The sequence below is a fragment of the Parambassis ranga genome, chromosome 2 (assembly GCF_900634625.1).
Source record: "Parambassis ranga chromosome 2, fParRan2.1, whole genome shotgun sequence".
NCBI classification, from domain to species: domain Eukaryota; kingdom Metazoa; phylum Chordata; class Actinopteri; family Ambassidae; genus Parambassis; species Parambassis ranga.
This window is the reverse complement of record NC_041023.1, coordinates 22,434,260-22,722,617: the sequence shown is the minus strand read 5'-3', so window position 1 is coordinate 22,722,617 and position 288,358 is coordinate 22,434,260. Positions and strand designations below refer to the sequence as shown.

Here is a 288,358-nt window from a genome sequence, read left to right as displayed (position 1 = left end):
AATGACCCCACTGACATCAATATTTAACATTGTGATGAAGTAGTAAATAATTGCAGTGCCGTTTTAGCCAAACGAATTAAATGCTAACGCTACATTAGCACGCTAGCACAACTCGCTAGCTGTTTTTGGGGTTAGCTCGATGTTGATTCATTCATTAGCCCGCTTGAGAGACGACGTCATTGCTATCGTTTGGTCTCATAATATGATATTTAGTGACTTTGTCATGTGGGTATTTATACCGAATCATATTTGTGTTTGTTACTAAGCAATTTGCCAGGAATGTCAGCAGAGACAAGCTAACTATTTGCCTCGCTAGCAACGGCACCTACGTTTATTAGCGTCTGTACTTTCACAGCTAAACACTGAAAATGGCACCTCGGTTTGGCTGCTGTTAGCCATTAAAGTAAGGTGCCCTTTCGTCTATGATGCCATACTAACCCATCAGGGCAAAATAGCTGAGTTACAAGCTTTTAACAGCGCCCCCGATCCAGGGATTGATAATGGCTAGCCTGTCGCTGCAGTTAGCATACTGGAAGTTATGGCCAGGTTGGGATCAGTGATGTGTACAAATGACAAATGTTAGATTTGCCCTAAAATACAGTCAAATTCCGGAGTTTGAAGATGATGATCTTCAAATACATAGACTACATCTATCTATAACTTTTTATGGATTCATTTATACCTTCTACTTCTCCGTTCTTTCTGTATTATGCCCCAGATGTGACCTCATCTCGCTGCCATTTACTGCTGATCATGTTAAACCTCAAAGACAGTAACGTTCTTTTCTGTATTAATGGTATTGCACCTGGTTATAATTTAGAATTATAGCGTTATTTCACTGTCAGTCTCCATAAATCAATTGCAGAATCAGTCGTAGGCTTGTTTCTGACCTTTATTGTAAAGATTCCTGACTTGTTTTGTTTTCAGGACAGTACAGTTGCATGGGAATCAAAGGTCTGGTTATAGCCTTTGTAAACAAGCACTTGCAGCATCGTAAGTGTTTAAATGACCTAAGGATTAACAGAAGAATTCACATTAAATGTTTTATGCTAGCATTGATGTAAAGTGATGTCACCTCATTACTCATGTCCACATGTCAGGTCTTAGTCTGAGTGCTGATGCACCACCTTGCTGCATGGTGCTTTTGTTGTCCAAGACTTACATCAATACACCGATTAAAAGTTTTAAAAGCAAGCCATCTGGGGTAGGTCATTAACTCCAACTTATTTTCTCTGCACATTTATTAATCATGTTGTAAGATCAGATTTTCCCTCATAGTTGCTATAATTAAAGGTGGAATTAGCATGCCCCCCCCCCCTCTTGTGCAAACTCATTGGGTGGAAACGTTGCCTTTTTTTGGGCTGATGTCCAGGGATGAGCTAGAGTGAGGAAAGAATTTGCAGTGTCGCTCTCCAGACCTAACCATCTCTGGAGACAAGGAGCTGCTGTTAGTGTGTTTGTGTCTGTTATAGGCTAGCATGTGATCTCTGGTTTTTGGGGTCTTACAAACGAGGCTGAGGAAGGGTGATACAGAGATTTATGCATAAAGCGCTAATCCCAGGTGAAGATGATGTTTTATCAGATTGAGTTAGACTGACAGTCACCTGTTGCCTGTCTGTATTTCCTTGTCCAGATTTTTTTCCCCACTTTAATTGATTTTTAGACAAAATCTCCAGAGGATTCTGGTGATCATCTGACCTCTGCCTTTGTTGTGAAGTGTGCCTTGTTGTTACACGAGTGCTCATTCCTCACTGGGTGCAGCAATATCACTCCCATTGCTGGTGACTGAGTTATAAATACCATGGCCACAAGTTCTCCCAACTGAGTTTCAGGAGATGATACTAAGTTTGGGTATGACTCAGAGTCTGTAGCTCCCCTTTGTAGTGTAGGCCTGCTATAATCTCAATGGTGTTATTTAAATGTTGCATTCACATATTTTGGACTGCACAGATGCAGGTGGAAGGTTGAGAAGATGTACAAGTGAATGAGGGCTCCATTCCAGTAGACAAGTGGAGATTCCAGATCCCGTCGGCTAAACTCGTCTCTGAGGGTAGCATTCCAAGTCCTGTCGTCCTAGCCCGTGCATTCCTCACATGACGGTCGCTGGAAACCATAGCAAAGAGAGAGCAGAGAAGACATTCCTCAGCTGTCACCTAAACCCCTCCCCTCTAGTCATTTCTCTCTGGCTTGTCTTTCTCTATACCATGCTAAGCCCCAGCTGACTCTTGCCCACCATCAAGGCAATTGGGAGAGAAGGTAACCAGGGCTTGTTGTTTCACAGAAGGAAAATCTCCACACTGACCTACACCTGAACCTTTGAAAGCACTCATGCACTTTGCTGATCCCAAGGACCGAGGTGGCAGGACTCAGTACAGCTTAACATGTTAGAGCTAGGCTTTACAATGCCTGTGCTCTGTTGACATTACATACCTTCAATATGGCCCTAAAGCCTATGAACATTATCTTGCAGTGTCTCCATGACAACGACTCGGAAGGTTGCTAGTCACTTGTGTTGGTGGATTTGCATGGGCAGAGTGGGAGTTGCATAACAGACTGAACAGAGAGAGAGAGAGAGAGAGTCTTTGGCAGTGCCTGACAGTTTGAAATGAGAATCAACCTCATGAATCTGTAATGGAACAATTACAGAGCATGTGGTGGAAGATGATGAGGTGGCTGTGTTTCTTTTCATCCAGACCAGCATCTTGTTCATGTGTTATGTAATTGCAGTGGATCTCACTTCAGCCCCAAACTCTGGGATTCTCAGCTGTGCAGGAAGAGGAGCAAAACATGCCTGTGACATGCCTTCCTCCTCCTCATCAAGGCAGGATCACATCCTTCTACACTCTCCATGTCCTCCTTGCCTGTGGGAAAAAATACCACCCTCTCATATGGACAGACAAAACATATGTACATCACATTGGATTATTGATCTGCCCTGTTGCTCTCACCTGTTCTGTTACATAACATAGATGCAGCTTTCTAAAGAAAGGCTTTATCCTCAAAAATCCATCAGAGGATTCAGCTCAGTTATCTGCCTGCATGATCTGATGGTCGTTAGGTAAAGACTACCTTGGATTACATATTTTAAAGATGAGATGTAATGCTTTGTGCTGTTTTTAGTTTTTCAGGAAAATAAACCTCAGTGAGAAAGCAGAGCTCTTTTACCTATTGCCTTGGTTTCTTATTACGCATTTGTTGCAGATCATGTCTGCTTACTTTATATTACTTTTTAAACATCAACGTCCTGACAATTTTCTAAAATTGTGTTGTCAGTCAACACGACAAAGCGAACTGATTTGATATGTGTTTTAACTGTGTTGAGTTTAAAGCAGCAGTTACAGGCGCAGTGAGAGGTAACTGCCGGTTTTAGAAGAAGTCTGCTTTCAGATCACTTTTTTTGTGAAGGGGTTGCACAAGGCTTTCAGCCTCTTTGTTGTGGTTCAAGGCCATCTTACAAGAGCAAGTAGATAGTCACTCATGCATTTCTAACATATTGCTGAATATATTAAGATGCATCTTAATAATTCATGGACTAGAATCTAGACAATTGTTGTTTCGCTGTCTAGGTCTAGCATTTAACAGCCAATTCTTCTTCAATGTGATTAGCTAGGTGTTATGTTTTGACATTTTTGGTAACCTAAATTACTACCTAGCATGTACATAATACTGCCAATTAATTGTGTTTGTTTAATATTCAAAACAAACGCTGACTCATGTAATATTTTCATTTAGTTTTAGTAGCTTCTTATTCAGCCTCTGGTTGCCATGATGCATAAATCTGATGGATGGTTAGTTAGCATTACTGTCTTAAGAGCCTAGAGAGAGTACAGTAGAGGAAATGTTATTGCATCATAAAATGATTGACCATATAAAGCAAAACAGGTCCTGCAGAAGTAAACGGATAGTAGAAGAAAATGTTAGGGATACAGCTGTGTGCAATGACTGACCTCTGCTACACTAATAAGAGATAACCAGGAAGATCCTCAGATTCAATGCTGGATTCCAGTCTGGATTGATTCACTGCAGCACCATCGTAACCTCAGCCAGCTCCATGACTGAGAGCGTTAATTTTAGAATCTGAGCCCTGTAACATGTATATTTTACCTGTGTATAATTGGCAGGTCTCTCCTTGTCAGGCTGGCTTCGCTTACTGTTTTCATTTATCCTCCTACCAAACCCATAATCAACAGCAGGAAGTCCTTTGCAGTGTTTGCACGCCAATGCTTCGCAACAAGCCAGGTCATCTGCCGATTGTGACACGTCGATGTTGTTTCCTCAAACACTCTGCCAAGATAACATGTTCTTTTAAAATTGTTTGACAGATTTAAATAGAATCCATTGATGGTTTCTGTGCATCCAAGCTCTATGTATATTCTCTCCTGATGCAGGATCTGGACTGATGAGGGTTTCTCTGAAGTATTTCTGATAAGCGTTGCTGCAGGTTGGAACTGGTTCATTTGGGGTCATAAGGAGAATTCCTTACAAACTTTCTGCCACATATATGTGAGCTGTGCTGACTAAACAGCAGCACTATGGACATAGATGTGACCTTGCCCAAAAGTGCACTTCATGTAAGATGGAACGTTTTAGTGTCACACTTGTAATTATTGCAATGCTAAAACCTGGCATAACTACTGTGTATGAATTTCGGGAAATAAAAAGCTGGTCTCAGACCAGAGGCTGCTATTTTTACTTGCCCCTTTCGATGTGTTTTGGTGACGTCAACATACATAATTGTACATTAGTTTGCGCCTCTTGCAAAATCCATGAGACGTTTGTGATGAATGACATGCGGGCACAATTACCTGTTAAAGTGATGGACTGGTGAAGGATCTTGTCAGGTGTTTTCACAGATAAATGACCGCCGCTTGATTCTCTCTCTGCCCCATTTCTTTCCATCCCATGCATAGTATTGAGCTGCTGTGAAATGTTTGTGGGGTGACTTCAGCTTGTTTTTTCCCACCCTGTGGCACATAGTGCCTGTCTTCTACTTAAGCCAGGTCTCCTTTAAGCCATCCCGCTGTTGTTTGCTCGCTGTCAGTCACATGCTTCACGCCGAGTGCTTTTTATGAGCTGTTTTTGAACTGAAAACACCTGGACCCTGAGACATGAATTCCTCATTGTCTTACAGAACAGCAAGTACAATTAAGGCTGTGAGCGCATGTCCATTTGTTTTCTGTGAAAGAGTGGGATTACATTCCTTCCAGTTATGCTCAAAATGGCTGCATCTTCAGTGGACAAAATGATGGAAATAAGGACTTGACATTGCATTACATATTACTGCTTATTTGTGCTACTCTCTTGTTGCAGAATAAGTTCAGTGTACTATTATTCTATTGCGTACTCGTCAACAAATTAAACTAATTATTAAATCTAAACTGAAATGTATTCTCCACTCCTCCTTTATACCTGATTGGCATTGATTTTGTTTAGTGCTTCTATGAGATTGAATGAGCCAGCTGTTAGCTGTGATGCTACACAATTAGTGTTCTTGTGAGTAAGCACATGCGGATGATCCTCCTGCAGATAAATAGCAGTCAGTAAATGGGCCTGAACTTTGACAGCCTGAATACTTTGGCTTGTGATTCCATGCATACGATTAGCTGATGTTGTTTTGTATTTGTATATTTATTTTATTATATAATCCCCTCAATGAATCAATAAAATGGTGACGATGAGAAGATCTTTAGCTTTGTCCACATTTCTTACTGATTTTATACACGATAACACACACAAAGTTGTCAGCAGATGTTTAAATTACAAAAAAAACTTCAACAGATAAAATCATGCGACTCCAAAGGAACACACGCTGAATGACACATCATTAAATTAAAATGTATTTTCCATGCTTTATAGAGCATGAATACAAGGTCACTGAGTCCAATCAAGATGAGATGTTAACAGACTTAAATGAATAATTAATGAACCAAAAACACTCATGGTGCTCCATAGCAAACTAGGAATTTATTACACTCTCGTAAAGTTACAGTTACACTGGATGTTTAATGGTTCATAAAAAAAGAATTGTATTCCACATATTTTAATGATCAGGATGCACTACAATTCTTATCACTGTGTTTCCCCCTAGGTTTACAGCTCTGGGTGGGGGTGGGTGGGAACGAGGGGTGTCATCACTACTGTTAGTTTAGGTTAGCATAGTCAGTGGAGTTCAGTCTATCCAACTAGGATGTCATGAGCAACGATGAGCAAAATAACATGTGCTCTCTATCTGCAGGTGGGAGTGTGCTGAAATGTATGTGTGTACACATGTCTGCGCATGTGTCTGTGTGTGACAGCAGCAGTGAATTGTAAATGTGTGACCATGTAGAGACAGAAATGACTTGCCGCCATGCAAACAAGGTAAATAACATAAGGTTGTTTAGTTTGTTTAATAAAAGAACATGGTATACACCTGTTCTATAGGAAAGGTTACCTCAAATGACTTGAATATAGAAAAAAAATTAATAACATATTATATTGGGGGGCAGGCCGCCCCCTAATAATGGTAGGGAACACTGGATCAGCTGCTAGGGATGCATGAAGTTAACATCGCCTATTAATCATTAATGTGACTGCCAATTAAAATTTGCATCTCTTTGTGTCTCGTTCAGGCCCTCACGCGATGTTTTTCAGGCCTAGAATTGCTCATCTCTCCTCACTGAGGTGGTGATGGTAGGAGGGGATCTGGGTGTTGGAGATTTCAGGCCAGAGAGGAACAGGAAGTGGCTGTTTATTTTTCTCATTTCCTCTTTGAGGCTCTACTAGTGAGCCTGCTCCTTCCACTCTCCTACTGCTTTTATCAGTGACACCAGCCCAACATAGACACACATGTGTTCACGCCGCTATCTGAACTGCCTTGCTCCACTGACTTCCAGGGCAGGCAAACAACTGTGCATCCTCATGTCTTGTTACAATTTGTTACGTGTGGTATGAGTGGATTTTGTGCCATTTCAGACTGGTTAACAGCTTGTTGTGTACTGTAGTAATATCAACAGATGCAAGTTTATCATTTATTGCTACATATACATGTGAATAGTTACTGGTTTATAGTAGAGACCATTCAGAGTATTTTGGCCTAACTCAGATTGTGGAATTTGTTTGTCTGGCATTTTTGCATGCATTGTGTTCCTCCAGTGATGATCCATATTTATGCTGGCAATCGCTATAAATTGGCAGATGCTGGCATCCATTCTATCCGTATAACCTCTTGGGCTTGGAGCTTGTTGGCGTGAGGGGTGACAGAGTGCCAGTGCGTTGGGGGAAGAGTGGAGGGGGGTGTGCTGTGGCCCGTGCTCAATGACTCTTTAGTGGACTGACGGTGACTGCTGACTGAGCTTTCTGCTGTCCTCTGTATAGAAGCCTCACGCATAAGGGTTCTATTATATGGAAATATCAACAGAGGTTGTATCTCTCTGTGGCTATCTGACCCCTCTGCCTCTCCCTCCCAGTGCCCCCCTCTTGCCTTTAGACCCCTCACATTGAAACAAACTTGGCTCTCAAGTGCAGCTATTGTTTTGGCTGCTGAGTGAAAGCCCAAGTGAAACATACAGTTACAATCTTGCCTGGCATTTTTTCCCCTCTTCCACAATCCTGGTCTTCTTTTTCCATGGGAATCCCAGGGCCATATATGGTCGTCCTCGGTAGCAGCAGGAGCAGGAGCTACAACATTGAAGGCAAAGGCTGTGTGTATATGTGTGTGTGTTTGTAGTCTGGTTACAGACCTCATCTAGTGGAGGGACCCAGCTGGTCGTCCTGCAGCGCTTCAACCCTCCCCCCTGTACCCTCTGGCCTCCTGAACCCTGCCAAAAGCACAGGAGCTGTGAGCTCTTTGTCTCAGGCACACATACTCTTATGGATGTACACTTGTACACTACCTCACAAAATAAATCCCAAATACAGTTTTATCAGTCATTATTTAATCCCAGTTTTGCATGTTTGATGTGTTGTGTTTTCAATTTCATCTTCAATATTTGTTTGCCTGGGTTGACCTGTCTAACACACACATGCAAACTCAGACACATAAGGCACTCATACTTACATGCAGACGGTAAGAAGGAATTCCTTTTGTGGAAGTGGCTGTGCGCCTCTGAGCCAATGACGTATCCCATGAGGAGTGGCCAAAGCACTGATGCCTGAAGCCCCAAGGCTAGGAGTATTACTTATCTGGGAATTTCTCCACTGGTATGCTAGTCCAGGGCCCTGCTGCTTACTGGTTAGGTGGTTGCAGAAAGAGTTGTAGTACTAGAGGGGGAGGGAGAGGAGTAAAGTAAAATAAGAGAGGCCAGTTTCTGAGCTCCATCAGAAGCTACTTTGTGTTGTCCATATTGGTGCTGTGTATGGTAGAAAGCTTGTCTTTTCTCTTTTGAGCCAAAACAGTCATATGTTATCAGGCTTTTTTGTGTGCAGAGGTTACAAGCTGCTGTCTGTCTCATTTTTGTCCATGCGATGTTTGAAAAACACACCAAAATACCTAGATAAAGTTCTGGCTTTCCTATGAGATACTGGAGAGTTTCGGGCTGTCATCTATCTCACCACAAAAATGATAGCAGTTTCACTGCTCCTACCTCACACAGTCACGCTGAGTAGAAATTATGTGTGTTGATCTTCATTTAAAGTTTTCCTGGAGTGAAGTGTCTGAATGTCTTGTGGTCGCGTAGTCGGGCCCTTTGATCTAAACCAAAAACCTGATCACAACTGTTAGGGAGAGTGACTCAAATCTTCTGTGGTTTGAGGGGGGCTACACAGTCCTCTCCCCCATGGGTATAATAATCCTGAAAAGTTTTGGTTTGTGGATTACTCTCAGCAATCTGGACATTGTTCAGTAAGAGATATGTCACTGTTGACTTGAGAAACATTCACTGACATTGACAAATAAAAGCTAAAATCTAAACTATGTAAAAACAGAGATACCGCAGTGAAAAGTAGGGACAGACAAAAACCACTGTTATTTGTCTGTAGTAGGAAAGGGTACTAATACCAGGCTACTAATATTATCATGTTGGCTTTAGCACTGATCAGCATCGATGATGATAACATCCAGGTGGACATGCTACTTTTACAGGTGTGCTTCAATCTGTAAGTTCAGTTCTATGTTCCAGCAGCATAAATTGTCATTAGGCTCTATAAGATGCCACCCCATGCTCTTTTGTTTTCTGGCATTTGTGTACTGTAGCCCCAGGCAAGGCGTGATGTCATGTGTAACACCCCAGGAATAAAGGTACCGTAAAAGGCTTACTCACCTTCTGGCCTTGGGTAGGAAGTGCGTAGCCTTATTTAGTGAGTTTTTATCTATACACTGAACTTCATAGAGGTGCTAATATTATGCTGTAGAAGGACATGATTTCTACACCTTAAAAATGACTTATCTTTGAGCCGTTGTTGTACATAACATCAGAATTGAACAGAATTTCATTAATATTTTATTGACCTTCTACCTTTTTAAATAGTGCTCTCCTCTGCAATACTTAATTTGTAGTACCAAAGGATATCAGTCACGGGTGTTACCAAGGACATGCACCATTAACGTTGCCATTCACTGTATAATAGCTGGTTGTACAATGGGGTGGCAGCCTGTGCCACTCTGAGCTGGTAAATAGCACAGAAGCCACAGCAGCTTTCTCCTGGGTGCTCAAGTTGGCCATCTGAGGGTGCTACTAAAGGAAGTCAAGGAGGGGAGGGGTCTTCAAGTGTCCCCTTGATGCGGAGTGCTGCTAAATAAAGCTTGGCGGTCTCTGTACGATGTCACACTACATAATAAGCCAACCCTTTTTATACACACACACAGTAGCTATACTGCTTTACTATAGCAGGAGGTAGACTGTCCCTGGCTGTCAGATGATTTTAATGAGTATGGTGCAGAAAGTTAGGAACATGCTGACAGTTTCATAGTAACAGTGACGGCTTTGCAAAATGTTATTTATGCTAGTTTGGAAAACAAGATAGTTGAGTACCTTTTCTGATTTCACATCATAGTTTATGGTGAGTGACTTAATATAAGCATGGTAAGTCTTAACTGTATGTTTAATCTATTGTGTTATTAATCACATTATAAATTAGAGACTGTAATTAGTAGCTGCGCTATCCACCCAAAACCATCTCTCTCTTTCACGCCATAAAAGGCCACGAGAGTCTCTCCAACAACAGTTAAAAGTCATGCCTCTCAGAGGTTAAACAAAGAAAGATAGCACCTGGAGATGCTCTTCTAGACTTGAGTTTTTTGATGTTGTCTCACAACGGTTTGCTGTAAACGCTGCCTTTAAGGGCAACCCAAGAAAACCCCCCATGTGCTTTAAAATGAAGCCTTTTCTCTATTTATTTATGTTTCTTACAAAAGGCCCGGCAAGGCCTGAACCCATGTTCTCTTTTTGGCTTTGTTGTCGTGGCAACAGACCAACCTTCCTTTCTTAGGGGCACGTCATGGGTGCATTTTTTTTTTTGGGCCCACTCCGAGAATGGCTTTAGCCTGTCTTGTTTGCGGCACTAAGGGAGAGTACGGCTTGAATCCCTCAGTATTACTTCAGGATTAGATGGCTGCATAAGATGCATATTGTATTGTTGTCTCTCTTCTGATCTTCTCCATATTTATCCCTCTTGGCTTGAAGTAGTTTCTTTAAGATAATCTCATGACTGTGCTTTTAATCAGCCCCATGCTAACACTAGCAATGCTGCCAGAGTATTTGCATATATCCAATATGCATCTAGAAAATTCAGTCCTGGTGACATGTTTATTGCATGTGTCCCTCAGTATTACTGACCTACAGGTGGTAGGAAGTCCAGCTGCAGGTACAGGATGTGTGCTTGGGATTCTTCATATTAACTTTGAGGATGTTTTGATGGGTGGAGTTTGAAATTAAGCGCTAAGTAACTAGTAACCACTGAAATTCATTTTAACGTAAATGAGTGGTTATTACTATACAAACCTAATGGATTAACACAGCTACACTCAGAAGCTTGCCACAGAGTGTACATTAAACTCTATCGACCAGTCAAATGGAGCATCCTGTGTGTTGATTAGTTTAGCACTTGATTGTATTTTTGCTTTCACATTGACTTCCCAGAAGCTTCAGTTTCCATTATAGAGATAGCAGCAAGGATGTATCCCTTTTTATGTATTAATCTTTGTCTTGCTGTTGCTGTTGCTGCCATCCGCCTTTTTTTCCTCTTCACTCTTGACAAGGCCTCTTGTCTTCTCCTCCAAGGCGTACTGGCCAAACAGGTTTAAATGGCTGCGTGTTTTGTTTGAGAGTGAGTCACTACATGTCTGTTTCAGTGCGAGCGCAGTGCAGCTCCTATATGTCACTCGGGGGCTGATTGTGATGTGCGAGACAGGATTAAGCCCACAATATTTCCTAATATAACTTCAATTAATTCAGATCTCTCTTTCTTCACTCTGTGTGATTCAGCTGTGCAGGCGGCTGTCATTTATGAAAGGCTGTGGATTTATATGCACCATGAAGGTGAATCCAATATCGCTCCTGTAGACTGAGGAGTGTCATCAGGGCATACAAAGATGCACAGGGTTATAGATATGATCGATGATGCTACTTTATCCTCTCTTGTCCTTGTCCTGTTTTGTCCACTACGCCAATCATCTGGACTGTAACTCTGTTACTGGTCAACCACAGACAATTACAGCCATCAAGGAATTACCTTTGTTGGGCTGCAATAGTTGCAGGAAGGTCTGGGTGACGCAGCTGAAAAGGGAGTTCGCCAGCATCGCTGCGTTCACCTTACGGGGCTTGTTTCCATTCTTAAACAAGGAGAAGACTTTGAAGAGATAAGTGCGGGGAAGAATTTAGAGGAGGAGGACAGTTTTCAGATGAGAGGCCGAAAACTGTAATAATAGTTTTTGTTTTGTTTTTAACGGCAGTCACAGATAAAAGACTAAAGAGAATGCATGGTACATGGTGCAAAGACTATGTTCACATGACCACAGCTATTAGCATCTGTTGACCAACATCCATACACAAGTGTATTGTAATCCTTTTACAAAAAAGGACAGTTTCTTTCTTTGCTTGGGACATGAAAATATGTGGCATTTTTTGTTGTTGTTGTGGAAGAACAGAATAGTGGTGACAATTCACTTATTCATTGTAAGTCACTTAATACACAGTCAAACACTTGCTTCCTTGGTTGCTTCAGTCAGCATGGACACAGTTTGTTGAAGTCCATCTCCACCTTGAGAAAATATCCTGAGAAAGTGCCTGAGCACACACTTGCAACTAAACCACATCATGCACACACACAGGCAGATAAGCTCAGTGAGGCCTCCGCAGGCACTCTTCAGCTCTGCCGCTGTAAACGGCCCAAATTTGGACAAGGATTCCAGCCAGATAGTCGTGTGCCCTGAACGTGAGGCCGCTGTGTGTTCATGTGTATCTGTTTCCCCTTTCTATGCTTTAGTTGTCATAGCAACCCCAGAAGAGAGAGCGAGAGAGAGAGAGAGTGCAAGGCAGTCCAGGAACATTGTTCAGTGATGGGTTTGCAGGATTGTGGGCACAGTTTGTTTTTGTTATTGTTCAGCGGTAATTATTTTGGATTTCAAGTGTTTATCTTGATTATTTACTACAATAGCTGTAGTACTTGATGACTCATTATTAAAGCTGCAGGTAGCCATGTTGTGCGTCTTTGATCTGAGACACCTTCTTTACCTCGGGGCTTTTTGTGTGTACTGAATAAAAAGTGCATTGCTACACAAACAACTTATAATTCCAATATATATATATATATATATATATATATATATATATATATATAAAATATTTTCTTGAATATTCACACCCAGGTGTGCGGCCTAACTGTGAATTTCTTTGTAACATGATAGTGTATTGTTTTTTTGGCTTTGTAGTGAGCTGTATTGCACAACAACACTAAAGTAATGGGTAAACTAGTCATTGCAAAACTACAAGGTGCAGGTTCTACTACAAATACCAGAGCTTGATTGATTAGTGGAGTTTTTGAAACAATACTGTTTTTGTTTGGGAGTAAAATAATCTGATGTAGCTGGTTAGCTTTGTACAATCATCACTGTTAGGGAAAATGTTATGTTAAAGTTACACTGAGAAGGGACAATGATAGTGACCTTGCTTCAAACAAAGTATTTCACAAAATAGGCAGCAGTTAGTCAGCAAACATAAAGCCATTTGCCAAGCTGTTCTGTGCAGGGTTTATGAACATGATAACAGGGTTAAAGCACACACTTACTAGGTTAAGTCTAGATACAAAGATGTTTCAGTTGCATTAAAATATGAAGTTAGTGACTTAATTTTAATGTTGGCAGTGTGAAGTTATGTATAGGAAAGTTATCAAGCTTTATACTATGGGTTTGTGCACATTACACAACTTAAAAAAAATCTAGTCTTGTATGTGGCACCGTTTTGAATAGGACAAATTATTGGCTGGAAAAGGAAGCACCTATTTTTTGTCATCAACCACTGATACGGATTTAATTGAGCAATTCACCAGCTGCTTAGAATAAGAGTAAAATGTGTGCGTGTGTGTCTTTGTTTTTTAAGTGCTTTAAATTATTACACTTAATTGTCTATAATGTCAATAATTGTCTTAAAAGTCACCTGAAGTTGTATCATATACAGCATGCACAGCACCCCAATGCCTTCATCAGCAGTACTACGCTATGTGGTATTTCAAGCACCCTTGCTATGCGCAGGCATTTTGGGAACGCGCTGGCTGCCAAAATTCCCCAACAATTCTGGACGCACGTGGCAATCTCTCAGACACAGTGTAATGCTCTTTCTGTGCAAGATGTTTGTGACTACAGCCCAGGCCTTCCCATTGACAAGCTCAGTTTTCTGAGTGGTGGCCTAACTCCGCTTCTCTCTCACTCTCTCTTTCTCAGGCATGCATAGATGACAATGTTGACATGGTTACTTTTCTGGTGGAGCATGGAGCCAGCATCAACCAGCCTGACAATGAGGGTTGGATCCCCCTCCACGCTGCAGCATCCTGTGGATACCTTGACATAGCAGAGTAAGTACAGAGAGGCTGTATCTGTTTCATCAGACTTTCTTCTGATGTTTACATCCTGTTTTTTCATTAAAGACACAGTCTGTAACACTATACATTTTGAGAAAGTATTTTATCTGAAAAGTTGCTTTATAAAAGTGCACTGGACTGTCCTGCTTCAGGGTACATTATTAGTGACCTCTGCCTCTGTATTGCTGTTAGCGATATTCCTATTCAGTGTAGCATAATGGGTTCTGCTGCAGGTTTAAAGTTCCATGTTTTTTTTATTTTATTTTGCGTGACGCCCATTGTCAGGCACATTTGTGCAAAGTAAATTCAATTACATCATCCTTACTGACTGCCAGTTAGGACTTGTTTACTTGAGAAAATGCCCATGATGCCATTTCAGCTTGTTTGTCAAAAAGTCAAGAGCTGCCATTGTCAGTACAGCACAGTTACATTTAGGAGGAGTAGCCTATCGGATAGTTCAGACACACATTGTCATAATGATGTAATTAAATCCAGAGAGATCAGGGTCACCTACTGTATGTGGAATCCAGTACTTTCTTGCCCCTAGTCTTTGTCAGGTAAGAAGACTGCTCACAGGGCATAGAACACAACACAGATGTTATCAGAGGATATTTAAACAGGCTGAAGGGGGCTGAAGAAGCTCAACTGTGCTCATTGTTCAGCATATTGGGAGTGTGCTGTGACCTGCTTTACTTTTGTGTTACATTACAGGAACATGGCTTTATCCCCACTGTGTTGTTTGTTTTTACAATGAGGAGTCACCTGCAGGAAGATTAAAAAAAATACCAAGTTGCCAGTCAAAATTCAGTTTGTGGGTGTTTTTTCTCTCCTGCCCCATTATTTTATTTTTTTGTCAAAGTGGGATCATTTTTCACTGCAGTATAATTTCTGCACCTCTATGGAAACAGCACAATCACAGCTAGAAGGAGTGAACCCAAACAACAAAGTCAGAAACACAAAAACCCTTTACTTATTTTGAGTATTGTTTCGATTCAAATTAAATGGCAACTTTTGCTGATCCTTCACACAGACGTCTCTAGATCAGCAGAAAATTTTAGGATAATTTTTATATGACTGTTGTGAGCTCAACTAAGCTTTATAGGCATGCTGAGATGCTGTTTTTTTACAGAATATATTAATCCAACATGCATTTTCTTTCTTTCTCATATCCCAGTCTATGTTCAGTAGACCTCATGGACACAGCATCAGCACAGGGCTAGTGTTAGAGAAAACAAAACGTTTTTTGTTGTCACATTCTGAGTGAAAAGGTCAAGTAGCCGTCCTGCAACGGGTGACTAATGGAGACAGTGTGTCACCGAGAGAAACTCAGCAACCTGGTGTGGGCGACGAGCTCTCAGAGGACCCATTTTAGTCCCAGCATCCTCATTCACAATAACGGGAACTACAGAGTAGGACTGTATCTGTTAGCCCCCTGGTGTCACCACAGCCATATAATTGCAGGCTTGGTTAAGAAGGCCACAGTGGGACTCCAGACCACATCGCCATCCAACCTAGTAAAGCTAACCTAAAATAGGCAGAATAGAAAGTCCAATCAAGAAGATATAAAACACTAAAATGTAGCTGTAGTCAGACAGCTGCCATTTGTGGGGGGAAGTTGTAAGCAATGAGTGTTTCAAGTGGTGTGTTGGTTTAATGAGAAGGGCCTGAGTCTCGCCACTGCTTTAATTGGAAGCAGCTGAGCTCAAGATGGTTAAAATGTCTTGAATCACTGCTGGTGAGAAGTACAGAAAGGGTTAAAAAAAGCTTAGAATGCTTGGTAATATTTGTAGAAGCTTCAACTCTGGATGATCATGCTTTCACGCGATTAAAGCTGTGATTACTTGCATTAGAATCAATTATGGAAATTAGGATTTTCAATAGAAAATGTGGCAAAATCCATATAAAAGGACAAATCAAAAATGAATCCATTATATAATGACTAGTCTAACTATTTGTTTTTTATTTACATTTCCTTTTAATAGCCATATTTAAGGAGTAGAACACACTTCCTTCTCGATCAGGCGTGTCTGTATTTCTTAGGTGTGGCATGTTGCCGGTGTTTGCCCAGCCTGAAGAAGACTCTGTAGTTGAAACACAGTGCATGACCTTTGTGCACATTAAGACCTTGGTTATTTGTTTATGATTATTTACATTAGAGCTTACTTAATTTGGCCAAACGGGAGGCTGTGGTGTCAACTAATATTGGCATCAACATTACTCATCTCCTGCCCTTCAACTGTTTCCTTGTCTGTTAAAAGAAGTGGCATTTACCTTTTCACCTCAGCAAAGGTTAGCATCACACTCTAAAATGCAGAAATTAACTGGTTTTGTCCGTTAATATTGTTGCTCAGATAAAAAATCTTAAGACTTTTGTCTAATTATTTTTCTTGTTATTTTTGTAGGTATCTCATTAGCCAGGGTGCAAATGTAGGAGTTGTGAACAGTGAAGGGGAGACACCTCTGGACATTGCTGAAGAGGAGGCGATGGAGGAACTCCTGCAAAATGAGATCAACCGACAAGGTACAGTACTTCTCGTGTCTCGACCCACCATCTGGTTCAGTCCCTGCTCACCCGGAAATGTGAGTGCGGTGATTGACAGTCTAGCCATTACAGTGTAGCCGCTTTAAATTTAGTAGTGCTGTTGTGTAATCTGTCCTGATGTCATGATACTGGAGGTAAAATATCTGGTTGGGGGGCCCTGTGAGTACTTCATGCATGTGTGAGTATTTTCAAATAGGATCTGAATTCTAAGCGGGTGTCTGTCACCTGCTGTTTTTCCACTGCTTGATGAAAACTTACATAATGTAAAAAAGGTGATGCAGCTGTGTGAGCTGTCGTGTGATGATTCATATCTGAAACGTGGGGTCTTTCTATTTTCGGCCAGGGCACTTTTGATGAAAGGCCCTTCCCTACAAAGAGTGAGAGAGAGAGAGGCTGCACACAGAAGTGTTTACTGGCCCCAGGCCAGTGGGGTGCTCCTTGGCTCATGTTCAGTTTTAAGACTTGTCTCTGTGGCACATTTTGCAATTTCTTAAGCAAGCTGTGCATCTTCATTGTTGTTTGCATGCACATGTAATATAATGCAGTGTCATTGTACTGGATTATTATTTAAGATGCACCAAAGTGAAAAAGGTCTAAGCTGTCAGTCTCTTGAGTCTTAATTCAAGGTCCAAGTGTTTGAAAGCATGTGGCATACAGTGATAATTACTCTCAAAAGTGCGGTTTACATATTATGCTCCTTAGCCATGTTATGTAATGTGATGGTGAGATTTGTACCCACCCAAACCTCAAGCATCTTGGCCAGCGGCTGCTGTCAGCTTTGATTTGCCGACGCCTGATAAATGCACTGACCGCATCATTGTCACACTGCCTCATGTAATCAATGCTAAAAACAAACATCATTCATATTCAATTATGATGCTCATAGACTTACTGATTATTTAATCATGTGGATATTCTATATATTGTGGATATTTGTTTATTTGATAATAAAGACCAGCATAAAAATGCTTTCCTGATGAAACTGCACTGCAGAGTGAATTTGCAGCGCTCCTGGCCTGAGGGCAGTCACAGACAATCCACAGCTCAGTTCTTTATGCTAGAGGTAGCAGGCAGGATTATGCAACTAGCTGTTGTGTAACGCTTCTGTATGTTTGTAATGTGATTTTCTTCTCTCAACGACATACCAGTCATGGGGTTAAACTTGTTAGTAGTGAGTGGCTATGGTTGCTCCATTCTGCAGGGACAATCTCTGCCCGTCTACCTGACCCTAGTTGCGTCAGGTGACTTGGCGAGGCCTGCCACCTCCCCCGTCTGCTCCATCAGCTGCGGTGTGAAAACCACAGCCTTTCTTTGTAACAGATTTGAGGTGGTACAAGGCCAGGCTTCATTTTAGCCTCAATGCTACTAAGAGGGACAGTGTGCAGTTTTGTCTCAGACTCATAACTGGTAATATTATAGTGCCTCTCTTTTGGAAGTGCTTCTACCTCCTCTTGCTTCAGAGTATCTATGGCTTCAGCAGACAAATTGTAAGGTGCATTGTTAGTAAGACAACAGTAGTCCTTTTTTGGTGTAAGTGCTCAGGTAGATGTGCCGATCTCTTGTAAAAATTCAACTTTAAACTGCTGCCAACTCTTCCACTCAGCTCTTGTTCTGTAGTCCTACTTAGAGGCCATTAGGCTGCCGGCTTTTTTTAGACACAGTGTAGGCTGCTTCCCAAGAGATCATGGGATGTTGCCCTACCTGGGCAGCCCTCATTCCCTACATTAACCCATGTGCTCTAATGAAGTTTAGGTTGATGCTGTATTTAAATTTTACTTGTCAAGCTAAGGCAATGTTTTGCTTCCAGTATGGCATTGCTGTAGGTGTCCTAACTTGATAAAGTACATTCCTGGCATTTATCTTCTTTTAACCCTCTAAATTCTAAGCAAGTTTGTGGATGTTTTTCACTGTTTCAGGGTCTTTACGTTATTACTGACAAGCCCTGCAACTCTATGGAAACAGCTATATGCCATTGTCTACAAAAACACCAATCTGTGCTCAAGTGAAAGCTTCATCAGCCAGAAACTCACTGAATGTTTGTCATGTGACTGCAAGTGAGCATTTGGGTATTTACATGCTGTTTATTTTTGGTTATTTCTTTTAAACAAGACGTGTAGAATAAAGTGGTTTCAATGAAACATCATTTTATTAATGTGGCTAGACATAAAGCAGTTCAAAACATTGATATCTTGTTAGCGGACCTTTTTATTGTGCAAATGCTTGGATGAAGACATATTTACATATGTGTTTGACACCTAACACATAACCTTGTAACTGTCAGCATGACTTTAAACAATCACTTATAATGTATCATTGTTGGTTGTGCTTCTAGACAGACATACTACTACTTTACTTACCACAGTCAAAGTGAGAGCAGCTCTGCATAAAAAAATAAAACCTGAAAAAGAGTCAGACGCCGAGTCATCTTCTTCCCCTTTGGTTTCACTTTCTTAGGCTTCAGCTCAGTTTAACCTTTTGTGAGTGGATTATTGTATATTTATAGACCTATTATAGGAATTTTGCACGAGTGGAATGTCTCAAATTGTTCAAATATCATGTACTTTTTCACCATGTGGCCGTTTTTTCTGTCTAGACTCCAGGGCTCTAGACTAACTTTTTGCACTGGTTGCACTGGTGCGCCCAACTTTTTTTCTTAGCTGCACCAGCACAAAATTTAGGTGCACCGCCTCACACTTAATCCGTATATTTTTGTATGCATCAGTACATTTTGTACATATGAACAGGCTTAATAATCACATATTATCCTAAAATGAATTTGGACCTTGTATAATGAACACAGTTAAATAAAAAGTAAATAAAAATAAATATTTTAATAGTATTCAAATTATGGACAAACTAGCCAACAATTCTGCATGTCAGAAATCCATAATGAAGATTTAAAGTTCATACAGCACTCTTCAGTTCCCTGTTTGCTTTCTCTCTGTATTTTCTGGCTGTCGCTCCTCACTTATCTATCTGCCAATGTGAATTAAAAATAATTAAAAATATATACACCATTATTTATTTAATAGTTGTGATTGAGATGTATATTTTGTTTTCCTCAACACGTTTCTAATGCAGCTACAGTATCTCTTCTCTCATCTTCCTCACCTCTCTTCCTCAGTTTCTCCTGTGTCTCCTCTCTTTCTAAAGCTGAGCTCCAGCTGACAGACTTTTCATTCTGTCTGTTACAGTTTTAGCTGTATGCAGATATCATACTGGCAGACAATGGTCCACTGTAGCAGGATAATAACAATACTTTTTAAATGGGTGTTCGTCATGTAACCATGTTCTATAACTCCTTAAAACCAGCTGACTGCTGTCAGTCAGAGTGACTCAGCCTTCATGGATGGAACCACACAGGTCAGATAACACTGTCCGTCAGACCTGCTGTTCAGTTGTTATAATGCTGCGAGCACGTCACGCCCCCTCCCTGAACATTACCGGCTCGTTATCGTCAGTCATTCAGGTTAACGGCAAATTAGCAAAACCCGCATAGTAGCAACAAATCCTCCTCCTCCGCACATGTTCACCTGAACTGCTGTTCAGCAGCGAAAAGTGTGTCTGTCTGTGTGTGTGCGCGGTGCAGTGAGAGGGCCGTATGGGGAGTTGTAAACACACGTTTAAAAAGGTATAAAAAGTCCGGGCCGAAACGAACTTTGTTCTTGTACTTGTCACCTCGGGTAACAGATCTCTCCGTTCTCGTGGCATATGGAACAAGCTTTAGCGCACAGCATCAGCTCTGCGCAGCATATGTCCGTGTTCTTCTTCTTCTGGATTTTCGGCAGACGGTCTCCTCTGACCGCAGCAGACACGTTTTCAAAGATACACACACGGGGGTCCCGCCCTTCACGGTCTCTGATTGGTTTAGACCACGATATGAGCCTGATGTGTGTCTGTTGTTGGACCACAGGGAGACTTTTAAGAGTCGCGGAGAATGTTTCTCCCTCTAACAGCTGGTTGCACCGGTGTGACCTCTGATATTTGTGCGACCAAATTGGCCATTGTTTATATTGTTCAACCCAGTGTATGTGCGACATGATGAGCCAGTAATCTGTGCAGCAGTGCGTTTCAGAAAGTTTTGTGTTCCAACTTGGTGTCAACCAGAAAATACAGGCCTGTTTTCATGGCAACCCTGCGTTAGACATATTGACCCAGTTTAGGGTTGTGTGTTTTCAGCCACCATTTTAGTGTTTAACTGACAAAATATAGGTACCCTAAAGCAGCTCAAGTTGACAACACTGTAGTGTTTTACAGATGGTGTCATGTCTATTTTTTCTCTATAAAAATGCACCTTAGCATGGCTTAATAAAATCATGTTGGATGGGTTATGTAACAGCTGTCAATATAGTTGCATTGCAAAAATCGTGTTAACAGTTTAATTAATCCCTCTGAATTCAAATATTTTCTGTTCTCTCTCTCTCACTGTAATCCACAGTGGCAGACTAATGAAATGTACTTCAAACATTCACATACCTTCCCGTGGATGTAAGACAGTAGACCTCTTAAATATCTTGACGTAACTGTGCCTTGTTTTCGGTCTGGGTTCAGTGTTACAGCTGGCAGCTTGTTCCTAAGTAGTAGGTAATCCCTGAATGTCAGTTTTATGGGATTCGTCTTCTCTTGTCTCACCAGGGGTGGATATCGAGGCAGCTCGGAAAGAGGAGGAGCGGATCATGCTGAGGGATGCCCGACAATGGCTCAACAGTGGTCAAATCCAAGATGTCCGACATGCAAAATCCGGAGGAACGGCACTCCACGTAGCTGCTGCAAAAGGATACGTCGAGGTTTTAAAGTAAGCAGTGTTTTGATTTGAAGTGTTGGAACATGTGTAATGACCAGAACGTTTATAGTGTCTTGTTACATAAAACCTCTCTTTATATACATTACACTATGTAAATACTGTTTATAGTAAAGGCAGTGCTGAAGGCCAAGCTTCAGTTTTTTCTCTGCTGATACCAGACATAACTCTGTCTCTGCATCATGTCATCCTGTGTTGTTCCGACAGCGTCTCTGTGGGCTGTTAATACAGTTACTCTGCTTGAGGATAGGAACTGCAACCGCCTGTCCATCTGGTCTGGGACACCAGCCAGCACACTCTGCTGCCATAGATAGCTCTAAGATCTCCAATGTTTTGCACAGCTACCATACATTAAGACATGGATCTAAATGTTTTTCCCTGTAATGGCAAGATTTATTGGCTGAAATATTAAAGGTTTTAAAATTTGCTGACCTCATTTGGCTCTGCTAAAAGGATGAATAGGTGATGATGAATTTCAGGTTATGTCTCTATGGGTCAGGCTCCATATCTCCAAGGTTACAATGCTGACGCACTTCTTAAAAAAAGCAGCACCTTGAAAGATTAGTTCACAGAATCAAATCCGAAAGGCGCATTTGCTAATTCAAACATTTTTGTTTCCTCTCCCTCCACCATGTCTCATTGTGCAGGCTTTTAATCCAAGCAGGGTATGATGTAAATATTAAGGACTATGACGGCTGGTCTCCTCTACATGCAGCATCACACTGGGGCAAAGAGGAGGCTTGTAGGATACTTGTGGAGAATCTGTGTGACATGGACCTCATGAATAAAATGGTGAGTAAGTAGAACTGCCAGGAATCCACGTCATTAAGTGCTGTGCAATCTTTCAACTTTTATTGACTCCATCCTTCAGGGCCAGACCGCTTTTGATGTGGCAGATGAAGATGTTCTGGGATACTTAGAAGAGCTACAAAAGAAACAAAACCTGGTGAGTCACAAAATATTGCTGCTTAATAAATTTGATAAAAGATGAGTTCTTGCTTGCATAAATCTTATGTTTAAGTGTGCTGCTGTTTCTTTGTTTCAAAAGATGAGTGAGAAGAAAGATGTTAAGAAATCTCCTTTGATTGAAACGACAACCACGGGGGACAACAACCAATCACTGAAACCGCTTAAGAGGTAAACAGCCACAATAACGAATAGTTGAATTTCAGGGTATTTTCCACAACTTGTTCTTCATTTCTGTACTGTCCATTTTGTGTGTTGCAGCAAAGAAACACTGCTTCTGGAGCCAGAAAAGAGTGCTCCCCGCATCGAGACCTTAGAACCTGAGAAAGTGGACGAAGAGGAGGAGGGGAAGAAGGACGAATCAAGCTGCTCTAGTGAAGAAGAGGAGGAAGAAGATTCAGAGTCGGAGACTGAAGCAGGTACCTTGTTTTAGACCTGCTGTGTGGATCACAAAATCACATCAGTTTTACCTTTTACAAGGCCAGATCACCTCTAAATCAAATCATTAATATTCATATAATATGCTGTCACTATGATCTATAAGTTGGTAAAGTTGGCCTCACACAGTTCTCTTAAAATTTTCTCCAGACAAGAGTAAACCCTCTGCAGCGGTGAGCAACAGCACAACGGCCGGCCCAACCAGCATCACCGTGTCATCTCCAACCACCCCAACTAACCAGGTGACGACTCCCACTTCACCAGTTAAAAAGGTATGACCTGGTGAACCACTCCGTGTCATCCCACCCTCCTTGGACATACCTTGCAGTTAAAAACCAAAACAAGGGGGTTTACATTTTGTCCACAAACTTCCTCACTGTCTCTGACTAAACATGAAGCCCTGGCACACTAATAGTCATAATATCAGACTTTATTTTGACTCGTTCACCCCCTCACAACATAAACTCAATTTTATACCTGAATGAAGACCCCTCAGGTTCATATTCCTGCCGTTACTCAAATAGTTCTTCATGGGTTGTGCTTTTCTTTTTAAGTTGCAGCAAACAGGTGCCACACAGGCCTCAGGAATGAGGCTTACATCACATTGTTGATGGTGGTTTAACAAACATGGCTGCACCGTGGAGATGATAGGTGGCAAATTCTTGCCTATGTTAGCAGTTCACTATAAGTCTGTCCAGATATGAGGCGGCCAGTGTGGATATAGCTGTAAACTGGGTAGAGCTTGTATGGTAGTGATGTCCCACTATTGTGTCTGCTGCCCTCTGCTGGAAAAAATCAAGCATTTGACCAGCATTTACTGAGGCTGGTAAAATGTCTTTTACTCCAACTTGCTGAAAACACTGCCTTGTATGATCTGATGGAAACAAATTTAAACAAGTTTCTTGACTCTCTGCAGTAAGTGGCCACCTATCCAAGACTCGCTGAATGTTGTTGCTGTTGCTGAATGTTGTTTCTTTGTTTTTCTGCTTCTTTTCTTGCAAACAAATCCTTATTTGAGGCCTAGTGCTCACACACTGCAATGTTTTCTGAGCAAAACATTACAAGTTCCACATGTTTGGGTTTGTCACAAGGACAATAATGGCAGCAAACATTGTGTGGTGTGACTAGGTGTTAAAATACCTGTTCCTTGCCCATAAAGTGTGTTTCTGTTGATGCTGCTGCTGCTGCTTTTTATTCTGGCTTTTTCTCTGTCTCAACTTCTCTGTCTTTCCTCCCTGCCCTCCCTCCCTCTCTCTCTGCATCTTTCTCACCCCCCCCTCCCTTGGGCTCTTGTCTTGGTTGGCTTTAGTTTGATTGTATTACTCCCCTCATGCCTGTGGCGGAGCCAGGCTGTCCTGCATTGTGGCGTCAAGGTTTGCGCAAAACTGGCATTTCTCTAGTGCCCAAAAAACCTATGGTGAGGCATTGGTGTGCACCAGAGTTGTTCTCTCATCCTACATGCACCTGTGCACTGACAGAGTACTAAACACTCCCCCACCCCACCCACTTCAGGCCTGATCGAGGTGATAAAGGGTTTTTCCACTAGCCTGGGTTAGACCCAATGGTCTTAAGCAAAAGCTGGTCCTCTTCTTTGCCCTCAGCACCTCAACTGTGCATGAGACCAGAAAGAATTAAAGTATATTGTGCTTTCAAGCTTAGCTGAAATTTGTTTTAGTGGTTTACACAACAGAGCTGGATTAAGTAAACCAGACATTTACTGCTTCACACTTAAAGCTTTCCACAGGTGAAACTGCCTTTATTGTAAACAAGTTTTTTAAAACACACCTGCTGTGGAAAAACCCAAAACCATGAATGAACTCCCTGGTAGCTGACTTTCACTCATCAACCTTACATGGTGTTGTTTTCACTTGTAATCAACGGATGCACTGCCCTAATCCTTTTCTAAAGCTTTCATTTCGTGTCTGTGTGTTTTGTGTTGCTGCTTGTCATCTTTTAATCGTCAAAAATGTATATGTGGCCAGACCTTTTGTGGAAACTCTTAATTGGACCCCCACAAGTTGATCGTTGCAGGGAAAATATCTAGTAGTGACCATACATCTCTCAGCTGGCATGTTCCTCTGGGTTTTGTCCTTACAAAAACTAAAAATTGCAGCCCTTATTGATTAATCCAAACCGTATTTGACTAAAACCCTGCACACTTTAAACAATTTGAACTCTGTGTTAACTAAACTGATGCCCCTGTCCTCTTCTTCAGGTCACTCAGCCTGCTGGAAAGGTCACAGCGAAGGTGGAGGAGGAGAGGAAGGATGAATCTCCAGCATCGTGGCGTTTGGGTTTGAGGAAGACTGGCAGCTATGGAGCACTAGCAGAGATTACAGCCACCAAGGAAGCTCAGAGGGAGAAGGACACCACCGGGGTGATGCGCTCCGCCTCAAGCCCTCGGCTCTCCTCATCCCTGGACAACAAAGACAAAGAGAAGGTCAGGAGTGACATAACAACCCCAGTTAGTCACATATATACATTCTTTCTGTACACACAACAGCAAGTAATGTAAGAAAAGTCTTTGTACTGTTAATGATGACTAACGTGGATTCTGTTTTCCTGTGTCCAGGAAAAGGACAAAGGAACCCGGCTTGCCTACGTTGCCCCAACTATCCCCAGAAGACTGGCCAGTACTTCAGATATTGACGAGAAAGAAAATAGGTGAGTGGCTCTTAGCACACATGCATTGGCACAAGTGGCTCCTGTTGCTCACTGCTGTGTGTTGCAGGCAAAACGCTGCCTCAGTGCTGTGCATGGTGTGTGTAGCTCTAAGCAACTGCATTTTGTGTTTGTAATGAAACACACACATAAATCCAGTGCACACAGTATCTGTTTGTGGAACCATGGGGTACTATTCTAGATGTGGTTCTCCCAGGGACTCTTCTGCTCTGATACGTAGTGGCTCCTACACCCGGCGGCGCTGGGATGATGACCTGAAGAACAGTGAGGGAAGCGCCTCCACCAACCGAACTCCCAGCTACCAGCGCAGGTTAGCCTCCGCTTCAGTACAAACTTTCACCTCCTCATCAGACCTCTGCTCCATCTGATGTGATGTGATGATCCATTACATACATGAGGTTGACTTGCATAGCTCTGCAACTGAAGGGCATTTTACTGTCAAGTTACATCATCACAGATATGTATGTACATGCTTTCACAGCTGCTGGGAAAACCATGCAAATCAGCCCAACGCCTCTGTCTATCACTGCCAGAGTCTGTTGCATGACTGTACCTGCCTGTCAGGCTCCTGTGCCACTACGTTTGCAAAGCATTACTGAGATATTTTAACAAGTTTTGATGCTGTTTAGGAAACCAAATCAAACTCTAAAAAAAAATCTAAAATTCTCAGGGTTGATTTATGGCACAGAACCTAGACACGTACTGCATTCATATCATGTGGGAGAAAAGCTGGCTTTTTTTCTTGTAGTTCTCAACAAAAACAAACCTTAAAAAATATGATTCGAACACTTTAAAATTCAGTGTCCAGCATCTGCCATGTAACCTGAATGCACCCGTAGTGTGTTTACAGTCTAAAATATGTATGTTTCTTGTTCTGTATATATGTGTGTGCGCGCCTTCACCGCTAACATGCCTCTCTTGCCCACCTGCCTGCCAACATGCCAGCACGTCCCACACGCTAGCACTAGGGCGGAGTGGCAGCACGCGGGACGTGCCAGCCAAGTCTTCGTCCACCTCCAGCTTGGACCCTAACACCTGTAATACTAAACCCTGGCAACCACCCACCTCCCACTACCAGTCTTACAGCATTTACCGCAGGTACACCAGCCTCACCCGGGGCACCACCGTCTCCACACTCACCTGTCCTCTCTGCTGTGCTGCAGTGCCCACCTGTGTTCTGTGTTGACTGGTTATAATGTCCAAATGGTTTTCATCAACCTGCTGGATGAATGGTTAGGTGTATGAAATATTTAGATGATTTTCAAAGAAGCCATTTGTGCAGTATAACAAAGATATGAATCATAAAAAACAAAGCAGTGTTTTACTCTAGAAAACCTGCAGATCTGTCTAACACCTCTGTCTGTGAAGTATTTTTAGAAGAATTATCCTATTTTTGGCATTAGATTTAGTCATACTTAATAAAAGACAAATGACAAACTACTGCAATTATTTGCTGTCACACAGTCCTTCTTGCATCCGCCCAACTCCCTCTTACTGGTGACCTTTTCCCCCCATTCAGCGGCTCTTTTGGCAGACGTCATGAGGACTTGAGCTCCTTAACCGCTTCCTCCTCCTCCCCTTCCACGACCACCACCACCTCCTCATCTGTTACCTCGCCCACAGGCCATCGCGGCCTGCTTTCCAGCCTGGGCTCCTCCTCCACTCGCACTGGTTCCACCAGTCTCACCAGCAGGTACACCCGGTTTCCTGTCCATATGTCAGCGGTGTATTAAGGAGTAACATTTGAACACCTCTTTTATATATTCGCACCAGATCCAATGACCTGATATGCCAGCTAGACCAGTGTTTCTATATAAAATGTTTGCTTAAACAGGTACTGGTCAGAGGAGAGTGCAGAGAGGGAAAAGGAAAAGGAGAAGGAGTCTGCTACAGTCACCCCCACTATAAACACTGGCTCTACCACGACCACCACATCTACCACTATCACCACCGCCATATCTACCACTGGCACTGGCACTGGCTCGGAAAGACGCAGGTAATTCAGAGATTTATTTTTACTTTAGCTGGCTTCCTAATAAAGTCCGAATACAGTTTGTAGTTTCCATGCTTTTATCATTATATCTTGGTTGGAATAGCTTAGACATTTGCATGAAATATTTAATGTAGAAGCTCCAAGAAATATTGCCATTAACATCAAAACCTTACTTTAGTTTATTTACCTTAATTTTATCTTAGTTTTATCTTATTTCATGTTAATTATTATATGTTCTTTGTATGCACCAATCACTAAGGCAAATTCCTAGTAATGTGAATCCCCTTCACTTACATGGCAATAAACACGATTCTGATTCTGAAAAGTCTGAATCAATCAAACATTAAACCGGATGCATTTCTGCACAGACACTGTGAAAAACCAGTGAGAGTTTGCCTGTGTTCTGTCATGTCTGTGAAAAGAGGAAGCATGTGAGAGTTTGTCACAGAAAGCAGGCCTTTGCACATGTGTAGTCGAGTGGGGTTGAGTGGATGTCTTCTTGTAGTCTGCTGAAATAAGCCACCTGTCGCAGTGGGAGTGGGGCAGGCCTGTTTCAGAGCCTGGACTGCTCGAGCAACTTCTCCTTTTAAGGAAGGTGGGCAGAAGCAGCAGATTTTCCTCAAGGCCAAGGCTCCATTCTGCACTGAATAAGTTCATATGCTGTGTGGCCAACACATTAAAAATAGACATTTGAATCCTGTTTCTAACCAAGAGAAGGCTTTTTGAAAGCCCTTGTTCTGTAAATTAGAAGCCATTTCTACTCCTCAAAAGCCACCAGGGTCATCTCGTGTCATATTGGTGATCTTTTTATGTTCAAAAAGTGTTTTAACCTTTGTGTCTTTGTTATACCTACCTCAGGTCATACCTAACACCAGTGCGAGACGAGGAGTCCGAGTCTCAGAGGAAAGCTCGCTCCAGACAGGCCCGTCAGTCAAGGAGGTCCACTCAGGTAGGCCACCCGACATAATTAGTGGTTATCCACCAGTTAGCACAAAACTCGCTTAGATCACCCAGACCAGATTGAGTGAAGGCTGTACTTTTGTACCAGGATTCACAATTTGTGAGGCTAAATATCAACCTTCAGTTACCCAAGAAGAGAAATGTCCTTTTATCTTATCACAGGGTGTGACTCTGACTGACCTGCAAGAGGCTGAGAAAACAATTGGCAGAAGTCGTACCCCAAAGACCCGGGAGGAGGAGAAGGACGAAAAAGAAAAGCAGGACAAGGAGAAGCAAGAGGAGAAGAAGGAGACCGAGATAAATCTGGACGACTACCGATCAAAGTACCGCAGCATCGAAGAGGTATGTCTCTTTTACTTCACAGGAACATCACAGTACATTTATGCCTCAGTTATTGTTCTTTTTTTCATGAGTTCCTCCTCCCCTTCCAGCGTTACCGACCTACATCTTCCTCCTCCACCTCGGCTATTTCCACAATCAGCACTGCCTCCACCCCTTCCTACACTAGCTGCACATTGCCCTCCAGTTCCAGCTCCCTCAACAGGCCCAACAGTCTGACTGGGATCACCTCCTCCTATAGCCGTTCTTCCAGAGATACAGAAAAGGGTCAGTATCTCACCAGTATATCTCATACAACAAGCATTTTAACAACTACAAGTACAAGTAGCTGTGCTAACACTGCTGTGGTGTTCACAGGTCCATGTTCACATGGGCAAAGTGCCACATGCTGATTGAGAGCCCTGAGACAGAAAGGGATTGAGTTGCTTTTTAAATTAAGTAGTTCTTCTATTAACAAATAAGTCCATGAAGCGTCCCTGTGGAAAAAAGAAAGCGGCTTTAGTCTGTTCAGCTGAAGGAAACAGTGACTACTTTGTTCTGTGACCAAAGCCTTTCTTTTTTCCTCTCTCTGAACTTGAGCCAAGTTGAGTTGTTGTGATTGTGTCTGGTGTAGTCAAATCATTTCCCTGTTTTAACTTGAACTCAGGATCTTGATGGGATTATTCGGACATTTGCACACTGTTGATGTCAACATAAAGAGGGTTAAATTGCTCTCTGGGTGAAGAAGGGGCAGAGGCCAAAAACAACCATGTTGCCATGATGTGTTATTTCCCCAGCACTTTAATGTGATTTGTATCTCATTCCATGCACAAACCGTGTTGATTAAGGCTTCACACAGGACAGTGTATTTTATGAGAGAGATGGAACACTCTAAATAATGACTTTTCTCAGAATTCAGGCAGAATTGTAGATTTTTATCGAATCTAAATTTTTAATTTTTAAGTCAAAAACTTGAACTCAGTCACAATTTTTTTTCATAAAACATTGGAGAAATTAAAAAATGTAATTATTTGTTGGACAGAAACAGACAAGAAGGAGGAAGAGAAGGAGGGCGAGGACAAGTCTCAGCCCCGCTCCATACGGGATCGCAGGCGGCCCCGCGAGAAGAGGCGTTCCACTGGGGTCTCCTTCTGGACTCAAGATGTAAGAAGAAACAGTTGTTTAAGTATTCATTGCACTTCTTACTGAGGTGCAGCGGTTCATAAACTTGGCTCCAAGTGTTCCTGTTTGATCCTTTGGATAACAAGAGCCAGAAGCCATGTCCAAATGTGTTTTTTTTTTTGTTTTTTGTTTTTTTTAATTCCAGGGTGATGAAAATGACCCTGACCAGCAGTCTGACTCAGAGGAGGGCAGCACTAAGGGAGAGCCACAGGTAACTCATCTCACACACAGGGCAGAGAGAACATCAAACTGACTGAAGTAGGAGCCCTCCAGCCTGTCAGCCAAATTAAGCAGCTCCTTCTTGTATGCCTCGACTTCCGTTTGATTTTTGCCCTTCTGCATTTACTCTCTATTCTGGCCTCATCTCATGAAGTCAAGGTCAAGGGAGTCCACAAAGTCTTTGATATTCACAACTCCTCCTGTGCAGCTATGATTTCCTCCCTTCCCATTTATCTTTCCTTCTCTCTGTCTGTGGCCTTTGAATTTTTTATTGTCCCTGACATTTCCACCTTCCGGTGATTGTCTGGTTGCTAAGGTGACCTTGCAGGCCAAAAACGTCCTCAGCTATAGATCAGTAAGTCTTTAAAACAAGCAGATGCACAAAGGAAAGGAAGAGCGGGTCTTTGTGGTCAACGCACAGGCACGAAGGAGATTTTCAAAAAAATCTGAGATAAGTGGGAACTTATCTATTCTTTCAACCCTCTTGAAATACAAAATAAAACACATAAACAGGCTGTATAATCTAATTAAATGCACCCATACTTTATATGGAAGTTGCAGCATGGGGCGGAGGGGGCAGCATTGTGAAAACATTGCTGGCTGGGGGAACTTCTTGTTTGTATGGGAGTGTATTTTGCAGCCTAACATCATGGAGAGGAAGAGGAGACGTATCAGCTGCTAGCCATCACTTACAGCCTGGCAGTAGAAAGGGCGGAGCAGCCAAAAAGCACTAAATAGGAAACAGGCAATTATGTTTGCAAGTAGAGGAAGAAAAGCCTCGAGGCACTTTCTGCTCTCTTAGAAACTGAGATTTCAAATATTATTAATTATCAGGTTGGATATTTGGATCTAAAGTGAAAGGCTTAAACTGTATATGAGACATTTAAGATATTAAGTATATATAGTATATATAACAATACAGCTGTTGTTCCCTAGTCTTCATTTCCATCTGAAATCCTCCTGAGCAAATATCTCCAGTCGAGCATTGAAAGCTGCCTCGCCGGCTGTTTATCTGATCGTTTTTCCCTGGAAGCACTCTCAGGACTTTTCAGCCCGGATTGTAGCATTGTTGTGTCACCGCCCTCTGTCCGCCTCAGGAAGTAGGCTGCAATTTTAAAATAGCTGGAAGACCCAACCCTCCAACCTGACCTCCCTATCTGATGTCTGGCTCCATTCTCGGGGCCGCTGCCGTGGCACAGCATGCCTGCCGACGCTGCGGCCCTCGAGGCATTATCTGGCACGGCAGCCATTTAAAGGATTACTGTGTGGGTTTGCATGAATAACAGTTTGTAGGAGGCTGAGTGCAACAAACAATGAAGGTCAGGTGCTGAGGCTTGAGTCTAAAATGAATACCATGACTGATCACATCCCTATTCATTGCTGTTTTTGTGTTATGTAGACATTAACACTGGCTTTGTTTTGTGTTTCTTTACAGAGTGACAGATTGTCCAGGTATGTCTTTCTATAGTTCAGCTCTTAATGTGTCTTTGTGTTGATAAAACTTGTGGTTATGAACACGTTGCTTGTCTTTCCTGTTGCAGAAATGAGAGCACTTCATCCGTAGATCGCAATGACACTTTTTCAAGTCGTACTTATGGTGAGAGTCGAAGACCATATTCAAGCCGACTGGATAGAGATGACACCACTGACTATAAGAAGGTAAATATTTGCAGCATTTGATACTAGAATTTCAGGCAATAAGCAATAAGCATTTTTGGGAGTTAAACATCCAGATATATTTGCAATATGCAGTCAATCTATAGCTAGCTAGCTCTCTCACGCATGTGTTGAGCATGATGGCAGCCAGAAGCAGCATTATAAGCTAGTTTTACTAATTTACCTCAAAGATCGCACAACTGCTTGCACTGTAGATGGTGCTGTGATGTGGTGTCACGCTGACTTCACAGTCCAGCACAGTGCAGACAACATAATCGTGCTGATATTTAATGAATGCTACATGTCTTGTCTTGTCTGCAGCTCTACGAGCAGATCTTAGCTGAGAATGAGAAGTTGAAGGCCCAGTTACGTGACACAGACCTGGAGCTGGCAGACTTGAAGCTACAACTAGAGAAGGCCACACAGGTACGCCAAAGACGCACACACAGCTGTAAAAGTCGCTTCAGGGCTGGATAAGATAATGCTGGTTTCTGATGAGTCGTTTTTTTTTTTTTTCCTCTGCAGAGGCAGGAACGCTATGCCGATCGATCACAGCTTGAGATGGAGAAAAGGGTAAAGACTGGTCTCCTAACCCACTTGTAGTTTAAATGTTCTTCCACTATGATAATATTAATGACTTCTGTCTCTCTCAAGACTAAGTATAGATGTGCGACGCCTTTATCTTGATTCAATTTGACCTTTGTAAACATCACAGTAACACTACCAATGGGTTTATGTCTGAAGGTAACAAGCAGGCCCCAATATCATCTGGGTGGTGGTATGATCTTACCCTCAGTATTGTTGTTTTTTTTTTATCAGTCTCTTCTCTGCTGCTGGCTGTCGTGTCTCACATGCCCCTCATAGTCGGGCTCAAAGGGACACCCTCCCTCCCCCACGCCACCCAGAACACTGCCACCTTTTCTTTTTCACCTGTTGTTGAACCTCAGAGGCAGCGTGTGGTCACCACTTCTCAAAGACTGCTTCATTTGTTATTTTGTGTATGCGTGTGAAAATCTCCAATTATTGCAGGATGGTTGTAGACTGTTGAAAGAACCTGTGCATGTGTGTTCATTCAGCAACAACGCTGGCGTCTTTAGTAAAGCCATGACATCATAACACTTTTTTTTTTTTTATTTTTAAGTCCATGTTGTAATTAGACCTCTTCATCGATGTGCCATTTGTCTTCAAGAGACGAGAATGTCCTTTTCTTTCGGCTCATAAAAGACATTCTGACCTCTTTCTCCATGAGTCATTGCCTTAACATCAAACCCCCATTTCTTAACTCATTCCATCTTACATCTCGATGACATCACCAATCATGTAGGTCTGGCTGTTGCTTGTAGACGCCTCACGAGAAATGCGTGTGTGTTCATAGTGTGTGTGCTGTCACTACTTCACCCTCACCATCGTCCACAGCTCTTATTTAAAGGCCGAGTGCACTGGAGTGTGTTTTCTGCAGTGACGTGTGGCCGAGTTCAGTGTTAACCTGCTTCTCCTCCACCCAACAGGAAAGAAGAGCTCTAGAAAGGAAGATTTCTGAGATGGAGGAGGAACTCAAGGTAGCAGCACACACACACATACAGACAGTGTATTATTATTTACTGATATTTAAATGTCTTCAACAAGTGGATCAGACATTTTGATAATCAAGGTGATGATGCTGAGTGTATAGTCTGACAGGCAGAAGCACAAGCAGTCAGACGGTAAACACGTCAGCAGCTTATTTTAAGCAGCTTTACTGCTGCTTGACTTTTAGCTGCAAGGAGTCATGCTAATGCTACTTACATAGAAAGATCAAAATATGCCACATGCGTGTTTTCAAGGAATGATCGGTGGAAACATTACACACTTCCTGTGCTGTTTGTAAGCCTGTGGTTGTGTAGCTTCTCGTGCAGTTGTTGCGAGGATATTGATGATTTTTTTGACACCGCTTTTTTTTTTGCAAAATCAGATTTTTTTGTACAGCATCAATATCTAGTAAAAAGCAGATTACAAAGAAGTTCAGGCAAAACAAAAACAATGAGCTGTACTGAGAAGGAAGCGTTCCATCTTATTATTGGCCTTGATTCAGTTACAGCTGATCTGATCCATGCATACAAGTGCATATGTAAGACAAACAGAAGAAACTTCAAGAAGTGCCTTAAAAATCCCTTAAATTCACTGAGTTACAAATGTATATGGGCAGATTTTAAACATCATGTGCTCCCAACAGATAATTTTAGCCAAATGTTTACCCACAATTCAGTGTGAAAGAGAGCGATGCAGCAAATCGATTGTCGAGTTGTGGTGGGAAACTTAAGCATATAAAAATGCATCCTCAAATGTGAGTGTGTTATTTTTTCTTTTTTAAGTCATGCTGTTGATTATGATGTAATTTTCACAATAAGGTATTTTTTTATCTTCTCATCTGTTTCCCTTTTGTCTCCATGTATACCTGCTGATGGGGCTTCTGCTGTTTGTACTGTGTCTCAATGTGTTCTTGTACTAAGACGCCCAATTAAGTGTCCCTTTTCTAGAACATTGATTTGTGTGAGGGGAAAAACATAAGAGTGGAAAAGTCCATTAAACTCTAGTTAGCATGTGTTGTTCCATCACTGTAAAAACAAAGTGTGTGTATTTTTAGCTCTTAGACAGCTGGCTGATTTTATCAGTGTCACTTTCCATTCTGTCTACAAGCATCATGCTGAAGCAGGGAGAAGAAAAAACCCTTAATCATTCCTTCGGTTTCCAGAATCTGTCCCCATTTTCTAACAGTCTTCCTCTTCTGTTTTCCCCTCTTCCTCCTCTCGGCCCCTCCTCTCTATTCATTTATATTGTCTTGTCTTTCATTAATCCCTTCTCTCATGATTTGTCTCCTCAAACACACTTTTTCTTCACCTTTTTCTGTGTTCTCCTCTGTTGTGATTGTTCTTCCCCTCCCTCCCTCCTCCTCCTCCCTGCAGAACCTCCCTCAGGTAAAGCAGGTTCAGGCCCTGCGGCAGGTTAAGGAGCGGCTGCAGGCTGAGAACCGGGCCCTGGCCCGCGTGGTGGCAAAGCTCTCGCAGTCGGCCTGCAGCCAGCTGCCCAGCGTCGACCTCTAAAGCCACGTCCGTCTGTCCACCACCATGTCCTCCTCTTCCTCCTCCTCCTCCTCTTCTTCTTCTTCACTTTCCTTCCCCCCTCCCACACCCATTCTTCTCATGCTCCATACACGCTCTGCCCCGCACCCATAGACAGGCAGGTGTCCAGCCGCCCAACCATCACTGGTTTTGTAAATACTCCCCTTTCTTCCTCCCCAGAGCTTTTGGTTTTCAGATTGGGGAGGGTGTTGTTTTTTAGGACACTCTCCTTTTACAGCACACTGTAAAAAAATACAATAAAAAGATTAAGATTAAGCTCAGGTAAGTTGTTGAATTGAGTGAGGAGTCTAAATTAAAATGTAAATTTGTAGCAGCAGGTTCTGTAAAGGAAAGTGTCCTGTAGTTGTGATGCTTTTCATCAGAGGGAGCCCGGTTCTTCTGTTTGGCTTGTTCTGGCTTCTTTGCATGACGTGGCTTCCTGTTAGCATCAACTGTGTTAGCCCAAGTCCTCAGAGACTGAATCCCTCCTCCCCTGTGCTCCTGTTCTGTATGACTCAAATCGTTTTATTTGAACCAGATGACATCAACAAATATGTTAGGACGACTGCATGCACAGACAGGTCCAGCAGTTTTGCCTGATTAGTATACAGTAAATACTTAATCATGTTGTAGCTGCTGATCGTCATCTGTAATCTGGAGACTCTCAGTGTTGAGTTGTCGGTTTCTGTGCGTCAGTAATCTTGGAATTACACACACATACAGGTGTGTAATCTGTCATTTTTGGAGGTCTAGTGAAGTTTATTATCATCTGTGTACCTGCATATAGGTGATGATAAGACGTAGTTTGTAATCTGACATTTTATTCATATTATCAATGTTAAAACTTTCAGTTAAGAATGTTAAACAACATTTTTTTACACTTTTGGAGCTGAATTGATCGACAAAATTGTCTGCTTGCATAAACAAGCAGACCGCGTGTTTATGCTGTTATCCTGCCATTCTGTTACCTTGGCAACAACTTCAGCGTTTCACTCTTCTCTGTGAAAGACTTTTTAAAAATGACCAGAATCTTCTTTAACACTTTGAGTTACTAACGCTGTACAGTGATGCAGATTTACACCACCTGGAGTTAAAGTGTGACTGTGTGTGATTTCTGCTGGCTGCTGCCAGTCAGCAGCCGTTCAGATTCTGCATGGCTTTGTCAGGATCTCTGGCCTGTGCTGTGCCGCTTTGTTTTTGATTTTTATTACTTTTTTCTCTTGTGACTTGAACCAAAGTGTTGAAAAAAAGACCGCACACAAACCATGAGAGATGCTGTGTGACCTGCTTTACACAGGCTGCAATTAACTGTTTGTGAAAGTAAACAGATGAAACAGGCCTGGCTGGGTGAACATGTGTCTTGACTTGTCTAAGCCTCTTCCTCTCTCTCTCTCTGTCTGTCTGTGTTTCCCTTTCAGATGCTCCCAGACTTGAAAGCAGACAACCAGAGACTAAAAGACGAGAACGGAGCGCTCATTCGAGTCATTAGCAAGCTTTCCAAGTAGAACAGACCCCCACCCACCCTGTCCTCTGCACCCCACCCACCTTCTTGTTCTAGCCCCCCATGGCAGTGACTAATGAAATTGCACATTTAGATATTAATTGCAACAGACATCAGAGACAAGACTCCTTTTTATTTTGATTTTTTTTTTTTGTTCTTCTTTTTCTCCCTCTCTTTTTTTTTTTGCTCCTCCACCCACTGCAGCATCCATCCATCCATCCATCCCTCCACCTGATTGTGTGGCTGCTGCTGTCCTGATAGAACCACTGAGTTTACAGAGCAGAAGGAAAAAAGGGGTTGTGTGTGTGTTATCAGCATGTTTTTAAATAACAAAAAAAGAGAAAAGCGCATTGTGGGCGAGGAAGCCTGAAAACTATTTAACCAACAAGCCTTAGATGTACATAAAGAGAAAACACTTTGCATCGATCTCTCTCTCCTCCCTCATGGCTCTCACTGAAGAACAGATATTATCCATCACCTGATTTTATTTGTGCCACCATCTTTTTTTTTCCTCTTCCTGTATTGTGTGCTGTGCAGTTTCCTCTTAAAAGTGCCACTCCTGCCTATTATTATTATTATTATCAGCTTTTCTTGTGGCTACCTTTTTTTTTTGTACACACACACACACTTTTACTCACTAGCCCACCCTCTCCCCCTCCTCTTCATCATTATTTTTGTACCTCTGTGTGTCTTCCTCCAAGAGGGAATAAAAAATTTGACTTCTCGCTTTAGCGAACTGAGGCGGACCTGGTGGAATTTAAGCTTTCACTGTATGTGCAATACGCATTTCTATTTTTTTTTTAAAATGCTTTAATGATGAGTCCATCACAAGTAGGATTTTTTTTTTCACTCTTCCACCGCTTCCATCTCTCTTCCCCCCTCTTCTTTTTTTTTTTTAAGTTTGTAGTGTAGTCAGTTTATACTCTGTATTTCTCACTTTGTTTTAGCAGGTACTGAGTGACGCTGTATATACCTGTATGTATTTGTTTGAGCCCAGCACATGGCATGCGTTCCCGTCTGTTACTATTAAATACAAAATTCCAGAGGACAAACAGGTGTATTTTAATTCCTTTTTATATACATTGGATACAATACAGTAGTAGAGCCGCTCTTAGTCTCTTTACAGGAGACGGCAGGCAGTGTTCAGTGCTTCAGTTTGTTTTTTTTCCAACTTTAAAATAAGTGTTCACATAATTGTGAGGATTTAAAAAATATGAAAAGAAATAATCGCTTCACTACATTTCACTTTGGTTGTATTCAGTATCTTGGAAGAGTGCCGTTTAATTTTCTTTCCGTTTTTTTTTTTTTTTTAAGCTGTAGTATTATAGCTGAGGTGTCGTCACTAAAAAGAGAAAAAAAAAGATGATTAGGTATGGCTAACCCAGTCCTTTCTTTCTATACAATGTCTACATGCACTGTCAATGCCATGTGAGGAGTTTTGATGTCAGGTTAAAGCAAATCGCCACCATGAAAATATTCCACTCATCTGAGAAACATTTTATGCATTTCAGTGGCCTTTTTAAGGATATTTTAGTAAAAAAAGAATAGTCACTGCAGATGGACCGACGGCCATCTACTTTTTTTTTTTTTTTCCCATCATCTTGTAAAATAGGTGTGTGGCTTAATACATGCAAGCTGTGCTGTGACTACCAACCACTGAAGAGTTCATTAAAAATAAACTTGTACATTGTAAAGTTGCCACGCCTCTTTATTTCCCTTTGTTTTTCTATAAATCTTCTATTAAGTGTTTTAGGTAGATCTCTTTCTCTATAGTGCTGTGATCTGTCTAAAGGTCAATGCTGTTAGCATCTAGGTAGCTAAACATGCTAGTTGTACATGTAAGAATGTGGCTATGTCCACTCATAGTTGTAGAAAACAGCCAGTTGTGTGCATCATATCATACTTGTGGACTCAGTTGAGCATCATGGCAGCTGTTGCTCCATCACACCAGTAGAGGGCGTGCAGCATTGCGTTGAGATGTGCATCATTTACAGACACAGCTTAAGGTTTGCTGGTCTCATGCACTCCTAACAGAAGCTCAGACTGTGCTCCTGTTTTCCCCTCTGATGTCTCCTCGCTCCTCTTTGATGGAACCACAGACACAGAATAACAGTTTTATGTGATTTATTTGACCATTATCATGTAATCGGCTCCGCTGTAAAGCCCTTGTGTCTGCATGTTGCATCAATAACCTCTGCCTGGGTGTGTCCTGCTGTCTGTGATGAAGAGCGCCATCCTTTAGATAAAGCTTCGAGGATCTGCAGTGGTATCTGCTGTAATTACTCAGACTCATGCAAAGTGTGTGTGTGTGTGTGTGTTTTTCCATTACCTCAGCTTGTGGTTGTGAAGCCTGGTTTGTGTCTTGTCTCTGACGTGGACATGCTCCCTCAACCGTCTCCTCCTCTTCATAAGGACCATGACGGAAGATAAACGGGAGGAAAACATGATGGGTGGTGTGCTGCCATTGAAAGAGATGGAGCCATGTTTTTACTTTTCCTCATCTACCATTTCTTATTCTTAGTTTCATGTGTTCAGGTTGAAAGTGCAAACCACTCCCCCAGTGTTTGGTCTTTGAAAGTGCAACCTGTGTTTCAAGGGGTTAAACCAACGTCCATGGAAACATGGAGTGACCCTGTGCCAGCTGAAGACTCACCAGCTGCAGGAAGCTCGGCTTCCCCATATGTTGCAGCCCCGGCTCCTGGTAGAAGATGGATGGATGGTTTCTGTCAGCCTGAAAGGCAACATCAGGCGTTTAGCTAGCATGGTGTGCATCATCTTTTGTTTTCCCACAGCTAGCTAGTTCATTTGTGTTTTACTGCATTATTACATAGCTTATCTACTGTGTTTTTCCATACATAAGTAGCTTTTTATTCAGTGCTTCAGTTTTCCCTGATACATTGTTAGTTAACTAAGCTAATTATGTCTTCTTTTCCCCACAGATTAACTAGCACACTAACTAATATAACTATAGAGCCACCTTCAAGCACATGTGTATGGCAGACAAATTATTTATTTATTTGGACTTACATCATGGTGAGAACGCTGTGAGGCTCAGACATGTGACAGAACATTTCTAATAAGAGCTCCTTTCTGCATCTGCAGCTCCACCATGAGCTGACACGCTGTAGTTTTCTGGTTTGGAAATCATCCATTAAGACAGAATTGCATCCACACACACACACACAGATCCTGACACTCACTTTATTTCTCGCTCCCTCTCTCTCTCTCTCTCTCTCTCTCTCTCTCTCTCTCTCTCTCTCTCTCCTTTCTCTCCCTTTAAAGTGCAGCAACCCCAAACACACTAGACTTAGACACACTGGGTGAGCTAAGCCTCTCTGCTCTGAGGACAAACAGCAGCAGGGTTCCTCACTGATGACAAACAATGACAAATCGAGGCATCCGGATGAAGTGACAGCTCGAGTCTGTCACTAAAACAAAGACGAACACGCTCAGTGTGTGATTGAAGGTGCATTGCTGTGGACGCATCCAGAACAGAGGATATAGAGACGTCTCCCACTCTGCAGCTGCTTCTTCAGGAAACTAAAGATGCTGCACCGCCATGGGGACGTTAAAGAGGGGAACAGGGAGAGCCCGGCGTTAAATGAGATCTTCATTCATCAATTAGTCAAATGACAGAGACTTCATTAACTCTTTCCATTATTTATTGTTTATGTCACTCAAAATGTGCAATTTCAGGATATCAGCATGAGTTCTGGGAATGTAAAGAGCTTTTAGCATCAGTGTTTGACTTGATGTGAAGTAAACAATAATTCAGATAAACAATAATTATCTTTTAATAACAGAGCGCTGCTCCAGAAGATTACTCAGTGGAAAAGATGACAAACTAAGAAAATAATGGACCTCGTGTAAGATTGACTGCATCCAGGTGTCTGTAGCTAGCGATGCTACTGTATTTACACTTTGTGTATTAGCATGTAGGTCTCCATGCTAGTCTCAGCAAAAATGCTATTTTCATGCAGGTGTATTAGCATGACAGAATAGCTAATACATGTCCAAGTGCTATTTATACTTGAAAGTATAGAATCAATAATGCTATTTACACCCAGGTGCATTAGCATGGTCGAGGTGAGCATCTATGTGTCTGTAGCACCAATGGTGCCATTTACATTTAGGTGTGTAGCATAGCAGAGACAAAATTCCAGATCTCACACTTGGGACAGAGACAAACATGCCTTTTACACCTAGACGAATATCACCAAGGTATCTGTATTCATCAGTGCTAGTTACACCCATGTATGTAGCACTGCAGAGACAACCACTATCTGTGGATAACGATGCGATTCACAACCAGAAATGTTGTGCATGGCGGAGAAATCGCATGTGTATCAGGATGCAATAATGCTATTTTCACTCTGAATGTAGTTGACAAAGTTGCTATTTACACCTGAGTACAGCATGGCAGACGAACACACAGGTCTTTGTAGGCTTTTTGTGAGTGTGCAGCCAGATCAGCATCACAGTGGGGGGAAGGGGAAGTTGGCATACTGACCCAAACAGTTAACCATCATCATCATCACCATCATTAACAGTTGGCTCCTTGCAGATTGCAGTGGGACAGTACTGGGAGCCGTTGGAGGCCACATACGGGATAACGGACAAACCTGTGAGCTGGACAGTGGACCGGATTCCTCCAGTATTTTAAAAGCACTGTGTCGCCTACAACCCTGTGCTGTTCTACTTCCTTCCGTCTGTTGACCATGCAGCAGAGTGCAGGGCTCTGCTGACTCACCCACAGGCCTGCACATGGAGCAGGATTAAACAACAGTAGCACTGTTAACAATAAGCTCAACAGTTCAAATCCAGGATCATCTGAAGGGGAAACAGTGTGGGCAAAGGGAACAAAAGCTAATCTCTCTCTCTCTAGTCCTTCGCAGAATGCTCTTGGGCAAGGCACTAAACCCTGAAAACGCTTATATTTCCTGTCCTAATTACTAAGAATGACATATTATAGTGGCGTTAGCTCTTCTGCACGGTGTATTATTTCACCTACACGACACCAAAACTTTGAAGCAGCTCTTCTCAGACACTAAGAGAAGGTTCTCTATGAAAGTCTTCCAACTTGAAAACATCAAACTTAAGTCAGCTGTTGAGCTTAAGTGTTTAGCTGCAGGCAGAAATGGACAACAGTAGCAGCCATCACACAACTTTTCCAGGTATTGCGTAGTCTAGTTGATTTTAGCATTTTACTGAACACTTTAACAGGCTACATAACAGGCCTGTGGAGCCCTTTTAATCCAGCCCAGAGCCTTAAATGCCCTTAAAAAGAGTTGACTGTGATTCTGAGGAGTCCAGCCAAAACAGCAGTAGCAGCAACCCCACAAGAGTTTGTCCACAATTTAGTTGATTTTAGGATTTTACTGAACACTTTTCAGGACCCAAGCTGGGCTGACACAGGGATGTCATGGAACTTCTAGGATGAAATCTAGAATGGGTCAAAAGTTCAAAGGTCACCGTCTTTATATTAAGTATGCAGGAAGATATCAGTACAAAGTGTGTAGGAAAAGGTGTCATGAATCCTGTAAGATCAGCTGGTCAGAGCTCTGGAGTGCAGCACCACTTTCATCTGATCTTCAGTCTTTTCTTTTTTTGATCTCGTTTCCTTATATTGTCTCTTTTTATTTAATTCAATCTGAAATAAAAAAAAGGGGGGGTGAAAACATGGATCTTCTCAGCTGTCTCTGTCGGTTTGTTTTTTGAAGGAGACAAAGGTCAGAGTCGGCTGTTCTATCACAGCAGTATGGAGGTAAAAAGACGCCACATCACATTCTGACAGGCATAATTAAAACAGAGGATTTCCCTGTCGCTCCATTGTGCAGCAGAGGCTTTCTGCACAGGACATCTGCGTGTAACATCTGGGAGTCTTCAGAGAAACATTTCTTGAATACTTACTCACTGGATAAACAATTTCATGGGGGAGTGAGCGCTGTGTGGGCTGCAGAATCACCCTCCTAATAGCTTCTGACTGAAACATTACTGTCGAACAAATGGAAACGTGTCAACGCAAGAGCGGCCATTACATAGCGCTATGTATATATTTCAGTTTATGCTAACAATGCTTATTTTTTATCCTGCTGAGCACTGCCATGGTTTTTTTCTCATTACTGTGAGCGTGTTATGGCCATAATGTAAATGAAAACTGAATATTGGCTCCTGTTTGGATGCTGTTAAATGGGATTTAGCTCAGCAGCGGTTTGTGCTGGAAGGTTCCCTCCTCAGCAGCAGACAGAGGTATGCTAAATATGCAGCAGAGTGACCTGAGTCCATAGATCAGGGTTTATTTTTAGGAAAGACCACACTCCCTGGCTCCACCCAGGTTTTCTTATTATCTGCAGCACAGCTTGGCACATGTGGAGATAAGAGCTGAAGGCCAGGCCTCCTCCTCACCAGAGGAGAAGTGTGCTCAGATCTTTGTGAGATTCCATTAGCATGCTCACGTGTGCTGCTGTTAAACTCTCCCTGAAAGTCACTGCACCCTTGGGAGCAAACATAGGGTCTAACACCGCCAGGTTCACACCCTCAGCGCCGTTAAGTCATAGAGCCATTACTGTAGCATGAAATGAGGCTTCTAAGCGCCTATAGCGGCTTTAGATCACAGCGTGGGCTGAAAGCTGCGCTCGTACAGTCAGGTAATGGCACGGGGATTAAATATCGCTGGAATGCAATGCAGTTATTACAATGGAGCTTTGCATCGGCACACAGCAGTGGCTGACAGAGAGTGTTGATTAATTACATTTCCTATAGGCTATAGGTGAGGCCTAAGCTAGGAGTCAGTGTTTATTAAGTATGGATGGATCGATGGATTCTTGTGATGACCAGAAAGCGGTCCACAGCAAAGACCACTGTCAAAATAACACCTTCTTCATCTTGGTGAAGACATAAGAGTCTGAGGGGACAAACCAGGTAGGTGTTACATAGTGGTTTTCATTACTGCTGTGGATGTTGTCCTACTGGAAGAGCAGTCCTCTAGCTGTCCTGGGGTCCCTGTATCAGTGTGATCCTTTTCCAGGTTGTCCATCAGCAGCACCTAAAAAAAACAAAGGCCATCACTTTGACACAGACCTCACGTTTGGTGACTGTTTCCAGTGTTTAGAAGTGGTGGACCCAAGTGTCAGTCATGGTGACAAACTGCATAAGTCTCTCAGGATCTGACTCAGAAACGGTGGATTGTCTCTTGATGTGTGCTGAATTTGACTTTGAGGAGTTTCAGGCCCACAGAGAACTGACAGCTTGGTCTTTTGGAGTTTGGACAGTCAGCTCTGTGTAAGGATGTGTTATCAGATCATGTTGTGGATCTTGGTATGCCACATTTGGATTCAGCGGTCTTCCTATTCTGTCCTAACTTTCTCCTTTGGTTCAGCTTGTTGTGGTGAGGAGGTTCTGCTCTGTTTGAAGCTGGTGGGTGAGTCACCCTGAGCCCGAGGGAGTCTGTGGGAGTCTGTGGGCTCTGCGTGGGAGAGCTCAGTCGTTGACAAATGCTCCTCTACTGTGCAATTATCAAAGAGCTACCAAACAACTGGAAATCAGAGACATTGCGCTGCTGATGTAAGTCGGGAGTGGAGGATGGAATAAATGTAGCTCCGCAGCTTCAACTTCAGCTGTGCTTTAAGAGGCAACATGAAAGTGTTACTGTGCAAAACCAGTTAAATTCAGACATTCAGAACACGGTGACAAGAGTCACACTGACATGAGACGTCACACGGCTTTCATCTGTACACACAGAAACTCAGACTTAAACCTCTTATCACTCACATGTTCATTTATTCAGCCTATGTGTTCCTATTACATTCAATAATATTAGTATATTATATTTATTATAAGTAGTAAGACTATATTTATTTTTAATCAGAACTTTTTTAAGTATTTTACTTTGCTGAAATGATATTTTTATTTATGTAGCCTATACATATTTAGCTATTAAATTACATAATTTATTTAACAGAACAAAAACATATCAGCATATATCTTTATTGAAGTATTGTAAAAAATTAAATGTATCAACAAATAGTCTTGAACCACCTGCTTCACGCCCCTGTGTTCAAATTAAAGGACTCTATCTGCGTTTATATCCGCTGAGAGCGCCGTCTGCTCTTCGGCTTCATTCGGAAGCGTTCGTGTGCGCTCGGGCTCACCCGGCGTGCCAGAGGGCAGAGCGAGCTCAGCACAGCTCAGCGGCTGCTCGCGCTCCAGACCAGCGTCATTCATCTGAGCGGAGCGCGCGGGCACACACCTGGTCGCGGCAGACTGAGCGAAGCTCCACACAGGTGAGTCTGCACCTGAACGCACCGCAGCGCTCCGCGGGGCTCCCGGACACTTCAGCCGAGTTCCTGCTTTTGGAGAGAGGACAAACTTTTTAGAGGAGAAGCGGACCGCGTGTGAGGCATTTAACTTTTAATGAACTTTAGGAGACACGAGAAGAGAACAGAAATCCCTCCTGTGTCTGAAAAGGAGCCGAAAAAGAAAGTTTAGCTTGTTTGAAGTTGACTTTATTTCCGCTCTGCCTGTCAACAGCTCCTGGGTAATCACTTGAGGAATGTGGTGCCAGTAGGACGCAGAAAATTACCATAAACTTCAGCAACTTGGCGTGCGACAAGGAACTTATCCAAAAAAAAAGGGATCATGGCCACAGGCGGATTTAAACCAAACGCCACCACAGACTTTCTGGAGGAGTGGAAGGCAAAGCGGGAGAAAATGAGAGCCAAAATGTTGGGGGACATCGCCGCAGCGACGGGTGCGCCCTTAGGTGCCACTAACAACACCGGCGGCGGCGGTGGCGGCAGCAGCAGCCGCCACGCCGCTCCTCCAGGCAGCCCCGAGTTCACCAACAACGGCAACCCGGACCGGAGCGCCTCCGCTGGTAACTGCCACTCTCCCTCCTACTCGTTGGCTCGGTCCTCCTCCGGGTCGGCTCTAAAGAGACCCGAGGAGGAAGCGCACCACCCCGCTACGCCCACGGCCACGCCAGGGAGCAACCTGAAGAAGGCCCCGCCTCAGACGGAGAAGACTCAGTGCGCGTCCCCGGATACCTCCAGCCCCATGGCCTGCAACGACAGCGACAAGGAGAGCCCGTCACCCAGCAAGGGGAAGGAGAAGAAGAGCAGCGGGCCCAGCGCCAGGAAGGGTAAAGGACAGATAGAGAAGAGGAAGCTGAGGGAAAAAAGGAGGTCAACAGGTGTTGTCAGCATTCCGTCCAATGAGGTGAGTCACCTTTCCCTTTGAGGTCAGAGTCAGAGTCAGAGTCAGATTGTTGGTGCTGAGCAGGGATTTCAGTCATGATGCTGCCAGAAAGCACAGAACTTTATCAGAGGTTAAATAGAGGCGACACGTGTTTATGACATAATATTCTGTCATGTCGGCACAAAAACATCACGTTCATGTATCTTTTCTGGTAAAGTTCCCATCACGGCCACTGGGGGCCGGCTCCATAAGTGAGTCAATCCCCATTGACCTCCATATTGAAATAACCAGGTGTAAGCATGTTTACGGCCTGATACAAAAACAGTTTAGATTATTTGTTTTTTAAAAGAATCAAAATCATTTGCATAATTAAAGGATGATGCCACCTCTTTGCCCGTATTTGGAATTTAGGTGGACTTTAAACAGCTCTTTAGAAACATTAGTAATTTTGCTGCCTGATAATGTGCCTGTAATATTTCTGCATCCCTCGCACAACATTTTTTTCTTCCACATCATATTTTATAAATTAAATATTTTCATACTAAACATCTTACTTTGATCATTCTGTTCACATCAGGCCGTATTTGGCTCAGGCTCCACCACTTTTGTGCTGTTTTTCTTTTGTTTCTTTTGTAACTTGTTTTGCATTTTTTGTGTGTTTCCAACATTGTGGGACCATATTTAAAGCGTTCACATATGAAATATTATTATTAGTGCTGTAGTTTTCAGTTAAAGATGAGAGAAGGTTAGCGCTTGTTTTCCCAAAAGTCTCTAAATTCCTCTCGTACATGTGTCCGGTTTAATTGGCTCTCTGTAGAGAGAGAAATGAAAACAGAGAGAACCGGGACAAAAGGAGGGGAAGGGGTGTTTTCAGCTGGTTGGAGGTGTGTGTGTGTGTGTGTGTGTTGCTCCTTCATTGTTATTGAATTTAAATCATGTCACACTCCTGCCTAATTCCTGTGGTTCAGACACATGCAGGAACTCTGATATGAAGCTGTGCGAGGCAACACTGTGAGGGCCGGCACTGTGATTATGTGCTCTCACACACTCTCTCTTAAAAAGCACTCAAATTATACAAAAATGTGGGGAATGCATGTGTTTTTTTAAATTCAGGTGATGCCTTTAGAAGTGGCCTGTTTCCCGTATCCCCTTTTCCTTCTCTCGTTTGATCGGTACTCAGAACCCGTTGCCCTCGGGGCAGCAGGACTCTGACTTTGAGTAGGCCGTCAGTTGGCACTCCACATCCTGTTATTAGGTGCTCAGCACTGTGAGCTGAGCCGTTTGAAGGCTGGTCACAAGCCAGGCCGTAATGCTGGGCTTCAACACTCCTGGGCCGTGCCAGACATTTTAGATGGAAGCCCATAGGGCAGTCGATTATGTGGTGGAGTGGGACAATTATTGGTGGAAGTGGTGGGAGGTACCCTGATGAAGTGGTGAGCTGATCTGTGTGTGTGAGTACAGTTTGTGGACTTCCCCCGGGGCCGTTGTCTTATCTGTGTGTGATAGACAGTAGCCAGTATGTTTAGTGGCTCATTAGGAGTTTAGCCCAAACAGTTCTGGGAAGTTCCTTCAGAGTGATGACCCTCAGACGTGGTTTTGTTGCCGAAACAACAGTAGCACAACTTTTTTCTTTTTAAACGACACTCTTTGTGTCTCTTTTTGGTGCTACCTTGAAATACAAGCTAAAAAAAGACCTACAGTGACGTGAAGTAGCAGTATGTGGACACACTTTCTCCAGCTGTAGGCGTTTTTCCACTGCAGAAACTCACAGGCCACTTTAATGTGTGAAGGATCTGGCTAGGACCTTTGTGCACGTTCACGTTGTGTTGGAACTTAGTAGCTCTTTTGGGGCTGTTTTCAGGTGAGAAATGAGCACCTGCTACGGTCAGTGCAGGCGCTTCTGAGTGGCACAGGACTCTGTGTTCGACTCGCCATCTTGGTTCCTAAAGAAAAAGTGCAGGTTTTGTTGGATTGAAAATGCTGAAAAGACTTGAAGTAGTTCCTCAGGTCTGGGCTGGGAAGTGAAAGTCAGACAGGGTTCAGGCTGCAGGTGTACTGTACTTCTTCTCTTATCTTATCTATGGTGAAATGTAAAGTCCTGCTCACTGCTGGCTGAATAATCAGTCACCCTGATAATATCAGATTTTATGTAACCAAAGTTTTCAAGTTTGGTACATTTTCTTTGTCAGGTGTGTGTGTGTCATTGTAGAGGTCAACAAGGTCACACATGAGCCTCTGTGGTTTTTTTTGGCAGCAACATCAGTCATACAAATTTCTGAATGGAAAAATTAAAGTCTTTGTCCATAATACTGTAAACTATGCTGGAGGAATGTATGGTATTTAACATCACGCTCCCCTCGTTTCAAACCAATTTTTGGCTGTTGTATGAAGTTATATGAGAAGTGGTCATACAGGACTTTAAAAAACAAAAAGAGGTAGGGCTCGTGTCTTTCATTTATTGTTATTTTATTCTATTGTTCGTTTATATGTTGTAGAACTTTGGTCAAACTGGTTGTTTTTAAAGTGCGTTATAAATAAAGTTGCAGCGTGACTGTATACAAATGGTAGAAAAAGAGTCAGCAGCTCTAGAACTTTAGAAACGATTAAATATGTCCTGTTTATTTATATATTTAATCACAAAAACTACCGTGGCCGACAAATGTGCAAAGAGACACAGAAATGTTTGATGGACCTTCAAAAAGCATAAAGGTCCGTCACTGGTCCCCTGGAAACATTTACTGCTGGAACTACATTTTTTTGCTTGTGTTAATAAACTGATGGATGTGTTTTCTTGATATTCTAATGTTTCTTTTTTACTCTTTGCACATGTTTGCAGTGTGTTTAGCTCCCTCGGTGTTCATGTTGAAAATGTTGAAAATGATGGCTGCTTTGCCCTAAAACAATAATTGAATAGGTTTTTAATAGTGTTCTGTTTTTTGTTCCCCCCTTCCTGGAAGCAAAATAAAACAAAAAAATACAGTTTGTGCTTTTTAATAATGGAAGTTTTCTTGTGAACTGGCAGCTTGTGCAGGAGATATAAATATATAAATATATATTCCTTTTGTTAAGTGTTTCCCTTTCTCCTCCCGTTGCATGTAAAACGGACCAAACGATGGAAATGAAGACTCCGTCACACAAGCCCCCCTTTGTGATGTGAATATGAGCGGACAGGTGTGAATAGAGAAGCCTGGGATTATCTCCCCCGCTCGTTCTGCGCAGCATAATAGCTGCTGAGCAGGATTTCAGAGCATCGAGGGAACCCAATCTTCTGCCCGTTGAGGTTGTAATGACTCAACAAAAGCTTCCTGCTTTACTGGAGAAAGAACGCTTCTGCAGAGCATCAATCAGTTCCACCTCCTGTGCTGCAGAGAGGTGTCTCCTTTCTCTCAGACTGGAGGCCATTGTTGTGGACGCTGACCTTTGACCCGCTCACGACATGCTTATGCAACAAAGGAATGTGGAAACGGGAGTGTGTGCGAGTGTTTTGGGTTGTGATGTAAGCGCGGTTCCCGACGGTCATGCCGCTCACTGTGTCTCCTTTTATGAACTCAGTGAGTTATGACGTTGTGATGAGACACTCCAACCAGAGAGTGTGAACTCTGTTTCATGTACATGGCTGAATTCACCCGCAGAGGGGCGATGCTGCAGCCGCCGCCGCCGCCGCTTCCAGTGGCCCCTCACAGCTATTTGTCTACAGAGGTCAACAGGTTTAACATGCAATACAGTGCTGAGTGCTCAGGCAGTTAACACTCTGCTGATAGCAGGATGTGGAACACAAGAGGGGTTGTTGTTTAACTGGGTCCTGCATGAAGCCAGAAGGCTGTTGGCTCTCTTTGTGTTTCATTCATTGATCGGAGGTCACAGTTTAACATAAAATACGCTCATTTATAGAAGAACTAACACAATAAACTGTGTCTTACTGACATACGTTTGTCAACACTTGCAGAACTAAGGCCGCCTGTCAGCTTGTGTTGGATTTTTGGGACTAAAATATTCACATTCATCAGAAATACTGCATATATATCAACCATTTTGGATAATATAACTTTATTGTTTTTCACTTCTCGGTAAGAAAATAGTGGAAAAAAATGTTCTAATCTCACAGTTTTTCCTACACATTTCTCATTTTTTCTTCGAGCATTCAAAAAAGGTAAAAATTAGCTTAAGCAGCTTAATTAGCAGAAGTGGCTAATATCTTTATGCTGCTTGAATGTATATGAACAGACGTCAGCTAGCTGGGTAACATGAGGCGTTGTGTTCATGTTCTTACATAAAGGGACAATGATGGGGTGCACCAGTGTGTTCTCTTCACACTCCGCTCCATGTGCTGCAGACAGTACTGAGAGTGTTTATAATAACCCCCCCCCCCTTCTCTGCTTTCCGTTAGTCAACAAATGCACAGACACAGATCTATCTCTGACTGGCTGTTAGTTTGAATAAACTTTATATGAATTGTCACTGACACATGTGACACGCGTGTTGCTATGTTTAGGGCTGAATGGCCTGGGTGTCATTGTTTGGAGCACAGAAGGCGAACTGCAGCTCTTATTATCGATTAACTTACTGATGAATTTCCTGATCCTGCTTAATATTGCATAAATATGCAATATTTTAGCTCTTTGTGGAACTTTAGCGTCCACTGGACTCGGCTGGAACGTTGTGCTGTGCTAGATTACCGACATGTTTACTCTTTGAACAGCACAAACCTGAGCTGTAATAATTTCAAGATGCAGTAAACTGGAATTAGAGCGTTTGTTTATTACAGGTTCTCCTTTCACAGCCGCACTAAAGAATGCATGAAAGTCAATTTTCATGGGGTGGAGTGAGTTTCTCTTGCTCTTAAATCCTTCTCCAAACAAGGTCACATCATCATCACAGTAAATACCATAGGGGTTTTATCATAGGCTTAGGTAAGCAAAGAGCTATTTAGAGTGTTTTGTTTCCCTCTTTTCACTTGCTGGTTGAACAACAGGAATGCTAAACTCTTTAATTAAAACACGTGTTTCTCTGAGGCAAGAAGCATTTTGTTTGGTCGACTTGCTGGACTGTGAATCTGTATTTTTTTTGAGGGACGCTGCTTTCAGAGTCCACAGAGCTGCTGTATGAAGTTTAAGGAAATTCCAGAGGGAGAAGGAGGAGGAGGTGTTGCTTGTGTGCTTCTTGGATGAGGATGAAGTCTGGAGGTCTCTCGGCACCTCATAAAGAACACACAGTGTCTCTGTAATGGGCTGTAGCACATGCTGTTTTTTTGTGCTGTTCCCATTAGAGTGACCCTCACCAGGTGAGCGGCCATTATGCTCGTTCATTGATCAGGTGACGTGATGCAGCTTCACCGGCTCAGCTGTGATGTAAATGGAGACATATGGCCAACATACGCTGATATCCTCCGGTACAACACATAGGGTTATTGGCCTAAACTTCTGGACTGATGTCCTCTGCCCTCAGGATCAATACTCCTGTCAAGAGAGATGCACAATATTGATTTTTGTTTGCTGATATTGTTCTCATGTCCAAATTTTGTCCAATGTTGACACATTTGCATCACCTAATTTTTGAGAACTAGTCTTTCCTCTACCAAAATGAACTTATATTACTGAATAATTCATGTTAAAGGATGCTAATGCTAAGCTATTATGAGCAGACTGCAGCTATGCCATCAGTTCCTCTCCATTCTGCAGACACGTATTTGTCCCTGGATCAATCCGTGGGGCACACACGAGTATTAGTCTGTGTTATGTCTCTGTATCTGCCAATAATCTCCAGCATCCCCACCTTTGCCACATACAACCAGTTTGTATGTGGCACAACTTTCACCATCTGTCACTGCCTTTTTTTGGTTGCTATGGTGGCGAGGCCTGTCCCCACAAACTGGGTTTGGTTACTTGGTTTCCTAAGAAACTGATGTTACATACTTTGGTGATGTCAAATTTATCTTTTGACAGGCTGATATTTTAAATTTGTGAATCTCTGCTCAGGTGTATTGATATTTTCTAACATCTGCACTTAATAGGGTGTCACTTCATAAAGAGTTGTTAGATTTGTTGTGCATACAATATAAGTAAATCTGAAGTTGTGTGTTTTTTGTGTTGTATCGGAGTAGCTTGTTATGTTTGAAGTATCTCGTTAGGTCAGTGCTCTTTAGTTGTGACTGTAGATGATTACCGGAGAACAACAGGCCGCCGGCCCCCATCCTCCCTGCACAGGAATGCACAGTCACACAAATTCTCGAGTGCCTGCGTCTTGAGTGTGAGACTTTTCCGTTTGCTGCCTCCCTCTCATTTAATAAGAGCTCAGTGAACTTTATCACAAAACACTGGACTTCTGAGGGTAATGTGCTCTCCTTCAGCATGAATGAGCGCTGACACTCTGCTGTTTGTGAAAGGCGGACAGAGAAGCATCTGGACTGTGCTCCAGCCCGAGCGGCTGCTGACCGTCTGGCTAATGTTTAACTCCTGAGTGTGTGTGTATGTGTGTGCATCCAGGACGTGAGCTTCTATCCTCACTTGTCTATTGTTTTAGTGCCATCAGTCCTATAAATAAAGCAGAAAATCATCAATCCAAAAGGATATCGCAGCAGTCAAAGACTTTGTGAGAATAAACTGGGTAAACGTAAATATTTAACCAATATCTGCCCACACAAAACTTCAGCTCGTTCAGCCTCGTCCTCGTCTGACCTCGCAGTCCAGGCTTTTGTTTTGGAAGTTTAAATCAGTCCATCCATGTAAGTGCAGCACAGCACACACATACAAAACATAAAGATGATCTCCTTGTTGTGTTGTAGTAACTGATGTTAAGTTGTACAACAATAACACACACACACAGACTGCGGGGGGTGTTAAGTAACAATCCTGGACATTCCTGTGTGTTTGCTGACGGCTGTGGGGAATGTGTGAGTCAGCCCTAATCAGGCCACTCTGCATGATTAGGCATTTGGGAGCTTGTCTGTTTATGTTCATTAATTACTCAGAGACCCCGGCCGCTCTCTTATACTCTCTTATATTTTAGAGTCTGCTTCACATGCGGTATGTCTGTTTCTCCTCTCAGCGCTGCTGTCTGAGGATTTAAAGAGACATGTGGAGAAACAATATTATTCTTTACAAACGAGAAACATTCATAAGCAATAAACTTCTAAGTCGGTGCACTCAGGAGAATCACATCAGCTGTTCTGTCTATGAATGTCATGCTCACTTCATTTCTGTAGCTTTCTTCACAAATGGTCAGATCAGGAATGCAGTGAGGAGATCAGTGATGTTCATTTATAAAGGCTGTGTGAAGGGGTGAGCTGGCAAGGCATGCCGTGGAGCTGGTGATGGTCTGCAGGATTTTACAGCAAGCAAGCTTGCTCATAGGTGGGGAGCATTTCACTCTTATACAAAGCAGGTGTGGGACCTGCCGACCTCCCTGACCGAACCAGAGACTGTATAAAATGGACGCCATGACAGCTCCCTAAAAGTGAGGTCAAAACGCCTGGCTGCAGTATAAACCCCGCCTCCTACATGTTAATGAATGGAACACAGACCCACCTGAAAAGTACTTTTCCCTTAGAAAATGAAAAACAGTGACAATGTGGCTTCACAATGCAACCAACCATTTTTGAGACGTTTGGATGTTTGAATGACTTAAAGCATGGTCATGTCATAAAGCTCGAGGATGAAACGCCATATTTGGTTGATAATACGCATGGGTACGTTTATGGTTTATGGTACATATGGACATGTTGCCCAGTGTCATCCGATCATCAGAGCATATGCAACGTGTTGGTTGACCACCCTCACATCACAAGCTGTTTTGTTTTCAACTGCAGTTAAGATGCATTTTTAATCATAGTTGGATTCAGCAATAAAAGTAAAAATAAAGCAGAAAAACAGGGTAAGAGGTTAGGAAAAGATCATCGTAAAACACACACATTTTACAGGACCAACCGTACCCTTCCATGGTGGCCATTTTCAGCTACTGTCATGATGAATCCCGGCCCAATGAACACAAGGAGATGTCACAGGAGAAATACTCACACGTTCCCTTTTTAGTGTCGAACTCATGTTATGTTTTCCTGGTGAGGATGGGCTGAGATCAAATAGGTAAACATGCATGATCTAAAAGAACCAAGCAATCCTTGAAACCAGCTGCAATTGGTGATTTTTTTTGTATTTTAAGTGAATATTTGCTCACTATTCATTGGCTTTATGAGCTTTGGTTTTGTGGTTTAGTTTGATGCACCCGGCCGGCTCTTCTGACACGGCCTGATCGTGTTGCTGTTTTTTAGTGCACAGTCAGCTTTATTGATATTTGAATGTCGTTGACAAACCTGATGTGTGTGCAGTCTAACAGGTTTCTCATGCTGCCTTTGTGTTATGTCACCATGCTGGTATCACTCGGGGAAGGATGATGTTACTTGAAGGGAAAGTAAAGCAGGAATGTTGGCGGATGTCTTTATTTTTAACCACAGAGAGGACAAACTTCATTTTATAGACCCACAGTGTTATATTAAACTGTGCTGCTGCTCTTGGCACATTGATGGCCCTCGAATGAAAACAAATAGGGTTTATAAGAACACGACATATGAGGGTTTATGTGGTAATTGAGACTGAAGTGAAAATACTTTCGACACCAGCTTTAATTTTCTGCTCAGCATTAGACAGATATGATGGATTTTCCCCCTGTGGCTGTTTGAAAAATTGCACACAGGCCACAGAGAGTCACACTTCAAAAGGACGCAGTATTGAAAACATCGGTGAAATGGAGCAGGAATGCAGCTGAACCCTTGAAAATGCAATAAATATGTGCCAAACGTACAGGGCCTTGATCTTTAAGCCTTTTTCTTCACAACAAAGAAGCCCTCTTCAGCCGACAGACGGGTCTTCCTGCCACGCAGCGCCTTTGTGTGTGTGTGTTTACCAAGGCAGGGTGCCACCTCCACACTCAGGAGTGATCTTACACCGTACCACCCACAAAACACTGCGTTTCCTCCTTCCAGCTGCACCTGGAAAGTTGTTTGAGGCTCTGTTGTTACCGGTGTAATACATACGCCTTCATTTCCTGTCCGGATCACAGTTTCCTTCAGTTTTTATGTAGGAATTATGTGCTGCAGCCTGCGAGACCCGACAAGTCGATCACAAGCTTCATGTATTATTTTAATGATCTTGAGCATAACACCTGAAATAAAGACGACTCTGCTGCCGTCAGCTTTTACAAAATGAGAAAATAACAGAGGACACACACCAAGTCTATAGAAGTATGATGTAGACAGTGGTTGTACGAGCAGAACACCAGACCAGGAGACTCAGGAGTCCATGGTTTGTGTCCCACTGACACCAAGAGCTGTTGTGTTTTCACTTGTTGTTCTCTGGAAACTTCTGGTTATGGGTAGGTGTTCAAAAACCCTGTTCATCTCTGACCTTTTTTTTGTTGTGTGTGTGCGTTGTTGAGGTGGAGGTTGTTAGCTGCCAAAATCATTTTAGTTTCTCTTTTAACCTCCATATTGATTGTTGAGTGCTTGTGGTGCCTGAAGTGCTGAACAAATAGACATCAGAAAACTAATATTTCAGAATCAGAATCGAATTGATTGATTAGATTTAAGTTCTCCTCTTTATTCCTCCAAATAAATCAAATCAAAAAGAATGGAGAGCCAGCGGGAGTTGCTTTTATGGCTGCGTGACAGGAGTGCTTTTCCTTGTAAAGTGTGCTTAATGTTATGAATTCATGTGTTTTAAGTTGATCTTTACCTAATCACCCACCCTGCTTTAAGGCTTAACCTTAACCAGTAGATTTTTATGTCTACTTTGCATGTCAGCGAGAGTCAAACCTCAGACCTGCCTCCTTACTCGGACTCTTGTAGCTGTATTGATACCACAATTGAATGATGACCAGCACCACGGTCGTATGTTTAATAATCACAATCATATCTGGTGAAAATGTAACTGAGCACCTTCCTTTCTGGAGCAGATGTTTTGGTTTTGCTCTCACTTTCAGACCTGTACGGAAACAAAAACCACCTCAGACTGACGTTGTTCCTCGGCCGTCTTTAAAAGACGATATCAGCATTACCCTTGTTTTGAAGTCCTGTTGACTCATATTAACCGGCTGTTCACTGACCTGAGGGCGGTAATCTCAGCTCAGTAACCAGGTCATCGGGTGTTATTGACCCACACTCCTCTGACTGCAGTCACAACTCTTTGATTTGTGTTTTCTCTCATGATGAATTTTCAGGATCTGGATGGAGCCGACTCGGAGCGTGTCATTTCTCCATGTCTGGGTCTCCTCTCTCAATCCTTTTCATTTTTGCATCGTCCATGCTATAAACTGTCCACAGAGCTGTGGAATTGTTTTAAACTTCCTCTCCTCTGATAGCAGAAACAGAGCTGTGGCTAAGTGCTTTCTACCTGTTGCTGTGTGTGAATGGAGGCAGAGAAAGGGTAGCGGCGTCTCGTATTGCTCTGTGGGTATTAACCTTTGCCTGTGGTGCCTCTAAAAGATTCATAGCCAATGAAACTTCTCATTTCAGCATGACAGATTGGATTTTCATCACAAGCCGCCCTGGTTGATCGTTGCTTTTCTGCTTTTGCTTACATTTTATTCTTCCACCACCGTGTTTGTGTTTTTGCCCGCTCTCTGCCTTCCTGTATTTCATCTTTCTTCTGGTTTATTTTCCCTCACACACACCATTAATAAATCAGTCCTCCAGCTTCCATGCATACATAGCCATTTGTTTGCATCTAAGCTCATACGTAAACATGAGGTATAGCTGTGTGTGTGGCCTGTGTGCCCTCTCGTTCTCCTCATCTCTTGTTTTTTCAGACCGTAGCCTGTCCAGGCAGGATGAATGGGCCGATGTCAGCGGCTCTATCTGTCCACAGGGCTGGATTTATCTTCCTCGTGTCAGCCTGAAAGGTCACACAATCAAGTGCAAACAGTCGTAGCCTCAACATTATCTAGAGGACAGGAAGAGAGAGAGTGTGTGTGTGTGTGTTGTATGCCCCCCACAGGAATTCTTGTGTGACGTTACAGGATCTAAACGGAGTCCTTCATGTTCAGGTCTTGCCTATATAGACTCCTTTGGTTCAAATAACTTGGACACATGATTATTCATTACCGAGCTAGAGTGACCGAGTTAGAGTACCGAGTGACAAACGCTAAAAATATCTGTTTTCCTTTTGATTTTATACTTGGATGTGTCAACTGGACAATGTGTTTTATTTTGAAATTTATTACCAGCTAGCTCTGGCCTGGGCTGTCTCTCTCTCTCTCTCTCTGTCTCCACACGAGGCATGAAGAAAGATCAGAATGGAGATCAGCCAGGCTCAAGATGTGTGTATTTCTGTGTACATCTGAACTTTTTTTACATGTAGGTCTATGGGGGTTGACTCATTTTTGGAGGCAGCCTCTAGTGGCCACTGTAGGAACTGCAGGGATATAGTAGGCTAATATATACCAGCATCCTCCTGGAAACTCCAGCTTGTATCTGTTGATGGTCATCAGTTGATCTGCTGTGAGCTGGATGGCCGCTCAGAACCAGAATATGCAACAGGTGGCTGCAGAATTGATGATGGTGAAAACAAAACAACCTGTGGTGTCAGGGGGACTCAAACCTCAGAGTCCTGATAAAAAGGTTCACAGCTTTGCATGTATCTTTGCCATCCTCCACCTGGCTTCCAACACGGCTGTATCCGTCCCATTATCGGAAGACATTGGGCAACTATGTTCCTATGTTCCGTTCATTTTTCTGTGAGGATGTGCTGGTACGATTCCTCTGAAGTGTAGAAAGAGAGTTTTAAATATTACAAGCACTGGTTGAACAATGGCTATTTCTGGGCTTGGTTAAAGTGTGTGTGTGTGTGTTGTGTCATCTGGTTTGAAGCCTCAAACACAAAGTGCTTTCTGCTCTTCTGGCTGTTTCAGTTTGTCCAAACGTGCCAATGACAGCATAGAAGTGTTGAATTTGACAAACTGTGGGTGCAGATTGTGGTTTTACTGTAAGAAATAATCTGCTGTCGTTTCTGTGGGCTGGCAGGGAGTGCCTGTCTGATAGAGCCTGTGTGACATGTGAGATTGATTTTCTGATTTTAAGTTGCATGAAGCTGGCAGCAACCCTATTTACACACTTTGAGTGTTTTTTTGCAGAATTGCTTTTCTTGTGTCATGCTGCGATCACCAGGTGACAACGTGTGTGTGGACTTTCCCTGTGCTATTAGCTGCTGGTGGGGAGACTGTGCTTAGCATGACTCACGGTCTGGTTCGGTGTCTGCCAGCGGACAAACACAATGGCCTCTGTACACAATAGTCCTGCTGGAATGCAAAACATGCTTTAACGGTTTCCCATACTGAGTAACAGCAGATTGTGTTACTCGGCAGGGCAGGCGAGTTGCACCGCACACAACTCACTGTACCCACAGTTAATTAGCATCACAGTTGCTGGATTTAATTTTCCTTCAGCAGAACCTTCAGTGTGATTTGACTTCTGAGCTTCTAGAAAAGTGACATTTGGATAAAAGCAGGTCACAAACTGTATCTGTGCTGATGCAATTTAGGATGTAGTAAACAGCACAAGGGACCTCCTTGTGACATGTTTTTTTTTGTTTTGTTATTACTGAGTGGAAAGGAAAATGTCTTTTTAAACAGGAAGTGTGAACATGAGAGAATGGTGGCTCTGATGTCAGTGCCTGGAAGTCGAGCTCCTCCCGCTGGGATTTGTGGCACATTCGGGAACATTAGTGTGATTATTGAGGCGACGCAGCCTGAAGAAACAGCCAATCACATGCTGCCTGTCAGGCTTATCCTACTTTGTTTTTCCACTGGGGGAAAAAAGGAGAGGATGCTTCTTCTTCTTCTCCAAAATTACACTTTTATCAGTAGCACACTCTCTTAGGGATTAAAAGGAGGTCTGTTAGTGTTAAGAAAAACTATTATTTTACACCAGAATTTGTGCATCTAAGCAAGTAGCCTACTGGTTTTCCAAACAAAGCTCCTGTCCTGTACAATGAAGAGGAAGGAGGTAAAAGCTTATATTTAAACACAATTTTTATGTAAACTTAATAAATGAGGTGTATAAATATTAATCACCGCAGAATCACTGTAGTGATCAACAATGATTATTACTGCTGTAAAGCTGGACGTTTTACCATTGGGGTCTATGGGGAGCCAGCGTCTAGTGGCCACTCAAGGAACTGCATGTTTTTATTACAAGACTTTATTGATCCCGCAGGGGAAAAGTTGTTACGTTACAGCAGCAGCAAGAATACAATAGAGAATATAACAAGTCTAAAATAAAGAAAGTGCAGTTAAAGCCTGATGGCAAAAATAAAAATATACTCTGTACAAGAGAACAAGTGGCAAACAAAAGGATATGTACAATTATATGTCTCTGCAGTGTGCTGTGCAGCTTGTTCAGTAACTTCCTGTTCCTCACTGACTCGAACGTCTCAGTGTCCTGTCCATTGATGCTGCCGGCCTTTCAGATGAGTTCGTTCATCCTGCCTGCATCTCTCTCTTTGAGTGTCGCCAACAGATGGGATGGCAAAGTTCATGTGAAGTGGATGATGATGACTTGTATTGTCCAGAATGTCTTCTGTTCTCCTGATTGGAGCCAATAAACATCTGATGAAGCGTCATTTGATCCAGAAGGGAATGCTGATTGGACAAAAGTGGGTGTTTGTCCGGTGCTGCTGTAGTGGAGACTGATTTATAACAGAGATCAATTCTCCCTGGAGATCAGTTGCATAATGTTACACTGCACGTGCTCTTATGCAACATGAATCCTTGCGCTGTGGTCATGCCAAACACCATCCTGGATTTCATGGACTAATTTGTGAGTCCCCGGCATAGACACACACTGATGGATGTTAGTCCAGGACCTGCTGCTGTCTGGACTGCGATGCTTTCCATTAATCTGGCAGTGTCTTCCCCGCTCATCTGCATGCAAAGCTTTCTCTTTAAGCATTGAAGCTGCCCCTCTCTCTTCAAGTGACACTTCAAAGAACAGATAAGGAGCTTTAGTCGTGGAAAATTAAGAGGCTCCAATCAGCTGTCAGTGGTTATTATTTGGCAGGCACTGTAACTGGAAACCTCACAGCTGAAGCGTTTACTTTCACTTTTTTTTTGTTAAAGTTTGCAGCTCAATCTAAATTCTAGATAAATGGGATTTTTCAGACCTGTTTTTGTAATTAAGCTTCAGGACATGCCTGGACGCACATTCATTTGCTTTGCGCTCTTTGTCTTCATCCCTTTTCTCCCCGCATGCCCCAATGAGCAGTTTGGGCTTCTTCCAAGGATATCCATTATCGAAATACTGAACTAATCGCCCGCCCGCCTCCTCCCCCTCCTGCTCTTCTTCTTCTTCTTCTTTCTCCTCTCACATATTCACTGAACCCTCTTCTTTTTTTACCCTGCTGAGCTCGATAAGCGTCGGCAGGGCGTGGGGTTGTGGAAGAACTGCAGAGTGACGGCAGCCATTTTTGTCCAGTGTAAATTTTCCCAGAGTCTGATGAATAACAAACACAGCTCTGCTCCAAAAGGGAGAGAGAGGGAGGAATTCACACCGACTCCCTCTCAGCTGCTTTCTCACCTGAGGCCTTGGGGATGAAAGCCTCACAGACTTTATTGCAAATTTCTGAGGTGATCCTCTCTGTGGGCTCGAGTTAAGCAAAGGGATGAGCGCGCTGAAAATCAGATGGCTTTTTTTTTTTTTTTTTTTTCCTGTGGGGCGAGGTGGATTCATGCTTCATGCCAGTCGATGTGGTAAACACAAAGCTTTATTTAAAGGACTTCTGTTGTCACACGCAGTCACTCTTATCCAGACCGCCTTTGGCAAAGTGAGCGGCTTCCCTAATCTGACATCCTTGCAGGTTTTTTTTTTTTACTCACACACAGTGTAAACTATCCTCACTCTTATTTGTATGTAAATACAAGGATGCAAGGTGCATTGAATCAGCCCTCTAAGAAGAGAGAAAGGACATTTTATTGTTGCCCCCGAGCTCATCTGATGACTCGTCTGTGCTGTTGGACCGGGCGGGGTGGAGAGCAGAGGAATGTGCTAATCACGCCGCCAGGCCTTTTTGTGTGGAGCTGGAAACCAAAAGGGTGGGGGTGAGGGTGGTGGGGGGTGGATTCAGCCATTTCTCTTACATGGTGACACAAAGATAGGAGGAGGGGAAATGTTTATTAGCTTCCAGGAAAAGGTGAAACTTCCCCTACTTCTCTTTCCTCCGCAGTTTGTAAAACTTCTCCTGGTATCTGTGCAGTCTGCAAACAGAAGCTGTTTTGTAAGTCCTCTGTGTTTTGGTTAAAAAAAAAGTATTTATGAGACCATAACGTCCACAGCCAAAAAAAAGTCTGCTCAGTGCTTTACATAGCAGAGAGATTTATTTGGAGCTGAAGCGTAAAACTTATTGTTTCCTAGAACACACTGTGCCGGACAGTAAAACTGTGATGTAATGCTGTAACCAGTCACATCTCTGCAGAAATAAATGTCAGACTCCACACGGCTGCTCTGATGTGTTTTTCATTAGGATCGCCTTCTTTCCCCGCAGCATTATTTTCCACTCAGAAATGAAGAACTGACAGATGAGTTTGTCATATTTCTGAATATCTTGCTTAAGGCTCTGTCATCAAATTGAATAATTTAATTCATTTGGGGGGGGGGGGGGGGGGGGGGGGTTAATTATAATTGCTTTTGTGCGTATTTTTTGCATTAAGAAGTAAAGCATCTTATCACTCGGAGTGTTATGACGAAAGCAGGTGTGTGTATTTTTGGTTGAGCTCTCAGGATGACAAACTGCTGATAAAAACACTGGAGCTGCAAATTCATTCACGTTTTTTCCTTTAATCCGGCATTGTGTGATAACACAACAATATAATTGGACACTGTTTCCAATTTAGATACCAGAATCAGCACCTGATTGCCACTGATTGGCTGTTTGTCTCACAATGTTTTGTTTTTTCCCCTCTGACGATGTGACGGCTAACTTATCGTGACTGAAGCACGGCAGCCTGCTGAGCTGAACGATTTGGTGAATTCATTTATAAGACGCTCATGTTGGGCTCATGCATCACCACAACATGGAGTCCCACACCTCTATGAAAACAACGCAATCACAGCAATAACCAGAGAAAACTCGAGGTGTTGACACATGTCCACAAATAGAGAAAAAACACATTATTACACAGATGCTTTGCATTTTTTATCACGTCCTAAACTGTAGAGTTCCTGCAGATGCATCTAAAACTTGCTGTTTTTTGTTCACATGAGTTTATTTGTTTTTTACAGAATCTTGTTTGTGCAAATTATTTATTTTTCGTGAATTTTTTTGTATGGTGACGTGCAGAATAAAGTGGTGTTCTTAAACTTGGATGTTTTATGATGCATTCAAGTCCAGCAGCTTTTGCTGTTACATTAATAATAGATGGTGTAGTTTTTCTAATTTTCACTTCCTTCTTTCTTCTGCCAAAACGGCTCATATTGATCAAATAATACAATTATTGCTGCCATCAAAGAGTCCCTCTCTGTTCTTCAGATTTCCCTACTGTCAGTCATCGTGTTGAACAGATAAAGAGATGTCCGGGTCAGAGACACCAGCAGTCAAAACACAGAAGCCCTGGGATTGTTTGAAATGTCAAAGCAAACTGACGGCCTCTGATGATCAGAGCAGCGTCCGGGTGAGGATCGCTGTTCTCCTTTCAGCAGATTGTTGCAGAGATGAATCACATTACAGCGGCAGCAGCGTCAAGTAACTGAGAAATTACCCCGACGGGATAAATGGAGGCGACTAAAAGTTCAGCAGTCCTCAGTTTTTATCATGATGGATCTGAACTAAACTCACAGCACGTAATCGTTCTACTACAAAACATTTTTATTTATCGTAATCTGTTTTCCTGCAGCAGGCAGCACAGTAACCTTTAACATGAAGATCGTGTCTGAGGCAAAGGCCTCCAAGTATCCAATAACTCGTGAGATGAATGTAAACTATCACGTTTACATGACTTACCTCTGTGTTTAACCTTCAAATCAAAGCACTCATTTAATTAAGGGTTAATGTGAGTTAAGTGGTTGGTGTGCTGCAGCAAGATGGTAATTGTGGTGTTGGAATTAAAAGCTGAATTATCACCTGAACACGGAGCAGAGGCCTCATTTGATGAAGATATGCACTTTAAATGGTAAACAATCAACTAAAATGCACCATTAAGTCTACATTTGCATGTTATTAGTGAAATCAGTTCATCATATAATGGCTTATTATGATATTTGATGAGGAATTTCTCGAATGAGCTGAATGAGCCCATTCATCCATCCGTTTTCTTCTGCTTCTCTGGGGTCAGGTCACAGGGACAGGAGCCTAAGCAATAAAACCCAGGCCTCCACCTCCCCAGCCAGCTCTACCAGCTCATCCAAGGTGATCCTAAGGCATTCTCACGCTACCCAGAGTCCTGGGTTTGCCTCGGGACATCCTCGTGTAAGAGCATGTCTGGAACACCTCGCAATAGGAGGCACCAGGGCGGCTCCAAAGCCAGTGCTCACATCAAGGACAATTACACTTTTATTTGAGAAATCCAAATCTCTTAACAGCTGTCTGTGATGGGAACAAATATTTTTTTTTCAACTGCTGTAAACCTGACAACCAGTCATCTGGCACACCTGTCAGTATATTCTCTATTCACGCACACACATAATGACACAGCAGTCCCATGCTGTTATTGCTATTATGTGGTCGCTACATCAACAAAAACCAGGAAAATAAACACAGTTCACAGGTTTTCAAACCTAAAAATCAGTGATACTACCTACTACAACTTAATTTGGCTATGGCTATTATTAATAAAGTAAATCTATCGTCATACTGTAAACATACTGTAAACATAGCCAGTGATACCTGGCAGACGAGGGTTAACAGGTTTTGTAACACTTTGGTGTGACTGTTTGTTGTTCCTCTTCCTTGCACAGCTTGTTTTAGAGCCAGTTTTTTTCCCCAACGTTTTCTTTTACAGCCTCTATAAATACATGAAGCCATTCAAAGTGTGCAATTATGTAATGCAGAATGCCGCCACATGAAAGTACAACATGCTGACCTTTGTGTAGATTTTGTTGCACGCATAAGACAACTAGTGGAAACTGCGGGCAGCCAAGTCCAAGAGGAATCTCACAGCTGGGTCTCACATTCGTCCTGATGGAGTCTGTGAGATGGTGTTGGCTGAGTTCGACCTGAAAAGGCTGATGTGCAGAGGAGCCGACCTGTTGGTTTCATGTGCTGCACCCATCAGATCACTTTGTGTGGGGGCTTGTGTAACCAGTAATTCAAGTAATTCATCTGAAAATGTTGTAATTTCTGCCACAATAGAAATGCACTCTCCCTGATCCACTGCTTGTTATTATACCCCGTGTTTGGGACGTGTGCTCGTTTCACATCCACAGTCCAAATTCCAGTTTGTCCACAGGGAAATCCATTTACCCGCTGTTTTATGGTCGGACTTGCAGCATTGATTGCTCCAGAGAGTTCGCCTTGAGGAGAGCAGATGGTAGCCTGCAGCTTGATGAGGACGGAGGAAGGCCTGTGCAAAGTCACGCTGCATGGAAAACCAGACCCGTGCCCCAAAAAAGATAAGGGCCCGTTTTTGACCCTATTAATGCCGGGAAGCATGTAATCGGTGTGCAAGACGGAGAGAGGGAGGGCTGCTGGCATGCAACAGTAAGAGGCAAACCATTGTTACCTCCAGTGGAAATTACATAACATAATCACAGGCTGCTGCATTCGCACACACACACACACACACACACACACAAGTTTCCTCTTTTTCCTTTATCAAATCCTCAATCGCTGTTGAAGAACTTCCAGTAATGCTCTGTTTATTTTGGTCGTCTAATGTGTCCCAGCTCCAGACCTTAAACTCTAAGCTGGTTTGAGTCAACAAAAATTCAATTTAAAGACTTCAGAATGTCTTAAATTATGTCTTAAATTATGTCTTAAATTAAATATAATGTGGGCCTAAAGTAAAAACAAGGGAATGTTCTACTGTTCAGATATTCAGTTTTCAATTTTGGGATTCAGAAATATACTGTAAGCCGATTATTTGCTATTTATTGATGGTAAAAGATTCCAAAAGGTGCAGAATCTGGCAACAGCGTCGTGGATGCTGGAAGCTCACCAACCTGTTTTTCCTGCTGCTTGGTATAGCCAGCTAACAGGAGCTATGCTAGCTTGGTACAGACTGGCCTTACTAGCTACTGCAGCTAACGAGATATTGTTCAGACTACATGTTTTACCTTAGGAGGCAGAGGAATAGCCAAGAGAGACAATGTACCATGTACCTGATGAGCAGGCATGAGATGGAAACAGTTAGTCAGTAAAGGAGCCTGGCTCACCTTGAGAGTCATCCTCAAGTGGCGACTCATGGAACTGCACCTTACGGAACATCTGTCGTTATATGCGGTTGTCCTCTCTACATCAGCTACATTTTGTTGACATGAGGCTAGGCTAATGTTGTTAGCAGTCTCCTCCTCACCCCTGATTATCTACTAAATGTCATAAAAATGTATTTGGTTGATTAGCTGTTGGTAACATCTGCTTTCAGTGATATACATCTTTAACATATTTCTAATGAGAAGTGAACCCCCCTGTCTGCACCACCTTCAGATGACTTTGTCTCTATAATCTGGTGTTTACAACAGAACATCAAAATACGGTGTGCAGCCACCAAGAGAAGGATGTCTTCTTGAAGCTGGTTAAATGCCATTCCTGGCAGAAGCTCCTTTGTTTGTCCTCAGCCTGAGGGTTCGGCATGCTGAGCAAACCCAACAGTGCACCAGCCGAGTTCCTCACTTTCATGTGCTGTATCTTTGTTGTCTCCTGTTTTGATATGTGTCTGTGACAGTCAGATAAGACTGTACCTGCCAGTGAAATGAGGCTGGTGTCTAAGTCTGTTTATTGTGAGGCCGTAGATAATATCGCTTCACTTATTGAGTTCTGGTTCTGTTGAGGGACTCGGCCCGGCAGCCTGTCTTGTCATATTAATCTCACGGCACGCGTTCCTCTTGGTGCAGAGTCAAATCTGCTCCGACTGGATTTATGCCTCAGCCCGGCGTTATGTTTTACTCCACTTACACGGACATCTGCATAGGTATAGCAAATCTGGTTTGGCCCAAGCGGTCAGCGGCCACACAGGTTTAATCATTCCGCCAGATGTAATTTTCGTGTTCGGCAGCTGCACAGTGGGAGAAAAATCTTTCTCCCACTTATTTTCCTAAGTGTCTGCCGCTACTTATCTCCGCCGGTGAGAAGAGCTGACTCTGGAGAGAATGCGGCGTAACCTGCCAAAGCAAACCCACAGAAACCTGATGAGCGTCCCGCTGCCGAGGCTCTGGGGATCAACTCGCAGTTCATTGAAATTCCTCTGATAGTGGAACCTGGCTCGATGCTGACAAACTGAGGACTCACATGCACAGCTGCCGCTGTGGTGATTCATTTAATCGATTCATATTGGAAAAACAAACTTTTGTGTGTGTTTTTTTTATTTCCATCCCACTCTGTGACAGTACTGCTGCTCTTAGCACTGGTTATAGAACTGTCGCTCAGCTGCTTCACTGAACCCTGGTTTGTTTTGTCAACTTTGAGCTTTCTGATAAGTGAGAAGATGTGAGATGACTGCTTCCTGTAGAGATTTAAACAGAACTCCTGTGTTGGCAGGAGTATCCAGAGTAATGCATATGACTGTTAGTGAAATCCAAATATGGCTAAAAGTACAGAGAAAGGAACCCTTCTTTAAAGAAATGTGCAGCGAATCTGAATCAAAATGAATAAATCAGAAGTCATCCATAAAGCCATTTCAGCTTCCCAAGTTTTATTGTGAAAGTACTGATCAGACACTCCTATAGTTTATGTATTTTATTTTGAAAGCCACAATTTGCTCTGGTTCACATGTCACTAGGCAGAAAAAGGATGCTTGTGACAGCAGGTTGCTAGCTGCAGTCTAAGGTGATAGGGACTTGCAGCTAAACACCAGGAGGAGGACGTCGTGACCTACCTGGCCAGCCAGGAGTAAACCTTCAAAATAAAGCGCACATTTAATGACCTGATTGTCCGTGATATAAACAAACAGGAACTTGCATTAAATTCCCATGTTGCACTTGTTTTTGCATAGTAACATCTGATTGCATCACATCTGCTGCACTACATCTGGTGATTGTCCTATTTTCCCAGATGGCTCACGTCAGTCTTTATCCACACGGCACCTTCCTGGAGCTCATGTCGACGCCCCTCTTTTACAAGCGGCGTAAATTAGTCAAGTCTTTGTGAGCAGTCTGTAATTGTCTTTGCTTTACAGAGGGAAGAACGACACACACACATAAATGTTAACAAATGAGATTTTTTGGTTGTAAATGGTACCAAATGGTTTGGGGATTTGTTCTTGAAGTGACGTGATAGCAGGTCTTGCGTGTATAGCTGGTAAACATGGACAGAAGCGCTCATGAATAATCACCTCTGAGGGTGTCAACACATTCTGATTCTGTTGTTTATGGATCATATTTTGGCATATTTGTCATCTAGATTCCTAGAAATGGCGCTTCACGCTGAGAGCAGGTTGGCAGACATGGGCTTTAAATAGAAGTGTTCCCTCTGTGCTCCTACCCATTGTTTTCCTTTCTACGCCGTGTCAGTCATAGCTGCAGTGGTCCCAGAGGCCCAGAGACTCCTGCTGCGCTGTGCAGTAGGTAGATGGTATGCTGTTTGTTTGGAGGAGCTGCTCCTATGGACTATAACTGGGCTCAACTCTGGATTCCACATATGGGCTCAACCACGCAGGTTGTCATGCAATATGAGGCACAAATGGGAGAGAAAGACTTGACATTAAGATGCACTTAGAACTGCTGTCCATAACATGCCATGAATTCTTTTGGAATCTCAAGTTATGTTCTAAACGATGAAAATTTTCCACCGAATGCGAAGAAATAACAAGTTAGCATCCTCTTAGCATTGTGTAATACCACTGTTTACCACAAGATGGGCTAGTGAGTCAGTGTAAGCAGTAGTAAGTTGTATAATTGTATAATTTTTTTCTGCTTCTGACATCATGCAGGTTGATTATTTTTGGAAGATTTCTTCTATTTCTGTCTGGAGCGTCTCACCTTTATCCCCTTAGCGTAAGATGTTTTAGCTAACAATGTAAGAGGTGTGTTCGCCTCTAAAACTTCCCCCTACCACACATTACAGACAGATGAAAGGAACATGACGCCTGAATTTATTAGACCAGCTTCAGTTTCAAGCTTATCTGTGGTATTTTTGAGTTATTTGTCACTTCCAGATTTGATACAGGAAACATTTGGTGCCAATTTCAGGCTCATTTTCCTGGTAAAAAACATTCCTATAGAAGCACACACAGTGCTTCAGCCAGAGGGGAATTCGGTCTCTTTCAAAACAGAGACTGAGTAAATTTAGCATTCGGTCAAATACCACACAAAAACAGTGTGGTCCGCTCCAGATGCCAGAGCACATGGGTATTGTTGTTTGCTCAGAGCCTTGATCTAGTCATTAGTGAAGAATGGCCTGGAAAGCAAAGGCTTCCTCCTGAGGTTGTTTGCTTTCTGTCCTGTTTAAAGGGTCTGGCCTGTTAGAGAAGAATTTCTGAGCCTAAATCACGGCCTCATTAAGTAGATAATGTCTTGTAGAAACAAAACAAGTACCTCTGGTTACCAGTGTACCCTGCAGCCTCATAGCAGGTCACAATTCAATTATTTCAGACAGAGCATCTTGCGTCTCCTAAAAATCAAATTTAGCAGAGGGATTAGGCTGCTTTACAGAAAATAAATTGCCTGCTTTGTCTCGTTGGGCCTGGATCCTTCTGCATTTTCTACCACGTGTTTCCTGAGTGAAAAAATCTCACATCAAGAAGAATGGATTGATCACTTTGACTCAAAGTGGTCTTTCGCTTTGTTCAGATCTCAGAGACAGAGGCTGCTCAGCTGGCTTCAGGGCGGTTTTTGATCTTTCCTCCTGTGAGTGTCCACTGCGGCCACTGCAGCTGTGTTTGCCAGGTGACGTGACACGACCACAAAACCAGGTGGCCAGGTGTGCTGCTCAGGTGCTGCTCAAGAGAACTGGACCAATAGGCACTGCCATCAGGTGCCCTCAGGCCGCCACTGCTCCCGCAGCTGCCCGCCCGACAGTCTCCCAACAAACACCTGAGTTACAGTTCACTGCACTGGTTTGAACCTGAAGACAAGATGTCATCACAAATCTGTTAAAAACTGATCAGAACTTTGAACTGTCTGTTGGTCCTTAAATGCATCATGGGTGTTATATCAGATCAAAGCCTATTTATATACATATCTCTGTCAATAATCAGAGACTCTGTCTTCATTTTTCTTATTTTTATGATATGTGGCTTTAAACCTGTCTTATAGCTGCACCTACATGTTTGAGTACTCTCTCTACTTTTAGCCGTGATTGTGCTGTTTCCATGGAGATGGAGTACCTTATAATACAGTAAACAATGAGCCCACAACAGCCGAATACTGTTCAGGGTTCAGAGAGTTAACAAAGTGTGTGGACAAAGCTGCTTCCTTTTGGGATGCAAATGCAGAAAATCAGGGAGCAATTATTCCTGCCTGTTATGATTTATCCCATTAAGGTGTTTATGTGGAAAGGTGCAGCCTGAATTTATACCTGGGCCGAGAGAGATCGGTCTAATTTTGTTTTGCTGTATTTGTGAAGGTGAGTCACTCGTTTATGGAGGAGCTAAAGCCGTTAAATGTGTGTAAATGGGCGGTTATTACGCAGGGATATTATCATTAATGTCCGAAAACCTTTAAAAATCATCTATCGATTGAACAGTGGATGTCACGTCAAGCAGTCCGACAATGTGTGGAACAGCATACACACTGTGTTCGCTGCTGCCACTTTTGTAGCTTCCTGGATGTTTGGACCTGGCGTTCCTCCTGCCCAGCATGTCTGTGGCTCTTTTGATAGGTCTATGAAACCTGAATAGTCCCAGAGTTGTTAAGGCTCTGAATGAGCGTGAGCCCCAAGCCAAGAAAACCCAGCGGCAGCAGCCAAGAAACACGTCGGCCTTGCAGAAAGGCAGCGAGGACTGAATGGCGCTTGGCTGTGTGACACCGCTTCGGTTCTCATTAGATAAACCCAGAAAGGGAGGACGGGTTTCTGCTCCTCAAGTGTCAGCGCTCCACGCTTTGTGAGGTGTCCGTCATGAGAAGGGTCTGCTGACACAATACCTCTCTGTGCTGCAGCTGCACTCCTCTGCCAAATGGGACGAGATCGCACCGTGCCAGGTTGCAAAAGGTAGATCAGGGCCAACACACTTGAGAGGCTTTGTTGGTAAAATAGAAGAATGGTCCAGGAAGGCGGATGTTAAACAACTTGTTTGGCACTGGCCAGAGCAGTGTTTAGCTGCACATGTGAGGAGATACCTGACATTCCAAAGAAGAGGCTGATAGCAACAGCCTCGGAGTCAGAGGTCACGAGATAAATGACCCCAATAAACCTTATTTCTTACATTTTTGCATGTCCTTGTCTTGACTCTATTTCTACTCTCTGATTTTTTTTTGTGACATAACCGATGGATGTAAGTGTGTCAATCAAGGCTTTTTGGTTACAGCAAGTACCACAGAATCTTTACATTCTGTCAGTAAAAACTGTTTAATTTTGTAGAATATCTATAAAACGTGTCTATGTTCAGCTTAGATTTGTGTATTTAATTTTAATTGTATGTGACTCATGATTGATTGAAAGACTGTTGGAAAAATGACAATCTGACATTTTTATCTGTTTTCAAGGTTTCTGGTTGATATATATGGTGACACTGTGGTGTTTCAGCTTGTGGTCAAGCCATTTTATTTTTTAACCAACAGTGTCTGGATAAGTTTAACTGTAGAAGACGGGAAAGAGTCTGAAAGCAGCGGGATGCTGGATGCTGTCTCTGTGCCCTCGTGTCCTCTGGCTCATCTGTTCTCTGAGATGATTTTTAGCAGCCTGTGTGGTTTTTCTGAATCCTGCTTTGTGTTGGGACGATGAGAAACAACAGGAGGACTCGGTGGTTTGGTTCTGCTAAAAACGTACACGCAGTAAAAGTGTTGGAACACCTCTGTGTGTTTATTCTGCAAAACAAAACCCCATCAGGACAGGAAGGAAGAAGCGTGTGCGCCAGCAGCACGTGGGGCGAAAACAAGATTAGGGTTTAGACAAAACACAGGACCACTTCCCCCCCGCGGCCTCAGAAGGCACCCCGTTATTACCACTGGTTTGCAGGATTCATTACTGGGGAGCTGAAGAGGCTGCGGGGATAAACACTCTAGCAGCCATCACCGCCAGCCTGCCCCTGCTCTCCGGTTTGAGTTACATCAGCCTGGTCTGTGGTTGGAATGTACAGATGTTAAAACCATCCAACAAGAGCAGCTATTACTCAATGTCATGAATGAAGAGGATGAGTGTCTGTATGGGCTTCATAGGTTGGCTGCAGATAACCACTTCTTCTTCTGCGTCCTTTTTTTCTTCTTCTTCTGCATCCTTTTCTTCCTCTGTGTCCTTTTCTTCTTCTTCTGCGTTTTCTTCTTCTCCTTCTTCTACTGCATCATGTCCTTTTCTTCTTCTTCTTCTTCTTCTTCTTCTTCTCTTCTCGTGGGATGTTGTGCAGAGGTCCTGGTTGCATTTATTCTCACATGAATAAATCAGACATGAGGTGATGACTTTCTCTAAAAAGAATCTTTTATTCATAAATTCCCCCACTAGCTAAATATTTACTGGTACTCCAATGAAAAAAACATGTAATCAATAAAGACTTAATTTCCTGCAGTCTTGAATAATTCCACAGCATTAACCATAATCAGTTAATGTCATCCATTAGCATATGTTTTTACAGTTTTTGCTGCCTTTTATTTGACTGCTTATTTTTCTGTTTCGACAGTATGAACCGAGTTGTGCTCATCTGGTTTAATGTGATTGACGGTGAGTGTTAGTGGATTGATATTCAGCTGGGTAGAGCTCAATCGCTGTCAGCTGTGGGTGAACTGCTGTGACTCTTAAAGCCTGTCAGTTTGTGCATGCAGAGGAGTCACGGTGGCCACACACTGCTACGGTCTGCAGAGTTACAGCGTGAGGCTGCTGTAAGCCTGTTTAAAGCAGAGCAGAGGGTGATGTGAGGTCGTCCTCTGACCTCTGGCTTACTTCTCTTTGTTGAAGAGCTCTCTTATGTGTTCGTGCAGTTTAACAACAACAACTCTAGTTTTCTGTACCATATTGTGTTGATGGTGATGCATGTAGGAGAAAAAGGCTTGGTGGTTACCTGAATGACACTCAAGACCTGAGATCACTTGCCATCTTGCCATAATCCATCTTGCCAGGCTTTGAGCTTTGTGCTTGTGGCAACAATGGCTCAGACCAGTCAGCATCCTCTGAGAAAATACCAGCACTTACAGGCTGTAGGATTATGAGAAGAGCGATGTGATTGGTGCAGGTTAGACAGGTGTTGAGTGTGTCAATGTGCTGGTAAACATTCATGATGGCTGTGTGTTTGACCCTGAAATTAAAATCTAAATTTCGCCAAGAGAAGAACCTCAGATATTTGTTGATCTTGTTGGGTGAAAAAATTTGTTAAGTCAAAAGTTCATGTGTAGATGAAAACCCTCCATCTCAACCCTAAACCTGGCTTCATCTTTAAGGCATGGGAAAGGTTGCCTCTTTGAATTGTAGTAGAGAACAAGTTCAAATTCTGCCAATGAAAACGGCTTCTTTTTCACTGTCCATGTGGACACCGCCGTCTGATCCAGCTCCAGTTCCAGACCTCTCTCAGAGTCCCACATCACTTAGCAGAGGGCTGAGCTGAGGCCGTGTGGTTGTCTGTGGAGGTCTGCGGTGTAAAGTCCCATTTATACCGAGCAAACCCCCACCGGAGCTGCAATCACACAGAAACACACCCACAGAAACTGCTGCTCCGTTCCAACCTACTGTGGAGGTTAAAGACCAGAGAACAAGTCTGGCAAACTTAAACGTGCACAGAGAGAGAGAGCGATGTTTCCCACAGATGTATTAAAGCCCTCGCAGACAGTTGGAGATCTCTGCTCAGCCCCGCTGAGCCCAGCCGGCCTGCCCTCAGGCCCTCAGCTCTGGCTGGGCTGACACATACAGAGGAATGCTGATGCTGCTGTCCGGGTCAACAATCGCAGCCAGACCCCCTGCTGTCTGTTTGCCCAAAGCTTCTGTCTTTTTTTCCTTCTTTAAATGTACCCCCCATGCTAGGGGAACTCATTTTGAGGTCTGGCTAAGTGCTGATTAAAACATTATAGTCTCGCTTGGAGTGAAAATGAGGGTCAGGCAGGCTTGAAGTGAAAGGATTTCTCCTGATAAACAGAGCATTGTAGGGAAAGCAGCTCGGGGCTTCTAGGCCAACACAAGCTTTGATTCTTGGGAACGTCTTGAACGCTGTTTGACTCGACGCTGTCCCCGAACAACCCTATCATAAAAATCCTGTTGTGCAATTTTTGGGCTTGAATCAAACAAGAAGGAGATCAGATTTTGGAACAGATTCATACGATTTAAGTCTTGAATGAAGTGCTGGTAAATATTTAACATGTACGGTGTTCTTTGTGTCTGTGTGTGGATGATTGGAGGAGACCTCTGCTGCTTTAACCCCTTCATGTTTTGATGATATTTTGATTAAAGAATACATTATTTTCTAATTAACGTTCACAGCAAGTGCCGGAAAACATAGTTTTTGCCACATTTTTCGAGGCTGTCGAATTGTCGATGTCTCACTCTGGGTTGAGGCACCTCTGCTGGACATAATGCTGACCTTGGCAGTTGGCAGTGTCGCATTAATCAGCCAGCAGCCCCGGGGTGGATGTCCTCACTTTTGATCGGTGCCATACCTGAGCTCGGCTCTGTGCCTGTCAGTGCTGTCGCCTTTATTAAAAGACAGTGGGCATCAGCGTCTCTCTCTTCTCTAATAGATCATCTTAATGAAGTCACTGTGCTGTGGCGAGCGGCAGGTGATTAATACACACAAGTCGTTAGCTGTGCTGTATGAGAACGTGCCTCCAGTGGAGGTGCCCTTTGCTTGTTTAGTGATAAATCTGAGGACTAAGTGGACACGGTTTCGGTGAGGTGACGCACAGCAAAACATGTTCGTGCTGGGATTTCTGAGAATTAAATGGATATTCAGCCACAGGTAGTGCAAACAATGAACTGGCAGTCTTATTTATAATAGTTAAACATGCAGCAACTTTGTTTTTATTTGAGTAATAGACTGCTGTTTAGCACCTATGTGCACTATGATTTAGGAGCAAATCTATCGTCCTGCGTGGTTGCTCCTTCATTTTCCCTCATTTTGCTAAAAATGGGCAAAGAGGTGGAAATAAAAGGAGAAAACTAGAGATCTATCACCCTGAGAAATAAAGTGTGTTTCTGTATCACACTATAAAGATGGTCACTTCTGCTGAGTGGACTCACTGTGGCCATCTGAAGAAATGCTTTTTCACTTCTCAGTTTCAGAGCAGAATTACAGCAGAAATTTCCAGTCAGAACTTTTAGAATAAAATCTGAGATGCACAGAAGCGTCTGGTTGCCATGGTTATCACCTGCCTCCATTGTTTCAGCGCTGCAAACAGCCCGACGTCTTTGTGAAACCTTTTGATCATTGTCCTTTAGTGTCTTTGCAGCAAAGGAGATTTTATTTATGAGCACATATGAAATCTCTTTTACATGAAAGCAAACTCTCTGTGTGACATCTCTCCCTTCTTACACTGCACAAACCTCTCACAAACACAACTGCCTGCGTAGCAGAGCAGACCTGACAGGATGCTGCGCTGCAGACAAACACGCTCTCCCCATTCTAACATCCAGACATGGAGCTTCAGAAACCGACAACTGATCATTTTCCTCCCCGAAGAAAGAGTTTCCAACCACGACAGACATTCAAGCCAGCCATGACGCTGCGCTCCAGATGTAGCTTCATCAATTCTTCATGTGCAGAGTGACAGACTTTGGGTTTTGAGGCAGGAGTTGACACAGGATACGTGTCTTTTAGTCGTTTTGCTTAAATAAACACTCTTGTGGGGTCCGGACACTTGGTGCGGCTGTAAACAGGAAGTAGAGGGGATTCTGGAGATGAGGAGAGTCTTTGACTCGGCGTGTGTCTTCATCTCAAGGGTTATTCTTATGATGGGACATGTTTGTCTTGTTCTCTTCCTAAACCTAGGAAGTAGTGTCAGCAGTCCACCCCCGTTGGCAGACATTTTAAGCCACCTTTGTCAGTCACATGACCATAACTGGAAACAAATAACAGAAAAATCAACCCATTTAGAGGTTCTAAAATCTGATAAATAAACATCAGTACACTCAAACTGGTTCAGAATCATCCTATGAACTGGGTTGTATTCGGGTATTTTGACACTTCTTAAAGTCTTTTTTGTTTTGGATTCTTTTGTTGAAATGTGAACACTCTGCTCATCATTCATCCTTTAGTACCTTCGCTGCTTATTTCAGACATCAAAAAAAAAAATACAATTTCATGATGTCAGGAGCACAAACGTCCCTTATAAGGCTGCATGCAGAAGCCCCTTTTCCCTTTATTTGGAATAGAAGAAAATGTGCAGCAATTTGGAATACTAGAGAGCAAAATGGGCCGAATCTGCGTCCAACACAAACTTTGAGAAGCTTGGTTCCACATTTCAGACAGATTTGTGCATAGCAGAGTGGTTACTCACTGCACAATTCATCGTGTGTTGACATAGACAGACTTCTGTTTAATGTCTTTTTTTTAACCCCCAAACCCTTGACGCTTCCCACATATTGTTCCGCCTTAATCCTGAAATGATGCCCCATCAGGATGGGAGCTGCAGAGAAGCATTTTATGTGCAGGCTTCTGTTGAGTATGCATGTAATTAAAGTAATAAATAGTAATGGCAGCACCCCGCCATGAAAAAATGAAACCCTCTGACATAAATAAGAAGGGATTTACTGCAGGGCTCGTCCTCCTCTGCGCATGCATGGGAGAGATGAAGACTATAGATGAGGAGGTTAAAGCTCTGAGCAGGAGTCAGAGGAGGAAAGGAGCTGGTATTTCCCCCCAAGGACAGCTGATAAACCGTTTGGCAGGAAAGGCCTCAGAAACGACTGCATTCCTTCTAACCTTGTAAGGCTATTTTTACCAGTGAAGGGTCTGTCCAGTGGGCATCTTTTGTTCGTCCTGCAGCGTGAAACAGGAAAGACCCCTTTGCATTGTGCTCCTCTGGGAGTTCGGCTCCCCCCTCGATCTAACCGTCACATCACGACCCGGACATCTATCCTCAGCTCTGTTTATGCAATGTGTCTTCATGAACCCAGTAACTCTGCAGAGTAATGCAGAGTAATAGGAAGCTGGCGCTGTGATAATAATTCAAGATAAAGCAAAGAATCCAGAGTATGAGGAGAAAAGTTGGAGGTTTTCCCAGGATATAGGCAGAATCTCAGCCTCCCCCGTCTATGTCAGAGGGATGTTTGCTCCCCGTCTGTTTATATATGTCCTTTTATTGTGTTTTTGAAGGGACATTCCGCTGCTCAAAAATCCCCTCTGACTGTCCCCTGGCCTTGTGCAGACTGTTTTCCTGCCGCCTCAGTGGAGTCCATCTGGTGTTGGGGTAGCGTTTGACCTGCAGCTCCTCAGGGATTCCTGGAAGTAAATGTGATAATGTCTTAAGAGGATTAGGAGGAGACCCTGGTGGTGTTGAGGCAGAGGTCATCATGGCTGTTATTGTGGTAATGACCTTGTCTGTCAGTGTGCATATGTCGGCATGTTCGCATGCACTGAGGTCACCGGCATGCTGCAGGGACTTGGTTTGTAGGTTGCTGAATTTCAGATCGCGAAGAAATATAGAAAGTAAGATATTTGTGGCAGGGTTTTGGTTGGAAAATGGACTCCACTGAGTCCCTCCTGGGTCTCAGAACTATTACCTGATCTGACTTCATGACCATAGGTGAGGGTAGGATCAAAGATCGACTAGTGAAGTGAGAACTTTGCCTTCTTGCTTCCCTTCTGCAGCCAGAACATTGGGCCTTAAATGTTTCCACCCTCCCATGTAAATCAGGGTTCACAAGAGAAAGGTGCAAACTGTGCACACTGTATTTCTGTGGAAGTCACATGTTTTTGAATTTCTGACCTTCTACTGACCTTTTCTCTGAATCCTCTTTTCTGTCAGAGCCTGGATGAGCTGGACGATGATGACGGAGGGGAGAAAGACAGGAGGGAGGAGGAGGAGCTGGTTCAGGCCAACACCTTCCAGAACGAGGCCATGGCAGCTGACCCCGCCACCGGCCACTTAATGGTAAGAAATGACATGACACAAAAGAGGAGGAGGAGGAGGAGGAGGAAGCCACACACTCGGACTCTTATGGGTTGTTATGACAGAGGATTGCACATCGTTTGTTGTGTCAGAGCTGCCAAACAGAGGCACTGTTGCTCAGGGAGACACACGGAGTGGAAAGATGCAGAGGTGTCTCAGCACTCATTACATCATCACTCAGACAGCAGAAAGAAACACAACATATCTCCATCTATAGGCGCCAAATATCAGATGATGAAATAATTATAATGATTATCTGTTGTTCCAAATATGAGCAGAAACAAAGCAGAACTTGGGAGTGTAACGTGAGGAGACACATTCATCAGACATGATTTGGACGCCGGTGTTCGGCTCTGCTTCTCATATCAGGTGTCTCCAAAACGAACCTTTTAATCTGTGTCGGTGTTTATTTAATCAAAGCGTGCAGAGACAGAGTCTGATTACATCCAGGAGGTGTTCTGTCAAACCAGGACATAAATGAATTAGTGAAAAAATTAAACCAAAGGTAGCTTCGATGACACACATGACATGTAATTGGAGTCATTTTTATTTTTTGTCAGTAGTTCATATTCTGCCTTGTGTGTCATTTAAAATGCACTGATTTTCAATATGAAACGGAGCGCCGGGGGGATATGAGAAGCCTCCAGCTGCGTAACAATGGCTGAACCCCTCGGCTCTGCTTCTGTAAAAAAAAAAAAAAGTCCTCTGACTGACATGAAAATTGCCATTTGAATGAAAATAAAGAATAAAAGTATCAAACGGTGCTGCCGCTGTGTGACTCTCGTGGATGTAGCGAGGACTTCCAGGCTTATTTTTGTTTCAGGCTGCAACTGTACAACTTGAAATATGTACACAAAAACCACACTAACAGGAAGACTGTGACAGCACCTGCTGACATAAAGTAAAGGGCTCAACTATTTACATGAAGCAGTATAGATGTAAACAAACAGGAGGACAGGGAGAGTCTCAGTCCATCATTTAATGCAGGATCTGTCCTGGATCTAATCTCGCCTCCTCCATATTACCTGTATACCACAGACCAGATGTGAAGTAGCCATTAGATGTCTCACTGTCACTCATGTAAAACTGATATTTTTATTCAGCTCTGGGTTTCTGTGCCAGCTTTCTCATCAGGAGTCCGACTGGGAGAAATAAAGCACCGGACTGATACATTCTGGTTGGTGGATTTACTGCCGAGCCGTCAGTGAGCCGTCTGTAAAGACGGAGCATCGCAAAAATGTGCTGTTCCTCTCAGGGCCCATTTATCAAGGAGATGTCCGCCGCGCCAGAACCGTCATGATATATACAGCACGGAGCCAGGCCTCGTAGAGCTGGTATCAGGATACCAGGACAAAATGTTCTACAGAGGAGTGTCCACAGGTCTCCAACCAAAACAAGCTGTAACTATTCTGCTGCTCAGCACATAATGGAAACTCCAACAAGGACCAGGGAGTTTCAAATATTCCTCCCCCCGCTGTCTCCCATGATACATTTAAATTAGCACGATATGTTTGGACATGGACACACATACATGTCCTTTCTGTGTGGCAGGACACATGTATCTGATAGGAAGAGAGGCCCTCTGCTCACATGTGGTCCTGGTTATCAGACCTTCGCTCCCTCTGGTATGCAAAGTCCGTCAGGGAGACCTGTTTCAGTGATCCAGCAGTCAGAACCAGATGGAACATTCCTCAGGATCATCTGCTTTTAATGTGGCGCCAGGTCCACAGCAGACCAGGCCTCTCTCTGTCTCCCTCTCACCTGAAGAAAAAACACACTGACAAATCCACCATCCAGCAGTTTTTAACAAGCCTCATTTGCATTTTTAATTAGCACCTTTCAGTCAACAAAAAAAGGGTGCTGATGCAAAACATCTTGTCTGAATAGCAGGGAAGTGATCAGCCATCACATCACATCCCCAGCAAGAGCAGCAGCAAACTGCAATTCCTGTTGTTGTCTGAAACAATATTTGACCACATTCACACCTCTGTTGGTTCAAGATTTGAAGGATCACTGACAGAGCTGACCAATATTTATCTTTGACAGAAAGGCTTCCAAAAGAAATGTAGCTGAAACACAAACACTTAAATATTAAAAAGAAACAGGACGCTGTCGCAGCTTCAACACTCACTGTTCAATAACACACTTCATAAAAGTTCCACATGTAACGTGAGATTTATATAACTGTCAATGTGTGAGCAGATTTTACTGAAACAAATGAGACTTTCTTTAATTCTCTTGGTTGCCATGGCAACGAGTTCCTTGCCCCTCACATGCTAACGTTAGGTTGCTAGCTACTAATCTGTCTGGAATCAGAAAGTTTGATATTTACCAGATTCATGCAGTGTAGCTTCGTTACAGCTAGCCTGGCAAGCTGTGCTTGCTGGATGACACGATTCTCTGCTTGCACAAAACTAAGGTAATTTTGTCAATTTTCTATAGCTTGAGGATTTTAACCCTCAGGCGTAACTTTAAATTGCTAACCCTTTGTGTCATTAGGGACAAAATGTCCACTTCCAAAATGTCCTATTTTTGCTTTTTTTCTGCATATATGTTAAATATATGTAAAAAAAATATGCATATATGTAAAACCCTGCTCAAAACTACCAAACATTAAATCATTTTGAGGAATTTAATGGCTGATTTTAGTGGTGCACAGTAGAAAATATTAACGTATTTAACTATTTTTCTCAAAAATGAAACACTTACATCAAGAAATGCATGTTATGGCTATGATATTAAAAAATGTAGTATTATAATAGGAGTTAATGGGCCTCTGGAAAATACCATTTTAAAACTGTTGCTACACAAAAACTAATAATGCACAAAACTCAATATTTTAACTAATCTTTGACATATCCATGACAGATATAAATATATGCCTCAGCCACCTAACTTTTGTTTTATGGAAAATAACTAATTTGTGTTTCCTTCATAAAAAATTACTGTGACATCAAGTAATCAAACTGGCATTTAAAGGGTTAACCCATTACAAGCCTAATAATGCATAAAATCCTCGTAATTTCATCATTTTTTGTGGTGTTATTGTGTTATTGAGCTTAGTAGGCTTTAAATTTGTATTCTAAAATTTGTCTAGAGACAGTCTTTGCTAAAAAAAATTTGCCATATGCACCAACACAGATAAAAAAAGTCCATAATGACGCCTGAGGGTTAAAGAACTTTTCTAGCAGTTGTTGTTAAGAAGTAACCAGATTCATGCAGTGTAGCAGGTTAGTTGCTAGCTAGCTAGCGAGTTTATCTCTCACAGAGCCCGGTTTGCAATATTCAAATGTAGCCTCATGTAACAGGCATCATTGTTAGGGAGAATGTCCCTTCAGGGTTTCCATAATGTTGTGGTACCTATGTAACCGGGTTCTCTGTATGTTGTTATAAAAACAAAACAAAAAGTGCGAGGAATTTAAGAAAGAAGCGGTTCAGCTGTGGAAACTTTTTCTGCTGTCTCGTTTATTGTTTTATTGTTTCTTCACAGTTTAGAAGGACCCAACTTGCTTGGTTACAGTCATTACAAAATATTTATTTACATGAAGCGGCTGCAGCAGGTTAATGTGACCTTCTGATTACTGAGTAGTTTATTAATCTTTGCGCATGTTTTGTGCATCTTAATAGAAATGTGTCAATAGTAGGTACAGTCAGTTAAAGTCAGGATACACACATTGAATAAATAATAAAAAACATGTTTCCGTGATGTTTTCCCAGAATCTGTGATTATTATGTGGCAGCTGAGTTCTGCTGGTTCATGTCTGGGCCTCTTTAAAATGCCAATCATGCATCCTATTTGAGTATCTCTCTTTCTTAAGAATTTATTGAATGCCTTCAGTAGAAATTGTGATCTTTATCGGCTCTGTGTGGAGAAGCAGTGCTGAGCTGTTTGGCTTCTGGATGGAATGCCAAAGATCAAGTTTTCATGAGCGAGAGATGGAAATCCTCCGCAGGATTTTCAATTTGAGCCGCCAAGTCATAAATTGCAGAGCGAACTGGGCTGTGGCCGAGCGGGACGTTAGAATGTGAATTGTAAAGTGCTCCTGAGTGTTGCAGGTGCACAGAATGCTGGATAAAGTAAAGAGTAATGTGCTCGGTGATAAAGTGCTTGTTTCTCTCTGTGTGTTCTTCGTTGCTCTGCCTCTCTGTGTGGCTCATGGAAGCTGTCAGTGCAGCTGAAGCATGATAAATAAAGTTGCACAGGCTGATATTGTGTGCAGTGAAGTAGTTCTGACCTTGTCTTACAGATTCATGTTCCAGGCAGGTGTTGTTGAACCTCTGCAGAAAGCTGCTGTGGGGAATGAAGTCTGGGATGTATTCTGATTTTATTCTCATGGCTGCAGAGTCTGTTATAGAAGGAAAGTGTTGTTGAAATGTTGTTTTCTTTGACAGTGTTTCTCATACAGTACAGCTTTAAAAAAAATGTAAATTATTTTACAGACAATAAATTATCTAAAAATGTTTCACTAACTATAAAAGGAGGAAGAGGAGGAGATTTTACTGTAGGGAGGAAATGAAACACTGAAGGTCAAATATTGATTATCCATTATTATTTACACATTTCCCAGCAGCAGTGACAGCTTTGACAAAGACTACTAAGTGATACAAGACACATTTATACTGCTAAACATAGATGTAGTGATGCATTTGTTTGGAGTCAACAAAGATAAAGATTGTTCACTTTACCCTCTTAAGGGGGGAGTTATTTATTGGCTCGCTGTGTTAAACAGAGAGAACTCTCCAATTAGCAGGAATGCTAGGATTTTCTGACTCCCTGTACCGACAAATCCTGTTTCCTTACTGGTGTACAGCTGCTAAATGCTAAAAACAGCTGGTTGAGTCAAATGGCCTGAACACCCCGTCTTGTAAGGGGGGAGTACATAGTTGTTCACCTTGAACGCTAGCATTATAGCTAACAGGAGGTTTCGACAACCCACTCACCAGCATGATAGTGGACAATATTTCCCTGATGGTTTACTCACTACATCAGTGTCTGGTAATGTTTATTTCTGCCATAAAGTAGATTTTTTTTATCATGGAAGCTGACTCAGCGTTGGCCTCAAGTGGCCATTTTAGGAAATGTAGCTTTTTATTGTATTTATTGTATGTGTTTGTGCCAATGTTGTCATGACCTTTGACACCCAAATTAAAAAGCCAAGTTTGATACGGAGTATAGTGGATTAGAAACTCTTCACCGCTTCAGCCCTCCTGCTGCAGTGTGATGCTGTGTTTTTGTTTTGAGTGTGTGCAGAGCATAGTGTTCAAATGAAGACTGGCACGGTGTCACCAGCTTCCTGACCTTTCGTATTCCGGTTTCCACTCATATTTCAAAAATAATCAGTCAGCATCACAGACCCTCGTCTGTCAGCCCAAAGCTCTTTGCATATCAAACCTGTACCTGCACCGTCAAACACACATGTTGAATATTTCCAAAGGAAATGCCACAACACATAATTATTCCCTTCATCATCCAGGTCAGCTGTATATTCAAAGAATCCTGTGGGAACATTTACATTTAGACATTGTTTTTGATGTGAGAGCAGCTTCTCAAATCTGACAAAAACTGGATGATTTTTAGTATTTTCTGACATTTTCTAGGCTAAAAATCAATGTTAAATTACTCAAAAATAATTTTAAGTTGCAGTCGACCTTCTGTAACCCTGTGTGGTTCAAATTTAGTAGAATCTCTGTGCACTCTCTGTATTAATCCTAATAGGCCCGGTCTGAACATGGAGTACAGTACACTTGTAGAGCAGCACCATCTGTCTGCCTCAGACTGGATTCCTGATAAAACAGTTTGTGGGGGAAGATCAAACAGCCTGTGCTGGCTTCTCTGCTGTTACATAAATGTCATCAAATTGCTGTTAATTCCAGGTGTTGTTTGAATCCGGCCCGGCATGTTGCCCTCATACTGTCCTCCATCTTTGCAAAACCTATCCACGCTGGAACCAGGGGGAACAGATGAGAGGTGGGGGTTTGTCAGCGGCGGTGGAGGGGCTGCTGGATGTTAAGAGTCTGACTGATAGATTGCAGCAGAGCCATGGCTCCTCAATCAAACCTGGGACTCTTCACTGCACAGGACGTGTGTGTGTGTGTTCGTCTCACCGCGTCTGTGACGCACGCTTCATTTTTCCAGCGAGGCTCTGTTTTCACCCAGGGCGATTCCATGGGAGCATCACTGCTGTATAGAACTAAACAACCTTTAGATCACACAGTAACGGGCAAAATAAGACAAACATGCTCCTCCATGTTGATTGCCTTCCACTTCTTGGGGCTGCAGGGCTCCTGCTGAACTATTAAATGCAACAAAGCTCATCTATATATCAGCTCAGCCGCTGCTATTCACAACACAGCACCTGAAGGCGTTTCTATAACTGCTGCCCCTGATAAATGTCTCATCCTGCAGATGGACTTTTTTTCCTTCTTCTTCTTTGGTGAACTGACAACCTAAGGCAGATATTCACTCTGATATCTGCAGTTTTTTTCAGGATTACTCTGAAAATGTTGCATTACACTCATTTTCCCCTTCTTTTTTTTCCAGGACACAGCAAGATCTGGAAGCGGCCGCCACAAGGGGTGAGTCTCACATTTTTTTCCAGAATTTATCTGCCTCAGCATCACTGGTAATGTGTCTAAAGGAGGAACAGAGGACATGATGGGAAGTCATTAATTACCAGAGCAGAGTCCCTCTGAAAATGCCTTCTTTTTTGTCGGGTTTCTTTTCACTCCCTGCTCTTTGTTTCTTGTTCTCAGACCTCAGACGTTTGTCCAGACCATCAGTTCCCTGCTGCGGCAGACAGGGACAGTTGAAAATAAATGATTTGATGTGAGGTTACAACAAGTGCTACAGATTTTTTGGGCAGGTTTGCTCTGGCATTTTTTTTATGTTATGACTGAAGCCACCTGCTGGGGAGGCACTTTTATTTACACAGATAAACACAGTTCTCACAATAAGAGTGCAATAAGAGTGCAATAAGTCAGACCTTTATGCAAAATAAGAAGCTGTGGCCAACCCCGACAGACAGGTTCACCAGCTGACATTCAATCTGGCCATGCAAATGATGGCTGCTGCTCTCATCAGCTGGCATGGCTACACTTGGACGCTCTGCAGTTCTGCTGCGGGTAACCCACCAGGTGGGCCGGCACGCACAAGATGGCTGAAAGAGCAGCTTCATGCGAACACGTCCCTCTGATTTACTCCCCGTTTCAAACCATTTTCCTTCAAAACCCCTTTGTAGAACTACGACACAGCTCTCTTATGCTGTGTTCCAGAGTGTACAAAGGTGTCACACCAGATTCCATATTTTGCATTTTAATAAACTGGATTAAATTTGTTTGTTGTTTGTTTTAGCAACACCTCAGTCTTAGGTAGCTTTTGCGTCTGGGAAAGTTTCCATAGCAGTGACACTGTCAAAATAGGGAGCACTGAGCTCCTCGTTCATCATGTGAGGGTGAAATCAGGTGAATGTGTGCTGGTCTGGAGTGTAGTAGTACAGGTTGAGCCTTTCCCAGGTCACAGACCAGTAGCACCCATCACCTGAATGTAAACCTTACTGATTTGGAGACTTTGACCTCTTCCACTGTATGGATGGTTACAAACTTCTGGAGAAATCTCACAGGATCCACCTCAGAAATGCTGAATTCAGCTTCAGGGAGTTTGAGGAACCAGTGAGCTGACACCTTAGTCATGTGGAGTTTGTTGTGGGTGAGTGCATGGTCACATTCCTGGGAGATACCCAGCTCCGTGCCAGTGTAGATCATGTCGTGGACGTTGCCAGTGATCTTCTGTGAGGTGACAGCGACTGACCTTCCAGGACAGGGGTCATCTTCCTGGCTTTCTGTGCCATGAATTCACCATGTTGTAGGGACAAGCAACCTTCACTGGTGTTGTTAGCAGGACCCCTTTGGGTGATCCATCCATCCATCTTTCCTAACCTGCTTTGTCCTGTACTACATGGTCACACGGGTCATTGTGTGAGAGGTAAGGTGCACCTCGGACAGGTCTATTGCAGGGCTTTAATTTTCCTGCTTTCTATCTACACCTCTGCAGAGTACATAAGGACTCAGCGAGCTGGCACGACGCAGCAGCAGCTTAACACACATCAGAAGGTTTTTCTGTGTTTTATGTCCATGAACTGACAAACGTGCTGCCTGGCGAGCTGCAGCTGCTGTTTATGCTGAATGTCGTGACCAAGAGCAAAACACTGAACAATTTCAAAAGAAGAAAAACACCCACACACACACACACACACGGTTCATCTTTTGTGAAGCCTTTAGGAGGATTCAAGCAGAACTACAACTAATGTCTGCAGAGAAACACTTCAAATCCCAGCAGTCCTTCAGGGAGGAGTGACTCCATCTTTAAAGCTGCTGCTCTGAACGGAACCCGGCTGTAATCAGATCGTTAAATACAGTGTGTTGTGTATTTTTGACCTCTTCCACGTTGACACTTGACGTTGTGAAGAGCTGTTGTTATACCTGCAGCTGCTGCTGTTATTTGCTCTCCTTCCCCACCTGCTGAGGCTCCCAAGAGTGTGAGATTGGCTCAGCTTCTCTCTCCCCCAGACCTCACCCTGCAGGGTGCTAATGGGCCACGGTGTGATATTCAGCATGGAGGCCGGGGATGTTTAGCTCGGCTTCATCGCCTGCTGTGCCGAGTACATGTGTGTGAAGACATGAATGTAGACACACAAACCTTGTCATTACTTTGCTTTCCGTTTCTTGAGGGGATGAAGTCATTGTTACATTATGTAATATAGCCGTGTGTGTGTGTGTGTCAAGCTCCTCACATATGTGCTCACGCTGATAAAGGAAGAGTGGCCTTGAAGAGCCAGAATAAGAGAGACAAATGAAATGCACTTTATCTTTGTGTAGGCGAGCACCAAGGAGAGCGTTTCAAGGACTCCCTCTCCATCAAAAGCGATGGCCGCCGCCGTCACCGCAGTGTTTGGCTTTTCATAAGGATGAACAAAAATAAGCTGTTGGTTCTGTAAATGTCAAGGTAGAAGAAAAGACACCACCTCTGCATGAGGAAGAGGAACGGCTGGTTTAAATTAAAATAGATATAAGAATCAGGGTTTCCAGGCCTGGAGTTGATCAAAGCCATGCATGCTGCTAGATTTGATTGAAATAGAAGCGCCCAACATGTTTCTCTTTTCCCAGGTAACACTGTTTCATTTGATGAATCATAAAGCTGTGTGGCATTTCTGCAGCCATTCCACATAATCCACAGTGTGTTCGTTAATTGGGGGGGGGGGGGGGGGGGGATTACTGAACATAGATGACAGGACATTTCGAATTAATTTTTCCCCCATATTGTTCATTTAATGTGGATTTATCTCTAAAACCCCAGAAAAAGGCTTCAAATAGTCAAGTACTTCTTTGTAGGGGTTAAGATTTCATGAAACTGTGAGTATGTTTACATGTTTTCTGTGGGAGGCTGCACACCAGTCTGCTCTGATTGGTCTGCTCCAATGGCCTGAGCAGGAACTGACCATCAGTCAGCGTTTAGTTTTGCTTGTGCAGTATACGGGATGCAGAAGTCACTGTGGTTCTACCTACTGAGTGACAAAAAGGTTGTGCTAAAAACCGTGAAAAATGAAAAACACATCTAAAAAAGGTGAAGAGCGACTCTACAAACAAACTCAACGAGAAATGTGAGATCTGCTTTGCCTGCTTGGTTGGTTAAATGCTCTGTTGACGACCCTGTAAAGTAGGAGTGTCCTGGTGAGGAGGTGATGTCTGTGCAAAGTCCTCCCCTCTTTAGGTCCTATGTGTGTTGTGGGCTGAGTCTTCAGTCAGTCAGGCTTGTTTAGGCGCATCCCACAGATGATCAGGTCGGGTCAAGGCTCTTCGTCAAGTTCCACTAATCACTCCGGAGGACAGAGAGTGGACAGGTGCCTTGTCCTGCTGAGACAAGTCATTTCTGTGGTTTGGCCATGCAGTGTTAAGCTGGTCACGGAGAAAACAATTCATTTTTGCCCCACCTGACGGTGGTTCTTTGCTGTGAATGATTTCATAACCATATTTATATACCATATTTATACTCATGTATTTATTTAGTTTTGACTCATATTACATATATAGCTTTAAATAAATTTGTTAGTGATGGCGTTACAAGCTGTCTCTGAACAAGGACAATTTTGTTCACATTTATTTCATTAAAAAAAATGTAGTAATGTCCATCCATCCATCCTATATATTAGTTTTTTTTAAAGCAATTGATAGAAAGGAATTGATACGTTTATTGACCAAATACTGCTGAGCCTCATCAGACTCTGATCTATAAGAAAGAAAACCTTAATTAAAATAGCACAAATAAATAAATAATAATAATAATAGGACAGGCAGAGTTTAACTGGGGCCTTTTAGGAGATCAGTAATTGCTGCTGTAATTAGTAACATCACATGTCAAGATGCAGTGTTAAATTAATAGTTTAACAATTCAAATTTCATGAAGTGGACCGTCCCGGTCACGACCCTGTCCTTCCCACCACGTCTCCTGTTTGTCTCCACACTGTCAGCCATTCATTAAAAGGCAGAAACTCCATTCTGTGTGTGGTGACAGTTTATACCCACGGTTCCCCACTGCTGCCTCTGCAATCTGAGCACGGAAAGAAAAGCACGTTGTAAAGTTGTCTAATAATGGGGACATCATATCTGGCAGGTCTTGAATAAAGAATGCAGATGGTACAAAGGAGTTATATTTGTCCTTTGTCTTGCCAGCAGCTTCCCTGTCTGTTCCAGCTGTAGAAACATGCCAGCAGCTCTCCGCAGACAGCTCTCTGAAGCCCGCAGACTCCCCGATAATTTGATTCTCAGAGTGATTTTCTAACTGTCACAGTCTACTCCTACAGGGGAGTCATGGGCTGTACACAGCCAGCGGTTCATTCCAAGTTTTTCCACGTCAATAATTATTAGACTAAGGTCAGTAAGAAATAAACTGCACATGAATATTCTTCCCCAGAGGAACGAGGAAGTGAAAAGGAGATAAGGTTAATGTTCTGCTCCAGCGGCATACAAAAACCTCTGAAACCTTTTTTTTACCCTCCTTGCCAGCTTAAGAACTGTGATGCAAAAGATGCTCCCATTCCTGAGCCAATTTCAAGTTATAATAAGTAAATTGTTTCTTAATCAGAATCCTTTTTGCACCAAAGTTGCAAATCCTTGACGGCCTTTTTCTCCATTAAAGGAATAAAAGCAGTGGGTTGGGTTAATAATGCATGCCTAATTGAAAGGGCAAATACGCAGAAAATATTCCCACCTGTTCTTTTGATGATGGATGTGTCATCCCCATTTAAGTTTAATAAGGTGGCTATGATTCATACCTTCAAACAGCCACAGTGTGAATACAGTATGCTGCCCGACACTTAATGAATGGTAAAAATGAATCCTAAAATGTCCAACTTTCTTTCTCTTGTGAAGTTAGAAGGATGAAGTTGTACTATAAAAATTCTGTTTGTTTTAAACAGCTCTGCACAGCAGGGGTCAGAAGAGGAGGTGGGTGGGAACAGCAGACAACGACACAACCGTCATGGCAGAGATGGAAGTCTGGAGAAGAGGATGGAGGAGCTGGAGAAGGTACACAAACTGGTCTATAATGTTCTATACTTTAAAAAAAACAAATCACTGTAAACAGTGACACCTGTGGCCAATAAGTGAACTGCATGTAGCATCCTGTTGCTCCATATGTGCATCCACAAATCCACCAATTCAATTTTTTTTTACCATCCTCCCGTGTCATTTTGTTGCAGTGTTTTGTATGTCATGGTAAAATTGCCTCAGATCTGTGTTAAAGCCAACTGGCTAACCACTCGTGAAGTTTAGAAAGCAGATGCTAATTAAACACTCCAAATTCTTTGCCAAAGAGTTGGTTTTAAGGGTCACAATACCTCGTAAAGATAGATGCTCACTAACTTGCTAGTCAGCTTAGCTAGGTACATGCAACTCAACGATACTGCTTGGCGTTTTGTGGGTTTATTTTTACCATTAAAAGCAATTATTTTACCAAGAAATGCAAGCTATTACCTAGTATGGCACACATAGGCTTTGAATTAAATTAGCAGCAAGCTTAGCATCTACGTTTGAATGAATTCAGCTGTCCAATTCAGTGTCACATCGAAGTACCTAGATACAGCCACACACATGTTAGTTGTCTTCTGAATTTACTTCACAAAGGTTAAGATCACAGAGCTCATTTAGATTTTAACATACAGAAATGTGTTTAAATGGAGGCGTCGCTCTGAGACGAGGCCTCTCAGATGAGTCAGAATACACGTGTTGGCAGGTTTTATGGCCGTCCTGCTGTGAGAAGGTCAGAGCCTGTTGTTCTGGAGGGTCCTCCAAGTATTTCATCGTCAAACAGGCCTGATATTTACTGAACATCTGGTGGTTATGTTGCTGTGATCAGTGGTGTTGGAGACTTTTATCTGCTGCTTTTTATGCAGCTTTATTAACTGAAGGGGTCACATTCAGCATTCTGCCATCCTTTCTTTTAGTTCTTAGTTTTCCGTCTGTGTCTAATTTCAGGTGTTTAAATGAGGCAGCAACAGCTTTTTGATTGACATTTGCTATCAGTAACAAACTCTACAGTAATGGCGTCTCAGCTCACTGTGTCTGAAGTCCCCGCACACTCTTTTGGCCGGCTGAAAGCTTCTATCAGCAGCACTTTGTTCAGATGAATGTCCACTTTGAGTCCTTTGTGCTGCTGCTCCCCAACTTCTGATTTTGTGGCTGGAAACTGGCAGAAATTCCTTCTCCTCCTCCTCCTCTTCCTCTTCCTCGGTGCTGTTGAAGAGATGACCTTTTACAGTGCAGTCCTTTCCATCTACACCACTCCTATCAGACACTCAACCTCCCGCCAAAGAAACTCAGCTCGGACTCAAATGTCACCCAGGTGGCTTTCTTTAAAAGGTTTTTAAAGTAAGTGCTGCTCTGCCACCTCAGTGGCTTCAGTGTGAGGTGCTTCTCTGGGTCAAATGACCAGGAACACTTTTAAAAATCATATTTCACACGTTTATATTTGGGCGTTCTTGTGCAGGGGCAGGTGTGGATGACACACAGACCGCAGCTTCTCTCAGTGCTCGTCATAATTATCCTTCTCTGAAAGAGCCAAGGAGTATCTATACACATTGAGTCACAAAGCCAGGTCAGGTGACAGATGACCGCTAATGATCCAGCAGAGGGGATGTTTGTCCACTGCACTGCAGCAGTCTATAGAATCTTTAAAGCAGGGTTTCTGTGGTGATTAATGTCACCTTCATTATGTGTTACCTTCTACTGTACCTGCATGACTTGTTTCTATGGAAACAACTTCATCCTCATCCTGCAACAGCGGGAAAGTGAAACAAGAAGGTGGAAATCCTGCTCCGATCTTCATTTCCATCATAATAAAGTATGTGTGCATGTTAACTGTGCAGTCTCTCTGTCACAGTAAGGAACAATATCCATTTATTTCAGGAGGAGGCGGACAGGAACACACTGGCTCTCCAAGTGCATTTTGAAAGAAACACAAAAGTATTATAATATAAAAGAAACTATCAATACATTGTTCTCTGACAGTCTGTAAGGATTCATTATTGTGGATTTAGGAAATAGAAAATTACAGACTTGTCATTTCACTAAAAGTGGACGTCTTTTTAAAAACCAATTTCACTTTCAGTAAAGTGGTCCCTGGCAACAATACAAAGGCTGATGGCAGCTTTAGTTTTGGCAGGTTCCAACCTGTCTGGAGTTAAACAGAAGTTAAAATAAGTTCAGTTCAGGTCTGTTATTCATATACTGTCCGTTCCAGCTGTGTGTGTGTGTAACAGGGAGGTCCAGATGCCCACAGATTGGACAACAGCTTGATTTGGGTTTTTCTGTAAAGGAAGCATCCAAGAAAAGTTTGTGTGTCAGATAAAAAAGAAGCTTCTAAAAAAATAACATGACTCCCTCTGGAAAGTCCCAGATGTTTCTGCAGGACAATAATCCGTTATGATATGTGGTAGTTGGTAAGCTACATGTACTGTGGCTGAGAGAGCTCGCCAGATTCGGAAAACTGAAGCAGCAACCTTGAAAAAAAAAAAAAACAAGCAGCAACCTCCGGGGCTGAAACATGAAGCCACACAGAAGTGTTCAAAAGTGCAGTTCGCCTTGCAATCTCTAGGGGTTCCAGAACCCACATCAACCCTTTCCACCCCAAGCCTATTTTTAAGGAGTCAGTTTGAAAATGTCATACCCAAAATGAATAGAGTGTATCTCAGCAACCACAAGGTGTATTTGAATACTTTTTGTAAATTAAGATGGCAAACAGCAAAAATGAATAAATTTGAAAGGTTGAAAGGGTTAAATGGTGATGCTGCTAACATGGCGACGGTGGGAGACTCCTTCTGACGATATATTCTGTTTATGGACAACACGTGCAAATACTGACAACACGATTGATTGAGTGATTGATTGAATTTCTTAAACTACGGGGTGGGCTGAGGGTCATAATTATAAAATGTCTGTTTGTTAATCACATATTAAAAAAATTAGCATCTATAAAAAGTTTGCATCAACAGTCGTGCTAATTTCAGGGATGTTTAAAAATTGATAAATAAAGTGACTGGGATGTTAAAGTATATGGTAATCTTTCATCACCGCTCATGATTAGCAGCTTTAATAACTTCAGAAGTCACAAGGTGTTAATACAAATGTGTTTCACATACAGTGTGATTTGACACAGTATGATGCAAACAGATATGCACAAGGCAGCACATGTGTGTGTAACACACATTTCACACTACACGTGTGTAAACAGTGCGTGTGTGTGTTTTCAGGAGCTGGCCAGAGAGCGCCAGGAGAACGCCCGGCTGGTGAAGGCCCACCAGGACAAAGACGATCTCATTGAGAAGCTGAAGGAGGAAATCGACTTGCTGAACAGAGTGAGTGTTGACATCACTTTCTGATATTTTCTGTGTTCTTTTTGTGTTTGCATGCGTGGGCGGCTCATGGGGGTAGCAAATCATCATCTGGCATTTTACTGGAGTTTGTGTGTAATGGCTGTGTGTGTTTTTCCTGCAGCGTTGTTTTTTTCTGCTCACAGTCCATCAGGATTTAAACATCAACAGATCTTAAAAAAATGTTGTAAATTGTGATTCAGCCACTCAGGAGTCATTGTCAGTGTGTGAATATTATGATTTGTCACAACAAAAAGAGTTTCTTCAGCATTAAGTTGAGGTTATTTTCAGTCATGTTGAGCCCTCGCGGATTAGCCATCCTGCTGCGGCCTCTTTCACAGGCTTTAGACAGCTACTTTTGGTTGAATGAAGCAAAAAAGAAAGAAATCAATAAGAAAGAAATTGTACTGTGGCAGCCTAAAGCATCACCAATACCTCCCTCTTTATCTGTCTCTCAATTTGAGTTGTTTTGAAGGACTCTCAGGCGGCTAGTTTGGAGTGAATTTTAGTCTCATCTTTACTGTGTCATTTCACATTCAGTAAGACCAAATTAGCCGGCTTCTTGCTAATCAGTGTGCTATTGTCAGTCCACGTCTTCTGATGGGAAAAGATTATAATCACTTACAACAATGACTCGACTTCACAGTTGGCTCCTTTCCAAAAAAAAGTTCAAGTTTGTTGATTACACTTTGATCTTTATTAGTGTATGACTCCTGGAAACAGTGGCTATGTTCCACCACTGCACAGCAAAGGTCACACTCCAGTGTTTTCACCTTTTCACACATCAGTATTATACAATTAGGATTGAATGTTTTGTAGGACACCAGTGATGAGAGCACAAATTAGTGGGGTTCTCCACGGTGCTGTGTTGATTATAAGAGTGCTACAGCTAAAGGTCATGTTTGCTCTCCACCTGACTCTTTGTTAAATGATATTTCTGGCTCGACAAAAGTTAAGATAAGATAAGATAAGATAAGATAAAACTTTATTAATCCCGAAGGAAATTCTTGTGCCAGAGGTATCAAGTTACATTAAATGCAGTTAAGTACAGAGTATAAGAGTATAAGTGTCACTATAATCCAAAATAAGAGTACAGTACGCAGTATGAGCACAATATATGATACATGGATACAAATATGGAGATGTAAGGTGCTGAGTAAACATAAACATAGACAAGTGGAGGGAATGACAGTGATGCCTGACATGATTATCTAGCGCTTCTCCCTACAGAAAGGGGAGGAGTTATACAGTCTGAACATCTGCAGCATGGTCTGGCAGACGTTAAAGGATTTGAGTCTCCTCAGTAGATACAGGCGACTCTGTAAGTTGTACTTATGCGACAAATCTAGACAATAACAGATGTAATTTCTCTGTATGAGTTTGTACAGTACATATGGCTGTGTTTGTGTGTCAATCCGGCTAGAGCGGGATTCGGGCCATACCGGATATATCCGGATAGTTATTTTGAACAACGCGAATCTGGATATATCTGAATAGATCTCAATCTGGATTAGCTTAAATGTGGCTCATGTCTGAATGCCAATGCGGCTTGTGAATCCCGCTAGTGACGTAATACTTCCGGTTCACAGGGACAGTGTCCGGGTCGCATACAAAAGCCATGTGTAAACAACCGTCGAACTACGACAGCTTTGCCCTGAGTTTATTTTAGACAGGGCTACAAAGGAATAAACTGCTTTTTGAACTGCATGCGCACACGCGGTCCTACCGCGGCCTGAACAGACTCTGTATATTATGAGGCGCTACCTAGCGGTTTGGAGGGCAACAAACAAGCCGGGTGAAGATGCATTGAGCACAGACACGCGTGTGATAGCCCGATTTGAAAATAGGTCCGAACGTATCCAGCTTAAAGGCTATCTGGATTCAATCCTACTCTAGCTGGATTGACTTTCTCCAGTGTGAACGGGGCCATACTGTCATCCCTGGAACTAGATGTGGAAGAGTAACTTTGAGTGTATTCTTTTGTCGTCTGTTTTTCATGCCTGCAGCATTTATTTACATTTATTCTACAAAATAGTTATATGATTGAATACAGTATATTGTTAATTTCCATGGCAGCCAACACATGACAAAGGTCACGGTCATGATGCACTGCAGGATGGAGCCCTGCACCTCCTCTCCGGCCTCCTGACATGGATTTACGCAACGCTGTGTGTGCATGAAAACATACTTTACCAAAAGAAGGGCCACAAAACAAAACAGTAGATTAAATTACATGACTGTTTTTATGTAATGGTATGAGACCGTGTTGCTTTGCCAAAGTTAAAACACTTCCATAAGCGCTGCTTTTTCCTCACAGCATGCTGACTGCTCTGTTGTTCAGACACAAGCACATAGGAGTTTGTAGCCTGACGAGGTGGACTTTGCCGATCAAAAGGAGAGAGGGACATTTACAACATCAGCTTCCATTAATAGTTAACTGATGCTTTGAAAAGATTGACGCTGCTGCTGGATGATCTCATCAGCATCTACTGCACGACTGTGGCAGCTTTTTGGGGATTTGAACTCTTTACCTGACAGGATTTCTCCATTCAAAGCACTTTGAGAGGGGAGACACACGTCCAGCTGCTAAGCTTTATCTTTTCTTTAGAAACTTCTGCCCCGACTCTGGGTTCAATCTTCTTCTGCAGACTGGATCAGCTGTTATCTCCTGCTTTACCATCGGGCCCTGCAGGAGCCTCTCTCAGGGACTTTTTTACTGATGGCTGTCACTGCGTTGACCGTCCTTACATAAAGCACTCCTGTCTGTGTGATGCTATCACTGTGAGGCCTCCTGCAATGCCGTCCGTGCAAATGGGTTGTGTAATGTTGTGTCATAATGACAAAAATGTCCAGATAATAACCGCGCAACATCCATTAGACTCTGAAAATGTACACATCACTGACCGCTCTGTGTTTGCTGGCTGAGCTTGATCTCTTGTTTAGATTTGATAGGCTCTGCAGGAGAGCGCCCAGATCTATTTTCTCTGAATATTTGAGACATGAAAGTCTTTCAGATGTGCTCCCTCCTGCCAGGTACTACTTCAGAGATGCCAAAAATACAGATGAGATGGGTTTCACCGTGAGCAAGCAGCAGCTTTGGTGATCCTGAAAACACACAGAGAGGCTGCACAGCTGAGGGGGGGTTGTTGTTGACAGTCTGGGTGAAAGGGAGACGAGGGTTCAGAGGGTTCAGGGAGGTTTCACTCGGCCTGCTGAATATAAAGAGACATCAGCTAACATGTGTATTGTCTGACCTCTGAATTTGAGAGTGAGGAGGAAACGGGGCCCTTCGAGCCAAACGTAAAAACACACACACGACCCCTGTGTGTAATGGTCAGGCTGACTGAGGCTGACAATAATTGGAGTAGCACCACTTATCATCACTTGTCTGAGCTTTCTCACATCTAAACTGATTTTCCTGAGGGAGGACTGTTGTTCTTAATGCTAGAAGGACACAGCATTATCACTTTGTCTTCAAAATTCTAAATGTTTTAAGTTTGCGTACTTGCACACATTTTGTTGTTGTTAGTTGGAGTAGATTTTCATAGATATCTATGTCAGAATTTTAATGTCCCGGCTCTTGTGCCCAACCACCTCACCTGGCTCCTCTCTGCAGAGGAGCAGCCCCTGCTGAATGACTGAGCTCCTGACCCTGTCTCTAATGGAGAGTCTGAAACATATTTTGGCCGCTTGTATTTGTGATCCCATTCTGTAGGTGATGCTAAGCAGTAGGTGACGCCATGGTGGCTACATCCACTGAAAAAGATAAATATGAGAGCAGTAAAGAAATAATAACTTTGTAGGTAAACACATGAAAGTCTTCCTCCCTGCAGAGTCAACACTCTGTGTATAAACTCATGACCTCCTCAGTTTGACATTTTAAGCTCCTCTAAGTGTTGTTCAGCTCACTCCCAGCAGCCATGCAATCATGACCGCTGATGGAGGAAACTGAAAATGAGGAGTGTCACTTTGATGAGCCTGCGCTGTGGAAACTTGGAGCCTCTCTCGTTTGCAACTAATTGAAGCTGTTAATGTCTAATTTGTTGCCATCAAGGCGGCCTGAATAAAAAAGGGGGAAACCTGGCTGCGAGTGATGCTCGCTTTAACTCTCAGACTAACACTCCACAGTCTAAGCAGGCTCCTCAGAGGGTGCTGAGGCATGGCCCTGAATATTCATGTGGTTAAATCTGTCCAGGAGGTACTAACCTCAGGTGTGTGTCTGTGTGTGTATGTTTTGCCCTTTTCACAGGACCTGGATGACATTGAAGATGAGAACGAGCAACTCAAACAGGAGAACAAGACTCTGCTGAAAGTGGTGGGTCAGCTGACGAGGTAGAAGCGCTGATGCAACAACGCAGCCTCCCTCCCTTTCGAACGAAGCGTCTCTGCTCTGTGGGTCCAGTCCAGCGGCATGACCTTTTTTCCTCTGTTTGAGTCTGTGTTTCTGTCTGTTTAAGGTGAGACTGTAAAGTCCTCAGGTGCTCGCAGCCTGAGGAGGATTTCTATAACATTTATTGTGAAAGCTGAGCTGAGTGGTGTCATCTTATATTTAATGTAAATGTGTTGTATATAGGCCATTTAGTTCTGTTCATTTATTTTGATTTCTGATAAGCAAAAAAATATAGAAATAAATAAATAAATAAAAATGAATGTATGTGCTGCAAGTACCAGAGCGCTCAAAGAACATCTCAGCTTCAACATTTCTACATGTGTGTGTGCATACAGCACAGGTGAAAGATCTCCAGTGTTGCAATGTTTAAATTGTTTTGTCACAAATCCATCACAATCAAGCTTGATTTATACATCAGCATCAAATCTACGCCTGACGTGCACTTCTGCAGAAACAGATGTGATTGGTCTGCTTAGTAGCATTGCATTTTCTCTTCCTGATCCACTCAACCAATCAGTGGACAGCATGACACATCTGTGGTGTTGAAGCTCATTGTAAGAGGCTTCAGATGTCACTCTTTACTTGAGTCCACATAACTCACACCTAATCCCAACATGAGAGAATTAGAGCAGTAGAATGTTGACATCTGTAACGGCCTGTCATCCAGAGTGGCCACACCCCCTAAATAATAGTTCATTAACATTTCCCTCCTGTACAGTTTGTTTTTGTCCCAGGCTAAATCCTCACTGGACATGGAAGCCCGTGGGGACTGGGCAGTTTTTGGATCCACCTTCAAGTGGCCATTTGTGGAACTGCAGATTTGGCAACTGTAGGATTCTAAAGTGCAGACATTTTAACATTCATTCCAGTCCTCAAGTGGCTACTCGCGGAACTACGCCTCGGCATTAGCTTCTATTTCTCAACCCCGGAGTTACAGCGTCAATTCAACGCTGAAATATAAATCAAGCTCCACACAGATGCTACGGTATCAGCAGCCAAAGTGCCTTGCAGTGCATGTGGGATTTTTCCGTGCTGTTTTGACTTAAAGCCTGGTGCTTTATTGATGATGTTTGGTGCCAGATTTATTTTCCCCCAATAACTTCTAGGTACATTTTAATTCCACTGTGGCGATGAAGACATTTGAAATTTTATGCAAGGCTCTATCATATCATCATCTGTTATATGCTTTATGCATTTCAGTGTAAACATGCTGAGTATTATACCTGATAACATGTTTTAGGGTAAAACCCTTGTCTAGTATATATATGTGGACTCTTCTTTTTTTAAGCTCTTGTTTACAAGATCTTTGTGATGTTGGATAGATGTTTAGATCTAAAGTGTGTTATTATTTTTTTGTATGACAACCAAATGATCTGAAGGAAAAGCATCTCTTCTGTTTACTCAAGGGAACAGGCTGAGGAGCTGTTTTTAGCAAGCTCCTCTTTAGTCTCTCTGCTTCCACATACACTTACATATATATTTGGGGTAAAGATCAGCCCCTCACAGACAGACATCACAGACTCATCTCTCTTTTCATTACATTATGCATGTACAGAAGATTAAGTCATTTAATAAAAGTTTGATTATCTCCCTCCTCAGTCGACTCGCTTGTGTTCATTAAGACTAATTTGATGTGATGATACCATGCCACTGAGTCGGTAATGCAATGTGACGGAGGCGGGGGGTTCAGTTGCTCACACACACACACACAGTGGATGATGATTCAACATGCCAATCACCAACCTGGTGACTGCGGCCGGGACATGAGACCCTCATCTTACCCAGCAGAACTTATTACCGCACATTAATTCCCTCACCTAGTGACAGAGGGAGGAATCCATACAGGAACCACATCAGGACTAATGTCAACTAAATTCTCAGATAATGGCCTCTTTCAGCTGATGGAAAGTGCTGCAGGCTCTATCCATAATACCTATTAGCATTTTTATGGAAAGTTGTAGGGTTTGTCATTTGGAGAAGGGCACAGACAATTCATATCTGCCTCCGCTTTGTCACAATAAGTCCACTCTCAGCATCAGCAGCACCATCAGACCTCCACTAAAGTTCAGAACGAATCCTTTTCCGTCTTATCAGCACTCAGTAAATTACAGGTTTGTGGAGAAAGTCTCTGCATAAAGTGGGTTTTTGAGTTTTTGTTTTGAAGCAAAAAAGTGTTTTTGCTGTTTAACTGTCAGCAGCCTGCAATCACAGAGCACACAGATCTGTTCCTGCACCTGCAGAAAGTGGTCTAAAGCACTTCAGAGTGTTGTCTTCTTGAAAAATTGTGTTGATTTCCTCCTGCATCTGTCACATAGACCCTGTAACAGTTCCAAGTTGTCCACCAAAGGCACTCAGACGACTGAGGCCATCACCTTGACTGATTCAGAGACTGTTTCCGCTGTTCTCTGCTTGTTATCTGGTTGGAAATGGTGGAGCCAAGTCCCTTCCATGGTGCAAATTGCTGCAGAAATATCCCCGTATACACCTCAGAAATTGTCTCTCTATGTGTGCAGCCTTCAGTTTGTTGTTGTGACATTGTCAGGAGATGCCCAGCTCTGTGAGAATGAAAGTACTGTATTTTCCGGACTATAAGTCACACTTTTTTCATCCTTTGGCTGGGTATGCGACTTATACTCAGGTGCCACTTTATGAAAAAATATACAATTAGTTAGCCTTGTGTCCTGACATCCTATTACAAATATAAGCTGTTCTGTCCCTCTCCTGACAGTTCACTTCCACCTCCAGCTTGTCCACACTTTGCTTTCCGAGCATAGGTGACCGCACGTTCATGGAACGTGCCCATAGGTCGATCGGTCGCTAGTTCCAGACTGCTATAGTGCACAGTAGTCTTCCTTTTACTCATTTACAGGATGTTTATAGGAATTTCTGTGCGGTAAAGTGAATCATTTTTCTGCGTGAGGACTTGTTGAAATGCGTGTGTCTCACTCTCAATGCCCTGCAGCCGCACCACTTAAGAGGAATTCAAGAGGCAACGTTAGGCAGTGATTTGCGCTGGCCCGCTGGTGCGACTAATAGTCCGGTACGACTTCTATGTTTTTTCTTCTCAATTGCGCATTTTTTAGCTGGTGCAACTTATACTCCGGTGCGACCTATAGTCCGGAAAATACGGTAGTCCTGCATGGTGACCGGCCTCCCAGATTAGAGGACAACTTCCAGGTGCTCTCTGCTGAAGTCTCCACCATGCTGTAGAAGAAATATGCTAATATAGTGATGCTAACATGTCTTCACAGACCTTTGTGTGAATGCTGTTCCTTATTTTTCCTCCCGGTTGTTGTGATATAACTTTAAAGTGTTGCAGAGAAATCAAACTTTTTTTTTATTTTGACATTCACACTTGTTTCTGCAGCACAGCCTGCAATAATAATGATGCTTGTGTTTGTGGTGTTTGCGGGGCTCCGAATGGGCACATCCTCCTCCACAAAGCACATTAGATCCTGAGAGGCTGATAGAGGGCACAGAGATGAGAAGCAGGCCTTATCTTGTTCTTGAAGAAACCCGGCCATATTTCATTATCAGTTGGTTTCATGCTCTTGGTTCTCCGGCCAATCTCCTCAATCTCCAGGGTCCCTGGTGCAAGGAAGCACTCATCCGCACAGAGGATAGCTGGGGTCAGGACGCCAGAGAAAGAGTGAGACCGGATGGATGGAATGATACTGGACGTATTTTTGCAATTTCCTCTGCCCCTGTCCTTTCTTGTCTGTGTTATCACAACGGCACATTTTCTCGCCTGAAAATGACTTGTGCACTTTTTATACCTCATTATCTCCAAAACTGAGTAATAACTGAGGTGATGCTTTAAAGCCAGCATTCAAATGGGAGCGTCCAGGGTTGAAATTATTTCTGTTCTGATCTAATGTCACTTTGTACTTCCAGCAGGAGGCACAATCTCTCACTTCAGGTCAGGCTTACATTTCTCCATCATGAAAGCGCTTTTTTTGAAGACATGTTGGAGCTAGAAAATGGAAAATAACAGGACTTCAGACGGCTCCCTGCGTACCTAGACTGCATATGAAGCTGCTCTTTGTTGTCAACGTCAATAGGATACGAACAGAGCTCACTAACAGGCCAGCTAATGATATTTAACAATAAGGCATAATTGAGCTCATCAAGCCCTGAAAAACTGCACCACTTTGGAAATGTTGCCTTAGAAGAAGATGAGAAAGCCTCACTTGAGATTATTAGTGTAAAATCCTAAAGATATAAATCATGATTCATAGATTAAACGTTCAACCTATTCTATTACATTTGTTATTTGATAAATTATTTTTTTTCCCCGTCACATTATCTGCTGCTATAAAACATATCCTAACACTTTGCACACAATCCATCTGGAGCAGCTGTCACCTAAATCACCTCTCTGCCGAAATCACTCCTGTCTACCCCTCATAACCCATTATCCTAAAAAAAAAGATCTGAAACCACACATCCTCTGGGCACTTTGACTTATACAACTTTTCAATTATTCAAATGACTCAAAGTAAGAAAATTCTCCTTTGATTTGTGCTTTAATATACATGAGCAGGCTGCAGAGTGAACACAAAGCTGTTCCAGCTGACAGACCACACAGGGGGGCTTTGACTGTTCTGTGGAAACAACAAGAACCATTTTCTTCCCTAACGTCACACTGATACCTCACTCTGTATTCATGCAGCGTTCACACAGAAATAATGTGTCATCCGTGAAGAGTCTGGCGGATCCTCTTTCAAGATCAGCTTGTTATGGAGTCCAGGATTATGCCATGACTACCAACTGAATGTAGTCAGCTAGTTATAGGTCTTATGTTCCTCTGTGGCAAATTCTTTTTCACATTAAGTTTACACAGGTCATCACATAAACACACAAAGAACAACACAATAGCTTGGAATCAAAATGTATAGTTACTTGTTGAGGCCACTGTGAGACCTTCAGGGTCCCGTACCTGCACCCACTGAAGTGATGTCCTCAGAGTATTGAGCCTCCACACTGTGCTGCTTTTGTTTCCTAGAAACCTGCAGCTGACATTAACAAGTTTACTTTCCAGCAATCAGAGACCTATTTGTGGTGTAAGCAGAAAAAAAAGAATCCACTTACCACCTTCATGCAGTACATTTTAAGTTACAGTATTTTAGGCTGCAAAACATCTTCCTGTTGTATAATTCACTACCGATGCCCCAAAAAAACACACGTGGAATCCCATAATGCATTGCAGTTGCTTATTTGATGGATGTTTTTTGAGGGTGGTTGAGTGTGTTGCATCCTGAAATGAGTAGAAACTGTGTGTTTACACCTGTCAGATGATATTTTCATATCAAATAAATATATCAGTATTTGGATATATGTTGTCTAACCTTATTATGCTTTTCTTTTGTGCATGCAGAACATGTCAGGTTCTAGTGGATGCTGCTGCAACCTTGAGAATCCGTTACATGGGAGCAAAACAAATTTACATGCGCATACCATGGGCTGATTTGCATTGACATCACATAGATGCTAAAGCATGGGTAACACAACCAAAAACACACACACTCACACTTGCACACCAAGTGTCAAGCAGCATCACAGCAGCACAGAGGCTGAGAATGACAGCAGATCCTGAGTGGCTTATTTCTCCTGTGGGAATTAAGTTGTCTGCTCCAGAGACATTTTTCTTCCTACAAGCTGAAGGAGGGGTTGCCACGGCAACGGGTAACGACATGTGTATCGCAGTCAATGTTTTCAAAAAGTGTGTCTGGTTGTCCAGTCGCATCCATCTAAGAGAAGATTTCCCTCTGCCTCTCTGCTGCACACACACGCACACACACACCTACCTCCACCTCCTATTCCCACACAATCACCCTGCAAAACAGACAAAATGCCAGTGCTAACAAAGTGGTGACACGGTGCTGCTATGGACTCTTTATGGTCGCTGCAAATATCATCAACTCTTCATCTTTTGAATTCAACACCATCATCATGAAGCTTCAAGAGAAGAAGAATAATGGAAAGATTCACCTTCCACTTCACATTCTCCTCCAGTGGAGGGCAGTGTCCTCAGCCCATCAGAAAGCCTGTCATGGCGTGTTTTTCATTCTTATGTGTTCACTGATCCCTGGTGACATCTCTCCTGGTGAAACACCCATGTGATATGTTAGCTAGCCAGTGGTTACTGAGGGAATCCAGTGGCAAATCATGATGGAAGAAATATCTTTATATTCTACTTGTGGTTTGTTGGAGCTTATTTCTGTCCCTTGTGATACTATATGTAAATACTGATGGATTAATGGTGGATTCATTGATTATAATCTCATTAATGATTATCTTTATGATGGGTTTGTTATTGACTGAAAACACTGTTGCTATTTCCATCATTTCCCCCATTTGCTCATTCATTTTAATCATCATCAGTCTCCAGAGAGCAGAGAGCATGTGAATTTGAATGTTGTTGATGACTCACAAAGTCCGTGCCAAGCAGAATAGGAGGCATTCAGGGGAGCATCAACAGCCTCTGAAGGTCACTCTACATTGTTACCATGACAGCGCTGGCCTCCCTCTGAGAAGTTGTTGCTGCTGTGTTGTTGTGTAATTCAGGAGTGGACCTGCCTTGGGATGCATTTAAAAGCATCAATGACACATACACACACACGTGTGTCCTCTTCCTCCTTCTCCTCCTCCTCCTCCTCATCAACACTACAGAGTCAGCAGGGGAGAGGCAGAGGTGCATGTTCAGCCCTGAGTTGAGTCTCATTCTGAGGTCCCCTCCCCCCCGGGAAAGACACAAACACACACCAGCATCATCGTCCACAAGGCCGCGTGGGAATCACAAAGACCTTTTCCATCCAAGTGAGTGAGCGGAAACCAAAGTGGCCGGACTTTCACCTCCTGCAATATGTAAACAGAGTGTGAATTGACTCTGTGCAGATGGATTAGACAGACACACACACTAATCACCCATCTGTCATCTGCACTTACTCTAAAATGTAGCGTCCTCTTTGTCCTTCCATTCATCTATCAGCCATCGCCGCCCCCAGCTATCCGCCCTATCCACGGTATACGTGCGTCACCAGACGGCTCACAGGTGGTTACGAGCTGAGTGGGAGGAGTGTAGGGTTCATCCATATATGCATGACCATTCACTATTGCAGCTCACTGGAGAGCTGACTTCACAGGAAGAATTAACAAGGTAATTATCACTGTTAGGTTTTATTTGACTGCAGCCAATTGGGCTCCATCTTAGAGGGCCAGGGCCCTCAAACACCTGGAAGTCTCCCATCAGGACTCAGAAAATAATTTTTTAGTCTACATGGTTAGATTAAGGTGTTTGGTCTACATTTTGCAAAGTTGTAATGCATTTCCCGACATCAAATATTGATATTTTTCCTGTGGCTTGCAGAGCTGTTTCCATCTAGATTGTTGTGGAGATATCAAGCTGTGGAGATTTCTGCCTTCTTTTCAATATAATGGAAAATATAAGCCTCAATAGCAATTTCACTTTGCAGAATCGACCCAGTTACTGAAGAATATCTAACAAATGTAGATTTCTGCATGGAATTGCTCACACCCTAACAATCTAGATGGATAAATAGCACTGAGGGCCACAAGGAAAAAATATGAAGATGTGATTTTAGGGTGAACTGCACTTAAGTTTGTGAGGCTACATCAGTATCAAAGCAAAGCAGATTCATTTCTACATAAAATGATTGAAAACAAAGCACAAACACACAGATATCACTACACACACGTGTACTAATCATCACAGATTTCAGTGTCAACAAACTGACCTGATGGAGCTTCCTAATAACACATAGGGTTAAATGTCCAATACCAACAAGTGCACCTTGTTGCACTTCAATAGTGAGTTCTTGCTAAGGTGTCCTAACTCTCTAGTGTTGTTTTCCATCATGGCCTTAATCCACCTCCTCTGCAAGTGTGGATCAGACCTCACTTTGCTTAAGGATGTAGTAATGTCACTTTTTATACAGTTAACAAATGGGGACAGAAAGTGGTTGTTTTCGTGCTATTCTAACAGGAAGAAATGGAAAAGAAATTATATTTAAGTGTAATAAAATATAATTTTTTAACAGAAATTGGTGTTTACATATACACCGGTATGAATAAAGCAACCACAGGGATCATGAGGACTTTTATTCTTAAAAGAATCTTTGATCATAATGTTTAAATATGTCTCTTGGCCATGCCTACATCTTGCTCCTACAGCTGAAGTCTAATATGTTTGACATGCTGTGTAAAAGCAGCTTGATGTTATATGTATCTGTGACTCTGTGTGACTCTGTGTGAGTCCAATATTCTGCTTCCTTTTCCGCTTTTTTTTCCCCAGCTCTCATTGCTTCGGTAGAGCATGAAGAGACTGACATTCAGACTCTGCTATGCTGAGAGGGCCACCCAGAGCATCACCGGCAGGTGACACATGGCTGAAAAGGTCACTCTCCACGTGGTGCGACACTGGCAGGAATCCTCCACTGGGCACACGATGGTATAGATCCAACTGGCTGCTATGGAGTGGCCTTCAGGAAGACGTGAAATACTGACCTTTAACTCAGAAAGAAACAAGACAGGCGACTCACTTCCTCTGCCAAGCGTTATTATCCCTCTATTGTCTGTGTCATTGTACGACAGTCAGCATGTTGAGATTGTTTTCCTCAGATATGAGGGGGGGTCACCTTGACAGGCTGAATAACTAGGAGATCCGGCTGTCACATCACATGTTGCCAGTCCACCAGAGACCACTGTAACTTTGCCATCCATCACCAGAAAAAAAGGTCATCCCGACTGTGGGGGCATGTGGGCTGAAAGATGCAGCAAGCGAGCGAGCGGGCACAGACAGGAACAGCATATTTTGTGTTTTAATTTACATAATGGCTGCCTGTAAAGGGGGTATTGTGGGAAACATTGTGAAACAGCAGTGTTGATGGTTTTGAAACTCTCCGAAGCCATTAGTGATTAGATAAAGAGTGTAGATGGACTTGTAATGATGCTCTCTCGCATGTTCTCTCTCTTTATCTCTTGCCTCAGCCAGATGAGACAGTGAGAGGCCTTTGTTGTCGACCATTACAGGCTCTGTACAGCCACTCCACCCCCTGCAACTGCACCTGTCTGCTTTGATCACTTCTTATTCCTAAGAAATATGAAGTTGAATAATAAGTGGTGAAATGGAGCGAGGACTAAGAGCCTACTCCGGAGAAAAATATGGAGGCTATGGCAGTCAGTGTGTGTGAGACAAATCTATGCTTGATCATGTTTACTCACTCAATACAAATGTGTCTTTCTTGGCTCACAAAATGACACATTTATAAAAGCAAATCTTTCTCAAGTTTTTTAGTCTTCAGTTTATTCAGTCTTCTAGTGACAGGCCACCAAGTATGGGGACTGAAGTGAGAGGGAATTATTATATATATATGAGAATTATAGAATAATTGTTGCATTACTTGTAATGCATAAATGTAAATGTGTAAATTATGTTTATATATGTTTAATTTCGGGTCCAATTATTATTATTATTATTATTATGGTATTTGAAAAATATTATTTTATCATTTATTTTTAAGCTACATTAATTATTCTGAATTTGAATTTTTGATTTTTTTCCCCCCCTTGCAATTACTGCCCTCTTCCAGTAGGCTGTGCTGCAGCCCCCGCTCAGCACCTCTTCGTCTAGCGTCCCCGCGTATGAAACAAACAAGTGCTGCCAGCGGCTAGTTTCTCTTAGCTACACCCAGGGCTACAGATAGCTAATTAGCGACACCAGTTTTTCCGTACTTATGAGGATTTTATTGCGCCGCCAGCTGCTTCACAACAGGTAAGGGCTCGGGTTTTGTGCTGACCTCTGGTAGCCTGTACGCAGTGAGTTAATTTAAATTATGTGCTCGGTTGATATTAGGAGGCCGTGTCAATGTTTAGCTAACGGTGGGGGATTAGCGCTAGAAGACGTATTTGTTTGTTGTTGTTTTGTAAAATCTCAGGGAGGTGATATACAAACTTGTTTTTAGTTTTTTGAAGATTTTGGATCATTTGAATATTCATGTTTTGAGTAAGTGTAACTTCCATCTCTGGCTTCTGCATTGAAGAGTGTTATGGGGTCACCTGGTCCTCCATCTCCATCTCCATCATACATTTGGTGTAGTTTCTGGACTAGTCCTCCAGCAGGTTGTCCCTTTCTTTCAGTGGTTTTCTCTTGGTTTAGTGTAGTGGAAGTATTTTCTGTGTCTTTATACTGTCTATATAATCCTCACGCTGTTCATCTATAGTTATAAGATGTTTTATGCTGTTTTAGATTTAATTAGTTTTAATTCTGCTTTGACATCTGTTGCAAACCACTTTGACTGCTAAATAATTTAGCTAGATGGTTCTCCTGCAGTGCTGTTGTTGGAGTCAATCCCCATAGAACATACTACAATGCCCAAATTTACAGCCACAGGAAAAAAGTTTGTGTACAGGAATGATGTTTTATAATCCCATTCAACGTATAGAAAGGTTAATTTTAATAGAATAGAAAATATTTTATTCATCCCAAACTGGGAAATTTTAACAGGTGGGGTGCTGTCACAGGTTGCTAACCTTCCTCCTCTGTGTCATCCACCCCCTCAGCTCCACTTACACTGTGTCTTTTTGCCCTTGTTTAAAAAAAAAAAAAAAAAAAAAAAAAAAAAAAAAAAAAAAATTGACTTAGAGTTTTGCAGCACTATCAAGATGGCAGCCTCCACCCTCAGCTTCCAAACTGTTTTTCAGGAGGCTTAAATCCATCTGAGGATGTTACCACTGGCTTAAATGTTCATATAGAATTTCACAAGTCTCATCTCTCCCACAGTATCCACCTGAAGGCTCCTTACTTCCCCAGGTTTAGATAGGATCACACTCCTACATCAGTGCTGTGCTGAGCTTGTGCTTCTGCTTATTAGAAGGCTGGCATCATTCTGTATTTGCTTAAAATAATCTGCTTTTTGAGCAGTACATTTTTGTTAATCCGAAACCTTGAGTGTGAATTGCCAGAGCGTGAGCAGCAACAAAAACTGTTTGAAACTTTTTTTCAAATGCCGTGCACAAACACAGTTGACCTCGCCTCATCTGTGTGCTTTCACATTCTATTTTCCAATTTTCTCTCTCTCGGTCCAGATATCAGTATTATTCTCCACAAAGTAAATCTCACCAACTCCTTCTTGCAAACATTGTCATTTTGAAAATCACTGCTGCTTCATTTTAAATTAGACGGACATGTGTGGGAGGTTGCTGTGCTTGAACTGCTATTTCAAACGAGAAGAAAAGAACATTTGGAATTGATGTGCATCTGTGCCTTCTTAAAAAAAACACATTTACTGGCCCCTAATTAAAGCGTTTGTAATAGAGAGGGATAATGTGATATTTGCTGCTAACGTGGTACTTTATTTGCAACTGGAGTAAGTGATTACAATGATATTCTAGCTCCGAGTGAACTGCAATGGGAGCTCTGAAAATAAAGCACATGTCTGCCAGTTGAATACAGAACAGCTAATACTATAAGTAGGGATGCACCGATCCACATTTTTTCACTTCCGATACCTGAATTTGGATATCTGCCGATACCTATAGTATTCCGATACCATAGCTCTATTTGCTTTTATATCACTATGATTATTATCATTATTGTTGATTTTACGAGGCTGTAATAAACTTCTCTCCAAAAAGCAACTTGAGGTAAGTATGAGGTTAGAAAACGGCAGAAATCCCATCCTGAAAACAAATATGCAACTTTAAGGGTTTAAATGGATATTTATTTAAATTCTATGTGTATCTGAATCAACCCAATGCACTGTGAGACTTATCAGTGACATTGGGCAGACATCTGAAGTCCAAATATCTGTGGTAAAGCTCAGGGCTGGAACTCCTTTTAGCTTATCGGCTAACTTGGTTGACACTCTGTTGTACAGTTCAGGTAGCGCCGTCTCTGACAAATATCTCCTGGACGGTAAACTATACCTGGGCTGCAAGTGTTCAATCAGGCTGCGAAACCCCTCGTTTTCCACCACTGATAAGGGTTGGTCATCAAGTACGATGAAGTTGAGCTACTTCTCTGTAATCCCTTTGGCTTTTACGTTGTCTGCTGGAAGTTTATTTTGCCTTTTGAATGATTCCAGAAGTGATTCTTGGCGGCTCTTCTCTTCTTTCTGCCCCCTGGTTAAAAAGTCCTCGTGCTCTCTCGAGTGGTGCTTTTTCAGGTGTTTAATTATATTTGTAGTGTTGAACGTCGCAACGGAGGTTCCACCTCTCGGAACGATGGCTTTGCAAACATTGCACGTTGCTGTCTTACTTTGTGGCGTTTCGACCGTAAAATATTTCCACACAGCGGACATGTTGTATGGCGCTCAATGCTTAAACTGCTACTTGCAAACTGCAGAGGATTTCCTTAAAGGAGGCGTGTCATCTCTGTCAGTGTCTCATTGGAGCACAGACACGTCACCTAGCCCGGGATCACTTGTGAGTCATTAACTCTGGATCGGAAATTTCTCCAGGTTGGATCGGAAATTTCCGATCCGTTAATTAAGCTGGTATCGGAACCCGATACTGATACTGGATCGGATCGGCCCCATCCCTAACTATAAGGCTGAAATTGTACCTTCTCTGAGCCGTTTTGGATTACTAATGGATGTCTTCAGGTTTGGTAGTTCTTTAAATGTACTCCATCCTTTACAGCTGATGCAGCCGGCATAAGCAGGATGTTTATTTACCTTTCAAAGAGATGGAGTGCTTCACTGTCGGAGTTTTTAGACGGAGGCAGCAGATTCACTCAGGAACTTCCATGACTTTTAATCATGTTAGGCAGCCATAGGACTGCACTGCATTCTGGGAACCGCGTCTATAGGATCCAAAGAGTGCACAGAAGTGAAATCTGTAAGATAAGCCCAGCTTGAAGTGTATATAGAAGACACTATAATGGCATTGTACATGGCACCTAGCTGCAGGCAGGGGATAGTCAGAGTGCTAATCACGTGATGTAGCACATGCATCCCTTTCGCCTGAGTGGATCTTCATTTGCTTTTTAAATGCCCACGTCTGAATGGAGGATATAAACAGGCTGTGACATGGCGAATAATCCACCGTCTCTCATCTTTTCCACAACTTAACTGATCTTAGTGCTAAAACAACAGCCGTTTGATTTGCAGTCAAGTGAGGAAAATGTGGCAGCGGGAAAGCCACTCGACCATGGGCTCCATTCAGTATGCACTTCCAGCTGACAGGCTGATGAGCTGCAATCAGCCCTCCCACCCTGACTGGGCCATGCTGTGGCAATGATTGGTGACTTATGTTGGAGGAATAGTCAGACTGGGCGTCTCGCAGCTAAATATGAAGATTTAAGTTTTTGTCGGTTTAAAACACAGGACTGTGTTTAAAAGTGTTTATGCAAATGTGCTTAAGAAAGGCACACATCTTTTTGGATGAATGGTTGTGGGGTTGACACATGGCTGTTGCAGCTGAAAGTGGGCTCAGCCCTCCCCCACCTGTATCCGACATGGCAGCGTGCAGAGAAGAGCTCTGCCCTAAAAAAAAAGGCAGTTTTGAAGTGGTTCACTTTTGCAGCGTCAGAGCCAGAAGCAAGCGTGCCTTTCAAACGTGTTTCTCTCATCTATCCTCACAGACATCAGCTAAAAACAGCCTATATTTGGTGAATCATTTTCAAAATTTGTTTAAAAAGTGTTTAAATTTAAACAAAGTTTAGGTTAGCAATAGTCCTAAAAATCCACTCCATGTCACAGTTACATGAGAAGTAGAGTTGTTGTCGAGCTGCTCTTGACATGTTTAGGAGCGGATATTTATTGCTAAGATCTTCATCTGGTGGAAAACGTTACCAACAGAGCAATTTCTTATTGGATAAATATGACCACTCACTAGCTGATTTTATTGTTTAATGAAACCATAACACTATGTCTTTTGTTTAGCATAATGATTTGATGTGCAGTTCAATGACACAGCAGCGCTTTGACGCTGTAATTTCTATCTTATTTAAATAGCTGTTTAAATACGACATCCTTGTTTCCATAGGCAGCCATTTCAGAGACCTGAGAGCTCCAGAGATGATTTTTGCAACAGCTTTCTGTTCACCTTGTGGCTTTATTCAAGTGTAATTTCCTTTTTGTATCACTGTAATTTTTTAAAATAATGGTTGAGGGCCTATCTGTTGAAAATGGGATGAAATGAGACTAGCTTTTATTTCAGAGTTGAGACTGCTGTTAACCAAAAAGCCTAACGCACAATGTCCAAAATAAAAGGGTCTGGAAATGTACCTCTTATTATGAAACATAAGGAGAGGTTTTTATAGCGACCTAGAAATGTAGTTTAATGGTTTGTGTGTGTATATAGTAGTTGTGTGGATATGGCCCATCCAGCTAAGAAGGGCCAGGATTAGGGATGTAAACAGTTAATCGACATTAGATTAATTGGCGTTAAGAATTTATCGAAAATATCGATTAAATTAAATTAGTTGTCAATCAATCCCCCCTGCAGTATTTTTTTTTTTTAAGACGCTACGACGAGTGGCAGCCTCTGCTCGGCGTGTCGTTTCTGTCTCTACATGCGCGCGCATTGCTCTGCTGCTCTCCGTACTGTGCAGTGGAGTTCCGCCACACACACACACACAGAGCGCACATTGAAAACTGTTTCAAGTGACGCGCTGTCTGTTGGAAAGTTATTAGCAGCCTAGCCATGCGGGTATGTTGACGGTGTTTGTTTTCAGGTGCTGCGTGATCTCTGTGCGCATGTAGCAGTGCTCCGTCAGAATATAGTCCCAAAATAGATCAAAGTAGGAGATTGCCGCATGATAATCAGCGTTTCCATTTGTGCTTGTTGTGAACACGCAGGTCACATGAAGTACTTGGAATTTCTTTCTTTCTTTTTAATCAGGATGCTAGTTGAATAGAACCCATGTTCTCAGTAGCTGCCCTCAATGTAAACAGGCTGCGCACCGGCCTGACTCATGGACATCTGTATGAGGAGCGACAGATCCTCAGATTAAAGGAGATTATACGCCCTGCTAATGTTTTTTCTTGTAAATAGCCCACTAGGTTGATAAAATATAATATTTTGTTTAGCTTTCTATTCAGGATTTATTTTATGTTCCTTATGTTTAACATGCAGCAGCTGAGCCATATTCTATTCAATTGATTTTGTCATACTAGCCTACATAAATGTCATTGTCTGTACTGTATCCCCCAATGGTACAATAAATCACTCATTAAGGAATATGACATTCAGTTTTTCAGTAAACAATATTTAGCTTTTAATCTTAGTGAAACTGAGGGAAATTTAGGCCCAGGAAAATTGCCACTTATCAATTAATTGTTAATCGATCGATAAGGTCATTCAACTAACGATTAATGAATGAATCGATAATTTGCATCCCTAGACTGGATATTCGACTATTTGGTCATTTGTATGTATGGTTTTTTGTTTTGTTTTAATGACTAATAACAGCTCATCTGGAGAGTAACATGACCTCATTTTTATGGATTCGCTTACAAGTTTAAGGCTGTGCCCCATATTTGCAAATTTAAAGCATTTGTTGCTTACAAGGAACACAGCCCAGTCTACAGAAATATATTCTCCCTCTCACACACATACATATATTCTTCTCACACAAATATATTCTAAAGTGAAGTTTTACAATAATATATGATGTGTAAGATATCAGATAGATAGATGATATGTAAGAAAAGAATATGTGTGTGAGAGAGAGAATAGTGAAAACGGATGTAGGTATAGTGGAAATGGACGGCAGATTTTTTGCCGCGTAGTGATTGGCTAAGAAGAAGAGGCAGGCCATGTTCAGGTTCCAAGTATGCAAAGAGAGATTGAGGCACTAGTACGTGAACAAGCAATTGGAATATTAGGAAATATCCTCTCATCCCCCTGAAAGTGTCACTTACCTGCCTAGTACAGGACACGACCCATGCAAATGCAGTCATGCAAAGCTTGGTGGAAAGTGCAGTGAGGGAACTTTTCAGGCCTGGTAGCTACCAGGTCGGATTAGCAAGAGAGGCGGAGGCTACACAAGGACAAACTGGAGGATTGCAGCGGTCTTTGCGATATCAAACCCAGAAACATTTTGGCAATTGGTTGACCTGGTCACGAAAAAGGTAAGAACAACTTAGAAGTTAGCAGAATGGTTGACTGATTAGCTATATTCTAAACGTAAGCTACATTTGTTTATTTAGCATCTGCTGTTGATAAAACGTGCTGTAAGGTATTATTGCTTGTTGTTGGCGATTCGAATTCATTATGGCTCAAAAGAATCATGATTACCGTAGATTAGTCTTGCTGGAAGTAGACTGTATGGGTTCATATGTTAAGCATTGTAGACAATGTGAAAATAGATATGTTTGTAGACCATCACTTAACGTTATCAGTGAACATACAACAGTATCAGATAATATGTTATGCAGATTTTAATTTTAAGTATGTAATTTTTATTTATTTAATCTGTGGGCAACTTTAATAGATTAAAAGATCAGTGTCACGTTTGTTTGTGCCACGTGTTCCAGGTGAACAAGCACGGAATGCAATTAAGGATAAATGCATGCTTTGTTTTGCAGGCCCAGAGCACATGATCATGACACTTTCAACAAAGATGTCGTCCTTCTTCCGAGGCTGTCAAGCAGTATTGTCGTCAATGGCTACATGAACAAGGACATATACTCAATGGATTTGAATTCCAGAAATCTTGGAATTGATCGAATAAGGGAGGCCTTTGGGGGAAGACTCTCAGCTGATAAAGTATATAAAGATAAAGTATTTAAATTGATTATATAAACACCCAATCTTGCTATAGGTATCTACTTAGAAAATATATATAATTTAAATAACATACAATTTAATTGACTACTTCTCCATTTCTTACATCTTCAACAAATCTTGATATGGACAAAAATCCAGATAAGGTCTGAGTGTGATCATGCAATTTCATTTCTACTTAAACAATAAAAAAGTTCACTTGGAAACAAAACAGAATGACTTTGACTAGCATCATTTTTTTCTGCTATTTGATATCATGAAAGGGACACCCTAAGCATGCTGTCTTGTTTATACTTCCTGGTTTGTGAATGACTTCCTGCTTAGGGAGGAACTTCCTGTTTTGGAGAATATATGTGTGTGAGAGGAGAATATATGTGTGTGAGAGAGTCAGAAAGAATTATGTCTTGTACGGCCCCTCGTATGTAGATGTGAGTGGGTTTAAGTAAGTTTTTTGTCCAGCATAAGAAAGACTCTTCCTGCAGTCTTCCACTGCAAAAAGCATAAACCATGTGTAGAAGCATATTTCTCACATTGCTCCTGATCTCTCATTTTCTTTGCACCTGCTGCTTTGTGATACTGAAAAACTTTCAGCAAAGAAAGTTTTTGATTACAGCCTTTCGGCAGAGTGATGGCTCTTCCTCCAACCCGTGTTGGCGGGTCCACCTTATTCTCCTCCATTTCGCTCTCTAAAACCATCGAGCCAAACTTATTTTCTCTGAGGTGTGGGAGTTGGGACGAGTTGGTGTGTTGACCATGACTGATAACTGCGTGTGATGATCAGAGATGAAAATTACAGTGCAGAACCAGCAGAGCGCCGTGGCATGACAAAACCTTCCCTCTTTCAGAAAGCACCTAAAAAGGTACATTTCAGTGATGATAGAAGTCTCTTTGTGTTATGAAATGAGCTAAATTATAGATAATACTTCCCAAGAAAATTACAGGGTGTCAGTTGCTCCTGTCATTTCCACTTAACCATCCAGTGATTAATTGTTCTGGCCCTGGGTTCAGCTCTGATCCCTGCAGGTGTGCATAGATCTGCATTACAACAAAGCTCCTTAATCTTCATGTGAACTTCACTGGTTTATTCTCAACTACAGGTGGTAATTGAACATTCAATTTAAACTGATACTTTATAATTGCACAGCCTTCTTTGGATGTGTGGTGTGAGTCAACAAACTGTGTTTCTTTAATGATTGTATAAGTTTTTGAGTAAAGTAAAAGATTTAGATTTCTATTAAATTCTCCTCACCTGCTTCTTTCCATACATGTGGTACTTAAATAGCAATATGCATAAATGAATTATTCAAACACCCTCAAGTGATCCACATTCAAGCAGCATATAAACTGTACTAATTTATAATTTATAGAAAGGCTAATAGTTCTGAACCTGAAATTTTCCTCCATCCTTTAAGAATCAGTAATTACATTAACCTTTTTTTTTAGTCATTGTTTCTGAATGACTCTCAATCAAGCTCGTGGGTTGTTCTTGCATTAAAATTGCAGAGCAGAATGAAACCTTTGGACAGTAGTGATTTGACACTTTGGTTTTTTATTCCACGAAGGGGATGTTGCTCATGATGCTGTGATGGAAGTCGTTTGGGGGGAACTGTGGATCTGTGGCATGTTGTACCAGTAAACCTTACAGCTGTGAGACTCCACTTGCACTGACATCACGTGACTGCCTAAAAATAACCCACTCTCTCAACACATGATGAGGATGATACTCGGACTAAGAATAGGCCCACTGGAGAGAAACGACATGGTAGTAAATCATCAGTGCGGCTGCAGTGCAACAGAGAGGAGGATTTAATAATTTGGCCTTGAAACAATAGAATATCAGTGAGGCTTGTGTGACAGAGTAATTTGCTCAGTACACCCATTGCTTCCTATCTGTCAGGTGTGCATGGTGATGTATCCGCTCCCACCTGCAAGCTTCTCTGCTAATTGACTTGAGGAAAGACTTGTAGAAAATGACTCTGGCTGTTTGTGTGGGTGAAACAGACATACATGTCACCACCTAAAACTTGAATTTACCAACACAGGATATTTTTGTTAAGGCACCAGTGTGTGTGAGACAGACGGATGCTTAGATATGAAGGTCAAGACCTTGACCTCAAGGTAAAGAGCTGTTTGTCACTTTGCAGCCTTGCATGCATCCAAGCTGTGAAAAGTAACTCGGCAATAATAAGGAATCCATTCTGGACATAATGAGCATGTCACCTTCTGTATTTTGGAACATTTTTTTCCTTTCTTGAGTTGTGTTGTGTATAAATAATGTACGTGTGGACACAGCTGGAAACGACGGTAATGCTGAAATGTGCAGAAATGTGCACTGTTGCCCGACCCTGTGCGATTCCTCATTACTTTAGTATACAGAAGAGTTACCTCATGAAAAATAAGGTAAGGTGAACATGCAGTTTAACAATACCTAAGCATACATTCAGATAGGAACAGAATGGCAGACAGTATTTTTTAACAACTCTTACCCCCAACAACTCTTTGTTTAGGTACAAACACAGGTGGGTGCTAGATGAGTACACGGTACAACTTTTACTCTGTCTAGATAAGAAAGGGCTGCTATCCACCAACCTTCCGGTTACTAGACAACCCTGCTATACCACTGCGCCACTGTTGTCCCCAAAATCTATCCTTTTATCTTTTTTAGAAAAGTTAGGTTAAGTTTGGAACTCTGTAAAGACAGACCTAGGCATTACAACATTCACAAGATCAAGTATCGTCAGCAGGGAGTGGGAATAAATGCTCAATTGAATACATGAGAAGAGCTTTGTTTGACTCCTGTGATTGCATCAAGAACTTAAGACCAGCAAATCTTTTCTTAAAGATGTCATATAATTTTCACTCTGTGTACATTGATTTGTTTGATGTGTTGCCGTTGGGTGAACCAGGTGCCATTTCATACAGGACTGAATCAACAGCACAGCATATCAGTGTCACAGCCAGGTCATACTATATTACCTTGGAGGCACTATATGTGGATTTGGCTGCTCTGTCACTAGAAGGCAGACAGACAGCCATGTTGACTGCTATAAGAAGATCATTTGGTTTCAGGCAGACATGTTAGACCCCTTTATCAAGCACCTGAAAATGACATGGGCTGACAGACTGGTCGATGCATGATCATACAATCACGGGTGTTATCACGTGTTGCTGTGGAGGCGTCGATGCATGGCTGGCCCAAACATCTCTAAGGCAAGTTGGGGTGATAAGGCTGGATGAAGGTCTGCTTGCACTGATAAGACGAAGTGGCTCACCTTGTACTTGGTTGACCCCACTGAGGATCAGGGCTGCTGCAGTGAAGGATGAAGTGTTCTGTGTTTTATTTCAACACATTTGTACATTGTTCTAATTTGATTTGAAGATGTATACATCTTAATGCCTGTATGACAGTATGATATAGAATAGTCTCCTTTAAGGAGCAGTATGTTTACGTGGCAGACTAGATATTATTGCTGCTTTCTGTTTAGTCAGCAATGCACTCTTCGGAGAATTGCCTCACCCTGTCACAGCTCTAAGCTAATCACCTGAACTTAGTTTTACCATAATAATAGAAACCATTAGCCAGGTACAGTGGTGGAAAACATTGTGTGATTTTCATATTTCCATCCTTCCCCTAGGTTTCTTGGATTAGTTAAGAGGCTAAACTGCTTTATCGGTCTATATTATGTAACCAATTATATTTTAAGTTATAATTGAGAGTAAAGATCAACATCTGTTATATTGAAATTTAGGAAATTGACCAGTATCTCCACAGACCTTTGTCAATAGGAAAATTACACTGTGGCAATGAACAGTATGATGTGGACAGAGATAGGAGACAAGGAAAAGGGTAAGGGAGACTTCTGAAGTAGTGGATTAGCAAATCAACAAAGTGCTGCAGCCTGATTGACCTATTAACACACGCCCTTTAGATGGTGGAAACAGTGGAAGGAATTCCACTGGGGCTTCAACATCTGGTTGCCTTCAAAAGCAGTTCAAAAGCAGTGACCTTTGACAGTATTCACAACAGAGGAGGTGGAAGTGTTTCAAAGACAGTCAGGAGCATGAATGTCAGGTTTGCAGTTTCCCCTCACATAATGGCTTAGCTGAACTCACTGGCAGACTGTGAACATTTTTCAAAAAAATATACTATGTAATTATACAAAAAATAGGTGTATTTTCGGTTCATTTAGTTTATACCTCCAACAAGTACCTTGCCTTAAGTGACATGTTTTCAAACGCATTGTTGTTGAAGATTATTAGTCATCCAGGTCATTTTTAATTCAAGAGAAATGGGCCACCCTTCAAAAGGACAGCCTTCTCTGCCGAATACACTGGTCTCCAATGTAAAATATTATGGACCATGTTGCACTACTGGAAAAACAAAATAGTGGAAGAGGAATGTTAGACACAGTTAGCACAGGTTTTACCCTGGTAAAAAGGGTTCAGGATTAATATACACATCAATTCTGATACTGGAAGGTTTTCACTTAAGTTGCTGGTTCCACATCCTGGCATGTAGTGAAGAAACACTATTGATCTCCCTCACTGCTGTGATTGAGAATCAAAGAGAGTGTGATTGAAAACATTGCTTAAAAATTTTCTTGTTATTCAGTATTGAATGTGAGCCCCATGACCCTCTAATTGCCATATTTTTGGGGAATATATGGTTGGAGGGTTTAAGTGATGGCAGCAGGTAAAATCAATATAAAAAGATTAAGCCATCAAATGGCATACTAAGCGTTACTTAGAGCTGTTTACTCATTTTACAGTTCTAGGAAATTGGCAGACATGTCTGAGAGAGCTTAAGCTCTTAATTTGAAATTCAACAGGCCTATTACCCTGCCTGCCTTATCAAGAAGTACACTAATTATGCCCAGTTTTAGCCATGTTACTCCATTGTAGATGCCAGATTTTAATTAGATATTGACACTTAAACAGCTAAAAAAATGTTTTCCTAGTTTAGTCAACTATTCTCACTTTACTTATTCTCATTAAGTTTTCAGGTGAGTAGCCTGTGAGTCATCCTGCTGTTGATGTGACTCATACAACAGCATTTGACGAGTTGATGCATGGTATTTGCTCTCACGCTGTTGGTGTTCATTTGTTGACCATGTTGGTATTTTTCTCCAGCCTTGATGGGTGTTATTTCTTTGCAATGGCATCTTGAGATGTGTAATTTCTGGGTCAGCTTGCTCATTTTAATGCAGATTTATTTGGTGCCCCATGTCTCCTGTCACCTTTTTTCGCCTTTCATTTCTGTCCACTGTTTCCTGAGCATCATCATGTTGTAACTGCTAGCAATTAGGCGAGCTGACAGCCGCCCACTATCTACTTCTATTTCTGCACCTACAGATAAAAGCATGGTATAGAGGACAGCTATGGATTTAAGCTTGATCTACATGCATTACCTCATGCACTCCTCTATCCTTTTTCCTTGGGCTTAGTGCGAGTGGTCAGGGGGAGAATGGGGGCGGTAGAGACAGGGATGACACAGCGGCGCATGAGTGTCACATCATCCATCAGTTTGTCACAGCCTGTCACCTGGCTTCTCCCAGAGATGCTGTTGATCTGTAGGCAAGAGAGAGAACCACCAAGCATTTCTGGGCAGTGTGCGTGCAGACAGCCAGGGCAACACGGGGCTCTCTCCTCTATGAATCACATGCTGCTGAAGAGCTCATTTTGGCCACCTGACCAGCACCAGTTTTGATCTGCACTGCCAGGTGTGGATGATTAATACCTCTGAAGAATACTGCTTATAAGCAACTGGCCGTGTCAGGAGCATGAAAACAATCAATGACCTTCGTGACATTTTCTAATGAGGGAATAACGTTGATTTGACAACAGAAGTTTTTCCGCTTCAGTGCTTTGAAAAGAGCAGTCTGATTGGTTTGCTGGACTAAATAATTTTTTTAATGTAATGTGCTCATTACATAGCCCTTAAGAATGGATTGTACAGTTCTACAGTATTGGTGATGTGAATTTTATTGATGCACCTATCTTGTAACTAAGATTTCTGTAAAGTAATTAGCTGCTGATAGCCACATTCAAAACCAGCCCGGTACCCTTTCATCACCCACTGAGCCAAGCAGTAATCAGCTATCAACTGTATGCTGGTGGATGGGGGAAGGGATTCACTCAGTCCTTCATTGCCCCTCTAATTATTTTCCACATCCATGATTAATATTGTCACTTTGATTTTGTTCTGAGCCCATTAGATGAAAGAGTGTGTGACAGAGGACACTGCTCGTACAGCGAGGGGTCGGTAATGTTTGGTGCCCTATCGTTTCCGGACCTCAGAGACACCTCTGTCCTCTAAAATAGGGAGACTTGGAGCCAGACTGCTCGGAGTGGGGCCTGTTGCCTGTCCACTGGGTAGCTGCTAGCTGGGATGGGGCCAGGGCCACGGCTGGGGCCAGGCTATTTCTGAACGGGACCAGGGAGGATGCAGCTGGTGTTCCTGCTGTTGACAGTGTCAGTGTGCCAGTGGAACCCCTCCAGAATCAATGGACACTTTCATATTAGGACAAACCGCCACTAAAGCCAGTAATCACAAAAGTTCCACTAAATACAATGCTGTATTGGTTGAAGTTGCACAGTTTAAAGACTGCAAAAATATAAGGATATAGAGGAAGTTTGAATGTCTTTTCTTTGTCAATATTTTTGCTATTTCCGTTTCAAGTTGTTGCTTGAACACGTGCAACTAAACTGCTGCTTCTGCTGTCGTTTTGCAGTGAAACAAATTTAAAACCTGTGTGTGTGGCAGTGCGATGTGTGCACTGTGCACTGCAGTGGGGGGGCGTATGTGAAGTTCTATACACATGAATTATGAAAAGTCAAAAACTGGCTTGATTATGTCTTGCTACATGATTTTTTTTCAGAGATAGAGTATCTAACCATCAGTCCATTCGTCCATATCTCCCCATTGCTGGTTTTCTCTGTATCATTTAATACAGTATGATAAAAATCTTACAACAAACACAGGATTCATTGTGTAAAGTATGATGAATCGAACATGAATCATCACACATTTTAGAACATTACATGATATTGTAGCTATAGAGCCAAATATTGTTGTGAAAAAAAAAGTTTTCTCTATAAATGGTAATTTGATTGCATAGTTCCTGTAATAAAACTAAAGCCATGCTCGAGAGTAGGAGGATGACCTTTTTTTATTCTGTATAAAGAATGATCACCACAGGGTGCTACAGCAAGTGATTCACCAGGTGCCTTTTCTTAGCTTCTTTTAGGTAATGACCGTGTAAAAACACTGGCATGATACAAAAATGTAAAATCAGATTAAAATCAGATCAGTAAAATCAGATTTACACTGAGACTAAGTTTTCCTCTCAAGCCTGGTTCTCTACTTTAACAATAAGTGAGCTATTTCAAGCTTAATTCAAGTAGCTTCCACTGTGTTTCTTCTGTATCTCTATGTGCTTAGTAAACACTTGCAGCTCGTGAACAGCACCTCACATGGACTGTTTTTTTGTTTTTATTAGAAGACAAAAAAGACAGACAGCTCCATTCATTCTGCAGCCTGTCAGTTTCTGCCTGACCTTTGAGTGCAGCTGGGCACTGCTTTTATTCATGCCATGCAGCTGATAGAAAGCCTCGTTTGCTACCTGAGGCAGCTAAAAATGGCGTTATCAGCCGCCTTCCATATTCATGAATCCTATGTCATGTGATTAGTTGGCTAGCTTACCTCGGTGCATTCATTCTCACATCTGAATGTGAATCCTTTGTGTAAGGTGTTTCATTATATGTAAATAAAAAGACAAACAATTAGCTGCATTAATTATAATTCATACATAAGCCAAGTCTAATCAGTGGTAAAGCTTACCGGATCAGTAGTGATCAGTCTGATTTTTGATTTGAGGTAATCACTCCTCAAGATGTTAAATGATCTATACCCACTATATACCCTCTTCATTGTTTTTAAAGTTGCTGTGACAACATATTCAATCACTCTAATGAAAGATTGTCCTTGCAGGTGTTAGTGTTTTTTCTGATGACAGACTCAGCCGTCCTCTGGGGAAATCACCCCCCCTTCATGTGCAATCTTTTCTTCTTGTCAGATGTTGTGTGCATGCATGTGTGCAGGGCTTTTTCTATTTGTTCATGTGCAAAGGCAGGTCATGACTTATTGTGAACTGACAAGCACACACAACACAAATGTCCTCCGAAGGATCTAAGATCCCAGGGGTCGTTCTTTTTAAATGTCCTTGAAGGTGACATGTGCCTAGAAGGGTGAGAAACATAGACAGGGCATGTTAATATGTGTTGAAAGGGTCATCTTGGGTTACACAGTGTTGCCCACCATCCTTGGCGTCTCCCCACTATTCAGCCAATCACATGCAAGGACTCAGTGATGCAGTGCTCCTCTTACTGGAGGGATTCCTAGGAACTGCTGCGTGACGATGCTGGCTTAAACAGCCCAGAGTCTCTCCTGTCTCTCTCACACCTCCTCCTCCTCCTCCTCCCCCACTCTCTGCCCCTGGGTTTTTTTTTTTCTCCCAGCCTTACATGAGGTGCATCTGCTGTGCGTATTTGAACATAAGATAATCTAGCGCCATCCACACTGCTCCCACAGGACTGGCTATATAGTCGGCAGACAGAGTGAACATCCAGCCCTCTTTCTCTCCTCTGAACTAAGCTCCACCTCTCACTTTCTCACTCTCTCTTTCTCTCCCAGCATCACACACACACTCGCTTTCTCTCCAAGACTCCCTACTCCTACTCCAGATGAGCGTGCTTCCTCGTCAGGGCAGGCAGATTTGGAGCTGAAGGTGTGCTTTTGTTGCCAGGTAAGAGAGCTCATTTCATCTTTGAGCTAGCTCAGAAGTTACAAACCGACAGGGCATCTCTTGTTGGCATTTCAGTGTGTTTTTGTGGTGAGGTAGATGTGCATGATGTATCCATGTCTAGATGACATAATCAGGAAGGGTGGGTGCTTTGAGTGTGTCACAGAGGAAGTAGACTTTGCTACAACTCCCAGCCCATTTTCATAACAACAGTTTGGCGCCCATTTTTGCCGCGCCTTTCATTGCCATGTGCATTGGAAGCTTTTTGTGTTCGCTGAAGGTAGGCACAGGGTGGAGCGCAGCTGGCTACAGCAAGGATGCAACATATAGAACATGTCTCTAGTTGCGAGGGGAGACCACAGTGTGGATGTGTGGGCGGATGGATAGACAGGGAGAGGAGGGGAGAGGAATAGAGACAGAAGATGAGCAGCTGCTTTCATCCCATGGAAGCTAATCCCTGCGTTTGTTCCCTCACTCCATCAGATAAAACAGGCAGGCTGTGGCTCTGGTGCCCTGTCTTTTTCTTGTTTTTTTTGTTCTCCACTGTTCTCCATCCTTCAGTTGTGATGGGTTTATCATGTGATGGAAAAAGAGTCAAGCTATTGATTCGGAAATGAGCTGTAATACAATTTTAAAAAGCAAATCATTCCTATGTGTCTGGGACTTTTCCCTTGCATGAATCTGTTCTGATAATCTAACAAACTCACTTGTGATGTTGAATTCACAATCTTTTTAGCTTAGAAAAGTCCATAGAGTGAGTAGATGCCACTGAAAAGCCTCTTAAGTTCCATATGTTAACCAATATCTCTGCTATTATTGTGATTGGAGGGAACCCTTTTTTACTGTAAAGGAGGCTTATCACCTCCCACAGGTTTACTGATAGAGTGCTGATTTGGTTGCTGCACAGTTCACATGGAATGGATGGCTGCTGGCTCTCGGCAAACATGTCAAGCATATCCATGGTGATTGTAGCACGCCTTCGCCGACAAATCATTAAAAAAGCAGGCGGCCTATCACCTCCTGCCTGCTCCCGGATTACCTAATATCTCAAGAGGCAGGATCAGCTAATGCAATGGGAGAGAACGAAAAGGGAGGGAAGGGGGGGGGGTTGGGTTGCTCAGGTGTTGCTGTTTAGCTGAGTGCTTTGAATATATTACTCCAGGAAGCTCCCGTGTGTCAAACTGTTACCAGGTGACGGTGGAAGCGAAAGAGGCAGCACATTGAGCTCCCCCCACCCAAATCTAAATGACCCCTTAGCTCATTTCCCAAGGCAGAGCTTATGTTTACATACTCTCTGGGAGCTTCTGCAGATGCTCCATTTCATAATCACTAACTGAATCAGGCAGGCTGAGGCTGTGCACTGATGGATGCAGCGTGGACTGTTGGCTGGCAATCACTTTTTGAAACACTGTTGGGATATTCTTCACGTCTTGACCCATAAGTTATTTAAAATGCTATGATAAACTTAACACAGCTTTGGATCATGTTTACATTTCAATCCTTTCAAGTTGATTTGATGACACCCCTGGCAACAGGGGTGTCATCAAATCTTTATCCGGCTTTTTAAAGAGCTATTAATGAGAAGAACAGGCCTAAACTCCAGAGCCTGATGCCTGGACGCCACTAATCTTTTGTCTCTGATGGGTTATCTTGACTGAACTTTTCAAAAAGTCAGGATAAAAGGGCACCTGACAGGATTGCTTTGGATTTGGCTCAAGGCTTTCTATTATAATAATAAGTTTATTATGGACAGGTTAAAGGAAGTGGTGGCATCAGGACAGTAAGACACAGACTACGTGGTGTTTGTTTCTAAACTGGAAAGCAAAATGGAGGATAAAAATAGTATCCCTCTCGTGATTTGACCTTGTGTGGTCATTTGGTAGTGGATGCCTGTGAGCACAGATCAGTAACACTGTCATGACAGAGATCGAGTCATGCAGGCTGATGCCTCATGACTAGCTACCCTGCTCTCCCTGCTGGGGTTGTTTTCCATGTTCTTGTACCCAGCCTCTTCATCATCTCATTGTACACTAAACATCATTGTCTTTACTGGTATTAAAAAAAATAATCTGGTAATGAATTACAGGAGTATCACTTTAATACAAAATGAAATAATGATGTTCTCAGTGCTAAGTATTGATTGAATATTAATTACAATACAGTCCAGTCTCCATCACTGTGCCACTGCCACAGTGGGACAAACATGTTGGTGGCTAAAAAATACGATACTGATATTGGAATGGACTTTCCTTGCCACAAAAGTATGATTTTCATAATAATAATGCTAATTTCTGGTGATAGTTTTCTTAACAGTTCATTTATCTATATTTTTTCATTGCTTTTAGTACCAGTCCTACACTGCAGACCTGGACTAGGATGTGCAAAATTGAGATCACTAAAGGTGAAGTAGTACTCCTGTCAAATGTCTGATGCACACAAATTAGAAAGCTGTGTCTTCAACATCTCATTACAAAGGCAAAAACACCCCTGAACCTTGTGGTATGTGTAACTCTAACAAGGCCCTGAAGGTTACCATTATAAGTTTTTATTGCTTGGCTAACTGGTATCAGCGCTGTCTTAAAGGCCTGACATCGATGGGCTAATTAGCTTGGTCTAAGTCCTGATTTGAAGCCCTGTGTTTGACAGGGTGTATAGAACTCAGGACTGCTTGATCTCTGTAGACCCACCGAGATAAGACTCAGATTACATGATCAATCCACACTCACACGGCCTGACTAATACACACATGCTCATACACATGCTATTGACTAAGGAGAGACTCATACATATAAGAGTAATAGTGCCATTTTGCACAGCACAGGGAGAACACAAATAAAACAAAGTAAACATCTGGTTCTAACATATAAATGATGAAAACCTGCAAGTTTGTTTTTGAAGGAGCCAGTCCTACACAGTTTAAGTGGACCACAACCAAATCATGTACACCTAGATACATAAACCCTTGTAATGGCTAAGAAAAGAAGGCCATTTGCTAAAACCTGAAGTACTCACACATATGGGTTTAGAGTACACAAACATCACAGCAGCAGTCATTTGGCATCAAAGATATTACCAGAATTATAAGCATCTCTCAGAGGACCTCTTCAGGCCCCAGCTAACGTCATCATCATGTTACTTATTTGATTAGTTTACATCACTGAGCATGAACGAGGCCTTTCCACACAAGGGTGTTCTCATCTGTGCAGAGGATTGTTCCATTTGTGACAACAGCCCAGTATTACAGTTGCATACAACTGCATTTAAATTCACATTTATCAGCTTCGGCACAGTCAAAACAACTGGCACTTAGTCAGAACGGATCAGCACCACAGGCTGAGTAATGTCTAATGAAGCTGGTAAAAAAAACAAGTATGTTGGATACATTTGCAGAACAACAGTGTTTAATTAAATACACTGAGTGAATGGCTCCAGAGTGGAGAATTAATGTTACACTAAGTTCATTTAGGTTCATTCCAAGGAATACCTAACCGAATTACAAGATTTCAATTATTTTGAATCCTTGTCTTCATGTACATCCATTACTGCCTGAAAATACACAATGGTCTGTTCAAAGTGTGCCATAGACAGCTATATTTAAGGGCTTTGTCATGCCTTTCTGCCAATATGACGTTCATTTAAAGATGGTATCTTGGAGTATATGTATGGTGACGGTGGTGTGGTGGGGAGGGGAGGCGCTTTATTGTGATAGGTAAGAAAATTATTTTATGGTAAGACTTACTTCCAGTCGGAGCACTGTAATTTTAAAATCCCCTTCAGGAGGAAATTGCTTTTGCCCTCCTACAACTTTTTAATATCCTGATTCATACTTAGCGCTGGTAAAACGCATCATCTACCCGTAGCTTTTCTCCTGCTGCTGCCCGAAGGTGCTGTGTGGGGAAGTTATTAGAGATTAATACCATCTGGGTGTGTGGGACTGCTGAGGGACATGAGCCTTGCCCTGTGTGCCCCACGTCTGTCCTCCTGAGCCCCTCTACCTCAGCTATACATAGTGGATGAAACATCCCCCTTTGTCCAATGAAAGAGTAGCTAAATTATTACTGAGGGGCACGCAGCATTAAAAAAGGAGGCCCTAGAGCTCATTTTCAATGTTTCATGAATGTAATAAGACATAAAAAAATCAGGGTGGCACTTTTCTTGTGCTTACCTGTATTTCTCATGAACACCTGGCCCTGAAGATATGTTCAGTGGGCCCACCAATGATGCTCCTCTTCAACATAATGATATCATGACAGTGAATAAGATAACAGGGGAAGAAGTGCCACCCTGTCTTCAGGGTTTTGTGAGTAATAATCTAACCAACTGCTGTTCTGTGTGTAATTGTGTTCTTGGACTTGTTTTTGGTCTGAAATGATTAGATTAGAGGTGTTTCACTTGGTCCCCTGTGTCATGAGTGTACCTGTCAGGATGGAGATGAGCCTAGAATTTCAAATTACTAGTATCCATTCATAAATGTATTTTGCCATTCATGAGTTTAGAATAAACATCTTGCAAGGGGAATTAAGTAATTTAGATGGATTATTGCAAAGACGGATGCAACAATTTGAGCAAAATGATGCATTTAAAAATCAGGCAACAACACAGAGTCTTATCTAAGGCAAGAAAAGGGCTACTGGTACTTTTACAGGGTGTTGAAATTCTCATTTCTCTGTCAGCAGATCAAACTTTATCCAAGTAAATTTTCTCTTGTCTGTCATTTACTCGCTGCTTCTGGGCGCCCTTGGAGGATGCATTAGTCATAAAGTCACACAGCAGCTGTATGTGCAAAATACTCTGGGATAAAGCAAGCTATTAAAATTAGTGTCACCCTGCACCCACCCTTTGCATGACACAAATGACCTTGGCGGATTTAAAATGTGTCACAATAATTTCATTGTGTGTCGAAGAGGCATGAATAGTCATCACAGATATAAAACTTACTTCCTTTGTCCTCTTCCATCCCCCCCTGTCAACTGAGTGCACATTTGACTAAAGAGAACAGCCTGCTGCAAGTGAGTCACATTGCTGTATTGTTTTGCAACCAATCAAGGTCATTGCACGCTCATTAAATTTGCTGTGGATGGATTAAACGGAATAAATGCACAGGCGCATAATCAGTATTACAGCCTTAATATTGTCAAGTGACCCTACTGTGAAGATGATTTCATTCTTCTCTCTAATACAGCAAGGCAAGAGATGTCATTAGCTGTTGAACCGGTGACTCCCTGTTTTCCCTGTCAGAGGGGAACCCCCCTTCACTCTCTTCAGTGTTGGCTGAGTCCTGCTGTGGCAAAAGAAACAGTGAGGGGGAACACCAAGTGATAAGGGAAAGACATTCCTCCCTTTCACCCCACCTTTTCCCATCTCTGGCCCACACCATCCTCAATTACTGTTAGTCGAATGGCATGTGTGCCCTCCATTGCGGACTGCTGAGATTTGCCTCTGATGCAAACACCCTTGTTTGTCACCATGGCAACCAAGTCTCCTGCCTGCTGTAGGTTGTCATGCCAGCCGCCTCCCCCATGCTCTTCCTCAACCATTAGCACTGTACTGTAGCTGACACGTGTGTGCGAGCTGTACACTGTTTCTCCGTGATCCTTCTGGTTGTCTTCATAAGCTGCTCTTGACGCTGAGGTGGAGCAACTGCTCAAGAAAAAAACATCTTGCATAGGAATGTTTTCATTTCAGTGCTGCCAACCAGCATAGTCAATCGCTGGAAAAATAACACAAGCTCAGCTTAAAAGACTGAGAAATATATCAGTAATTGGTTTCTATTTACAACCCCCTAACTTCCATTCTCGAAAAAATTGTTGCAGTCTGACATGTCTGGGGCTCCCATGAAGGAGAATGCAAATGTGGTGCCCTCTGTGCAGAGTTCATTCTCAGAGCCAAGCTTCTTGGGGGGGCAGGCAGAGGCCTTTCTTCCAAAACATGTCCACCCAGTCAGATGAAAAAACACTCATTAACACAGCGCCATGAGGCCAATCCTGCCCACTCGAGGATAATAACTAGGCATCTGCTTAAATTTGATATAATGCTGTCGTACTGGGTAGTCTGGGGTCTGTAATAGTGGCAGAAATTATTGTGCTTTCTTAAGCCATTGACTCCTGCTCTTTGCTGCTTAAACTGAAGCGTTTGAAACAACCCAGCTCCATTATTGACATCAGAGGGTTTAATGGGATCTTTACAGTGACTCCTCAGGGTAAACTTTAGTATATTTGAGAGGATGATTATCCTTATTTACGGTTCTGTAGAGAGCTAACACCGTCCAGATAAAGAGCAACTTTTCCCCCTCTGTTTGATAGAATGGGCTTGAGGCCTGAGGAGCCATTTTTGCTGCTGGTGAAATTTCAGAGATTACATTTGCTGTTCCTTATCTCCTAAATTAACTCATTACCTTGACATCCTTGGGAACAGATTGGCCTTGAATTTATAATGAAACATGGCTGTCCCCTCATGTCCTATATGCACAGTACACATTTCAGCGCAGACCTTTAACTCTCAGCTCTGTTCTTGCTATTGATTTTGACTCTACAGCTACATGAGTAACCTTGAGGAGGGTGGCAAAAAATGAGAAAAAAAGATGGGGCAAAAATAGAATGCCTCTGTGCCTCCTATGAAATGAAACTCCATCCACCTGCCAGCAGGATTTTGGGTTTTTTTGTGCCGCACTACAATTGAAGAATTTTCATTGTGGTTGTTGTCACTGTGTGCACCAGAAAAATGAAAGGAGTGTGTGGATGTTACTGTTGGTGAACATGTTCTGTTTTGTGACACATTGGTTGCAATAAGGGTTTGGAAGTCAATCTGTCAAACAGAACTGACTCTTTATTTGCTGTACTGTCTCAAATTAGGCTAAGAAACATAGCTCACTTAAAGTTGGCCATGGTTACTCTGCAAATTGGGTTCAATCAGACTAACTCGGCAAAACATTTCAATTCTGTCAATCACATCCTTTCCTTGAAGCTTACACTAATTGCATATGCAAATTGCCTAAGATTGCGAGTTTGCACCAGCTGTAGAGTTTGGTGATTGTGAATTGCGATAATGATGGATTTCCTCACATTCATTTCTTAAACGTTTTAATGAAGAGGCAGCCACTTACAAATGTGGATTATGAATGCATTGTGTATTGCAAAACAAACTGTGCAAGGCTGCCTCCATTAACGACAAGTATTCCAATTAAAAGCCGAATCAGTAGAGGTATTTTTCTCGGGCCAGATGTAGGCTGGATGAAGCATGAGTACCCGGATCTTGGTATTGTTCAGCCTAAATGCTCCTAAATAACAAAACAATGAAACGAAGACTTCACATCTGTTGATTATCCAAGTATATGTTTTCTGTGAAAATCACAATCTTTTGGTGTATTGAACAGATTTCCTTCCCTGTTGCTGTGGCTTTAGTGATTATGTTTACCCAGTGCACTTTATTGTTGTCCATCGTAAGAAAAAATAAAAAGAGGAAAAACTCATGACTCAAGCGTATCACCTTATCTGTGAAACATGACAGTCATCCTTGTATGGCTTTGTATGTAAGAGCTATCTACATTAACTATAATGACTAAAGTTTTCCTTGCACTGTATACCCATAGACATGTGTTTTTGCCTCTGTTTTTCTATATTTTAACCGACTTTGACAACTTCTACAATGTGGTTGGCTTATAGCTTAATACTGTGCCCGAATGCACCCTATGTAGACACAGATGGAGCTGTACAAGTGCTGCTGCTGAATGCTTGGTTACTAGGGGTGGGACGGTTCAGGAAAAAAATCCTAACCGTTCGGTACACGTGTTTCGGTTCGGGGCTCGTGTTCTGTTCGGTTCTGGACATGCGCATCAAGTAATACAGGGAGCCGTTTTTTACCACAGCATGGAGACGAGTGTTGGCAACTTGGCTTCTCTCTCACTACATTTGTTGACTTTACAAACTATCAAAAGCTACTAGTGACTCTCTCTGATGACTTTTGGAGACTGACGTGAATCATTCTGCAGTCAGGCTACTCTCCTCGACAAGCAGTGGCCGTGAGCTCCTCCCCCGCCTCAGCGCATTTACAAGTGGTCAGTCTCTGTAGCTTCGCGCAGCAGGTTCGGCTGCAGGCGGCGCAGAGAGACGCACAGCACTCTGCGTTAAATCGTGCGCAAAGCTGCCGCTGGTCCTGTCATGGCTTACAGAACGGGATGTAAATAGCATATTTCAATGGCAAAAATAAAATAAAAACCACGGACATCAGTATCGTTAGCATTGCATAGCTTAGCGTAGTCATAGTTAGTCTATCCAACTAGCATGTCATCAGCAACGGTGGACAAAGCAACACACATTCTCTGTCCGACGGTGGGAGTATGTGCGCACAAAGTGTAGACCTGTTCTATAGGAAAGGTTTTCTTAAATGGCTTCTGTTATGATCTGGTGCTATATAGAAATGAAAAAGAAATGAAATTGACTCGATCATATATAATGATAGGGGAAACACTGAACTGATTCTTAAATGTGGTAAATGTTGGATAAATAGGATATATTTTATGCTTATCTGGTATTTCCAGAGTGTTAAAAGTAGAAAAAACCTCAACATTGTAAACCGAACTGAACCGAAAACCGTGACCTCAGAACCGTGATATGAACCGAACCGTGGATTTAGTGAACCGTTCCACCCCTATTGGTTACCATAGAGGATTAAAGAGGTAACCAAAAACAGGGGTTCTGTAGTGGCAGTGGTTTTAGGGAAGCAGTGACAAAGGCACACAGTCTTCTAACAAGCTTGGTGAGATGACAATTAAATTAGCACTAAGATGACAACACAAAATGGACTAGAAAAAGCTTTTTGCAGAAATAATTATTAGATATTTTATGACCATAATCGGGCACTAGTTTCCCACATTTTTGATTCAGAAATGTTGATTGTGCTTTCACAGGGAGTCATGCTGTTGTCATGTCAGGCAAAATGATAGTTTTAACTCAAATGATGGCCTATATAAACATTAACAAGGCATCAAATTGGTATTCAAACCTGAACCTAAACATTTTCTTGGTGTTTGACATTATGAGCTGTTTTCTTTCAGCACCATCACAACACACCTCAGCTCTTCAGCAAAGGTGCTGAACCTATTCAGTGGCAGCACGAAGGGCAGCTTCAATGTCAGAGCATCTCACACTCACACGCACACACAAACATCCTCACTGGGCTCAGCCCTGTGGCACCTCTGGACCTGCTCACAGATTAGGAGAAGCTTCAATCAATAACTCCGGAGCCCATCCTCCCACTCCAGCTGACCAACCCCACTAAGAGCCCCAGTGGGGATCGAGCACCAGACAACGCAGACATATTTTCTGGCACTAGCTGTTGACCTGTTATATCCAACTGTGCTTGTTTTTAATCGATAAAAGTACCTCAACTGTCTGAGTGCACTGGAGCTGCTGTGTCCTGTGGACTGTTTGTTTGCTATGCAAAATTGTGCACAATGAGGCATCACAGCCACTCGATACTGCTGCAACCTGAAATCTGGCTGTCCCTTTGGAGAATCAGAGATGATGCTTGGTGGCCATTGAGAGCCAAGGCAGCTTTGCATAACAGACTTTCTCAACAACACCTTCATCTGTTCATCTGTAAATATCAGAGAATCAGACAAACAAGCAAAGGTGTTGGTGCAGATAGAGCTGACTTTTTTGATTGATTTTGTTTTAAAACAAATACTTATGCAATACTAAAGTGTTGTGGACAAAGGGCTGAGTGGCAAGAACACATTCACCTATTATCATCTTTTAATTGGTTCCACTTTGGTGCACGTGGATTTCAATTTTGCCAACACCAATTGTGTTGTAATTCAGAAAAGCAAAATAAAGATACTGTACGTTGATCAGCAATTTACTTTAACCAGTCAAGCAGGGAGAAATTAATTGGAAATGTAAGGAATCTGATTTGGGGAAGCTTAAAATCCCAGAATGGCATCCTGTCAAGCAGGCTGTTAAGTTAGTGTTTGGCTTAATTGCCTGCTCACCATTCTGTCCTTTCAGTAGCTCACTACTAACATTTGCAGTTCAAGTTGTTTGCGCTGCTCCCTGGAAAATAGCTCTTCTTTTCTGATGTCTTTACTGCAAATCACCAGCTACTGATTGACCCCCGGATCAGAAGTGTGCCAGTAAATGATGATGTTGTCTCTCTGTGTTGTCCTGCTGTCTCGCTTTGTGTACAGTAAACAGTCAGTGACTCATGACTCCATTTCAGGCTTTGGGGGTCACTACACACTAACCGTCTCTCTGTTTACCCTCTGCTCACCTCCTTTCTTCTCTTCTGGCTTCATCCGTCAGTTTTTCTCTGGGTGCATAAAGAGATTTAGTGGGAAGCACAAAGCTGCAGGGCAGTGTCTGCTTTCTTTTCATGGAAAAGAAAAATATTCCCAGACTAAAAAAGTTAATGTCTCATCCCAGAGAGACTAAACTTCTGTTTTCTGCATTGACCTGCTACACCAACCCTCCATTGATGTTGGTTTGTGAGTGTGATGTTGTGCCTCAAAGGCATCACTGCAGACTACTTTCACTGTGCTCTGTGTTAACATAGCAGACATAATATTTACTGAATCTGACCCAGATTTTTCAGCCAACACAGGTTCTTGAAGACTCCCTAAATAATGGGAGTAATGCTGCTAATTCTTGTATTTGCTATCTTTCACATTACTGTGCGTATGTTATTTAAAAGGAAAAAGAGGATTTTCTGTTGTTTAGAGGCTTAAAAAGGAAACAGCTCCAGTAATCTGATACAGCCAGCGAACTAGTCTTTTAAATGTTGAATCGATATGTAGCTAAAGCACTGGGTCTTTGGTAGTGTGCCAGCTTGTGGATCAAAATGACTCCTTGATGGTTGATAAAAATAACTTGATGCTCTGTTTGTCTGTGTGTAGCTGCATTTTGTTCTGGAGTCGCACTGTTTTCTCACATCCTACGAAGCTGACCTGCACAGGCCCGGAGATGCTGTCTGTCACCAAGACGAAGTGCCTGTGTTTTTTAATGACATGGTGGGATGGGAATGTTTCAGAATTTAAAATGATTAATTCCACTCCCAGAATGCATTTATAATCAGAGACTGAACATTTAGATCAGAGGAGGTGATGGTATAATACCTCTATACTGTGTGATACATGCATACAGAATAAATGAAGGGACAAAGTATAATGAATGCAGATTCATCTAAACATGAAGAGTCACTTAATGGTTTTAATGAATATCCTCCACCAAGACTATTTCAACAAGTGAAAAGCTACATTTCAGACAATTGTACCCTGCTTTTTTTCTGGTAAGGTGATTCTTTTGTCATTGTTCAACAATGACAAAATTAATTTTTTTCCCAAATGTATTATATTTCAAATGGTAAAACATGTTCATACCCTTTGCTGTGGTGTTCCAAATTGTGCTCGAGTGCATCCTCTCCCTGATTATGCTTGATGTGTCTAGAATCTCATAAGAATCTACCTGTGTCAAGTTGTACTGTCCTGTGTGTGAACATAAACCAAGACAAAAGGTTCCAAGGAACTGTCTGCGCCTCTTTGAACTTTAAATGGTTCAAGGAGCAAGGGCTTTGATATGAACAAAATATTCAATATGAACAGCTGCTAACCTCACACAGCAGATGTCCATGCTGCAGAACCAACTCGTTGTCCTTGGCTGGTGATTGAAGGAACCATATGTTAAGTTAACAGGTTAACAGGTTAAGTTTAGTACATCAGATTCCTTCTCACTGTCATCACAAATTCTAAATACACCTGTAAGTGTTGGTATTTCCTCACATGGTACTTAATAGTCTGAACCACAGAAGCACATAGCTTTAAGCCTGCCAACATGGATCATCCTGTCATCCCATGATCTTTTGATTGGCCTGGACAAAGCTTAGACTTAAAACCACCTGAAAAAAAGACCTGCAGAGGGAAAGTCAAACACCTCCTATAAAGCTCTAAACCTGTGTGCTTAAAAAGACATGTTCAAAAATATGGATATATTCCTTTGAAAGCCTTTAAACAAACTGTGAGTGGCTCAGGTGGCTGAATCATACGGTTATGCCCTTTAGCAAACAACACACTTCTCTGCTCACCCAGTTTAAGTTGCTTAAGTGGCTGACTGAGCAGCCAGATTCAGCACCACACCCTACAGGACAGCTCCCTCCCTCAGCTGCAGCAGCAGGGAAGGCTGTGCCTCATCGCAGCAGCCACTGAAACTTTCTCATTAACTTGTGTAATGAGTTGTGTGTGTAGGTGCACCGAGTCCCAGACTTCTCCGTCCCTGGGGTAGCTCCTTCTGTCCCACCATCAGTCAGGGAGTCAGTGTGCCAGATGTTTTATTCAACACAGCTGTGTGTATTTTTGGCACCTGGCTGCTTCATCAGAAATAGAGGGAGGAGGCAGAGGAAGAGGAGGAGGAGCAGGAAGTGTGGGTGACTCTGTTGTGGGTCTCCAGAATGGGGTCGTGATTGCTTCATGTTTCCAAACCTGCCTGACCACCGCAGGCTAACATCAAACAACCAGAACACCTGTTTCCAGACAGCGCTTCTCGTTCAGCCACTGCTCAGATAAAAGGACCAGAAAGTTTTAGGCCGGGGTGGAAATTGCACCAAGATCAAAGACGAGGCTTTGTTTAAATGGCGGAACAGAATGGTTTCAGCTGATGAATGTTTGGAGGTCTGTGTGTGATGTTAAGTTTATTCCAAAGTTACACAGTTTGTGATGTTGGGGACATGTGACCCCTACGAAGCATCAAAACTGTTTTTTAAGCACATTGAGGATACAATTTCTTTCCATTAAATCAGAGGCTTTGGCAGCTGTTAGATTTGTCATATTTCAATAATACAAAGTAGCACCACAACAAACTAATATTGTGCAGATTATTTTCACGGTTAATTGATTGTCTGTCAAAAGTCAGAACATTGCTCTGTTAATAGGATTGCATTAAATATTGATAATGTATTATTAGAAAGAACATTAAATTATTGTCACTAATCTAATAAATGAATTTCATTCAATAATGATGTTCTCAATCGCACAGTACAGAGAATACCAAGCCAGAGGAGAGGAGCAATGGCTGCTGACAATACAGGCTAATTGTAATACAGTTCAATTGTAATATAACAACAGTACCTGTAGAGTCGTGTGTCTCTTTATATGAGCAGCAGAGGAGAGTGAGAGTGATGTAAAACAAATAGTGGTCAAGCAGTAATGTAGCCATTCATTATTCTAATGGTTTCTGTAGGCAGTGCATGCCCGTCAATTAGAAGATAAGCTCTGGATTTATTTAGTCCACGTATTGAAAATATTGTGTGTAAAATGTGTAATGAATTAAAGATAATGACACACTTTGTAGGATTAACATTATCACTTGGAGTCATAAAAAACACACTATCATTTAATTATTGGAATATTTGTGCATCTTTTTGAGTTTTTGTTGTCACTCTCCAGAAAAAAATATCAGCAGTAGTTGAGTTTTAAGCATTTAAAAGGTGTTGATGTTGCTATGCTCCCTTCCTGACAGTCAGGTCTTGACTCCTCACCATGGTAGTCAAGAAACTGGCAGAGAAGCTTGTACTACCACTGTCATCCATCCTTTTATTTTGACCTGACACAAACAACACACATGTGTTGTGAAGGGAAAACACTGGCTCTACAGCCTCTACTGATTATCAGACAAGTTCCACTAGTTGTACGTGAGTTATTTCTCTTTATTTAGTGCCTGTAGCACACAGTTATCTGCAACCGCCAGCTGGCATGTGCCAATCCCAAAGTACCTATTTAAACTTGTTGCTCTGAAAAGAGTAGGCAGTAAATATCCTCTTAACACAGACCTCATCAGAAGTTAACACACATCAAGTTTCCGTAATTTTGGGGGCTTACCTGGAGGATTGTTGTGTGTGTGATTTGATATGTGTCAAACATAGCCGCTGTGTGTTGCCCTCTTTCGGGCCCTTAAAAGTTGTTGTCTTGTTTTTCCTTTGTCTTGTATACCCTGCTTTTTATGCTTGATTTCCTTTCCGCATGAAAAAAAATCACTTCTTACACAAGCCTCAGGCCACACTGATCTGTGCTTTAAAAACCTCAATTATAAAATCAGAATACAGCTGTGGCCATGCATATTCAACTGCTGGTATTTTTAGAATTTAGTTATAATGTGTTAACAACATTTCACTGTGGTCTTTTAAAGAGGAGAGGTGGGGAAAAATAAAGATCATGTCTCCTCCATAGAGGACCAGTCTCAAAGCCCCATAGCCCAATGCTGAATTCTAAGGCCATAGAAATGTCAAAATTTCCATGTTGTCACACAGAGACAGTGGCTGAATTTCAGGGGCATGTGTTTGAAGTGTGTCCCTCCTGAGACAGCCCGGCCGTGCTGTCTCAAAGCCTTTATTTTTTTTTTACACTGTGTGAAGGTATAAGCCAGAGAAGCAAAAACACTATACATACTGGATTATCAGACCACAGGGGGGTACTCTGCTGCTGCATTCATGATCAAAAGTCCTACATTTTGCATTTGTAGCCTTTTAACCAAGAAACTGATGCGCATAATTGAGTGGGTGTGCACAAAAGTCTGTGCTTCTCCATAAATAAAAGGCTGCTACAGGTGTGCTCAGGGGGTATTTAAAGAGTCAGTGGTGTGCAGATTAATATGACTTTCTCTAACCGTAAAAAAATGAACTACACCTTTCAATAAAATGACACCCTGCTGTTTGAAAATTAATTCAATTTTAGAAAATCAGAACAGAGAAACCACTGTAAATGAAATATATTTCCATAATCCGACTGAAGGAGAAGGTCCATTCAAACAAAAGATGAAGAGCCTTTCCTGCACTGACAACAAGGTCTTGGCAGGATTTGAAAATTGAGCAAAGACAACACACCATGAAATGCCATTCCATCAGGCAAGCACTCTGCAGTAGCCAAAACATAAAGTGTCCCGTCTTTCATTAATTCACCATAAAATGATTTCTCTCCCCCGCCTTTATGGAGACTCCACTGAGGTTACCAGCCATGGTTCCGCAAATATTCATTAGGCATAAATACAAAATCAGAGTGATTCACTGGCACCGGCCATCTCTGGCCCTACCAATTTGCATGCATGGCTTAAGTGTAATTCATTCAGTTGCAGTAATGGGATTGCACCACTGTTGTAGTGGCAACCTTCAATAACGGCAACTGCAATAATGGAGTGCAGCCCTTTTATCCTCAGCACGCCCTGCACCTACATCACTGGTAATGATTTCTCTTTTATCAAAGTGTGAAAATACTGCATCCAGGCCAGACAGTTTTCACTTAGCATTCATTAAGACGGACTTTAAACAACAAAAGGGACTTTTCTGTTGTCTGCATAGAGCCAGGATTTAATACATGCACCAGCAGACAAAAACATTTTGTTTTACTTTCTGATCTTCAATCTCATTAATTCTATTTTGTATGTAGAAGGAATACACATTTAAATAATTGTTATCTTTACTATACCTACACCTACGACACCTTTAAACCTAATAAACCAACCTTTATTCTCACTATTTGTTGTTTAAAGTATGTAAAATGGTCTATGAACTCATTCTGGAGTAAAGGCAACAGAGTTTCTGTCATCCTTTAGGGATACTCCAGGAGAAGGTGGAAAAGAATAAAAAACAATATAATTTGTTAGCTTGTCATTGCCCTTACACCCTTGTCAGAGAAATGGAAGGAATGGAAGATAGTATTCATGAGTGGCCAATGATGAATTACACTGTGGAGGGTTTGATTAGCTTTTTATCTGCTCACGGGACTCTTGGGGATGAACAGAGATTGATGGACTGCAGAGAGCTGACATGGTGTTGTTTATTTGGAGGGTGCATACTTGGCTGGAGTGCAGTGTGCCACGGAAAGAGGAGCAGCAAAGGCTGTCCCTTCACTGGTAGACTCCTTTGAATCAGAAGGCAGTTGTACCGGCATAAAATGCCAAACCTGCAGGCAGGCTTTTTGCCTTTGTGTTTTCTTTGTGTTAGTATCATCTACAACTCCTCTGCTCTGAGCTAAATCCAGTGTGCTGGCCTCAAGAGAGCATGGGACTGTCTAAAGGATGCACAGTCATGATGTAATAATTCCAAAATCAATACTTGAGAAAATTGATCTTGTGTATTTAGTCCCCCAACATGTACAACTTGTTATCTAAGCCATAGACGGAAGCTCTCAACCTAAGCTATACATTTCCTTTTAGGTTCAAGGTCACCTTGAGAGATACTGTCTAAATGAAAAAAAAAATCTAATGAAATGGCAACAGAAAGCAGGTTGGAGAACGCATGTGTTGAATGTAGATGTATAAGGTGGGGAGAAGGAAGGTCCTGGAACACCTAAAGCTTATTTACATCATGCCAGAAATACCTCGGAAATAATCACACATGAATAACAAGCTTAGAAGAGAATCTTGGCAAAGATGTCCCTTTGGAATTTAAAACTCATTGTTGATTAATAATGAATAAGTCTATTCTGATAGAAATCCCAGTGAATGCTTAATAAAAATCATAAATGACTTGGCAAAAAAAAAAAAAACCCTCTATGGTGGACCTTTAAAAAGCAACTTTTCTTAGTCATCAGTAGTCAAGTAACTTTTTCACACTCTAAAATCCACTGGAATTCTTTCGGATATCTTAGAAACCACCTGAAAAGAGCATCTCAAAATGAGGTCTTTGACCTTTTGATTGCTTAAAAAAGAGTATTTCACTCAGATAACCTCTTGGTATTGTGTAGTTCTCTCAATTTGATGAGAAAACTGAAGTATAACTTGTGCCTGTTTTTTCTGTTACACAAGATCACATTTACTCAGTGCACTATATCAACATGAAGGGAGCTTCCAGTGATTTCTGGCTTAGGCTGTAGGTGATTTATATAACTCAAAGAACTGCAATCCCAAAGGAGAGCAAATTTTTGGAAACTTAACAATATGGCAGAAGCACACCACTCTGTGTGTGTAGGCAACCGTCAACATCCATTTCCTTCACTTAGAGCTAATACCCTGTATTGAGCAACAAGCAGTGCTCCAAACAGAAGCCAGAGCTAAACAACCATGCCTAATATAGCTTAGTATTTCCAGAATGGGAATCAGTGCAGTGTTAAAAACTGTTGGACTAATCGGCTTTGATGAAAGTTAATGTGCAGACCTCATCTCTCTTCATAGATTTATAGGATGGCAAACCAAAGACCTCAGATGCTGTTAAAGTGGATATGGATTGATGCTGTTTATAAACCCTAACGCACATGTAGAAGAAATATTGACCTGTGATATTTTAACAATGAGCAGACATGTTAAAGCTAGTTTACAACAGATTTAAAGAGATCAGATTGAAAGCAAGACAAGAATGCATTATTCTTAGTTTTCACTTTTGATCAATTTCACTCGTGGTTAGATTTCATCATTAGCACCTCTTGGTATGATTATGAAAATACTGGGGTAGTGCATATACAAGATTAAACACCTCTCTCACCGCCAAGTCCTGGTCTACTGTTTTGGTTTCTGTTGCTTCAGAAAATGGTTTCAACTGGGTTGTGCTGATGACAGTGTTTACTGTGTGAGTCTAGACAGCAGCTGTGTTTAGCTAGCTGAAGCTAATGGCGTACATGTAAGCTGCCAGATTTATTGTACAGACAGGCGATAATTCCACAGAAGCCTTCCTGGAACTGTCTTTCATAACATCACCTTTTTTTAAATAAGCTTTTGAAACTAGTGTCACTAATCTTCACATTTGTAACTCTCTTATATTACCCATTGCTTTTATTCCCCTCTAAGGTTGTAGCCAGGGGAGAAAAATTACTGGTTAAAGGCTTCACAAAAATGTTTTGTACCATGTTTCATTGAAATACTGTAGCTCAGCTTTCACTACCAAGCTAATTTGTCTTGAATGCAATGAGAATGTCCTTAGATAAGAAAGCCAGGCAGACTCTAAACTCAGCCTTGTAGTTTTCAAGTCTGTTTGATGAGTGTTCCACCATCCTTAATGAGCACCAAAGAGAGTCTATGTAACCCACTTTAACGTTTCTGTGGTATTTTATATGATAGAAAATATATTTTTATTTGAAAGTGTTTAAGGTGGTGGGATGGTTGTTGAGCGTAACCCATTTTCAAATCTAATCTACGAAAGCTACTTTAATAGTTTGTTTATTGTTACTATAACTGGACCCCTTGACACATAATATAATAACATAATATAATATTCACCAGACAGCGTGCTGTCGACAAGCTCTTGGATAACCACACTGTTAATAATTGAAAAGGGCACAGGCTTCAATGCAAACATAAGGGCAGGCCTGGATGCATTGTAGTAATAAGACCAGAATGTGTTTTTTTTTTTCAACACTGCTCACAGGAAAAACAGAAGAAACAAAGAAATATGTATGTCTTTGTTACCATCTGTGATGTCCAACTCCTTCCAGATTTTTACAGAAGATAGCTTCTTCTATCCAGGCCTCTGCTTTTTCTTTTGTCTCCAAAATTGAGCAGTAAAAGGTCAATGCATCCTCTGTGACCCACCACATTATTTGCCCTTTCTGCTCCTCAACATCCCCCATTGACCTCCAGTCAGATTTTCTCCCTTGTTGCTGAACTTGGTGCTACTTGTGCAAATGAAAAGTAATTTGTGTCTGTGTATTGTTTGCTACCTTTGAAGCCGCTGTAGAAACCCAGGTTTGATTTTTTGTCTTTCCCCAATTTGAAATAGCTATTATGACCCTCTGGCTGCTATTGCGATTATAGACTACAGAAAAAGATGTATTAGCTCTGATGTAGTTCTCTTGTTGTAGTCTGCTTTCATTAGCTGTGTCACCCTGCTCTATCTCTACCCCATTTTCTTGTGTTCTGTATTTTTCATGATGTTGATACAAGAGTGGTGCTGCATATACCTTGTGCTGCACCCTGTACCTGGAAGATGACGTAGTCGTCAAATTTTTAATATGACCGAAATGAACATTGTTTATGTAGCTATGTGACCTCCTGTAGGCAATTTGAAGGTTATCAGCCCATTACCACTGGCAAAAATATGGCTAATAGAGCCCCTTTCTACCTTACCAATAGGTCAGAAGGTGTGTTATTAAATGGCAGTATTTAAAACTGAGAAAATAACCCAAAAGTGCCAAAAAGTTGCAAATTGCCAATAATGGTTGGCTCAGGAACAAGTCATTTCCTAAAATATACAGAAAGCATATCCACAGCCAGGTACAAAAAACAGTTTGGATCTCTGTGGATAAATTTCAGCTGTATGCCAGAGACTGTGAGGATAATATCAATTTCGTTGGAGGGTCGTAAAAGAGAGTAAAAGAGTTTTTTTTAGGTTAATATAAAAAGTGATCAGAATGATGGTGGTCACGTATAATCACCATCCTGTTGTGTAAACATTATGCATACAAATTCGGTTTTGCTTAAACTCATGTGGCAGAAATACCTTTTTAATTTCCTTTGAATAGCTTTAAGGGAAGAATTTTAAGGACATAAAAAAGAGTTTTAAGATATGACATGACTGAGACTTAATCAAGTTAATAATATCAGCATTCCTATCAAATAGCCAATCCTAAAAGGTGTGATAAGGCTACATCCTACTTATAAGGACCCAGTATTAGATAGCTGTGACTAGTGATATATACTATTTACACCTTATCATGCCTCTATCTAATATTGTAAAGTCAACTCTGGGATTTTTTTATTGAGATTTTATCTGCATAAACAACCTTTCCTCAGCACCTAACCTATACTTGAGAGATATTATCCAATATCCTCAATCTACCAGCATTCATAGCTCAATATATGTGGAATGATGACCAAGATACTGTAGCCCCACCTGCTGTACAGGAGCATACAATGTCCAGGCTGATATTTAAGTCACATAATCATGAGAGAGAGAGGAGAGCATATTATGGTTTATTATTTTTAGGCTGCATGCTTCTGCTTCGCTGCGTTGTAATTATGCATGCAACTAGCACACAGCAAGTTATTTATACTGTGGAGTGTGCTGCCCAACTGCCATGAATCTTCTGATTGGTGCGACTGCTTTTCTAGGTCAGACAGTGGATCACATGCACACACACACATCCAAATATTCTCCTTCTCTCTCCTACACAGCCAAAAGTCTTCCAGTCAGGAAGGTGATGTGCATTATTTGCCTGGTTGCTCCTCTTCCTCCCCAATCTAAATATAAACATGACTCATAGCAAGCGATGGCACTTACACTGACTCAAGATGGCGGCATACCTTCAGTGGTTGTTTACCAAGTCTGTCAGGTTCTCTTCCTCTCATAGGCAGGATGGTTTTCTGTTTTCCTTCTCTGTTGTCATCTTTCATCTTGCTGCTGAGGCACAACCCCTGAGCTTCACGGTATTTTACCGCCCGTCAATGAAAAGATGATGATTGCTGTTGCTTAGGGATAATCTATAGGTAATAAACGTGGTACTGCCTGCTGTTGTGTGATGCTCAGTGGCCTCGAGGGATGGTGATCAGGTGGGTGCTCATCTGGCAGCTTGAGAGGCAGGATGGATCTTGGCTCAGCCCCATCACCTCTCTCTCCTTGCCTCTGTCTTCTGGGCTCCTTGAACTCAACATGTCTGTGGCCTCGGACAGGAGTTGGTGCACAGTTATCACATCCTAACAACATTTTGTTCCTGGGTGTCAGTCACATGTTCTTCTGGTACAGTAAATCCATCAAAAAGATGCAGTAGAGTCATTTTTTAAAATGGATGTAGCTGCTTTTTCTCTGCAAAGAATTCTGCTTCTTACTATAGGGTAAAAAACTGAGGCTTCATTTAATACAGAACTGGGGGGGGGTCTCATTCTAGCCAAGACCCCACTATGGGTTTACTTCTTCATGGTCCAGTCTTACTTACATATTATGTTTATATTCACTGTGGCTATCCAGAATTAAACCTTTTTTATCATCTCTGTGCCAACTAATTAACAATTTGCAAGACTGGGAGTAGAATGTCCAAAAGAAATTCCCATATTTCTGTTACTGCCTCTTCAAAATGTGTATAATAGCAAATAAAGAATCTTCACTGCATGTACATGGACAGAAAAATATTTTTTATGTTATATTCCTGTAAGTACTTTCAACACCTGCCTGAAAAAAACATTGCACTGTAGTGGTGATTTCCTGCATATCAAGTTCTTTGTTATTTTTTTTCCATATTTACCCCCATGCCACTTGTTGAGCTGGAACAGTACATGTTCACAGAATCCTCCTCTACCTATGTACCTATGTTTTAATTGGAAATTGCTATATACAGACAAAGGCTTAATTAATTACAAATAGAATATTATGTTTACATGACCTGTATCAATGCAGAATATTGTCATAGTCTGAATAATAATAGAATATTAGTGTGCATGTAAACATACTTATTGATGAAGTAATTAATGTAACTCCTTTTCTACATGAGAAGTTTTTCATTTTTTGTATTTCAATTGTCGATTGAAGCCAGTTCTGTGGATGCTTCGAGGTCAGACCACCCACAGAGATTGCTTAGCACTCACGTGTGCCAGCCTACGCTTGTCATTGAATTGCTAATGACCACTCCCCCGCTGCCTATCAACGCATTGCATTGTGATGTCAGATAAACTGCCAAAAATGCTGGACGGCAACTTGCTGATAAAACTAGCATAGTGGTTGATTGGATGGGTGACAAATTTGTGATTAGAAATACCAAAAATATCCACCAGCCTGACACCGACAGTGTGTTGATTGTGTGTGTTTGTGAAAGAGAGTTTGTGTGTGTGTGTGCGTCAAAATAGCAACGAGTCATGCAAGCAGCAGCGGCGCCCCTGGGTCTGACTGCCAGCTTTGTCACAGTATCGATCATAGCTCCACTAACAATGCCTCATTGGTCATTGTTTCAACCTTGGACAGTTTTTATTATTTTGTGCTTCTTATATCGCCACCATGTATCACACTTCAATTCAACACATCCCTCCACCCTCAAATAGTAGATAAAGGATAAAAGGGGAACGAGTTTTTGATAACTTTCATTTTGCTGTTTCAGTCAGATTCTTATCGATGTTGATACCATTGTCAGGATTTCCCAGAATACAAATGAAAGTCTTGCTCTGTAAAAATGAGCTCTGGGTTGCATTGTGCTTTGCATTGTAGTTGTTTCTAATCCAGGCAGACTGGGCACTAAAAGCCATCCGCCAGGAGGAACAAAACCTTTAAAGTGCTCTCTGTCACTTTACATTTCCAGCCTTATATTAACATTGCAGGCCGTAGAGCAGGGGACGCACAGATAACATTAGCTGATACTTAAAGCAGACAGCCCTGAAGCTACATGTTGACTACCAAGAAAGTTCTGTCTTGCAGCATGCTTTATTGGAGCTCAATCACTGTACACAATACATCTGTATCTATGTCTCTAGTTTCCTACACATGCACAGATTTACTGTTGTTTTATTGTTCTGTTTTTTAAAAAAGCACCCCTGGTCTTGGTAGATGTTGCTAGATCTTATAGGTCCTTCTTTTCTAAGGTCAATTTTGTGCTTGGTGAGACTTTGATTTCTTTGCATCCGGTCAGTGAGTGGTAAGACAAACTGTTGATCTGCACTCTGTGTCAAACCACAATGAGCAGTCACTGGAAAAGCAGGAGCATACAAGGAGGTGGATTCTGACTGACATCTGACATGTAAACGCAGTCCTGATTATTGAAGAACATCCATCAAGTCAGTTACGTCTACATCTACAGTGACCTCAAATTTAAAAAATTTCTGTATTGCCATGCATATGCAAGACACGAGCATTATGTAGCATATGGATGACGTGCATGCATTTGCTGGTGGCTGTGGTTTGTGCTATCCTGCAACATTTGCAGAAGAAACTGATGAATATGAATTTCTTTCTAGTACACACTGCTCCTTCACAGGTTCAGTCTCTCCTTCTCACATCACTTCCCTCCACCTTCTCACTGGTGTAGCAGTGCAATCTTCACATGCAAATATCTTGGGATGTGGGTGGGCAGTTGATGTGGCCAACTTGGGAACATAAATTACATTTGCATGTGATTTGAAGGGGAACAGGGGCTCTGTGCGAGCCAGTGTGCAGAAATAACAAGTTGGAAGAGGGGGCTTGATTGCATTCTTCTCTTGACTCCTCTAAATACTCTATGTTTGTCCTCATTTTGAGGTATCTCCTCACTTGATTGGATCTGCATAGCCACTTTTGAACCACGAGAATAAATATCATACCTTTTGTTCAATAAGTAAACCTAGATATTGGAGCATAATGCAGCAATCTAGTTCTAAATCATACCTTGTTCAGATTTTGTTGAAACTGTTCTAGGGAGGTTTGATTTAACTTGATGGTCACCTTTGAGGTCTAGACCTTTTTTATTTTTAGAAATTTGGTGTATTATTATGAGCACTATTGCCAATGCCAGCTCATGGAAATTTTTTCTTTAAATTTTGTTGATTTAGTGAACCTTATTTACGAGTGTCTGATATCAATCCTTACATTTTTCATGCCACATTGCCACAGCAAGGAGCGGCAGTGCCGTCCAGCACAGGCTAGTTCACATGATGTAACAGGCCACCTTATATAACACACATCTCTGCTGGAACTGGAGCAGAAAGCCATGAGATCCAATCACTACACTCCCTCCGCCCATTACCTAAGAGCTCATCACCTTTTAAAAAATAAGACCAGCTGTATAGATATGCAGAAAGCATAATCAGAAAAGTAATTTAACTTCCCTAACAATGGTTGGATGCATTTTCATTAGGCACTAATTAGTAATCAATACATGATTTTCCTAGAGAGGGACCTGTTATAGCACTGGTAATTGCTTTTTTATAATATGCTGAAATGCAAATGGAACAGGATCAGTTCTTAAGTTGTGGGCAGAGACTGAGTATGCCAACAATGGAAGCCGTTGTTTACCAAGCATTGATTATGAATGTAGTGTGGCACTGGAAAATTACAGTCCTCATTTTGGCATTTCCTATGGACATTAAGTTCCAATTAAAAGAGGAAATTGGGCATCCTGAAATGAAAGGATTGACTGACATTGATTATATGCACAATATAAAGCCAAAGCTGAACCAATTCAATATCCCACTGCCAAATTAGCATCCAAATATACAAGCCATGATGATCAGAATGGTAGACTTCTGCATATTAATTGCACAAGATAGATGATTATCCATGTATCTCTGTTCTAAAGTGTTTATGCTTTCTTTCGTTATATTAAAGGAAGAGAGAGTGGTCACAGTCCTTAAATTTAGTTAATTAAGTTAAAGGAAATATTTTTTGGATTGTTGTAAAACACTTGCTAACAATCTCCCCTTTGCAACAAGCTTCTCCGCCATTGACCATGGTGAGATTTATATTTATTAAATTTACACAGACATGGGGGGGGGCTAGACATATTAACCATAGTTGTTGCCATCACTTGGACAAAAACACCACTGATCAGGACTGGAGAAAAGACCTGCATGAGTCAAGTGTTGCTTGTAGGTTTTTCCTCTACAGTTCACACATTTTCACTTACAATTATGATTGCAATCCACTTAAATCCCATTGTTGGGTTTCAGTCCTGTAAAGGCTTCTCCTGCCTTAAGTGTCTTAAGACCTTGTGAATCCATTCAGTGTACAATGTCTTTAAAGCTTGCACTCAGACTGCCTGCTCTCAGAGACAGAACTGATGTAGGTCTTCTGTTGCCTCAAATCCAGATTTTTATGACGCTGAAAATGAAAATAAAAATGGATGAAAGATCCACAAAAGTGAGGTCAAAACATCTTGATTGCCTTCTGGTGGCTGGCTGCAGCAGAGGCCATCAACTGGATGCTTCACCTCTTGACCTCTACTGCACAGACTCTGGTTCTAACATGGTGTCTTTTTTGAACATGGCAGCACCTGTAAACATGATCATTTGGCCTCAATTTAGTCCAAGGGATGGAGGTGGAATCCCATTATCCATCTGCCTATATGGTCTATCATTTCAGCTGTTGTAGTTCAAAAAAGAATGAAGTCATTCATCCTCAGAACTCACTGTCAACAATGCGACTATAAGTGCTGTTTAGCAATACTTTTTACTATTGAATAGGTAGCTGATTAGAATGTCAACCAAGGCTGCACTTAACTATGCTGGATACTGAGCTGTGATGATAAATTCTGGGGAAAAGAAATCCATAGGTCAAATTAGCATTTTATTGTCTGCAACAAGAAAAAGAGCATGGGGGGCTCATTATTCACAAACCTCAAATCTGAAGGATTGTTTTCTAACACTGTTTTTGAATCTGATTTTTCGTCTGCTCAAATCATGACCGAGAAGCTCCACTGATGCAACCCACTCTCGTGTCTCCATACTGAGGCTCCTGCCTCATCTGCAGCCCTCTCATCTGTTAATTATGGATAATGGACATGAGCTGGGGAGGTAGAGTCCCTTCTGCTAGAACAAAAACAACTGATTAGGTAGAGCAAGCTGCGTCACAAAGAGACAATAATGGTTCGCTCATCAATCAGACTGACTGCACTCTTCTCTTTGCATCATTACTTCAGTGGATCAGATATCACTACTTAACTTGGCTCAGAGTGTTTCTACCCAGGCAGAGACCCACACTAGCCTGTGTCAACGATTGCATTCACAGAGACTGTGCTAACTTTGATTGTATCCCATTAACCTGTAACCGCAGTTACCCCTAGCTTGATTGCTCCAAAGCTCCATTCTTTTCAAAGTGAAGGTTCAAATGAAGAATATGGAGGAAGCTGTCAGGAGCCCTGACCATTTTTTGTTCAGTTTGATGTGCCCAACATTGTGGTTTGACTTCTTAATGAAACATAAAAGGTCATGAAATCCTGAAATAGCTTGACTCATAGAATACTGAATATGCCATTGTGATAGACCGCAGCCACATTGTGCATGCACCCCGCTGGCTTCAGCCTTATCCTCAAATGGAAGTGGAAATAGGTTTGTCACTTGCAGCTGCTGTTGTGCTTGAACAGATACTGTAAAGAATTCAGAGTATAATCACATCAAGGTGAGCGATTGGCTTTTGCATCATTTGAATGTGCCTGCTGTGAAGCATCTTCACACCTATCAGTGTGTTTATTATGGTCAGTGATGGAGAAAACATTCTTCCAGGCTGTTTGTGAAATCTGTATGTGTTATCGTAGACACCTGGCTATGACATATCCATAGGGTATTTTTTCTTTATGGTTATGTTAAATTATGGATATATGAAACAACATCCTGGACGGCAGGGTTTGAAAAACATGAAACCGACAGTATGTATGAGATGCTTGTTAAAAAGGTCTTTATAGTACTTTTTGTCTGCATTCTGTTTGTTGCTGTTTCGTTACTTAAGTCTGACTTTATCATCAACCTCGACCAGCCTTTGTAATGATCTGCTGGATAAGCTCCAGCACCTAACCCCACAAAGCTTAGGCACAGGCAGCAAGCGTAGTGCTGGAGGCCACGGAAGTAGCTAGGCTAAAAGCTAAACTTCTTTGGTTAATTCTTCTCTACAGTGGTTCCTTACTGAAAACGTTGACCATTGTTGTGTTAACCATTGTACTCATAGACAGCCTGCTCATCAACATGCAATGCTAGTTTGTCTTCTAAAGTTGAATTAATGTAGACTAGATACTATTTTGGCTCACTTTTTTCACTTTTGGTCCTGTCTATTTGTAAAAAGAAAATTATGCAATGACACATGCCAGAGCTAGCCGGTTAGCATGCTATTTAAGCTGATTTAAGCAACAGAATACATGTATTTGATATACATTTTGTTTGTTTAGTTGGCTGATTAAAGCTGCTTATAAAACCCTGTATAATAACTGAATAAGCTTTGTTATTTTCCTTCTCAGCAAAGGTTTCATTTATTTTTCCCTAATACTGCAGAGAATCGTCAGTGCTCCCTCTCCGGAACAAAGCTCTGCAGAGCTTTACTGTATTGTCTACAGCAGACCTAATTCAATTCTTCCATCCTTTGCTGCCAGCTGCATGTCCCAGTCAAACCATGCTCTCATCAAACAAACCTGATTAAAACTGTCTAATCTATGTGGCTGCTAGATGATGCAGTTTGTGTGTGCATGTGGGTGTGTCAGCGTCCTAATGTCCTGACGTACAAGAGGACCTTTGTTTATCTGTTTAAATACTGACAGCAGGCCAGAAATAAGCATGTAGGGCACTCAGGGCCACAGACATCACCCTCAGTGACAGTAACCTTTTAGTCTTTGGCTGGAAAAACATGTTGCTTTTTTTACAGTGAAGGGTAAAAAAGAAGTCTGTTTTGAATATTGCACACTTCACTTGTCACTTCATCAATGCAATGGCATCTGTGATTGGCTATTGCCTTCTAGAATTAGTTTTGTTGATAAGTTGATTTGTGCTGTGGTCATCTCAGGTGGGGAGATACTGCACACCTCACAAGTCATCATCGTCAACGTCCTTGACGTCCTTTCTGTACACCGGACCTCCAAATTGTTTTGTACTACTAATTTGTCTCGCATAAAAGACCATTTAGCTCCTCTGAATAATGCAGAAATTAATAAGATTTTAGGTAATGACTAAATTCCTCATATTTAAATGGCTTTGTGTCTTGAGTGTGTGTTCAAGCATGTGCATGCACTAAAGAGCAAGTGGAGAGGAGAAAGAAATGTTGGCCCAGACACAATGAGATATATTGTCTGGTGTGAAAACCAAATTTCATGGGAGCTCATTAGACGGGCCACCTCAGAGATTCCCAAAGAAAGAATTGGCGAGTAGGATGAGCGCAAAATTGGATTTTCTCTACTCTCTTAACTGCAAAATACCCACCTATCAATCTGAAAGTAATGGACTGGTTCTCGATATGATCTGTGTGTGTGTGTGTGTGGGAGATCAAACACTAAATGCACCCACTGTAATAAGGGCAAACATATCTTTTAAGGAGTTATTTTCTCTCCTGCAGTCTCAAAATGGAAAGAATAACTAGTCTCTTTGTAAGGGTGCAATATTTAAATAAGGTCTAGTGTGTGTGTCTGTGTGTATTTTTGAGTTATTTGCGCTCATCATAGGCTTGCTTGCAGTTGGTTATTTCCATTTGTCAGTAATGAAATGGCTGCGATTGAGTAAAACACTAGTAATTGTTATGTGGATGCAGAAATACAAGTTATCGACTAAATAAAGCAATCTTAGAGCAAGCTAATTCTACAGACTTTTAAAGTCCTCACAGCTTTTCTTTTCTTCTTCCTGACCCTTGATGTTGAACTTTCCTTTTTGGATATTTCCCATCACACATCACATCAGCAGCCGTAATGGAGTTGGATAGCAGAAAATGTTAAAGCAATCTCAAATGTCAGCTATTGAGAGTAGACATTTTGGTGTCAAGTGAGTTAAAGGCATGGAATGGAATGAATGGAATTTCCTCTGATACTCAGTGACATAAAAAGAGAAATTTATCTAATGCTCACTCAGACATTCAACTTCCTGGAAGAAGCCAAATAATAGGCCAGAGTACATACAACTCAAAAATGTGGCAAGGTTTAAGTCAGAGGCTTAACATGCCTTTTTTCTGAAAATAATTTTCCACTCAGCTTCTCCCAAGTTACGCCCAGTAATTTATGAAAAATATTCCTGCCTGGATCAGTGTAAGTCAGTTTGAGAGATTTGAGGAAATTCCTGGTGTAAATTGAAGAAGCAGTGCAATAAGTCAATGTGTGTATTTATAACAAATTTATAAAAAAGTGCATATTAGAAAAAGAATGTAAGAAATTTACATCAGATGTCAACATTCCTTCCTAAACTGTCCCTAAAGAGAGGTATAATTGGCTCCAACTTTGGGTTCATACTTCTCATCCTTCTCTCTCTCTCTCTTTCTCTGACTCTATCAGTGGAGCACACTAATGAGTGTTGCCTAGCAACCATTAAAACAGGGCTGGTAAAGTCAGCGTTGGCAAAAAGACTCCTTCTCAGTGAGATCTTTTTCTTTTCTTCTCAACTTGCTATTCATGTGCCATCTGCATGCAGTAACAATGCCCATTTTCACATTAACATCAGAAAGGTTGGCCTCGTCCGCCAAGATTGAATTATGTTGCATTCATAATTAGCCACCATCTTAAAGCCCTAATGCCACATCTTTGATGCAGGAACATAGATGATGTAGAAAAATCGTGCTAGACGTAAGGTTAGTAATTTATATAGGGTAGATTTAATGATACAGTACAACATGACATTCTGATATTATAAAAACATTCTGGGTGGAGAGAAATTAGTTTTTCTCTGTTGACCTAAGTGTTGGACAGAACAGTCGTCTATACGATTCAGTTATACAAAGCAGCACTAAAGTCCTTCACAAAATCATCATGACTGAAATTACAGCCTGTAACCCAACCTCACATCCCATTACTAAACATTCAGATATGAAGAAAGCTGTCTCATTACAGAGTAATGATTTCCGCAGAGATCTGTAGAGGCAGATGAGCCAAATACGACTCGAATTAGCATTAATGGCAACTAACCCACATTTGCTTTGCACCTGTAGAGCCAATGCCGTTTGATTGCAACATTTGTGAGTGCTGTCATTCAGCCTCATTGTTTTAAATGAGTCCAAATTAAACATAGGCAGAGAGGAGGGAGAGCTTAAAGATTAGCTGATGCACTCGGTTCATCTCCTGTGGATCTATAAACCAGCTTATTAGCAAACAGGTTTAGCTTGCTATCTTGTCATGTATCACACAAAGACGTTTTGCTTTATGCGTCAGGGTTTAATCCCATGAGCTTTGCCTTTAATAGCTTACAGAGACTGGCTGTGACTTAAGACACTCTATTCCAAATTAAACAGCTCTTGATTGATGTTTGGCTCAAACTGGGCCATCCTGACCAGAGAGGTGACCAGCGAGCCTGGCAGTGTGCCAGTCATGGTCATGGTTGTCTCCTTCAATAAAATATGTGAGGCTTCATGTTATGCAAAGGCTGCTTGCGTTTCATTTGTCCAGGAGGATGTGGAGGCAGGTGTCTCAGATAAATACAAGAAAATGCTGTTTGTGAGTTCTGTTTGGACTTTTTAAAGATTAAAAAAAATCAGTGCTATAAGAGAGAAGAAGAGAAAACAGAGAAAACAGAGGCTGTGGTAGTGTGTCATCCCCCAGAATGCAGAATGTGCTTGTTTTGTTTTGTTTGCTTATTGCTGCTACAACAGGCCAATGAGATGCTTTATGTAGAGAAGATTGAAGCAAGGCGTCTGGACTTGTAGAGTTTTCTAGAAGACGTTTCGCTGCTCATCCAAGCAGCTTCATCAGTTCTAACTGTTTGGTGGGGAAACATGGTTTATATGTGGTTACAGACCTATGTGGGTGGGTCTGGGTAAAACTTTAAAGAACTTACAAACAATAGCACTAAATGTTTCCATACTTACCTGTGATGTTCTGGCTGACTGGGCCAGGTGAGTCTAACGACTGGCTAACGACTATGAAACTGCCGGAGGGGGACTGGTTGACAGCCCTTTGTTCTTACTGTGAGTATGTGTAAACTTCCTGGGAATGGATGGAATCACTGCATTGTATGTGGTAGAAAGATGATGTCTGAGGCCACCACCTCTGTTAAGGGAAGGTTTTTCCAGCTTAACATAGATGGCTTCCTTAACTCCTCTTTCATACCACCTTTCCTCCCTGTCTAAAATGTGAATGTTGTTGTCCTCAAAGGAGTGTCCTTTGTCTTTGAGATGGAGGTGAACAGCTGAGTCTTGTCCTGAAGAGGTGGCTCTCCTGTGCTGAGCCATTCTTCTGTGGAGTGGTTGTTTAGTTTCTCCAATGTACAGATCAGAGCATTCCTCACTGCACTGGACTGCATATATCACATTGCTGTGTTTCTCCCTGGGAATCTTATCATTCGGGTGAACCAGTCTCTGTCTCAGTGTTGTCATAGGTTTGAAATGGACCGGGATGTCATGGTTGTTGAAGATCCTGCGGAGTTTCTCTGATACTCCTGACACATATGGAATGGAGATGTTCTTTCTCCGCCTGGTGTTGTCCTTCTTCTTGTTGTTGGGGAGTCTTGTTTTTGTGGCTTTGATGAGTGCCCACTTTCGGGTAGCCACATGTTTGCAGGGCCTTCCTGATGTGGTGTTGCTCCTTCTTCTTCCCCTCTGAGCTGGTGGGTACAGTTTGTGCTCTGTGCTGCAGGGTCCTGATGACTCCCAGTTTGTGTTCCAGTGGGTGGTGTGAATCAAACAACAGGTACTGGTCCGTGTGTGTGGGTTTCCTGTACACTTCCACATTGAGGCTCCTGTCCTCCTCAATATGTACTGTGCAGTTCAAGAAGGCCAGATTGTTGTCCTTGGTGTCCTCGCGAGTGAACTTGATGTTGTTATCCACTGCATTGATGTTAGAACTGATGAAGCTGCTTGGATGAGCAGCGAAACGTCTTCTAGAAAGCTGCTTGGATGAGCAGCGAAACGTCTTCTAGAAAACTCTACAAGTCCAGACGCCTTGCTTCAATCTTCTCTACGTATGATGACCTGGATGACTGAGAATCTTCATCAACGAGATGCTTTATGGCAATAATAATCAGGAGATGTATAAAAAGTTTACAGCAGGTTTTCAGACTGTAACAAAACACTATCACCAATTAGGGCTGAACGATTTTAAGAATAAATTGAATCGCGATTTTTTCTGGCAAATATTGCGATTTCGATTTCATCCATGATTTTTTTCAAATCATGTCAAACATGTTTCTGTGTAAATGACATCAGGTAGCCTACTCTAGTCACTTCTCAAAAACTATCAGTAGATCTAAAAGTAAACTCTGATAACGTGCACTCAGTATTAGTTTTCAATAAACATGAACATTTAAATAACAATTACAGAACCTGAATATAACGAGCTGGTAATGTTCAGAGAGGTGGGCGCGTACGTGCTAGTAGCATTTACACGCGGCCCTTCCACTGCGACACACGTCGCGCGCGCACACAGACACAGGCTTAGCAGACGCGCCGCTGCTGCCGGCAGAAACAGCACCGAACATAAAGGTGGCGTTCGCTTTAGGGACCAGTTCCTCCGTTTTCTTTTCATTTTCAGCCGTAGCATTTGAAAACAAACTCCACAAAACAAAACAAAACCTGATTCAGTTAGGAGCAGTGCAAAAAATCGCAGCTTTGACGATCTCAAAATCGCGTCATCTGAGATCGCGATTTTCGGTCTAAAACGATAGATCGTTCAGCCCTATCACCAATGCTCTCACTCTTTTCTATGGATGATTATGTTACTGGGTTTGGTTGTGGTAATTTGCAGTTTTTTGAGTTTGCATTTAGCACCGCACTATCTATGTGTGGCCTAAAGCTTTCCTGTAACCTCACAGACGTTTGTCAACCAAAAGAAACTGGCCGCTGCAGACTGACTACACCATCTGTCCCTACCCTTGATTCTTAGTTGCAGCAGCCTCTTCTTCCTACTTGTGCCTAATTCCTTATGCGCATGAACGTAGCCACAAAAGTTCAGCATTAGCAAGAGAGAAACATTGGAGGTAGAAATCTGTTTATCAACATATACCACCCATATTTTATTGATTTGAGTGATGTTGGAATGCAAAAGCCTGTAATAGGAATTGAGCTAACTGTAAATGGAAAAAGGTAGAGGCGTTATCATTCAAGGGCAAAGCACATGAGCGACAGGGCCTGCAAATGCTGTGTCATCATCATGCAGGGAGACCATCTGAATGTTATTATGCTGTCTGATTTGAGTGCCACCTTCAAGGGCATTCTACTCTACCCAGACTGTTATTGGAGTTCTTTGTGGCACTCGACCAGACCCGAACAGCATTTCATTTATTTAAGAAAAAAAAAAATTATTTACTCAGGCCTTAATAGGTGTACTTCATTTAGTTGATACTGAGTGCTCACATTTGCTCCATTCAGCCAGGTTGTAGTAATGCTCATGATGAAGCCGGCCGTGGCTCCAAGGTAATGGCTATTTGCAGGATCCGTGAGAAGGAAATGTCTTTGAAATGGGTGCTTTAATGCTGCTAAGTAACTCTGAACCCTTTTGTGTGATGGGACTTAACGTATTTGTAGTTTTAGAGTTTTGTTTACTGACTGAGTTCCACGAAGTAGAGTGTAGTGCACTGGCTAAGCCTTCAGTAGTAAACATATGTTTCTCCATAATCAAAGTGACAAGTCTTGTTTCATCAGCTTATGTTCTCCTTTGGAACAGCCATCGATGCGCCACAGTGGATACGCCTGTTTCATATATTTCTGTCACATATTCATTTTTCGTTTGCACGCTTTCAGTTTTCATTGTTCATCTTGCACATTCAGTAAGTAAATGGGCAAAAATGCAATTTATTGTTAAATGTCATGCAATTTAGTCTGATGACAAAGAGACATCTCAGGCAGCATAATTAGTAGTCACAGCCAGGCTGTTTCTCTCTGCTTCAACCCCCCCACCCCCCCTCTCTCTTCCTCTCTCCCAGCATCTGTAGTGGCATGATTATCAAATGTTTTGATGTCAAGGGAGAGAAATGTTGACTGACAGGCCTGGCCAGAGTGGAGCACCAGATCATTCACTAACTGACAGCCAGAGAGTCATCCTTTCTCCTTTTGCACAAAAAACTAAGCAAACAAAACATTTAATTATTCTCACAGCCTCAACAGACAGAGGCAGTGTACAGCTGATGAGCAGGAGTGAGTTTGGTCTAGGGATGTCCCGATCCGATCACGCGATCAGAAATCGGGCCCGATTGCGTGATTTCAGACTCGATCGGAATCGGACATTACCTCCCGATCAGGACTCGGATATATATTTATTAGGGCTGTCAAAGTTAACGCCTTCTGTGCAGGGTGGCTCTGTGTCTTGTAGTGCAGCGATATGACAGTCGCTTTTGGTGCGACAGGTCCTGGGTTCGAGATCTTGATGTGGTGCGTGCAGTCCGTGGACACACACACACACACACACACACACACACACACACACACACACACACGTACGTTTTGCTGCAACGAGTGCCTTTATAGAAAGTATCAGATCGGGACTCGGTATCGGCAGATACTCAAAATCAAATGACTCAGACTCGGACTCGAGGGCAAAAAAACCTGATCGGGACATCCCTAGTTTGGTCTCACTGTTAAATTGACTATTAAGAGAATGATAATTCATAGGCAAAAAGAAATTCATAAAAAGGGCTGGATTAGCTAGGGATACTAATTTAATGATTAGGTACTCTGAAAAATGGTTACAAATAACAAAATTACCATGGGTAGCACCAGTGCACTGACCCTCTCTACTTATTCAGAGATTCTCAGTCTAGTGTCTATTTTCAGTCATTGCCCATGCTTTTCTATTTACTACCACTAGGAAACTTGTTGCATCTTCAGATTTTACAATGGCTTTGGGTAAATATTAGTGGTTCTGCCTTCGCAACAAGCATACAGACATTTGTGCTTTGGGTAGATGTTTGGTGAGCTATGAAGATTGGTCATTGTAAGTTCAAAGCCTATGATAGAGGGAGTCAGCTTAAGGAAATCAAGCAGCATTATCATCTTTTACTGTCTACTCTAGTTAGCTCCTTCTTCCACATTCATCTAAGGTGCCCCGTAAACCCTGTTTGCACTGGAGAAAGTCAATCCAGCAAGAGTGGGATTAAATCCGGATAGCGTTTAAGCTGGCGTCTTTGTTGTCCTCCAAACCACTTGGTGGCATATCGTAAAATTCAGAGTCCGTTCAGGCCGTGGTAGGAGGCGTGAAGGGTTTTTTTTCCCTGTGTTGTTCGTTCGTTCGTTCGTTTTTTTTTTTTTTTTTTGTCCTGTTCAAAGCGCAATTATATTCCTTTGTAGCCAGGTTCAAAATATACTCGGGGAAAAGCTGTCGTAATTTGACAAATGTTTACCCACGGCTTTTGTACGCAACCCAGACACTGTCCCAGTATATGATTTGTTAGCCGCATTTGCGTTCAAACCTGAGCCAGATTTAAGACAATCCGGCTAGATCCACCTCAGTATTTACATATTTGCAGCAGAAAAGAAGGCTCAAACTCCAGATGTCTAAAGACAAACCAGTCTATCAGTATGTAAACAGAAGAAAAAACAAGGGTGTACCAGACAGTGTCATACCGCTGTCTCATTACATCCTACAATAATACAAGTGCCCCTGTTCAAAGGTTTGGCAGGCTAGAGGTGTATTCACATTTTTTGTTATTTGCTAACAGCCTTGCTGCTTTAATTCTGCCAAATTCTTTGAACCAATTTCAAGTGGGCTTTAAATCTGGCTGTTGTCAAGGCTGTCTGTATAGTGCAGCGGTTCTCAACCTTTTGCAAGCTGGCTCCCTCCAATGCTATTCATGCCTGTGTGTGCAAACGTGTCTGTCTGTGTGTGCGTGCATCGGGCCGCTGTGCAGACAGTAGCAGTGATTTTTAAAAAGTGAGATGGGCATAGTATTTAAAAAGACTGTTTGGGATAGCAAAGATGGCACAAGCGAGCTTGGCAAGAGAAATAGTGTGATGTGGCGCTACCACATGAGTGTGTAGCACTGACGTCGGGTCACAGGTTCAAAATACTACCCTCTGTTTTAAATGGTATATTTGTGTGTTATAAATAATTGAATCTGCTGCATTTCCTTTGTACTAATAACCAGTGAGTCTGGGATTTCGTCCTGTGCTTGCGCCCCCTAGGAAGAGTGTCCATGCCCACCAGGGGGTGCCCCCTGTCATAGCTGTCACCTATCATGAAAACTATGGAAACCACTCCATCCAGCCTCAAGAGTAGTTGAAATATGGTGGTGACAAAGATGAAGGTTGATGCTTCTCAGGAGTAATATCTTCATACAGGATATTGACTTTGTGTCCCTGCCGCTAAACAAGGAAGCCACCATTGTTCCCTAAACATTGGTCCCTCCAGCTTCTTATTAAATTGATGTCAAGATCTAAACCCTAATATGAGCCTTAACTTAATATATTGCTGTGTTTTTCATGAGACTGCTCTTTCTATTTGTATATGAGTATTTTAGTGTTCTCCGGTGTGCACTAGAGGATATTTAATGTGTTGGAGCAAGATAAATGGGCAATGATATGGTCAGTTATTCATCTCACCTGCTGAGAAGCTCTCGTGCATACAATCGCCCACAGTGAGAGGATACTTTAGACTTTCTTTTTGCAAAAATTTACAGAAGCAAACTTTTTTCTGTGTTGTATAAATGTTTACCTTTCATTGTGGGAAAAAGGCTACAGAGCCAACAGGGCTATTTGCACAGTGCAAACACAATATTTGTGCTCTAAAGTTGGACACTTTAACATGGATTTCTAACCTCTCCTATCAACTGGTGAATACTGTTACTATAGTGAAGTGTGGTAGTGGCGGTATCATGCTGTGGAGGTGGAACAACAGGGTCAGGGTGATTAAATCTTCAAATGCAGACATCAAAAGATAGCCAGGAAGATTCAGAGATGTAGCTGCTGCTGAAAGGGTTTATAGAACTTCAAATACATTATCATCAGATGTCTTAGTCATAAAATGTCACTATTATTCAGGCTCTTCTGCTACTGTTACACTGACATAAACATATTAAGCATACATGTCTTTATTTACTCCTACACTCTGGTTTGAGTGTGTGCATGGCATGAAAAGACACTTTAAATTCCACTTCTTGGTCACTCTGCTGCTGTTTGGTTCACTTCACAGACAAGCAGTGACATTGCTATGATAATAATGTCTGAGCTTGCCTCCTGCAGGCTCCCAGGATGAATGTTTGCTGTGGATATTAGTGTGAAGGCAAGACAGCACAAGATGGCTCCTTTGAATATGAGAGCACAGAATGTTAGTTGTGCAATAGCTGTGAAACGGAGTAAAACACTAAGATGTGATTTTTCTTTCTCTTTCTTTTTCTTATTGTCAGGATTAGGATAATGAAAGACCCCATCACACTGAGTTAGTTTCGTCTTCAACTGCGTTTACTCACTTCAATTTAGAAACAGCTGATTGTTTTTTAGTAGCACATCTAGCTGATTAAAACAACCACTTGAATCTTTTTCCCCTGATGTCACAGTATTTTTTTCTTTATTGTATTACTCTTTTGCAGTGGTGGGAACACTGTATATAAAAATTGATTCAATAGCACTGACTGTTATTTTCATGCAACATTTAATTTCTGAACCCTCGATCACTATCACTCAGTGTAAATGGTCGACATCATCACTGTAAAAAAATAGACATGTTCTTAGGCCCTCTTCACCGATCTTATTGGGTGTCAATGACTGCCTGAGCCCAACTGGTATCCCAAGGCATTTGAAGTCTATTTTAGGTTCACATATCCTGGTGGGTAGATGGCGAGGTGTTTGTTTTTTAAGCCAACATGACTGTTACACATTCATGAAACACCTTTTCAGTAAAAGCACAGAGATGGCTTTCAAAGCCCTCCTGCTGTCTACTGGTAAATATCAGCTGCTAATTAGCGGCTGTTTATATCTTTCACGGCATCATCTTTTGGAAGATAGCCGGCCAGTTCTGGTACTGATTTTCTGCCTTACCAATCAATGAACCACCCTTCCTCTGTCGCCTCTCTCTCTCTCTCTCTCTCTCTCTCTCTCATTCCATCTGCATGTTTCTATCTACAGAAGTGACAATTTGGGAAGTCCTTGAAAATCTTGCATCCACATCCACATTTTGGCAGGAAACCTGTGCCTTATTTTGGACGATGGATGTGTACATTTTCTAAGAAGGAACTTCATAACTTTACCTAAAGTTTTTTTTTCACTATACTTCTCACGGTCACAGTGTTACATTTGCCTCCCAGTTCTTTCTTACGAAGGGCAACACTCCTCTCCACCTTTCCCTTTTTCTAATAATTTCCCTAGATTTCTCTTCTCAGCAGCAGCCTTGTCAGGGCCAATTAAGAACCACTGAAGCCAGTATACAGTAAAGCTTTTGGCCATAAATGACTAAATGAAAAGAAATGAAATGTAACTACCCACTTAATCAAGTGGCTGTGGAACAAATGCAAGTGCTTTCCACAAACTAAAGTTCAAAAAGAGTTTTATATACTCTACTAGGCGTGAAATCAAGTAATGCAGGGAGGCATTTTTTCCCACTGGCACAGAGACGAGTGTTGCCGACAATATTTCCTCAAATGTTCATTACATAAACATGTGTCTTCCAGCTTAAACTGTCCAATAAAAATGGCATAAATTGTAGTTTCACTCTCATTTGTGAGAGCTGTAAGTAGAGGTGTAGAAAGTTATCATTTCTTTATTCTGATTCATATTGCTTGTTTGTCCTTTTAAAAGGTCCCAACATATGTTGCTTATGTATTACCACTTCACAGTGTGCCATCTGCTTCCTGCAAATGAGACCACTAATGTCTGTGACCAATTACTGCAAGACTTATAAGCATATGAAAATAAAGAGTTGAGGTTGGATTACATAAACCTAATTGAGCTTAAGATTAGTGAACTCGTTTCTAACAAGCATTGATTCAATTTTCAGATGTAAAATAAATAGATGTGGTCAAAGTATAATATTTCCAAACTTTTTATGGAGCTGAAGCACAGATACTCACTATATTGTATGCCTGGAATGTGAATAGTTAGGAAATAGATGCATTTAGTTAATGTATTATGAATTGCCTACTACCCTGCTATCACACCACCTCTCAGTCTACTATGTAGTAGTGGACACTATCTTATTTTATTGGCACTGAACTTTGTTAATTAGTGGTTAACTACCTTAAAACCTCTGCCTTCAGGCGAGTCTTTATTTAATACCATAGCTAATAGTCTGTGGCTAATGCTGGACATCTTTGTTAAAAAACTTACTGTGACCCACTAATTTCATTTTCAAGGAAGCCTCATTCATATGTCTTCACGGACTCATTTGACACATTTCATTATGCCATATTTAAGACTGTGGAAGGATTATATTGTCTTCCCTTACAGGTGTTTTCTATATAATGACACTGGGGTTTTCTTTTTACAGTGAACTGCCATTTGATAAAGGAAGACTGGAAAAAGCCCTACTGACTGAAGACACTGTAAGTGTTTAGTGCTCCTTATCATATCTACCTTGTGACTTATATTTATGTGTATATAATGGACAGTACATTGTGGGTCACATGCTATACAAATTCCCAAATTTTAATTTTTTAATTTGTACCAAAAAAAAAGGCTTAATTATATTTACTGAAAACGGCATCCCCCCCCCCCATGTAAGTCTCTGACGCATACACACAGTATCAATCAAATCAGAAAATCCAACAGGGAGTCAGGATGCCTGATGGCCTCTGGTCTCATTTGAGATGCAGACATTGTCCTGTTGCTTCCTTTAATGAGATCTGGAGGCGTGCAATCTAATATTCACCACTGAGGCTCCAACATGGCCCCTGAGCCTGTAGCCCAGAAAGCTGTGTGTTAATTCAATGGAGTGAAGTCAGCTGTGATCAGAAAAGGCAGTGGCTGCTGACTGCAGGCAGGGGACGGGCATTTTTATGCATTATTTACTGACAGTGCTCATTTGGGTTTATCCTTTATTTATTAGTCTGGATTTCAACTTAAATATTTAAGTATTTTTTAAACAGAACTTTTGCAGGTTTAAACACCAACACAGGTGTTTTTTGTCCCATGTGGCAGTTTCTCTAGTTGTTTTGCTTTTCTTCTAATAGTACAGCTCCAGCAGGGTCCTTCAGGGCAAAAGTATTTCTGGGTAATAGGTCAGACAGAGCTACAGTTAAGACGGTTATTTGCTGACATCCCTGGGACTAGAGCAAACTCACCCTGGTCACGAAGGGGACCTCAGGCCAAAACCTGGCTGTTTCTGTTCTCACAGAACCAACTACTACACACTTAAAGGTTTGACCTTGGTGTTTACCTCACAGAATAAGAGACTTCCCTTCAGAGTATGCGTCTGTAGTTCACATTATTTGGCTTTCTTGGGCTCATGCAAATGCTACTGAGGGGAAAATAGAGTACCTTAGAGAGGGCTATGCAGACAACCCAGAAGTTAATTTGTCAGTATGTTGTCTTATGCTTTGAGGCCATAAAGCACACATTCATAGATATGTACACATTTTACTTGTGTCCAGGGTTGTATAGTCAGAATCTTGTTAAAAGCCAGTTTCTTCCATTGCTTAACTATTTTCTCATTCTAAAGAAAACTAAAAGTTCACCTCTGCTTCTTGGTGTGAACTCTAACAAAAATAGTTGCAGCATTCTCTTCATACTGCTCAGTTACAGTCTCATATTTATATGGATAATGTTTGCTTTGTTCCCGTTTGGAGTCATAGATTTACAGATACGATTAATTATCCCCATGATTTGATATAGTGGAGCACACACTGATGATAATGGCCCCTGCGTCTGTCTCAGCTGTCACCACTGATTGATGTACTCTGCGCTGCCCACCTCCACTTGCCAGTGATCACTGCTGTTTATGTTTCATACCTGATCTCACATCCAGAGATGTTCCAGCCTTCTCCCATTAGCAAACATATTAATCATCCTTCATGCTGTATGATTGGGTTAAAATCCCACTGTACCATGGCTCCACATTCTGCTGGAGCAAGTGAAAAATCATTTATTCCTTTATTCCTTCTTTAAAGTTACTTTAGCTGCCACTGATAATCCCTGAAGAAGTTTCTACTGAAACACTATTCCCTGAGGATTACTGTGCTTCATAATAAAAATGCCAGAAACACTTTGAGGTGACAAAGCGCCAGTTTCCACTTATTTCTTCACTTATTGTAAACATCATAATAAGGATTTTAGTAATTTGCTAGTAGCTTCAGCAGAAGCTTTGCTTGTGTCTGCAAAGAAAAGTTAACTCACATTATCTTTAATAAGTAGTTGAAAAATTGCACAAGCCCTTTAGATGCACAATGACACCTGAGCTATGGTGAAGTCTCATAGGAAAGTGTGTAATTGGATATTGTTGCTTCGCTGCGGTTGCTTTTGTTTACTCTCTGCTGAGGCAATAAACTTTTCTTTTGTGGTGTGTACTACCGGACTTGTAAAGTTTCCCCTAATGGCAGGTGACTGTTAGTGGTTTTTGTATGTGGAATGCTAAATCTGTCAGTGGATGGATATCATCTCAGCTCCCACTCGGCTCTCTACTTAATCTTTTTAGTTAAAAAAAAAAAATAAAATAATAATAATAATAATAATAATAATTCAACCCCAGAGAGAGTTGTCATAAAGCAAACTCATCAGAGGAAACAAATGGATGTAAAAGTGTTTATTTCTGCTGTGAAATTGGACATTTTAACATGGGAGGCTATGGAGATTGACTCACCTTTGTTGCCAGCCCCTACAGGCTGCAACTTTTAACACTTCGCCCTTGGTTCCATTTCATAACCCTGGAGGTTGCTGCTTGGTGTGCATACTGGAAGGAATTTGACTGGTTGTAATGAAATTGGCTTCCATATTGGATGACCAAGATGCAAATAAATGATTGACTTCAATGTGATGCAGTTTTTGTGTCAGCACATCCAAGATTGATACACGGCTGGCAGGGCATTAGATAACCATAATCTCATTTTATAAGATCAATAAACAATCAGAAATGTCTAACGTTCGCTCACTATCTGTCAATGATGGATGGACGGCAGTAGCCTGATGTTGCTGCTGCTTCTATTATAAAAAATAAACACAAACATTTGTCAATGTTACTGTCCCACATGATTTGTTTTATTGATGATTACAAGTTGATAATTGAAATTAATAGAGTGATAAAGAATATTTTCATATACAGTCCATGCAGGACTGTGAGTATTTTCAGTATGCATTAATAACAGGGTTACTGTTAAGGTTCAGCACATTTTAAACTATGTCGCATAAGACTCCAGCAACTGATCAAAAAATCTTAGATGTATGGATAATCTCAAGAAAATACACTCAAAATATCTAAAATATGTTCAGATGATTAGAAGAATTCAAAGGAAAATTTGCTATTCTAAATGCTTTTCCCTGAAATTAATTAATCCAAATTAATTGCCAATTAAAGCCCCTATGCAGAATATTTGCCTCCCCCTACTGGCAGTGAGACTCATTACACAAACACTGTAGCTATTACATGTACTCTCTAAGTCAGCAAAGAACTGTTAGTCCTGAAGTGATTATTGCACCTTGAAATGAAAGCCCTAAAAACACCATTGTGAATGTAATTACTTTATGATGAACTACTTTAGGTGCCACACCCTGCTATTATTAAACTGATGCACATGATGTCATCTCTGGGTAGCAAATATGATGATAAAGGTGGTAGTTATCACTGTGGAAATCTGAATCGGTTTAACCTTATTTGTGAAGGTAAGATCAAACCCATTAAAATGCTTCAGCGATTCCTGATACATTTCTTATAGCAAACTAAAATATTTAAAGCTTCAAATACAGGTCAAAGCAAATGAAAACAAGTGAGGGGAAAAATAATTATTCAAAGCAGGTTTTTATAACAGTTCCTTACTTGTTCCAGCTTTATTAGTAGGCTAATATTCCCCATTCACCATTCCATGGTTTAGATGGTCATTTCAGCAAAGAATAAAATCCTTCCTCTTCACTGTCAAGGTTAGTATTCAGTAGGGCTGGGTATTACCATCAATTTCCTAGATCGATTCGATTTCGATTATTAGGGTTTTAAATTGATTAATCACGATTCAATTCGATTCAATCTGAATTGAATCAATCTGCTCTTAAATAATGAAAATATACAATACGTTGCAAAATACACGTCTTTATTTTGTAAATTTGACAGTTCACATGTAACTGTAAACAAAACTGTCTTATCCTACTGTATTAAAAAAAGTGCAAATGTAAAAAGTGCTCATGAATGTTGCAGAAAATTGCACTTTTTACATGAAAAAATTTTTAAAAAAGTATTAAATATTAACAATCGTAGACAGTAAACTTAAACTGTACCACAGAGATCCTTGTTGAGGAAAAGGAGCTCATTGACATTTGCTGACTGTATTTTCATTCGTGTCACATCTTTCACAGATGTATACATCACGGGGATCACAGTTTCATTCAGATGTTTACGCTGCACCATAACGTAGTGTGGTTCGAGCACCTGAATGAGCTGCCGGAATCCTTCAGTTTCCACTGCCGAGTATGGGCGTAAATCTCTGCAAACAAAAGTTGCAATGGCCTCTGTTGTTTTTATGGGCCACGGAGACTCTGATGGTAATGCTGGCAGGTCCTTCAGTTTCTTTTGTTTTGCTCCGGGCGGTGTACTGTCGGAAGCTAAGTTTAGCGTAGTGTGGTACCTTGTCAGGTGGTTTCTGAGGTTTGTAGTAATCCTACAATAACTGAGCTCTGCCAAGCTCAAGATATGCCAAGCTCTTCGTCCTTTGTCCTTTTAAACTTGAAATGATTCCACACGTCGGATTTCATTTGGGATGGCTTGCCGAGCGGTGTTTTCCCTGCCTTAGCCATTTTGGCTGCGTGCCTGAATGACGCGACGTACGACTGCGCAGCTGCGTCATCACGCACCAGAGCGCTGAGGGAGGAAAATCACACAACACAAAAAAACTCGATCTCATGCCCTGTGAATCGATAGTGCAAAATTTAAATGGAATCGATCCGAAATCAATTAAATCGATTTTTTTACCCAGCCCTAGTATTCAGCCATGTTTCCTTTTCAGAGGGGACAGACAGAGGTCCTTGTTCCCCAGTTTTAATCTAGCTGCGCTGCCATTTCATTTCCTGCCTTGTTCATTGAATCAAATCTGAGCCTGCCATTTGATAATGGTGGGGTGACACTAGGCAGACAATATTTGAAGTCACTTGGAGATTTGGGAATTTCTGACATGACAAAAACTGCAATTTTTCAATTATTGTTATGTGCTATAACCCAGTATAAAAGACATAATTTCAAAGTCTACACTGCAGAATACAAAACATCCAGTAAACTTTTGGTAAGAAGTCAGACTGTTGAACAAACTAATTAAAAAAATATTAACCTAATGATCATTAACTCTTATTTGCTGCAGTTATGTTTCTCACAGCGGTAGTTTGGACAGCTTTATTGCACTCTGAAGGCACCTATTTATCCATTAGCTAGTGCAGTAGTGGAAAGTCCACATCATTAGAAAGTAGGAGGGAGTAGTAGGAAAAATGCCTGTAAATTACAGTATGTAGTATTATAGTTTAATGTTAAATTACTGTTGAACCAATGGTCCAGGCATTCAACTAGATGCAGAATAATTGTTGCTCTAATGCATTTTTTTTGGCATCTGACTGAGTGGATCATGTAGGATATCTGTCTGGCATATCATCAAATGTACCTGCTAACATATAAATATTGAAAAATTATCTTGCTCCTCTACCATATTAGCTCTATTTCTGTTGCCACTGTCTAAAATAGAAGAAGTAACGTAAAAAAGCATAGGAACCACACTGCTGAGGGAAGCAGACATGCATGAGTACAAATGCTTACTATGATATAGCAAGACACAGAAGTGGGCAGAGAGACAAGAAACTGAAACAGAAGCCTTTAGCCAAACTGTTGATGCATGAGTCATGACATTTATCATATGTGCATGGAGGTATATTATCAAAATAGGCCACAGACTCTACCTATATAATATTTTGCAGTAGCTTTGTCCTATCCTCTGTCATGTGAGCCTGCCACATAGTGTTTAGTAATCACCAGATGGGCTGGCTTGTGTCTGTCAGTGCTCCTCTAGGATCCTTACATGGTGAGAGAGGGAAAAAAAGGAAACTTCCCCCCTGGATAAGCTTAAGTGAAGACAACACATGAGGGAAGATGGTCTGGCATGTTCAAAATGGCCACAGGGAAGCCATTTCCCATAGTGCTCCAATTCCCCTGGCTCCTTGGTGCCGATCCGTCCTTTGTGAGCCAAAGCGTCTGAGACACATTGCGGTCACCGTGGGCTGGAGGAGATATGACAAATACAAAAGACAGACCCTGTTTGCTTCTCTCCCCTGAGAGAGAAGAATGTGTGGCTCATTGATATTGTATGAGCTCGGCTCTCGAAGACACTTCTGGATTCTTTGGAGGGCTGTCAAATTCATTAGTTAAGTTTCAAAAAATTTGCATACACGTTTAGTGAAAAGCTGAGCTGCACTCTAATGAAACTGGATGAATTTCAAATATTTAATGTCCTCATAGTGCAGTGATAATGGGATATGTGATAATAAATCTATTAGCTGCTAGCTCATCTGCTGGTATTCTAATAATTTTATCAGAATAAACTAATCATAATTTAGATAAAACGTGTGATTTAATTAATGTGAGTATTTAGCCATTACACTGCAACAAAATCTGAGATTAGGATATATGGTTTAAGATTTGATAAAGGCTGATGAATCAATGCAATTGATTGAGGAGTGGGTCTGAGTTGTGTTGTTTCTGGAAAAGTAATGCTCTAAAAATGCCAGAACAGATTGAGTCTGGCACCCACAACATGCAGAGACACAGCCCAGCTCTTTAGTTACTTTGGGAGACTTCTAACTTTTGAATTTTCTGTTCTGTCTAGACAGGAATAGGAAAGCAACAGTGTAGAAGGGCACCACCAGCTCCTGGGGTGTGTTAAATTGAAAGCGAGTTTCTTTGCCCCTCGGGTTTGTCTCATGAAAGAACACCTCATGGCTACATTATAACTTACAGGGACCAAAGCAGATACAAAAATGGGATCCTTAGGAAATTGCTGGACTTTTGTCATCACATTCTGACTTCCAGGTAAGAGAGATTAAATAGGAATTAAGTATCTGCTTTCAGTAATTACACCAGGGACATGAGCAGTCTTTATTCTTATCTTTTTTTTTCTTTCCACTTAAATGAATTTAACCAGGACAGCTGTTACTATGTGCAATTTGATGCACATCTGAATCCTGATGAAATTACTCTTTTAACACTGGACTGATAGAATCTGCAAATTTAAGGATTCAAGGATATGCAGCCTTGTTGGAAATATGTCTCATCTGTCTTTACATTTTCCAGTGTGTTCAGATTTTTTTTCAGAAGAAATTGCATAATTCGATTATAATACCCTCTTATGAAGAAAAGAAGAGCAAGGACCGTGACGTCGCCCGGTATGGCGCAGCCGGGGCCCCACCCTGGAGCCAGGCCCGGGGTTGGGGCTTGAATGCGAGCGCCTGGAGGCCGGGCCTTTCCCCACGGGGCCCGGCCGGGCTTAGCCCGAAGGAGCGACGTAGGGCCGACCTCCCATGGGCCCACCACCGGTGGGAGGAACCGTAAGGGGCCGGTGCAGAGTGGATTGGGTGGCAGTCGAAGGCGGGGGCCTCGGCGACCTGACCACGGGACACAGAAACTGGCTCTGGGGACATGGAATGTCACCTCGCTGGGGGGGAAGGAGCCTGAGCTTGTGCGGGAGGCCGAGCGGTACCGACTAGATATAGTCGGGCTCGCCTCCACGCACAGCTCGTGTTCTGGAACCCAACTCCTGCATCACATTGAAGTCAACTCCTTTTTCCCCAGTATGTGAGAGGGTCGCCTCCCTGCGCCTTCGGGTTGGGGAGAGGTCTCTCACTGTGGTTTCGGCGTATGCGCCGAACAGCAGTGTAGAGTACTTGACCTTCTTACAGTCTCTGGGAGGGGTGCTGGATGGCGCCCCAACCGGGGACTCCGTCATCTTGCTGGGAGACTTCATGTTCGAGCACAAGGTTGTCCATCGGTGCACGTGGCACCAGGACACCCTAGGCCGGAGGTCAATGATCGATTTTGTAATCGTGTCATCTGACCTTCGACCTTGTGTTTTGGACACTCGGGTGAAGAGAGGGGCTGAGCTGTCAACTGATCACTACCTGGTGGTGAGTTGGATCCGTTGGTGGGGGAAGAGGCCGAAACGCAGGCCCAAACGTACTGTGTGGGTCTGTTGGGAGCGTTTGGCTGAACCCTCTGCTAGGGAGATCTTCAACTCCCACCTCTGGGAGAGCTTCACCCAGATTCCGAGGGAGGCTGGAGACATTGAGTAGGAGTGGACCATGTTTTCCACCTCCATTGTCAATGCGGCCGTCCGAAGCTGCGGCCGCAAAGCCTCTGGTGCCTGTCGTGGCGGCAATCCCCGGACCCGGTGGTGGACACTGGAGGTCAGGGATGCCGTCAAGCTGAAGAAGGAGTCCTATCGGGCCTGGTTGGCTTGTGGGACTCCTGAAGCAGCTGATAGGTATCGGCAGGCCAAGCGTGCTGCAGCGAGGGCAGTTGTAGAGGCAAAAACTCTGGCCTGGGAGGAGTTCGGGGGGGCCATGGAGGAGGTCTATCGGTCAGCCTCAAAGAGATTCTGGCAAACTGTCCGGCGCCTCAGGAGGGGGAAGCAGTACTCTGCCAACACTGTATTCAGTGGAGGTGGGGAGCTGTTGACCTCGTCTGAGGGGGTGGTTGGACGGTGGAAAGAGTACTTTGAGGGTCTCCTCAATCCCACCAACACGCCTTCCGTTATGGAAGCGGAGGCTGATGACTTAGTGGTGGACTCGTTCATCACCTGTGCTGAAGTTGCCGAGGTAGTCAAAAAGCTCACGGGGGTGGATGACTGACACGCCTCTGCAACATCGCATGGCAATCGGGGGCAGTGCCGCTGGACTGGCAGACCTTTAAAAAAGGGGGACCGGAGGGTGTGCTCCAACTACAGGGGGATCACACTCCTCAACCTCCCTGGGAAAGTCTATGCCAGGGTACTGGAGAGGAGAATTAGGCGAACCTCGGATTTAGGAGGAGCAATGTGGTTTTTGTCCTGGCCGCGGAACGCTGGACCAGCTCTATACCCTCCGGGTTGGACTCCGGCAGGGCTGCCCTTTGTCACCGGTTCTGTTCATAATTTTTATGGACAGAATTTCTAGGCGCAGCCAGTGACCGGAGGGGATCTGGTTCGGGAACCATAGGATTTCATCTCTGCTTTTTGCAGATGATGTTGTCCTGTTGGCTTCATCGAGCCGGGACCTCCAGTGTGCACTGGGACGGTTTGCAGCTGAGTGTGAAGCGGCTGGGATGAGAATCAGCACTTCCAAGTCTGAGGCCATGGTTCTCGACTGGAAAAAGGTAGTTTGTCCTCTCTTGGTGGGAGGAGAGCTCCTGCCCCAAGTGGAGGAGTTTGTGTATCTCGGGGTCTCGTTCACGAGTGAGGGAAAAATGGAGCGGGAGATTGACAGACGGATCGGTGCAGCTTCCACAGTAATGCGGTCGCTGTACCGGTCTGTTGTGGTGAAGAAGGAGCTGAGCCGGAACATTGCATGCAAACATTGCAAAATTCAAGCTACATTCTACTAAAATCCTGTAGTCATATTCGGCCATTTTGCGTTTTTTTGTTTGTTTTTTTTGGTACTGGCCATCATCACCAGGAAAAACAGATAAAGGGATGGATGAAAACATAAAACCTGTGGCACTAAATTACAATTAATGTGTGTAAAAGTTAAATGTGCGTGAGTCATTCGGCCCAAGAACGACTGCCAGTTTAGACACAACAACCAGATGTGGAGGTTAGTGGGTTTTTGTCCACTGTGAAAGTCGAATTGATGACTGAGAGCCAGAACTAGTGAAGAAAAAGTATAAAAGCAAAAGATCCACAGTCCCAACACGCTCTGCTGATTGCTGTCAGGAAGAGGCAAATCATATCATGTACCAAAGGTGTCAGAAAAGATGTTAGGCATCACATTAACAGGATCAAAGCTGCTGCATTCTAATCTTTTTCCTCGACTGTGAAACATCCGCTTTTCAAACTCGGCTTCTGGTGACTCATCACTGAGCCCAAGGCGCTTCCAAACCGATACAAAGCAACATTTGTTACGTGTTAACACATCAGGGATGCCAAAACCTAAGAGTTTGGAAAAAGTCTTATACGGTCTGAGTGAGCAGGTGTAGGTGTCTGGTAAAGTCTGTGGGTTTAATCCCTCTCCTCTCTCTTCGGGGAGTGTAGGCAGTGCTTCTTCAGGGATTATGCTCATGCTTGGTAAATATTCAGAGTAGTAGTAGAAGGCCACTCTGCCTGAAGAACAAACAGAGCAGAGCAGATAAGCACAAATGAGACTGGTAAAAATACTATAATTTTTGTAATGTTTTAAAATTTAACCCTTAAAATGCTGTTTTGCATCTACCCACTCATAGTGTTCCCCTGAACAACAAACAGTTGTAATGTGTTTATTCCAGCTGCTGTCTGTGCTGTGATCATGTTAATGTTTTGTAATGTACCTGTAAATTGGAACAGGGGACAGAATCCAAAGGCCTTGTTTGGGGATTTGAGTCAGTTTCAGGTCTAAATGTGATGGGGGGAGAAACAGTTCTGGGTATTTTTGGGCAGCCAGAGTTTGAGCATAAGCAGACATTTGGCCTTCTCAGTGATCTGCCTGCAGGCTGCTTTGGATTGGACCACTAATGGATTGATAGGCTGACTCGGGGAGCAATTTAGTCGCCTCTCGTTGTCACTGTGGCTCGTGCCCATCTCGCCGTCTCAGCCACATAATGACACACGCAGAGGCTAACGTAATTGTGCTGAATTGTGTACTTAGCAAACTTAATCTGGCAGGGAAATATTTAAACAGACCACAGGGGTGAACTCAATCACACTGATGAAGCCTGTCCAGCTCGTGACTTTGCATATTGGAGTCCTGGTAAAAAATAAAACTCAGATGGATTAGTCAGACTTGTGGAAATCATAGCAGGTGTTTGTATGAACACCTCCTTTTAAGCTCATTTCCTTTTCTTACTGTATAAACATGTGATCACTTAATTACTTTGGTATTTTGCTGGGTCTTTATGGCTGTTATTTGTTGCTTCAGCTTTTAAATTCTGTCATTAGCTTAACAAGATTATCAACAAACAAAACAGAAACATGTGTCAAGACTGTTTGTCCTGCCACTGTTTTGTTCAGTTAATCACATTAGATAGAATCATTCTAGGTTTTGGCCAATCTGCATTCGAACACGCCTGGGAATCTGGGAGGTGTTCTCTGCAAACAACAAAGGCTTTCAAGAGAGTAGCAAGTGATTGGATAAACTGATCTGTTAGTCACCAATCAGATCAACAAGTCATGACGTAGTAAGAGTGTACCAAAGACAGAACACAACAAGCTGCTTGGGATCTTACAAAGCTAGCATATATAGCAGCATTTTGGTACACCATTTTGTCTTTACCCCAAGCGACAGCCTGCGGGACAGACATGAATTCAATGTGGAAGTGTTAAAAATTGCATTTCACGCTGCAGCCTCTGGGGGCTGGATCCAAAAGTGTGTCAATCCCTATAGACTAACATGTTAATATGTCCAACTTTACAAAAGAAATAAACATGTTTACAGCCTAGTACTCAGTTGATAAGTTCCCTTCTAGTGTCAGCTGTATGGTTGGGTGAATTTTATAACGTGTCTGCTTTGAGTGACAGGTGTGTGCCTTATCGCAGTGCAAGCTTCCTGCTTCCACCAGCCCACCTGAGCTCCACTTGCGCTCCCCTTCCTTTGTCTGTTCGGAGTTTTGGCAGACTGTGTTGCTACCAACATGGCGATGGTCGGAGTGTCCCGGAGCCTCCCACCACATCACCAAGGCTTCATCCATAGTTTTTTTTTACTCTCTTACACCAGTCACTTTCACTTCTTCACCAGGCCACACCTAAAACACACCCATCACTGCCACTGTTTCCTCACAGAACACTGATTGGTGTGGTCTTTTGTGCAAACCTACCTGTCTTGCAAAATCCGAATTAAAAATGCTAATGCCTAAAATGCTGGCTCAGTATCAGTAAGCAGTGTCAAGTGTAAAATGTGTAAAACAAATCAGTTCTTTTTCATCACTATAAACCAGCTGCTGCATCTCTTGTTGCACATTGCTTACTGAAGCGCCTGAAAAATGAGTAGTCTTTTCTAGAAATTAATTTCAATTTTATGATCAAAAACTTGTGCAACATTAATTTAATCAGCTATGGACGCCATGGAATACAATGAAAGTTCATTATTTTTCATTTCAAATGAGTTAGCCTCAGATGTTGGTGGCATCTTTGCACTGAGCCTCGTAGAGGAGGAGGGGATTACTGCTCTTAGCCCACGGCAGTCTGAGCCAAAACACCCAGATGCTTGTTTAATGCTGCGCTGGCTCACAGTCGGCTATAAATTGAACATGGGAGTGTAATTCTGGGTGTCTGTTTGCTCTGTTCAAACACTGGTGGACCTTCTGCCTGTGTGACTTCATCAGCGCTTCCACACTTCTGAGAGGATTTTAAATTCCTGCCTCCCATATCTGAAGGAAGGCAACAAAGCTGATCCCGAGGCAATTGTTGCTTTGCTCTGTTAACAGTGTTACAAATTCAGTTTAGTTCATGTGTAACTTCATCATTAGCACTGCGTCAGAGTAGGTTTGCAGTCAAGTTGCTAGGTAACAAAACGCCTCCTGTAAGACTGCTGTTATTTCTGAAAACTACGTCAGGTTATTCACACCTCCCAGAATAAACGTTGCACTAACAAGCTGCTTTGTTAGACCAACACGCTGAGGAAAGTTGGCAGACTTTAAAAGCATTTGTGTTTGTCCAGAAAACAGAAAAGTGTGGTAGATTTTGACACATTTCATCAGCCTAAATTCATGTTCTAAAAGTCTGAAAGAAGTCAATATTTGATTAAAAATGCAGTAGTTGAAAAATGACCAGCACACTGTAATTATCAGACAGTTTCAAAATGTTATGCACAATGTGAGCATCTAAAACAAAAACAAAAGTGCTTTTAGCTCTGGAGCATAAAAGCACCACAGCCTCCTCCATGTGTCCTGCCGGAGTAATTGTCACAGCAGGTGTCAACTTGACACCGCAGTCGGTCCCTTTCAGGCTGCAGATCGCTAAACTTGTCTCCTTTTTACCCACCTCACTAATCATATCTTTAAAAAAACAGAGAAATGACAGCATTTACAGACTCCTCTTTTGTATTTTTGGCATTTTTCTAGCACACCATGTCCCCTCCTTGCACTTACACAGGAGAAATCAGCAGGCATGTTTTTTGGGCATCTGCACTTAGTAATAGCAGTAAGGCAGCAGGCCTAAATGAAAGCCCCCGTTGAGACCCTTAGTGGGAAAAGGAAGACGAGTCAATGATGCCTTTACCCTTGGAGTCAAGCTTTTTACAGACCAACATCAGCTTTGATCATCTACTGGAAAGCCCAAGCTGGAGCGGAGGTGCATTAACAGCACTGGGGTTGCAGTCTGTTCTATCACTTTGGTGCATTAGGATTTATATAATGGCATGGAATGAATGCATGAATGCTGCTTTCAAAGTTTTCCTGGCTATACTTTACATTCTCTGTGAAATATGAGCATTGTTGTGACCTTTAATCATTCAGCAAAGATCGCTCTCTGGCACTCAAGAAAATGAGAGATGCTCAGAGACTCGTGTGCTATACCGTTTGCATGTAAAAGGAAAGAAAGAAAGAAAGAAAGAAAGAAAGAAAGAAAGAAGAGCCTCCATTTTTTTATGATGAATCTGCAAATGCATTTTACATCTTCTGCTCTTTCATTACAAAAAAATCCAAAAATATTGCTAGTAGTAAAGGCTGGCATTAGAACACTGGTGCATCTGGTTCCTCTGGCTGCTGTAACCATGGAGACGACCCCCCTCTGGCCTAGTTTAGTTCTCCTGCCCATCCTGGCACATAAGCATGAGTACAGTCGATACAGTGCTCCACAGAGAGCAGACACACCTGATGCGAGTCCACATTAGGACTCATGTCACTCTGCTGTGATAAACATAAGGAGTCAATTTAACATATATTCAAATCTGCTATTCATTATTTGCATATTACAGCCTTGATGATACATCTATACCTGTTGGCAGGTTGTAAAGCATATATAGCTCATGAGTTTTCTGCCCCTGTTTTCCTGTAAAGCTGTCGAATGAGGTTGTGCAATTCTTGTTTATCCTGTATCTCCATATCTGCCACAAAGCCCAGTTTTATGGTTTATCTACTCGCACGCACCCAGCGTTCAGGCACTGTGTGATACCACATACGAGTAACAATCATCTGAAGCTAAGCTAGCTGCTATAAGAGCATTGCCTCCAGTAGATGGAAGATGAGATGAGATGGAATCTGTCATCCTTACTCAAGATGGAGCCCACTCTCAAATGGCGGTCTGCCAACCAAGTGCAAAGCTATCTCTCTTGCTCCGGCAATTACACATCAGACCAGGCACATGTCGACATCGATCATGATCATATGCGACCTAAACTGGTCGACTCCAGGAACAGTGTTTATATAGACAGAGTAACTGTAGTGACACAGTAAACATTGCTTGATCAAGCATTGGCTTGTATAGCAGCCACATGGGAATATTCACTGGTTTGAGAAACAGGATTGTTAGGAAGCATCACAGCGTTGTGAGACAATTACTTAATGTCCAAAAATAGACAACACATTTAAAATGATTATACATTTATTACCTACGTGGAAGCTGCAGTTAGCCGTTTGGCTATGAATTTAGCCCTATGCCATGAATATTTGCTCTAAGGTATAGATAACATGCTTAATATCTTTCAGATAGTTAATCCTGAAATGTATATGTAAAATGCTCGTTAGCTTAGCACTCTTTTATGTTCAGCAAATATCATGCAAAGATCAAAGCCAACAACCTAAAGCATGATTATTACTCTTTGCTAAAATTAAACACTGTGTCAAAGTGGATTAACTGGTTTCCATAGGGCTACAAATCCAATGCCTGAAATAAGTCCCTAATAAATCACCATGTCTTCCTGTTTTTGTAGCCTTTATCTGTGGAGAGTGGAAGCACCTATGATCTTATTTTCAGATAGCTTCTAGGGTAAGTTACAAGCCATTCTGCTGAGTGATACAAGTGCTGATTCCCCGGTTTCCCAAGGGCTTGTTTATGCAATGTACTGTTCTTAGAACACTTCTAACAGTTACAAACATATCAAATACCCTATCAGATGTTGACTTTTAAATCTTTGTTTTGAGTATTGAAATCAAGCTAGAGTAACGGGTTATTCTAGGACAAGACATCAGAGATAATAATAAACATATACAGGATTACCAATAAAAAAAAGAACAGATGGTATAACAGCAACCCGAGAAGCTGTAGGAATTTGAGAGTTTGGTTTACTAAAGTTCTAAAGAGCGTCATCTCCAAAGTTTCCTCTCTGACAGTGAGTCACCTCCAAAGTACCTTGACACGAGAAGTAAACAACCTACCTCTGTTCATCACGCTCATCCTGTTTGCACAGAGGGGCAGTGACTTTGCAGGACAGCGCTTAGCCACAGATGTAAAGGCCCATGCTGGAGACATCGTGAGCCCTGTTTTCATGATTTTAATCGACACACAAATCTCTGTGAGGCTGTTAAACTTATTCACTGATGCAAAAAGCTTGATTAAACAAAAGCATGTGCTGTAATTACTTACCTTACTGTAAAATACCTCCTGACAGTTGTGATTTGAAATGACTGGCTCCACATGAGGGGAGTTTACCATTCAAAAGGATCTCTGCGGTTCATAATTACTCTCCCAGTGAGCAGCCATCAGAAGCAGGAGAGACTTGCATTTGTGTCACAACAACACTACCTCATCCACAAATACCACAGCTGTTGCAGAGTCATCCAAATGCAGCATGTCCCGCTTCTGTTTGGTCAGATGAATGTTAGGTGGGGTAAAAACGAGTTACAGCCTAACTGGGTGCCATGTTTTTTCATTTTTATTTGTTCCACTCGTCGGGTGTCGATCTCTGTGCCTTGTAAGATTTGAAGTTCACTGTCACTCAATAGTTTCAACAAACTGCGTGCAGCTCAGAGTAAAACCTTATTATCGACAACAGAACAAAGCTTCTGGGTGAAATACATCTCCAGAAATGAGTTTATAGAGGAAGTTTTGAGATCATAACCAGTCAGTGTTTTTAAAAACTGGCGTATTATAAAACATATACAGTATCTAATGTAAAGGAGGTAATAGCAAGACAGGACACCTCATACATTGATGGAGAAAATCAAGCTCTAAATGTCTTCACTGTTTGACCAGAGGGAGCAGATGGTAAGCCTAGTGGAGCCATATGCACATAGGGGTTTGCCTTATGCACTGTAGATGTACTGAACATTCAAGCATGGCTGTGATTGTGGGGCATGCTGGGAAATGGTTTCCAAGCAACATCAGAGGCATTCATTTTGGAAGAGGAGACCCGTAGATGTTTTTTTTTTTTTTTTAAACAACAGGCATCAAACATTACTTCCCCAAATATGCCCTTTAAGATTAAAGATGCAACCCAACCTGGAGAGCAATGATTGAACAGTGTTGCATGGAAAATATACTAACTTTTCAGTGAGATAATCCTCAAAATGACTATTTTTGCTGTCTTGAACCAGTCAATAGAAGTAAAAAGCTAATTTTGGGCTGTAAGGAAACCTCCCCCACTTTCCAACAATATTCAAAGTCTGATTTACCTGCCACGTAGCAACCGTCCTCACAGTAAAACTTTTATTTTATCAGTTAAATCATCAGCAATCATTCAATCATATTCAGAACATCAGAATAATGGTTTCACTTGTATTTTTAAGACGTTCAACTTATGTCCTGTAGCCGTATTGCACATTGGAGAATGTCTGTGATTGTGCGTCATGTAGGGAAGCGGTTGCCAGGCACATTAATCCATCAACTTGAGTAAGTGCACGTAAAATCTCTACTTGTCATCATTTTAGCCCAATTACTGGTGGAGAGCTTTGTTATTCGTGTTTAATATTGTAAGAGAAAGATCTCTTGCAGCACTCCTTCTGGCGCTCTAAATCACAGCAGGTTCTGTGTAAAAGTGGCTCACAATATTCTCTCTGTGTCTCCACATCCTTTATACATCTGGACCCAGCTGACATATCTGGGGCTTTGCTTTCTGCCTCGCTGCCTGTCAGAGGGGAGAAACACTCTTTTGATTGGCAGGTTAAACTCTTCAAGGTCAGCTTGCTCTACAGCTCACCCTCTCAGTATAGATTACTGTGGTAATATCTCTCCTGTCGAGTGTCTCCTATCCCCCCTTGACTGGTTCTCAGTCTACACTCAGATCTAAAGATTGTGCCCTTGCCTCCTCATCGTGTCGTTATGTAAGCTACTGCACAGGTCGTCATGCTGTGGCTTTGCTATGTATATTGTGAGAGACACCAGTGTAATTTCTGCTGGTTGATATCTGTAGCTCAAAAAGAATACATATGTCTGTTTTAGAAGCTATATCTATTCTATGTTGACAGAACAGAACAAATATCACCACAAAAAGGAGATATTTGGTCAAAGACCTGTCATGAATGTCAGTAAAGTGGTACAAACTGATGAGCAGAAGGATTGGAGGAGAAAATGTGAAAACACAGCAGGAAACGTGAGCTGTGTTCTCCAAAGCCTCAAAAAAGAGCTCGTGCAGATGGCTGCTGAAAAGACACAAAGGCAAATACTCGGTTGTAATATCATGATAACATGCTCATTGTGTTCTCATCATGCTATTTGTTATACATGCATATTTAGCAGTGCGACGCACTGTTGGTTTGTGCACATGAGTGTATATGTAAGGGGCTGCAGCCTGCAGTCCACACACTGATTTACATGTGAGAACAGCTGGATAGTCTGTGAAAGTGTGTGCAGCACAAACAGCCAATGTGTACCCGGTACAGAGCTAATACACAGCACTATTAGGAGAAAGGAAACGGGCTGACGCAGAGGTTTGTAATACCAGTCCACTTATAGTTACTACATGACAATTTAAACCACATTTTATTATGACTAGTGCTGCATAAAATGGAATTTATTTACCCTGTTCACTTTTTATTATTGTATTTGGATAAAGACTGGCAGGTGTATTGAAATGTGAATGAATGTGGTAATACATATGTGTTGAAATTCTTTTTCTTTATACTTTGCCAAGTGGAGGTAATGGCTTTTAATCTGTGTATCAGTTTGCCATTAAATACACTTTTCACAGCATGAGTGGGGAGAGTAAATGGCAGTCATCAGTAGTCATACTGCATCTACACAACCACAACTACAGACTGCTGCCGATATTCTCCTAGTATTTACCAGTGCTGAGCTAGCACATTTAGGTTGGTTAAATTGCTTCTGATAAAGCTATGTTCCAATTTTTTTGTTATTCCAGTTCGTCATCGCTTGAAAAACAGTAGAACTATTTAGGTAATAAAAATAGTTTAGGTAGCTTTATGACCTCCAGTGGTTGGCTGAAAAGGTGGATGCTACATCTCCTGTTCAGGGGTGGAATAACCTAGTAGCTTGGATAGCCAAATGTAACCGATTAGCTTTAGTGGCTAAACCTAACCAAGTAGCTTTGGTGGCTAATAACCAGCTAACAAAGTAACCCATCTTCTTGGGTGAAAGAAAGGTGCTTGTATCCACTGCTCTTCCACTATTTGTAGATACTGTAGCACCCTAACCCCCCACGTTCTCCACCAGACCTGTACTGTTAATCTGCCCACACCTCCACAGAAGGCAGCATCAGTGGGAAGGATATTTCCAGCTGGTCTCTGTACTGGTTCTCCAATTGTCTGTGAAAACATTACATTGATGTTGGATATCTGCCACCTCTCCATCACCACACGTTGATTATTGTAACACTTTCAATGCAAAGCAGGCATGTTGTGGTGTATTCACTTTTGTAGTTTTTGAGCAGAGGTTGCCACAAAGACTTTTTTGTGCATTTCAGCACAGCAGGTAGTCTGTCAGGCAATCATCAGTGTAACAATTGATTACGAAGACAAACAACTTCCTGGACTGGCTTCAGTGACAGTTTGTTCTTACTGTGAGCATCAGCATGATATAGAGTGGACTACTGTTTTTCCAGTCATTTTTGCAAACATTGTTTTGATTTTCATCTTCTGCAGATTTGACTGAGAGTGGTGGAAGAAACTAAAGGCACTGCAGCAGGCTTTGTATAGTTAAAGGTGAGTCTTTGTGTATGTTTATCACAGACAGCAGGCCTCACACTCACTGTAAGCAAATATATTGACACAGCATTTTAGCCCACACAGTTTTGTCATAACTATTTCTGGTTGTTATTATGCCATATTTAGATTTATGTCCTATTTTTGTTTGTATGTTTTCTTCAATTTCCCTATTTAACACACTATTTTGCCCCCATGGAGATCATTTGAAGGTTCATTTAAACCTTTTTTATTGTTATGTTGTCGCTCAGGGATGCTGTATATTATGTTGTTCATGTTTTACATTTCATTAAATAAATTTAATGAACCATAAAATGCATTAGCCCTCAATATCATTATTTTCCATTTGAGCCTTTAACATGTTTGATGTGCGTAGCTGTACAACCCAAACAAAGTTAAAATGACAACTCAATGTGGATGTTTTAGAATATGTTAGTGATGGAAGGAGATGTCAGGAACAACAATTCAAAATTTTCTAAATGGAAACTGATTATTTGCGCATAATAGTGAGATAATTAAAACTTATATTTAGCACCAAGTGTGTTGTAAACTCAAAAAGAGGCAGTAAATATATGAATAGCAATCAGCATGTCTGCTTTGACTGCTGCTTTAAGGAACAATTTGTCGATGCATCCTTCTGTTTAGACGCAGTGTGTGGGGAAAAAAAATGTCAGTGATGCAGATTTTTCCATGTCTGCACACTGTGATGGAGGATTATTTGCGGGTTTGATACATATTGGTGCAGATTTTTGCTTTATCGCAGAGGAGAATGGAATCAGAAGCTGACTGTACAGTAGATCCACCTGTCAGTATACAAGCAGGGGACAAAAGAACCATGATAAATCATGTGTTGTCTGGGAGGCTGATGGTGCATCTTTCTTGTGCAGAATACTAAATACAGAGGAGACTTTGTTCTTCTGTTTAAATAGATGCCCATGTATTATTACTATGGAAATGTCCTGTGTGTAGTTTGGACCAGTGGTTTTATGTGTGAATTAGTAGTTCATAGGTGGAATTTACTTATGTGTCTACCAGTTAAATCAAGAAGCTTTCAGCTTTTGATTGAAAACAGATGTTTCCATTCCAATGGCTTTATACACTACATCAGAAGATTACCCTCTCAAACCTGTGACCACTAATTATGAGCAAAAAAATCTTCCAGTGCAAAAGAATTCATTGACAAATGATAAACAGCATTATGAGAGTTAACCGGACCTGATTGATACAACCTGGTTGTTGCGTTGTGTATTTTATGTGGACTCAGTCTGCTGCAAAATTCCCTGTGCTGTCACACTCCATCCTCTCACTCCCCACTTCTATGTTAAAGTCTGTATTCAGCCGCCAGTGCTGGTTCAGGCAGGGTTCAGTGGCTATTTACTGAGGCATTGTGAGTGATTCTGGCCTTGTTAAATCCCATTTTGTTTTGTGAGTGTGGAGCTCAGCCTCCTCCAGGCATGTGAAGGTGGAGGACGAAGCCGGCATGCCGTCTGTGGACCCAAAGAGCAGTCCAATTTTTCATCCTTATTGCCCATGACATATCCAAAGTGGCAGAGCGCTGTCCACAGAGAGACAAAGGAAGGTGGAGAGAGAGGATAAAAAAGAGTGAGAGGCGTGCAGTTCAGATGGACTGGGAGGAGTGTGTCTCCACTTCCTCCTCCGGTAGTTCTGAGCAGGACCCCAATTTTCTCGGCTAAAACAATACAATTCACCAGCGTCCATTAGGGCAGATGGGGTTAAACTCAATGTCCCAGAGTTCCTGCTGCTCTATAACTTACACTGCTGGGTCTGGGCTTGTAGTCTAGCAAGTGAGCAAATGTGGTTTTAAAGCTTGCAGAGAATAAAGAGTGAATTAAAGTGGAGGTTAAATGAAAATGTTACACATAACCCCCTTACCCCCACTGCTTTCTGAAGACCTCACCTTTTATTGCACATGGCTGATTTGATTTCCAGTGCTGCTTTTAAATTTGAATGATCAATTTGATTAACAAAACTGTGACAATCCAGCAGCAATTTAGCAAATTCAGCCTGACATCAAAAAGCGTATGTGTTGGTCCACACTGCTACTTTTATTAGTGTGCATACCAGCAGTTGCAAATCCCCACCGGGAATGCATTAGTGGTCTAATGTTTTTTATTGATTTATGCTTGTGTGACTATACCGCCCTCCTGTGGTGCTATAATAATAGAATGGCTTTGCCCATATCTGGATTAACTGAGAGTTAGGCGGAAGCAGGCGCTGCCAAGATGGCAACAACCTGAAGCCTCTCACACTTAGCTTTAAAACCTATAAATGATATTTATTTTAGATCTTTGTTTATAGTCGGTGGTGTGTTCTGGGCCTTTACCTTGAAACTACTACATCTTAATCATATAAATTTTATTCTGATAGGAATCTGAGATGCCCTGTTTATGTTCAAGTGTTTCGTGTAGAGATTTTGAACTAGGTCTGTCATATCTGCTACATGCAGGCGGTGCATTGAGGGCTGTGAAGGGCACAGTCAAGGTTACTTCTAGGGTTGGTATGTAGGGGGGTGGAATCATTGCTATAACGGGGCTGTGACATCACAGAACCTATGTGACTGGGACATTTTCATCAGAGAGACCCCCCCCCCCCACCTCCACATCCCCTCTACACACACTCACACTCTTTTCTTTTGCTTTCATTCACACGGTTGAGATTAAGATCTCTTGTTGTAATCATTGCTCTGTGAGGCGGCCTAATTCTGCCAAGTCGATAGCATCAACCCGCCAGGTGCTATAGAGGGTATCTGGCACCAGCTGTTCACGTCCTTTACATGTTTCAGTGAGCTGCAGTGGAAGGTAATGGCACGGTTATGTGATACATGTCTGTTGATCGACTGCCTTCTGGAGAGCTGCCAATCCCCAGTAACTGTGGGAAGCATAAAATAAAATAAGAAGAAAAAAGAAAAAAGAAGAAGAAAAAAATAAAGAGGAAAATCCCCGGGTGTCTGGGATTTTTTAACACCTGATGTACAATAAGGGCATCAATCATCCTCTGCAGTCCCAGGAAACATATGGCTGACTGCCTTTCCTCCCCCAAACACAGTTGCTTGACAGACAGAGTCAATTCTCCTTAATGAGCAATTGTTATGCCATGTACAGTACTATCTGTTGTGCAAGACAAGGCATGAATCTGAGCAGACTGCTTTCATCAGCACACAGACGGAGGAGACATCTACCTAAATATCTTTTGTCAGTATAGCTGACAGCAGAGGTGGATTACAGGCACTAAGATTAATCATATATAACAGCTATGGGTTGTTTTCAGAGCTTGTTGATGCAAACATAACCCTCACAGGCCTGAATTGACAATGTTTTAGACCTCAGAATGTAATCAAGGATGAATTCTACACAATTAGCCACATTATTTATTAGCATCTTGGCAACCCTGGGGAGATAATGAGCAATGTGACTTTGCAGAACTTTCTTCTTGCCCTGTTTATGTAATTTGAACATTTTAGTAATCTGAGAATGCTGCCCTTGTGTTGATGATCTGCTCAAGTGTATAAAAAAATGGGGTATTAGGATGTCAGGCAACACATTGGGTCAAGGAATTTGAATAGAAATATTTTATGATGTTATATTCGGAATGTATTTGCTTGCAGCAGAAATATTGAAAAATAAACTGACTCCTTCATCAGAAACGTATAAATCACCCCTCCTTTAAAGGTATTATCCCATCAGGGATTAGTTGTTGTGCATACATACTGAAATGGTTTCTCAAGGATAAACATGCCTAACCCTTCCAACACTACACACAATTTATCTACTAGTATCTCACGTATGAGTCACAGAGTTAGTCCAGTCCCTTTGATCCATTGCCTTCACTTAGCAGTGGATTTGGATCATTATTTTGGTGGACTATCATCAAGTGTTTAGATAAGGTTCACTTTATCATAAAGCTCAAATGTGCAAAAGAAAACTATTACAGTGTGTGATGTGAATTTAAAGAGAATGAGATCAATAGATTTTCTGTAATTGTAGTGGAAAGGCGGGCAGCGGATCACATGGTAATGCATTTTGGTCATTCTGCCGTTTGTTTTGATGAATGCAGGTCTTCTGCTTACTCTTGTTTGATGCAGGAATGCTCGTGCAGCATGTGCAGTACACAGAGTTCGGGGTGTTATCTTTCTGCTGCAGCTTATCAATCTATAGAAGCAGCTTAATGGTGGGTTACACAAACTGGGAAATTGCAGTCCAAGCTTCACTGGCAGTGAGATAAATTCAGTGGAAAGGTGATTGCCGCTGTGCATATGCTGTATAGATAGTGCTTATATTCTTAATACTAGAGTTATGAACTCAGAGTGTACATGTTAAGTGGAAGCATGATTGCATTTGTGAGTTGTTGGCATGTTTGTATGTCAGTTCGAGCTGGAGAGAGTGCAGCTCAGAGCTGATCGTGACTTTCCTGCGTGTGTGGGTGTTGCTGTTACTCTCACGCATCTTTCTCTCTCCCTCTCCTTCTCCCTGTCTGTCTTTCTTTTTTGTCTCACTCCAAATCCACTGGTCTTTAACCTCAGCTTTTTTCTCACTTAACCACCAATTATATTACAACTATCGGTAAAAATTATCCACAGTATTGGTTCCTGATGGAAGTTGTGCATCAGAGACAGCTTGTTTCTGTTGTGCATTCAAACCTTGTCAAGCTGTAGTGATGTCAGATGATTACTTACATTAATGCATACTGTAACATTTTCTCCCAGCACACCATATGATAAAATGTGTTTTAAAGGCTCAGTTTAACAACAGTGCAAAACAGATTTTGCATATTGGGAAATTTCTTTCCCACTGACCTTGGAGGATCTGTGTGGCTGGCCAGTAACGGGGTTGCTAAGGTAATTTAATTACCAAACCCTCCATGGGCAAGGGTAATTACTGCTCTCTAAATCCCCACTAATCCCCCTTCTGAGTCCCCTACACAGACTCGGCCCGGGGCACTCTTAACAGGCAACGCTGACTCCTCAATCCTGTCCCAGACAGGGGGCCCTCCGAAAAAAAAACATGCTGTTCCTGTCTGTGCACAGATGCTGCTAGGTGTTTTTATTTGTGTAACTCTTCACACTTTACTCTGCTGTCTGTCTGCCTCGTGTCTTCAGTCAAGATCTGCAGTCATCAGTTCTGGTATATTCCTCCCACATTGTTCCCTCGTCCTCATGCGTGTGAGTCAAGGGGACTCTCAGGTCAAAAGGGCCTCTCATCTCTCCATAAGAATGTCGTAATTATCACTGCTGGGATGAATTGGATGTGACCTCCGCAGGCAGCAGCGCTGCTTGAAGAATATATTATTTTATCATTTGTAGTTTTAGTTGCCATCTTCTGATGAACGTAAGACCTTTGTTCTTTGTCTTTTTAACTCTGTTGTTTCCCACAAATTATTTTTTACTTGTTTGTATCCCCTCCTCTCTGTCATCTCTTTGCCAGCTCCAGTTGTCTCTGTTTAAACTTCACTGCTCCAACAGCACAAACTGGTAAATATTTTTCAATGCTGAAGCAAATGTTCAGCATCAGAGGTGAATTACTACTAATTTTACCTACTTGCATGAGCAGTTGGTATTGATTTGGGTCTGTGTGCAAAAGAGAGTCTGAGAGTGTGTACCATGTTCCTCCTGCAAACACATTATATAAACATTGGTGGGTGCAGAATTGTAATACATTTGTATTGAGCAGACAAATTGGAATGTAATGTAATGCTGCTGTAACAGCCGGTGGACTAATCGCATTGTGTACAACTTAGGACAAAAGGAAGCGATGTTCAGGAAATGTCTAATTTTACTTTTGTCCTTTTTTACTTTTATCCATATTGTCTTGTTTGTATTGAGTCGAGTTTGATTTTCTAATTACGCAGACTCCTCTTCAGTTCCTGTTGTCAGTGTGCTTTAACACACCAGCAGGATGTTTTAAGACATCAAATTCACACCATGTTAATGTAGCTTGACAACATAATAATAGGAGATTTCATAAAAAGGAACGTTCATCACACCAAATCAGCAGAAAACAGTGGAAATTAGACAGTCAATTGTTAATAGAATAAGTATATGTTATTTGTGGCTGAAAAATTGAATTGTTTTTCTGCATTAAGTGACATTAAATCCTTTTTTGAGTAAAATGAATGCATGAATGAAAAATCTGGGGAAAACAAGCAGCTCCTCTGTTTTTCTCTTCGCCTCTTGTAACTTCAGCTCCTAGCCAAACATCTGTGTGATATCAGTACCATTGGCAAGTGTTGCTGACCCTAGCAGGTGTTCTGTGTGCAACTCTGTGCGCTGTATGTTTGTGTGTGCATGTCAGTATGTAGGTGGGAGTGTGTGTACACTATCTGCCACATGCATGTGAGTGAGAGATGCCGGGTGGCGGTGAAAAGGAGCACCTGTGCTTTTGAAAGGAGTTCTCTGAATAGCTCCATATTTGAAAAGCCACTCATCCACCGATAAAGCTGTAAGTGATTCATGGCAGCTTCCTGCCCACGGTGCAGAGAGAGGGTGAGAGAAAAGGAGGGATGATGAGGGGGGAGAGAATCAAAGAAAGATGGAGGAAAAGAGACAGAGAGATTAAATGAGAGCATCAACTGTAATTAGGGCTACTTTCCTCCATTTGGAAGTGCATGTCTCTGTCTCAGAGTGAATTAGCACTGCATACTTCTGGCAGGGCACAATAGCACAACTTAAATGTGTTACAGGGGCAAGTACAGCTTGGGCTACCCTTAATTTAGTGAGATTGTTGGCTGTTTTAGCACTGTTGGTTACTTTAGCCAAAACAAAAATGTAGTTTTCATTTGCAGGTATATTTATATATCAGTCATTTTATGTATAGAAAGCCTAAGGTGGAGCGACCATACCTCTGTGTACTTCCATATCAATTCACAAAAGCCTAAGGCAGGGTGAGCTCACATCTACAGCATCCTATGTGTATAGTCCAAGGTGGAAAGCGTATCTGCCTACCTATATGTACATGCTTGAAAAGCCTAAGGTGGAGAAAGCACACCTCTCTATCCTTCCATTCATGGATGATGGCAAGGTTAAGGTAGGGAGACTACACCTCCATGAAAGTCCTCTCATCTCCACATCCCTCTACATCTGCAGTAAACTTGGACAGCCTAAGGATGAGAAAGCACACCTCTCCACCCTTCTATGTACATAAACAACAAGCCTAAGGGAGAGCACACCTCCCCGCCCTGCTATTGACATACAATGTAAAGCCTATGGCGAATAAATTACAATTTTATATACTTCTATGTGCATATGGAAAGCCCAAGGCATAAAAGAAGCAGAAAATGTCTAGGCTTCCCAGACCATAGATATGACACTAATGAAGAAGGAGCAGGGGTGGAGTTTAGTTGTAAAGGTTGTAGCAGGGAATTTGAATAAGTTACCCCATAGGTAAGGTTTTTAGTTTTAAGATTTGTTGATAGAAATGTGGATTGAAACTTTAGCTGATGTGGGCTGGCTTTGCATGGCACTGGTATGTAGGGTCGGTTTGTAGACTGGGGCTGCATAATGCACCATAGAGGGGTTTTTACACAATGTCAAAAGGTCTTTCCTTCTTTTGCTACAGTTAATGTTATACTACTACTTACATTCACTCATTATTGAGAAGAAAACAGCACTCACAGCTTTTGTTTGTTTAGGAGGGATGCATTCTTAATGACATCTAGTTTCCTATTAGGCTTGAAGGCACTCAAAGTTTGGATGCAATCCAAAGCAGCATAAGTGCTTTGGATGAAATTACGTCCATTCTGTACCAAATGATTTAAATCAAGTGCCAACACAGAATGTTGTGTTCCCTGCCTGTAGTTGGAAAGTAACAGTGTGGAGGAACCCGAACCTGCTACGACTACGAGGTGTCCTGAGCCCTCTGCTGGTAGGTGGAGTTGGGGCGGAGGTGGCAAAATATGAGCGTGACAGGCAATTATGAATAAATATCAACAGCATATGAAAGTGTTAGTGCCTGCAGAAACTGGATGAGGTGGAAGTAAACTTTTAGTTCATCCAGAAATGAAAGTTGCCTTTAAGGAAAAGAACTACAGGTGCAGAATATGCAACCAAGGGCAAAGGATGATTTTTTAAATTAAATTCATGCTGGTGGGCATTCTGAAAGTCCAGCGGTCACCTTGTTTTTCATCCACAGAGCTGCCTGACTGCCGGATTCTTATCTTTTATTAAATGTCCCTTTGCCTCCATGCCTGCATCATAGATATAAAAATATACTTATGATTTCATTAAAACACTGCATTCCTTATGCCATTCTGTGCCTGAATGTGCTGTATTATTTATGGATTTTTTTAAAAATCATGTCACATTTTGGGCTTTACCTTGTTGCCCCAGTGCAAGTCAGTTTGAGTACAGTGTAGTTAGTCATTAAAGGTTTGTGTAGATGAGTTACAAAAGCTACTTCCAACTCTAAAGCTTGAATTCTCCCTCTTAGTGGTTGCAAAAGGCCAGTAATTTGCTGTGTCCAAAGGTGACCATTCAAATGCTCCTGACATTTGGGAAATTGTCCTTTTTGTTCACCCATCTCCTTTTATTTCGTTGCCTTTTTCTTCTAAATGCCATTTCAGCCTTTTCATTCCTTTTCATACAGCTCTGTTGCTCTTCTCCTTTCTTCTTCAATCTGGCTTGACCACTGACAGGCTTCCTGGTTTGAGAGATTTCTTAGTTTTCCCCCTTCATATTCCCTGTCCATTTCTTTTTGAAATGTTCAAGTGCGCCACTTCCATCTGCCTGTTGTTTGGCACCGCACTTAGGAAAAAAAATTTAAAATTCTGTTTTGATGGAATTGTGCAGTGCTGGTGTGTGCAAGCTGCTTTGTGGTCACGTTCACCTTCATCTTGTGCTACGTGATTTCCAAAACCATCAAGGCTGGTAGAATTGGATATCAATAAGAAGGCGGTTCTGCTTGCTCAAGCATGCTCATCCTCTGATTCCTATTGCCTCTATACAAAGTATTTTTCACAATAGTTGTAAGTACATCAACAGAGGGTGAACAGAAGACTCTGTCCAAGAATTTTATGTGTCCTTGTGGTGTTTGGCTGGAAGGAAACTAGCACGAAGTTGAACTCTAGGTGAGCTTTGAAATAGTGATAAAATAACTTACCTATCCTTGGTTTCAGTAGCTGTCTTAGGTGTGAAAGTATTAATTCAGCTTTATTATTTTTGTGTTAGAATAACACCTTTTGAGGTGCCATAGACAAAGATTATGAATGTTGTTTTGTTGGTTGTCAAGTGATGGGTAGAAGACAAATTACCTCGGTGGTTATTAGATCTTGGCAAAAAACCTGAGATTACTTTGGATTTCTTTACAATATGTTTAGTAAGTTTTTGTAAGTATATTAAAGGGAGGGTTTATGTGTGACACTTTCCTTAGTGTTGCCTTGCACAGTCACTGTTCAAGCAAGTGTATGCCATGATTAAACCCAAATGGAACCCAGTCGATTCTGGCGATAAGCCTCACCATCACTCCTAAGATTTCCATTTAGTGGAAGAAATATTATTTCCTCCAGCAGAAAATATGATGTGCAAACACTATAAATCCTTTTTCACTGTTTTAGTTATTGTTAACAAACACAGATGTGTGTTAGAGCTCAGTGACGTCCACGGAGGGCCATAATCTCCACCCAGAGACTCAGTTTAGCCATTAGCCATTTCACAGCTGCCTGTATTTTTCCAGTTTAGAGCGCCATTAATCTCCAAAACAACTCACACAGCATATAGGCCTTCGGAAAATGTTTACTCTCTTTCTCAGTGAAATTGTTTGGCAAAAACTATTATCTTCCAGCCAGTTTGCAATGGAGATAAACCTAGAGGTGTCAGAGCTGTACGATTTCCAGCCCCTAGCTGTGATAGCAATTGTCCTCTGAAGCACTGAGAATGTGTGTTTAGCTGACTATGTTGGACGAGGCAGCTGATATTCTCCACAGAGGCCGGCCTGCACTGCTCAGCATGAATGCACAACTTCCTCTGTTCACTAGGGCCGAACCATAAGACTGCTGGGCCACAAATCTGCAGCAGCCACATCACCTTACCCAGTAATCGATCCCCCCACAGCCACGCAACACAAGACACCCACACACCTACCACACCCAGGAGCAGTGAACCAAAGCTTATGTACAGAAGAGCCAGCTGTGCAGAGTCCAGGCAGGGTGTTAGCTGGTAATCATTAACACAGACTCCCTGTTTGCTTTGCCTCTGTCCTGGCTATATAGCTCTTATGTCTCTTTGTGTGTGTGTGTGTGTGTGTGTGTGTGTGTGTGTTAAACAACAGTGCCACGTGCCTCATTGTGTTTTATCTTTTTGTGCTCTTTGTTTGCATCTCCATAGAAATATCATGTTTAACATCTGTTCGTGCCTGCAGTCACTTTTCTTGTAGAGTAACAGGTTGTTGCAGACTTCCTGTTTGCTCACCGCTCACAGATGTGGTGTTGAGGAGAAATGTGCGTCACAATTAATCCGCAGACAAAACAAGCAAATGCTTCAAAGGTAAATTCAAGGATTTCCTGGGGAGAGGATTGATTGGATGTGAGATGACCCATCAAGGAGAGGAGAGTGTGGCTGGAAGTGTAAATTGGAGACATACTGTAGAGAGGTCAAACTAGTTAGCAGGGTGCTGCAGAACTCTTACTCGTACATTCCAATTACAATTCCTGGGGTTTGTGTTAGCCTGTTATAATTGCCAAGATTTAATGTTACATATGCTGGAGTAAGTCCATGATCTCTTGGCTGGTGGTCTCCCACACTAAGTCGTGAGTCACCTGTAGCTTCACACATGGGCACTGTGACATCAAGACACTGGGAGCACAAGTGAAAATGCAGCAGGCAGGCTGTGGCAGTACCCACCTGTCACTGAAACCAACCACACCCCCACAAGAATGCATACATTTACATTTACACCATTGTTTAGATAAAACAGGTAAGTTACAGTATGTTAAAGCCGGTTTTACCTGGCTGTTTATTCAAGAAGGAGGTGTATGGGGGAGTGACTGCTTTTAGAGCAAGCCATTACAGTCCAATGTATAAATTCTGAAGATGAAATAGATTTAAAGATGTAAAGTAAAAATCAGAGCTCATTTGGATTTGAGATTTTAAATTTTATACTGTAATCTTATATAAAAAATGGCCCTACTCTAACAAGCACACAGATGGGGTTGTCAAGCCTTCAACAGTATTGAGTTTGATAGTTGCAGTAAAAAATTGCAGTATATACTGCAATTTAGATAAATGGATTGAACCACAATAAAGATGAGTCATTAGATGCTACAAAACAAATATAGTAAACACAATCACTGAATTCAGTTCTCGTGGACATTTTTAAAAAATTTTATTTGTTATATGCTGCCCTGTTGTATAACATGGATGTACATGGCCGAGTAAGGTACCCTTTGAATTCATAATGTGCTTCACATTTGAGAGTGTATGGATAATTTACATTTCAAGAGGCTTTTTGTCATTAACATCACATTCACATGGCTTAACCTGGAAGTAGGCCAGTACACGTCCTCATAGCTGAGCTCAGCACCTGATCAGATCAGGTGCTCTTGACTTCGTCATGTCCACTGAAGTGGAGACTGGATAGATATTTTGCTGCTGGACCCCCACATCTTGCCTTTGCATCTGCTGCCCCCTCCCTGGGAGAGCCGAGTGCCACATCTGGTCCGGCTGAGTGTCGAGGGTACGCGAGGCAGCTCCTCGAGGCAGAGCATTAGCATACGCTTACTCTGGGAATGCCCTTGAATAGCTGTCTGCAGAATGAGCGGCATTAGATATGCAGGCGAGACCCGGGGAGAGACAAGAATAGGTGGAGGTGCACAGAAGGAGGATGGAGAAAGACTGAATGCATTAATCACAGCTTTGGATTTTATGTTGGCTGTCATAGGGGGCTTTGCCTCATTCTACATTACAAATAAGTTTGTAGATGGGATGTGGAAATGCACATCTAATAGTACTGACATTTGTTTTGATGAAGCAGAAGGTGTGAGTGGGTGGGGAAAATGTCAGAAAATAGTGAGCTGAGAGATGGAGGGGATGTGTGCATTTTGTCTGACAGGAGAAGAGCAAGCGAGGGAGAAAGCAAGAGAGAGAGAGAGAAGTTGGGGGAGGGGCTGGAGTAGGTGGGCGGGAAGAGAGGAGCCGAGTGTCACGGACTGAAAGAGAGAGAGAGAGAGAGAGTAAGAGAGAGAAGGAAGGAATAGCGAGCAGCTCGCTTGCCGGAGCTGTTGACTGGGTGTTCAAGTGTGTGATCGTGAGTGCTTCTTGAGCCGTCGTGTGAAAAATAAGGGGACATTGCTTTTTTAGAAACTGATTTTTGTGTTTTTTTCCTTCCTCTTAAAGTGCCACATCAAGCTCCCTCAACAAAAGCAGAGAACTTGTCTGAAGAAGAGGACCAGGGGAAGACAGCGTGCTGCCAGGTAAGAGATTAAAAAAGAAACACAGGAGGATGGCAGTGTGGAGACTGTGATAGCATTGTTATACAGTCAAATGGCTCTCTCATTCTGTGTTGTTGTTGCTTTGTAAATAATGCCTGCCGTGTTTGGTTGAAATGGAGAGAACACGCTGTTTTTGATGTGTGCACATGTGCGCGTGTGTGAGCATGTCAGCAAACATGGCTCGCAGGACACTGTACTGTAATTGTGATTGGAAGAGTCAGGTCGTGTATAAAAGGAGGAGGAGGAGGGGGGAGGAGGTGCTGCTTCTTTTTGACAGCAGCTCATCCGAGGTGACAGATGTCAGAGGATGTCAGATTTATGATGACAGGGATTACTGAAAAGAAACAAACCTATTTCCAAGATTAGATCAGATTTTAGAGAAAGGGTGGAAAGACATTTTTTTGTTTTGCTTCCTGAGTTTCTTGAGAGTTCTTCAGTAAATTAGTTGGTCCTTTAAGTGGCCACATGTGGCTCTACGGTTGATAGGATCTGTGGCATTAGTGACAGACAGGGATAAGCAGACTCCCATGGAGGGTTAGGCCGAGCTCCTCGGGCTCAGTGTGGCAATGGTGGTGGCAGAGGAGACAATTAATCTCCTACAGAAGAAAAAAGACTGTGCTGTACAGTGTGAAATTTACCATGTACTGTATCAAGTATTCCTAACCCAGAGCCTGGTTTCTTTGTCATTTAATGAGTTGTACTGTAATCGAATCACTTCGCTGCCTTCCCTGCTGTTTGTCATTTCCCCTTTGTCGTCCCTTATCTCTTCCTCTCTCCCTCTGTGGCCTCATTATCCCAGATTCAACTGAAATGAACTACTCTGTCTCTTCCTTCCAATGCCTCCCTCCCTCACCTCCATCCATCCATCTATCCATGCATGCTAAGGTACAGTAGAGTATTACACAAAGAGGGCCAGAGGCTAAACAAAGCTCCTCTGTTCTTTGTAACATTTGTTATTCCCTCATTTAGAAACATGAAAGCGAGGTGAAGGTTTCAAAAAGCCTCCTTGTCTATTTGCCTCAGACTGGAACAAGCCAACATCATCGTCTTTTCAGAAGCAAAAACCAATTCACTTCATTTTCCCACAACCTTCCAAATCCTTTATTCTTGTACAAGGTCCAATAAATCCCATTCACATCCACAGTGCCTTTGTGCCTCATTGGAAAATGGATTAGTACGTGCAATAGTGGACCTGAAAAAATCGGATCACCTCTCATCTTCATTCCATTGTCACTACCATCAGATTTACATGTGAAAGTAATTTATGGAACATATTTAAAATGATTCATTCCCTTTAATGCCTTTTTTTGTTGGGGAAATTATTACACCCACTGGCTTTGTCATGTGATTCAACAAATGTGTGTGTGTCCATGATGATGAGTGATGTGTATCCAGCAGGGCGATATCCCTTTGCATCAATAGTTAATGAACGTCTCAGACTCTCATTTAAACAGCCTATTCACACAGTGTTTTTGTTTAACAGCTGTTCACATACTGTACTACACCAGTGTCACGCTTAAACACAAAGATGTAGGCAGTGTGTTGACCTTCACACAACCTTGAACTGTTGTAGTAGGTGAGTTATTAATAGGTGGCAACATATGTGAGTAACAACCTGTCTCATAAATTTCATAGAACAAACCAAAGAACACAAAAGTGAGGAAAAAAATCTCAAAGATTTTTATAAATATATCTCCTGTGTGATGAGTGTCAGTGTGTCCAGGAGTTCTAAGCAGATCACTCTATCCATGGACGCTACAGCTTTCCTGCCCAGAGCGGCAGGCAGCTCCTTTCGGTCCACTGGATGCAGTCCGCTCTCTCCGTGACTCATTGCCTCATCCACTTTGATTGGCTGGCTTTTCTACTCCGGGGAAAGACAGGATGGAGAGAGGGGTTGGCCTCTCATGAGCAGGGATCAGCCGTTCTTTTCACACAGCGTCCCAGTGGATGCACAATCACAATGTGTTGGCCTGAATGTTAAAAAACGCACAGGCAGTGGTGGGCAGGATGCAGAAATGACAGGAAATGCTTTGGATTTTTGAAAAAGCAACATGTCATCTTTGTGTGTGTGTGTCACACATTCAACTGGTTGTCTAAGACATTCTCACATCTTTGAAAAATAAAGATTACGGAGATCAGGCGATATTCAATTCAGCTCTCCAATAGCAACTATCACTTTTTTGTATCCATCTAAAGGATGTACTCAGGCTTCCAGCCCCCCATCTCTTTGTAGATGACGCTGTCACATGTGACAGCACTGAAGCAAACAGGGCGTGGAGCTCCCTGCCTGCTGAGACTCTGGCTTGTTTGCCGCTTACAGACAGTCCCAGCTGAGACAAGGTCCAAGCCGCTCCACCCAGCAATAATTCTTTTCTCTCTCTCTCTCTCTCTCTCTCTCTCTCTGTGGGAAGAGCCGCCGCACTTAGGCGAGTTCAGGACCTTGGACAGTGGTCCTGCATGGAGGGGAAGAGGTGGCAACTAAGCAGAGGAGGGTGAAATTTCAGCACCACCTCCTGTGAACAGCACCACACACTGTCAGCGCACTGACGGCGTCAGAGCAGAGAAATGATGCAGGATGTAAAGATTATTCATGTGGTGATTAAATAATACACTGCAGGCTGTGACAGATTTTGCATTTTGGTTGCAGAAGGAGCAGCCTGTGAGGAGCCGACTCTGCACTGTTTGAATATTTACTAGCTTTAATCTATTTGCGTTTACTGACTGACAGACAGGCAGCAGTGCTCAGTACTTAACCAGGTAGCCTGGCCAAATAATTACAACAGTTGTACTGGCAAAGCTTACAAATGTGCCTGTCGTTTCAGCACATATATAATTCACTGGAGCATCAAATCTTTGTTTGCTTGTGTTTAGGGATATGGTTGATATTTTTCCCCTCCCATGGCTTCATATCTTTATGTCCTCCTTTGAGCCCACAGACAAAACAAACAGAATGAAAACGACTCATAAAAGATTCGACCATGAAATGACACACACAACACAAGACGATATGATCCTAATAATCTACACACCGTGGCTGCACAGTGGCAATATTCTAGGGCATTCATATTATGCAGCTTACAAAATATAGTCAGAGATATAACAGTAAACCTACTTATGTGCGGCACAATGAAGTACAGCTTTTGGCTTTTGTAGAGCTCTTTTTCATTTTTTATTTTTGGGCCACATCCTTTCATCCTGATCCATTTTCTGATAAAAGAACCAACAAAATACATCCGTTGCCCCTTCCTCCCCTACTTCCTGACCTTTATAGTCAATTGGTGTCACTCCGATCTCATCCCATAGAGACACCTGGTTTTTTAATGTTTAGGGTGTTCCAGTAGACTACAATGAAAGTGATTAATCTGCCTTGGCTGTAATAAATATGATGTATGAGTCAGTTATGGGCTCGTCAAACTATTTTATTAATTTTAATGCATGGCTTAACAATGTACATGCGTGCTAAGCATTTTAAATCATAGCTCCAGATAGGACAGTTTTATAGCATAATGTAAAGTTAACCACACCTGTAAATACAATAATATATTCCCAGTTTGATCAATGCAGTTTACATATTTTGTGTAATAAGAGTAGTCACAGCAAGAGGGTGTGTTATCTGTAGATGAATGCTGGCTGTTGCCTGGTGTCTAAGATCTGCTGCTGAAGCTAAAGTGCTGAAACACTGGTGAAGGTGGAGGGATAAGAGCCATTTCTCTTTATCTTCACGTGTGTGCTTACGTCCTCTCCGATATGCATACATGGGCTCAGCATGACATTGATTCCGTGCCCTGCTGCATGTCCTCCATGAACAGATGATAACCAACACCCCCGCCCACTCACCCTGACAGGAACAATAAAAGCTGCGCAAGGCTTGCCCCGAGGCCTCTGTTATCACCCGTGGATAGCAAACCAGCCGTCGCTCCTCCCTCACTCCCTCTCAGTCTCCTGAACCCTCATACTCATGTCCTCTAATTGAGAAAGCTAATAACTAGCCAGGGTCATTTGTATATGAATTCATTAGCATAATTGAATAGGCATGAGTTAAGTGTTTTTCACTGGTGTGTTATTAACATGGCCCGGAAACACATGCAGGACTGCATGAGCTGTGAGGCATCCATGTGTTCAGTCCCCTCCCCTTTACCTCAGCTCGCTCCTCTTCCTTAGTGCCATAAAGTCCAGTCATATTTTATTCTCTCCTTCCGAGATGTCCTTGTCTCTGTGGGAAGCGTGTTGGACAGATCTAATAAACTGGGAGCTGCTGCAGTGTAAAAACAGGCAGCAGGGCTGATGACCACCTGTTAGACAGCGCTTGGACTGGACAGCCACCACCAGTTAATTTTCATGTGTCACAGAGACAAGAGTGTGGAAAGATCACACATGTGGCTTTAGCTTCTGACCTGAGCACATCCCGACTTTTCTTGCAGCACCTTGATGTCGGCCAATGATGCTGCCAGGAGGTGGGGCGCACGGAGAGAAAGTTGATGTGAGTTGAAAGTCTAAAAAGAGAAGAAGGTGTGGGGTGGGGGTGGGGGGGGGTTGCAGTGGGGGGATGGAGCAGAGATATGCCTTCCATCTCAGCACGCTGCAGCTGTTGTCCTTGTCACTGTGCTGTGCAAATCAGTGCTGTCTGCTGCGATCTGAGAGGAGGAGAAGAGCTACTTCTTATCACTACATCTCTAACTCTACAGAAAGCTGCATATTCACTTGAGACCTCTATTTACAGATAGAGAAGGGGGCAAAGCTGACAGCACCGAGAAGGTGCAAGGTTTTTTTAAGTAGTCAGTGCAGAGGTTACTGAAAGGTAAAAAGAAACTTGAGTAGCGCACCTCTAATATATTTAATTGTTGCATAGCAACAGTCCTCTCCTTTTCAGGCTCTTTTTTGTGTCTAAGAGGATTTGTCATAAGTGTAATGAAAAAAATCTTTATGTATGTATAATCATTGCTCACATGTTGGGCTTTGGTCACAAGACTTTGAACGCGCTGTGCATTTACACAACAGAGTTTGTAATGCAAAGTGTTCTGAGCAAATTAGATTTCCAGCTGTAGCTATTCGTATTTACCGAGGTCAGTGGTGTCACCATCTATCTATAAGCTTCCAGTCAATTCTTGTTTTCTCCAATTAAGAGGATATCATGTTAAAAGGGCTGCCTCAGAAAGGAAAAGAGCCAGGAGGTTATCTCCAGATCAGGCATTTTCTCCCAACTTTGTCCTTTAATGCATCGACATGCTGTGAAGGAGAGCAGGCCAAGGTAAATGGATGGTGATCACTGATCTTTGATGTCCTCTTGGAAGTATATTATCTGCTACCCCATCAAGGAGGCACAATATAGGAGAAACAGATCCCATTACAGATGTGCCTCATATCAGGGCTTACAGGTGTAGAGCACAGATGTGAATACACGCACACACACACACACACAAACATGAACATGTGCAAAATTGCGTTTTCATGATTGGACAGCTGAGGAATGGAAAAAAGCAGCATGCGGATGCATTCAAAGCTTTTTAAGTTTCCTCTTAAAGAGCCAGTTTAAACCCATATTTTGTGGTTTGGTGACGACTTGCACAATAGCCAGGTAAAAATGCAATCAGTGCCTTTGCATTTCCTCTGAAGAAGTAACCCATCTTCATCCCTCAAACACACTGTGGTGGTTTTCTGTGAGCCAAGAAGAAGAAAAACATGAGCTAAATGTTTTGCTAGGACAAGAATACTTCTCACTTTCTCTGTCTTGTTCGCTCTGCAACTAATTTCACATCACCTGCATGATTATCGGAGAAAAGATGGAGGTGTGCGTATTTGTGGAGATACAGCAATGTGTGAGATCACTGTCATTAACTGCAGCACATTGAGCTCATGCATTATTCATTCTTCGTCACTTTCACCCACTGCCAAAAGTCGTGACTGATTTTTTTTTGAGAGACAGAAGTATGCGCTGTTTCTGTTCTGTTTCTCAAAATGTGAACAAAATCTTCTCCTTCCACATTTGAGTCTATTACCTGTGAGTGCCTGTGTGAGAAGAATGGTGACAAACAGCTTTTCATCATGAGCCTGTTAAAGTTAAATCACAGTAAATGAATTGGCACCTGTTAACCAGATTACAGTTTTGTAATTAAAACTATAAGAGTGATCGTTCAGAAATCTATCTATCCTCCAGATAGTGTAAATCAAGACCTGCCTCGCTCTCTTACTCTTCCATAACTGTCAGTATAAATAACCTCTCTGGCTCCTGATATGATAAACCCCCCAAGAGAAGCAAATTACCCAGAATGCACAGTGCGAGCACAGTTCATGCAGAGTGAGCTGCTGGATTATGGTGTCTTGAGTTTGACATTCACTGAATACTCTGTGCTAATTCACCGCTTCCACCAACAGTCAGCGTGTGGTCAGAGTTCAGCCTCAGGAATAAAATGTCTTAAGGGAGTGAGTGCTAGGGCCACCTTGAGCTGTTACTGCTTTCAGATGGTAAAACTCACTAATACATCGGTTGCTGTCTGAGAAAGCAGACTGGTGCTTTACGTTTTTGTTGCAGCATCCTACAAAAAATGCAGAACCATGTCTGTATATTTTGCACTTTGCTGTTTGTCATTTTTGATGTTTTATTCAGGTTATTAGTCTGTGCAAAAACAAAAAGGTGGAAAATAAACAGTATATTTACAGTCCTGGGGAGGCATTTCACACAAAGCTATATTCCAGACTTTCCAACATTAACCTGCTAAGGCTAGTTGGCTAGAGCTGAAGGGGGTAGCCGGTGCTGATGCTACTGGCTTTTAGTGAGAGTCTAAAGATTATACAGGCTCTAGAAAGTACAAGCCCTGTGTAGCACGGTCCACCATGCTGTTAGCGAGCTAGCTTGTGTATTTTTAACTTTATAGTTAACAATTATTTCTCAACTATAACTCAAAAGGTCCAAGCTAGGTCCGCTTAGTTTGCCAGAAGGTGGAGACAAAGTTTGCTCAGTGTAGGTGAAAATGCTGTTTATATCCTGTTTGAGTAACAGTTTTTTAAGCTCCAACACACAGCTGTGATTGTAGATCACTTTTATAAACTGGAGAAATGTGTCAAAGAATATATTGATCACTACCAGTCATTTTTTAGAATGATTACTAGATAGATAGACTGTCAGAAAAAGTCATAGTCAGTCCTTACTCATTACATGTGATTACGTCTCTCAAATTTGTTTGGCAAACAATCACTGCGAATCTGACACAGCCAGAAATTAATACAACATGGACACTGACAGAAAAAAAATGGAGGTCAGCATTTACAGCACCTCTGTAATTGGAAACAAAATGTGATATCAGTCATGTTATTCTCTCTCTCTGACTGGAAAGTGTTGGTGCTGTTTGTGAGGTTTAAGAGCTTTTAGTGATCTGAATTACGCCCCGCACTCTCTTCTTTTTTTTTCTGGATTCGCCAGTCAGATCAGTGACAGTGTCTAACCTCAGGTTCTCTCCCTGCACACATCTCTTACCCCGCCTGCCTTTTCCCCTTTAGCCCATCAATCAATCCAGCCTGCATCACGCTCTAGTAAGCTTGACTGGCACTAAGGAGGGAATCTAGCCTGGCAGCGCAGTGTGTGGTGCCAGCTAGGTCATATACATATACACATCTTTGTGCGAGAAATGTTTTCCCAAAATGGAAGCTCAGCACCACACTGAAACAGCATCGCCGTTTTTCTCTGAGATTAATCTCCACTTCCTGTGCAAGGCCACAAGGCCGATCCCTTCTGCAGGTTAAGGACCTTCCTTGTCAGGTCATTTAGCTCTTAAACTGCCCGGCTCCTCTGTGCTTTTATGCACACCAGGCACCCCTGTATTGATTCCCACATTGATCCCATTCGACAGGCCTGTGTGTTTGTCTCTGAGCATCCAGAAAATATCCTATCATGTCTGTCTGCCCATTATTATACCGCTCACACAGTATCTGAGCTGCATCCTCTTTTGTGTCAGCGTGATGAGTGGTGACAGCGCTCCGAGTCATGTCTTTTGTTGTGCGTGCAGGCATATTGTGCATCGTCGTGTTTACCACAGTGAGTTGGGAGCTCTTTGTCGTGGCCTCAAGGCAGTGCTGTTTAGGCGGGTGGGGGTCGAAAGGTTCAGGGTCGACCCAGATGTTGCATCCACCACACCACATGGTGCTCCATCTACACACTGCACAAAATCAATGACCTGGACAGTCCCTCTAATGATTAATCATGTTCTGATTTCTCTGGATGGATGACTGTGTGTTGAAATCCAGACTGGATCATTTTCAAGAATAATTTATAAACCAGAAGTCTTGTGAGAGGATGATAAACAGGATCCACATGTTGGTGTAAGTGAGAGCTGTAATAAGCTCTTATTGTAATGGAAATGCAGACGAAAATAAAGAGAAGGTGCGATTTACAAAACACAACAAAAACAAAAACAGGAAGACAAAGAGGGAGGCAGAGGTTTGGGAAAAGTTTTCCCTCTTCAGGAGACAAGCTGGTAATAAGATAAGCTTTTTTGCAGCATTGGGCTCGCAGATGGCTGTCCTCTCCTGGTGTGGCCAAAACACTCCGGCTTCATTTATCTCCTCCTCACAACATTGTTTCCATCTTCCTGGATGACTCTCCATCCACCTGCGCTCCTCTCCACCCTTAGAGAAAGCAGATTCTGGCCTCTCTCACCTGCCACATCAAGGATAATGAAAAAGTCCCACAAACTGTCCAGGAATTATCTACTTAAACAATATCACACTGTGTGAATTATGGCAGGCTTTTTCATTCTGCTGCTCAGTCTGTCACAGTTTCCTCCTCCTAGGATAAAATTAACATCAGAATAAATATGTTTTTAGGACATTCACATCTGCACAAAGGGAGGAGAGAATATTTTATGAAATGTTACTTATATACTGCAGTTCCTCGAGTGGCCACCTGAGGGCTGGCTCAGTCAAAACATAGTGCTTGTATCTGTTTATGACAGCTGCCTGCTTGATGATGCTCCACTTGCCCATTTTTGGAGTTAAAGGATTAAGGCTGGCCAAGATGGTGACAGAGCGTCCCGCACTGAGATGCAAATTCACTTCTCAGGCGACCTGTTGGTGATGTTGCAGCGTACCTATTTTGCAACCATTTGTATATAAACTTATTTTCTATATAGTAATGAGCCTGACAAATAAAAATGTAGCCATTGCAATTACTTAGAACCGAGAGTGGTATCTTCAGATACTCGACAGAACGATGGCCCAAAAACCTGAAGATTTGCAGTACAAGTTTAGGAATTCCGATCAAATCTACACTCTAGGAGCTGAAAATAATTGGTTTATCTTTTCAGCTTTTACAATCTGTTATTCTGGTCCAATTCAGGGGGATTAAGCATCAATTCGTGCACCCAAAATTCACCACAGAAGGAAAATTAAAGACTCGACAAACCGTGTCCACACACATATTGGTTAACTTAGCTACACAGTGTTTGCAGGTGTCTGTATTTTCACTAATTTGTCCAAAAATCTGCTCAATTGGAAGCAGATTTTTCTTCTCTGTTTTTCTGTATTAAGAAACATGTGGCTTAAATTACTGACAAGCTTTTCTTATTATTTAAAAGGTACCCTAACATGAATCTGTTTGGAAATCTGTCTTGCAGTATGTCCAGACTGCAACAGCTGTTACAGCCTGTCATTTCCCAAATGCTCCAAAGAGACATTAATAGAGATAGTGCCACACAAAGAAATGATCAGAGTGACAAGCTGTTACCCAGTCAGCAACAAGGAGAGGTATCTTCCTCTTAAATAATCTGTAGATGGCATTAATCAGTGTTGTTTGTATTCCTGCTGCACATGCAGGCTATTCCAAAAACAACATGCAAGGAAAGCACTCAACATGAAAGATGGAATTTGTCACATCTTTATTTTTAAGGGAGCAGAATTTTCACACTAATTCCCAGTGTTCTAGGATGTGTAAGGGACGGCTTAACACCATGTGCCATCCTTGGTTTCCATGACGACCGTGATCCCTGTATGATAATCACATTCCCACCATAGCTGTGAAAACAACTCATTCCTGCCCGATCCAAGGAAATTATGACATAAAAAGCCGCGGCCAGGAATTTGCCGGGTGAAAGAAGAAATGCTTGCATGTGGCTGCAGAGCCGGCCTGTGGGGTCGGAGCTCGCTGCATCTATTCACATACTACACACTACCGGAGGTACTGCACTGTAATGTACTGTGTGCCACCAGAGCTATAAGCTATTTATTTACTAAACAGGAATGACAGACGAGGTTTTAGCAGCAGTGGATAAACAATCCATTTTGTTTTTAACGTGCACTTTGGTTTTAGAGGAAGAAGAGCTGAGGCTGCACAACCCATTGGTGGTGTGATCACCTGTGGACAGTGAGCATTTTGTTTGTTCTTTTGTCATTTTTACCTAAACCAGTTGAAATACTGGCTGTATATAAAGTCACTTTTACTATTTGGTTAATCTAAAGAGGAAAAAAATCATGTAGTTATTGGAACTGAAAATAATGTGCAGAAACTGGATGAGTGTACCAGAGTTACCAATTGACGAGCCTAACATTTGAGCCACTGAATAAATAAAAACACCTACACTGCACAGGTACACACCATCGACACTATAGAGTCCACGTAGGACACTGTGGTTCATTACAGTCTGGAGACAGTGACGACATGCATTTAATTCTGGCTTTACATAAACGGTGCACCGTGATGTATATTGTTGTCCAGGTGATTAATATGTGAATGGAAGACATCCACTGCAGTTTTAATTGCCTCTTTTTTCACTCTTTTGTTTTTTTTTCTATCTTACACAGAAAGGAGAGACATGACTGCATAAATTCTTTTCTTAGCCATTCACATTTATCTCCAGCTCAGGGTATGACAACTATAGATCCTTTTTGCCTTTGCACAAGACAAATGACCTTATTACCGCAGAGGTCCATTCAAAATAGGATCACGTCAGGGAAGGTAAAAAAAAAGAAAAAAAGAAGCAGCTTCGGAGAGAAAATACAGAGCCACGCACTGTTTCTCAGGGAAACCATCAAAAGCATGCTTCACAAGCCAACGAGTTTGCCTGGGCTTTCAACACACATCAAGAGCCTCATCCAGAAGCACTGCTGGACTAAGCAGCAGTGTCCGTTTCTGTATAATTCAATACTGTTTGTAAAAGAGCACCTTTTACTGAGGCTGAGGACACATTTATTTCACCATAATGAAGTTTTTTTTCTGTGTACTGACAAGACATATGCCTGGAAGGCATCAGCCGCTCTCTGGTCAACAGAGTGTGTGTGTGTATGAAGGTGTGTGTCTTTGTGTAAGGGGACATTGTTGTCATAGCACTAAGGGGGGCAGGAGAGAGAGGCTCACAGCATCCTCCCTTGTGGGAAATTAGCGTCCGCATGTATAATTACAGGTTAGGATCACATGCCCAGGATTGGTTTTTCTTGGCTATGTACATAAAGCCCTGAAGCCCTCTACATTATCTACAGATCACTATAACTTGCCTTTGTAAATAATTCATGCCCACAGCTGTGTGTGAGCGAGAATGTTTGATGCTGTGAAGCAGCTCGAGGATCCAAACTGTTTGATAGCAGGTGAAGCCTCGTTGTTCTGTTAATCAATTGGAGGGGAAGTTGGCATTGCATTGACCTCCCTCCACCAAAGGTCACAGCTGTTACAGTCCTTTTAAAAAAGTGGAGTTCATTGATTTGGATCTGGACAGATCCACCGAGAACAGTAAAGACTAATGAGCCCAACATGCATTAGTGTCCAATCACAAGCCATCAAGCCTGATTCATAATGGCAGACCTTAATAGCATGACTGATAGGCTAATAGACCAATCATATTTGTGTCAATCATTCCAAACAGGCCTTCTCTTTACAGTGCATTCAATTGATTTGCATAGAGATCACATTGCTGCTCTGTTATATCACAGAAAGACTTTCATTACATGCACACAATTCATGAGGAAAAGCTATATTTTCAAATCAGGTAACTGAGAACTGAGAGGTTGTAGGAAAAAAACCAAGCTAAACCTTCTGGATGCAGACGTCCTTAACAGAGCATTTCGTATCCTGGATTTTTAGCCTAACAGAACTTGTTAACATCTGAGTGACTCGGCAGATCATCCTTTGTGGCTTTTGCCCCTCAGGTGAGCCACGCTCCTCACTCGGGATGTTTATGCAGCTTGTCAACACCTGACAGCGGACGAAACAGCGCTGGCAGTTGGTTTTCTCTTTGCCTGATCAGTCTGGACTGTTGGCCCACAGCTGAAGGTCAGAATAGGGCAGAGACTCTCACACACCCTCATTCACATGAAAAATCAGTCCAATTTAGAAGGAGATTTATGGAGGCAGTAGGAGACATCTGGAGGGAGCCGGAGGATGCTGAGAGGAGTCCAATTAGACAGATGTTGAGGACATTTGAGCTAACTTAGCTAATGTTGATATCTGAAGTTGAAGGAATTCCTGTTTTTGTGCATTTTCTATAGAGCAGGACTGTAATAGGTAGAGGTAAAGGTAGGTTATTTAGGTTGAGTAAATGTAATAAATACATAGCCATAGGAAAAAAACACATGAATGCTAACCAATGTTAGCATGCTAATGAGCTAGTGTACCACTTATCACTTATCCCACACCGCAGACAGATGTCCTGTGATATTCTGTGACCCCCTCAGAGAGAAGGGGGTTTGTGTAGGTACTCTCACTGTCAGATGTCTGTAGTATCAGCTGTTATTTTTGCAGTCTCTTACTTGTTTATGATGAAGTGGTGCACTCAAGCGCCACCAGACTCGTTGCCTTTTGTGTTTCAAAGCTGGTGTGAGAGCCACACAGAATTGTTCGGCGTGTCTTGGTTAAGCTCTTTAACAGAGACAAAGCGGTTGTCATTTTTCCTAACACCTCTAATTCCCTTAAATGTCACAGGAATACATTCCAGCTGGTGTTACGGCATCAAACAGGGTGATGTTGTTTCCCTCGTGGGTTTTCCCAGTGAACAACACCTGATTACAGTCAGTTTAAAGAAGTCAAGATATCTGGCCTTACAGCAGTCCTATAGATCGCCTGCAGTTTTGCTTTTTACTTTCTGAACAAGTATGGATAATTCTCCACACTCCCTCTTGGGATAACTAACAGCTTGTTCAGTCAAGGGTTGTCAGCTGCAGATGGCTGAAGACAATAAACATGATCAAACATGAGGAAGGGTATTTTGAGGCTGCACGCCTTAAGCCAAGTCATAACATGCAGCAATCTCACCCCCTTCCTTCCTTTATTTTCATCCCAGTTTTCCCTGTTTGACCTTTTAGATCAAGCCAGACTCATGATTGAATATCCTCATTCTTAACAGTAAAGCCACAGCTTCTTTACCAACCATAAACAATCTAACTTGTGTAATGAGATGTGTGGGCTGCCCCTCACTATTAATGGCTCCTATAAATCACCTGTTTATCTGAGTGGCGCTCTAAGCTGACGACTAGTGCTGAGTCTCAGCCTTTTCTCTCTCCCTACAGCGAGCCACCTTCCAGCCACACTGCCCAGTAATCTTGATTAATTCTGTTTACCTCCGGGCAGTCATTATAGAGAATGGCCCCTATAATTTTAGCAGACTACTTCTCCGAGTTTGGAGGTTGACCTTGATCATGCTCTGCTCTTTTTTTTCTGTTTTTTCTTTCTTTCCTTTTTTTTTAACTTCTCAGGTCACCAGCTTTTAAACTGAGTAAATAACAAAAAGGCTTCACCCCCTCTCCTGAACGCAAAACACCACACTGCAAAGCTATGGTAGCATTTTATTGTTAGTCTTCCACTGTAGTTCTACTGACTTCAGTGGAAGTGCTTGAGTGGCAGCAATAGATGCCATGAGATGTTAACAGCCTCTCCTTTTTACAGGCAGTAAATCAAGAAAATCCCAAACCATGATATCTTTTTTACTTACCCAAGTATATTTTTATATCAAAACCTAAAGTAAAAAGGTAAAGGTAAACAGTGCAGTGGTGCAAAAAGTATCTCCTCCCTTCTACCCCGTATTTTGGCAGCCTTTGGAACACCTCAGCCATGGGCTAGCTTCTTGAAATCTGCTGCAAAACCCTTTATCCCCTTTACCGATCCTGATAGCATTCTAGGCAGAGCACAAGTCTTTGCATTTCAAAGATGATTACACAGCAGCAAAGATAATATAGCATGCCACTTTTTCTAAATCTGTGGAAATCACGACAGATAACACTCTCCTGCTCTCCAAGCCTGCGTCTCCATTTTGCCTAATGATCATGCAGGAGAGGGTCCCACTCCAACGACAATGCTGCCTGATTGTATGGTCCTTAGTGTTAGTGCAGATAGCTTGTGTGCCGAGACTTGCTTATTTCTCATCAGATGAAGCTCTTTAGTTCATAGATAATACCTGAAAGTCTGCATTTTATTTGCTGTTAATACACTTCTTTTATAAAATAATGTGCCATCAGACGAAGGTCGAGCGGCAGCTCGGATTTACCATTATGACAAAGAAAATGCCTGATGAACAGTGCTCTTATACTCCAGCTGCACTGCTTGTAGTGTTATAATAAAACATATTTTAGCTCAATATAGGAGCTGATCCATCTCTATAATCATGGTTAGTCAAAGCTGAATGTAATACCAGCAGCAATTTCATATATTCAATTTAAGCTAATAATACCCACTCCATTCCTGCTTCCACTTAAGTCATTGAACTGAATAGCAGTAGAGGTGATTAGTGATATTGTCCTACACGACATGATGTGAAAGTCTTTATCAGTGCATTGTAACAAGGATGTGAAACTAGGACACCCGGCTTCAACACAGATACATTTCTCTGTGTTTGTGGCAGCAAATGCATCCCACAGTATTTCCTGTAACACATCCTGGCCTCAGAATACAAAGGGCAGAGGCAGAAGAAAGCAAAAAAGGGAAAACCCTCAGTGCTTGGCCCTGCCACTCCCCTCCCACACTGATCTCAAATGGAGCGGTGTAATAGACCAATTTCAGCTCTGCCTGGAGCGAACCAGTCCCTTTATTCATGTACTCTCTGGTCTCTACCTCTTTGGCCAGACTGCACGAGCTCTGGGAAAGATCCCCCCCCCCTCTTCTTCTCCGGCAGGATAAAATGAGGAAGATGGTAGAGCTGTAAGGTTTCTGGCTTGGCGCAGCAGAGCGCCCGTATTATGTATGGTAATGGGCTGTTTGGATGCCCGGCTCCCTCCCTGCCCCATATTGTTCATTCTGTGGGCTCCCAGGGTGCTGCGCCTCACTCCAAGGTCACCGTGGCTTATAGTTATAGGAGAGGGCCAGGCCCACGCTTACAGTATTTGGGTCCCCCTGGTGGAGCAGGGCAGGTCCAATCGCAGTGAGATCTGAGGTAATAAGGGCTGCAGACACATACACACACAGAGCTGAGGAGGAGGAGAGGCCTGGGATTCGGATTGTGGTGGGAGGGAGAGGCCGTATTGTTGATAAACATTTTAGAGAAAAGTACAGGGATGAGTAAGTGAAACCTGAATGTGTGTTTGTATGGGGTGGGGGATGAAATGTGCCTGTAAGTATAGATGTGTAACCACTCACTATTCGTCTGATGTCACTTAGCAACCAGCACTTCTGTTGCTAACCTTTAAACAACTATATTTTTCTGCCGCGTAATGGCACTTTTTATTCCTGTGATTGTTGTTATGATTCACTGCATCACTTCATAATAATCCTCCAGCATGGCTGCAGTGTAGTTACTGTAGCTATTATGTTATTACTGCTTATTGGAAGCATGATTATTGTTGTAAATGGCAACAGAGAAGGTTCCTTTCACTCATGTGTACTCAGTATAGAGCACAAAACACCCCAGAGGGTGTGAGATAACAAAACCCAGCAGAAGCGTATCTGCTACACCAGATATGACGTACATAAAACGCACAGGGCGAGAGATGCCATCTCCAAGCGCAACGCAGAAACTAAAGCAATGTGAGGTGGTGGGAAATCAATTAACACGGACCATACAGCATGCAGAATTATTTTAATGTATTAGTGGCAGTTAAAATCCTCTATTCAGTTAGTTGAGTCCAAACTCTGGGGAGTTAAATATCTATGGGACTATTAGAAGGACTCACTGAGGTTTGCAGACGTCTGGTAAGACATGAATATAGTGATTGCCGATTATCAAAACAGGACCCTTTGTTTGTATTATGTTTCTGTCTCATCTTTGTTAGCTGCTCATTTTACCTTGTGCATATATGAGAGTCGATTTCGAGGCAGAAAGTAATTGCTTTGGCTCCTCTCGGCGCCTTGGTGTAGCCACATGAGTGCTGTCAGAAGGGGAGCAGCGGTGAGGATTTGAACGGTGTGCTTTTGTGTGCTTTGACCTCCACTCCGCCGGACTCTTCTCTGCCTGATCGGATTGGGCCACCGCGGAATGACATGACTGTTTGACGGTGCCCAGTGGAGGCCGACTGGCATTCTGCTGGTGCCAAACTGGCTCTCCGCTGAGACGTCTCACTGGGAACATATCCCTCCAATCCAGCTCCACCTCCTGTTTACTAAAAATAAGAATTATCACAGCAGCCCATCCTGTCTCACATTGTCACTTCTCATTATTTAAATTAGCAAATGGCACTCTGACTTAGTAATTAAAAGGCTGATTTTAATTTCTAAAAATCTTGGTTTATTAAATATTATTAAAAAACAGACAGGGTGTGACAGATAATGAAGGTTAACTGCTTTTCACTGTATTCATTCCTAATCATAAAATCTTGGCAGATTTGCAGCCCCTCTAGTCTTCTCCTTGTCTTCTCCTAGTGCCTCTCTGTTTTCTAGCCCCATACAGAGGAAATAAAAGGCATCAGGATGGGTTGTTGCTGGGAATGGATGTCAGAAAAGATTCCACACTACAGCATGGCAAGTCCTGACACGCCATCCTTCAGAAGAAGAAAGTAATTGGCCCCGTAATTGCTCTCAGAGGCATGTTTCCCCTGACCGAGCCAGTTCCAGGGCCTGCCTCCTGCCTCCGTACAAGTCCAGTGTCAGCCCTATGTGGTCTGACCCGAGCGCAACACTGACAAGACGGAGTGAAAAAAGGCACTTCTCCCTATTTCGTCTGGCTTCCTCCTTCACTTGTATTTCATTACACTCCACTCGCCGTGTCACTCCGTGTCTGCAGCTCTTTTCATCTCCCTCAGGGGGCACTCTCTTCTCTGGCCAAACATCCCACTCAGTGAACTGTTAAATCACACTTGGATCAATAGGAATTACACTTCATAATTGTCAGCTGCTTTTCATTCCTATTTAAACTTACTAAAACTATATAACTATATATTAAGTTTTAAATAAATAATGAGTTTTGGGGTTAATGTCTGCTTAAAGGAAGAGCAACGGATGATAGACAGGCACTCCCACAACAGCCTACAAGAGGAGGTTGTTTTGTTTTTGGAGCTAAAGCTTATGAAAAGGCTGCACAAAAATCTTCCCTGTACTTTTTGCCCCCTTTGATCCCCAGCATGCTGACTCTCACGCTGCAGCTGATAGTTCTGCTTTGAATATAAACAAGTAGACAAAAGGCTTAAGTGTTTGCAGCATCTGTTCGACATCTCGCTGCTTTAGTCATAGTCATCTGTGAGAGCTTTTGCTCTGCATTTGAATGAGCAAACATCACAATTGAATCTATGTGAAATCTTCACACTTCGTCTTTGTAAAATAAAAAAAAAGTGTTGAGGAGAATCTATACATGGGGGCTCAGCGAAGTCAGAGGACTCAGTGACTCATGAGAAGCCAAGGCAGAGAGGTTTATATACTAGGAGGAGTGGGGGGGATTTCAGCAGCCCACTTGGAATTAAGACTCGCAGTGAAAGTGGATGTGTTGTTGTGTTGGGCCTGGGCCGGATCCACTCTGACAGAGTGGTGTGTCAGATGCAGTTCTGTGAAAAGTACACAGATTGGAGTTTACAAATTCTGTTGCAGAGCCTCCAGGATGGAATAATCTGGGGTGTCGCAGAACTGAGCAGGCAGAGCCAGAAAGGAATCACAACTGTGTGCAAGATGGCTGACTGAAAAAAACATTGTTTTTAGAGAAAGAAGACATCATATATGGATCTCAAATTGTGTTTATGTAAACTAAATCAAAGAGTAAACATATCTGACAGGCTAAGCTACCTGTAACTAAGGCCACATAAACATAAAAAACACAAATTTTTTTAACCTTAACCTTTTAACCTTTATTTATGCTGGAGCCAGCCTCAAGTGGCCATGTGAGGAACTGCAGTTTGTACTTAAGGTTTTCAGCCCTGGTTGGTGCTTGACTCAGATATGTTTATTTGTGCCTTTCCAATTTGTTCTGTTAGCCTTTATTGTTGTTGTATTGTTGTAGTTCAGTGTTTTTGTGTTTAACTGCAAAGAAGATAAATGAAACCACAGAGATGATTTTTGTCACCAGAGCAACAACACCAACAGCTCCCAGTACAAAAGAAAAAAAAACCCAAGAGTTTACACGGATCAGTGCAAATTATAACCAAATTAATATCTGGCACGCTTTCTTCCAAAGAACATACACCCCATAGACCTCATTTATTTTAATCACAGGACCATCCACTACCCAAAATCCACTGAAGCGTTACTTGGACATGGCAGCATGGATGCTACACTGCTGGCTTTGGCCACGGCCAGCAGTGATAATTATCGTGTGGGCTGTGGGAGGTGGAGGAGGAGGAGGAGGAGGTGTTCTATGTTGTTGCCTGGAGGTACCATTACAGCAGATGTTTGGGTTCGGAGCTGTGGTCTGCCAATACCGGGCTCATCATGCTTTATAAATCTGTCTCCTAGTGTCAAGACCAGTATGTTGGGTTGTTGCTCCGCTAAAAGGGGTCAGAGGTCGGCGACTGGCTGTGTTGTGGAGCCCTGAAGCGTTCACAGGACAGGACGGATTAATGTTTTTTTTTTTGCTTTTTAATGTTCATCTGGTAGCAAGGAGTGTTTCCAATGCATCTGCAGTTTGTGAGCTAGCAGAACAAGCATAAAAGAAGATGGTTTTGTACACAAAATTAAAGAAAACGATCATTTACTGCCCAAAAATGTGGAATATAGTACATTGTAACACATAGAGGACCTCTTTGGCATCAGTTTTGAATGTTTTTAATGATAGACTTTAATGCCATTGAGTTTAAATAAAGATCCACATGAGGATCAAACATGCGGATATATGCTGCATGCAAAGGTTGCCTCTATAAGCACAGCATCCTCATAATATCTTATTTTCATCCGTGCATACATCCATCTCAGAGCTCCATCTCTCCATTACATACCCGTAGACAGTATTTTTGAGGAGCAATTTCAACCCAATTTCAGGGGCTGTCATGATATTGCTGCATCTGATCCCAATCAGTGTTCACAGGAACAGAAATCTCCTTGATGGAATCTAGTTTGCCTGTCAAGTGTGTGCCATGTGTGGCTAAAAACCCAATAACACCAGTGCTTTAGCCACAACTGAGCGAAGAAGATGAGATATATATACGTACGACAGGCACATCTGTCTCCTTTCTCTCTCTTTTTACATGCAGCTCTGTTTCTCTGTACGGCTGGAGTTTTTTTTCTCAGACCTGGGGTCGAGGCGATAACAGCAGGCTCGCAAATGAGAGAGCTTCTCCCAAATGAGAAAATCAAAACTCATGCTAATGCAGCGTCAGGCGACGCCTGATGGCAAATGATAAGCTGAAAGAGCGTTGGTCACAATGCCTGTTTATTTCAAAGTCACCCTCACAATGTTATCTGTCAAGCTGCCACCACTCTCCATGAGTTCAGCCTGACTTCTCAAGCCAACCTGGTGCTGCGGAATATGATTTAGGGAGGCTGTTGTGTTAGGAGCAGTGAGATCCAATCTGACAGCTCTCTCTTCGTTCAATAAAAAAGGTGGGAAATGATAGCATCTTTTACTTTTTTTTCCTGCTAAAAAGGTTAAATTCCCATTCACTGGATATTCATTGGGCACATTATTTACTTTGTGCTGGTAGGGGAAAAAATGAGCAGAGCTCAATTATAATTTTGTGACAATTATTGAGCTTGCTGGACATTGGCAGGCATGCTGTTTTTCAAACAGAGTGCGTGGGAGGAAATGTTGTGAGAGGCTGTAGGCGTATGAAAGGGTGCCGGGCAGGGGGAGAGGCTTTCTAATGGACAGAAAATAAAAAGTGGGTAAGGAAGCAGACAGTAGGAGAGGAGAATGAAGACAAAGTCAGGATGTGAAGGTGTGTCTGTGAAGCATCATATAATCATCCTAATCACTTTAGTCTCTTCCATCCACATCTGTGTGCAACGGCAGATCGCCGACACTTGGACTGTTATTTCTGAACCTGAAGTGTTTGCCACCTTCTAATCACACTCTCTCGTCACTCCATGACACTTTATCAGGTTAGAAACCTGTCTTCATGTTTGTGTTATAAGGAGAGGAGGGTTCAGCATTCCTGTGACTCAAACGTGAAATCAGACCACCAGTCTGTTTGAAGGTGTCAATTAGATTCAGGACGTGGGTGCATGTGATGCAGCCAATTTAGGAGATGAAGATGAATGCTGATGTTTGATGACCTAGAATTCACCCTCCTCTCTAACAAATACACACTTTAGCTGTGTAATTTAGCCCTTCGGCATAAACTCTCAATCTTGAAAGTCACACACTCTATCCATCTTTGCCAAATAGTAAATCAAATAAGGCAGTGTGTGTTTTGTTGTTTTTTTTTTTTTTTAAATGTCAAGGCAAGTTAAAATTTGTTTAGTTAGTTCTGTAGTAGCAGGGAAAAATATCACTTAAACACACAATTAAGCTGAGATTTGTCCTCATTTGAATTTGAATCTGATCGTTTTTCAAGTGACAGCTCTGATGAGACAGCTCCTCTTCATCTCTTAGTCAGTGGGCCGCTTAACCATTTCTTATTTGAGCGACATCATCAGTAAAGAGCACACACCCCACACTTTAAACGGAATTAAAAGGTCAGCTGCCAAGTGGCTGCAAAGAGCACTTGAAGAGCCGTCTGTTTGAGAACAGCATTAGCAGCTCTGGAGTAGTGTCTTTCTGAGATGGGTGGCAGAGACAATGACAAAAGGCAGCAGCTTCAGCTGTAACCACAAAAAACAAACAGCACTGCTTGTACTCAAAAGCAATGAATATTTTAAGGTGTGGAGACTTGTACTTGAAGTTCCACCTTTGCGTATGATTATTTGACAAACCGTGTCAGTTGTGATGTCTGCAGCTGAACCCTGCAGCGGAGGGGAGGCGTGAACTAGTGGGCGTGAAGACGAAGGAGAAAGAATCAAGCTGGAGGAGGTGGCAGCTAAATAGACTCAAAGCTACAGGGCATCTGCTCTAGGTCGCGCCTCCGCTGAGCTCAACACTCCAAGATTAAATGGTCACGTCTTGTCTTATCACTAGTGTAAGCCAAAATCAAACAGGAGCTACTATGAATACAGACCTTGCTGTGTCTTTAAGGAGGACCGCTCTGAATCTTGGCATTGTACACCTTGTGCTCTTTGTAATCCCTGGAGTGCATCAGTATTGCAGCAAGGTTCCGTCTCGCTCCTTGACCATTAAAACCTCCATATGAATCAGCTCCCAGGCCTGCACACAGCCTGTGGTTACCAAGCAGATTTCCCTGTAGGACGACCCCGGAGGTAGGCAGTGGCTGAGCAAATCGCCCTTTTTTTTCATCTGCGTGACTAACCTATCCGTAGTTGCACCATGGCCTCTGGCCTCGCCTCCTACATCAGGTTGATTCCAACAGACATAACTCCCCAGGCACTGCTGTGTTAGTCCTCGCCCCCAACCTCCGCCGTGCTCCAACCTCTCAGGCCTCACAGCCAACAAAGCACGCAACCAGGGCTAAGGGTCGCCAATGGTAGGAGGTGCATTTTTGAGCTACTTCAAACTGTATCTGTCAACAGTCAACCAGCTGTGGTGTTTGATCTCTGTTGTTTGCCTAGTAAATGTGGGGGCAGAGACACAGGACCAGTGCAAATCCCCAGCAGTTTATGAGTAATCTTTATCAGAAAGGCAGAAATATTCATCTTAAAATCCGACCAGAGGAATCTCCACCAACAAAGGCGTCTATGATTAGAGCCAAAGCTCTCCTAGCACCTGGGCTACAGAGATTTTTTAAATGTCAGGGTATTGATTTAAATCATTGTAACATTATTTGAGGGCAGAATCGGGATCTAATCGTAGGATCCTCCAGGGTTTTCACGACCCGTGTTGCTGCTCTTTAGTCTCCAGGCTCTCATTTAGCCCCTGGCTGACAGGCCCATTTTCTGCAGTGTATGTGCCCCCACCTCCCCCGCAGTGTTTGTCATATAAATAGACCGAACATATCCTCTGACAACCCAGGGAGTGTGTCAGACCTGCGCGGTACAACGAGCAAAAGTAGATGATAAGAGCTGCTGGGATCTGGGACCCCTTAGTCCTTCTCTCTGGCACACAACAAGCCCGCTTTTTTTTTCTAACTTTCCCTAGTGCTTCGGAAGCAGTAATTGAAAATGGGGAAATCTTTGTGCGCTGGTTTAATAGAGCTGTCCTGCCCTTGCTGCAAAGCAGGGTTAATAACTTTTTCCAGTTCCATTACCCCCTGAGATTGGCTTCAGGTGAGTAAAGAGGCTGCAATGGACAAGGGGAAGTGGCCACGAGGCATTCTCTGCCTCCTCTTATCTCAGCTCACCTGACAATCATTTACGTGACTTACTATGTGTGTATATGCATGTGTAACCACACTGGCTCAAAGTACTACCCTCTAACTGTCAGATGGTGGTGGGCACTTCGACTGACAGCCTGTTATTAACGTGCCAATTCACTAACTCATCCACTTTACCAATGTTTAGGTGGGATATTAGCCTTTGTACCTGCAGTGTACTGTTTGTGAAGTTTGTGTCTTGGTTCGGGATTTGACACGTGTTGTCGCCACTCCATAAAATTGAGGTTTTTCTTGTTCTTGTGAAGCAGCGTTGACACAGCAATTGTTCTGCTGCTGGTGATGTTTTATTTGATGTAGAGTAAAAACAGAAAGAGACGGAGGAAGGATTCAGAGTTTGTCTGAGGAGCAGGTAGGGGCTTTATGCATAAAATGGTTTTTCTACAAGAGTAGTCAGACTGATTAGTTACATTTATATGCAGAAAGTTACCCAGCTTTTGCCTTTTTGCCTTTTTTATTCTGTGGATTATAGACAGAGCTGTCCAAAAAAGAGAATAACTTAGATGTACTTCTAACAGAACAGATCCTGGTGGTTGCTGCTGGTTATATGATCGTTTTTGGCCAGGTTTAAGTAAGTCAATGGCATTATCCAGCCTTAGATCCATATTCATGGAGCATTGCTTGCATACTTAGGTACAACTACTTGGTTACTATACTGTATAGCTGCTGGGTTTTTTATTGCATGCTTGCAGCTGACAACAGCGTAGTGCTTTGGTTATCTTCTGTGAATGCCCTGTAGAGGTTTGAATAGAAGGTGAACGGTTTTAAAGTAGTGAGAGTGTTTCTCAGCCTTGAACAAGGTTACTTGAAAAACCAACGTAAGGCCCCTTCATTTAAGAAATACATTGAGTCAGTAGACCCATTATCTACATGGCACTGATGACTAAGCCCAGGCTTTGTGTTGCTACCTTTAATACTGATGTAAGGAGAAAGAGACAGATTAATTCAATAATGAGTCATAACTGTTGTATAATGAAATGTAAGCTCTAAAGTGTGGAATTACTGAAAATGTTCCAGTTTATCTGCTGAATTTCTCCCCAGTTTGAGATCTTGGGTCTTAATTGTTCGATGCAGCAGCACTCCATTATGCATGCAAATAAAAGCTTTAATTTGCTTAGAGAGTTTTTTCTGCATCATTTATTGTAATTACACATTTAGAGCTCCCTTTGGATCAAAACAAGTGTCCTTGCTATGATTATTAGTTCATCCAGATGTGTAAAGCAATCACTAAGTGTCTTTCTGAGGATTACTTTATAAACAACAGGAATTCCCATGCTCTGAACCGTAATCGAATCTGAAAATGGTTTAAAAACCTCTCCACAACTGTTGACTGTCACACCTAAGGCCCAAAACGTGACTTCATAAACATGTTATTGTCATAATGCCATGATTCTGGATTCATATCAGAATGATATCCAGTTTGTGTTTTAGTCTAAGAATAAGGAGCAGAGTCTGCACTGTGCTCCCTTATTTAAGTGAAAGAACTTCTACAACGCATTTCTGTGTGTCTTCGCCTCTTTTGATTTGTCTTTGACAAAACATTTACGCCACTGTTTTTGTCTCCTGTTTAATAAGTAAAGACTGCAGCTCTCCCTTTGAGTTAGAAACTGTCTCTAAATAACAATGTCCCACTTAAGTTGCTCTGTACACAAGATGATTGGTTTTTGCCCAGACAGCAAATTTGAAAAAAAAAAATAAGGTATCCTCCACAAGCCTTAAATCTTCACAGCTAGAACCACACAAATGTCCCCCTATTGGGGGAATAGCTGTAAGTAGTGGAAACACGATCTTCTGTAAGATCTTTAGCTTCTAAGCTGAAGACATGATGACTTACCACTTCCACATCATGCATAATGCCACAGTGTCCTCCTCTGTTGAGATAACATGAGGAAGATGATCTCTCTCATATTGATTTTCTGGCTTTTATCTGGGGTTCTCTCTGCATACATGTATTCAATTGGTTTAAATTATGCTAACATATAACAACTGCCAAATTGTTTTGTGATAATTAGCAGATAATTCTTGATGAAGATGGGTTTAATTGGTGATTTACTGGGTGATTAACTCATGGGGGAAGTGATATTGGCAAAAGGCTGTCTGTCTCTATGGCTCCACTTACTGTAACATTACTGTACTGTCTGTGAATTCTATTGAATTTTATTATCAAAATGGACACCATCCGACCTGGGTTAAGCTGATTTTGGCAGCTTTGTCACTTCCTGAAAACAGCACGAGATGTAACACCCGGCACACTGAGGACGCTGGCCAAATCTGGACGCAGTGGGGAGCAGAGCAGCCCACATGATACTGACATGCTGTCCAAATCTGAAGTAAAGAAAAGGGTAACAATCATTTTTCTTAGCTCTTAATCCCATCTTACTATCTGTTTTTTGGTAGAAATGTTGATTGTATTTTAGGAAGGGCAGGAATCCATACAGGGCATCAAAAAACATGGGAGCGTGATGAAGGAGATAGAGGGAGGCAGCGAGTGAGGGAGCTGACCCAGTTAGAGGAGGAGGAGAGGGGGAGAGAGAGAGAGAGGGGTGATAGGTGGGAGCTGTGTGCCAGCATCACCACTGTGGTTGGGGACCTGCTGGGCCATCTGGCGGCCCTGTAATTGGGTTGGGGTTTTACACCTGAGCGGCACACCTCCAAAGAGATGGCTGGAGCAAAAAAAAAAAAAAGAATAATACAGAGGGTGATACAAGCAGGGTGAAATCCTGAGCTGTGAAGGCTGTGGGGGTGGCAATGAATAGGTTAGATCAAATGATGCACCTCTTAAATTTTTATTAATCTTTTTACTCATATTTTATATTTATCACCACGGATTTACAAGATGGCATGATTTAATGTGTCACATTGTCAGCGGGGTGGAAAGGACAAGCTGGCTGTTAAAGGAGAGTGCGGCCATTTTGTGAAAAAATAACATTATTTAACTGCATACTCCAAGTGGGTTGTTGTAGTGATGGGGGTTTGTGTTGCAGCAGATCTACAGTATGATTACAAAGTGATGACAGCCTGCTGAAAGGGAAAAAAGGTCAACATAAATAAGCTCCAATCCAGTCTAAATGAGACGGAGGGGGGATTCAAGTGGACTGCCTGCTGGGAGGCAGCACAGACAGTGAAGATAATATGGAAGTTGTCATCTAATGAATGAATGGGGAAGTACTCATTAAGGCACAAATATGGGATGAATACATTTTTTTGAGGTCTGATATGAGAGGCATAACAGACGCGGTAGGTGGTCCTCCACACACACACACACAGCTCACAGTGTACTGAGAAACATCAGGCCTGCTTTTCACTCGCGTCCCATTGTGATTATTTGAAAGGTCTCTAATTCAGTGGAATTTACATACACGTTTGTGCTTCTCCTCTGACAAATTGCAGGCATCGTGTTTGCATTTCTGTCTCTCACATCAGACATGAGCTTGCTCAGAAATATCGAGCCCCCCCTTCCAGGGCACGATCAATTCTTTTTCTATAGAAGAAGCCTCCCACATGCACTCTGCAGAGCATCATTGTACTCCCTAAAAGTCCTCGCCTGTGTTGAAGTATCTCTGTCATTGCCAAGCAGGCCTCTCAATGGATCAGCCCCCACACTAACCTTGCAACATTTCAAAGGGAGACCAAAGGGAGGCTGTGAGCGAACATAGACGTGCGTGGGCATTCATGTAACCAAGAGGGAGGTTGAGAGGGCCAAGGCAACCAATGGCTGCTTGGTATATTCAAGTTCTCTGCCACTCTTTACCTGACATTGAATTACCAGAACACTTCTTTTTTTTTCGCTTTGATTTTATTTTTAACTAGTTTTGTTGTTTTTTGTTGTTTTTTTTTTAATGTGTGTTTTCTATCCACATGACATCTCTCCAAAATATCTGCCAGTGATAGACAAAGATGTTGTTAAAGAAGTGTTAGCTAAGTGTTAAAATCACAGCTGGAGAGTGCAGTGATATTTCACAGTATTTTGTGAAGCAGCAGCTGGCAAACATGCAGTGACTGGGAGGACCAGTGTTTTTATTCACGTTCAACACAAGGGATTCAGACTCATTGATGAGTTTTTGGCAGTTGTCATCACATTATGTGGTTACAGAGGGTCCAGTAAGGTTAAGAGCACTGTTTGAAACATTTTAAAATGATGGCTCAAAGTTAGATAAATATGCATTTAGCATTTAGGTGCATCGCAGCCCCCTAGTGTGGTAAACAAGCGACAACCTACAGGGCTCAGACATGAAGCCAATGTGGAAGTGCAGTTCACACTGCAGCTTCTAGGGCTCCAAAAGCCAGTCAAACCCCATAGCCCTCCATGTAAAATGGCTACATTTGCAGAAGAAATACACTGAATTGATACATTCTGTGTTAGTGTCAACTGTGCAGGGGTTGATTTGTTTTATAACTCACTTATTTTAATTATATTATGACATAAATTTTGGCATGATTACGCCCATAATTATGTATAATTACGTGCGTGATCGATAGGAGTGACAGGTGTGTGCCGTATCGCAGTGCGAGCTTCCTTTTTTATTTTCCTGTTAACTTTATTTCTACATTGTTGTGCCTCTCATGTTTCTGTCATCATCATCAACAACAACAAAAAAAGCTGAACTCATTTTCTGTCCCTCTTCCACAGTAAACTAGTCCATTGGTTTGAGTGGATTGGATAGAGCCAGAATATTCTCCCTCATTGGTTGTTTTTGGTAATCACTTCTGTGGCTGAGCCCAAACTACTCTTCTGGTTAGCAGGTGTGTTTTCTCTGGTTTATTTTTCAAAAATATTTCAAGTACCCTGCTGTCACGCACGGATACTGCCTATGTGTTAGACCAGGAGTGAGCCACTTCCTTTCTACCGATCAGCTCAGCCTGCTGGCTCATAGTCGCTCTGGTGTTAATTTGTTCCAGCTGGTGGTTGTGTTGCTGCTGGCCAACCTAGTTGGCCACCACCACTGCTGCTGCTGGTGCTGCTGCTGGTGCTGCTGCCTGAGATTCTCTTTCTTTTCCTCAGTAGAAGGAGGTTAAAATCACTATTTTCCTGTAATTTTTCCATCATCCATTAATGTCAGCATTTTCTCAGTAAATATGATGCTGCACCAAGAAAGACATTTTGTGGAGATATTAGTCGTATGATTACAGGAAATAAGATTAATAATGGTTCTGTTCAGAGTGTGCAGATGATCAAATTGCTGCTCTCACCTGGTGGACAGACAGCCGTATTCGCGTTTGATTGTGAACTGACAAAAGCGGAGGAAAACAGAGTTTTCAGCAATCTGCGCGTCAGTTTGTGCGACCTTTTTTGTGTAGTACGGCTGCCAGAGTAGGCTGTAGTCTAGTAATGGAAGCATTCCGGGTAGTGTTTGCATTTCTGTTGGTGTAAGCACTTTTTACCTTGTCTTGCTGTCAGTCATTTTATTCTCTCATATTTATTCTCCCGCTACATTTTTGATCAACTTAATTGCTTTTTGTTGGTCATTATTCAGTTTTAAAGCAGCATGTTTGTTTGATGTAGAGATCAAATGATGTTGTCTGTGCTGCTGACTGTGAGGCTGCTCACATGTGGTTTCAGGCAAAGTAGTGATATTTGCAGCCATCAGCTGTCTGCTCTTGGATAGCTAAAGAGAATTTCTTATGAGGATAAAGCTAAATATTGTGATTCAACACATCATGTGGATGTAGCATCGAACTGCCTATACGTACCCAGTTTTCTCTACCTGAAACACAGGGTAGGGTAAATGTCGAAGGTGAGACTAAGATTTTAAAAACTTTAAAGGACCAGCATATTGGACTTAGTGACATCTAGAGGTAAATATACAAATTGCATGACTTAAAATACTACTTTAGTTCTATATGTGCATGAGAAAACTCAACCAAATCTGAAGCCAATGATAACGTGACAAAAAAGTGCAGTTAATGTTATAATGTCCTCCTGAAATAAGCAAGTATGCAGCTTTTGTTTGGTCTATAACTCAATAACTTATCATTCCAAAGTATCTTAAGGCCTAAACCTAGAATAATTCAGAGACAAAGAAATAGGTGCCTCTCAGTAAAAAAATACAATTGTTACAACCTTGCAAATGAAGCTGCACAGCTGCTGGCGGTTACCAATGTTTGATTTTACCAGATTCACAGCTTGGCAGAAATACATTTATAAGAATAAAAGGGTCTAAGGATGTGCAAATAAAGTGTCCCTGTGAAGCTTAAATTGCTAAAATACCGCTAACAAATATTGGAAATAAAAACGCAGTATCTATAATTTAATTCAGTCCAAATTGCCTCGCTTTAAAGAAACATAAATTGGAATTCAGCACTCTGAAGCTTCTCTCCAGTCGTGTTTTTAGAGATTGTATTAGGATGAACAGCTGCTGTTCTCGTCACTTTGAGGTTCAGAAATGAAAATCATTGCGGAGGCCATTTTTTCTCAGGGTTACATTTAGGATTTTCAATTACACAGCAACCTTTAACGGTCTTTCTGTCAGCAGCAGCATGGCACCCTCATACGAAACAATAATACAAATAGGAAAATATGAGTTTAATAATCACTGACTCTGGCAAAGGAAGAAAATTAGGCCATCAATCTCTGCTGTGTACTGGTTTACTCTAGTACGCCATTATCCCCTTAGATTGCTATGGTGACAGAGCCAAATTACAACCTCCACAGCAAGGGTAGACAATAAATAGTTCCTGTCTGCAGCTTGGCCCGACCGTTGTATGTCATGATACCGAGTTGTACGCAACACTGGGAAACCAAGGACAGATAATCAGTTACATAGTGGAAAATCAGTGCAGTTAAGGCTTTAGTGTCACATAATAGTAGATTATCCTGAGGTTTTAAAATACCGTGGAAACTTCATGTGGATCCAAACTCCCACAGTGAGTCGAGTGTTCAGGGATGTTACTGAGATGCATTAATCAGTACTTGACTGTAGCTATACAGTGTTCCTTTAAGTATGTACAGTAAATACACCAGGTGTACGTGACATGCAACATTTTGACTTCATAAGTTTTAGTTAAGCCAGTATCATGGCTTCCAGATCCAGGGCCTCAATTGTGCAGTAATAAATAATAATTTTATCTTTGCTCTGTGATGTTAATCTGGAGTTTAAGCAATGAGTGAGTAGCTTTGTTCTGAATTCAGTGAGCTGGCCAATTTATCCTGGACCCCAGCTGATGTTTACTCAGGCTGAGCCAGCAGCTGCTCGCATGGCCTGCGTCAGTGCAGTCATCTGACAAGCTGAGCACACTGCCTCTGACATGCATCTGTCACAGCAGAAAAAAAGCAACAACAACAAAAAAGAATGAAAGAAAAACATCTTAACCCAGTGTGTGTGTTTTTTCTCTCTTTCTGCACTTTGTCCAGCATCTGCCTGGCTGCCCAGCATCGCCACAATGAGTGAGAGTCGAAGGGAAGCACTGGCAGCCGCGGCGCCCGCACCCACCACCGCCTCCTCCTCCACGGCCGGCTCCAACACCACCAACATGGCTGGCTCGGGCACAGAACAAAAGGATGAAGCCTTTTCCAAGCTGAAGGACAAGTTCATGAATGAGCTGAACAAAATCCCACGTGAGTGACGTCCTACAGTCAGTCTGATCTGTACAGAGGGACAATTCATCACAACCTAAAATAAATGATGTTTATGTGTTTTTATTGTAGTTTACTCTTAGTCATGCCCACCTTTTCTTGTTTATCTCTGGAACCTTCTATCCAAGTGAGGAGTAACATTTTCCTGCACAAACAGGCTTTGTTGCCATAGGCCTAACAAAAACAGCAAACACAGAAGCTCATGGCACCACAGTCATTCAGTTTCAGCAGCTCAGTTTGTAGATGGTCTCCACCAGCCTTGCCCTCTAAAAAGCTTGAATGCAGCTGCAGGTTTTAACATGTCTCCTGCTTTTCTGTAGCTGTGTATTCCCAACCTAAGACCCCTTTGCCCTTGTCATTGGTTTCAGTAAGAAAAACTGTGCCTCCTGTTATAAACCAAAGTCAAATATTGTACATGCAATCTTTTAGTTAGAAATCTGCAACAAAATATGAAAGAAAACATTATTGTTGCTAAAATACAGACAAATGTCTTCCAAATAAAAACATGCATAAACAAAACCGTATTTGAAAGTAATCCATCATTCAAAGCATTTGTTCAACCCTGGTGTAAACATGACTCAAAAATGATTCCACAGAACATTTGTCGCTGATGTCATCCGTGCTCTTTGACAAAGGTTCTCAGTGAATCAAGGGCCCTAATTATTTACTTCATTCATCTATTGTTGCCTCTGAGTCAAAGTAGTAACAGCAAGTCTTTCATGCACTGACTGGCTCAATGGAATTGTCTTAAAGGTAGGGTAGGGTAGGGTAGGAGATATTGAAAACTCAGTGAGAGTCAGCGAGATTTTGAAAGTAAACACACCCCTTTCTCTCGGAGCTCACCCCGAAGCCACACCTACCAACCAGTCTTTGACTTTGGCCATCATGCACGTCCCTCTCTGGTGTGCACAGAGCAGGAAGAGAGTGACAACCAGCCAACTAAATGTACAGGGGCACCTCGTAGGATTGGCTGATGTTTTTAGCGTTTTATAGCTTCCACAGATGATTCATATTCGTTTTAAAGCGAAACTGCCGAACTAATCGGTTGCTATCGGATTGTAAAGAGAAGTTATACTAATTTAACAAAAAGTGCATCAGAATGAAATCTCCTACCCTACCTTTAATAGATCATCTTATGAAAGGAGTAATCACTTTTGAGGTGGAGAATAAACATCTGGCAACAATAGTTTGAGTGTTTGACGTGATAAATCACTGAATTATGCATTGCAGCTTTTTATTATTTGCTGTCAGATGTTATGTTTCTCTCTCTCTCTCTGTCTCCTGCCCTTCTATCACCCAAACCTTCCACATCCATGTGTTTTATGCCTGGAGTTTTCTTTGCAGCATTAAGTATGTGAGAACATGGTTGTCATTGTGTCATTTGGGATAAAGTGCTGCCTGGAGATCCGAGGCTTTTTGCATTCAGATGAAATCTAAATATAGATATATCCACAGGCTCATGGGGAAGGAATATTCACAACAGGAAATGGCTCCAATGGAAGAGAAGCCCCATTTCTATACCAAATAACATAACTAGTCATATCCCCGAACAATTCCAGAGACATAATAGTGTATGAAATCATTCATGAAAAATTCTCCTTTCTACAGGGCTGCATCTATTTGTGCCGGTTTATTTACCAAAACAAAAGCCTCCATTTATGTGTATATAAATGGAAAAATGGTGCTGAATGAATAAAGAAACAACAGTGTTCAGGTTTGGTTAACATTAGATGTCTGTCACACACAAAGTGTTGCAGATCCCACCAAATCCTTCACTTTTTGGCAGTCAAGCTTATTTTTCTTTGGTGTCACTTCTGGAAAAGAACTAAATTAAAGTCTCTTCTATATACCTAAGGCAAGAAAAATTCTCTGATATCTGTCCATTATTATACAGGGTCTATTTTCTCTCACCTCATCCCCTCAATCAAAAGCAGTGATTTTGTTCCCCCAGTGCTGACAACGTGATGATGAATGCCCAACGAGTTGTTTACTCCGTGGAATATCGATACTGTCTGGAGAGAGTCTGGTAGCTCCAGCACATCTTCTTTTGCTCTTGTGTTGATGTAGATTCTCAGTCATCCAGGTCATTTTCATTCAAATAGGTTGAAGCATCATCTGGATATGTAGAGTTTCTTGAAGATGTTTCATCGCTCCTCCAAGCAGCTTCATAAATTCTAACTGTTTGGTGGGGGAAGCTCACAAACAATAGCTCTAAAAGTCTTCTTTTGGGTTTATAATCCAGTTTTTAAGTCCAGCAGGCTGTAAGGGTGGTTGCATTGAGCTGTCACAGTGGGGTCTGACTCGCTGCTGAGTTTCTGTCAGACATCTTATCTCTTTGCCTGAGCTCCATCTGTTGGCTCTGGCATGCAAAAAAGTCAGAGTTAGAAGTTACTGTGTAAACTGTAAAACTCTTGTTAACAGTGTCACCTGTGGACTTTAAAGGAACTGGAGTTAGCATTCTTTTGCTAATGCATGTGCTAAGGAAACATGGTAAATAGAATAAATAACAACACACTCATTGTATGCTTAAAAATAAAAAAAATGCATGTACAGTGACTCCTTCCGCTACAAAAAGAAACCCCCTTATCGATTTCCAAATGATCAGACCTTCCTCGTTAACCTAAACATGAGGGCCGACACTAGGGTTGGGTGGTATCCAAATTTTGACACCGTCAAACGGTCTCCACATTTTACCCCGGTGTACGTGAATACCGTGCCGTGCGCCGTGCACCCTGCCTGAAACATGACAAGCGATCTTTTTCAGTTAATATAGTTTTTATTGAGGCCATTTAAAAATGCATATAGCGAACAGACTTTTTTTAAATTTCATGCTGGCAGCACACCGTGGTATTAAACTGGTATGAGCCCGTCCCGATGTATTTCTGTTTTTGTAATTTTATCATGTTAAGAGCGCAGCATTGTGCAGTATGTTAGAAGTTACGCATGTTAAAAAAAAACACTTGTCCGGTAAACTGAAAACCTGCCGGTCACGTTTTCCGCTGCCAAGTTTTTCTAATGGAAACAATAAAAATTCTAAATGTTGGCTCAGACAGCACCAAACTGTTGGCTCGTGCCTACACCGGTCAGAAACTAAACACCATCTCAGCTCTTGCTCGTCCTCTGAAGCGCAGCAGTGTTCTTCTAAGGGACCCGGTCACAGGTGCGACTACAGCTCCCTCTCTCTCTCTCTCTCTCTCTCTCTCCACCGCGCTGTCACGTCATGTTCATAAACTTTATCAATGGTCTCCAAAAGTAAAATATATTATACTACTGAAGTGAAACTGAAGATTCAACCACACAAGGCATCAAATAAAATATGTTTAATATTTGATCCTTATCTTTTATAAAAGTACATTGCATTTTTTTTATTGACAGTATTAAAAATGACACCGTCGCTACCTGTGTACGCCGCCGGTATACCTTAATACCTTAATACTGCCCAACCCTAGCCGACACACCAACACACACTGAGGTCTAATGTTATGCACCAAACCATACTGTGGATTTTTCATTCAACAGAGCGTTTATTGGATTTCCTTAGTAAGTTTTCAAAACACCCCCGGCTTTACTTCCCGATAACAATTAACCTCTGAACATAGAGGCTGGTTAATCCATGACTGCTGGCTCTAGCAGTCTATTACTCCAAATAACACACACACACGATGGATATTTAAGGAAAATATTTATTTTATTCTGTCAGAGGCTTTGTGGTTTTAGGCAGAGCTCCACATATTTTTCAAAAGATAAATCTTAGATATATATTTTAGTTCTCAGATTTAGATTCCTTTTTGTTAATCCAGACATCTGATTGGCTGTCCTCCCACATGGGATGACCCCAGTGTGATGATGCAGCTGTATCTTTGCCCCATAAAAATGCATACATAGGAAAGCTTTTTCCTGTGCACTTTGCTGCTGACTCATGGGAACCTACTGGAGTAAAACTCCTCTGGGAAAGACTGGCAATGTCTTTCATTTTTGGTGCTGACTGACAAGAGTCTCTGATGGCTGCAGCTAAAAGATGCTGAAGTAACCTCAAGGAAAGTCAAATGCAAAAGGATGAGTCAGACTTTTAACGTGTCTCAACTTATTTAACTGTGCAGCTGCTCACAGTCAACACAGAGTTTATTAAAGGGTATGACTGTGGTGGATCCGAGGAGCTGTTTGCCCCTATCTTTGACAAACCTCATCTGCCTTCACTTAACAAAAGTTACCCCATCATGAGACACCACCGGGGAGAGGCCAAGCTGAAGTCACGTTACCTTCATTTTACCTGGCTTGGCTACCCAGAATAATTAGAGATTGTGTCATTATTTAAAGAAATGACCAATGGTTCAAAGAACCCAAAGGGTGGTTCTTGCATCTTAACACTTCATCCAGAAGTCGAAGAGCAAATCTTTCTAATCTCTTCTTCTCCATCTTGGTAAAAGAAGTGTCAGTCCGACGGAGTGAATCAGGTGAAAAAGTCAGTCGTTAGATGATGGTGACCTGGAGTTGGCGTGCTCCTCTTTCTAAATCTTGTCGATTGTCTCCTGTAGCTGTCTTGGAGATCTCTTTTGTCACCCCCTTTATAGAGTGACCCTAGTCACTCTATAAATGGGGTTCATCAGTTCATCCACCAGCAGCACTCAGAAAACAGAGGCCACTACCTTGGCCACAGGCTACGTATTCTCTAACAAGTCCTGTTGCCTTGCTTCAATCAAAAGGACCTAGATGACTGATTCTTCATCAACAGTCCACCCGTTTTTTATCTTTCTTGGTGGAAAATGTATACATCCAAATAGATAAGATATACAGATATACTTGATTGATCCCTGAAGTTAAATTGTTGTTAAAGGAGTCACTAGTAATTTTTACTTGAATCTAGCTAAAAACAAAATATATTAAGACTCAAACAGAAGTGAAGTTAGATTGAGGCTTTGTTTGTATTGCTTTTGCTCTCTGTGTCCAACTCCTATCATACAAATGCACTCTGTCAATGGGTCTGATCGGAATCTGAATTCCTGAACTGAACTGATTAGAAAAACTAGTAGCTGTTTTTGAAAGAATTCTTATCATCCTCATCATCATCATCATCTCACAGCTACCACACAGTAAGTTGGATGATGCTCCCTGCTGCAGTCATATTGTTTGCTTAAACAAGCCACAGCGGGGGAAGGGCACGGACAGAGTGTTGCACTCGTAGGCATAACAAGATATAATGTCAAGGTTAATTGACCAACAGGGTCCTGTCACTTCGGATTAGAGTGGGCTGGCAGTGGATATAACCCAGATGCAATATAACACATCCTACGCTTCCAACAGACCATCCAGTTCCCTGTGATATAAAGTGATGTGTGTTCACCAGAGAGGAAGAACTCCTTTTAATCACAGAATTGAGTCAGAACAGAGATGTCTTGTAGTGTAAAATCAGTCAATTTTCACCTGCCTCAGAAATAATAACCGCTCATGTTTTTTGACAGGATGACTGGTCGTGTGGCTGATGCAATTCGGCCATTTGTTTAAAGGCTGCCAACAGTCTACAAAAGGACTTTTGAGGTCATTTTATTTTCCTTATGCCAACACTTCAGGCATTACTTGGTTAGGTTTAGATCAAGATTGCGTTATGTTTATTAAACACATTTATGTGGCAGAATTGTCTCATCTCTGTCATTTTCATCTACCACGATGACAAATCCTGCCCTGAACAGTACGAAAGAGGCCGACAGACTAACACACAGTGGCCATTTCAGTGGCCTGGAAAATGTTTCTTCTGTTGTCCTGGTGAGGGGCGTTCTGGTTGTTGGACTTACTACAGAAACCAACCACTGTTGCAGCTTTGTGATGATGGACTACATACATTATATATCACTCACAGTGTCTAAAGCACTTTGACGGTGCCTCATTGTTTAGCGCTCCACTTTGCCGCCGTGCTGAAAAGTGATTTCAGTCTTGAGGAACAGCAAACACGGATTTCATCATGTGCGACCCCAGCCATTAGAGAAACTCCATTTTCAATGCCGTGTTGCAGGGCGGAACAGGAGATAAGTGTTGGGAGTTCGAGAGCAGTGAGCGCACACATGCTGCCAACACGCCCTCTCTCACTCTCTGTCTCTCTCTCTTTTACGTTCCCACTCTATTTCTCTCTCGAGAAAAGACACTCATACAATGTAGTTAATTAGGGAATGCTTTTATTGCTTTCTGGTACTCAGGTCCCTTTAATTAAGGAACACAGAAGTGCCTTTCAATGAAAGACGCGTGCTTGATGAATAAGATAAGACATTGATTTCGACTGTAACTGTCTAAATGGCATTCCATCAGGCGCCCAAATTTCAGCATGACTGTGGAGTGACATAAGCATTCGGGGTTATGAAAGAGATTTCAAAGGATTTTTATGCAGATTTCTGTTAATCAGGGCTTCTATTTGGTTGGAATGAAAAAAAATCACCATTCCACAGTTTCTTTACAGAGGTGATTGCTTATCGCTGCAGTTTGCCAGCTTGAAATACGAACCTGTCTCATCTCTGATACTTCCATTAGAAGGCTGTCTCCTTACCTTAGCTTGTGTTTGAATTTCAGGAAGAAGTAGCTGTTCTATTTGGAATATGCCACAGTGGTCTCAGACGTATGAGGCGAATACTCCGGGGTTAAAGGTCCCCACTGTTACATTTGGTTTTCCAAAAGAACTGAAAGAAAAACATGCAGAGCATATTTTAGATGGTAACAAACAGCTTTTAAATAAATCATTAATTTCAGTTCAATAGATGAATAAGAGGCTGTTAATATGAACTTAATTATTAAATAAATACACCAACGTTTACCCTAATTAATGTCTCCTAACTGATGCTGCCAAAACAGATGGGGTGGTACACAGAGCCATCTGGGAGGTCCACTTCCTTGAAAATGAGCTTTTAAAGGCTTTCTTGGAAGGTGAATCTGATGCCCTTTATCATCACATCATCAAACCAACTGATGCACAGGCTGACACTTCAAACTGATCAAAGAGTTATCAGCAATAAAAGCTGACTGTAGCTTTATCCCACATCACCTGTGCATGTGTCAAAAGTTGCATTTGAACACACCACAAGGCTGTAACCTAAGCAACTAGCATGCATTTACCGAAAGCCAATCAGAATGAGCTCTCTCACCGATGGACGTAGTAGCTGCTTAATCAAAGGCACCAACACACGTGTTACTAGCGCCAGTGCAAAAACTGGGTCCATCATTGCACAGTAGCTGACCGCTGGCTTGGTGAATCATGGTCCTCAGAGGAAACGCTAAAACAAGCTGCAGTCTGGGGAGCTTGGTTAAACAGCAAGCAGGACAAAGTAGGTTCAGATGATGGATAGATGGATGGATAGATGATTCTGGATGAAAAAAAATATATATTATTGATTTTATATATAGTATAAAATTTATAATGAAGTCTGGTCAGCTGCGTGATTGAGAAAGAGAAAGTGAGAGTCTCTTCTTCTGTGTGTAAGGTCTAAGCCCATCAAACACTACCTGGCCCACACTGCATTCTGTGTATGAAGGACGTGCTGCTGGTTTTAGGTGGCTCATTTTAAACAAGGCCTATCCAGTGTCACCTCCATTACCCACAGCGCTTCGAGGCGAGGCCAAAGCTGTAGATCCTAAAGTTATTTTAGAGCATCACTCACTGTTTTTCCTTGGAGGAGAGTGCTTATTGATTTTGTCAACGGAGAATCGATCTCTCTCTCTCTCTCTCTGTCTCTCTCTGTCTCTCTCTCCTCAGCAAAGGAACCACAGTTGAATTCTGGTGGGCAAAAGCACAGAGTGAAACTACCGTAGTAAACTGTAATATACTGTTCTGTTGTGATGGGTCTTTCTGGAGTTTTTCCAGATAAAGTCTTCAAAGGTTCCGGTCAGGTTTTGGTGGGATTTGTTCCCTCTGACACACACAGGAGGAGGACTTTAAGTGTGTGTTTCCAGCCCAGCATTGCTTTTACTGAGGTGACTAAGCCGAGATTCTGCTCCTGAACTGAAATTCGTCTGTTGTTCCTCTCCATTAAAATGAGGGGTGGGCTGCCAGGTGTTTGGTGTCGGCTGAGCAGAACCAAGGAGCAACGATGACAGTGACTGTTTCTCTGTCTCGTTATTTTCTCACCCATCTGGACTTTATGCTACCTCTCTGGTACTTTAAACAACCTACCTCCCTCTCTCTCTCTCTCTTTCCAGGGTTGTGAGTGTGGTGTACAGTACACCGTGTGTGTCAACACCAGGAAGCACTGCCTGGTTGCTGACTGTACAGTGGAGATAGGTGTCACTGTGTTTGCAGCTGGCTGTCACTGTGCTGTTGTGTGTCTGACAGTGTGCAGGTGACAGAGTTGACTGCTGCTTGTCCGATTTCTCTGGTCAGCTCCACACAGCAGGCTGACAGCATACGGCACAGGGGAAAACAACTCATACTGTATGCCAGTCAAACTTCAAAATTCAGTTCGTTTTAATCATAACTCTCATGACAAATTTTATGAATTTTTCACGGTGATCTAGTTTAAAGTTTATATGATGGCATTAAATTAATTAGTTTCTTCTGCTGTTTCTTAATCAAACTCAGTTTGTATTTAATGACTAATTAGTGACAGAAACTAAAAATACTCACACTCACTCTGACATAAATGTCAACGAATTCATTCACTTAGTAAACAAATATTATACTCATCATTCCTGCTCATTATAAGTGATGTTGTATCATCCTTCGGTGTAGTATTAAGATTTCTTGAACTTTCTTTAACATTTAAAGAGAAATAAACTCAAGGACTGACTTAGAAAAACAGACAACAGCAATCTTTTAGCTATTTCTTTGTTTTTTAAAACATAATATAAATCTGTGATTTCACTATTTATCAACACTTGTTCAGTTTTAAATTTGTTCTAGCTGTAGTTTATACTTTTGCATAGAAATAAATACAAAACTTTAATGAGCATGTGCTATTTAGTGACATCTACTGGTGAAGTTGCACAGTGCAGTTCACAGAGGCCAAAATATACAACGCCGGCTGCAGTTCCTGTAAATGGCCACTAGGACCTGCCTCCAGAAATGAGTCAGTCCCCATAGACCTCCATATTTAAGTGTCCAAATTTACTGAAAAAAACAGTTTTGGTCTTGTAAACTAAAACCACGAATTTGTATGTACAAATAAAAAATGATTATAACTGATGAGAAAGCTGGGAGTGTGTGAACAGTGTGAGGCTCCACATCCTGTGAACCCGTTTGGTTTTACAGCATCATTGGATTGTCATGGTCATGCCTCTGTTAATGCTTCTCAAGCACACACCCTGCAAAATTACCACTGCTCTCACTGCCTGCAAGTTCTGTGTTGCCGGTGATTGCCGTGAAAGCGTCAGCCATCTGAGAATCTTTTGTCTAAATGGCAAGTGGAAAATGCCAACATCTGTTACTTCCACTAAATTGGCTGAAGCTGTTCAGACGGGTCTTGTCCTCCCAAGTCAGGGCCTCTATCATTAAGAGTCTGCCACTTCTTGATGGCCCGGGCTCTGGCTTAGGTGCTGATCCGGTGTGCCAGCTTTGCAAGCACACACTTTTCCCTGCTTTTTCCTCACTTGTCACGTAGTATAATGACTACTTTCTGGAACTTTGCTTTGCACTTTAAAAAATGTGCTCTGTGCAGTGCAGTTTCTTTTTGTTTTAGTTTTTATTTCTCCCACACCGACCTTTATCCTGTTCACTCTTCCCACAGTGCCATCATGGGCCATTGTCTCCATCGCCTTCGTGGCCATCATCCTGGTGTTAGCGTGCTGCTTCTGCATCTGCAAAAAATGGATATTCAAGAAGAAAAACAAAAAGAAGGGCAAAGACAAGGGCAAAAACGCCATCAACATGAAGGACGTCATGGACGGGGCCAAAACCGAGGTAAAGACTTTCCATCGAATTAAAATAATTTGTTTAAACTGTTGCAAGATTAAATGTCTTACAAATATTAATATATATCATGTAATGTTTTGACTTAAGCTTTTAATTCTGATTGTATTTTTTCATCCTCTATGCAATGGCTGCTTCTGCAGTGTATGTATTGTGTATTTATTGCAGCCACAGAGATCCATCTAGTATTATATTTACTACAGTATTCCTCGTTTTAATTAAAGAAAACATTCAGCGTAATTACAGCAGAGTTACCAGAAGTCATTTAGCTGACTTCAAATATAAAAGAGAAGCTCTGTTTCCTCTCCTGCTGTTCCTTTTTTTTGTCATATGAGGACGTGCTCACTTGTTGAAGAGTGTGAGTAGCGTTTGTAATGAAGTGGTATCCACCCAGAGAAATGACATCACCAAACGATAAACAAAACGAGAAGGGGATTTGATTAAACTTTCAGCAGTACAGCAGGGAAAGCCGTGACACGGCTGACACTTGAAATGGAGTCAGCGCACTAATTGCAGCGGCAGAGCATCATTATGCCGCCGTCCTCGGTGGAATCATGTACAAAAGTGTGTCTAATTTGCTGCCTCTGCTATCAGAGGAGGATCTGGATCCACAGACTTGTTTGTCTGGATCCTTGTTTGACTTGTAACATAAATGTAAAAGGTGCTACTATTCTCTAAATAGCATTATCAGGCAGCAAGGTCATCCCAGCTGCTGGAGGACAGAACATCACTCGGCTTGTTAGGAGACAAGAATTTTCCTTAATTCCCAATTTCAGCCATGTTTTATTTTCAAATTAATTAATCAAAATAAAAGACGCCACCATAATAACTAATCTCTGCGATCAGTGAATCTGCCTCATCTTCCGAGGCAGCCGGTCATTTCTCCTGGTGTGCCCAGACTCTGGCGTGTTAACTCCTGTGTGTGGTTGTTTTAATTTGTGTTTCTTCCTTCTATGTCCTCCTTATCTGTGTTGTGTCTGATGACTGTTCGGGATGGTCACTGGCGGTAGGTTCCCAATTGCTGTTGGATCTTCTTAAGCCTGCTGCTCTGACGTTTTTTTTTTTTATAGCCTCTTGACAACAACTACTACTCCCATAGAACCAAATATATGTAACTATGCATACAGTACATGTATATCTACTGTATATATGTGTGTACAACCTGCATATGCACATATATATGTATGAAAGAAACACTGGTGCGCATTGATGAGGTTGAACCACACTGATTTTTGTGCCAGGCTAAAGTCTCCTGCCTTTTGAATCCTGAATTTACATTTCAAACAGGCGGTGGCGAGTAAACGTAGAATGATTGAGAGGCCCTACAAGTAAATGTTCTTTTGAAGCTGGTGATGAAAAGGAAACTTTGGACGGACAGTAGCATTCACGGTCAGCCCAGGTGGAACAGATCGCACCTTGTTGGATTGTGAATGTATTTAAAACAAATCAGGGGGACGTGATTTCCTCAATCATTTTACCCGCTCTGATTCTCTCCCGTCCTCTCTGTCAAATGTTTAATTGGACTCGCTCTCAAAAGGCGGCGACCGAGCGGCGAACTTTTTAAACCCAATCAGTGTTGTTCAGCCTTTTGCTTTCACAAACTTGACAAACTAATAGGAGCAGGCCCCCCCTCCGATGTACATTACGCCCCCTATTTACCAACACCTACCCACCCACCGCTGGCATGATGCTTCTAGCTACCATTGGTGTAGAGGGGGGGTTACACTTAAAGCCTTAGGGTTATGATGACAATGTGACTGTATGTCTGAGGGTGTAAACCACATGTGGGAATGGGGAATCACACGAGAGCACCGTTTTGTACGACAGAGAATGCTCTGCATGCCTAACGAAACCAGACATCTTGGAAGGCAACTGTTGACGCTGAATGAATGACCTTGAGATCTAGTCTTTGCCTCTTCAATCGCATGTTGTTCTTATAACAAACTCCTTCACCACCCCCACCTCTCCTCCCCCTCCCTCCCCCACCTTCACCTCAGTGCCAGGCTATAGCGAAAGGGCAACTTCTCACTCTCTGCCTCTTCAGACACTTCCCAGTTGACATGTGTTTTTGCCAGAGACTTGATCTGCCTGAAATAACATCAAGGGAATTGTCTTACTGTAATCTTTTCTGGATGCATCTTTCTCTCGCTCCCTCTCTTTCCTCCTCTCTGTCTTTCTCTAATGCCTGCCCATTGCTCTCATATCTGGCGCCATCGTTTGATCTTTCCTCCCTTTAGACAGAAACACCCAGAGATTGATAGAAAAGCACCATCATGGGACCAGACCCGGGGCTTTAGTGCATCACAGAGCATGTCCTGGTGTTAACTGCTATGGTGTTTTAGTGCTTGCTTCCCCTCCCATTCCCCACCCTTTTTACACCATAAAACAAGTGGGAGCTTTTACAGGAGTAGGTCCGCTGGCAGGACCTGGGCGGGGAACGGCTGGCTGGGTGCTAGCACCAGCGACAAACAGGCGACACTGACTCTTGGTGGGTGTCTCCTTCAGGCCTTGAAGGATGAGGAGGATGCGGAGACAGGGCTGACTGAAATGGAGAAAGAGGCCGAGCCCAAGGAGGACCAGAAACTGGGCAAATTACAATACTCCCTGGATTACAATTTCACAGAGAATACGGTAAGGATCAGTTTTCCAAATCCCTCTCAGTGTGTTTCGTTGTTGCTAAAGATCCTCCCTTCGTAAGTATGGTCACACCCAACGTCTTTTGCATCTCTCCAGAGATTAAACAGGACCCAAAACCAGGTTCTGCACAACATTCTTTCTTTGTTGCACTGCTGTAAACACAGTTTGGTCATTGAAGCTTTAGATCAATCTCACAGGGGATATATCATGCTGGTTGAGTTTGTGCCTTTGCCACCGAGCCTTGTAAAAGATACAGTGCACTATGGGGATTAAGTTTGTCTGTATTTGTTTCTCTCTTTCTACTTGATTGAATACAGCCCCTGCAGATATCCATCTGCTTTATTTTTTACAGCGATTTGAGTTTTAAAAAGCAGAATGAGGAAGCACATCAACTTCCCAGCACCAGATGTTGTGTGACAGATAATAGACGCGGTGCATGAACACACTGTCCCTGGCTAGCTCCACATTATAAACAGAACTGACAGCCCAGATTAGACTGTAACACTCCTGTTATAGGTAACAGACAGTAGAGAAATACTCTCTTGCACCCATTCACTGGTCAATAATCAATAATTTTATCAATTTACACATTCAGTAATGGTGCTAATAAAATTAAAAAAGTGCAGACGCCATTAGTGTTCAGTGAAGCAGACCATTATTTTTTTTTTTGGAGAAGTCATTTCATAAAATTATATGGACATTACATTTCACAGAGTTGATCTGTCATGTCGTGGGAGGCAGTGACAGGTCTCTATGAGGTTCCTGATTACACAGGTAATAAGCTCCACCACGGAGCTAAAGTGTAATGAATGGATGACAGTTTTCAGGTTTGGTGGCAGCGACCTCAGAGAAGCCGGGCTCGGCTCGCCACCTCACAAGTTAAAGAAACAGGCAGAGTTAAAAAGTCGGGCAGGCAGCCGTTCACCTGACCCACTTTCAGCTCAGTGACAGGCTGTCCACCCACGCAGTGGCCTTCAGGAAATGTTTGTGTTTAATTCTCAGGTGTGATGAACTGGCACAGGTGTTAAATACTTAAGGGTTAAATTCTCTGTTTGAGATTTAGATTACCACAAATAAGGGGGCTGCTGTTTAGGCAGATATGTAGTTTTCAAAGATGAAGATGGTCAGCACTCAGATGTTTTGTTGGGGTGTTTTTATTGAAGCGCAGTGGCACAGAGAGAAGAGCCAATATCCCCAGAAATCAATTCCAGGACAAAGCTGGATTACAGCATATTAGAAATGAACCAGTTAGTGTGCTGCCTGACCTGACATGGAGGCAAAGTGTTTGCTACTTAGAAAGAGTATACAAAAGCAAAAATCCTTGGCTGTCAAACACTCTTTGAGTGTTTGACAGCCAAGACCAAAGACCATTACAATTTTACTTCATCTGTTTTTAGAAATAAAAACAGACCCCTCTCCCCCCTCTACCACAAGCTTCTCTGCCATCTTCTCGGCTACCATGATGGGCAACAAAAGTCAAAATCATTTAAACTGTTTTTTATCTGGTGGGATCACTTACAGTTCTGACCTCACAAAAGTTTTGCAATTGAAAACGTGAGACTCAACTTGACAATTAGGGAAAAAATTGACTTCATAAGCTGAGAATTCAGTGCTGATGAAGAAAGAACAAACTAAATGCCCAGTGCCATAGCTACTGACTGATTATTTAAGCCATGCTCACTGGATTTTGTAGTGGTAATGCCAGATTTGTATGATCATCACTCTCCTATGGAGAGCGGGGTTAATCACCATGGTAGCAGCTGAAGAAAATTGCCCAAACCATGATCTAAAAAGAGAAAAAGCAAAAGACAAAGGAATAAAATGAAGGAGAGAAAAAGTTAAAGTTGCCAGCCACGTCATGCAAATGATCCTATCCCACATGTAAAACAGGCAATCAACCCATGTGTGTATCACTGAACTATAATCTTCTTAGACATGAGTTATTCACTCTAATTTGACTCAGATGTTAGAAAATGTGCTTCTCCTTTAAGATCCTGCTGGAAGCACTGCTAAGTAATTAATTGTCTGTCTTTCAAATGAGAGCTATGATAGCCTAAAACTCTTTCAGTCAGTACCTCTTCCACCCTGCCAAGAAAAAAAGGGAAACACCGGTGTGTCTGTGTACAAAGACTGAAGGTGAGGAGATCAGGCCGAATGAGAGAAGACTTTGCAGATTAATGTCAGGTCCTCATGGCAAAAAGTCTCTGCTTAGTTTCTGTCTGTTAACCACCGCAAATGGCTGCTGCCTCTGGTGCTGATGACACTGGGTTTATACACTAATGAGACGAAAGGTTTTGTAAAAGATCCAAATCATTCAGGGAGCAGCGACGCGGCCACATCAGGCAAATACACAGCAAATGAACCACAAAGAGCCCTCTCAGCACAGCAGGGAGAGAATTATAATGTCATTCCTGCTTTCAGCATCATTACCATATTCATTGCTCCTTTTGCAGGTCAAGAGCAGCCCTATTGCATTGTGTCCAGTCAGAATATGTGAATTTCAAACTCATTATTAAAGGGGGTATGAATTTCAAAACATTCACATTATTTCTTTATTTCTGATGGTCACTTCATTTCCAGCAAAGCCACTGCCAGGGAGACTGGCTGTTAGCTAGGAAGGCCGGTTCTTATTGGTTTTCTTTTGGAAGTGTGTGTGTTTGTGGAGTTGCAGCGTGGTGCACTGGGACAAAGCCCACCAAAATAAGGTGCCAAAGGCTGAATCACCATCCTGGTCAGTGTGCTGCTCACCGGACTGAAGAGTAACTCACAAACAAATATGTGAGGGTGAAAGAGAAAAACCCACACAGATGTGCAAACACAGCCGCTGTTAGTTTTGGTTTTTACTCTCAAAGGTGTGCTGCTTAGTCTGATGTTCACTGAAATCACACACCTGCTGCTACTCAAATGTTTTCTTTATCCCCATATGTTTACACTGTTTTGGGGTTTTAGTCCAAAGGGAAATGGCGTCAGTCACATACCAAAGAACTAAAATGATATAGGCCCAGTCGATGGCCTCTGTTTTCTGTGTGCTGTCGGTGGACGACCTGGATCTTTGAAATTAACACCAGGATAGCACTCAAACCCACAAGTCCACCACGGTCCCACACCTTTCCTGTTCACCTGATTTGTGCCCTCAGACTACCACGTCTTCATTTTGTGATAGTGATGCTGTTGTGGACCACGTCAAAGATGCTGCAAAGGGAACAAACAGTTTAACTGATGTTATTTGTCACAATAGTCAGAAGTTGCAGTTTTGTACACTTATATCACAGGGTAAGCAGTGCACAAGAAAAGTGGGAGCAGCTGCAGAATTACCAGAAAACACCAAATTACTCACTTATTGTAATGGGTTTTTTTAAAGTATCATTCTGTTCATTTTAACCAATTTTAAGAAAATTATAAGCTCAGTGGACTCAATTTAAAAACAGTTTACGGCAGTTTATACATGATTTTATTAGTAAGAGGCTTTAGGAAACCCTCTCTTCAGTTGTGAGCACGCTTAGTGTCATAGAGAATCATAAAAAATAATATAAAAAAGACACTATTAGCTAACTGCATATCAACATTTCTATTCACGTCCTGCTCTAATCTCTCCTCAAGCATCAGCGCCTTACCCAGTAAAGATGGTGTGACATGCTGTGTCTCCCTCTGACTGTGCTGATGGATGGCTGGAAATCAGGAGGACAGCATGCACGGATAAATTGCTGCACTTAAAATCCAAGTGCTGCCTCGCAGCACTGCAGAGCATGACGTGGTTCCATTTAGGTTAAGGTAGATGACAGCCAGAATAATTGTTCGTCTTGAGGTATGTAACTATTTCACAGTGAGCTCTCCTGAAAGGGTACATGCAGCAGGTGTACAGCAGAAAATAATATTTATGTCAAAGTGATGCTTTTTCAAGTCACGACAGAATCCGATTCACAGTGCTTCGTGTTTTCAGTGGTGTCATGAAAATGTTGTGCATAACCTGGAGCGCAGTTGCTTAATCAACGATGTCCCTTACTTTCCATCATGTGTTTGTGTGTGCTTATTGTTGTCATGTTTGTGAAACCACGTGTGTGTTTGTGTGCTGTGAATCATCTCATGATGACCTGCTGCAATCTCACCACCATCCTATGAAAATAAGCCAAAACACTTACTGAAACCAGCACTGCTGCCGGTGTGGTCATACCAGCTGTCAGTGGTGCAGATGCAACATGGAAGGTCCGGGATGCCTTAGGCTTTCCATATACGCACTTACAGGGATGAGGCTTTCCATGTGTAAATGTTGATGGTCAGGGATGCCTTTCAAGTGAGTGCAAGGAAATGCTGAGACCGACTGAGACCCACACTGCCAAAACCAAGTGATCTAACAAAAAGGCAAATTTGGCAACAGCCTGACATGCACCTCACACATTTTACAAAGTACAAAGCACGTTTTTGTGTGTGTTTTGTTGTTGCCATCTACGTTTCCAAAGGATGGTTAAAAATCCAGGACCAGACAGCCTACGAGTGAAGCTGTTCATCCTCATCATCAGATGAAGCCAAAGAGTGTTGGCATGTTTGTAGCAGGGCATTTATCACTACTTCAGCCAAACATCCATTGTCACCAACAATTGGAAGTGGTGTATCCAAAAACACCAAGACAAAGTTCAAACAAACAAAGGGAGCAGTTGGAAAATCAACATGTTGTTGTAGTTAACAAAAAAGGCGGCACAGCTTATCAAACCTGAGATATTGGAACCTATTAAATGTGTTTTTTTTGTCATGTTGATGGTTATGTTTTGTGCTGATTGCCACCTGGAGGTCATTGTCTCCCACATGTTTAGTCTCCACCGCTTCACTGCTAACTCCACACAGTAAACTGATGCAGCTCCTGACAGCTGTAGGGCTGTATGGTGCCCTGGTCAGCCTCCAGATTGCTGCTTGATGGCTGCCTGATAGGAAGATGATTGACTGACTAGCTGGACCTCTTGAGAGGTCTTTGAGTAGAGGCTCTGACTGGCAGGTCAATCAGCCTCCCTGGCCCCCCATTGTGGTTATCAATTATCAGCCTTATGTGAAGAAAAACAGTCCTCTCGTTCCTAGTCTGACACGTCCTGACCTTTACAAACTCTCTTGCAGCTGCTGACATAACCCTCTGATATAAGAGCCATATCTCAGGAAAAATGTGACTGAATGATCTTTAGGCCACCATTATGAAGGAGTAATTGCTGGCAATAGAAGATAAGTGTGGAAAAAATCCAATGTTTCTTCGGGTCTGATTAGGAGGTCTCAAGTTCTCTGCAAGGATGTTGGTGGGATGAGAGTAGGAGTTATGATAATTGGATTCACAGACACACTTTCACTGTTCTACTCCTCCTCATCTTCTCAGCTCATAGTGGGGATCATTCAGGCAGCCGAGCTGCCTGCTATGGACATGGGCGGCACATCCGACCCATACGTGAAGGTCTACCTGCTGCCTGACAAGAAGAAGAAGTTTGAAACCAAGGTCCACAGGAAGACCCTCAACCCCGTCTTCAACGAGCAGTTCACCTTCAAGGTGCGTTGAAAGTTAAACTTCAAAGGCAGTACAAGCCGCAGATCTTTTGCTTGCACTGGCAATCTGATTTGCATGCAGCCTTGAATGCTGGGAAGGTGTGGAGACAGTAACCAGCTGGCAAATTAACAAGCGCCTGACAGAATATCTGTCTCACACACACACGGTTACACTCACATACTGGGGCTCATTGTGATTGGGATTAACACAGGCAGATGCACCGCTACACCCTGGCCTTTCCTCAGCCATAACGGATGTGTGGCTGTTGCTCAGTAGTGGAAAAAAGTTTTGTTATTCAGCCGAGAGTGTAGAGCGCAGGTGTTTGGTGTAGTTTAAGCATAATGTGATGTGATATCCACTGCAACACACAATTTATGTGTGTGTGTGTGTGTTTTTTTATATAATGTTTAATTTAAAATCTGTGATGCATCATTTAAAACAAACCTGGAAGGTACATTGCTTGATTTATTAAGTTTATGTCTTAACATTGAGTCCCCATAGAAACACACGCACAGACATGTACAGCCTGATTCCTCACACTTAGCTTCATCTATAAGCTCCTTCTGTCTATACAGTCTGCACTCCGAACTGTGACTTACAGGTGAAAAACTGCAAAGATTAGCCACTGTTAGCATGCTAATTATCATAGCATGCACATCTTTAAACATCTGCCAGTGTGTTGCTGTGAATTTCAATCACAATCTAATAAAACACTTTGTTCTTCAGGTCCCCTATATAGAGCTGGGCGGGAAGACACTGGTGATGACGGTGTACGATTTCGACCGTTTTTCTAAGCATGATGCCATTGGCGACATCAAGGTGCCCATGAACAAGGTGGACTTCAGCCACATAACAGAGGAGTGGAGGGATCTGCAGAGTGCTGAGAAGGAGGAGGTATGATTTATGACACCATCACTCCTTACAACATGGAAAATGAATAGGTCTGAAATCTCTTTGTGATACGTGTCTCATGTCCAACACAGATGTGTACATGCAGTAGCTGCTGATTCAATAATAACAAGTGATGCATTAAGTGATACCGTAATCATTACTGTGTTCAGCAACACATTTGTGCTTAAACCACAAATGTGTTGCTGCGGCTGGTATAATCCATCTCTCCTGGAAATGTCACTTAATCATATGTCCACACTTCCCCTCCTTCAATTAATGGAAGTGCAACTTTCCAGGCAGCAGTTCAGGAGATTCAATTTTCATGGTAAATGTCATGGCATATAGCACATGTTGCCAGCCTTATTTTTAGCATTATGCCGGGTTGATTTAAAGGTTAATTATAACAGTGTAGAATGGTCGTGGTGTTGTTGGAGTTGAAGGGCATCACTAGACTTCCTGAATGTTTGGTTGCACAGCTGCACCTGACAGTTTAACACCAGGGTTTAGACACTGGAGCAAACCTTGGCAGTGCTCAGCAGAGAGAAGATCCACACTTTGGGAATTTCACGTATTCATCAAGTCTAAAATCTATAAAGAATATAACAAAACTACATTCTTAGAAACAGTGTTCCTAGTGAGTGTTTAGGCATAGTTCTAAAATTTCAGTAGACCAACAGAGAACTGGTTTGGTCCTCTTCTGTGTGACCAGTTTCTGCATCAAGTCATTCCAAACTCAGCTGTTTACTGAGACAACAGCATCACAACTTACATAAACGTTCCAGACAAACACTAAATTATGTCCAAAGTCATAAAATAGTAACAAAAAGAAAGGGGTAGTATATGTATAACATGAAACCAAAAATTTAAAAAATCAGATCAAATATTAACCCAGAACTTACACTACCGTTCAAAAGTTTGGGGTCACTTGGAAATGTCTTGATTTATTGTATTTTTTTTTAAACTTTTTCTATAATGAAGATATCATTAAAGTAATCAGACATACAGTCTAGACATTGTTAATGTGGTAAATGACTATTCTAGTTAGAAAAGGCTGATTTTTGATGGAATATATACAAAGGTATCCAGAGGCACTTTTCCAGCAACCATCACTCCTGTGTGCTAATGGTACATTGTGTTAGCTAATCATGTTAAAAGGCTAATTGGTGATTACAAAAATCCTGTGAAATGATGTTAGCACAGCTGAACTGTTATGCTGATCAGAGAAGCTACAGAACTGGCCTGGTGACCCAAAACTTCGGTAGTGTATATATTACTTAAATAGTGGTCTTGGTCTGTAGACAGTGTGTCAGTAATAACAGCCTTATTCATGTAGCACATTTTACCACACAGGGCCAAGAAGTGACTCACTTAACAGAGTAAAAAAAACAATTCATTACAACCAATCAATCAGATTTCATGTTGGTCATCAAGTTGGTGATGATTGATTAGCTGACAATGTGGGAAACAGCATGTGTGGGCAATCACAGCCACAGAAGAAAACAAAACAAAGAAAAACGTTGACTGACTTAATAAACCATAAAATGATTTAGTGTATGTTCTAAAAGCAACTTTGTGTAATTGATTTAAAGCAGATTGACTGCTGAATGTTTATGGCCACTAGACCACATCAAAAAAATCATCTTCCTCCAGCAGGAAATCATTTGCTCTTCACTTTGTTTCTCTGCACTCTTTGATCTATTTTCCTGCTAAATGCTGAGTACTCTCAGCCCTTCAAGATCACACAACCCATAGAGACGTCACAGTCGATTAGTTTTAGGCGGTAAGAAGCCAAAAAGGATCAAAACCATGTTTTTAAGGATTTATTATTAATAATAATAATAATAATAAAGAAACAGAGCTACGTACGTTTAAATACACAAATAAAAGAGCTGCTTTCATAAACTCAGGTTTAATACTTCACCCATCCCCTTTGCTTTTAAGGTCAAATATGAGCTGCAGAGTTCCAAAACTGCCCTTTAAGTTGAAGAAGCAGCAGTTGGCCTTTTCCGGTTCACAGGAAGTATGAAAGCACCCAGTCACTGCTCTCGACGGGCATAATTAACTCTGGCTCCTTCACTGGCGAGCCTCCAGTTAGTGTGTGTTTGTGTTGATTAAAACCTGACCCCTGTCATCAAACTGATACTATTCAGACTTTTAAACTGTTGATTGACTCATCATAAAAAATACATTTTAAACCTGAGTGTGTCTGCCCTACTTTTGGTTTCTGCTACTTTGAATTTTGTTGTTGGTTCACACAACAGGACAGCAGACAGCTGGCTCACATGATGACTAACATTGGTAACAGCTTGTCCTGATCACCAGTGTTGTGAATGCACAATACATTAGACGATATTTGTGCATGCAAATTTGCCTCAGAAATCTGGTGTCCATCAATCTTCTTTATTTTTGTTGTGATGTCCGTATGTTCCACACAGTTGTTGTGCTGTAATTTAAAACACGCTTAGCAGTGCTGATATTCTGCACCTTGAAGGGAAACTTCACAGATTTTCAACCAGCTTCTCATCATTACAAAGTGTGTTACATGAAGGAAGTTCACCCTCCTACCAGTTTATTTATCAGCTTAAAAAACAAAAATGCTTCATCTGGTGGACTCCAAAGCTGCAAATTACACATTTTTGCTCAATTCTATAGGAAATATTTGGGCCACACATGAACAGGAGAGCGCTGCATACAAACTTCATGATCCCCAAAAGAACCAGGATGTGCACACACATGTATCGACAGAGTAACAGCAACATTTCTTTGTGAAAACATACAGTATGCCTGGTTAGCGCATACAATGAAGCAGTTTATTTATTGGTGTTTAAACTCACTTTAATGCCTCAAAACTTTTGTTTTTATTAGCAGAAGGAAACAGGCTCTGTGCATTCTGGGTGTTTTTTTGCTGTTTTCTCTGGTCATGTAGTACAAATATCCATTTTCAAATGTCACTTTAAGACATCTCTGCTGGAGGACTCAAATGACACATTATAAATCCAAATAATGAATGCATACAAAAAACGTACACTGCATTGTACAAGCTTCTCTTTCCTCTCATGAAGCCTCTCGCTAATGCTCTGACCATTTGATGCAGTAACTTTGGATTAAGTAGACACTATATAAAACTGCTCTCCCCTCCTGTGGTGTCTCTTCACAGCAAGAGAAGCTGGGCGATATCTGCTTCTCCCTGCGATACGTTCCCACTGCTGGCAAGCTGACCGTGGTCATCCTGGAGGCCAAAAACCTGAAGAAAATGGACGTGGGAGGCTTGTCAGGTGAGGATCGCTGAAAGGAGTCTGACATGGTCTTTGTCTGTAATTACACATGTAGCGCAGCACTCACTTTGCCTCTGTTTAACCACCATCCATACACATAACTGGTCGTTCCCGCCGCAGTGTAGCTCCAGCACAAACTTATTTAGGATCAATAGATGGCATCTGATGTCATGGTAACCGAACGAAAGGGGATGGAAGTCCTACACCCACAGGTTCATGAGTGGAACATATACAAACAACAGCAGGGCTTCTGTTTGCACCAGCCGAGGAGGCACAGATGTTTTATTTAGGGACCCCAAAATCAATCTCTAAAACAACTCCACTGTGGGTTTCCACTCGTAGTCAACTTTTAATGTCTCACTGTGAGGTGGAAACAGAAGAGTCTCATTTTTTCAAGCTGTGTTTTTCCTCTGGGAGCGATGTGGGCAGAGGTGCATAGCAGAGGCAGCTGTGTGCACATAACAACTTTAAATCAAAACACAAACAACTGTGCAAACATTTTAGGCACTACAATGAGTGCTGACTTCAAAACAGTTGCATCAAGCTTTTTTATCTATTAATGCAAAGTGTAGTGACGTGAAAAGGATTTTGCATTGCAGCATTATATGATTAATAAAACATATTTAACCTTGGTTATAGATTAAACGTTTAAACACCAATTAGACCTGTTCTTTATACTTGTATACTAACACACACATACAGACTGCACAAAGAGGTAATGGGTGCTACATGTGGCAGAATATATTATTTTTCATTGTAAAGATACACCCTGGCCCATTTTACACTGCAGAATTCACTGCTTTGCTGTTGTTTTATTCTGGACAGCCCTGCATGCACACAAATCAGAAATCACACAATAAGTTGCACCCCCACCCCCCCTCCCCCCTCCTCCTCCTCCTTTGACTTTCTTCATTTTGAATTCCCCGGTGTGCTCTTCCCTCCCGCCTCGACTCTTTTCTGCTGCAATTACCATACACCTGGGTCCACTTGCTTTCTGCTTGACAGCCCGGTCTCTCCATATAAGCCTAAACAACCTGCAGTACTGTAACACGGTGCACATTAAAAGCTCAGAGCTCCCTTTCATCTAACAGACCAGTGTGAGCAGCCATTTGGCTGGAAAGAATGGGAAAAAACTCCCCCGCTGCCATTTTATGATACTGGCATTAGCTCTCACCTGTGCACATTTGCATCATGGGATTGTCAACATTTTGAGCTGTCAGCCACATCAAGTGGCCAGAATGAAAAAAGTGGTGTGAATTTGTTCACTTTGAGAGCCAAGATTCTCTCATACAGTGCGGGGAAATGACGGGGTAGCCAGACATTTTGACACCACATACTGTACGTCACATTTAATTGGAGCATGTTTCATCTGTGTGCACTCTTCTGTGGTTTTCAGGGTGAATTATTAGCATGCAGTAATTGCACAGTGCTTGTCTGTAATTGCATACAACCAGAATATACTCTAAATTGCAGTTTAAGTTTTGATTTTTGTTAGTAGCTTTCCTCTTCTGAGAATGGACTTAAATGTGTAGCAGATGGATGAAATAATGGGCAGGTCTCTAATAACAATAATTAGCCTCCATCCACAGGGCGGCTCAGTCAGAGCTTAAGGAGGAGGACAAGTAATTGATGGCCTGGGATCAGCCTTCTCCTCTATTGTCATCCTGTTTACCATGCCTAATTATGGCTCACAGTGGAAGATGTGGGAATTATCATTAACCAATGTATAATCAGAAATAATTCTTTTGATTTGCTCTCATGAATCCCCCCCACCCCCAAACCTGCCCTCATGCTGTGTTTCTTACCAAAAAAAAACAAACTTTTGAACAGTGTTTGAAGTGAAGTTGACTTTCGAGGCTTCTCAGGAGCGCTGCTGTTTAACAGCAGTGATGCACCGAGCAGCATGTTCTTTAGCTGTCGTCTTAAAATAATCCCAGTCTCATTACAGACAAGTTACTCCTCTCTCTACTTCAGCAGACTCCACAATGTATAGTTACAATACACACCCATTATGTTGAGGCTAAGAAGCAGGAAGTTCCAGTGGGCGGAAAGGACATTAAGACGAAGGGGTAGTACCTGAGTCCCAAAAGTATGCAAAATCCAGTTGAGGTGGACTGGATCAGGTTGCCTTCCTTTTAAACCTGGTAGGGCCAGCTGGGTGGAGGGACTCACTGGAGAAATTATACTATAGAGGTCTGGTGTCTTCCTTTTACCTGTAACTACCACGTCCCTGGTTGACTAATGGATGAAGAGGGGCAGCCAGCTAGACGGATGCTCTGGGGCCAAGCTACGATCCTCCAGGAGAAGCCTGGTGTGTGTGTGCCTCCACCTGTTACTAACATTACCCTGGTGTACCATGTAGTTTAGTGATGAAGAGTCTGGAAGTTTGGAAACCCAGACAGACTCTGGACAGAGAGCAGACTGTTGCTCCTCTGCATGGAGAGCAGTCTGTTGAGGTGATGTAGCCACATGGTGGGCTCCTGCTTCAAGGACTGAACCAAGCCCAGGGCTTGCTACACAGATTAAATCTTCCAGATGGCCTTAGGAGTAACTGGATCCCCCAGAAGGAGGTTGTTGGTTGTCTCTGCTCCCCCTGTTCCTACTACGGCCCTGATGGACTAAATAAATTGGAGAACAGATGAATGGATAGAAAACTGAGACGTGAGTCAACAACTCTCTGAACCTTCCACACATGCATTGTCCTATATTGAGCAAGGGGAGAGTGAAAATGATCCTATTGTTTGTTTAATAAAACGATGCATTTTACTGTACTTCCAACTACTGCACTGTCTCCCAGGTGAGTCCCACTTAAACGTGTTTTCACCCACAAAGGCTAAGAGTCTGGAAGCAGCTCAATATGAGGACACGCTTAAGAGGCCGAGGCAGCAAAAGGGAAAGTGTTTTGTCCCACTTCTATTTGTACCTCTGAAGACGTCCCAGAGGGCTGTGAGGCGGTGCATAACCAGGTAATGGCCAACAGTGGGGGAGGTTATCAAAGCACGGAGGCGCCGTGTCGGCGGTAATGAAGCTGCACTGCTCCGACCCGGTGTGCTCCAGCTCACTATCAGACCTCTCAGCTGGGGGGTTTATTTGTTTTGCTCCCACGGCTGGTCAGACTAAGAGGTTTTCTTCACGTCAGAACGGAAGTGGGCATGAAGGCTCACAGAGAAGAAAGCAATTAGGGAATGCATCATTTATTTTGTCCTTTGTTTCAAATGTTTGCTTCAGTGTAGATAACTTTGAAAAAGATGAGCTAGAAGACTTGTGTATAGTACAAGCAAGACCTGGGTCAGATTTTACGGAGGCGGTTTTTTACATGGGTTTGCACCTCAGGTGGAGAGCGGCACTGTAAACGCTTCTGTTTGTGTGGAATTGTGTGTGATTCACCCCTGAGCTGAGTGTGTAAAACTAAACCGACAGTCACCCCTGGGTGCACCCACCATGGCAAATCCAAAATGATGGGAGGAAAGCTAAGATGACAGCCAGGCTATATTTAACACCGCTTGTATTGGTGCTCATTTGGCACAACTCTGCCAGCACCCTCAACGGTCACACTCTGGAATATTCGAGGAAAACAAGCAACTGTGTGTACATAGTGTAGTTTACAGTAGCTTCAGCTTTGATCAGTACTACCTACTAAAATAATCCAAAACAGAGTCACAGCTGGTAATGACTCACAGCTTGAAGTACTAAGTGTAAGTAACCTCTTTGGATTTAAACAGCTTCAGTATCTCTGCAGCGTCTCTGGCTCAGAGCTCATCCACAGACCAGCGTCCTCCTGCGGGAAATGTATGGACGGCTGATAGTGCATCGCCTCATAAAACCGTGGCCGAGATCCAGGACTCAGTTGAGTAACCCTCCGGATAGTGAAGACAAGCCTCTGTGCTGTACACATATGTGAGGAAGCGCTCTTGCATCACGAGCGCTGCCATTCATCCATAAAATGGGAGAGATTACATCCGTCTGGGATGAGACGGTAAAATGGGCCGGATATGAGGTACGCCGAGCCTCCCAAAACTCAATAATGCCAAACTCTCATCTGCTGGCTGCAAAGATAAGGGCAGCTGGATGGCAGCGATGTGGCGCCACAGGTGTTCCTTTTTTTAAGCCTGAGACGGGGTTATCTTGCATAATCCCATTCAGTTGTTGTATTGTGTTTATCCAGGCACAGTTACCAGTGGAAGTGTCACTAGTATTATTTTAATGTAAACAGCTGTATGAAATCATTAATCCCCTCTTTATTTCACTGTATAGAAGCAAAGTGCATGGAGCTTTTTAAAGCCCTTTTTTGTGCAGCTTGACAGCTAGCAATGTTGTTGTAGTAGCCATAGTAGTCGTGCCCATAATTATGCCTAAACATCATGAATGGATGAACCACAGACACCAAAACTGCATGTTTATGGAGATTGACTTCACTTTTGGAGCAACCCTCAAGTGGCCACTTGAGGAACTGCAGTGTATTTGGGCACTGCAGCAGCAGCCTGCTAGCAGATTTATGCCAAACATTTTTGTCCTTATTGATTTATTGGGCCCAGGTTTCAGATTATTAATCCATTAGGCAACTGTTTCGATAGATTAATGAATGATTGACACTCAGGCTGGGATAGATTTGTACCTCAGGGAGCTAACATCTCATGTATGTTGGCTTCCTGAGCTAATGTGAGATATACTTTCCAGACCATCTTTGCCCTTTTGACCTCCCTCCTAATGAGACGGGAGTCTGCCTGCCGATTCAAGGTTAGTGTCAAATAATCCCTGTGAAATGTGACAGTACTGCCAAGAGTTCAGCACAGAGATGTGACAGCCTGACAGAGTACAGCTCCGAAATCTGAGATTATCTGAAAGAAAAAGGCCTTGTAGTATGAATGATTTTATTGATAAAACCAGCGTACACTGCAGCCTCTGTGGGTCTCCTCATTTAGATGCTGTTGGATATTTTCATTCCCTACACAAAGTGATGACACATGCACAGTCCTCCTTCAGTGTTTCTCTCATCCCGCCACTCCAGCTCCTCTCAGCAGGGGAGTAATAATGGACACCCACTCCATTAGGAGCCTGTTACCTTTTCACTCATGTCTCTGTCATCTATTTATGCTGCTGCTTTTCCTCCATCTGACTCTGTTTGTGCTGTTTTCTTTCTGTATGCACGTCAGCTGCCCGGGACCAGTCTACAGTCGGGTCCTTATCCCCCCCAAATTGGATAAAAGATTAGGCAGCTAAGCTTGTTCAGCATTTGCTTTTGCTAGAAATCCCACAATGTTCCAACTAAAAACAGAGATTTTTTTTCTTTCAGAGCTGCCCTCACATCAAAAATCCGAAGGCATTAGAAAGACTTTGTGGATATGTGATCCACAGATAAATCCAGATTATCAGAGCAAGTGGTGCTTCGACAACTAATTATAAGCGTCGATTCAGTCTTACTACATACTGATGCACGGCTCAGAGGTTCAGTGGTTAGAGGGAATATTGTTAGCCTCATTAGCATTTCTGAGATAATTCTGCTTGTTTGTTTGTCTTTCCTCACACATTGTGGTTAATTTAGTTATTTTTTTCCATTATACGGCCTAAACATTTCTCTACTTCTTTCAGGCAGTATACTTAACAAGGCCAAATTAATGAGATCATAAAATCAATCAGGACCAATCAGCTTCCTGTGAGGAAGTGCTGGGTCTGTTTTAGTTCTAAATATCTGATTTAAATCCAAACCTTGATGATAACTGCCCTCCTTCAGTTTGATGTGAAGAACGTAAACAAATCAGGAGGAGTGGTGTCACGTCATGAACGAAAAGCGATGAGTGATTCACTGTTTTCAGACACACTCAGCCTGATTGCTGCAAAGTGGACAAGGACGGACAAGACGGACCACTCAGGTGCCACTCGAGATGTCATTTGGACAGATGACAATGAGGCTCTTTAATGGACAAAGGTTAACTGAGAGATGTAAGCGCACAGGACGGCAGCCCACCTGGTCCGGAGCTGTTAATCTGTGTTTTTGTATCCTGGACAAGATGTTTGTAAAGAATCCAGCTCTGCAGTCTCCCCCTGTTCTCTGAGGCATTGTAGAGTCTTTGAGCTCATTGTTTTGGCTTAAATGTCCATTTAAAATCAAATTACTGGTCCAGCAATGAAAGTATTGTCTTCCTCACACATTCCAAAGACGTGCATGATGACAATTGGAGGTTAATTGGAGACTGTAAATTGGCTGTAGATGTGTGTGTGAATGGTTATTTGTCTCTGTGTTAGCCCTGTGATAGCCTGGCGGCTGGCCTCTTGCCCATTGACAGCTGCGATAAGCTCCAGACCAAACATTAAGTTTAGCTCATTACACCTCGTCAAAGTTTCTAAAGTATCTTTTTAAAAACACATGAAATCATTCTCTTTTTTTTGCAGATCCATATGTGAAGATCCACCTGATGCAAAACGGCAAGAGGCTGAAGAAGAAGAAGACGACAATCAAGAAGAACACCCTCAACCCTTACTACAACGAGTCCTTTAGCTTTGAAGTCCCGTTTGAACAAATCCAGGTACAGATCCATTCGTCTGCAAAACCCGTGTTTTAGTCACAGTCGTTAGGCGTCATCAGAGCAGGCAGCAGATATTTAGTCGCTCATTAGCGATTGATAAGGGGGAGCTCATTTACCAAATAATCAGTTTAGGGGCTGTTCATTGTAACAGTATAATCAAAGACACTTCAGTCCAGATCAGCGTCAGTTGTTCAGTTTAAGTCAGTTCAGTGCTCAGTGGATGTGATTCTCTGCACTGTTAATCTGAAGGGTGTCCGTGCTGTTTGTAGCTTGATAACCATCCGCAGCATCATTTAGCTCAACACTTAAGCTGCGGTGCAAACCGACCCCAGTCGCAGTTATTCAAACATGTTTGAATCTTTGATCACATTCACACTAATCGAACACGTGTTGCCAGTGGCCAATGAAAAGAGAAGGTGGAGCACGGGAGATACCTTCAGAAGATGCCAGGAAGTAGCAGGAATATAAAGCTACTTCACGTTTTTTTTCCCAGCAGCTAGCTGATGGTCATCCGTGTTTGTTTACTTCTTCTTCTTCTTTGTTTTTTTTCTTCTTCTTTAAGTTTGTTGGCAGTTTGAAAACAACAAATTGCTGCATTACCGCCACCAGCTGGTTTGTTTGTGGTCTGTGGTCATCATGAGTTTCCTGAGTTCACTTGGCTTTAGTAGGTTTAACAAATCCTGTAGTCTGTGCTCCCTCATCAGGAGCAGTCAAGTGTGAAGTTAGAACACAAATGCATGAACTGTGCCAGACAACAAATGGAAACAAACACGATTATCTCCTCAGCATGACGGTAATTCAGTCAAATCATTGATTAGGCCTGTCACAGCTCACAAATCACTGGTTTGGTACCAGAATCAATCTAAGCACAGCTGATCCCAATCAGCCCCACCTTAATCAAAGCCTTACTGTGCTGGAGAAATGTACGTTTCTTATCCACAAGAAACATCTTTAAAAAATTGATTAAATTATAAACTTGTCATTGGTCAGGTTTACTGAACACTCCTAAAAGTTAAGAGAGCATGAAACACCCTTAAAAGGACTAATTCCACTGTGACGAATCAGCTGAACAGCAGTTACCAAAGCAAAGAGGTTGTTGTAAATGTTAAACTAATGAACTGACAGCTCTTTAGGCCTCTGGCTGTATCGTGTCTGATGTTCAGTGAAAACACTGGAAGGCTGCGGTGACTTTTAATTACACACTTGCCTTCCACAGTATTTCCTCGGTCTGCAGTTTGAGGGAATACAGTTTCATCTGTTAATCGATTTGTCAGGCTGAAAAGTTTTTGTTCTCGTTAACTTTTACAACAAATTATACAGACTCCACATAGAAAGCTGCAAATTAACGGCATTTATCAGCAGAGGCGAAGTTAAACTTGACCTTCAGACTTTTCAAGGTACCGATCGAAAGATTTTAATTGTCTGGGAGATTGCGTGGGAATTACAAACAGTGCTTTTAATTGGTCTATCTGGTCACACTGAGCAGAAGGTTTGTTATTGACTGACACACACAATTAGCTGTGAAGCACTCCGTGACACCATTTAGATGTATTTGTTTACACCTATAGGCTTTTATAAACTCACACATCCTCTGAGGACCAGTTAATTTATGTAACACATGTTCTATACACATTTTCTTCACAGTGTTTAAAGGACCACTGTGCAGGATTTAGTGACATCTAGTGGTGAGTTTAGAGATTGCAATGAAGTGAATACTGCTCCCTGAGGACATCGACATCAGAGGCTCGTTCCGAGGCAAAAATCCAACTCAATGGTCCTTTAAATATTGCTTATATATATATATATATGAAATTAGATGAATAAATCCCATTAGCCTAGCTTAGCATAAAAAGTGGAAGCAGAAGGAGACAGCAAACAAAAAGCAGACTTATTAGCACTTTAAAATGTAAACATGTTTATATATTTGAATCCTGTTTGAAACTCTGTGCAGCTAACCACAGTCTGGTTATCACTATAAGAAGTGTATTTTCCTCCAAATTCTGAGCTGTTCTTTTAGCACAGGTCCATATTATAACTATTTTTGTTAGAAGTCGGTGTCCGCAAGGACAAACTGTCTGCTTAGTGGTTGATTATCCACAGTCGGCTAATTTTCTATCAAAGAAAGCCTCATATTGATGAGCAATTTAAAGGTGCGCTGTCTCTTTAAAAATCAACTAACCCCAACTGGCCATCTGGCCACTTCCTCCAGGATTTCATTACATGGCGTATTAGGCATGCTCTTTTACAACAGTGCCTCCGAGCTCATGCAGGTGTCAGCAGCCCCATCTCACTGGATCGAAACTTAATCAGGACGCTTTGTCCACTAATTCATATTCTCTGCCAGAGATTGACGCCCAGATCAGTCCTCTTTGCGGCGTCCCTTTGAATAAATACACACACACACACATGCAGAGGCCGAGCCTCAGACCTCTGAGTAATCAAACATTCTGCTGTGCTTGGCTCTGAGTGTCTGTTACTGTTAATCAACATTAATGTCTGAAGGAGCAGCTCTTTCTTTGAATTACTACTCAGGCAAATAATCAGGAATGCTACATAAGGCATGCACATTATTCTACTCTAATACTGTTTTACATTTATGATTTTTTTTTTGTTTTTTATTTGGCAGAAATAGATGAATGACAACAAACGACAAGGGATAAAATATGAAATGAAATTATGATGTCAGTCAATTCTGTAAACCAGTTCATGTTTTTATTGAGACAAACCAAAGATTTTTACGTCCATACGCTGACGACACCTCCATTTACTTCTCTTTCTCCCTGTTCTTCTCCGTCCACAGAAAGTGCAAGTTGTTATAACTGTTCTGGACTATGACAAGATCGGCAAGAACGATGCCATCGGCAAGGTCTTTGTGGGCCTCAACAGCTCGGGGACGGAGCTGCGCCACTGGTCCGACATGCTGGCCAACCCCAGGAGACCCATCGCCCAGTGGCACGTGCTGAAGCCTGAGGAGGAGGTGGATGCTCAGCTCTCCACCAAGAAATAGGCAGGGATCCTTTCAGTTCCTGCCTTGTAGTACTCTTTAGCCAGTATGTGTAAATACCTCAGTGATATATGGGTCCATCCATGTAACTCCACCCCTTTTCCTCCTCTGCCTTTAATTGATTTGACCCTTGTTTCTGTGACATCCTGTTCTCTGCTTTTTTTCTATCAGGTTCTCACCTCTTGTTGTTATTTTCATTACTCTGATTTTTTTTTAAATTCCCATCTTTAAGCCCTTCACTGCCCGACCAAAAGCCCCCTTCTTTTAAGCAATATGATCTGTATAGATAGCGCATGACTGAAAGAATTTATTGTACCACAGTTGTATATATAAGTATGCAGACAAAAATGATTTCTAGTTTATGTGTTTGTATGTTGTTACCCGTTTCCTAATCTGTGTATATCTTGATGTTTTTAATAAGATGTTCTATTTTAAATTATGTAAAGATATAGAGGAAAGCCAATATTATATATCCCAGGATTTAAAAATTCTACCTTATTACCTTATTGCATACCAGAAGAAAAAAAGAAAATGAATCCCAACCTGCTAGTGAAAATATATATTCACACCGTAAAGGACGCCGTCTGGCTTTAAGGATCATCACAGACGAATATATTCACACAAAACTCCTGAATACAAGGCCATTAACTACTATGGTTCTGTGGGAAAAAACAAATATTTATGCTGCTGGAAATTATACAAGCACATGATTTCTTACGACTTTTTCTACTTATTTCTCGATCCGAGGACTGACAGTATGTGTTACCAGAAACCAGTTAGCATTTCCTTTTTTTCCCATATTTGGCAGTTTCTGAAACAGGTCCTCGTCTTCTTCACTTATCCTCAAAACAACAACCAGACCCCACATAATTTAAAAACAAAAAAAGGAAAAAAAAGCACCAAGCTGTAGCCATTGTGTCCTTAAACTCGTATATTTTGCTTTCTTCTTCGTCCGTGTTGAAGGTTTTTGGCATTTAGGCTGGGGTCCGATCTCTGAGGAAAAAACATTTAACACACAAAGAGTCGTGGCTCCGGTTTTAAGAGGACTGTTTTTTAGAGCAACTCAGCGTCTGAATATTTTTAGTAAACTGCATGATTATTTTTTTTTTTTTTTTTTACAATCTTTACTAAAGGCCGGGACAGGGGGGAGGGAGGGGGAGATCTACTGACACCAGGGGACGCTCTTCTGACACGATCCCCTTGCCTTCAATCAGAGGAGAGGATTTAAAAAAATCAACTTTGGGACGGAGGTGAAGCGAGTTTCTAAACACTGCCATTTCCAGGGAGGTGCCTCATGTAGAGAGCATCTCTTCATGCACACTCCCACTTGCTATAGTGGTTGTAGCTTTGGTTTATCGGGAACAATGTCTTTGGCTGCAGTGGTGCCCTGAATCGCAGTCTTTGCTTTGCGTTGCCTTCTCACAGTGACAATAGAGCTAGCCATGTTTTACTGCCAATTTTAACGTTTATGTGGCTGCTGTTTTGCACTGGATGTCTTTGACCTAGCTTCTTAAGAATTCTTAAGAATTCTTTTTGTTTCTTTTGAGGCAATGGTTAGGCTAGACGACCTGCAGGGGGAGCCAGAGATCTTCCTGTGTTATCGGCTTGACTTAAAAACAAAACAAACAAAAAAAACAAACAAAAAAAAATGTAAAAGCAACAATGACAAATCATGTTTCAGCCAACAGTGCTTACATCAGTTCAGTTTTCTTGCTGGTGCAGGACGACACCAGGAGAGCAGGAAATAACCGTACAAGTTAATGGTCTGCGTAGGCTATTAGTCCATCATGTCCTTTACTACGGGTCCAATTAGGAGAGGGATACATTTTAATCCATGAAAACCATGAAGTCTCTTATCTTGGAGGAACCTCTTGCGTATACTCGATGCTAGCTTCAGGAGGACTTTCTAAATGTTTTCAATGTTATTGTGTAGTTGATAGCACTATTATGAAAAAAGCTACTTGTCATTCCATAGGAGTCTCTGAGGACTGCTTTGTGTATCACTGTGACTGCCGTGTGTGCTTAGAGATGTAGACTTATCAGTAGGTAGCCAAACCAGTTTGTTCTGTAGTGATGTCGTAGCGTTTAACGCCATTTTTCCCTTCTACACACAAAGATAGAGAGAACGAGAGAGAGAGAGACAGAGAGAGAGAGAGAGAGCGTGGTGTCACCTGACGTCACGCAGCCAAAAAAAAAGAATGGGTTGCTTCACACAGCATTTTGTTGAGCACTGTGCAATACTTGTATGTTCATCCCATAGTGTTAATGTGGAGACAACAACAACAACAAAAGACAAACAACTCTATAGAGGATGAATCCAGTCCAGAGAGATGTTCCTCCTTTCCAGTGAAATGGTTAGGACACAGCACACGTACAGCAGGTTCAGCTTGTCCACCTCTGTGTAGGGTCTGCTCCGTTTTCGCAGGTTCCTTTTCTCTTCTTGCACACAGTTCCGGCATCAGGAGTTTCAGGGAGTCTTAGTTTAATACCAAACCAGATTCAAACCCCTTAGACACACACCATGTATATATACACCTGTCAAAAACGTATATCTAGATTCAATATGTGACATAAGTACGATTATTCAGCTGCAAAACATTGTTCTATCTTCCATCCAGATCTTTATTTCACCATCGTTCATCCGTTTCTCAGTTTTTATTCGTTACTGTTGGTTCAGAAGCCTTTTCTATTGGAGATGAATGTACAGTATGGACTGTGTTGGTGTAGATTATTTTAACCGTGAGATTAGATGTACTTTGCACTTTTGTTGTAAAAAATAATAATAATTGAAATATATGGTAATTTTGTTATGAATTCATTTCATAACCCTGTGGGGTAAAAACCTCCCCGTCTGATAGCATTCCAAAAATGATTGAATATACTTTACTACAGCTGCATTCCCAATCCTGCTCCATCCGAGGAGGACTTTGTTTGACATGTTTTGTAGATCCATGAGTTCCAGTACAGCTTCAGATTTAAAAAAATATGGATTAAAGTACAAGGAACACAGCCTGATATGTTCAATATAAAAAGGTACTGAAGGAATTATCCAATCAAAACAGAAAGAAAAAACGAATCCTGACAGGGGCAAAGTGTGTAACAGAACAGAGGGGATTCATCAGGATGGACCCCAGGAGAGCATGGTGGCATGGTATAATCTGTCTTTAATCTGAGAAAATGTAAGGAAAGAATTTAAAAACCAAAGTCTGAATTCTGATTTTGGTTTTAAACATTTAAGAGCTCAGAATACAGACAGTAGTATAAAATAATCTGAGAAAATACAACTCTGAATTCTATTTTAATTTTAATCTCAGATGGAAAAAGTTGTAGTTTTTATATTAATCTCAGAAGTCTCAGAAAAGTCTTCAAATTTTAAGTAATTTTTAGTAAATTTTAAGAAAGAATTCTAACTTTTCACTTTAATCTTAATAATGTAAAGTCTAAATTCACCACTTTAAACCCAGAAACGTCAGAACGTGACCATAATCCTCCTCTGTACAGAGCCCATCAGTGTAAAGGGAGAGTGGGGGGGGGGGGTTTAGACGACAAAGCAACAAGCCATCAATGCTCCTCTGACAGTTTCCTACCAAAGTACGCATGCGTGACTAATTCTCCCCTCAGACATATGAGAGCTCCCTGTGTGACCAGGAGGTCCAGATTCTCCACAGTGAGCAGACTGACCTTCCAAAAGCAAAGCTGTGTAAAGTATTAGAATCTGATGCTGTAGAAAGATCCTAGTTGCCTTTGTGTATATCAGCTGCCTGCTTGAGTATTTTGTGCGTGGAAATTTTCTCTGTAATCTCGTAGAACTGTTTGGGGTGTTTTTTCCTGCCATATCGCTCGCGGTGACGGCGAGCCGCTGACGGTTATCTTTGCTGTGTATACCTTCATTTTTGATGAGGTGTTTTACAGTTTTGTTTCACTTTGTGTAGTGATTCACTCTGTGGAGTTTTCTGACTGTTGTTATATAACTTCATATACACAAATGATCAATAAAAATGTTTTATTTCCTGTTGATACAGAAGCTTATCATGTCGTGTTTGCTGCCACTCAGCAGGTTTAATTTATGAAACACAAACCTTTATTATTATGATCACTGCTATTGATCAGCAGACTCCAAACTCCTCTCACATCAAACAGGAAAGTGTCTCCGTGCTCTGTGCGTGACAAATGATGCTGATGATGCTGTTCGCTCCTCCACGTTTCCAATCCTCCACGGCAGCAGGTCGTATAAAAAGGACACTACTGCCACCTAAAGGTCGAACAGTGTAACTGCACAATGATAAATATAAGGGGATGATGTTTTTCCATTTTGCCCAGAGCACAAATCAATTTCTATTAGTGAATATTTACCAAATGTGAAGTAGACCCAGAGAACGGGAACAAGAGTCTGTCCTCCACCAAAACATGATGTCACATCGATGCTCAGCTGAATGTGATGCTGAGAGCATTCCGGGGATGAAGACTTATAGATCTGCAGACTGGATTCTATATTTATACTACATTATTTAGGGACAGATGCAGTTTGTTTTGCATCAATTTTTTACACATTTTTTTACCAAAACCCCGTCTTTTTTGGACATGAAAGAAGCAGAGAACAATTTATGTCAATATTGTCAATCAAGGTGATTTTCAAATCATTGATAAGCCTTAAGGTGGAGTGTGAGTTTTAGGTGCCACCCCCCACAGAGTCTTATTATTTTAATTTTTAAACCTGGTATAATAATAAGTCAAGAGCCTTCGAAATAAAAGCACAAATACGACCGCATCAGAATATTGGTAGTGTGTACGCTTTAAAACTCACGTTCTTATGATTCACTCATACAAAGTACAAAGACACATTTAATCAAATGTGTGGCAAACGTTCTGTGTCTGAACACCAAAATGTCCAAATATAAAGTGTAGTGTTTGTAAATTGATGTCACAGGACGAAATAAACAAATAAAACATATATTGTAACTGACAAGTTTTCATGATTCAACATTTTGTCTACAGCATGAAACAAGAAAAGAAAAAAAAGAGTAATTAAAGTCTCCCCTTCCGTAGGATGTTCATTTAGTAGAATGATGTTCAATATTTTAAAGTAACCTAATTAAAGATAAGTTCGATTTTCACTTTAAATAAAATTGTCTGTGATGTCCATGGTTAATGCGGTCTGTATCACTTCTAATATTGTTTTTCCATGTGTGTTTATTCCACGCAAACTTTTTTAGTTTGAAAATCCAGGCTTTATGAGGAAGTGACGTCTGAGCTTCCGGTGTGTGAAGTTAAGGGGCACCACCGGAAGCTAAATGAAAGTCTGTCTTATTTACGCTTATTCCGCTTGAATGTGTCATTAAAAGATTTACAAATTTATTAAATATGGATTCTAACTAACACATATTTTATAACCCAGTGGTATTTGTGCCATAAATAAACAAACGACCATTAATTGTTAAAGTCGTGCTTTTATTTTCGTAAGCAGTGACCGGAAGTCTTTCTCCGTGCTAGCTAGCTGCACAGGTGGTTTCGGCGCTGTTAGAAGTAGTTTCCACACAGTCACCTGGTGCCGCTCTCTGCACTCACACACACGTCTCCGGTTTTGGAAACTCTCTGAAAATGTTGTCCTACATCATTGGCGTGAGTACACATTCATACAAAGCTGCTAACGGCATTTTGCTTGAGCTAGTTTTTCTGCATTGGCCGAGGCTAACTAACTTTAGCTCAGGCTCCGTGTGCAGTTCTGCTTGGAGCTGACTCGGGCCTGTCCACAGGAATGTCCATGACTCATTTCTCCTGTTAAGGATTAAACAAGAAACAGTGGGGTTGACTTTAGTGAGACAACGCCCCGCTGAGCTGTCAGTGAGCTAACAGCTAGCTGCTGCAGCCGCTGTAAGTCACTAATCTTCCACTTTTTGACCTTCATCATCACAGCTGATCCGAAGCGGCTTTGACGGCATCATCAACCTCATCTTCAGACTGCTCTTCTCCAAGAGGAGACCCGCCATCACCTTAGAGGACCCCACCATTAAATATGCACTGCGGCTCATAGACAAAGAGGTAAACGGTCTGCAAAATACACACTGCGTTTCTCTGTAATGTAGCTGATGCGTTCATGTACCACCAGTACTCTTGTATGTGTATTTATGAGGAAACTCAACAGTTTGTTGCTTATTCAGATTGTCAGCCATGACACGAGAAAGTTCCGCTTTGCGCTGCCGAGTCCTGAACACGTCCTCGGTCTCCCTATCGGTCAGTATCAGCATGCATATAATCAATATTTAACAAAATTACAGTTTTTATTGATAATGCATCTGAAAGACAAAACATTGCTACAAGAGGAAGCAACAAAACATCCTGTGTTTGTGTGTCTGTTAAATTAAGGTGTGATAATAGTGTCTCTGTTTTCATCTTTTCAGGGCAGCACATTTATTTGTCTGCCAAAATTGACGGGAAGCTGGTCGTCCGTCCGTACACGCCGGTCTCCAGCGATGATGACAAAGGCTTCGTGGACCTGGTGGTGAAGGTGAAAGGCTGAAGAAGAGTGTTGAGGATTGTGTGTAAAGGCCTGGGTTTATTGTTTACAGAGTCTCTTTGCACACTTGATAGATTTACTTTAAAGGCATCCACCCTAAGTTCCCAGAGGGCGGGAAGATGAGTCAGTACCTGGAAAGCCTCAAAATCAACGACACCATTGATTTCAGAGGACCCAGCGGTCTGCTCAACTACAAAGGCAGAGGTGAGCAGTCTGTGTGATGAATGAAGGGCCAGGCCAAGCTGAAGTACCTCTGCTCTGATGCTCTAACTTTCCCTCTGCAGGAGAGTTTGCAATTCAGCCAGACAAAAAGTCTCCAGCTGTGACCAAGACGGCCAGAAATGTGGGCATGATCGCTGGAGGGACAGGTGAGAGGAAACGCCCACTGACATTTATAAAACCACAGACAACGAGCAGAAGTGTGAATGTAAACAATGACCTAAAGAGTATCTGCACACTGGTTTGAAAAATGGCATTGTTGTTCACAGATAACACAAATATTATGTAGCGAATGGTACCACACTGATTGGTGGGAGTAACGGCCGTCAGTAGGTCACTGCTGCAGGTGTACATTAGCGACCACTAGCGATGACGTCGGTACAGCCTTTATTTTTGTCCCCCTGGGCTTGTGCCATTCGTGGGGAGAACTTGTACAACACTGTTCTGTAGCTCTTTCCTTTATGAGGTCCAGTGTGTATTGTTGATTAATGATCACGGTTTCTCAGGAGTGTATAAACGGGACGTGTGGTGTCTGCCGCTTGCACTCGGGTGCTTTCGCATCAATTTTGATGATGGTGTCTGATCATTGACAAATAATGTCGTGGACATACCTCACAAAAGCAGACTGCATTCCCCTCTGCCTGGCTCTTTTAGATCCTAGTTTACCCATATTTCCCTTTGGGATAGCTCATCAGGCATAGCAACCGTAACGAAGGAAATGACTAAGCTGTTTCCGTCAGCTGACCATTGTATTGCAGCTGAAGCCACTCCAGCATTGGCCTCATTTTTCAGCCCATGGTTGATGGTTGCCAGTTTGATAAAACCTTGCTCTTAATGAGCATTCTTTGCATTGCATTGCATTCTTTATTATGGCCACTAGGGGGTGACTTGTTAAAATGAGCATTCTTTGACTGTATTCACCTCTTTAGTAAAGATGCTCCAGTGGGCTCAAACTTTACTTAAAGTCTTCTTTATTACAATACAGTGTTTATGAAGTAAATTATTGTAACATCATAATAACACAGTTAATATGATTATGAGCCTGCAAAGAGCCCTCTGTAATCTTCAACTCCTCCCTTAAAAAATGGCAACAGCCAAAACATCAGGCCTTGTCCACCTGCTCTGTGGCCTTAATTCGAAACCACAATGTTGGTCATTTTACCTGATCAGATCACAGACAGTGTTAATTTTGTTGACGAATCATTTTCGTCATAGTTTTCGTTAACGACCTTTTTTTGCTGATAAAAATGAGACGATAACGAAATAAAAACTAACGCATGGTGCCAAAAACGAAGACGAAATGTATTGACACTTTCGTCAACGAATAAAAACGAGACGAAATTATTGATGGAGACGAGATCCAATCAGAGCAAATTTTGTTTGTGGAAGGGAGGGACGAATCAGGAGACGGCGGCAGAGAGCCAATCAGAAGTGATCTCTCTGCGTGAGGACGTTGCGCCGCAATGCTGGAAGAAGGCGTACTCATGCATGGTCACACAAAACAGGAGAACAGACACACAGACACGTTTGATGTCAAGACAAACAAGATGGTTTGCAAACCGTGTGGAGCGACTATCAGCGGTAAAAACACAATAAACCTGAAGCGACATTTGCAGAGGAGTCATCTTAATTTCCGTTCAAAGACACACGTAACAAAATCTATAAATGAAGACACCGCTGCTGATGGTTTTACAGCATGCGACCTGTTTCTAAGTTGTCACTGAAGTGTTTTGCTGTAGTTATGGAGGATTCATGAAGAAGGTCATGACTGAACAGTGTATTCAGGGAGAGCAGCTCACTGTTCACTGCTGCTTTTGTGAAAAGGTAATAGCAATTAAATAAAGAGACGTTTGTTTCAAATAACACAAGTTAAAGCTGTGCCTGTTTTTATTGCACAATCAAACCTTAAATATTTCATGAAAAATATGTATCATACAATTTTAGTCGACTAAATCCACGGCAGATTTAGTCGACTAAAATTATTTGATATTTAGTCGACTAAAACAAGACTAAAAGTTAAAAAATGTTGATGACTAAAACGTGACTAAAATCAAATGACATTTTAGTCACAAGACTAAAATAAAAACGAAATCAGAAATTGCTGCCAAAATTAACACTGATCACAGATCAGCCCGGTTTTTTAATCATTGTGCACATGGATGTCCACAAGCTTTTGATCATATTATTTAAGAACATTGAATTGTGACCCTTTTTTTGTTATTATGTGTGTTATCAGGAATTACTCCGATGCTCCAGCTCATCACAGCAGTGATGAAGGATCCTCAGGACAAAACTGTTTGTCACCTGCTGTTTGCCAACCAGGTCAGTGTCACATGTGTAGTATCAGTATAAATATTTTGCCCTTTAGGTAACAAAGTACGGAGGTGTTGTGGATTTAATCCAGACTCCCCCCCCCCCCCCCCTTCGTCCTGTGGTTAGACTGAGAAAGACATCCTGCTGCGACCGGAGCTGGAGGAGATTCAGGCAAACCACCCGGACCGCTTCAACCTGTGGTTCACTGTCGACAAAGCACCCGACAGTAAGTCCAACAACACACAACAGCTGAGAACAAGTATATCTGTCCCCTTTAGAGACAGACAGTGTTTTAGGTTATATGCTCAGGCAAACACCATTACATGTAAGTTTAGCTGTTGTTCTACTCAAGTTAAAGTGGCTCTGTTCAAAGCATGCTGTGCACCACTCCACACCGCCTATCTGTGGTCATCTTATAAAGAAAATCTAGCATGCAGAAGTTACAGGTTGCCTACATTGATGGAATGAGAATTCTACTTGAGATTCCCAGAGGAAGGAGTGCTAGTCAGATGTTTGTATCTGTAGGAGTGAGAACACCTGAAGTATCATGGTTGCACTCTCATGTCTCATGGTGAGTTGTTACACATCCAGACTGTTGTCCTGTGGTGTGTGGTTTTTATGTGGCTTGTAGATAAATCTGAAACAGTTTAACTGTTTTGACTATCAACTCCAACATAGTCAAATCTAAGTATTTGACTGTGCATTATGGTCCGTTTCTCCAGCAGGTGTCAGTAGTGAGTGAAATGTTGTGTTTTCTAACCTAAGGCCTGTCTGTGTGTTACAGATTGGGAGTACAGTCAAGGCTTCATCAGTGAGGACATGGTGAGGGAACATCTGCCACCTCCCGGCGACGACACGCTCATCCTGATGTGCGGACCGCCACCGATGATCCAGTTCGCCTGCAACCCCAACCTGGACAAAGTGGGCCACTCCGACAGTCGCAGGTTCACTTTCTAGACGTCCGTCCATCCCGCAGAGGGTTCAGGTTTGGGTGTTTAAGGACGTCCTGTTACATATTTAGCTGCCCTGAAAGCATTAAAGCACTTGTACAGCTGCTGCCATGAGTGCTGCACTATGTAAACGTATATATATGCCAGGATGTTTATGATGCAACACAATCACAGCAAGGACCAACCTATGTAAGTGTGTGTAGCAGGACGTTTGGACAGAGAGCGGTGTGTGTGTGTGTGTGTGTGAGAGGAGGGTTATTGTGCACGTTTTCAGATGTTTGGCTTTAAATGAGGATGTGGTTTTAATCATGTAATGGCTGAGCTGAGCGGCCTCGTTTGGTTTCAGAAGGTTTACTGGCAGTTTTTTCGGAGTGCCTTAACACCTGCAAAGCTTTTTTTCACTGCACAGCTAAAGAATTCATTTATAGTTATTATTCCTTTGTGACTGTTGAGAATTTGTTTGCTGTTTATCTGTCAACATGTTCTCAGTGATCTGTGGCTACGAGTCTGATAAGGAGATGCAACATAAACAAGTGCAGTCGAATTATTGATGCCTCTGTCGTTTTGTGCTGTTTAAACCAAAGAAGAAGCCACTTTGTCTTTAGGAAATGTTTTTATTACCAAAACAATTTAAAAACAGTCAAACTAGAACATACAAATACAGGTTTTCTTCTAATAACTTTGGTTTCATGTTTTTAATGGAGTTGGACATTTTTGGATGTATGCTCACAGGCTGGAGTCAGCAGCTGATTAGCTTTAACAAATAGTTTTCTTTCTTTGAGGTAAATATTCAGTCAGTGTATAACCTGTACCAATGTTTTTTTCCTGGTAGAACCGGTAGAACATGGCAGCACATTCAGGTCTTAATGGAAATGTTAAAGAATCACACAGTCACACAGCAAAAGACCAGCAGCTTGTATTCTGGAAGGTAAAATTGCAGTTTTTAATCAATGAAGTCTGGTGGCTTTAGAGAGACATAAGTTTACCTATCATGTAAATATAGTGTCAATACATACACTTTGACAGGTTTGTGTGCTCACATGTGATTATCCAAATTAGTTCACCATCTACTGTAGGTAATACCTCAAAGAAACCAAATTCAGTTACTCACATCATACCTTGTGTATTTAAATCATGTGTGAACAAAAAACCATTCAAATGAAACTGGTGACTTTAGGGAGAGTTACTTAAACATGTTGATTAGTGAGCTTTAGATGAGCTGATGGGTTTCTAGTCTTTATGCTAAGCTAGTCATCTCCATGCTTTCTTTGGCTTTGTATTTTAAAACAGAGACAATAAGCACATTTCTGAAAATGTCCAACTCCTTCTAGTGTTGTCCAGCCACACAGATGGTTTAAGCTTCATTTGTCTAAGTTGTGATATTTCTGCCAGAAATATCAAAACCCAGACAAATCTGAACTTTCTGTGCAGCTCAACGGCACTAGAATTACACTTTAAGTTGCTTCACGTACCACAAACTGAATGTGACTGCAGCTGACAACAAGAAAACTAAGATAAGGTAACAAACTCCTGAAGCTTAAATCGCTGATTACTAAAAACATAAATGCAAATTCAAATCCTGCATTTTCACTTCATGCACTAGATTCTGTAAAACGTCAATAAATATTTGTGGTCATTGGAAACTATGGCTGTATGTGAGCCTGATGAAATAACTAAAAGTCTCACACAGGCGGGTCAGGGCTGGTGCACTTTGTTCAGGTGTTGGAGTTCTGGTGGATTTCTACGGAGTCGTCCTCTGGAGAGCAAACGGAGACCTCTCGAAAAAACTCATCCTCCTTCAGCATGCTCTGAAACACCAACAGGAGGCATGTTCAGGTCAAACCTTTGTGTGAGGTGTGTGTGATGATGGTGGAGCAGGTCAGCGTCTCACCGTCAGATTGTTGATTCCCTCAGAAAAGGCTCCAATCTGTCGGACAGTTCCTTCAGAATCCTCCATCTGACAAAACAAAAACAAAGTCAGAACTGCTGAACAAACAAGCTATGTACAAGTGGAGTTAACAACATACCTGTTCCAGGTGGTCGAGGTTATTCTCATAGATGCAGACGCCCCTCTGGAAGCTGCTGCTTTTGGGCATTTCCACGTTCATGGGGCAGACGTACTCATCAACGTCATCCTGGCGTTTCTTCCTCAGAGTGCCGAAACTGCCAAACGACAGGCGCCTCGGCTGAATGGAGGACAAAAGGTATGTTTAGTGTCATCAATGGAAGCAGGAAATTGCACTCAGGTGGTCAGTTTCACGCTCTACTAAAATCAGCTTAATGACAGATTAACAGTAAGGTGGTATCACCATGGTGACACAGCAGGGATGGTTTGTGAGGCTGTTACCTTGACCTTGGCGGTGGCCGTGAGGACACTGTAGTCCGGGTTTTCCAGACAGTCCTGTTTGAGCCGCTGCGCCTCGGAGCCGACGAGCAGGTGGAAGTGTGTGGCCAGGTGGCGTCTCAGCAGGGTTTTGCTGGGAGGGATGTTGAGCAAAAGGGCGAGCGCTTCCACGTTAAAACGAGGCTCCAACACCTTCAGAATACACAGATAAAAACATTTTGATGAGAGGTCAAATGTGTAACACAGAGCAGCAGCAGGGAAGAGTTTTCCTCGTACACAATAGAACTTACACTCATTACAGACACACATCTATAATAACTACCAAGTCATTTTTGTCTTCAGTTAGCTAATTAGCTGGACCCGCTAAGGATTGTCGCAGTATTACAGCAGAATGTGCTGCAGAGCTGTTTGCTGGTGTAAACGACGATTTCTCCTTGCATATAAAGTTCCTCTCACCATCAGCCCTCCATGAACTCCGCTCCCCCTCAGGTTAGGAGCATACTCAGCCAGATCGACGGAGCGTAGCCACTCCATCACTCTGTGGTTGGTCCACTGGGAGATCTCTGCCGGTGTGATGTTATTCTGGATAATTACAAAGAGCAAAACACATCAAATAATAAAAAAAAAACCTACAAGAACAGAAGAAGAGTGCGCTGTCTTGTGTGATACCTCATCAGAGGGTCGTCGCCTGAGGCAGCTGGGCTCATAGGAGTTGAGGCGGAGGACCTGAATAGCCCTCTTGATGCTGAGGTGATGGAGCACACTGCCGACCTTCAGAGACAGCAGGTCCTCCTGCGGGACAATTGTCATTCATATCATCAGTTTAATTTATCAGATTTATTCAGGGAGCAGGATGATCAGAATTTGTAAGAGAACAGAAAGAATCACTGTAAAGTCAAAGGCAGCTCACCACAGTCATGTAGTGCAGCACGCGTCCGTCAACACGAGCCTCGTCAAAGTGACTTTTGTACTGTGGGAGGCCGATGTCATCCAGCCATCCTGAAAAGACCAAACATCAGAGAGTGTAATGTGAACAGACGGTGACAGGAGACGGTGTGGTTGCTGCTCTAAAGACGACATCACTGACTGGTGACCCAGTTGTGGTCCAGTTTGCCCTTCAGATCTTCCTCCTCAGACCCGAGAGCCTGCAGAGCCAGATGCAGCTTCTTCCTGTGGAGTGGCTGCTTCATGCAGAGCTCCTGGAGAGGGAAAAGAACTGCTGTCACACGTGACGCTTCAAGAATGATTCAGATTCTTGTAGAAATGCGTCTTATTTAAAATGGGAGACACTGCTACCTTCTCCAGATCGTGTTGTGATGCCTGCAGTAATGTCTGCCCTGATTTGATCCAGCTGTGACCCTGAGCGACGTATAAACCAAGGCCCTGCTCGTGGAGCCACACACACACTTCATCTTTACTCCACCGCGAGAAAGGTACATCAACAGCACTGAGCATGAACACAGAGAGGATATTTAATGTTCACTGGGAAGACAACACATTAGCAGAATTCAGGGACAGAATTTTAACTCGAGAGGTAACCAGTAGCTTTGCTTGATAATAGATGTGATCTTAGAAAAAAACTTACTTGTGTTTTGTTTCACGTGACCAGCCAAGTCGAGGCCCCGCTGTGGCTCTGACTCCACCCCTCCTGAACTCCATGTCAACTGCATCCTCATCATTGAAGGAGGTGGAGTGACTCCTCTTCAGCCTGGCAGGAAAAATCCCATTACAAACCTCCTGCACTAGTCCAAACACAGATGACACATGGCCGCTGTGTTTACCTGCCGAAAAACTTCTTCAAGCCTTTGGACTTCTTCTTGGTTTCTGGAGAGGACGGCAGAGGCGCTCCGCTGTGGGACTTTCGTGCAGGAACGCCGGCCAAGTCGAGGTGTTCCGTGCCTTTACGCTCGGTCTCGGCTGTAACATTAAATAAATACACATAAATATGACAGTAAACATGCACTGCAACAAGAATGTACCCACCACCACTGAGAACTACAGAAGAACCAGTCCAAGTTTACCAAAAGAGACCATGCAAAAGTCTACTTCTACAACAACGATAATCACTCATATACTACAAATGAGAAAACTAAGCTGGAAAATGGCTTCACTGCAGATGGTTTAATGTCATAGATAAAAACTCAGCTGGATCATTGATACAAACAACTCAGAGCAGAGAAACAAAGACAAGTTTCTCCTCTGCAGACCCTTCAAAGTTCAAACCAAAGATGGAGAAAATAATTCTGATCAAAGTAAGAAAGTGGGAAAAGGTTGTTCCATCAAAGATCAGTACAACACTGAGGACATGTAAATGAAAGGTTTACATGTCAGTGTCAGTACTGATTTAATTCTCATCCAGCTGTAAATCCAGAGCTGTCATACTGCAGGCCAACAACACTGCTCTGCTCTACTGTACCTAACACAGGTGCACTGACACTCCGGGTTCGATCTTTAGAGCCGAGAGAGAAACACGGACGTCAGTTATAATAAAAACAAACAGACGTACACACTTTACGCTGTGAGTTTGTGTGTGAGTAGCCCACCGAGGTTCGGGACGCTGGCCGTCTGTTTGCCTCCACGCAGCTTAAAGAAGCCACGGCCAAAAGAGGTGCGAGCCTTCTTGGTACCAAAACTCTCATCACTCGTGGTGCTTCCTTTAATGGGTGAAGAGGTGGCAGGTCCTGATTTATTTCTGGCCTATGAGGGGGAAAAAAAAACAATGCAGGGCAGGAAAACAGTCAGGATATGCAATACAAATGTAGCCACTCCACTTGACCACTAGGTGTCAGAGCAGGACTGGCTCACAGTGGATGCTGTGACTGAAGTTAATCTAATAACAACAAGGATCCAGTGATGGATTCACATTTTCCAAATTAAAAGGTCAACAAACACACACTGAATGTTTAAACGCTAAAAATTACATTAAGTCAGATACACAGAGATGAACTTACCCGATTACTGTCGCCAGTTACTGCCAAGCTTGTCGGCTGTGGGACGTCTGAGAAACTGAAATAACACGAAGCAGGAAATATCCTCAATCTACAGCACAGATATTCCACAATATCTCTAAATATCTTGTACCAAATCTTTCTTTTAAAAGCATCAGTGTGCACGACCACTGAACTCCCACACAGGTATTTTCACTTGGGCTGCTTGACTAGACCTCTCTGGACTTGGTGGGTGTCCTCATCTTCCTGACTCCACTTGGTTTTGTAATAATGGGTGGCATCTAGTCAAACAACACTGCTGAATAATATCAGTAACTAACACTTTGAGGCTGTACCACCCACACATTATTGAAAAGTCTGAGGCACACTATGTGAGTGTGAAAGGTCACATCAGCCTCAATTAGTTAATATCTTGTGCATAAATGTCAACGTGTGTCTTTTAATAACAATAATAATAATATCTCAGCTCTGAGTTGTACCTTTGTGCTGCCTGTAACTGTCGTTCTCTGTCCAGCTCATTCATCTCAGACAGGACTGCTATACACGGAATAGACTGAGGACAGCAGAGAGAGAAACATTATTAACCCAACAGATTCTCTTCACAACAGAACACATTTCGACTCAATAACCCCCAACAGAAGCTCTCTCAGTTCCTGGGAGAAACAATCTCAGAGTGGGAGGCCCAAACTGAGTTTTTTTTAAAAAGGAAGTCTACAGTCTGGGGTTCATCCTGTGTTAGAGATGTTTTGACAGAGGTTGTGTTTACCTCACCGGAGCTCCTTCCTGCCTCCCCCTCCAAGTCCAGCGTGACCTGATCCACCTCCATGGATACAGGAGCAGAGGGATCATCTGCTATATCATCATAGTCGTCTTCCTTTAGCGTCTCTGAGAAAGAACAGTCGGCACAAAAACAGCACGGTCAGTTTATCCTCGCTCAGAGTTTAGTCGCCATTTTAGGCTGCTGGTTTTAGTGGTGGTCAATTAACAGATTATTCAATACCCTACAAGGAAAGAAAGAAAATCCAGACATTGAAACATGTGAATGTTTAAAAATGTCTAAAATAAACTGCTTCCTACCGATTATTTTTCTGTGGTGAAAATTAATTAAATCCTGAATTTTATCAGCGTATTGTATTAAATGACTGACAGAGACCATGTTTTGCATGGTAATACAAACTTAAGAGGCTTCCACTTAAGTCGTTTTAATGAAAGCACTGCAAATATGAAAAACAATTTTCATAGTGTGTTAAATCTTCTGACCTTTTACCAGTTCCTGCACTTTCTTGCACTTTGTAAGTGACTCTTCCAGCTCTTTAATCCTTCTTTCCTGCAGGTAAACACACACACACAAAGTTACAGTAATCACTGCTTTGAGCAAGCTGCTGCTGAGCTGCTGACAACACCGACACGGTACCTTCTCATCATTGTCTGATGTCAGTGACTCCAACACCGTCTTCATCTTCAACATTTCAGTATCTGGGGGTGAGGGAAGAATCATAATTTTATACTTGTGGAAGTTTAACTTCAGCTCCCCCAGGCTCTGAGAGCTGCCAATAGAAATAATGACACCACTAGGGCTCAGCGTGCTGGTCAGCAGGGCTCCTGTTCTATTCAGTTTATCACCACAAATGGTTTCTGTGTGTTTTAGTGGGATGGCTGCACAATTAAACACATGCTGACCACTCAATCTAATCTTATTAATGCTTAATTGTGTTTGACTATAGTTAGTGTCTGATGGCATTGAACTGAATTAGAATCTACTGAGGAAATGGTTTGATAGCCTGACATACTAGAGGCCAATACAATTTATAATGGAAAAAAATATTCCACTATTCACTATATTTATGACCATTAAAAGGCAGCTGTGTAAGAGCAAGCTACACATATGTGCTCTTCTTCTTCTACTTTCAGCTGTTCCTATCAGGGGTCGCCACAGTGAATCATCTGTTTCCACCCAACTCCTCGGCGTCCTCCTCTTTCGCATCTTGCCTGGCAGCTCCGTATCCAACATCTTTCTACCAATATTACCACTATCCCTCCTCTGCACATGTCCTCCATGAGCTCCTTCCTGATCCTGCCCATACAGCATAATTGGCCTCACTACTGGTAATGTCTTGTACACCTTTCTTTTGATTCTTGCTTTTCTCCACCAACTCCAACCCACCTCTTCTCCTCTAACAACGTTAAATGCAATGATAAATATTTTTGGTATGTATAGATCGACAACTGAGTCCACCCTTTTTTACTGACAGCAATCAATTGCACAACTCGAATAGCAGCAAATGAGAAAAAGACAGTCAGCTGGAGCCTTTAGGAGCTCAAAAGCTGAATAATTAGAGCTAAAACAAGAGAGTACTTGTTCAATTTCCCTCAAAGAGTTCAAGCTCAGTGCCGATTATCTGGAGCTTGTTCTTCAACTAACCCTAAACTCTAATCTTGTTTGAGCAAATCCAGAAATTTGTATACTTCCCCTCTTCCCCTCACCCCCATCACCATCCTCTGTCTTTGTAATCTCAACATCTAAAAAGAAAGACATATTTCTTTTTGACTACCTGGTGCCTGTACAGTTTGATTGACATCAGAGACAAAACAAACACTTCTTCAGGTTTTACTGTAAATCGCATGTTTACAGGCAGACTCCCCTTCAAATAAAAGGCATTCCTCTACCATCAGTGGGGATAAGATAAGGTCTGCCGTGGGTGGAAGGACAGAAACAGTCAGATATGTTTGGTATGATCTTACAGACAGACAGATAAGGAGTAAAAGCCTCCAGTCGCCTCATTTTTAGTGAAAAAAAAAATTAATGAACATGAAAGAAAGTTACGTAACATCTCTTGTAAAGCTGCTGGAGGGAGAAGGGCTGTTGTTGGAATGTGAAACGTCTATTTGTCTAATCCCCATGAAGCTCTTTGTAAAATTAGAGCTGAAATACATGTAATGGTACAGGGAGTGCCCAGACGGTTATTAAAACATCTCCCACCTCTTTCTCCCCCCTCAGCTCTGTTGTGGCTGTCCACCCTCAGTTCGCTCTCATCCTTCAACCTCCTCAGCTCTGACTCTTGCTCCTCCAGCTGCCTCTGCAGAAGCTGCAGCTCCTCCTACGATGATAGGATGTAAAGTCATCATTTTATCAACAGTTTACTAGAATATAACACAGAGAGTTATTCACATGTATAAAGGAGTATCTGGCAGCTTTTTTTTAAACTGATTTAAGACCAAAGTTTAAACGTTTATCATCAAAGGGGCAGTCCAGCAATTTGCCAAAAGAATATTAGTGCAAGCTCCATGACATCATTAAAGTTTATATGGAAAGAAACAGAGAAAAAAAAGACGTCTTTATTGTAGACTGTTAAAAAATGCCCAATGTGTAGCATCTGGTGTATATATATATATATATATATATATATATATATATATATATATGCACATACATGTATGTATGTGGAGAAGGTGTCTTATCACACAAAAGGAGCGATACACTGACTCACCGTTTCCATAGCGACATTCATATTAATGCCCCAAAGAGATGAGACTGAGCAAAGTAGAATCCGAATAATGTGTAAAATGAGTGAAAAGCCCCTTTAACTAAATATTATCAAGCCATCACTGGCTAATGGTCACTGGCTAATCACTGTGGGCCTGCTGAGATGATTAACTGCAAATTCGTGCCAGTATTGTGCATAATAGTTAGCATGCAGACACAATACATTGAGACATGTAGCTTTATAAATGGAGATATGTGCAGGAGGAACTACAAGGTACAAGTGCAAATCCTATAAACTCCACAGGTGGAAACACTTACAGCAAGTGGTGTGAAAGTCAGGAAAGCAGTGTGCAGCAGTGGAGAAGGAGCAGGTTTACAGGGCCAGAAAGGACAACAGTACAGGGGGCTGGAGATTAAACCTTCACCTCATCTCCAGTGAACCGCCCAGTGTTCCACTTTGGACGCTTGACAGGTTAGCATGTTGCAGAAAGATGTTAAAAGACAGAAGAGGAGCGGGAGCCGATATAAAAAGAAAAATGTCATGGGGGAAAATCTCAAAGATTTAAACAAGTAATGATGCGTCTCAAAAGACAAATATTTATTCTTGTTTTGTAAAGTGAGCCACACACACACACACACACACTCACTTTGGTAGCTTTGAGTTTCTTCTCACACTGCAGTCTTTCATTCTCTATGTCAGTCACCCTGAACCGCAGGTCCGTTACTTCCTGGTACAAACCCTTGGGAGGAAAAACAGCTCCCATTAGCCATTAAAACCTGCACAGGAGCGCTTCATGGAGACTGTGTGGGAGAGACAGCAGAGTCCCCCCCCCCAAAGAGGCGGAAACATTCCTGCCAAAGGCATCAACATTATTTTCAGACTAATGTCCCTCTGGAGAATCCACGCATGGAGACAAAGCCTGGACTAAAAGGAAGGGTCACACTTAATTATTGTGAAACTGATTTTATCCCCAATAGCAACAGGGTACAAAAAAACATGAACTGAATTCTTGGGTTTTTTTCCTGCACATCAAAAGGTTTTAATCAGAGAAAATGCACGTAAGTTATTGTTTATGGAATAAAGCTTATTTTTAATAGAGATTCTTGCCTGGTAGTCCCTTTTTTAACTGTAATAATAGATGTACAGAGCATCAACTGGATTCATTTCATGCGACTATTATGAGGACACATCTGCTGATTTGTTAAAATGATGTTGATACTGAATAAAAATTATAATAAATTTAACATCCATCAATAAGATAATGACATATTTACTGAACAGATGTCTGCAGTCAATGCCATTTTTCACCTTTTTGTTGTAGTTTCATGTTAATTAGGAGCTAAAATGTGCATTAAAATGGACTCATTCATCATAAGCTGCAATGTAATATCAATGTATTCTTAATTAATTAAGTAATTAATTAGATAAAATAGATTTTTATGCATGGACATTTATTGTAAATACACAAAAAATAACTTTGTTTATGTTGATTTGAGTTCTGAATGTGTCAAACAGCTGCTGAATGTTAAACAAATAGATCACTTCAGGATCGCTTACTTTCTGCTGACACAGGTTTTATTTGGAGCTAAATGGAAACAAAAATAAATATACTATCCGATATGCTCTTGTTGAGCTTTTACTGTCTGGAAACCCCAAATAATATGTCCCAGCTAGTGAGTATGGAAACTATAACTCTCCCAGCCTTTTAGCCCCTCAGAGAGAGGAGGTATGGGTGTGTGGGGGCATTCTGGCAGGAAACAGCTGCTGGAGCAGAAGGGGTGTTTAAGCCTGCTTTGTAAAGAAGTTCACCCTACACCACAAGACAGATCTCCTGAGTCCTCCAGCCGAGTGAGACGGACCTTTGTGACTTTAAAACAATGACTGGGGTGGCTGCCAGGATTCAGAATCAGACATCACACAAGACAACATGCAGGTGCAGCTGAGAACTCCCCTGTGCTGGATCCATTTTAGGGCCACATTTTTTCAGGATGGGGGGGGGTCTTACCTCATTGCCTCTGTGATCTCTCTCCACAGCAGTTAGTTTCAGCTTCAGGCTGGATACCTCAGTCATCAGCTCCAGCTTCTGTGTCTCCAGCGCTGACCGGTTTAAAAGCTCCTGAGTGAGAAATGCTCATTCTCAGTAATGCCGAAGACGAAAGTTTTCAAACTGACGGCTGATCTACAGTAGGTCTGACGGTATGTGCACTTTATAGAAGCATTACCTGCTGCAGCAGCTCCTCTGTAGCATTTAGCTTCTCCCGATGATGCTCCAGACATTTGTCCAGATCCCGAATCTTCTCCCCTTGCACCTCCACCTGGTCTGTTAAAACACTCACCTGGAGAAATGTAACACACCTTTGTCAACTTAGTAGAGAATAACCTGACATCTTTGGGACATAGCCTCTGCACAGCCTGTGAGTGTGTGCAGCTATTAGCCATTATTTTGGGTAAGGCATACACCTATAAAAATATCTAGTAGCTGACAATGTGTTTTACAGAGAGAATCTTCTGTTAGTAATGTGTAGGTAAGGTAACTGCAGGTAACTGCAGAGGCTGTCCAGAGTTCATGTCAGAGGAGGCTTTAACTGACACATTTGTCTGGACAGAAGTGTAAAAAAAGTTTTACAGGGGGGTTCTGCACGATTATTTTTTTTGGCCAGACGCAGCCATTTCCTGAAGGCTTAAGTTTCTGTGCCTCGCCAAGAAAAAGTCATATCCATAACTCCCCCTGAAAACCACAGCATGTCATCATTATACTGATATTCATCATCAAACTCAAGACAATACAATAAATGTGCCCCCTTTTACACATAAACTATACTACAATATGCAAAAATATGCAGAAAAACAAATACATACTTTTTCCCTTGTACTATGTATCCACAGGCTAAACTGAGATTTGAGTGGTGTATTCCTGAAAAAACAACATTGCCTCACACTACAAAAGTTATGAAGAAAACTACAAATTTGTTCCTTTCCACCAAAAATTGTGCCATAATCTGTGAAAAGGACAAACAGGACAGCAAATACAACTTCTTTTGTAGAGCTGATTACACAAGAACAGCTTCATACAATAACACTTAATTGCCCATTCAAGAGAAATTGTTCTGCTGTCTTGCTGCAGCAATGGAGAGTTTTGTTCACACACCTGAAGAATAAGACACTCTTTGTCACTCTCCAGTCGTGACAGGCGTTCTTGGTAGACTGCTTCTGAGCTGTGGACGTTATTCTGAAACAAGAAACAATACGTATTGATTAGTGTTGTTATCTGAGAATCTGACCTGAATAGCTGCATTTATTGTGCCAGTTAAACAAGGATTCACACCATTATTCTAACATGACACAAGCGATCTCCTGTGGAAAGCAAATGAATGCCAGGTTTCATCCAGTGTTTTCTTCATGTATAACCAGACAATGAACTCACATGGTTTACCCTTAACGAACAGATGTACGAGCTGAGTTTCTGAGAAACATCTGAAGGCCAATAGTGTTCTCACATGAAAGTGATTTAAAAATTGAATCAAAACTAAAGTCCTCTCTCAAATATCACACGTGGAAAGACGAGCCAGCCGAAGGAAGAAAAAAAACAAAACAGGAGCCTCACTCTGAGCCAGCATGAGTTTAAATGATGGAAACTATTTGCAGTGATACTCGTATAGAGAGTCCATCATTTTTTGAAGCACGTCATAACATTACATTTTACAATAAACACAGTCACAGTATAGGCAAGGAAGCACAATCAGGAGATGAAAAGCAGACCGGAGCGTAACTGATATCAGGCTACATGCTTAAACTTGTTCAAAGACACTGATCTTATCATTTATAGAGTAACGCTCCAAAAAAATTAGTTTCTTATTTTTAATTTATGCACAAAACTTGGCTTTGGGATTCATGATGATGGCTGCTTTGATTTTATCAATGTCTCCCCTCCCTTTATGTAGACTTGCTCTGCAGATTAGCTTTTTTTTACCGTTCGTCCATGCAGCCACTCTGCCAGCCCTTCTGCTGTGGAATCAGGGATCTGACACCGCAGGTTGTCCCTCTCCTCGTTGTCCATGAGCTCCAGCGCCGCTCGCAAATCCTCCAGCAGGTGCAGAACCCGGAGGCCACCCAGGAATGGTGATGTGGGGGATTGGCAGTCAAACAGTCCGTTGGAGTAGTCCATGGCCTTGGAGCCTGAGGAGGTGCAGTGGGAAGAGAGAAATTTGAATAATTCCAGATCAGGGGTCTCAAACTTGCTTGATATTTTGTGGCCCCCCACTTGACATCAAAGTTTAGTGTTTTTCTCACACACAAATTTGCTGAGGCTTGCCCTGTGCATTTTATATTGTTTTATCACTTATGGGCTACCATAGCTCAGGCTCATGACAGCTTCTGGTGTTGTTTGTTGACAAGTTAGCCAACTTGGTCATGTGGTTGGAAGGTGATTAACTAAGAAGTTCTGAGGTTCTATGTTTTTCTGTGGAATACTTGATGCGGCCCAGCCTCACCCAGACTCTACCCCCAGCGGCCCCCTAGGTAAATTGAGTTGACCCCTGTTCTAGATTAAATACTGGTGGCTTAAAATTAAATAGGAGGACATATGACCAAAGCTACATGTTATTGATCTGTGGAAGCAGGATGGACACATGTTAATTACACAGGTTTTTGTTTTAGAAATCCTAAACACTGTAACCCTGGATTTCCACATTTTCACAGAGAGCCTCCATATTGATTGACTGATTCTGATATTAAACCATCAAGGGTCGTGGTGCCTCAAATGGCAGACAACATGAGCATATCTGATGGATATGCGTACTTAATAAACTTCAATTAACTGTTTCTAATTTTTTTTTACACCTACAGAAGCTCCCATTTACACACTCTGACAAACACTAAAAGCAATTGATAGCAATTAAATGCATCTGTCTATGCACATTTTTCTTAGAAGTGTATACAGCAGCATATTGACTGAACTCGAGAGCACAATGTTCCCAGAGTGCGCCTCAGCCTACGCCATACCATCTGTCATCGGCCTTAAATGTCATCCATAATGAAGACGTCTACGGTAACAAAGAGGGAGATACATAAATAAATATCCAAACAATCATGGCTTCCCCTGCAGTAGCAAGGGAGTGGGGCTTGATGATGGCTGTGGTTTCTGCGGAAACAGAGGGGAGGTGGAGTGGGGGATGTCATGTGATTATGCGCCTTGCTCCCATTGGAAAGGTCAGTGCTATAATTACACACATCAGCGGAAAAGTGGGGACTCTAAACTGAAGCCTGCTCTGCTCATCTGCAGCAGCACAAGTATACAGAGCGCAGCCAAAAAGCTCCACAGCACAAGTTTGTATTCCAAACGCACAGAGCTTGAATAATCATTAGTTTCCGTCACTGCGGGGACAATGGAAACTTTTGTTAATTTCCCATGCAGTGACGGCAGACTGGGCCAGTGATCCAGAGGCACAATTTCAGCTGTGTTCCAAGATTTTATGTTTATATTCAGTCCAAGCTTTTGTATTCAGCAGCATAACATTAAGCCTGCAGGTAGGAGTGGGGGTGGAGGGCACACTGGTCGTAGCGCTCCCAGCTTGCACTCTAATGACTTCCAGATGTGGCTTAGACCCCACAGCATACCATGCCCACTGAAATAAGTGCTACAGTCAGATCTTACAGTCCAAGTGTTCACTGTGGTTACCTGCTATGATCCCATCCATTTGCTCCAAGGCAGCTGCCAACATCTCGCTGGCGTCAGACATCATCTTGTGCTCAATGACTCTGAAAGAAAAGAGTTTGAAAACGGAGAGATGAGCGAGAGAAAAATCCACAAAAGACAGAAGGAGGGGGAGCTAGGACAAGTCCATTTCCAAACTGCACAACACAGGGTTCTTTGCAGTGGACAGAGGAGCAGTTACAGTACATAACTGGACTAGAAAACCATTTGCTGAGATTGTTTGTATCAACACAATAAATACCACAACACCATGTGAATAAACCCCTAATCTCCCCACAAAATCCAGACATGTACACATAAGAGTGTCAGCTCAGGATTTTCATATGACAGAGGGATGTTTTGACCAACCATAGGCGGCACAAAGCAGGAAGACAGAGCCACTTCCTACGAGTGGGCAGACAAATTAGCAAGCATGACTGAAGAACTGTAATTAACTTGCACCAAAAAGAGTCCTCTCCTGAAGACGAACTTGCAGAACTGATTCTGTTTAGAGCAACAAGAAAAAGAGACAACCGCTGCCATTTTGGGGAAAAAAACATAACTGTATTATCACTAATCTGGTTATACCACAAGGTTCCCTTTCAAATGACAAAAACACTGGCTGCCTTAGAGACAAAAAACTAAGTGATCTCCAGGACTTATTACCCAGCATGCCTTATTTCCGGCCACCGGGCAGTCACATGTGCTTGTGGGCTGGAATAATGGCACCATTCTCCCAGGGGTCTCAGGCCTCGTAAGTGCTGGCATGCCCGGCATCTCAAAAACTTCCATAACAAAGTTGGACAGTATCCCCCATGACTGCTGGATTCAAACACTTATCACATGTCTCTCCTTTAAATGCAATGGGCACTTATCACTTCAAAAGTAAATCTGATTTGAGGGGATTCGGATAGTAAACAGTGTGTGGAGAGAGACCTCAACCAACAACATAAAAACAGTGGCTCTTCTTGTTCAGACATCCCATGGCAAGAGGAGGAGGAGGAAGTGGGGTGGGTCGGGACCACAGGCTTTGCTTCATTTCCTCCTCATCTGGGGTCACACTGTTGCACCCAGCAGGGTAAGAAATGAGCATTAAGAGACTGTAATTAGACCAATGACCTCAATATGTGAGCTGGTTAAAAGGGGCCTTAAGTGCTTCGTTGCTCAATTTTACCCATAGGGGTACCCCAAAGGGGTGTACTTGTCCTCAAAAATATCATAAACGTATTATTCAGTGTGATCCTGGTTGTATAGATGCACTCATGATACATTTCATGTCATTTAAAATAAGCAACCTGTTGTACCGTCATTGGGGAAAAAGCAGATCTTACTATGTTTTCCTCCACACCTATTTCTGCATTTTAATGGAAAACTATCATTCACTCTCACCAGGATGGATGCTGTGTTTAGTCAGCTGTGCGTCTAAACCCCATGGGAGAAGACTAAAGCTTGTGTCTGTTCCAGACAGTGTTTCTTTTTTTGTGAAGAATCCAAATCTTCCATGTGAATGCTGAAAACAACAAATTCCACGAAGAGCTCCATTCAGCTGTCTCATAGAGCCTTTTAGTCACGGTTTAATCACTAGAGTAGTTGGCGTAGTTGAGGGTCCTCTCATCTTTTTCTGCCATCTTGTGATAACAGAATCATCCAATCTGGTATCATATTTTATAAGAAATCAGTACAAATGTAGTACTGAGTAGTACTGTCCCTACGATCCACATGCAAATCAGGAGGCCAGTTTACGTCAAAACAGGAGTTACGTGAGCATTTGAAAATAAAACTCTTGCAGCAGAAGTTGGCACTGAAACCATGAAAACTGATCTTTTCTTTCTTCCGGCTCATAAAAGCAGACCCTTTTTAAATGCCAGGCTAAGAGAGTTACCACTTCTGCATCAGTGACGAGCAGGTCATCCCTAAAGAATTTTCTGACCAAAACCTCAAGACAGACAAAAGTCCACCATCCAGTCTCCATCTATGCGAAGAAGAAATAATGATTGATGACGCAGTCCAGGCAACCCACAGTGTAGGAGTAAAGGCTACACAGACATTCCTGAGCAGGTTAGTTCACTCACAGTCCAAACACTTAACGCCTGGTACTGACATCCCCGCTGACCCCTTTGACCTTCTTTCCTCCACCCTTCACACTGAATCCCCCTGAAGTCTGTTTTCTGTCAGACACTAAGACGGACCCAGGAAGGCTGCAAATAATAGGCTAACTAAATCGACCAGGTCACATGAAGTGTATGTCAAGAATAGTGATGAACACAACCAGCAATGATCTCTGTGAGTCAGAGAACCAAAAATTTTTTTAAAAAAGAAAATCCAGTTGTAAATTTACAAGAAAGAAATATGAAAGGAAAAACCATTCTCTGAAGCTATAAATCATACGTTTATGAAAAGGAATGGTCTGAGAGCAAATCACGAGTTCTTCTTAAACCTATTGGTTAAGCCTAATCGAATAATATCATATCTATAGAGCAAGTTGGATGCTGAAGGGGAGGTGGTTCTTTAACAAAAAAAAAGTTCTCTCATACATTTGTGATATTTCCTGTAAATTTCTTCAGTCTAATCCAAAGTCAGACAGGTGTGGGTTAACCCTTCTCCTGTTTTGCTTCCTGACAGAACTCATATCAAACTTTAGGTCCCTCTGCACTAAGTGCACACTGTTCATATTACAAAGACGATTAGTTAAAAGCAGGTGTTCATCAAAGGAGTGCTGACTGATTCTTCAAATCAGATAAAATGATATCATAATCATGGCACATCTGAATGTACTTTAAGGTTTGAAGTTCTGAAAGAAAAGCCAACAACATAAAGCCACAACAAAAACAACATTCAAAAACACACAACAAAGGAATAAATGTGATCCCTCTAAAAGTGTCTGACAAGAAAGCTCAATTTTACATAAAACTCTGTCTGTTTAAGAATCAAATTTGACTTTTTTAACAGCAACCAGATGGACTGAAAGTTATACGGAGGGGGAGGGATCATGATCGCACATCTGAAAAGAAAATAGGCTGGGAGTATTTGACCATACATTGAATGGCACACACACACACAAACACACAACTCCGGTGCCTCTACTCCAATAACCTACTTCCAGCTGTGTTGCAGATGTGCATTTCAGAATCTGGACTGGTTCATTGTAGTAATATAGGCAGCAGACTTTGGAGTACCGCAAGGCAATTAGTAGTAGCAGTGAGAGTTGGTTGTAAAAATGGTAGATATTTCTGCTGCTCACTAAATAAAAAGCATGTATTTTTTTTTTAAATCTGCCTTTAAGTCACAACAAGCTTTAAAGCTAGTTTGTTTATAATATCCTTTCCTGTGGCTTTTGATTCTTTACTCAAGACAGTTATTGAACTTATAAGAAGGAGAACTATGACAACCTCCATAAGACATAAGGCTGATAGAATGAATCATGGGATAAATATTGGCTAAGACCTTCACCAAGGATGCCAAGGTTGTATTTATCTGTTGGACCATGCATGTCCACAAACTGTCATTTCACTTCAGGTCTAGAAAATGTAAAGACATTTACAATATTTTCTTGTTGAGTACGCAAAGATACATGCTGCACATTGCACATGCCCTGGAAAAAACAAACAACAACCTTAAATTCTAAGGGAGGCTGTCTGAAGATGTGCATTGCTACCCTTCCTTATAAAGACAACCAAATATGTAGAAAATCTGCCTAGGTCCTGATCTATCTACTTCTATCTAAGTAGAGAACTGTTCCTCTAGGCAGACAACAACAGAACAACAAATCCATAGTGTTTGCTCTAGTGCAGATTTGGAATGCATTAATATGAGCAGTAGTAATAATAAATAACAGAACTGCATAAAGTTGTCTTCATTATTGCTATGGTTTAGTTTATTATGAGGAAGTTGCACCTTTAGTCAAAATAATCAACTGAACAAATGATCAATTTTTTCAGTTATTATCTAAAGTGGTTACAGCTCTAATAAGTGCAGTAGCACCAGGAAAGGCAACGTGGGCACGAAACGTGACAGACACACTCATGGAAATTAGTCCTGCCTTATAGCCAAGCCCCAGTCAAACACCCTGCCTTTGTTTACCATTCCCCTGAGAGATGGGCCACTGGACTTCTACTCCAGGCTGCTGTGAGGTCAGGTTGTTTGACAGAAACGTCAGCTCGCACTTTAAACCGGTGTTTTATTTCTACACTGTTACAGCAGTGGCCACACTGGTGCCAGGTACAAACAAGTCTTTGTCTTTCAGGGACTCACATGGTAGCACAACGACGCTGATCCCAAGTTGGTGCAGTTTTTTTTTTTCCACGTGGCCCCAACTACATCACCGTCAGAAATCACACTGGAAGGGGAAAAAATAAAGAAAGAAATGGGAGCTGGAGGGAATGAGTAAGAAGTCCCAGCAAGCCAAGGAAAATTTATCACTCGCTTTTATTATCAAGAAGAGGTCTTAATGTATGAATCCAACGTTTAACTACTGTGATAAAAATGCAGTAAGAATAGAAACATATGAGCTGAATCTATGAAACATAGACACATCCTTGCACTCAGGAAGACCTTCTCTGAGTCCTGTCAGGAAGTGTTTCCTGACACATTCTGGAGAAATGTCTTCCTCTTCCAAGAATTTCAGTACAAAGTGCACTAAAAAGTCCAAAAACTACCCAGTTGCTCTTGTCCTATATCATACTGTGACGCAAACTGTAGTCTCAGCCTTCCTCAACCTCATATAAAACTGAGCCTTTTAATTATCATGCTGTGAAACAAATGTTTCCGATTAAGTTAATTTCATTTCAGAAGCACATAAACATCCCAATATATCAAGTGTCAAAAAAGGGACCCCTCCCTTCTTTCAAAATACACCACCACAAGAGTACCGTACCAAAGAATGCAAGGAATGCTAGTGTCAAAAAATAAGGTGCTGGAGACAGAATGGCCCCCGACGGTCCTCTGGACACGTGGCTTTAAGTAAAATAAAGTCTAAAGACACTGTGGACCGTGCCATGCTGATCTTATTGCAGGCTAAGCATGCAACTAATGCAAACCAAGGCCTGTCTTTTCTTTCCCTGACTGACAACCAAACAAATGCCTGTTGCCTGAGGAAACAAAGTGATTGCTTCCAGGAGATTAGATTTATTTATTTGTAAAACAATCACATAGCAGTTTGAAAATGCATGCTGGTTGTGCAGCTGTAACATCAGATAAAGCTTTGCAGGCATAGATGGATTTTCTGAGCCGTGTGAGGGCAGAAAGGATGCCAATATGGTTATTGACGGAGTGAAATAAAATCCTTTGTTAGGCTTACAGTCGACTGCCTGGAAGCCAGGAGACATCATCAGAGATGGGCAGGTGGAGGATTGCCAGCAGACCACGCAGTGCCTGAACAAATGTACTGTCTGTATACCGCACAGGTTTACCCAAACAAAAGCTACAAAAGCCTGTGAGTGTGGACGTCAAACTGAGCCTGGTTGGAGGTTCATGACTGCGATTCACAATTTGGCTTTCACATTTATGGACATGTGATGCATTCATACACTGTTTTACGATGAGAAAAGGTCCTTACACACAGCATAAAGTGCAAAGCTAGCATAATAACTCATAACTGACAATGACTTTTCTGTGGGTGCTACATGATATCAAAACCAGTCCAAAACTCAGAAATGTCTCAACAGCCATCGAAATCAATGGATTTGTCTGTGGTTCTGTGTCACAAAAAGGCAATTTAACAATACTGTTGGATTTGTGTCAAGGAAATCAGCATGGTGCCAAAACAAACCAGTGTTTGTATAAACAGCTGGCATAAAAATAAAGCAAATGTAAAGGGATTACTTTCTATGATAACATTGTTCTCTCCTTTATCACCTTTCTACAAATTATATTTGATAAGATTCTGCAAGTTTTACATGTTTATTTTTCTTTTTAAGTACAGGTCACACAGCTGTGAAGCATCAATGAGCTGGTGCATAAATTAAATGAATGAATCTACCATTTACTATAAAATAATAATGAAATGTCACACTGCTGTAATAACCACGAATACTGGCTTTAAACTACTGAAGTTAATCAACCATACCAAAACATGGAAACACACACAGAAAATAAAAAAATCACCTTGAGCCACCGCAGGTATATTAAATACATCACTTAACGTAGTATTAACAAAACATAATGGGGTTAACTCTGATTTAGCTAGCTAATTAAACCAGTTGTGTGCGTAACACAAGCACGCTACAATATGTTCAATTATACAATAGGACTTTGTCACTGGTTTTATATTTTAAGCTAACACTCCAACGAAGTTTGCTACAAACGGCTCTGAAAAACTTCATAAACTTCACTGAAACTTAGGCTAACTTACAATTTTCGGTTACAATAACGTGAACGACGGAATCCTGCGGCTTTCCAAGGTTTTAATCCAAACTCTGAGAGCGGTGTTCAGCGGAGCTTCATGGTTAACGTCCACGTTCCCGGTGAGTTTCTCTGAAATGAAGTTTTTGTCCCAACTTAACAAGATACGCAGCGGCGCCGCTTCCGGAAGTCACGCTTTCAGAATAAAAGCATGAAATACGATAGCAGAAGAAGACTCTCTGTAAGGACCATTTCCGGTGTCAATTACTAATGTTACAAAACTCATTTTAAATTCTGCTACAAAAATGCTATTATTAGGCATACTCTGAAATTAAAACGACAGGCTTGTACATGATAAATAACTATCCTGTATAGTAGAAAATAATTGCATCCTTACTTAATTCTTAAAAAATATAATTTATTGTTGATTGCAGGACATTTGCTTGTCAGTTTTATTACACTGTGGTGTTGTTATTTCAGTTCAAATTAAGGAGACAAAAGATTCACTCTACTTTAAAACCGCATAAATAATGAAATTCAACACATTTACCATAATGTTGCATTTATTTTACCCTATATTTTTTTAAATAATTTATACAATCTGCATCTGACAGCATACAAACACTAAAATGCTGTGCAGAGTAAAATAAAAATATTCAGGACAAAAACAGGTTAAATTTGTACAACTAAACACAATAATATATCAAATTATTCAGTATAATAAAACATCAGGAATTAGCATCTGTTAAAGTGTTGGTTGCTCAGACAAGCAACACTACAGGTACTATTTTTTAGTTACACTTAACTTCAGTCTATTCTAAATAATCAACTGTATGAGAGAAATGCTGACTGTAAGTCTCTCGATAAATATATGCAGATAGATCTGCCAGCAGGTGGAGATAGAGGTGTTTTCATGATTGTGAAAGTCTATAGTAAGTTTCCTATATGAACTATATGCACTGAATGTATGTTTGTGTACCCATGTAGTAACAAGCTGTTGTTTGAGAACTGAAGGTAATATGTTTTCTTAGAACAAAGTCTTGAAAAAAAAATACAAAATGCATAAAACTGCATCTGCTTGAATGACCCTCACTCCCTGTTTCTTTTACTGAGAAGCACGTAGCTAAGCAGCCTGCAGTGCAGTGTGTGCTGAGATTAAACTTGCACTTCCATTACTCCAGGTTTTAAAGTTGAATATGAGCATACAGAGCCTGTGCACATTCTGTGTATACACTCCAAATGTAATTCTCTTCCTTATATGTGGTGCACAGCTGCATTCATATATCAGCTGTGCATTTTGGCAGAGGTTGAACTCAAGGAATGTCAGCTGTGCAGCTGAAGATCATCTTCATAATGAAAAACATCACCGAGCGTGGAGGTGACAGACAGTCAGAGGATTAGTCAGGTGAATAGAAGCTATTTTTTGACGTCTTTATTTAAAATCACCTGCAAAACTAAAATATAAGGGATGTAGGATTTTTATACTGATGTCTAAACATCAGTATGTTACTTTTTCCCGCAAATTTAAAAATGCATTTTCATTTCCAATCTGTTGGTGAAGCCTTGTATTTTTATTTCTATGAATCTTTTATGCAAAAATCTTGATTTGTTCAGTACCTGTAATTCAAGTTCAAGAGTGTGCAGCAATTTGGTCACTTTAACCCCTCTACGGATGATGAAGATATAAAAAGAAATGGGAATGCATCTGTGCATGCACATATAACCTAACAAATGACTCCTATGGGACACACTCCCCTGAGCCTCTGTCTGTGGAGAACGTGCCCCTGTGCACTTCATCATACGGCAATCACAGCACTGAAAAGCAATTAGTATTTTTTTATGATTTACTGAGTGCAGCACTTACTCTTGATTAAATTGATTGGAATTCTGACACTCTATGATCATCTGAAGTGAAATTATACTGCTGAAAGCCAGTTGACATTCTGGCTACATAATGTGTTTTGCCTGGTGCAATCTCCAAAGACTACTTCCCAGAGCATCCTGCTGTGCAGCATAGGGATTTTAGTGGCCATGGCGACCTATAGTTGCTTGGAAGTACCTACATTAACCATGTGCGAATTTTTAATGTATTTGTGGTCTGAGTCCTCTTCACAGTGAGGTGTGTGTGTAGGGAGAAGATTTCACTGTGCCCTCTTTCGATCAATAGGCAGTGAAAAAACAGAATATAATTTAGTGTTGGTCGCATGTTTTGTTGGATAAATGTCAACTCTACAGACAAAATGAGGTTTATGGAGGACAGCAGGAATATTTGACCGCTGTTATTGTCAGCTGGAGTGTAGGAAGTCTAATAACTACAAAAGCTCAATGGAGGCTCAGAGCAGGAAAAAAGGGAGGAATGAGGACACAAAAAGTAAATACAGGGTGGCTTTTATTCCTGTCAACAGCTCCCTCTTATCACAAACTGAAGTGAAGAAGATTTTTTAAATGAACTACATGTTATAAAGGCAAGAAGCAGTTTAAAATCAGTTTATGATTATCAGTTCAGTATCAGTTAATGCTGATGTCAAAATGATGTTAAAACACCACAATTATTCCCATTCCCAAGAAACCCCCCACTACGTGCCTGAATGGCTGGATTGTAAGCCTCTCTCTCAACATCTGCAAAACCCAGGAGCTGGTCACTGACTTCAGGAAATGTAAGGGAAGAGGTCACACTAACATTTTCATCTGGGGATCAGAAGTGGGCAGGGTTGCCTCCTTCAAACTCATAGGTGTGCACATCAGCGAGGACCTCTGCTGGTCCACTCACACCACTGCAGTGGCAAAGACCGCACAAAAAAAGACTTTATTACCTCAGGAGACTGAGGAAATTTGGACTGAGCACCTCTGCTCTCTGCACATTCTACAGGGGGGCATCATAGAGAGTGCCCAGACTGGCTCTATCACCACCTGGTACAGCAGCTGCTCTGTTGCAGACCGCAAGTCACTCGGACAAGTGGTGAAGACAGCAGAGCGCATCACCGGCTGTCACCTCCCCTCCCTGCACACCATCTTCAAAACAAACTGCCTCAGGAAAGCTCAGAAAATCATCAGAGACCCCACAGACCCCAGAAACACACTCTTTTCAGGTAGACGCTTCCGGAGCATCTGCCCTCAGACCATCAGACTCAAAAACAGTTTCCTCCTTTCAGCCATTAGACTTCTTTTTCTCCGGCTTCCTCCCACACACCAAAGATGTCCATGTTAGGTAACTGGGCGTGAGTGTGACTGGTTGTTTGTCTCTGTGATAGACACAACCACTCACTGACTCATTCACTGTGACTCTTTTCTAGGTTGTCCACCAGAAATCAGAGGCAGTCACTTTGCTCTGTTGTTGGCTTGGACCAAAGTGTTTCCCGTGTTTACAAAGTGCTGCAGAAACCTAGTTTACAGGAGAACTACAGGGCTTTTTTAAGCTGGTTTAGCATGCAAGAACAACTCAGGTTGAAGAAAGTTCATCAAACTTATTTCCTTATGTTCTACCACTATAGCAGAGATAATAGCTGTCTCCTGTTAGAAATTGATATCTTACTAATAAAAAGGGAAATAATGACAGACTCAAAAAGCCTCTTTCAGTCCTCAGAAGAGTTAAGAGACTATGCAGGGAGTAAAAAACTTCAGCTCAAACACTTCAGGCCTGAAGGTCTCACTGAGATGAATCCTGAAAGGATGAGTGATCCCT

At 42.0% G+C, this 288,358-nt stretch overlaps 5 protein-coding genes across 26 annotated transcripts in view; 4 read left to right on the top strand and 1 right to left on the bottom strand.

Annotated features, from left to right (window-relative positions):
* The window catches only part of ppp1r12a (protein phosphatase 1, regulatory subunit 12A), a 39,102-nt gene extending 1,057 nt beyond the window's left edge, over nt 1–38,045 (top strand). The window contains exons 2-28 of one of the 8 annotated variants that reach the window (XM_028425481.1): nt 13,856–13,986; nt 16,395–16,513; nt 21,170–21,329; nt 21,983–22,127; nt 22,207–22,281; nt 22,384–22,472; nt 22,563–22,720; nt 22,890–23,011; nt 24,955–25,179; nt 25,312–25,403; nt 25,618–25,731; nt 26,367–26,519; nt 26,941–27,114; nt 27,256–27,417; nt 28,273–28,363; nt 28,537–28,716; nt 28,806–28,980; nt 29,735–29,856; nt 30,020–30,085; nt 31,529–31,545; nt 31,635–31,752; nt 32,071–32,175; nt 32,275–32,322; nt 32,494–32,527; nt 33,258–33,308; nt 34,692–34,703; nt 36,266–38,045. In XM_028425481.1, coding sequence (XP_028281282.1) covers nt 13,856–13,986; nt 16,395–16,513; nt 21,170–21,329; nt 21,983–22,127; nt 22,207–22,281; nt 22,384–22,472; nt 22,563–22,720; nt 22,890–23,011; nt 24,955–25,179; nt 25,312–25,403; nt 25,618–25,731; nt 26,367–26,519; nt 26,941–27,114; nt 27,256–27,417; nt 28,273–28,363; nt 28,537–28,716; nt 28,806–28,980; nt 29,735–29,856; nt 30,020–30,085; nt 31,529–31,545; nt 31,635–31,752; nt 32,071–32,175; nt 32,275–32,322; nt 32,494–32,527; nt 33,258–33,289 — 2,907 coding nt within the window. In that variant the 3' untranslated portion in view covers nt 33,290–33,308; nt 34,692–34,703; nt 36,266–38,045. Of the gene's footprint in view, nt 1–13,855; nt 13,987–16,394; nt 16,514–21,169; nt 21,330–21,982; nt 22,128–22,206; nt 22,282–22,383; nt 22,473–22,562; nt 22,721–22,889; nt 23,012–24,954; nt 25,180–25,311; nt 25,404–25,617; nt 25,732–26,366; nt 26,520–26,940; nt 27,115–27,255; nt 27,418–28,272; nt 28,364–28,536; nt 28,717–28,805; nt 28,981–29,734; nt 29,857–30,019; nt 30,086–31,528; nt 31,546–31,634; nt 31,753–32,070; nt 32,176–32,274; nt 32,323–32,493; nt 32,528–33,257; nt 33,309–34,691; nt 34,964–36,265 lie in introns of those variants that run through there. The other 7 variants (XM_028425456.1, XM_028425472.1, XM_028425464.1 and 4 more) reach the window with 7 other exon arrangements.
* Nucleotides 38,046–44,498: 6,453 nt separating this feature from the next.
* On the top strand, nt 44,499–97,758 carry pawr (PRKC, apoptosis, WT1, regulator). 2 transcript variants are annotated; one of them, XM_028399463.1, is made up of 7 exons: nt 44,499–44,741; nt 44,878–45,564; nt 76,706–76,831; nt 83,391–83,425; nt 88,321–88,429; nt 91,651–91,755; nt 96,020–97,758. In XM_028399463.1, the coding sequence occupies exons 2-7, from the start codon at nt 44,986–44,988 to the stop codon at nt 96,104–96,106; spliced, it is 1,041 nt and encodes a 346-aa protein (XP_028255264.1). In that variant the 5' UTR covers nt 44,499–44,741; nt 44,878–44,985; the 3' UTR covers nt 96,107–97,758. The 2 variants fall into 2 exon arrangements, with proteins under 2 accessions (XP_028255264.1, XP_028255266.1); XM_028399465.1 differs by having other exon boundaries at nt 44,511–44,630.
* A 23,851-nt stretch (nt 97,759–121,609) lies between these two features.
* Nucleotides 121,610–255,007, top strand: syt1a (synaptotagmin Ia). 12 transcript variants are annotated; one of them, XM_028400019.1, is made up of 12 exons: nt 121,610–121,716; nt 160,583–160,637; nt 179,399–179,458; nt 191,799–191,875; nt 221,922–222,125; nt 231,842–232,014; nt 234,529–234,654; nt 240,014–240,181; nt 240,905–241,072; nt 244,227–244,344; nt 250,735–250,868; nt 253,669–255,007. In XM_028400019.1, the coding sequence occupies exons 5-12, from the start codon at nt 221,951–221,953 to the stop codon at nt 253,873–253,875; spliced, it is 1,269 nt and encodes a 422-aa protein (XP_028255820.1). In that variant the 5' UTR covers nt 121,610–121,716; nt 160,583–160,637; nt 179,399–179,458; nt 191,799–191,875; nt 221,922–221,950; the 3' UTR covers nt 253,876–255,007. The 12 variants fall into 12 exon arrangements, with proteins under 12 accessions (XP_028255820.1, XP_028255822.1, XP_028255821.1 ...); XM_028400021.1 differs by lacking the exon at nt 179,399–179,458; XM_028400026.1 differs by lacking the exons at nt 121,610–121,716; nt 160,583–160,637; nt 179,399–179,458; nt 191,799–191,875 and adding exons at nt 214,329–214,466; nt 216,800–216,912; nt 219,201–219,313.
* Nucleotides 255,008–259,353: 4,346 nt separating this feature from the next.
* On the top strand, nt 259,354–264,412 carry cyb5r3 (cytochrome b5 reductase 3). Its single transcript, XM_028400030.1, has 9 exons — nt 259,354–259,491; nt 259,786–259,911; nt 260,031–260,103; nt 260,271–260,377; nt 260,461–260,590; nt 260,671–260,754; nt 262,842–262,927; nt 263,045–263,144; nt 263,703–264,412. Exons 1-9 carry the CDS (start codon nt 259,471–259,473, stop codon nt 263,873–263,875), a joined length of 900 nt encoding a protein of 299 aa, XP_028255831.1. The 5' UTR covers nt 259,354–259,470; the 3' UTR covers nt 263,876–264,412.
* A 50-nt stretch (nt 264,413–264,462) lies between these two features.
* Nucleotides 264,463–284,803, bottom strand: LOC114432175 (liprin-beta-1-like). Of its 3 annotated transcripts, XM_028400014.1 has the most exons (27): nt 284,687–284,803; nt 282,589–282,673; nt 278,323–278,402; nt 276,616–276,821; nt 275,794–275,874; nt 274,868–274,981; nt 274,651–274,761; nt 273,292–273,384; nt 272,141–272,258; nt 270,575–270,636; nt 270,421–270,487; nt 269,927–270,045; nt 269,640–269,713; nt 269,164–269,218; nt 268,756–268,909; nt 268,629–268,661; nt 267,994–268,129; nt 267,798–267,920; nt 267,509–267,659; nt 267,300–267,411; nt 267,123–267,211; nt 266,882–267,004; nt 266,669–266,794; nt 266,216–266,404; nt 265,896–266,054; nt 265,760–265,825; nt 264,463–265,676 (listed from the first exon to the last, which is right to left on the bottom strand). In XM_028400014.1, exons 3-27 carry the CDS (start codon nt 278,384–278,386, stop codon nt 265,584–265,586), a joined length of 2,718 nt encoding a protein of 905 aa, XP_028255815.1. In that variant the 5' UTR covers nt 278,387–278,402; nt 282,589–282,673; nt 284,687–284,803; the 3' UTR covers nt 264,463–265,583. The 3 variants fall into 3 exon arrangements, with proteins under 3 accessions (XP_028255815.1, XP_028255814.1, XP_028255816.1); XM_028400013.1 differs by lacking the exon at nt 282,589–282,673; XM_028400015.1 differs by lacking the exons at nt 268,629–268,661; nt 282,589–282,673.
* Nucleotides 284,804–288,358: the final 3,555 nt, after the last annotated feature.

Coding starts and splice junctions, on each gene's coding strand:
- pawr (XM_028399463.1), top strand. CDS start 44,986: ATGGCCACAGGCGGATTTAAACCAAACGCCACCACAGACTTTCTGGAG. Junction 76,832..83,390: donor CCGCCACCGGCCACTTAATG/GTAAGAAATGAC, acceptor TTTTTTTTCCAG/GACACAGCAAGATCTGGAAG. Junction 88,430..91,650: donor GGATGGAGGAGCTGGAGAAG/GTACACAAACTG, acceptor GTGTGTTTTCAG/GAGCTGGCCAGAGAGCGCCA.
- syt1a (XM_028400016.1), top strand. CDS start 214,253: ATGATAAGAGCTGCTGGGATCTGGGACCCCTTAGTCCTTCTCTCTGGC. Junction 240,182..240,904: donor ACGAGCAGTTCACCTTCAAG/GTGCGTTGAAAG, acceptor TTTGTTCTTCAG/GTCCCCTATATAGAGCTGGG. Junction 241,073..244,226: donor AGAGTGCTGAGAAGGAGGAG/GTATGATTTATG, acceptor GTCTCTTCACAG/CAAGAGAAGCTGGGCGATAT.
- cyb5r3 (XM_028400030.1), top strand. CDS start 259,471: ATGTTGTCCTACATCATTGGC. Junction 259,492..259,785: donor TGTTGTCCTACATCATTGGC/GTGAGTACACAT, acceptor TCATCATCACAG/CTGATCCGAAGCGGCTTTGA. Junction 260,104..260,270: donor CGTCCTCGGTCTCCCTATCG/GTCAGTATCAGC, acceptor TCATCTTTTCAG/GGCAGCACATTTATTTGTCT.
- LOC114432175 (XM_028400014.1), bottom strand. CDS start 278,386: ATGATGTCTGACGCCAGCGAGATGTTGGCAGCTGCCTTGGAGCAAATG. Junction 269,714..269,926: donor CAGGAAGGAGCTCCGGTGAG/GTAAACACAACC, acceptor TGCTGTCCTCAG/TCTATTCCGTGTATAGCAGT. Junction 268,130..268,628: donor TGTCAGTGCACCTGTGTTAG/GTACAGTAGAGC, acceptor TTAATGTTACAG/CCGAGACCGAGCGTAAAGGC.